Source organism: Labrus bergylta, chromosome 17 (assembly GCF_963930695.1).
Source record: "Labrus bergylta chromosome 17, fLabBer1.1, whole genome shotgun sequence".
In the NCBI taxonomy this organism is placed as follows: domain Eukaryota; kingdom Metazoa; phylum Chordata; class Actinopteri; order Labriformes; family Labridae; genus Labrus; species Labrus bergylta.
Window position 1 is genome coordinate 1846802 of NC_089211.1, and position 288358 is coordinate 2135159.

At 39.7% G+C, this 288358-nt stretch overlaps 1 protein-coding gene across 2 annotated transcripts; it reads right to left on the minus strand.

Moving 5' to 3' along the window:
* Positions 1-53852: 53852 nt before the first annotated feature.
* LOC109981668 (leucine-rich repeat transmembrane neuronal protein 4) lies at positions 53853-175899 on the minus strand. Of its 2 annotated transcripts, none has more exons than XM_065965569.1 (3): positions 175095-175898; positions 165379-166937; positions 53853-60141 (listed from the first exon to the last, which is right to left on the minus strand). In XM_065965569.1, exons 1-3 carry the CDS (start codon positions 175096-175098, stop codon positions 59821-59823), a joined length of 1884 nt encoding a protein of 627 aa, XP_065821641.1. In that variant the 5' UTR covers positions 175099-175898; the 3' UTR covers positions 53853-59820. The 2 variants fall into 2 exon arrangements, 1 of the variants encoding a protein (XP_065821641.1); XR_010669006.1 differs by having other exon boundaries at positions 60003-60141; positions 165316-166937; positions 175095-175899.
* Between the last annotated feature and the right edge of the window lie 112459 nt (positions 175900-288358).

A 288358-nucleotide genomic window follows, 5' to 3' on the forward strand; every position in this document is an offset into this window, starting at 1 on the left:
TGGAGGGAGAGTCACAGTCTTGATAAATGTTCCTGAGGAGTAACCGTGAGAACAACTGCTTTACAAGTGATGCAGGAAGATAGCCTCAACAGAAGTTGTATTCTGTAGATGATTAAACTTTTTCCCAAACATACACAGAAAGACACGGTAGACTACAAGAGGTCCTTCACCAAGGCCCAGTCAATCCATCAGAGGCAGAAGTGTGCCATGGGACGGGGCAGTGCCAGTCACCTTGGACACGGGGTGTAGGCTAGTTTCACGGCACACTGGACATTAATGCTCCTCCCTTGCTAGAGGTCAATAACTCAGTACACTCAATCACATGCACGGGCATGTGTGCATGTACTCACACAGATATGCACTGCACAACCATCATTACACTCACCTTTACATTCACAGGCAGGAGGGAGGGAGTTATATGGGTGGTTGGAGTACGAAAATCACTTTGACTTTCCATACAGTCCATAATTTAATCACACAATGTGAAAGCTACCTTTCTTTGTAAATCTTCCCCATCAACACTGTTTCCTCTGCATGCGCCGAAGTGGCTTTACCTTCACTGTGGCGAAATATTGTGACCCACATTACTGCAGTGTAATCCATTCTTAGATTATGATGTGCAAAGGCGGCCAAGCGCGATGCTTTAATCAAAGCAAGTGATCCATTTCCTGCACCATCCATCTGACAAGGCAGCAAATCATGCTTCATCAATTTCCACCTCCAAAAAATGCCAAGAAATGGCAAATGGAACGGAGGGAAGAAGTAAACCGGCCACTCAAAGAGGATTTGAAGCCAGCCAGTTTACAATTCAGACATTTGGTAAAGTTTGGCTAGAGACAAAGGAAGACTGATAAAATTTGCCTTGTAACCATCAAAGAGAAAAATAAGAGTCTCTTGAAAAATGAATTAGCCAAATGAAAATTGATAATTAAAACAAGCACATTTAACAAATACATGCTTGAACACATTATCTGGTGCTTGAAATCCCTGCAGAGGGGACATTGCTTAATATACAGCTTTGTGTGATTGCTCTTAGGCTTGCGCTTTGCTTTTTGCAATGCTCTGAGAAACTACATTGATTGATTTTGCAGAATGCAGTCATACAAAAAGCAACACAGCAAAAGTCACATGCGCGGTGACTCAGTTTTATGCTAATGTATTGTTGCATACAGACATGAAATCAGGTTGGCATCAGTTGCAGATGTTGTTTAAAAATGCCCTTACATCCAGGTATCACCCACGCAGCAAAGTTTCATCAGGGCCAGAAAAAGCCAAATCGCATATACCCATTTTTATTCAGAGTGGAATCTAAACATGCACATTGTTGTGTGTGTTGAGCTTTTGACTCTTAGCTGCAATCCTAACACAGGAGTGGTGGATAGAGTTGGAAACTTAATAACGTTTTGTACTTTTTGTCAGGAGGAAAGCTGTTTTAAATCTGTATAGGTTCGCCTGGATACTTCACATTAACAAGGGCATTGCTTTTGGAAATACAAGATGCTGCTGAGTTTCCCAAATGTCATTTTTTAATGATCTCCCAAAACATTGAATGAGGTTTGTGATGCCCCTGGCAGCAGGATTTTGAGTATGAGCAATCTTAACAATATGGCAAAAAAAATTGTAACAATACATCTGAAATACTGAGCATTTGTAGAAATGACAACTGGGCTACATTTCCTCACAAAGGAAATTTTTGGAATAGTAAATGTTGGGTTTCTCATTTGATGACCCAAGCAATGTTTTTGAGGGGGGGGGGGGGGGGGGGGACGTTGGTTGTAGTAGGAAATCAGGGAGATAGAGAGAGAGGATTGGGAAAGGAAAGGAGCCACAGGTTGGGCTGGAACCCGGGTCGCCCAGTTGGAGGCAATGTAGCCTCCATATATGGGGTGCAATCTAACCGATAGGCCATCTGCACCCAAATTGTTGAGATAGGAATGAAATAAAGCAATACAGGTCAAGAGTAAGGGACCTTTGACTCAGGATATGTCTGTTTTTTGCTTGAGGACCACATGTTTGCTGTCTTTGCTGTCTGTTTGTTTTTAATGTTGCGTTGCACTAGGTCTGTTCCTACAAGTTCTGTGCATGAATCAATCCAAAGTAATTCATACATACAATATTCCTTGATCCTCATAACTGTCTACCTTAGTCACCAAATCTTCAGGAAGTACTCATCAAGTAATACTTGAACACAACACATTATTTCTCCCGACTCTTCATTTGGTGTACAGCTGATAAAATATGTAGCTGATGTTTGACAAAAACCACAAAATCCTGTCCGTTGTATTTTTAATCAGTCATGTACGCCCCCCCTGACCCTTTTACTTTCTCCGTCCTCCATTCAAGCAGCTACAGTACAAAACTTCTGACTTACTAAACATTAGATGCATGGCCTGCGTGTGCTGGTGTGAGCCTCTCGAGTGTCTCATCTTAAGCAGGCAGGTACGCTTCCTATACTTTTCCAATAGTGAATAAAGCCTGTCCTTGTTCTGTTGTTGTCTCAAATAAAAGGGCAGTAATCTATAAGACTGTAGGCTGCATCCAGGGAAGGTGCCATCCTCAGACAGATTATATGGTGCTAACAGGATTGCCATAGGTGGATGAGACCAGGGAGGAAAATAATAAAGGAAAGGGCCCTCTATTGATTGTGCTCCTCTCAGACCTGCTGCATTTTCTCACAAAGCCTCTTAAGTGCCTTGTGGTACATATATATCAAGCCATCATGGATATATGTCTGTCTAGTTTTCGAAGAAGCATCAAATGGCATAGGCTTTTCTTTTCTTCATAAGCTCCTTTTTTACAAACTCAGTAAAAAAGCTGCAATTATTTGAATGAAATGTAATAACTAGTGGAAAAGAAAAAGAATAATGTAAACGTTTTGAATCATTTATTTTGAATTTTCAATGCTAGCTAAATTTTATTAATAATACTATACATAAGGGGAGAGCCAACTGATGCAAAGTGTGCAACAGAGACTAAGCAAATTTCAATTTAATCAAATGACACATCTTAGTTCAGGGGTCATATGGTCAAGCACAGCCTCATTACGGCTAGACCAGCGTTGCAGTGGTACAGTGGTCAATCTGGTGTGATGGGATGTGTTCCATTATGATTCAAAAAGGTTTATTATATCTTGTAAAATGTGTCAGTCTGTTTGTTGTGACAAAGATGGTCTTGGCCCGATTGTCTTCAGATGACTTTTGTAATGGTTTAGGGCAGTATGAATAGAAATAGGTTGACTGATTGATATGTTGAATGTATCTGCACTGTTGACTGTGTTTTTATTTGAGTGCCTACATTATTCCTGGCAAGTGAAGATTCAAATGTTCATGTACATACATTGTATTATCTGGCTCTGTCGCGAGTGTAATCTGTAATGAGCACTGGAACTCCTTTGTCTAGTCCCTCCAGCTGTCCTGCTGTCCTGCTTCATTCTGTGCACTGAAAATTCAGCCTGATGAAGTTCAATCTTCTGTTACCTTTCCATGACGTTTTCAAGCTCTCCTTTACTGGATGAAGAGATAAGTCCACTGTCACATCAGTGTACTAAAAAGATCCTACAAAGATACTTAGGTAGTCTAAACGTTGCTTCCATCTTTATACAGTCCGCAGGGCCTCTTGAAAGCTCAACCTGTCTGGAAATATCTGTGCCTATTTCTGACAGAGAAGTCTTAAAACGCCAAAAGGATTACTCTGTTTGTTTTTTTTTCTACTGTGGATCAATGGACAGTTCAGATGTTGTATAGCGCAACCTACAACAGCTGGCCTCCAGCCCAGGTTCAGCGGCCTGCTGGTGCCCGACTCTCAGCTTCCCTTCTAAGTCCACCCAGCGGGCAAGTGGGGTTTCAGCTGAGATCAAAAGACCGCCCAGAATGCCAATGGAAGTTCAAACATGTCCATTTGCCTTGGCATCCTTTTCAACATTTGGAGCAGATGCCAGTGAAAAGCTTAACAAATGCAACTTCATTTCACCTCTGCCAATTTGAATGTGAAGGTGCACTGAAAGTCATCAACAATTAAGGGTAAACTTCTATTACAGTCAAGTTATCTTATGATAGCTGTAGCCAAAAGACATTTTCAGAAAAAAATAAATAATGAAATGCCTCACTACTGTTTTAAAATGTCCAATGATTCTTCTTCCTTATTGCTCCCTTTGTCTCTCCATGTCTTTCATTGAAGAAGTTACATTAATCAATGTTGATAAAGATTTATCCTCCATTATTTGGATAATTTCATTAGCAAAGAGAACTTTGCTTGACCGCTAAGCCAATGGCTCAGAAGGAGGACTTTTAATCATGCCTTTGGATTTGGCAAACATCACTCCCTTATCCACACAATGCATAAACAAGTTGTCACTCACATCAGCAGTCATTGCTAATTAGATTCGAGCAGGCATAATTTAATGTGTGGGACGCTTTATGGCCAGTTACATTCAAAGTTTCATCCGAGCCCTCTGAGGTGTTAAACCTTGAAAGAAACACTTTGAAACTGTCAGTGTTTAAAAAAAGGATTGTACTCTTACGGATTGATTGAGCAAGATCTTGGATCTGAGTGGATTACTGTACACTGAGCGGATGGCAATCAACTGGAATAAGACGAGGCCGGGTTACAAAAGCTCTTTTTATGTCAGATCTCTCAAAGGAGTCATACTGAGCTACTGTGTATCTATGTGGAGTTTCCAGCAAGTGGAAAGATAAAAGTCATCCTCTGAATTTTGCAGGATTTGCCAGGCATAGATGAGTGAGATAATTGCTATGGAAACCAGGACAGAATTTTTAAAAAAGGAAACCTCCTTTTGCTTTCTAGTACAGAAATGCTCCACCCATCTTGTTGGACTTATTACCCCTTTACTTGTACCTGCAGGTCATGCATCGAGCTGCTCCTCCACCCACATGGGACTAAGCTAGAGAGGGGAATCAGGATTTCTTTTTTCTGTGACTGCTCTTCAGCTTTGGTTCAAACTGCCAGACCATCTGGTGACACATAGAGTCTAAAAATGGTGTGATCAAAAAGACGTTGTACATGTTCACTGGATTCCCAAATTGTCTTCACAAGAAAATATTCAGGTACAACTTAATTAAGTAAAGATCTTTGAGTAGAAAACGCTCAAAGTATTTAGTCTTTAGGATAGTCTGTGATCCATCGCAGAGAAGTATGTCGAACAGTTTAGTAAAAGTGTTTATGTTCAATTTTCCACAAGCCTTACCTTAGCTAGAGGACCTGGTTCTTCTTTATTTATTTTTGGCAGCAAAGGAAGTCAGGTCAAGGTGTTCCATTAAATGGCAGCAATTTAGAAAAGTGGATTGAGCCTGTCTTATGATGGCCTATGTGGCAGCAGAGATCTACAGGGAAAAGTGCCTTAGCCTGAGATACTTGCTTTGCAGGGGTCACCTTCACCTGCACCTCAATGTAAAGAATAAACGATGCAGACACAAAATCTCATCTCAAGAGGACTGAGTTGCTTTATGGTAAAGATTTGACATGTTATTTTTCAATATATCTCATCCTATACTGCTTCAAAAGGTGCCTGTGTACAGTTAGCTTAGTTCAGTTAGCTTGAAATGACAGTAAGGACTTTTCCCCTCTGTATGAACTCGGGGCTAATTAAGTACAGAGGAGGTCTGTCATTTGAGTTGTTTTTGTGTACAATAATACATTTTTCCTTCCTTTAATGATGAAGATTTTTCCCAAACCTGATCCCAAATGGTTCCAGTCTTAAACTTAGTACCATTGAGTATAGTAAAATCACTTCTTATTTTAAAAAAGACACAGCATAGCGAGCTATCACTGAAGTAACTGCTGGGTTTTAGCATCATTGATCGCTGCTGTTCTTCTGCCCCATGTCTTAGAAATTGTCAAAAAGATAAGTATTATAGTACATCTCACTTTAATTTTAGTCTTGTTTTGAGTGTTTCCTCCTTTTTTACTCTTGGTGCCATGTTTGAAGCCCTATTGATTTCTTTGATTCTGCTTTGTCTTTTTTTGCCTCTTTTCTTAAATTGTTTGCAATATTTAGCACATTTCACCTGAGGGAAAATGAAATACACTGTATACACTGTAATGTTTTATTTTAACATGAAAAGAACAAGACTTCAAGGATGGAGTTTGCCAAGTACTTTGTGTTAAGAACATCCAGTCCCCTTTTGTAAGAGTTTAAGTTAAACAGTAAAAGTATTTTGGAAAGACAAAACACAAAATTCATAGCAACCAGTGACTCTAAAGGCGAACATGTCTTTGGAGGGTAAAGCCCACAAGATCCCCAAGAAGCTGAATCAATTTAAGATTGATCCTGAACCCTAATGCAGACAAACACCTATTCTGTGCAGCAGTTACTATGTTTGCTGGACCTGTGCTCCTGAGACAGCGGAATATAATTAGAGCACTCGGGTTGACCTTTGAGAGCTTGTGAGAATGGTCCAGGACAGTGATTCTCTTATATAGAACCCTGTACACACAGACAGGAACTTTGAAAATGACAGAAGGCTCGGTTTGGAAAATGTCATGATAGTATCAAGCAGATTGTTTACTGTTGTGATATTAAAAGGCCAAACCTCAGTCATCCATCACTTTGATATCATTGATATAGAGCAGGTTATTAATGAATTGTGTCCAGTTAGAATCCAGGGCTCTGTCAAATAATTGAAACCTGTCAATAGAGACTCAATTAATCTGAGCCGTTCTGCACCACTGGAAGAGTGAAGATAAATCTAATTGTATAAGTGGGATTATATAAGTCTAGGTAATATTAAAATCAATGATAGAAGGGGGGAAAAAAACACCAGCAAAGCAAAATAGTCTGACGTCCAGCTTCTACAGACTTGAATTGCTCCTAAGAAAATCCATTTAGGGACCTTGGGACCCATAATAATTCAAAACTGTGGGGATTATTTCCTGCGTGCTGTTCTGGATAAGATATACAGTCCTGAGGCCAGGTATAGGTCAACATCGTTTTTTTTGAACTACCATCTTGGGGAAAGGGCTGGGGCCGGTGCAAAGCCTACAAGGCAGTGATTTTCACCCGCAGAGAAAGGTTGGTGCCGTTTACTGATAGCAGCTGCCAGTTTGAGGATACAGGGGAGAAAATTATGCCTGAAAACACAGCGGGCGAGAGAGAAAATCATATTCAGCGTGGATACATCTAGTCTCATGCTAGAACGCCTTGGGTAAATGAATGCGGAATAATCACACATCGGCTTACTTGAGTAATATCTCAATTGCCGTATGGGCAGTGGATGAAGCTGGACAGTTTATTGCGAGACTTTGTGTGCTGCATTTGTAGTTAATCACACATTGGAATGAATGCAGACGTCAACGTTTATGATAAATAGGATCACCAAAAGCCCTGCATGTGTGAATGCTGTTTAAGTATGTTTTTGGTCTACAGTGCATTAAATTGGGAGAGGTGCTGCGTCATGCTGAGGGCTTTGCAGGCATTCAGCAGCAGTGAATCCTCCTTCACAGTGAAAACACACCTGCAATCTATCTGATTTAACGGTTGCTGACAGAGAGATAGAAGGAAGGGGGGAGGTGGCTGGAAAGAAGGAGTTGGGAGACATTGCATAGAAAAAAAGAGTGAAGGGGAAGAGAGGTGGCAGATAGGCAGAAAGATAAAGGAAGATTGAGTGCAACAGTGAAAGAGAGTCCTCTTGGAAGATGGCCGACAGCTTTCTTGTCCAGGGGAGAGGAAGTCACTGAAGCGAAGGAGACGCCGTCCCCTTTCCTGCCCCTCCTGGAGCTGACACCTTTCTTCACATAAAGGTCAGCCTCCTTCTCCCACTTTCAACTAAGTGACTGTCACTCACAGATATCTTCTTTAACACTGCATGTCTCTGTTGGACTGTATCCATTTCTAACTTTTATCCACTCTGACAGGGACAAACCCTCCGCCCCCATCACTTTGACTACCAATATGGTCTACATTTATTCTGATCTGGAAACTTGCTACCGTGCATGCTGACATGTTTATTACCACAACAGTGTCATGTCATGTTCTGTCGAGCTGTTTTGCATAAAGAAAAACTCCACTTTGCTCTTTCTTTCACCTTCTGTCTGCCACTTGTGTCAGTGCCTATTATCTGTTGCAGGTACACACAATGCATAAAAAGGGAAGCAAGGTGAAGGACATGAGGCGCCATATTCTACCTGATGCATTTGTCATTCTTACGCCCGGTGCCCATGTTGTTTGAATAGCAAATTAATAACAGCGGCCTGGAGTATTTTTGTCTTAAAATTAAGTGCGGTAAGGCAAAAAGGTGGCACATTTCTATCTTGAGATTGCAGGTGCTTTATAACCTTTCCGTGCTTACCCATATTGAGCCTCGATGTACACAACTGACTAAATTGGCTAGGGTCCAGTTGGGTATCAAATTTGGTTCCGACATGTTTGAGTAGGTTATGAGTTGAATGGTGTCTATCTGGCATGTTATTACCGTATTTTCCGCACTATAAGGCGCACTTAAAAGCCTTTAATTTTCTCAAAAAAACGACAGTGCGCCTTATAATCCGGAGCGCCTTATATATGGATCAATTGGTTAATTGGTTGATCCATACTGGTTGTACACGGCGCTCAGCTACACTGACTCGGATAATGACGAGAGGGAGCCGGGCATGTTGGATGCCGTACTCGCCCAACTGTTCAATTCGGACACTGAAGAAGAAGAATTCGAGGGATTCGTGGACGGGGAATGAACTGAAAAAGTGAGCTTTACGTGTTATACGTAACTGAACAATGTTGAGTTATGCACTAACGTTTGAATTAGCGGTATCAGACTGTGTTTCTTTTACGTGTTTACAACTGAACAAGGCTGGGAGATATTGTGAATATGCATATTAACGTTTGAACAACGTTGAGTTATTGTGAATGCACTAACGTTTGATTTAGTGGTATCAGACTGTTTCTTTTACTACGTGTTTACTGAATCAGGGAAAAGTTCCCCTCCACGTTTGGGAGAAGAGGAGTGGATGCATAACGCAACCCCAGTCAAACGTTTGACTGCAGTATCTTCTATTCTATGCGCCTTATAATCCGGTGCGCCTTATAGTGCGGAAAATACGGTAGTTGTTTTTGGATCTTGGTTTGAGTTTTATTTTGTCTTTGATTCCCCAAATCAGAGGTCCAATCTTGGTTTTTCACAGATTATTTTCCCACACAAACTCCTAACTTCAACCCCAACCAACATTGAGTCTCATTCACCAACAGTTCTTTAAAAAACAAAAAGTTCTTAAATCCTACTTCTGAACTTTTTAAGAAGATTCGGGGATTCACAAAAGTTTTCATAAGTGGTATTTGTTCTCAGGTAAGAACAACATTTATGAACACTTAAGAGAACTTAAATGTGCATAAGAGTTCATGGTCATTCCGCTGTAGGAGAGCAGAGGATTCAGTTACGGAGGTGTCACCAAACAGCAGTTTGTTTTGGTGTCATGCTGGTGCTCAAAGGCGACATCTACTGGATCAAAAAGTCACACATTCTTCCTTTAAGAACAACTTCAGAAAAATCTTACAAAAATTCTCAAGGAGATATTGATGAATGAGGCCCATTGAAACTGAACTTACATGCAAACTGTGTGCCAGACACTATCACCAACATCAATGGTTGATGGAGCAAATAGTTTAAGAGCAATGTTAAATCAATTCTTCATTGTTGTTTACTGAATCATGTCAAAGATCGGAACTATTTTCACTTAAAATAAATCTTTAATTACTTCAACCCTTCAATCAAAGGCCAAAGTTCCCCTGCATCAGGATGTACACCTGATCTTTTTTTCACCTTTTATTCCCCTTAGCGAACAACAATTTAACTTTCAATTTAACTTCATAAACTTTGAAATTAAAGCCCACTATAGGTCAGAGCAACAGACCCTGTTCTCCCTTTTTAAATGAGCTTATTAGTGAATTATTCAATAATTTAAATACGCATATGCTTTTTTCCTCCAGAGCACATTATAGAATTCTTCTTTTCAAACAAAGTTTGTTGGTGACTTTGTTATGAAATGTTGTGCTGTTTGAAATGCAGTAATTGTACCTACAGCACATAAGGAGGCCAAGTTGCTTTTACAGATTTAATAAGCCAGATGGTGCACACATACTAGATAAAATAAAATGCTGGGAATAACTAAACTCCTAGTGAGTCATCTATTTTACCCATCATATACTAGTGGCATACCTGCAAGTCAAAATATTGTGAGACATAACAGTTTGTTCAGTATTGGTCATTTATGTTAAAGCTTTTACATTCACTGCTCAAACAGTCTATATAAAAGCTCTTTAATGGGTAAAAAATTTCATGTTCAGTAAATCATGTTCTCTGTTAGAAACCACAGGACATAAGTAAACTGTGATACAAAGCCTGGTGGAACATGCTAAGAAAGGATGGCACCAGGAGAAAGTAAAACCCACACTCTGAACAAAGAAATACATGAAATTGGTGGAAAATGAGTGATGCTGAGATTTTCCCAGCTTTGTAGCATAACACTAACTGCTAGCATCACACTTTATTTGTTTGTGATTCTAACACAATCATTTAACTGAAACTTGATGATTCTCTTTTTTTGGAGGGAAGTGGTTATGGTACTGGATCGTTTTATTGACCAGCATAACATGCTGATACATGATGCCACATTTCAGACAGAATCAGAGGCTGGTGCAGAACATCTCTACTTATTTGCACGTTAGAAAAAAGTTTTGTTGGGATTTTATTGTCTTCTTTGCAAACTTTGTTGTTTTTAACTGCACACTATATGTTAATATTTTCCTGTTTTTTTTACAACTGTATTGCTGAAATCATAACCTGCAAATTGTCCCCTCCCAGAGGTTGAATTCTTAAAATAAAGAAAACCCAAAAAGTATAAAGACATCTTCTCATGTCTTCTTTGATGATATTTTAGCATTATTTTTTTTTAGCGTGTGTGTGTGTGTGTGTGTGTGTGTGTGTGTGTGTGTGTGTGGCTTGATGTTGAGGATGTGTTGAGGCTTTGGTGGGCATTTTTCTTCTTAGTGTTGTACTTTCATTAGAAATTAATCAGCTTCTCTTTTGTTGTGTTCTCTACAAGATGCTTGTTTTCAGTTGTAACTTTTTTCTTAGTTTGTAAATCAATCTCTTCTCATTATTCTTTTCCATGGGTTATATTTTATTGTTACTCCCCTCACTTCCTTGCCATCTCAGGGCAACGTGATAATAACAGACATTAACAGACATAAAACAGGATAAGAGGTAATCCTGATGTGACGATAAAGCCAAAACCATGGCAACAATCATGGACCAATAAAAACTCAAATGTTTGTTGTGGAGATATTTACAGTAAGTCTCGACTAAAGTGACTAAACATTGCACCCATATAGCAGTGCTCCTGCTTAGCCAAAAACTCCAGAAAAATACAATCACTTGCATGAAATTTGCTTAATAGAACCACTCTAGCTGACTCATTTATTTTTATGTAACCTTGTTTTAAATGTTTGCTAGAAGCCAGGCGCATTTCATTAAATCTGTCACGCAACACTAAATTTAAATTACATTCAGCTTGAGGTTGAAACTGTTATATACCTGAGAGTGCCAATTAGTAATAGCAGTGACCAAATCGAAAGACCCAACGCTTCAAGCTCTTCATTCAAGCTACTTCATGTTAACTTCATGACGACCCTACAATATATATATGCCGTAAGTTTATACTTGTGTTTGATTTTTTTTGGTCAAAGAAAATGGTGTAATTCCATATACTAACATTTTCTTTGACTGACCATACAACTCTAGGGATAATAGTGTGTCATCATGATGTCAATGAAGCAGTGCCAGATTCACCCACCAGCTCAGGCAGTCCACATGCTGGATCAGGCACGAGCAATCTGTTCATTTACCGTCACGTGTGTCCATGAATTTCATTTCACACTGGCAACAGATATAAAATCTGTCAATTCTGTCATTTTCTTTATACTCAAAGGTCCACAGGGTATTTGTAATGAGAGCCCAGTTGGTACCAATTAAATGGAGAGATTGAAATCATTTTGTTGTGTGTTTTTTCTCCCTATGAGCTAATCTTTATATTTAATTCTGGTAGGTGAGCAGCTGAGCCACTTTAAGAACAGATTTAAGTGTTAAGCAAAAAACAGACAAAGATCATTGTATTAGTTCAACAATAAATCCTTTTAAAAACACCAAAAAACAATTTAAGACAAAATAGTCTACAGCACAGTGACTAAAGGTGCAACCCAAACAAAAGAAAAAGACACCATGGTGCCTGGTACATGCCGTAGTTTTGTGTGTTTATTTTCTCTATCCTGTGTGTGTGCTCCCCAGGTGTTGCTCCTCAGCCTCGGAGTGCCCAGTCACACCTGTGGCTAATTACTAATCAGGAGCAAACTATAAAGAGCAGGAGAGAGGAGGCAGCGATTGCCAGTGGGTAGTTGGACTGTGTGTGTCTTTGACGTCGAGAAATTTAGTGTGAGCCTTCTGTGGAAGGATTGTGTTCTGATTAAGGCCTTATTGTTTATATCTTCATTGTTAGTTTTGAATTGTATTTTAAGATCGATCGGCTTCTCTTTTGTTCGGTGTTTTTTAGAAGAAGCATGTTTTGTGTTGCACATTCTGCTTTAGCTTGTTAATAAATCCCTTTTAACATTGCTTATATATAGTTCCTATTTCTTTTCCCTGGGTTTTAATTTACTGTTACTCCCCTCATCCCCTAACCATCTTTCGGGATGTAACCGGGTCTCTTTGGTTCAGTGGTAGAGTCGGTCATCTTTTAACTGGAAGGCAAGGTGTTGGAGCCCCGGGCCCTGCAGCGTCATGTCCGATGTGTCCTTGGGCAAGACACTTAACCACAAGTTTCTCCCGCTGCTTTGTCGGCGGCGTGTATGAACGAGATTAGCAACCACTGCCATCATTGTGTGGATGTGTAGGTGTGACATGAGGTGTAAAAGTGCTGTGAGTAGTAAGATGAGAAAAGCGCTATTTAAGTTGAAGTCCATTTACTAATTCACGTATTTATCCGCTCCACCTTCCTGAAATCGAAGGCTGATGTTTACGCCCATCAAGGTTGTTAAGCTCTGGACAGCAGCTAGAATTATTTGTGCTCTTATTTACCACTTTTCCGGGCAGCTAACAGAGCCTATTCATTTTATTGAATATAAAAATCAATTTGCAGCGCTTAGAAACCTGCCTGAGAGGGGTATTCATCCCTGAACCGTTTGTACACTTTCATTTCATTGTGTTTGTCACAGCTTGGAAGGAAACACAGTCACAAAGAAGGCGTTGTTTGGAAACTTTCTTGTAAGACTTTGATCCTAGACTTCAGTTTGATTTCCAGACCTGGGCAATAAAAAGTGCTTTAAAAAGGTACATATAGTACAGTAAAATTGTACTATCTATTGTAAAGGCAGATATTTCAGTTAAAGCAAATACAAGGTATTATCATAATTATTAACAGATATGGTCCATGTGGACAGTTTGCAATTTTGCAGATATTTCCATGCATAACATTTACTCATTATGTTCACAGAGACAAAATCAGATGAGATGACTTGTTACATTTGCATTTCAAATTATTAGTTCACAAGGGCCAATCCCAGGACACTAGTGAAATAACTGTGTTCAGAGACTTGGTGGTCCATCTATGAAACCCTCTAGTCAAACAATTAAGTTTGTTGAGAATGTTTCACAGAAACCATGTTAATTTGACAGATTTAATGATGTGTGTTTATGTATCAATCCTAAGCTTCCAATCAATACGTATCACATTTTTTATCATCATAAGTTAAATATGCAAACTATATACACAAGGATAGAATTAGAAGAACTCAAAGTTTGATGGGTTTTCACTCGATTGTCCCTGTCCACAGCAAATTTACCCTAAGTAACATACCATACCTTCTGGACCATTTGGGATAAGAATAATTAGAACTTAGAATATTGATTCACATTTGTCAAGAGATAAACAGATGAAGGAGAAAGGAAATTGGTGATCAGCTGGGGGGAGTGTTCGATGAGGCTGAATGCTTTGGTGAACAGGTGGTGTTTGAGGAGATTTTTAAAAATGACCAGAGATGCAGCAGTGCGGATTTCTGCGGGGAGAGAGTTCCAGAGATGTCACTAAAAGATTGCAGTTTGGTGTGGGTGGTGGAGAACAGGCCTGTGGTGCTAGACCATGGAGAAATTTGTAGGTGAGTAGAAGGAGTTTGTATTGAATGCGGGACTTGATCGGGAGCCACTGGAGGTGAATGAAGGTGGGGGTGATGTGCTGCCAGGGCTTGGTGCGTGTAAGGACCCAGGCAGCGGAGTTCTGGACATATTGGAGTGTGTTCAGGGCAGTGTTTAGTAGCCCGAACAGAACTCCATTGCAGTAGTCCAGGCGTGAAGTGATGAAGGCATGAATGAGGGTCTCTGCGACGGGGTCGGGGAGTGAGGGCCGGAGTCAAGATATGTTTTTGAGGTGGAAGAAGGCGGATTTGGCGATGGACTTGATGTGGGATTTAAAAGAGAGGGTACACAACAAAAGCTGTGTATCTCTTCTGCACTCAAATTTTGTACCCTGACATAACCTTACTAGTTTACTTATACTTATTCGTCGGCAATCTCTCAGGTAAACATTTGAATGAGGCCATTAACAATTAGTGCTCACCAAAATACTTTGGGATGCTATGAAGCATACCACTAAAACAAATCACATCCATGAAATAGAAGTTGTCTGTTAGGCTGGGTTGCTTGCATCAGTTCCAGTTTAACATAATTACACAGATTTGACACCATTTGGGGGCCAGCACTAATTATTTGTATATAATGTGATTAAGCTTTAGTTTGTTTAACTCTGATGTGATTGTGATTTCAGAATGTTAGACATCAGCAGAAGAAATGTTGGCAGTTTACACTTATTCCAAATGAAAGGATTCCTGTTTAGCATATGCTAATATTTATTTGGCATGTAAGACACATTGAATATTTTCCATCTATCAACACGATAGAGATGAAAACAGAAGAAACACAAAATATTAGCCGAGTTAGGTTAAAAAATTATGAAGTATCAATTTATTCTGTCACCATTATTTGCCACACGCAGTGCAAAAAATCTCATCGGCATAGAGTTTATAAGGTTATTGATTGTGGCCTGTAGATTGTTGGTCCACTCCTCTTGAATGACTGTTCAAAGTTGCTGGATATTGGCAGGAACTCAAACACACTGTTGTATACGTCGATCCAACCCAAACATGCTTAGTGGGTGAGTGAGTGCTCCAGTGAGTATCCAGGCCATGCAAGAACTGGGATGTGTTCATCTATATGGAATTGGGTATAGATCCTTGCAACATGGGGCCATGCATTATCATGCTGCAACATGAGGCGTTGATGGTGGATTAATGTCAACGCATACCATAACCCCACCACACATGTCCGATGTGTCCTTGGGCAAGACACTCGACCCTGAATTGCTCCCACCGCTTCAGTGGTGGTGTATGAATGGGATTAGTTACTTCTGATGGATGATACTACATAGCGATCACTACCATCAGTGTGTGAAAGGGTGTGAATGGGTGGGTGTGACCTGCGGTGTAAAAGCGCTTTGAATAGTCAGAAGACTAGAAAAGTGCTATATAAGCTCAAGTCCATTTACCATTTACCCCTGCAACAACAGATGGGTGACATCTCTGAGGCTTCTTCCATTAATATTTACAATCCATGGCAGCTCCTGACCTGACACTGTTTTTGACTTACTGTACACTGTCATGGTCAAATTCATCTCCTCTCCTTCCTTTGCGTCTCTTCCTTGCTCCCTTTTAATTTCTCACCAAAAATGGTTAAGACGTTACTGAAGGAAACATGGAGGCAAACAAGTGAAATAAGAAAGACCCCAAGACTTAATTTGTGTTTCGATTTGCACATCATTTTGTACAGAAAAAAAAGCAACACACAAAATGTTGGTGAATTTATTGTTTTTTTCTTTTCAAGATGTCCCAAGAGGTGTTTATTCTGTTTATAGGAGACTGAGGAGTTGTATTTGTTTGCACTGTATTGTTATTGTGTTGCTGTTATTACGTCCAGCCTCTGTTTGTGTGCCTCAATGCGCTGCTTGCATATGTCTTTGTTAAAATGAGTTCATGTGGTTGCGTGAATGCAGAAGTTGTTTTGGGCTGTCAACCTACACCTTTTCCCTTTCCCTGTCATCTCTCCAGGCATGCAGGAGCTGGAGCGTGAAGGCGAACACTGCTTCCCTCCTCATTGGGGATGCCAGTCGTCTCCTCTGGTGTCCTGCAGGCACAGCAGCAGCCGACTGACGGCAAAGAGAGGGGACAGAGGGAGACATTGAACTTATAACAACAGCAGCAGTAACAAATTCAGGAAACGGGGAACGTGTCAGCCCATCGGAATTGTTCCATCACAACCTTTAACAATGTTAAGAAGCGTGATTGTGTGTTTCTGCCTGCGTTAGAAAGAAAGATGGAGAGACAAAAAGACCCTTTGAGAAGAAGACAGCATGAGAAGTGAGAATGAAGGGTGTTTAGAGCTGGGGCCAAGTACCCAGATAGCGATAGGATTCCAGTATTTCTGCCCTCTTTTTTTGTCATGATAGTTCGCCCTCAGAGAGCTGGAATGACTAATAGAATTAGGCATGAATCTCAGGCTGATCTATTTGGTGTGATGAACCAGAAAAGAGAATCACAGCCGCAGTATGCACTTTGAAAGGAATCCAAAAGGAATAATGAAGTGACAAAAAAAATCAGCCCCACTGCATGTAGGGTACTTAGCATGTGGAGGAGGAAAAGGTTGGCTCGATTTAACTTGGTAATACCAGCTTTTCACACATAGTAAAACATGTTTATGGCTCTATAGTTTAGGCTTGATATTTCTATTACGAAGTCATTAATACACATGGCATTGTCTAAACTGCAGGGGAAGAATTGCAAAGCAGAAGTCAAAGTATTTTTGTAGGATGCAAGATGAAGCACCTCTATTCTCTAAATTAAGTTAATGTAATTTGTAATTTGCTATTTGTCATGATGCTGAATTGTTTTTTTTGGATGTAAAGCTTTCATTTACAGAAGAAGAACCTTTTCAAATGACATGAAGAAGAAGAGAGTCAAAAAAGATTATGTACTCTCCTGTCTTCTTTGTACATTTTTTTCCACCTGCCATTGAAGTTAAAGATAATGCTTCTTATCGGCACAACAACAGAAAAAGGCTAATCAGATGCATTCATTATTTGCAGAGAGTATGCTTTTACTCTGCTCCTTCCAGCTGACATTATCTCAAGTACTCAAAGCCCGGACAAAGATAATAACAAGAAGGGATTACATTTATTTTCCCACTGCCAGATATCCAAGAGATAGTTCCCAGTAGTTTAACTCCACATCCTGCTTCTCCTGTCTCAGCTCTTGGAGGGATCAGTGTAACATGCCAAAACAATGTTTCTGCAGTGTGTCTGTTTTCTCACTTCATGCTCTAAAGTCTGATTCCAAGAACTAACAGCTAAGCACTGTGGAGGAGCTGGGGAGTGTACCTGGCGCTAGCACTTTAATCACTACAAAACCGATTTGGCTGAGACCATTTGTTTGAACCTGATTCAATCAGCCTAGCAAAGTCACAGTGGACACACAATCCAGAGTTTTGCCATCCCCATTTGTTTTGACAACTATAACCAGCTTTGAATTACAAGTTATAGGCTAAATTGAAGAAGGATTAAATTGTGAATCTAGCTCCTAAAACTGCAGTACCAATTTTTTTCAAAAGTCTGTGTAAAAATAGAATCAGGAACCCCTGCCAATGTGCTCACACTTTGCAATAAGCAAAGTGTAGGAACCCACAAATCATCGAAGAGCCAATCATCCAATTCTTCTGAAAGCAGGTGTCAATGTTTACAATCTTAAAGAGGGATTGAAGAGAGGCTGTCAATTTGGACATGACATCAAGATAAGCAGCATGACTTCATAAAAGATAATACAACAATGTATGAACATACATTTATGAGCATGTACATACTGTAATGAAACTCATACTTAGCTCCATAATGACCAGTTACATCTTAATGTGACTGCACTCCAGATAGCACCAATAGCAACATACAATTTAAAAACAGCACAATTTGGTCTCTTACTAAATGCTTATGCTGTATTGAGTTTATTTTTTAACCTTTTTTCAATATTATAGTTTACATGGTTCTCATTTTTATTGTGATGATATGAGTATGTATATCTCGCCCAGAGCAAAACATCTTGGTATGCAGTGCTGGTGACTTTCCTATTTTCCATTCAATGCAGTTATGAATTTTACACCAATCACCACTGTTGGGCTTTTTGTGCATTTATTTTAGAGATAGGACAGTGGATAGAGTCAGAAACCCAGGAGAGAGAATGAGGAATGACATGTAGGAAAGGAGCCACAGGTCGGGTTTCAACCGGGGCCTCCCGCTTGGAGGAATACAGCTTCCACACATGGGGCGCGCACACCAATCACTAGTCCACCGGCGCCCCACCACTGTTGTTTATGTAACAAATTAACTTGTGACCTCAATAGCACCAAGGTGTGTGTTTTCTCTTAAAATGAGATGTGGTCAGGCGCAGTTGATTTCTGTATTCCTAACTTGAGGACACAGAAATCGGCTGCTTGCTCTTAAGCTGGTAAATCGACCACCTTAAAGCTGGTCTGAGGTCTTTGCCACAGTGTGTTCCTGCAATTTAGAGGGCATATAAGAAAGATGGGCATACATCAGAAAGTTCACAGTGCACTTCCACTGAGCTTGTTCTAAACACACAGGATGCACAACAGCGCTCCTACTTCAATTTAAAATCAATGCCTTTGCCGATACATATACAAATATTTTTCAATGAGACTGAAGGAGAGAAGGTGACCAACACAATGCTTTCCTCCAAGCTTTCCTCCAAGCACTCTCACTTTAGTACACTTAATTCTAATTCAATCTCTTTGCACTCTGCACACAATTTAGCACCCAGACAGTTTGTAGCAAAACTAGTTAAATGTAGTTGGACATGTCCCACTTTGCGCCACACGCTCTGCTGTTAAAATAAAACCCATTATTTGTCTAGTTTACATGGCTCAATTAAAAGGGAACAATAGCAGAAGTTTGCTTAGAACTATCATTAATGAAATCTACAGCAAATGAAATCTACTTTAATTGCAGTATTAATTAATTTATGGTTTATTTGTATAGACAAGTATGAAGCCAAGCAAACTGATGCCACACACTACAGTGAAAAAGTAAGCTAGTTTGCAATGCACGTCTCTAGAAGGGTCTTTAAAACATATTAACCAAGAAAAAATGCACAAACGACAGTTTGCATCAAACTCAACAATAAGACGTCGACTTATACAAGATAGAAAATGAATTGAAGGCAGTTGGTGAAGGGAAATTGGTTAACATGACATACAGTATTCAAGAGTTTCATAAGGTAGATTTCTTGCTGTGAAAGTTGGGATTTTATTACTGAAAAGCTTTCCTAAGTATACTTTACAGGGGAATTACTTCTGAAACATTTTAATCACTATGACCAGAAAATTGAGTTCGGCAGGAATGTTGCGGTTCCAGAGATGCTTTAGTTTCTGACAAGTGTTCTTTGCTAGACTGCTGGGTGATCAAGGATTGTGCTGGAGGCTCTTGAATAAACACTTTACTCCAAGTGTCTCCATGTGAAATTGCTTTCTAATACTTTTAATTTACTTATCAAAGAGTTTTGTGGGAGGCTATTGGTAATAATAATCATAATAATAATACATTTTATTTGTTCAAATCTCTCAAGGTCACCTTACAGAGCAGAGATAAAAACAAAAAAGTAACACTAAATGATGTGATCATATTTCCTATGCACTCTGTAGCTGTGGACATTTTAAAGACATTTAATTCAAAAAATAAAAGGTCCATTTCATTCAAAGATTTTGTGTTGATATTGCCATGACAGTAGTAGTTAACAATTCAAGTAGCACTTTTGCAACAGGATTGATTTTGAAATGTTTTTTATTTTCAACAATTTTATAAATGCACACAGATGCTACCTACACTACCTCCTCTGATACTGCTTTGAATGATGGCTGTACTGTAAAAGTAGTCCTAAAGGCTTCATATTGAAAAATGCAATAGTCTTTGTGTAGGGCAAGTGGATCTATACATACTAGGCCAGTCCCTGACTTAGGATTTAAATAGTCAAACGAGATTTGCCAGATTTTTCTATCGTCGACTGATAGTCAAAAGTTTCTTTTTTTGCACCCATTGACCCATATTCTCAATAGACCTTTAGATGACACTGCATAACAGCCAATGAGAGCCTTTGTTGAAACGAGGTTCCTCCCCCTGTTCCCTGTTCTGACGGCCGATCACACACCAATGACTGACATTTCTTTTGGCAATGAAATTCCCTAATAATGGATATGTTGCTTCTATCAATACTTCGAGGTGATTTCTGCACACACTAAGGAGATTGATTTTCAAAACGAGCGGTTTTCAGATCTGCATTAAAAGTATTAATAAGGTGATATTTATACCAAGATAGGCTATGAGTCATGAATTATTTGGAGAAAACAGACAATATCTGTAAAATTAGACACTGAACACTGCCATATAGCTGGAATGGAATTATCCTTGTGTTCCACCATGAGACTGTCACATATATGACAGAAGTGGTTGCAGATTGAAGTCACACATTTTTTTTACAGTGCAAGGAAATAGATCACAGTTATTGAACACAGAAACCAATACTATGCCAGCCACTTAAACATTGTTACAATCGTATCTTTTACACGTACCAAATGACAGAACAGTTTCAGATTATTAGACTTTTCTATTGGACTTTTATCAGCATGCTCATAGCATTTGTGGGTGAATCCTTGGATGACCTCCATCTCCTCTGTGACTGTGTTGGCCTGTGCACAAATTCCTGTGTATGTACCATTTTATGTTTGTCTTTCTATGAATATATGTTTAGCTTTTTGTGTGGTTGTTTTCTGAGTTTTTCTCACAGAATTGCTCCCTGGGTGATTAATATTAATATTGACAATGGTGATAAAAGGATTGTTTTTCCAAGTAATTTCCATCTGCCCTTCAGCAGGCCCGACAGCGAGCAACCAACACGCTGCCTAATCCCCCCCCCCCCCCCCATCTCTCTGCTCGGTCCTGCTTGTTCAGGTGATGGCATTATTTAGGCCAGCTGACACGGCTTAAACATTGGGCTTCCAAATAGTACATAATAACCAGGTCGTTCCAAGGTGAGCGTGTCGGTTGTGAGTGGTGTGACAGAGCTCTGAGGGGAGGATTCCACTGACCCCTGTGGCCTCATGTTGTCACAGTTTGTTATTGAGCAGCAGGGGTGTTGCTGGTGTTTCCAGTCACTACAGCTGTGTAGCCAATACGAGTCATTTATTCATGTAGCCACTCAAAGAATTTACCCTCAATGTCTGCTGCCTTGTTAAACTAATCAACTATCAATCATACAATTATCAATCAATCTTTGTGTTGTCTCGAGACACTTTAGAAAAAGGAGGTAAAAGACCTTACTCTTTGTCATTCAATATTACAAAATAGCAGGAAAAAAGACCATTGTAATGTTTCAAAAAGCAGGCAAAAGACCTTACTTATTGCTATATTACAAAGACCCAGAGTTAATCCATCATGGGCGTAGCATTTTGCAAACAATTAGCAAAATTTACAGTGGCAAGAAAAAACGTCCATTTAAGAGGCAGAAATCTTGGGCAAATCCAGGCTCATGACGAACAGTCATCTATCGAAACTGTGCTGGGTTTGAACATGGTATAGGGGTAGATGGGATAAGATGTGGGGCGGTTGTTCAGGCAGGCTGTCCACCAACGATCCAGAGGAACCTAAGAGAGCTCAGGAGCACCCAGGAAAAAATGGGGATAGTAACTGAGATTTACAGACAGGGACATGCAGTAATATGATGTGAATGCACAGAGAGAGCACTATAAGACACAGTGTAGAAACGTTTTAACATTTCTACCAACACCAGCAACAGATCTTTATGAAAAAGTTGGAAAAACACATTTTGTATGACACTGATGAAGGCCACAACCCAAAATGCATCAGTCTAATTTGTTAATAAAGTGGATCTTCATGCTACAAGTATTTATGGAGCTTTTTGGCCTCTTTAAGCCTTTCACCATTCATGCACCTTGCTATTTGGTGGAAGAAACCTGAGGTCATCTCTCCTCCTGTCATAGGTGTGAGTGCTGTTGTGGTCATTGGGCCAGCTTCACAGACTCATCTCCATCACCTGACTGTACCTGTTGGAGAGCTGGAGTGGAGAGCCCAAGTGGATCGCTTGAACTTTTGACAGAAAAAGTTCCTTTGTTAGACAACTCTGCAAGAACTAGGCCTGAAAGATGCAATGCTGAAGTGGTCAAAGTTGAAGTAGGATAGTGCTTCTTATCAGCTAAAAAGCCTTTGTATCACTAAAGCCCAGTTCATTCTGTTTGTCATTTATTCATGTTATATTATCTGTTTACGTGCATTTATTCGCTCATTCGTTTATCAAAATAAAAAGGCATTATTTATCACCAATGTCCTTCTCTGTACATTATTTGGCAGAGCCGAAACTGCTGGTCAATCCATTCAAGAACAGACTATTAACAAAATGTTCATTTGTTTGATTTCCTCCTAAAAGGAGGTGGTGCCCCTTAAAGATGCAAAAAGAAAAATCACTGATTTGTAAAAAAAAACCTTTTTACACAACATATTATTATTGATACGAGATAATGTTACAAATGATTCATTTATGAACGGATCAACTTTTAATCTCTACAAATCAAATGTATGCAACTAAGGAAGAGAACATGGTAAATATTACTTTTGCTAGGTTTTAAATTCTTACCCTATTTAAATATTAAAACCAAATCAAATGTAGGCAATGAAACATTTAATTTACCAATACAGCATAATAAATTATATTTGTGTTTATTCCTGTGTAAATAACAATGAACCTCTTAGCTATTATTGAACCTTTAATTCAATAATAGCTGGGATAAAAAAAAACCTAATAAACAAACCCCGGGCCAACGAGAATGAGACATTAAAAACAGCTGAGACACAGGAAACAAAACAACAAACAACAAAAAAACATGATGCAGCAGTGAGACAGGACTCCCAGGCCAACTGTGCACCTGAACCCACCGCCAGCCGCCAGGTACAAACACTGCATTGGAGCAGCATCTGAGAGGTAGTTCTAGACACACGTGCAAAAAACCACACAGCCTCACACAGAGCCACGTATGCACTTCTTCAAACACAGTAGATATGCACAGGGAAGTGAACAGGTTTCTGATTTTCTCTTGGCTCTTAACATGCCACATATTTTTATTCTAACTTTTTTTCCACACCCTCTCTCCTGGTCGAAAAATTCCAATCTCTCCCTCTAATTCCAATTCTATTTCTGGAGCATGATCTATTTTTATTTTTCATTTTGGACCTCTCCCCATTTATTATCTCTCTCTTAGCGTTCCAACATGGCTGTGTGGGCGTTAGGGCTTTTGATGCGCTCTGCTGACTGCTCAGATTATTGCTATCCATCATTTGTTTATATTCTCATTTGGAAAAAAGGAGGGTGCTTCCATTACTGCATTATAATTTCCTGCAGAGGTTACAGAAGGCCAGAGCCAAGTTAAGTTTCGCTCTGGCTTTACTCCACAACCCCCCCACCCCCACCCCATTGCACTGCGAGCTTCCACTTCACAGCATAATGCCGATGCTCACATGGACTCCGGCTAAAAGTCCCGCACACAATGGGAAGCTGCTCCCTGTCAGCACTGCTCACGTTGCTTCTTTTCATTGCTCCGTGATGTCAATACCACAAAAAGCCTTGCAACAGAGGCTTACAGTGAGAGGAGGGAAAAGCCACACACAGAAGCTGTTGTTAAGATTTTCACATGTTGTTATAAAAAAAAACAAGCATAGCTTCTCTGCTTCTCCCAACACCAACTGTCCAGAAACTTTGCTCCTCCATAGGTCAAAGAACAAGTCAGTCCAACCAACACGGATAAAAATACTCATATTCTCTGTTATGTTGTTTTCATGCCATCTGCCTTTTTTCTCACAGTCAAAGATGTTCCATTTTGTATATGAATATCCCTGCTTCTATGTTTTATTTTGAATCTTTGTCATCAGTGAAGTGTTTTACATGCAGCTGCTGTGAAAATTGCTTAAACACTGCATATGTACCTCGCAGTGATCCAAAGATAAACACTTTAGTCACTTTGTCCTTTCAGAGAGTCGAGTATTTCACCGACTCGAGACCCTGAGGGAACCTGCAGCAGAGTTATGACGCTCTGTGCAGCCCTGATACTGAGCAATAACATCATACACCTGTCATAGTGCATTCCAGAGGTGGCTATATGTCTTGTCATGTTAACAACACAATAAATGGGATGCTTAGAGGCCACAATCCTCCCCCAGATAAAACATGTATCCTCAGGAACTCCTTAGCCTTAGCTGTGGAGTCATCTTGTGTTAAGTCATCCTCACCACGGCTACGGGGCTAACGTGTTGGATAAACGACGTCGTCCGCTGGCGGGGAGGCTGAGCAGGGTCGTGACATTGTCTGAAGAGGCCCCGTGGCTATGTCAACACATTCACTGCAGGGGTTTTCTGCTCTCCTCTGAAAACGGCGAGCTTTCAGGTGCTCCCGTTCCTCTTCCCTTTTCTCTGTCCTCTCATTAAGCAGCCTCTGGGGACACGCTCCTGGGCAGCTCTACTCTGGCCCACAATGATAATGTTGATCCTCTAGGCTCTCAGCCAAACCCGGGGAGCTTTCTATACTTAGAAAGACCATCATAAGCATATCTGCAATAACATTATCAACGTAGAAATGAAAAATAAGGCTGGGCAAAGATTTTAGGGGTTATTCAAGCTTAGTGAAGTAGTTAGCATCTGCTGTCTGATCTGTCTTAGGGCAATATCATATCAGAATAATGAGGGCAGAGATGTACTCCAGCTTTGGAGACTTTGCAAATCAGTCTTTGGAAAACACTTCCCCTGAACATATCACTCATTCAGTTGGTAGCTGAGGAGAAATCTACGCCAAATCATAATATATCACACAATAATTACTTATACATTTGGCGGACAGGACTGCTATATAATGACAAAGCACTTGAAGTAAATCCCCTCAAATCATTCTGTGGGACTGAAGCTTTAAATTAAGTTTCAAAAGATTAGTTTCAAACCTTTGCACTTGGTGGAAAGAGACAGAAATAAAGAGAAGAGATGCTGAACTTGTAGAGAAATAAGTATTAACATCTTATAAATAGACTTGAATTTGTGGAGGGAAATCATCTTTTAGTGACTTTTTAATTAATCAAAATAGAATGCATACTTTGTAAAGACATTTTTGTTGTTCCTTGTATTTTTTTTTGTTCCAAAAGTCAGAAATGAACTGAGGAAAAGGGGGTTTCATTGTGCTGCTCCCTTTACGTTAAACGAGTTACAAAAAGAGAGGAAACCTAATGAGCTGCTCTCATTGGAGGAGGATGTTAGATGACTTGAAGGCTGACACATCAAGCTGTACATGTTCTCCTGGATGTACTTGTGGTTGATCTTGACAAATATTTGCTGCCTACATTTGTTATTTGTGTCGTTCAATGTCTAATGTTATGTGTAGTGTTTTTGAGAAGCCCTGTAAACTGTGCTGCTGACTGCCTTGGCCAGAACACTCTTGAAATAAAATTTATTTATCTCAACAAGTTTCTTTCCTGGTTAAATAAAGGTTAAAAAAAACTGTTTATATATTGACATACGGATGTCAGTATGGTGGCGCTGGTGAATAAAAGCACTAAAACAACAATTTCAAGAAAGTATTGTTCATAGAATTGCAGCTAAAATAGTCAAATAATGTCATACCAAATTGGAAGGAAAAACAACAATATTCCAAACATTGTTCTCAGATTGATCTGTTTTATTTTAAAAAAATAAAAAAGTTTGGTGTAATAATTGTAATTTTGTCAAATGTTCCTAAAATCATTGAGGGAGTGCTTTTACATGGAAAATAGTTTGAGGGAAAAAACTTTATTAATTTACAATGGTCTTTGGTTGAAACATATCTTCAGTTGTAAATACTTCTGACTAATTTCTTTTGTGATTTAGTCTGCACTAAAGGATTTAAAGGGATAGTTCTTCTTCTTAAGTGTGGCTGTATGAGATACTTGTCAATAGTAAGTATATTCACGACAGGATAGCCAGACAGCTTGGTCCAAGAATCAGAGTACCAGACAGAAGCTAGACCAATAATGTCTTAAGCTCGGATGCAGTTATATAACAATTCACAATAAATCAGTGTACTCAGGAAAATTCAACTTGACTCTTATACTATAGATTCACACAGGATCGAGCACATATGTAGTGCACTGTTGTAGTGCTGACGGCAAAGTAAAGCACTAAAATGCGTACATCAACACTACCCCCTAATAGTAGAACGTCCTGGTTAGGCTAATATGAAGTATGCAGTATGCAAACATGCAAGATCTGAAGTATGCCAAAAATACTCAGATGTGTACTGTTTCTCAAAAAAATCTACAGTATACATCAGACCAGTCTCTGAATCGCACTGTTTCCTGCAATGCAAAGTGCCAGGTCAGAGATCAAAACGACTGACACCAACGACCATCTTAAGAGAGGAAATATTCACATTCAGACTTAACCACACAAACATACCACCTATGATCTTTTTTGATTTTCAAAATAATGAAAATCTAAATGATTCACGAGTCAGCATTTTTCAGATCGTAGGTTGATGCTACACGCCAGCAGCAATTGCCATCAGCTGGGCTGTTGTTTACTTCCACATATCAAGACTGGGAACCAGCTTAGCATTTAATATTTAAGACTTACTTTTATTGATTTCAGTTTCACTCTGTAGGTAGTTAGGTAACACACACAGGCTGAAATATACACACACATGCACAAACAGGATCCTATAGACATGTACTAATGGAGAGATTTCAGAGCTCAGTGCTTCTGAGCTGGTGGTGGGGAGGGGGTTTGGTGCCTTGCTCAAGGGCTCTTCAGCAGTGCTCAAGAAGTGATCTGGCACCGGGACTTGAACTGGTGACCCTCTGGTTCCCAACCCAAGTCCCTACAGACTGAGCTACTGCCGCCCAGCATACTGCATAATGCAAACTAAACACAGACTAACTACATACTACTGTGGAGCGCAGGATGCAGTACATACTACATACTACCAGTTCGATAGAGGTATTTGGTAGGCGGTTTCGAAAACAGCCAAGGGCGTTTGCCATCGGGCAGATGCAGTGGGTTTAATAGTGATATTTTCATTCTTGTTTTGGCCCTGTCTTTAGCAATGCATTGCCTAGCTTCTACTGTTTTAAATTCTCAACAAAGGGGCAGAACCGGAATCTCCTGTGGCTAATACGCGTACTATTGAAAAGCACCTCATACAACCCCACTTAAAAAAAAAAAAACTATCCCTTTTACAGGGACGTTTTGTAATTGTTTTCCGGGGTTATCTAGACTAGATTAACAAGTAACAGTATGACAAATACTTCTTCAGGTGTAATAATAAGAGGGCGCAGACAGCAGAGCTGCTCAGTGCTGACTTCCACAACAATGCAGAAGAATAGCATTGTGTTGTTGTTGTAAGAAAATTGTTTTGAAAGGCGAGTCAGCTGCAGTTCTCTAACCGATCCATATCCATTTATTTTTCATTCAAGGTTTAAAGAATGTTTTCACATATTATGTTTATGTACATGCTGGTGTTTAACATGGGGGTTATGTTTGTGTGGTTTAGTCTGTGCCCATAGGCACTGTAAATATTCCTCTTTGCCAAACTTCTTAATGTGATTCAGAAGTTAAAGGGTGGACAAAATATAAAGTCTTCGTCCCTGTGCTTCAATGTGATCCAAAGTTCAACTCAGGTTTATGTGAGACTTCAGCAGTCTGAGTCACACAAAACAAGTAGGTATCCAAAGATACTCTGTATTTAGTGCATAATTCCCTCTTTGTTTTGCTATCCCTCGGCCACAGCCCAGCAGAGAAAAAGCAAGTCTTTGGTACTCAAACAAAAAAGAAGGGAATGACGTACTGAAAAACAGTGTCTTCACCTTACACATCAGGATTCTCTGTTAGCCCCACATCTACTAATATACTGGATACCCCGACTCAGTGGGATATACTGACTTTTATGAGTCACATACATTGTCAAACTTGCACACAAGGTGGAATTTTATTGGTGCCAAATTTACCTTTAAAGGGAAAAGAGAAGATTTGCATTCTGTGCAGTGTAAGCATGCACCACTGGGATCATAAAATGACTGAAACTGTTAAAAAAGAAGGTCACATCAGGATATATGTACAGTATTTTTGTGAAATATGTCCTGAAAACCTTGAGAGCATTCATCATGTTCACAATTATATATATTTTGAGCTCATACTTCCTCATCATAATGCCCTTCTACCACACTAAAACTCAACAACTACAACATAGGGACCCTTAAGCCCAGCTGCACCGGGTGAGTCCAACAGTTACAGACTGTATCAGTGCAAGGCAGCTTCCCCTGAATGTGCGTTACTGTATGAATGTTAAGCATGGCACAGTTGAAAGCGAGCCTGCATGCTCAGCAAACCCTCCCTGAATAAATAAAGCTTAAAATAGAGAGAGGAAGACGCGTGACGAAGGTCATGAGACAGATTCCATGATCTTGCAGGTCCACATTATGCACCTATACGGCTGCCGAGACAGAGGCAGCCCATTAAATAGAATTTAATATAACAAAAAAGAAACAGTATTTCAGGGGCATAAGCCAAGGCTATGGCAGGGAGGGAACCGCATTTCACAGAGTGCTGTGCAACTTTGTCAGGTAAACGTGACTGTTAGGGACAAGCGAAGATTGATGGAATCTTTTTTCCCCTTGGCTCAGCAGTCTTTGATTTCTACGGCAATGGGGAGGAAGAAGGGGAGCGGGAACGGAGGTGGAATGATAGATAGGAATTCATGTCATTTATATCCCTGGGTCAGTCCATCACATAACTGAGTGAGAGAGAAAGAGAGCAAGAGAGAATGCAGCCTTCAAACCTAGAAAACATCAGTGTTTTTAGATACCTCGTGATAACTACGCAGCATATATTCAGACATTTACATGGTGTATTACTGTAGTGATTCATGCACTCTCCATGAACGTCTGGATGTTTTGTCTGATTCTTTTAGAGTCCTTGAAGCACAACTGTGTGCTCCGTTCCAATTTTCACAAACTGCTGCCTTGACATTCATTGCACTTAACATGGTGGCAGTGCACAATGAAGATTTAGGTTTACAGAACTGCTTTCCCTTACAATTGCTTCAGCTGGGACATTGATTGACACAGCTTTAAGGTATTTCAATACCTGATTGATTGACAGTCTTTTCAAAAAAGCAGCAACATAGTGGCCTCTGTAAACATCAGTGTAATTGCATTACATTTTACTGTTTGTTGGTTCCAATATGAGCCTTTTAGTGGTAGTGCTTCTATAGAGGAGCAGTGTCTATGCTCACCGGATTTTATTCCACTGTTATCTAATGACTTGATTCAATTGTTTTTTTTAGCAATATGTTGTGCTCTTTGCAGGGTCATGACCTCACACTATAGAGACTCTTTTTTTGTCAGACCCAGATCTCAAACCCTGCTATTTTCTTACATCTAGAATGAAAAGCACTGATAAGTCATCAGTCATAGTATTAGATATGCAATCAGTAAAAAAATGTGTTTCATATTTCATGATTGAGACAAGCATGGATAATTAAGAATTTTTTTGTTTTGCAATACACCATTTAAGACTTTATAATCAAGAGCACAGTTGATGTTTTGGTTTATTTTCATCAGATATGTGTCTGAAAAATGTTGAGATTTCCCTTCTTTATTTTTGTACATATTAACTCTAATGGTATAATGGCTTGAATAATGGTATTCAAGCTCATGGCTTGAAGTTGTATGGCGCTTTTTTAGTCTTCTGACAACTCAAATTGCTTTTACACCGCAGGTCATACCTACCCATTCACACACTGATGTCAGTGGTTGCTATTTAATTTTACCATCAGAAGTAACTAATCCATTCATGCGCCGTCAACAAAGCAGCGGGAGCAACTTGGGGATAAGTGCCTGCCCAATTGAGGACACATTGGACATGTGGCTACAGGAGGTGGGGATTGAACCCCCGACCATCTGGTTCAGAGTCAACCGACAGTTGAAACAACTGTATAATTGTGTATGATCATTAAGTATGTTTTATTGCAAGGACACACATTTTATTGTACAAAGAGATTCATTCATAGAAAGTCTGTTTCATATGTTTCAATACACAGGAAACAATAATGATGTAATGCAGCACTTTAACAAAAACAAGCTAATCATTTGGTACTAAGAAAATATTTTTCTATCAATCTTATGTCTTAGTATTTTCTATCTTCTATGCTGATGCTGTGCTGTAGTCTTGGCAACTGCTCTCTGAGTTCTACTCCCCCCTCCTCCTCCATCACTCTGTTCTCACTTTTAAGCTTCCTCATTTTGAACGTTTTCTTTCGAAATGATCACCCCCATTCCAACCCTTGAAGCCCCCTTACTCCAAAGTTGAGAAGACTATCACTCAAATGCATTTTTGTCTCCCCCTTAGCTTTGTTCACACATTCCCTTTTCTCTCCCTTGCTCGCTCTCTCTCTTTCTCCCTTTGTGCCTCCTCTCTCTCTATGCGTATGAACCTGCCTGACTTCCTCTGTTGAGTGACATGCCTTCAACCTTTGATGGATTTTCTTTGCTTTCTGTCCCCTTTTTTTCCCCACATCCTCTCTCCTCCCACACACACAGATTTTGTTTCTTAAAGCTGCAATTTTACATCTTACTGTAGCGAGAAATTCCCTACATGTTGTTACCCTTCCATCCCATTCACAGTGCAAACACAGGGTGTGTGCGTGCCACGCATTCAATTAATCGTCCATTTCCTCAGCGGTTTGTTCACACAGATTTGCAGTTCAAATTGAGAACACTCAGGTTCATATTTGCACAGTCAAACAATTACCATGTTATGACACAACATTACAGCAGCATGTTAGATGACCTGTCATTTGTGCCTGTGCATTCAAATCCTATAGTCCCGGGACCAGGCTAATTCTATGTAAGCCATTCAATTGGATCCATGCTGAGGAGAAAAACCTGTGAGCTATTTCTGCACGTGCTCATCCACAAGACACATTACTCATCTCATCGTTCACCCAAAGACTTTAGGCATCAAGCATTCCCCATAAGTGAACAGGTTTTTTTTTTTCATATGCAAATGCTCCATTTCTAATCCTCTATTATTCTGTATTTGCATGCTGTTCTGAAAATGCGTCAACCCCCCCACCTGCCTTTCATCATACAAAACAAAGGTGTTTACACGATTCAGTGCAGCAAGTGCTGCAAGATATTTGAGGCACTGCAGAGATGCAAATTAGACACCAGTAGATTTCTGTAGTCCCTAATCCATTCTCTATGCATATTCACTCAGTGCCATGTCTTTCATAAATCAGAATAAAATGTCACGACATGATAAGGCCCTGGCAGACTCGCAGGATTGCCTTAAGTAGGACAAATGTCCATGAAAGAAACATGAAGCCATTAGATTAATACATATGACATTAATGATAGGACATGGCATGACCAAACACACATCATTTGTGCTTGTGCCATGTTACATTAGCATACTCTCGTCAAAATATTTACATGAGGGAGTTGCAATCGTGGTCTACATGCCGAATACTTTCAGCGTTTTTCATTTGGGTTTAATTTCACCAAAGTATCTAGAACCTTTCTGCATATTATTGATAACCTGTTGAGTTTTCCATCAACACAGGCACTAAGAAGAAATGATTTATAGAGGATCCTGTCTGTCTGTGTGTGTGTGTGTGTGTGTGTGTGTGTGTGTGTGTGTGTGTGTGTGTGTGTGTGTGTGTGTGTGTGTGTGTGTGCGTGCGTGCGTGCGTGTGTGTGTGTGCGCATGCGTGTGTTCATCAAAAAACTCCACATAGTACATTAATGTTGTGAAGGTTTTTACTTCAAGCTAAGAAAGTGTACAGTTTAACAAATTGCAACATATTTAAAATAATTATGAAGATTTAAAAAGTAAGACAATCCTGTGTAGATTTTTTTTTTCTTTTCTTAGCAGCTTCATACTGTGGCTGTGAAATAACAGTGGACGGAGCCTGAGTGACGTCAACCTAGCAGGGGGGCTTTGGAAGCCTTGTTGATGACAGTTGCCATGCTGGAAATGTTGTCTCAACCTGACCTTCAGTCAACCTCATGACCCGCTGAGGCGGGTCTGCAGCCTCTTCACAAATTGATATACCTCAACCGCCTGTCAGTCAGGTCACCACGCATCTTATTAGGAAAACCTTTAATCTTCATAAATTATGAGTGATACAAAAAAAGTACCAGACCAATTATGTTTTTGATCCACAAATGGCTCTGAAGCCTGCCTCAAGTGGACACTTTACAAACTGCAGGATTTTGCACTTCTGAATTGGCCCTTCATTTTCAACACCTGAGGTTGTCGCTTGGGCCATATTTATTTAACACTGAAGATCAATATATATGGAAAATGTTAAAACAAGAATGCACATTTCAGTCAGATTTTCATGTTTTCAATTTCCTGTTGAAGCAACAATTAAGACCCTTGGTTATAACTAAATACAATTGAAATGCATCAGGCTGAAAAGTACTGACATTAGTTCATACATTTTTTTTATCAAAGAATTTGAATATTCCGACTAGCTTATTTGCTTTTTTGGAGTTTTAATTGCTTTGCATATGTATACAAATTTAGAACATTTGGGTGCTGGATAGCCTAGCAGGTGAAACATGTCCCATGTATAGAGGGTGCATGAGGCGTCGCAGCAGTTGTTGCACACATGTTGTGGTTGCAGCTGGGTGTGGCTATTTAGGGCTCTGAGATAATGATAATTGAATGGAATATAATGTAGAATCCTTCCTGAAAATATGAAGTGGAGCACTATGGAAATACAAATGGAAAGTACATGTACCTCAAAATGGTACATGCAAATGAATATGAGTGAGATATTGTGTCACCTGCATCAGTATTTCCACACACAGTTGGCTGTACACTCAGTATTTCTGCTTTAATATGTGTAAGCCTTTGAGGGCTGTGCCAACAAACGCTCTCCTTATTAGCATAATATGGTGATTGATTGGCCTCAATTACTCCTCAATTCAATTCTACTGGTGACACATTTAGATTTGATGAGGCATTTAATGGCCCCTCACAACTTGTGTATTTATTGTGCAAGTTTAACATTCAGCCTGAGTGTCACCAACTTAAAGGTCTGAATTGTCTTGTTGCTAATCACTGAAATGATAACGGCAATGGGAATGAAACAATTTCACAGTGTTTTATTCCAATAGACAGATGACTGTTGCTGTTGTTTACGTACTCTGCAGCAGGTGTTGCCTCATGTTTGATGCTCCAACTTCCCATCAGACAGCTGAAATGAGAACACTCGACAGAAAGAAAATATCCACACGGCTGGTTTGTCATCCTTCTTGTTCTACACATCTGACTGGGATGAGGAAAGGAAGGGGTAAATGGCGGGGGGGGGGGGGGGGGGTATCTTTGGAATATCTGTTTAACATCCTAATTGGAAATGACAGGCACAGTGGCGCGTTCAGCCCTGCAGGGGAGATCAAAGAGTTGGAACTCCGTAAGACAGAGCAGTATGGATCGGAACCAAACCGATCCCCTCTCGCCTCGGCTAATTAACACCTGGCTCCTACTAATTAACGAAATCCACTGGTGTTCCAGAAACAGCTCAAAAACAGGAAGGGGAAAAAAACACACACTGTGTAAGATTTACAACTCGGTGATGGACCTGGGTTATGTCTCCAGAGAATCTACCTGTCTGGAGGAGCGAATGTAGGAACAGGTGTTCTCCTCTCGCCGCTGCACCACACAGAGCGGCGAGCAAAGTGGAAGTTAGCTGTTTTGGATGTTTTGTATCACAACTACTGCCTGTAAAGTGGTCCCACTGGTGTTTCCTTTTTCTACCATGATGTGTGCAACAGTTGCTAAGATCAGTGTATGTGAAATTGTCAGATGTTTCATCTTTAGAAAGAAAAAAAGATCAAGCCTTGACAACAAGTCTATAGTTATCGGTGCTTGAAAAAAAAAAAAAAAACCTGAAAGGTTTCCTCTCTTAGATTGCATGCAAAATGAATTTACCTACTATTGAGTTAGCATTGATAATCGAGAGAAGCCTGACAAAAAAAGAAAAAAGCCTCAAAGCTTTAAGAATGCAAAAAGAAAAACATCTCAGTTTTGGCTGCCCTGGCAACAAGAAAAGCCGTAATTATATTAAATGATATATCCTAGCAGGGGGCCCTCTGCTGGAGCAGATACATTTTAAGGTTGATCACCTCTGAAAATAGTCTGCACACAAAGTGTTTGAAAACAATAACAGAAAAACACTTATTACTCGTATAGGGAGGACAATTGCACTGCAAACTATAGAATCTAATTTAATTACAGAAACTTAACCCCGCTTAAGGAAAGACAACACGCAAAAAGGTGACATCCCTGCATTGTTGATGTGGCTTCCAGACTCCCACCAGTAAATTCGAGTAGCAGGAGCTCTCTACCCCCCTTCGCCTTGTCTTACAGGTACTGTTTAAAGTTAGAGTCGATGTTTACCCAAGTGATGTTAATTGACTTACCTTTCATTTAGCGTGTCCATAGAGGAAGACGTATTGAAAAGTCTATTGTAACACTGATGCCTCGGGTAATGAGCGAAAGGACAGTCATTCTGTTGGCTGATTACAGACACTAATTAAGACACTGATCCTATAATTAGGCGACGGCAGGTATCTTGTGCTCAGAATACATCTTCTTTCTCTTCCCTGCAGTCTGTTTTTTTCCCCCCTTTTTCTCATATCTCATGAGGGAGACACTTTTATCAATACAGGACTGAGACATTTAACACAGGTTATCAATTTTGAAAAACACCTCTCCGTCCCCCTTGTGTTGTTGCAAGATTATCAATTTTTGGCTGAGTCACCGTCGCAGTCACTAGCTTTCATCTGTCCCTCCATCCCCGGTCAATCTGTTGAGCTGTTTGTCTGTCTCAGCCTTGTCAGCCTCATTCTCTCGCTAATCCTCCTTTGTCTCTCTCTCTCTCACAGTATTCTTCCTTCTCACTTTATCCTTTCTCTGCAGCTTCCAAAATAACCTGAGCTGGCTTCAGGGGCCTATAGTTGCAAACTCTTTTATCCAGTTTAGTTCTGTATTTTACTGCAGAGTTCTCCCCCTGTCCAGATATTTCAAATCATTTTCCGACAGTTGCAGGGCCAGAACTTTATGCATCGTGTTTCAGCTTAGTTGGAGCATGTAATATGATGTGGTTTGGACACGGTTCTCTGACAGAAGCTTCCTGAAAGAGTATATAGAGATAGTAGCTCAACTACAGTGGCAGCTTATGATCAGTATTGTTTGTGCTTGCCCTTAAAATGTATTTAAATCTCAAATTAACTTAATGTTGTTTCAATCAGAAGAGAACTAATTATGAGTGAAGAATTATTTAATGTAGAAGTGCGATGTCTTCGTCGATTAGACTCCTTCATGATATCTTTACACGCTCAGAGGGGGAGCGAGGCCGACAGCAGGATAGGATACCCCCTGATGGAGTCTAGACACTGGTGGTGGTGATGATGGCAGTGTGCAGGATGTGATGAGGACTCCTGCTGAGCTGGACCATGGATGTGTTATATAACGGATACAGCATTAGAAGTGAGCCCCACTCACTCATATGAAAGCTGCTCAGTGGCACATGAAGTAAAAAAAGTCCCACTTCTGCTAAAGTACCTGGATGATCTGGGCCAATTAGTGCACTTGGAGTCATAGTCCTGTGGCTCTGTTCTGTGTTCATAATGTCTACAAAATATATCAGAATTTGGCTTTATTGCATTTTACAATCATTTTAAAAAGGGCTACTTACATGTTTGTAATGGGAGAAAACGTATCAACTGATTTAAATATGCCTCTTTCCCAAAGTAAGCTTATGGGGGAAAGTCTAGTTGAGCCCAATGGCATCAAGTAATTCTGCAATACCAGGTTTGGCCACTATGTAAAATTGGCTTCAACGGTTTGAGAACGTTCTGGGGACTTCAGTTCGACCTTGACACACAGTTGTGTTGAGATGGAATAGAGGTGACATGGGGTCTTACCGTCCAAACTGAAACAATAAAATAACAGCAAAGGAGAGGACAAGGTTTTAAAATATGAAAGCAGCAGGATGATTGAGTGGATTGAGGTTGTGGCAGAATCTGGTTAGTTAAGCACTTAAAGCGTAAAAATCCCTAATTACCTGATCAACTCAACAGGACGGAAGAGGGACAAGGAGAGGAGAGGGAGTGACATATGAATGATGACTAATGAATGTTACAAGAGAAATATGACTCAGTATACAGCAGGGATGAAGCAATCAGGCCTTAACAATATTCAAAATTAAAAGACATATATGAAAATATATTTATTTTAAAAATACAGAGAGAGTGAGTTTAAAAGTTATGGGGTGGCGTTTGTTCAGGTAACATTACTAAGAGAGCCTTGGTGACCTTGCTTGAAGTTAGTTGACATAAAACGGTTTTCCAGGATGAACAAGTAAATAACATTTGAAATCAATTATAAAAGAAACAGTGAGCCAGTGCAATGTTTTAAGCAGTGGGGAAAGTAACATGATATTTTTTTTAAGATTCTTGCTGCATTCAATTTTTCTTTTGTTCAGATTTGATTTCCTGTTTTATTGTGACATTCTTCCTTGTGTTCTTGTATTCCTTGCATGTTTCCTTGTGTTGCATTAATCCCACTGTATGTTTTTCTGTTCATGTAACTGGGTTAAGCTTTGAGTGTTTCCTGTTTTATTGTATAGTTGGAGTCCCTGTGCATCATGTCGAGTGTTACTTCCTCCCTTTTTGATTGCCTGTATCAGTGTCACCTGTGTCTTTTCTTCTTCTTTATTGGGTATTGAAGGCGGTTGGCATCCAAAGAGTTGCTTTGCCGCCCACCTGTCCCAACTGGTCATGATTACCCTGTGTCTATTTAGCCTTTGTGTTTTTTCACTTCTGTCTCAGTTCATTCGTCTTTCTACACGTGTTCCTAGCTCCTGTATCCTGTCAGCTTTTCTTTGGTTTTTGTTGGACTTTTGATGAACTTATTAGGTAAGCCTTATTTTGCATTTTGCCCTTTGTGTCTTGTTAAATATTGTCTTTATCTTCACTTGGGTCATCTTTGTTTTTTTGCACACTGTGACAATTATGTCACTTCCCAATACCCATGCTTACAGTATTTGCGATTAAAGCACCTCGTGTTATCAACTACCTCTAAATGTCAATAGTGCCCAGTTGTCTGTTAAGACTATAGCATGTTGAAGATTATTATAGGGCACACTGGGACATGCCTGGTTAATCTTATTTCCCCCTTCAGACAATGTATGGCTCAATTAACTTGGACACATTGTTGGTTTTAGTTAATTTCCATATAATTAACAAATAAGAAGGGCTGTAAATAGTAGACTCATTTAAATATATATTAGCAGAGCAATCAAGTCTAGAGGTCTCCTGAATTTAAAATAGATAGAAGAAACAAGTCTTCCATATGATTGAGAGATCATTTTATATTCAAGATGTTGACAATATCATTATGCTTCATTCACACTTGCACTAAACTCCTGTAAACATCTTTACATTTTGAAGGTGAGCTGCATTTGTGGTCTCAAACAGCCCAATTTGTCACGCAGATAGTGTCACGCATTTATAGTCATTTAGTCATTTTTCCCCATGAAGCTGAATTGAACCGATGTGAGATCACAGCAGGAAATTTTCACATCAAGTGATAGGGTGATGACATTTTCATCCCGCAACTGACAGACAATGTTTTATTACCCTCAGTGGAAGTAACACCTTCATGTTTTTGTTTTTCTGTTCACAAGTACTGTATGTACTTCTCCACCCTTTTGTTGATGCTGTTTAAAAGATTGAACTATATCTATTGATTTCAAGTAAAAAATTGTCATTAAGCGTCAGTTTCTGTTGCTTCATTTGGCATTTTGTTTTTCAAAATCTGAATTTCTCCTTTTGGACTAATGAAATATTTTTAAAAAGTAAGATCTCAGTGAGTGGAATTCATGTTAAAGTAGAACTGCACAAGGACCAGTGTTAGTAAAAGTGTGATCAAAGAATTGCAGATTATGATGTTTAATATTTTATACTATTTCATGCCAATTCAAAATTTTTGCATTCTAAAAATAATAAGGTGTAGTGCAATTCGAATTTCATGAATATATTTGAACACATCAAAGGTCTGAATGATGTTAAACTAAAATGACTTCCAGATGCCAAATTTGAATTGAATGACAAGCCATTTAGAAGCCAAAAGAGACACTTTCCATCACTGAGCTTGTAAAGATTGATTTCTAAAAGAGCCAGAATGCAAATCATTTCTTAAAACAAAAGCTCTTTCTGACTCAAACTAACTGGACTAAAAGCCATGAGATCATAAAGGTTATTGTTCAGAGTTTGTAAATCCCTAGATTATGTGCTCCTATAAAATTCTTTGTATCTCTCTAAGTAAAGTAAAATGGGGCGCAGATGGCCTAGCGGTTAGGTTCCGTCCCATGTACGGAGGATATGGTCCTCCAAAAGGGCGGCCACGGTTGAGTCATTCCCCACTGTCTCCCTGTTTTCCAACCCCTGTTAAATAAATAAATGTTCAAGCTCTCATTGGATCTTAAAATAGTATACATGGTCAGAGTCAAGCGAACCAAAGCTTTCTAGCAATGCAGAATGAGTGATTACAAAGAACAGCAGTTGTGTACATGGCAGTAATAATGAGAAAAACACAGACAGCTCTGATGGTCGGGGGAGCTAAATCATCAAAAAAGCTCATTGTGCAGCAATCAGTTAATGTTATTAAATCTAGTTAAATATCAACAGAATTAAAGGCAGGGTTGGTCATTTTCTCCGGTTCACTTTTTAAGATTTTGGTTGAAATTGTCTTTAGGTCCTGACAGTAATTAATAATTCATGTGCTCCGACATAGAAACTCAGAAAATCTTTCATCTGAATCAGTTGTAAGTCTGTAAAAACTTTGACCAATGTCTGCTATGAGGTACCAATCTGATGAACCAATCAGACGCCTCCCTGTCTCTCTGCTCGTTCTCTACCCCATGCATGCACGAGCCCACACTCAAAGCATGAGCTGAGGTCCGCTTCTGGACCAATGGTGCTCGTGCATGTAAGTGAGGGGGCGTGGCTTTAGAGGGAGCACAGAGGGGAGGGGGTGCAGACGGAGCACTGAGGGAATGCTACTTTCAAAATCATGCTAGTTTTCCAAAATGACCAACCCTGCCCTTAACAGAGTGACTGATAATGTAGTTAATGTCTTTGTTAACGGTTAACTGAGTTACATTTTTATATTAACTATGCCCACCTCTGGTAATGAGTGCACTGGCCCTTTAAACCTTTTGTATGAGTAGCCTAATGAAGTTCTTTGAAGACAGTAACCCTAGAATCTGAGGTTGTCCAACTGTTCTGCTCATTATTGTGTCATTATTATAAGCTGACTTTAGTTCTTATTTATTTGATGGAATAAAAAGTAAGAGCTTGACTTGTGGCCAACACAGTGAAGTAATGCCATTGTGCTATTAATGAGTGGGTAACTTCAAACAGACTGGTAAATCAGACACAGCAGGGAATGGTAAGATAATAAAAATCAAGAGAATTACTCAACAGTTGGTTACGCCACCAGCAGAGAGTTCGATAGAGGGGTCTTTTAATATTGCTGTTGTGGCGTCCTGGAGAGAGTCTTATGGATTTGGATCTTCTGTACTGCTGGGTTCAGGTGTTGCTCATTGAGCAGCCTTATTGCCTTACTGAATGTAGCGGTACAGGAACGGCTCACCAAGTCCATTTACAGACAACAAGGTGTGCTTTCTCTGAGCCCTGTTCACTGTGCAGTAACAGTAATTGGAAAATCTGATGCATTTACATCCGTAGAGATTATAACAACCACAACAAGAAAAAGCTTTTTAATCAATTGAGTCTCTCTCGGGAGTGTGATAAATTCTTTGTAAGCCAGGCTGTCCAAAAGAGAGCCTCTCTCTGTTTGATAACCGTGTTCAGTTCGAGCTTTGCAACTACTTAAATGTTGACGCGACGAGAGCAGAAATCTACTTGTTACTCTCCTGAGGCGTGATTCAGTTCTTTAGAAGATACAGCCCTTGATGCAAACAAAAAGCTTTACCAAAAATAACATGCAACAAACTTTCGAAGACTGGAAGTTTTTCTGTATGTTTTTTCCATTGAAGTTAAGATCTATTTCCTGCGACGAGCTCGTTCATTTTTAGAGAACAGAGTTTTGTTTTGATGGCTAAAGAAGAAGAGAGGAGAGTACTCTGGAGCATTGTTGGCGAAGACAGATTTAGGACGATAGGGGATTTCATTTCCTTTGTGCCCTTGAAGATGACCATAAATGAGTTAGAGACTGCTGTCTAGAGGCCTGGAAGGAGAGAGAAAATATCCTGTATTGCTTGAACTATGATGGATTTTTTTCAACTTTTAAAAATATATTTCAATAAACATACTGTATCTCTCCACATTGGATGCTCAGTATGTAGAATTTACACATGAATTAATGATTTCCCTTGCTGCCAATGACTAAATACTAAGACGGGAAGAAGAACCCAAAGGCTTCAAAAGGGCCCCGCGACAAACTTCCACTAATCATCAATCATCTATCAAAAGGGGAAAGATGAAACGGCCTATTTAGGACATGTATGAATTCTTTACATCCCTTCTTCTAAAAGCGTAATCTTTAGCAAATAAACTAGGAAAAACTCTGTCTGAGATCTACAAGAGTAGTGAACGGGTCAGGGGCCATGCATCTTCCGCCTGGTCTTTTTCATGATTTGCTCCCATCTGGCCATTAAACCCCCAGCCAGCACATTCCCTGCCCTGCAGAGACTAACGTGTGTTGATAAATTTAGCCCATTATGCAGGGAAATTAGTGGCCTGTTACAGCTCTGCACTGCACTATTTGGCTTGTGGCTGAAAGCAAGATGTCTGTCATTACCTGGTCCAAAGGCCATTTTAAAAGCCTATCTTCCTTTTAAAACAAGAAAAAAAGGAGGGAAATGGAAAATGCTCCAAGCAAATTAAATGGACAAGAGTTTGGATTGACTACATTTACAGAGGAAAACGAGTTGGAAAAGATTTCTGCATTGTAAATGTTCCCTGTTCACAGGGCTGGAGCTCCATGTTTCAGCTTGATTACTATGCAAGGTTGTTGCGCCATTTGTGAGGTTCATTCATTCATCTTCATACTTGGCTTTTACCCAACACTTCTATCTTCATTTCCCCTTGGAGAAAAAACAGGATGCTAATGCAATATAAATGAAAGACATAGTAAATAGAGCACATATCAGGATTCCCCCTTTTTAAAAGAGTGTTTTGCTGCTATTCAACATTCAGTATGTATCGCATTAGGCTTCTGAACTGCTTACATATAGGGTGACATCTCTGATGATATTGCTCCTTCAGGAAATAATCTATCAGCAAATGAACATGCTTGGCCCCAGTAGAAGCATAGTTACAACACAATTGTTTTCCTGCTTGTGCATTTTTGCTAATTCTGCGGCTGCAAATGAATCTGTTTGTGCGTGGGAGGGCAGAGTGGCACAGCACTGATTGTGTTTATGCAGATCAGTGGAGCTTTGGTAACAATTCTGGCATGAAACAGCAAAACCAACTAGAATGGAGCAGGTTTTTATTTACTTATTTATCTATTTTCCCTAACCCCTGAATTAGGGTAATATGCACACAATGGAGTCATAACAAGATTGAGGAACAACAGAAACTCTTCTTTTGAGCGTGTCCCAAAATGATAAGTTGAGGAGACAGAGGGGGCCCTAGCTTACACCCGCTGCAAAACAGGAAGGTATCAATAGTATTTTTTACAAGATACAGTTGTCATTCTCTTGCCTAACCGTCATTCAGCTTCAGTTAGCACAAACTTCTGATGGATTTCTACAGTGAAAAGATTCTCATTTTCAGCATCTATACACACGTTTAAGAGAAGATAACACTCTCCTCTACACATGCATTATGTTGCCCTTCCTCTACCCTCTTGCGCTGGATTCAGACTGGATATGTTAGCTGCCATGAGCTCGGGCCACCAGTATTGGTCGGGATTACACTAGGTTAAAATGAAAGGCCCATGCAGTATTCAAGGGCCAGCATTAAATATACATTAATAAAGGCTAAGTTTCTTTTAGTTGTTGGGAATAATTTCTCTCAGACTCAAAGTAGTACACTTTAAGCATATTTAATCACCCATCCAAGAGAGCTACTCTCTTCCTGTGATCAGATAATTGGAAGGTTTCTTATCCAACAAATTTCCTTCAAGATTTCTGATCAAATGGCAACAGGACATTTTTTTTGCACAACTTCTTGTAGGCCAATTTAAAGTCATAATTAACATATAAATACAATTATTGAGGGCTATTGTGGACAGGGTAGTAAAGGGAAAAGGCGTCCCATGCCTCTGGCTACAAAGGGAAAATAAGGATAACAGTAAAATCGAGGCACAAACACTTCATAGGTCTCTCATTTAATTCCGACTGTTGGACCCAACTGAACTCCGATTTGTAGCTTTAAAATATTCACCCCTCTCTCTGGGCCTCAGAGAATTTAGTTAAATACCAAGGTCATACATTTATCAAAAATCCACATCTTAGTCTATCAAGTTGGGATTATGCACACCGCTCTATTTTTCTCTCCTCTCCTCTTGTCTCCCTATCCTTCAACATTTATCGCTTTATTATTCACAGTGCAAGTCAAGTACCCTGAAGACAACTTTTACCAAATGCATTGATTTCAATGTGCTCTCTAGAAGATAAAAAATAATAATAACACAAACACACACACACACACACACACACACAAGCAATCAGCTCATATTCTGGGCGCTCAACCAATTCTAATGAGTCTGACCGCTCTTTCCATTCGTACTTTCAGGCCTTCTTTCTTCTCCTCATCCCTGACCTATAACCAGAACAGCATGTCTCAACACAGTGTACTGTGAACACAGCCAGAAACATAACTTTATTTCTCCACTAATTCAGTTACATGGCAGTAGAACCAATTGGACATCACTTTCACAGCACCTAAGAGGGTTATGTTTAGCCAAAAGTGTATTGCTTGAGATTGATTTGTTGGACAGGATGGTTTCAAAAGGGATAAATAAAGATTAGATCCACAAATGTTTTCTGGACCATAAGGTCAATGTTCTGGACTGGGTGTGGAGGGTTTTTACCAGTCAGAGTTTGAATGCTACACATTGGACGGGCAGTGTAAAGAGGTTGCAGATTGCAAGAAACTGATTACCCCTCAACCTCAGCCAACCTTTCCTGGCATGTAGGAGTTGCTGCAAAAGTAGCACAAGTGTTGATTTGCCTGTTCTGGGCTTCTTACACAAGATGGCAAGGCAACCTGAATTGGCTCCATGGAAGTGAACACTTGTCCCTATTTAATTATCTCTTATGTAATTCTAATTTTCAGGTGATAAGATGTAAATACATTTTCTGATCTTCTCTAAATCTTTCAGTGTTCCTCAATCTTAATTAACAATGCCTCAGGTGTAGTGCTGTAAATTGTTGGTCTTTTACATACAGTTACTTATCTGTATATTTCCCCTTTTATTGTAATGTAACAACTTGCGTTTTGTTGTTTTTTGTAATTTATACTCTTTGCATTTATATAGTTTGATGAACCAAATCTCACAGATTGTCTTTGTGAAAAAAGGTTTTAGGTTATAAAAATAAATTCCGAACAAAATGACACTGACTTGTAATATGAATGCAAGCTTTTGTAAAACGGGGATTAGTTGCCTTGGTAACACTTCAAATTAAGGTCACAAATATTCACCATTAAATTATATCTTAATAGCTTGCTAATTAGTAGTATACTGGCTGCTTATTAAGCGCTTATTCATACCTTATTCTACATGGCCTTCTATAGATAATAAGCCATTAACTAAGAGTTTGGCATCAAAACTCTCCTCACTACTGCTTATTAATAATAAGTCAGGAAATTTTTGATTGAATTAATTATAAGCTTAATATGCTTTTTCTTACTCCTACCTTTATAAGGGCCATACTAAGCAAAGCCTATTAAGATCGTAATTCATGTTGAGGATGGCCTGCTGCTATGGATTCTACATGACCTTCTATAGATAATAAGCCATTGACTAAGAGTTTGGCATCTAACTACTGCTTATAGCTCCCACAACTTTCAGCGCGGTGATCTGTCACCCCTACCACCCAGCGTCCCTGATGCTCGGCCACCACCATTGGACTGTGTTGTCCCAACAACCACCGCCGTCCCCATGCATTAATAAGCAGTAATTAGTACGGTATTGATGGCAAGCTCTTAGTTAATGGCCTAGTAGCTGTAGAGTAAGGTACTAATAAGCACCTACTATTGACTAATAAGCTGCCAGTATGCTACTACATAGAATGCTAATAAGTTAGTTAATATTCTAGTTATTATATTTGTTATTCAACACTAATTCCAGTTAAAGCCAAATGTACTCCTCCATCTGCTACCTCTTATACCCATTTTACCACATGCACACAATCCGATGATACACTATTTCACACTTGAAAAGATTTACTATTGTGAAGATCTTTGAATGTCCAGAGAAATCACTTTTTTTCCATCTATTCATCTACAATATAAGAGCCCTTCTTCTTCCCTGATCTTCTCCGCTCTGCTTTGTTAGCCTGTAATGAAACCATTCTTCGGCCTCGGCACTAAAGGCCCTACCTAGTGAGGGGTTTTAGTGCAACCTTCCCGCTGTAAATGTTCAAGTAATGCATGAGTTGTGTGTTTGTGTGTGTGCTTAGGTGTGTTTGTGTGTGTGTTCTACCTTGGGAGTCTACATTTGGAAGAAGCAGCAATTTAGACAAAAGCAGTTTAAGTCAGGTAAGAGAGATCCAGTTCTGTAGAGTGATTGCACCCCATGAGAGAGACTAAAACCTCCACACGAGGGAGTTTCAGATAGTTTGTACTAAGAAAAAAAATAGACACTTTGAAACCCCTCGAGAGACACTGAAACCTGAGGCAAAATGTCTACCTTGTTTTCTCAAGTTAGTGAAATGAAGCAGCTGTGCTTTGCACCTTGCCACCAAAGAAAATCTCTTTGTAGTAACACCACATGTGACCAAAGTAGTTGTTTTTTTTAAGCTAGCTGTTTTGTCATTGGAAATCACTTCCATTATATAACAGAAAAAGTTTGATACTCAAGCTTTTGTATCTACTTTGTTTTACTTATATCCCATGAGATTCCTGGCTCTGTTAAGTTGTCTGTGCTTATAACAAAGCAAAGATAAATGAAAATGATGCACTCAACAATGAAGTTGTTACAGGTGGAATTTGATCATATGATTAGAGATTTGATAAAAAATAAACACTTTGAATGCTTTATAGGCTTTATTTTGAAGCAGCTGCAGAAGTAATACACTTAGCTTCAAATGATAAATGGGCCTAAAATCTTGCCCCTGAACGTGTTTGTTAGAACCAACCTGCAATCTCAGTTGTTGAAAAATGAAAACGATGCAATTGAATGAAAACAGCTTTTCGCCTTGCCATGGGCTGGACTTAAGTAAGAATCAATCATTAAGGATGTATTTATAACAGGCTGCTAGTAGCTTTCTCTGCATTTAAATGTATGACATTTCACTTTGTCAGTACTTTGCAATATGCCTTACGGACAGACATCTTTTTTTAAGTCCATACCATAAAGAGTTAGGCTTAGGTGATTTAAATGTTGCTAATATGTGTTTTAATTTAGTTTGTGAGAATTAATATGATAAGTGGAGATATAAAGGTAAATCAATGTTCACTCTAAATGGCCAAAATGGTGCCCCGTGCGCAGCCTAAACACGTTCTCAGGTGCACACAGTCGCAGGAACAAACCACAGAAATTAAATCAAAAGTCTGTGGCACACTGAAAATAACTTTTCTATATTTTATTGTGTGCGAACAACGCATTTAGCCTGTAGCTTCATTTACAGGCTAAGCTTCCGTTTGCCCAGTCCAGGTATAAATGTTATTTGTGTCTGTGTGTGTGTGCCATGCAAATTTCACACTTCAGGCCATGACTTGGTGCCACAATTGGGCCAGCCCAGTCAGATAAAAGTCTATTGCTCCACCAGAATTGTAAAGGGGTTACTGTTTAACACGTTTCAAGCATTGAACATATTCGGTACATTAATATGTACATTATTTACTGTGTATATTTCATAGCATTTCATGAAACCTATCTACTGGCTTTGAGTTCATTTGCTTTCCAGACTGCAACTCTTAAGCTTCATAAATATGTAAACAACATATTTGATGGAGCCTTCTAAGTTTCAGAATCCTCCCCTTCTTCCCTCTCATTATATGACAGTATATCCTAGCGGGGAGGCGGCAGATTAAGCCTAAGCTCATTGCCCTCCCTTCAGGGGGCTGCATGTGTCCCTGCTTCCCCTCTATTAATGTCTGAGGCTCACGCTTTCTAGTGGAGAGAAACATCTGTCTGGTTTAAAGCTTAAAAACTGTTTGGGAAACCTCATTGACCTTGAATGTGCATCTTCAAATCTCTGTCTGAAACCCAGCAGCTGGGCTTCTCTCGGCTCTATCACAGGGGTTTGGACTCTCCCTCCCCTAAATCCTGTAACAGTGGGTTGTTGTATTGGAAAACCTGTGCTTATTGCTTCCCTGCTGGCATGTAACTCTCAGCTGTTGCCCTGCTCTCTGTGTGAAGACAACCTAACAGCACACTCTAGAAATGTTATCTTCACACTGTAGTTACTTCAAAAGTTTTCCCATCTGAGTAAACTAACACCTAGAATGATAAAAAAAAAAAAAGAACTATTTTTATTTTAAAAAATGTACCGATTTGTAATTTATTTCACTCCTTTTTTATGCATTTTAACTGCAGCTTGATTGCAACAGGCTGCCATAGCATAAAACTCCTCTCTTTGTCAGGATGGTTTTAGGAGCCATTCAGAAGTTTCAAATGAACATTATCTTGGTGCAGATTTTAATGATCAGTTTAATGTTTTTTTTTTAATGTATGTTTTCCCTTCCTTCTTCTTGAAAAGAAACCCACAAAGAAAAACTAAATTATTAATGCTGTCAATTCATTAAAAACAGTGAATAAATTACAGGCTTTGTAATTAATTCATCACAATTAATCGTATATTGATGAAATGATTCCAATACAGTTAAACTTACTGCATAACCCTGGTTTCACATGGTTATATCAAGCCTTCACGTTTAAATTATATTCTGTTCTTCATGTGATAATCATTTATAATAGCAAGTGTGCGTTCGTGGAGGAAGCTCAATGACTTAACAAAATGATTGAAAAGAACATGCTTCTTATCGGCATCTAAACTTCATTAAAAAAACTTTTGAAACAGCGACAGTGGTAGATTGATCTTAAAGAGGAAATGTGACACTTCAATAGATGTATTCAAGGGTTGAACATCAGTGTGTGCGTTTGCGTAGAGGCTGACACAGATCGGAGGATAGATCGAGGGCAGACTGACTTGGATGGAAAAAATAATAACAACCAAATGCCAATGACATTCTTGGCATCTGATGTCGTCAAAATTTCAAACTCTGCTGTGGAGGGTTGTAAGATCAGTCACGCATGACGCCAGCAGTAAATTAATGAGCATCTGTTTTGTTTTTTTTAGACGTGTTACTTTTTCTGTAATTAATTCATAAAAATGAACGTGTTACTCTGACAGCCCTTTTAATTATTAACAAATGAATATACATTGTTTTTACATTTCTTCAAACATCTTAAAAACCCTTTCAAATTCTGCACATGGAAAGACAAGCCTGCATGAACGCACAAAACCAAAAGAGATCAAATAGTGCAAAATGTAAACTCTATTTTTAAACGGTGACTGCTCATTCCAGGTCAAGGGGAAGAAACGGTGCAGAGTGTAAAAAGCAAAATGCCAAAGGGAACATAGAAAAGGCTCTCTTTGGCTTTCCATAGAGGGCAACTATTGTGGGTGAAATTTACTTAAGCTGACTCCGGACTGAGGACGGACACAGTTAAAAGCCAGAGTGGGTTGTTCGAGGACAGGACATTTTACAATCCCTGAGGAGTTCCATTGCCACCAGAGGATGTGGGGCTAACAGTGCTATAGAAATTTTTGCCTAGGTAATAGGAAAAAAAAAAAAAGTAGAAAGAAGGAGACTGAGAGAGGGGGGGGGGGGGGGGGGGGTGGAGGTAAGGTTGCGAAAACATTGAGAAACAACCTAAGAGTGTCTGAAAGCCATGTATTTTCGACTTCCTTCCAGTCAGGAATGTTATAGCCCCACACCCCCATCACTTTTCTTTAAAGGTCACTGAGAATCAGACTGTGTGCACTTACCAAGCCACCTGACCAGGCCAATCAACCACCAGCCATGGGCCTTTTTTTACACAGTCTGAGATGAGGTAGGCTGCGTGCAATCAGCTGAAAGAGGCTGACCCCTCAGCCATGTCAGACCTTTTTTAACCTTTCAGATAAAGGTGCTCCTTCCTTTGCAGAGGGAAAGCTTGTACCCTTCGAAAACAGCAATTTGTTCTATTTGATGTAATGCTACCCTGAGGGGTTCTGTGTATCTTGTATCTTGTAATACTAAAAATAAAAATGATCCTGCTATGTTTAATTTGCATAAATGGGAAGTTATTGATGATCCAGCTCAATTAAAAATGCATTATGTCACCTCATAAACAACCTTTTCTTACTGGTTAGCGTAAATTAGGGTTAGCCCTAACATTGGCAGTGTTCATGAGCAGTTAGCGGTTAGGGTTATGATCATTTTGTCGGCTAACTGATGCCTTCATGTCTCCATGTTTAAATGTTTGATGAATGAGTACTGCTTAGTTTCATGGCGTTTGTCTTGACGTTCCTCCAGAGGGTGTGTGATCATTGAAGGAGAAAAGTAAAAGATAGCAAGACCCCCATGTCGTGAAAACCGCTGTGAGCCGGACTGTGAGCGGGCCTGTCATGTTCTTCCAAGGCGGTGATGGCATGATGTGTGCATGTGAAGTGACAGCAAGGATGAAGCAAACAGATCTCCAGTCTATGTGACACTTGAAGGCTCCTCCTTTTGCTGAGGGTAGAAACAAGCCATCTGAATTCATCAACTTTTTTTCCAAGGTGTTTGTGTGACAGTCGTGTCTCCTGGAAAAAAAGTTTTAGAAATAAACACAAACTCTAAAATGTAGGTTATGCTGCTGCTATTTAAGTATTTTCATAATGTTTTCCCCCCATAGCCTGTGCCTGTTCAGTACTTTAGTGACTCACTGTGCATGTCAGTTGCAGGACAGGTACAGTTGCTGGCACATTATTAGAAAAGTGTTTTATTGTCATTTTATTTTGTCAGGGGGCAGCAGTAGCTCAGTCTGGATGTGGACTGCTTGGAAAACCGCCGCTCTCCATAGCAGTGTGTAGCAGCCCCACTCGGACATCTTTCCACTAATGCATGTCCACAGGTCCTGCATGTGTGTAATTCGGGCCGAGAAGCATGTCTCTCAGAATTTCCATAAAGGATTAATAAAGTATGTAAAAAAAAATATATATATATATATATATATATAAATCTATCTTTACGGTTGATGACCCCATTTCGCCCCATTTCTTCAAAGCAGATTTGAAATACAATTTAACATTTTAAATGTCTTAAAAAGTTTGACCTCTTATTACAAAAAGTTATATGGAACAATATGTTGCTCCAGACGCTGCTGGATGAAATATGATAACTTGAAATGATGTCACTTGAGTCAGCATTTGTCTGGACTATAGGGTCTGTAGTGCAATTTTTATACATCTTACTTTGGTAAGCACTGAGATAAAACAGAACTATATTCATCCATAGCATAGAAAAATATCTGAATTTCAAAATATAATAAAATAAATAACAATTTTATGTAAATTGCTAATCAGAAATGAACATGTTTCAAGAATCAAATACAGCTTATTGGTAATGGTAATATTAAGGTTTATTTAAATGTGAATTTGTTAATGTTAATATCCTCGCAGCAAGGTGATTGCAAGGGCCTCTTTCTGGTTTTATAATTTAGGGTATATTTCTTAGGGGTCATAAATCAAGAAACTATGGTGCTGCATTTTTGTGATTGCAGCCTTCCAGTTTGCTGAATTTCTCTCCAGCCGTAACTGGCTCAGGAGTGCTGTAGTATTTAGAGCCATACTGATGAGTGTGTGACCCAGGTGGGGCTCCCATCTGCACACACAAAAAAAGCCAAAATGCACTTCGATGTGCATTTGACTGTGCTTTACTTCCTGTCCAGCGGGCACGATGTGAGAATTATCACATCTTTTACTTCTTTCATGTTGGCGCTATTTTAACATCTGGGAAGCCCCACAAGGTTCAGTGCTTGGACCAATTCTCTTTACATTATATATGCTTCCTCTGGGAAATATTATGAGGAAACACTCCATACAGTTTCATTGTTATGCAGATGATACTCAGCTTTATGTATCAATGAAGCCCGATGGCCCCAGTCAGTTATGTCAGCTAGAAACGTGCCTTAAGGACGTTAGGACCTGGATGACCAGAAATGTTTTGCTACTTAACTCAGACAAGACTGAAGTTATTGTGCTAGGCCCTAAGAACCTCAGAGAGACTTTTTCTAGTGATTTGACTGTCCTTAGTGACATCAGCCTGACATCTAGCACCACTATTAGGAATCTAGGAGTTCTTTTTGATCAAGATATGTCTTTTAGCTCTCACATCAGACAAGTTTCAAGAACAGCCTATTTTCACCTTCGTAATATATCCAAGATCAGGAATATCCTGTCGCAAAATGATGCAGAAAAACTAGTTCATGCATTTGTTACCTCCGGACTGGATTATTGTAACTCTCTTTTGTCAGGGTGCTCTGGCAAGTCTCTAAAGACTCTTCAACTGGTCCAGAATGCTGCAGCTCGTGTACTGACCAGAACCAGGAAATGGGACCACATCACTCCTGTCTTGGCTTCTCTGCACTGGCTCCCCATACAGTCTAGAATAGAATTCAAGATCCTTCTTCTCACTTACAAAGCTCTAAGTGGCCAGGCACCATCTTATCTTAAGGAGCTACTAGTGCCGTACTGTCCCTCGAGAGCATTGCGGTCCCGGAGTGCAGGCCTGCTGGTGGTACCTACAGTCTCTAAGTGTACTATGGGGGGTAAAGCCTTCAGTTATCGGGCTCTTCTCCTCTGGAACCGCCTTCCAGCCGGGGTCCGGGAGGCAGACACAGTCTGTATTTTTAAGAATAGACTTAAAACTTTCCTTTTTGATAAATCTTATAGTTAGTGCTGGTGTAGACCAGCTCTTAGTTATGCTGCTATAGGCTTAGACTACCGGGGGAACTGGCACCTTGAGTTCCTCTCTCTCTCTCTCTCTCTCTGTGCATATACAGTACATCATATTACTGCATGTATCTATCTGTAAATCTCAGTCACTAACCACCTACTTTCCTGGGAGCTCTTGAGCTCTCTTAGGCTCCTCAAGATCGTTGGTTGACGGCCTGCCAGAACACTGTAACTTTTGCTGCTTTGCTAAAGTGCTCATGATGGATAGGCCGGGTCTTTGTAATATAGCAATAAGTAAGGTCTTCTACCTGCTTTTTGTAACATAACAATGAGTAAGGTCTTTTTACCTGCTCTTTTGTAATGTTAACAGACAAAGAGTAAGGTATTTTACCTGCTTTTTGTAAAGTGTCTTGAGATAACACTTGTTATGAGTTGACGCTATACAAATGAATTGAATTGAATTGAAGCAACTTTTCCAAAAACAGGAATATAACTTTTACAAGAAAAGACTCAATTCAACTACAATGTGTTATAAGGAAAATATCTGAGTGTTAATCCTTATTCAAGCTCTTCACTTTTCTATACACCATAGAGCAAAGATGATGCCCAGATGATGTTTGGGTACACAGATTGTTCCAGCATTTTGGCAAGATTCAGACTCATCTGTTTGTTGTATGGAACTCTCAGTTACTTCAGCTGGAGTGGATGACAATCTCTTCACATGAAGGAGGACTGTCACACACTGTGATCACAGAACACAATGTGGTCCCCACATTTCTTGATCTTACCATGCTCTCTGAGTGCTATTTTCAAGGAAAACCCCCAGTCAGACTAACAACAAGCTGTCAGAGCCTGCTGAGTGTGGACTTTTTGATTGCAGTCCTGCAGGTGGCAAACAGTCCAGATAACACTCATTACTGTTGATTTGTTTCGATGCTTGATGGAGTTCTGAATGTATTAAACTTGTCAGATAAAGTCTGATTTGGTTTGGTGTTTTTTTTTTTTTTTTGACATCTTACTATGTTTGTAATCAATTTTCCTTGAAAGGAAAGATTGTGGCACAATATACCAAAAGAACTCCTTAAATTAGAGCAAGAAATTGAGAAGACAGTCAGGCAGCTCTCAGATTTATAACAGAATGTTATCCAATACACAAGAGCTGCCTGCTCTGTAAAAAACAAAATGCTTGTAAATCCTTAAAAGGACTGAGGGAAGAAGAATCTGAGATTACTTAATTGTATAGTAATGTTTTAGTAAATAATTTATAGCTAGCATTACATCATAGCATTGTAAGGTACCTTAAGTACCAATACGAAGGGTAAGAAAAATAATGACACATCATTAGGTTTACTTTCTTTAGAAAAAAAAAATACTGTTTCCGTCCTTACTTTTAAGTACATCCTTGACCTTATTAAAGGTCAACTTGAAGGTCAAATTTGTCAAACATGAACTGCTATCCAATGACCGGTCAACATTTTGCTTGACAGCCTCTATCTGTTTGCCTTGTCCATATAATCCTTCTTGTCAGGAACCACAAGTTAAACATTTTTACCATGTTTTTATGAATTGTTAAGGTAGATTTAATGTTCATACCGCAGCAGAGTTGAAGAAGGGTGCATGACTCACTGCAGGCCTGCATTAACATTAAATCTAAAAAGACATTTCCCGGTCGAAATGTTGGATGTCTGGAATTCTTCTTATTGATGCAGGAGACTCTTGTTTCATATTTAGGTAAAAGGTTGCTATACTTCATTTTGCTAAATGAAGGGAGAACTTACCTTACAGGATACTGTTGAAAGGAAGATGCTTGAGAGGTCTGAAGAGGCAAGATGTCAAATTTGTAATTCAAGTAAGGTCAGTTTCTGGATCAAAATAACACATTGTGATCATGGACTAACAAATCATAGTCCTATAACATCACTGTGCTGCTTGTACACTCCTTAAAAAAATATTTTGGTTGTTTTGAGTACTTTATTGATGCTGCAATCGAGAAAGATCCTCACGTCAACTCTTAAGTGATAACTGGCATTCAGCACCCACATAGAGTTGTTGTTTTTTTTAAAGTCTTATTGCATGATACAACATTTTTCTGGTGGCTAGTTGAACCAGAACCAAACGTATAGGTGCTAACTGATTAATACCAAAAGCAATTCACATCATCAATTGTTTTCAGGTGGAAAACATGTTGTTTGTTTTATAGACTTATTCACTTATGATATAATGCCAAACAAAGCTAAATAAGCTGTGTTGTATCATATCTACAATGATATTGCAGCTAAATGACAGGCTTTCATTTTAGCATTACTTAAGGACTAATCAATATTCCTATAATGTCTTATATAACTAAAGCTCTCGTCAGGTTCTCAAAAAATGTGCAGTCTCTAAGTCCAACCTGACATGACCCGGGAAATCAACTGTGCTCCTTGAATATTAGCAAAAATCAAATGATCTTCAAACAAGACTTCACACCTCCCATCTTTAGATGTTTATTTCTGATATCATCATCAAAATTTTTACAAAACATTTTCTGACAATAATATACTCAAAGAAGAGCCATATTTTTGCGCTTGGACCAGGTCTCCACAAAAATGCTTTAGGTCTGAATACAGTAAAAAGAACCCAAAATCCAAATAAGAAAAAAAATTACAACAAACCAACTACCAAAGAAAACAATGCAGCGCATATTTACACCCTACAGAAATCGATGCTCTCTGCAGGAAATGAATGAGAAGGAGACAGCGGGGATCCCCTGGTTTATGTATAGAGCATTTTAAGAGGCAGCAATTTGATTTGAGCCTGCAAGGAAACAAAGAGTCAATCTGATATTGCTTTCTGTCAGTTTCTCTCTGCTCTGCAATATACAGCCAACTTAAGCAGAATGCAAGCTGTTGAAATAAGAACCTTTCTTTCTTCAGTGCTCACATTAAATCCAATTAGGGGCGTAAACGGTCTTTGTCAGACAAACGTAAAAGTGTGTTTCCCTGACAGAGGTTAATGATCATGCCTTCCCTTCCTGTGTCCCCTCTGACATGAGCAATAGCAGAAAAACAGAGTCAGGACAACGCCGGTCAGAGGTTAAAGACTTCCTGCTAATGTGAAACAGCATGGAACAATAACAATCAATGGGGACCGGCTTGGCCTGAACATCAGTAATGGTGACGTTGGTTCAGAGGAGGTAGAGGAGTAGGTGCTGCTATAGTTACACACACACACACACACACACACACACACACACAAACTCTCTCTCACACACACGTACACGCACACACACACAGGCCATCTGGGTACATGCAGGGTAGCTAACTCACTAGCAGTGCCTCCAGTCTGTCTTTATGCATTATAGCGTGACAAAGTTATTAATTCTTACCATTTTGCAGTCTGCACACACACTTATGACACACTAACAAAAATAGAAACTCAAACTGCAAATCTTAAATGGCAGATGGGGAGCATTTGCATTTTTTTTTCTCCTTTTTTTGCTTAGCCCTCCTATTTGTGTGTGTATAAGTGCTGACTCTGGCGCCATGACTGGCTGTATTGGTATGCCCCAGCACTGCCTGCGGTTAAGACACAGATGTATGGCACAGAAAGAAAAGCTGCAACTCAATGCCTGGCTTGGAATTTTAAAATTTAAATCTATTTATCAGGTAATGGATTAGAACCTACTGAACCGTCATGGATGGCCTTGGGTGAATGGGAAGAAATGGGAGCGTCAAACCTGTAGTACTAAATTAGCATTTATCAAGGCATGTGTGACCTGTGTTTGTAAGGAGTTCTTTGTTTGTGTATATGCATGATTGCAGTTATAGACTGTAAATTCTAACTGTAAAATAGAGTAAATAATAATTTCCATTCATATAACTTGTTCAAAATATGTGACTGTGTCTGTTTGTCTTTGTTTATGAGCATGCATAATACATACAGTAGAAAGATTCAAGGTTATTTATGTGTATCATGTGTTTTGTCTGTGTTTGACATGTGAAACTGTACATACAGTATTCGCTTAATTTTAACATGTTCTCACCCCTAACTCATCAAATATTTCAGCTTGGTCTATGGCCCTAAGTTTCAAAATATGAATCTAGGATACCTTTCAGCTTCAGTTTCGCACATGCATGGTCATTTAATAGCTATATTAGATGTGTAAGGTCCTGTTACACTTTAAGAAAAAAGTAGGCAAGTTACCGATAACAAATAGGCATCATCAGGTTACCTTTTTTAAAGAAAGTTTGACAACAAATATTTGACATTTTATGACTTCTGGACCTGCAAAAATCATTTCTCATGGTGAAGGTTACAATGCAGCCATTAAAAAGTTTTTGATTAGTTTGACTATGACATGGTTAGCATTTAAATCTGTGCTAATGTGAATGAACCAGTGTCAGATGTGAAGCGACTAATGCACTGTTTGACAGAGTAATATACATTATGGTATTTTAAGGAGAAACAGCTTCTAAGGAGAAGTTAACATTTGACATTTGTTTCTCATATAGGAATCAAACTTCCATGTCCTGAATGAAGGTCCAGTGCTTGTTATGCTCAAGGGTTATCTAGACCTATAGAGCCTTTTATTTTTACACCTCAGGCCACTGACCAAGGTATTGTATTTGACCACTTTGGAGTGAGAATGAGCCGGTGATGTCTGAGCTTGAATGGATTTTGTCATTTCTTACAGTGGAAACACAGCTGACATTCAAAAACATAAAAAAAAAACGTTCTTTGTAACAGGAGAACATGTCCTTGCGTTTGTCCCTCTATATCCTCCCCATTGAACAGCAACTATGACTGCCCCTCCCATCTTCTCTCCTTTCTCTTCCCCACCCTCCTCGGAGATTTGCATTTAGCGTTTCCTCTGTGCATTAATACTGGAAAATTAAAGTTTTTCTCTGCAATTCTTCTCAGACCTTCATTCACCCCACCCGAAGCCAAAAACGAGACGAGGAAAATAATAGAAATGTTCCCAATGGGGACTGGAGCCCCGGACTCAAAGAGTAAAGGGGAGGAGGGTTGGGGAGCTCTTGGTGTACAAAACCATAAACAAACAAAGCAGAAGAGAAAATAAAGCCAGTGGGTGTTGCGGGGCTACACAGACGGTCCTGGAGTTTAGCTCAAACATGCATCATTAGCATGCAGTGTCTGTGCTTCCAGCTCTCTGATGGCAAAATAAATGGACAAAAGACTAAACAATTACTGGCAGCCGGATTTGAGCATTCCGCTGAACTTGTCCAATTTGATCAGGGAGGTAGTCGGGATGTATCAATCTCTTATTAGTAGTTGATTTGATTGTGAACATACAGATATTTTATTAGCATGTTCTAATTACATATGAAGGGCGAAGTAGCTTTGATCATTGGGTTTAGACTGAATTGAATCATTATCAATGTTCTGTGAGGTAATTACTACACATGGGGTACTGGGCCTTTGCAGGAGCTTATTAAAGGGAAAGCATGTCCCTGGAGTGCCTGACATGTGCCTCTACCTCCGCGTAACAGCGTATATAGTGCCAGGGAAGTCTACTTTTAATTTAGACAGGAGCAGAATGGGTTGCGGAAACAAGTAGCCTTGAAAACCTTGTAGTTGCCCATGACACGTTCTGCTGGTTCTAGGGCACTCCAGACAGGAAATAACCTTTAACTGTTTGTCTCTGGTTCAGTGCTCCTCTTTAACTGGGCATAGTTTCCCAAAATATCAGCATGCGCACAGAAATAGAACATCATTAAACAGGTTCACCCGAGTCACCAAGAGGCAGACATGGAATTCAGGCCAAGGAGTTAGCAGGGGTGGTATAGAGCAAGGCAAGACAATACATGGATAGAATTGAGAGAACTCCCATTATAAAGACATTGGCACAGCTGCTATTACAAAGTAAACTCCACCAGCACTATTAAGCAACCGTACTGAGCGAATCACCTGCTTGTTATGCATTGTCCTGTACATGAAGGGAGATGATCCCCTTCTTTGTCATGAAACCATGGAGACTTTTGGGTCACTTGTTATTTTGGGGCTGGATTTTTTTTTTTTTTTTTTTGGTAAAACATTTAACAAAATAATGGCACATCAAAAAGAAAGTTGTTCACAAGTTAAACTCTTGGTATAAAGAAAAGCACACTTCTTCTCCCCGAGTAGACCTTGAAATGGCAGATAGGGTTGGAACTCTTAAAACAAGAGAAGTGAAGTGGGATAAAAACTGACAACATGTTGTTCGGCCACCTCCTGCAAGATGAGACATGCCTGAAGTCAGTACAGAAAGTACAGATGGCTATGAAGTTTGACGCTCTAACAACAGGGCTCCCAATCTTCCCTTCTCCATGTGATTCAGTAAAATGATTGGATTTTGAGGAAAACAACTCAGTAATTTGTGTTTAATGGTAGAATAGTGTCGGGAGCAGATAGAAAAATATTTATCATTGAAACAACAGGAGCAATACAGTGGGAACCTCTTCGCAGAGTCATCTGGGTAACAGATTCCCACTGGAAAGTGTATAAGGCTCCTCCTCTGTTCACAAGCAGTTTGTGTTTCAGAAGAAGTACAGTTCATACGTTTTTTTTTTCCTTCCTTAAAGATTCGCTATATACACGATAAATAAGTTCTATTTGATTTTGTCCATGGATTAGTCTCATAGAATTTCTTGACATCATCTGTGAACACTTCAAAAAAATGGTCTCTTATGCTTCACGCCGAAACAACAAAATAACTAATCAAGATAAAACAAAGATTCCCTATCTTTGTTTTATCTTGAGGATACTCCCACTCTCACAGGACATTTTGGCAAATCATAGGTTCATTTGTCGTTGTCCTCTCGGATGACCTAGCGCCATTTTCCACCACTACGAAGTGTATGACCATGGACATGTTCCAAACTGACCCCCAGAGCACTGCTCGGATAAAGCTGAAGATGACACTTGACAGGCCATCACAGCCTTATCTGAAGTCCTCATCAGCTCCATAAGTCAACGAGAAGTGGTGCTTGACATATGTGGCCAAAGGGGTAACCCAGTGCAATAAAGTCCTGCACAGCAGACACACTTTCATGGACAAAAAAAGAGGAGTCAGCAGTATTCCCAGTACAGCCCGAGGGTTCATGCGCAGGTCATTGAAAAGCCAACGTGCTGGTTCAACTTGCCACCACCAGGCACTGTCGTTCTTTGTGGGGGAGGGGAGCTCTTCCAATCCATGGGGCGCTCACTATTGTTGTCCAGTGTGTTGAAAAGTCCAGCACTGACTCAACAATGTATTCAATTAACTGGGGCAGTGACAGTGGTCGGGCCATCAGTTAACTGGACCTTTTTAGGAATATGTACAATACTTTGCATTCTCATGTACCACAATAATTCCCCATGTGAACCTCTTTCAAGCATAGTGGGTCATTTAGCTGGGATCTCGTCGACTACAAAGACCCCCTATCTTTCCGCGGAGAGGGCCTCTGTATGTTGAAGAGATGAGTTGAACAAAGCATAGTATCTCTTTCAAAGTGTTCCTATCCTTGTTGTTGTTCAAAGCATCACTAAGCTGATGGATAGCATTTGAGCGGATGTTGGGAGGATCTGTTAAAATACATAATCATCATAAATATCTTTAAAAAAAAAAAAATCACTTTCACTACCTTACTTGCATGTATCAAATGATTACTTTGCTAATCTATTAAGACAAGCCAAGTTCATCTAAAGGGGATTTAGTTTGAATTGTGAATGTGAGTTGGGAGAGGCTAGTTTAGAAGACAAATAGGCATTTTAAGAATGCCCTCAACTAAAGCAACTTATGTGCATTAAAATATAATAAAAAATATATAAGTAAACTCTTTGGTTTGACATGCACATTAATGGAACCCAAATCCCACATCTGGAAAAACAAACAAATGGAAGAGAAAGCAAAAAAAGATAAATTCTGTAATCTCTATGAAATGGAAGATTTAAAAAAAAAAAACAATAGAATAGATATTTTGTTAATAATCTCAATATGAAGCCCCTTGCTCATCATATTGTATCTTGCTCCATCTAATGTCACTATTTGTGATCAAGGATTTGGGATTATTGCACTTTCCCTTTCACTCTCGGCTCAGTGCAGACTGAGGTGCCCCATGTTGTTGTCTTGGGATGTAGCAAAAACCTGATTCGGAAAATAAGGAAAAAAAAAACGTTTCTCATTATGCTGGATTACTTCCCATGACTCATTAGTAAGGAGTTTTTTTTATTCAGTGCGTTGGGGGAAAAAAAAGATCTGAAAAGGATTTCTCCCACTGTACTGTATCTTAGTGAGACTGTTTGTTCCAGACACCAGATCCTTCCAGGCATAATTTGAATATATTGTCCTTTTGTTCACAGACTTGTGTTCTGAAAAACAAGGCCCCACTGAATAGCCGGCTCGCCTGCCCCTTCATTTCAAAGTCATGGTGAATCAGAGGCCCTTGCCCCACTTGGAACAACCAGGCTCATGCTCGCTAGCGTCCAAATTTCAGTGTGCCTGTGCGCTCGATAGTAGGGTAATGACCACTGCTTGGACCCTCAGTCGGTGGTCTGAGGGGTGGTGGTGGTGGAGAGCGAGGCAGAGTGGCACCCATGCTGGCTGCAGAGGGTACAGCGGGCAGTGCCACAGTCTGTATAGTGCCCCTATCACATGGCCCCAGGTCCTCTAGGCCCTCCAGGCCCTGTGGGGGTCCCTCATAGCCCATGTTGAGCCGCAGGGGCTGATGGGCCTGGCAGTAGTCTACGATTGGCTGTTCATAGCGGTAGAAGGTCAGCGCGCCCAACTGGTGGGGGACCTGTTTAGATCAACAGACAGCGGAAGAGAGAGAAGGAGAATGTAATGGAGATGATTTAGTTTGGGAGGACGTGAACAAGAATGAACAAGAGTCAAGAAAATACATGAAGGAGAAGAGGGGAGACAAGAGGACAGGAAGACAGAAATGTTAGCCAACAGCTTGTCAATTCTCAGCAAAACTTGATTGTGAAAAACAGTATATTCATGTCCCAAAATATTCCCTTCAAAAGGACGATGCTGAACAAGTTCAGTATTGCCATTTATAGTTAATAATTGTGTTAAACGTTTCATTGATGACGTGAAATATTACACACTGAATTAATATCAGTTTCAGTAAGTCAATAACAATTTGATTTTTGCCCAAAATTGCGTGTCATAGTGTTTATACTGCTATATTTAACAGATTTTGGACATTATACAGAAACATCCATGCCAGGGATAAACAAACAAACAAAATTGTAGTATTTATATTCTTCTTTTAACCCCATTTAGCTGTTGGGAAACATGCAGTTTGTGGTGTGAGGAATTCATTTTGGACATTATATTCAGTTTAAAACAACAAGCACGGGATGTAAGGCTGCTCCAGCAACCACAGCTGTTTATCTCTAAAAAAAAATAAGTTAGCGTACTTTTAAATTGTGTTTATTTTTCCCCCAAATGCAGTTTGTTTGTTTTTGTGTGACTCCCAGCCTACAGCACCGTTAGTTTGGCAGCTAACTGCTGGCCTCCATGTAATCACCCTCACATGGTCACCACCTGAGCCTCCAGCTACCCAAACACTTTCGCTACAAAGACCCTCCACAATGTGTTCTCTGAAGCATCTTTTTCTTTTTTTTTTTGCAGATGTGAAAGCAGTTAAGGTGGGGGGGGGGGGGGGGTTGTCCTATACAGCCCACATCTTGTACTGTAAAGCTCACTGTGACTGTCAGAAGAATAAGACGTGCATTTGCATTTACACATAGATGTGAGTATGAATGACACACAAATCCCACTGCACATGACAAAACCTAAGACACTTTTTGTCTGAGCTTTGCAACAAGAGCTGAAGCAAATGGGCCTCCCTCTAGAGCCATGTCACTTGATTCAAAGCCAGAAGCCCTCGTCACATCTGGCTCTGTGTCTGGTCTTATGCACCCTCCCTGAACCTTAAAACTGTGCCAAAAAAACACACAAAAAAACAAAAAACAGATGAGACTTTAGTGACAGTCTGTCTCCCTCACTTAAAATCACACATTTATACTCCTAAAAAAGAGGGCCAATTAAGAGATTTCCAACAGGCCGTGAAAGCAGCAGGGTAAGATGGCAGCTGACCTGGATTAAACACAGCTGCCTGGCACAGCGACAGATCATCAGATCTGAACACCCAGGCGTCGAGGAGCACACAACAACAGCAGGAGCTACAGATATGACACCAAAACAGAAGACATGAATAATACAAACCCTGACTCTTGAGGAGGCGTTGGAAGCAGAGCAAGTGTCACGACTGCGCCGCTTTCATGCGCGTCCTTGACATTTTATTTTCAACCACAACCAGTGATAACAACCAGATCTTGTGAACAATACCTTTCTGGACAACTAAATGTAGAAAATGTTACTTAGAATAAAGATCTACCTCATTTTAAAAAAGCTTACCAGGAGATTTTTTTAGACAGTAGACAGTTTTGCTTCAAACTGCCAAGAGTTGTGATATAAATCTCAAATGTTTTTGCAGTCAGTCCTTGATAATTAAACCACATTTTCATTATTGCTGCTCCAAAGCATAATAAAAGGGAATCCAAAGTAGCTCAAAAGTATTTCAGTTGTAAGAGCAACTACCTATCTTTGTGCCCTATTGACACAGGTGTGAAAAGTTTTCACTTAAGAAATACGGCCGCAATAAATTACTGTTAACAGAAATCTCAGCACAAGTCATGTCCACATCTTGAGAAAACATTCAACTCTACTTTCTGCTTTGTTAGATTCCACAGGTGAGAAAATCCAATATTGTGAGCGGCAAGGGAAGGGAATCAGGTGTGAACGGAGGCATCAAGGTTTCATAAAGATTTCTTTACACTGTTCTTTTCTGTAGTGTTAGGTTAGTCTTCATTTTCCTGTTTGACGCCTTGAATGAAATTTATACTATTAAAATATTAAAACTGTTTTTAAGGCCTAAAAAACACTTACTCTTTAGCTAACTCAGGCCCAAGTTGTCATGGTAACATCACAGTATAGTCACTGTTGAACCTGCATACCCTGATTTAAAGTCCTCTTGTTATCCGTCGTGTAAAATAAAAGACGAATGCCAACTTAAATATATCTCCATTACACTTTGTTTTTGCTGGACTTTCAAGTTAAAATGTCTTCTTCAAAAAGACAACTATTTTTGCCAGGGTAAAATAAAATGAGCAGGAGGATGTTGTGCGTTGGTCTACCATTTATAATTTTCTCTTACATTTCTAGTTCACCCACAATTGATATCTCTGCAGTCCTATTAAATATAGTCAATAGCTAACCTGCTTAGTGCAACAGATGAATTTAAGATGACTCTCTGATATCTTAATTATAGTCAACATCTTACTTTGTAAATGGAAGTCTTGTGTGTTTTTTTTTAGTTTTCTGCCTACTCAAAGCACTTTTTACACTGCAGGTCACATTCGCCCATTTTCACAGAAGAGGCTGAGCGAACAAATTGGTGTTCAGTGTCTTCCACATGTGACTGCAGGAGCTTGGGATCCCAGAGAAGCAAAGCGTAGGGGATTTAAAAAAACTCAACAGTAGAACCCCAACCCCCCCCAAAAAAAACCTGCCACTGATATCCTTTTACATTCATTAAACGTATCGTATAATGTCAGTGATTGCAAAATTATATTTGGGGGAACATGAAAGAATTTCTTTCTTTTAAAAACAGGACCGACTGTGCTAATGAAATGCAGATATATGCTGGCTGAGAAGGGGGGAAAGTGTGAGTTTGTAAATGTGTGTGTGTGTGTGTGTGTGTGTGTGTGTGAGCTAGCTCTGATTTCAAATTCAAATGGAAACAGTCTGGGCTAACGCAGCTAGGCAGTTCAGGAATATTGTGAACCACAGGGCTAAGATAAAGCCACTCTGAAAGCATTAACACCGGCTCTGTTTTAGATAAAAGGGTGTCACTTGTAGCCTCAAGCTTGAATGTAACACACTTCCACCATGCAGGAAGTTGTAATCACGCTTCCATCTGCTATAAGAGCATGTTTGTCAGCTTAATAGTTCATGATATAACTAACAGGAAGTACAGTTTTGAAAACTATCCATCAGTCTGGCAACCTAGCCTTTCCTTTAGCTACATGTACATACCTCCTGAACCGCCACTTTACTCTTTCCATACCTCCTTCCTCCTCAAATGGACTCCATTAAGCGAGGCTGACTCATTACATTAAAGGCACTCAGTGGATTACTTCCCTCATTCCCCTTTCAGTTTAAAACCCTTCACCAGCCCTGATACGGCCGCCACCACCACCACCTCTCGCTGCCATCTCCTCACCTCAGCTCTGCTCACAGCTCCCTGCTGAAGTCCAGTGAATTAATTAACAGACATTAAGTCCTAACCGTTTCAATGAATTCTCTCAAATAGTCAGGGCATTAATCTGACCTCGGGCAAAGAGAGTGTGTGAGTTTTGTGTTTCACACATTTGTGAATGGATGCTTGTCTGTGAATTTTTCAATCAAAGACGAGACAGAAAGAGGAAGAAAATGTATTAAAAAATTGATGAAGAAAAATAAGCCTTTATATAAGTTTGGCCTTTTGACTCTAATTTGTAACATTCAGTTCTGCTCTATTAGGACAAGTCGGTGTTAGGAGAGCATTCATATCAGACGTCCTGACTCTGCTTGTTGGACAAAATCAGTGACCCAGAATGCTCTTTATGTCAGCGACTGTGAACAAAAGGTGCTTTTGATATTCACCAGCCATCCATGCAGTTTCTATGTACTGCTACAGCTCATTAGGAATGCTATCAGCCTCTCTTTTTGCCTCACAGCATCAGGAACTTATTAATTCATCACAGTGAGTGGCCTGTTGACAGTGGAGACAGCCAAATATGTAGAGGGATAACATCTGGTCAGACTAACAAAAATATAAATTGGACACCTCAATTTATTTTCCAAATGTTATAAAGGTACGTGCTTTGGGAGAGAATGGGTGATGTTAAGTTGATATTTTCACATCAGGCCTGACACTCTGTCTTTTCCTTTTTTCTTTTTCTGTCTTGTATTTTTTAACTGTCTATTTTAAATCCCTATTAAAATAAAAATAGGGCGGTTTTTGCCCTCAGTGGCCCTGAATGTTAAGACAAAATATTTGACATTCAATCCCTTAATTTTTTGTATTTTTTGCATTATCTGATTTGATTTATTGAGATAGCCAGAACATATAGGGAGGAGGGATTGGGATTGTGAAATGCAGTGAAGGGCTGAGTCAAACATGGGGGGCGTCAAGGACTAGAACCTCTGAATAAGGGGCTAACTGGTAAATTTCACCAGATATGTCCGATCCTTCTCAGCTCTGCCATGGCAGTCAAGCTGATTTTTACTCTTTTTTTAAACTTTGGACAATGTGTGTGCTTCCACTGACTGAATCTCATCTCTGTCCCAGCTCCGGCAGTCCAGAGGCCTCTGCAGCAGATACACATGGGCTTCTATTTCTGCCTGTGGGTGTTGACGGACGAAGGAGCGCAGAGCTGTACCGGAGCAAAACTCACACACATTGCACACTTCTCTGGTGGAAGTTCTATCTAACACTTTCACAGCTGAGCTAAACTGGCACCCCAACATTTAATCTTGTTGAGTTTTGAAATGTTATTTTCTTAACTTTTTGTCACTTATAGTTAAAGTGTTCAACATCTACAAGAACGCATTATCTCAATTAAAGTCTTTCAAATGTGAAGTTGAGTATCTATCAAATATCATTCAATTCCCTGTCTTTCTTTTTTAAGTTTGAACTGTGAAACAACCACAAGGGCTGTTGTTGAAAATTTAAACGTAGCTTTGAATTTCATGCAGCTCTTGGTTCCTGCATACATTTGAGGAATATACGTAACTGGTGAGTTTGAATTTGAGAATGTGTCATGCATAGCTGTAGAGTAAATCAGCAGAGAGAGCGTCCTATTCAGACTTAAAGATACAAGAGGCAGACTGCCTCATTCCTTAAAAATGTAGCTTCCAGGAGAATCAACCACTGTGCATATTCATTTACATACTGCTCTGAATGGATGCCCAATGACACGACCAGTTTATGGAACGTGAAGAAGAATATGTCTAACATTGCATTTTCTGGAGTAAACTGGTCTGAATGCTTTTGATGTAAAATTTGCTGAGTGTATTTACTTTGAATTATACAATATAATCAACCTAATATCTGTTAGAGACTGTTTAACTAAGCTGTCCACATGGTGGCGTACAGAGAAAAGGGATGCGATAGATCATGTCACTAAGCAACAGGTAGCAGGAAATCATCAGGACATTTAAAAGGCAAAAAAAAAAATGTCCGAGCTGTTATGTATTATGCTTTGTATAGGAGTGATGGAAGCACTGCCAATAATCCTTTAGAGATGAAAACATGTAAGAGTCTAGATGCATAGCGCTTCTTGTCTTTCCTTTCATCCAACACTGATTTTCATTGACCGCTTTCGCTCTGATGTGCGTTAAAGCTTTCTCCAAGTGAACAATTTGATGTAGCTTCTACCTGTCAGAATAAATTAAAAAAAATAAGAAAAACCCTGTTCCAACTCCTCATTTTGTTTCTTTGGATCCGTGCCACAGTTACCAGCATTGGCTTTAACTGACAATGACTGGCATCCTGCCTCCTCCTGGATCTTTATCTCTGAATGCCTGAAGACACCAAGGTGACCTGAGGGCCAGTTTGGCTCTGCCCAAGGAGATTAAGCCAAATAAGATGAGTGCCATCTTCCAAGTTTTGCACACTGGCTCTGATCTGAGGGACACGTTTTACTTTCATTTTATGCATTTTATTTTTGGATGCTTTTTGGATAAACTCTGTGATATGTTGTTGGTGAAATGTTAAAAAGTCTCTGTTCAAATAATTTTGTTTACAGAATTAAGTGCTAGATGTTTTCTTCCTTCCTGTAACTATGCATAAATACTTATCCTTCCTGAGAAGAAACATAGGACTGAAGACATTCCCTGCCTCCATCCGTGGTTACACAGTTCCCAAGTTTCTCTCGCACAACACCTCTAATTTGTTAAAGAAATCCCTTTTTAAAGCCACAAATCCCTCAGGTTCATTTTTTTTAACAGTATTCCAGTGCCCTTCAGAAGTTGTTTCTTTTTTGCATTCACGCTTTTATGAGCAGCTAAGGAGGCAGTAACTGTGCCACCGGCAGACAATGCTAATGCCTCCCTGGGCTTTTAGGAGTGTAGCGGTTCAAAAAGTCTGCCGCATTCCCAGCCAAACATTTTCATCCTCTCAAGTCACCGAATTGAGGCACACAGAAGTGTGCAAAAAAAAAAGCAAGAAAAAGGCGCTGCAATGGACTCATACTAAAATGTTGCCAAGGCGTCTCTTATATTCTCATTACGTTTTCATGTTTGCAAACCCATGGATTACAATGGAAACTGTGAGTTATTTTGTCTTTTTGAAGATCTTTTCTTTTTCTGTTGCTCTCTGAGGATACATAACACCACACTCCCAAAAATGATAACAGCTGTCTGGTTTTTTATACATTATTGAATGCTGTGTTTGTTTCATTTCATTTATGTTGCATTGTAAAGTATAAAACATTCTTCATTTTAGGGATTTTATTGAAGTTACCCATGACCAAAGTAAGAAATATCTGTTGAATGACTCTTGTCTTCGTCTACAGTCGCTCTTCTCCCTGTGGTCCTTTTTGTGAAAGCCATTCATTTCGGTCCATGTATATTAAAGCAGGCTGTGATGCATATTTCATGTAAAGGTCCAGTGTTTATGCTGCTGAAACAGCCTCGGTATAACGAATGTCTCACAGTGTGGTGTTGTCGTACAAAGTACTTACCGCCACTGAGAATAAATCTCACCTTCCCGAGAGCGCTCGCTTTTATGTCTTTCATATTTGTACCACCCACTACAAATGTACCTTCCCCTTTGTCTTTATGACATTGTTATCTTCTACTTGCATATATCCCAATAAAAAACAAAAAACAAAGTCAGTAATCACTGTTCTTGTATTGTAACAGCAAATTGAATGTTTAATCAGAAAGTTATAGATTGTCATTTTTTTAATGGTGGGAGCTTTGTTGCGCTCAAATCGTCTAATACACAGCTCCATTGTGTTATCCTCGTGTTCCTCTATGTCCTGTGTGTATTGTTATGGTTGCATTCTTGAGTTCTCTGTGTGTCTTGAGTGTTTCATGTTTTATTTTGTAGTTCTTGTCCCCAGTGTTTCTTTGCTCTTCTTAGTCCTAGTCCACACATTTTCCTCCTCCGTTACAGCTGTCATGAGCATGCTAAGTCAAAAACGAAGTCCTTGACATGCTAAAATGTTCTCGCCATTCCTCTGCAATGACCATTTAATTTGACAAAGATGTCCATTCAGGCGCCTCTGCCCGTCAACATAGTGAGAGCACTGGTTTGGTAACATCTGCCATTGCACAGAAAGTTACAGACTGAAATACAAAGAATGAAAATAGTACTATGTGTGGGCGGCTGTGGCTCAGTTGGTAGAGTCGTCACCTCTCAACCGGAAGGTCAAGAGTTCGATCCCCAGCTGGGCAACATGTCCGATGTGTCCTTGGACAAGACTCTTAACCCCAAATTGCTCCTGCTGCTTTGGTGGCGGTGTATGAATGGAATTAGTTACTTCTGATGGATGATACTACATAGAGATCACTACCATCAGTGTGTGAAAGGGTGTGAATGGGTGGGTGTGACATGTGGTATTAAAGCGCTTTGAGTGGTTGGTAGCTATATAAGCTCAAGTCAATTTACCATTTACCATGTAAGAAGGGGGCTGAGAAAAATAAAAGCATTTCTCCAAACCAGGCAGCACTTTAATTAAACGGGTGAAATAATGATCAGAACACAATACCACCATGTGTAATCATGTGCATATTGCAAAATGGATGAACAGGTCCACAGGGGGGCCATGTACATACTGACGTCGCGTGCTCTTCTGTTATTTATGTTTCAAACGTATGAAATGAACCTACAAATTGGATCTAAAAACCCTACATTAATAGTAACAACTTACAGTAATCATGTTGCCTCTGTGAGACTGTGATTCTGCATGTGCATGTATGCACAAGACAGGCTGTAAATATGTTTTGTTTTTTGTGTGTATTTGTGCATGACTGTGCGTCCCCTCCCCTGTGTGGGTGAGTGCTGTCTTTCAAATGTAAAGTGCTCTAGTATGCGGGGGAAGGCAGCACAGATGTTGCAAGGCGGGCATCAACGACATGGAGCCCAGTCAGGTTTTTCAGCAGAGCAGTGTGCATGGATGTGTCTGCGAGGGTGTGAAACTAAACACAGTCAGTTTGTTTTCAGACAGCTCATCCCTCGAGGGAGACTTCCCAGATGCATGAGTATGTGTGTGTGTAGCTGTACACATCTGTCTATGGATTAATATCGGTTGTGATTAACATAATCAAAGGTTTCATGAAAGAACATTAGAGATATGAGACATCTTACCCTTTATAGACCGAAATAACATTTTAAGACAAAAGAAACAATCCAATCACTGGAATTGAAAGAAGCCACCTAGGACTGTAGAGTCATAAAGGGTCAGTTAAAATTTGGAGGCAAAGTACAACCTTTACTTTCCCTGCTAGAGCTGTGTCTGAAAATGAGCCCACATGTTCAAATTTCAGACTAATTGATTCACTAAACAAGCCGTTAGCCTCCCACTAATTCCTTAATGACCAGAGGTCCCTTTATGTGCGGTGACTCTTGATTACAGGTCTCTGGCACAACACACACACACACACACACACACACACACTCACAAATACAGTACATACAGAACTCCACTCACAAAGCTGCATTAGAGGGAGTAGTAAAATAAAAGGAGAAAACTAGGGAACGACAGGTAAAGGAGAAAGCAGGATGGAGGACCCCCTTCACGCACCAGTGGGTGCCCACCGTCAGCTCATCACTGCCTCCTCCCACTCCACGATATATGTACAGTAAAAGGAGCTTCTCCAGACCACAGCAAATGGGCCGTGAAATGTTACTCAATGCTCGACACGTTCTTCAGCCCCGGTTTACTTTCACACACACATCCGACATAACACACAATTACCACAACTAATGAGAGCGCACGGCTGAAAATCTGTGAAAGGATGGGAATGAGACGGAAAGCGTACAGCGCATGTGCTCACCGCTCTAACACTGTTGCACTACTGTCAGTAAGAATTGGTGCTGCCACTAATGATTGCTGTCATTGTTAATTTTTCTTATTTTCAACCATTTGTTCACTTTATAAATGTCAGAAAACTAAGAAGAGATGGCAATCAAGCAGTTTTTTGTTTCAGTCTGATCTGAAGTATTTCAATTAGTTTGTTTGTCCTACCAGCATTCAAACTGGATGCTAATACCTGCAGACACAACTCAGGGATTCAAAAAAAGATACTGCGCTTTCCTGGCATGTTTATGCATAAAAAAAAAGGGAACTACTGCATGCAATCTTTTAATCAATTTAAAATGTCTTACTATTTTTTTTTGTGGAATAAATTATCAGTAAGAAACAAAACAAACTCCTCTTTTAGAAGACACGTAACAAAAATAGCCTGGGCTTTTATTTGCTTCAGTCTATGAAATGATCCTGCCTTGATTTGAGACAGGCGTCAATACGAGAAAGACTTTTAATTACTTGCAAACAAAACTTGTGCATTGCAAAGATGGGAAACACTATAAATTGTAAATATACACAAGAAAGAATATTTCACGATTTACACATTTAAAAACTAACAATGATCTGACACAGGTCATTGTTAGTTTTTCTTGTTAGTTGTCAATGGCAGACATTCCCCATGTTGGGTCTTGTCGGTTTATTTCCCTGTGACTCCTCGTGGCTATCTGTGTTTTCTGACTTTCAGATTTTGAAGCAAGTTTATGTTTGCCTTTGGCCTTTTTTGTTTAAATAAAAAAGTTTGCTTCTGCACTTGGGTCCAGTTCCCTGTTCTCACAAACCGTGACACTCAGGGCCTCTCTGTGTGGAGTTTGCATATTCTCCAACTGCATGCGTGGGTTCTCTGTGGGAACTCCGGCTTCCTCCCAAACGCCTAAGACACGCTCGCGGCGGATATGTCAGAAAAACACATTTGTACTGATTGTTTCAACTAATGTGTACAAACTACAAATATGATTTGACTTACAGTGACTAACTTGCCCGTAGGTGTGATGTGAATGTAGCTGGTTGTCAGCTCTGTGATTTACTGGCAAATGTTCCAGGGTGTACCCCACATCTCGCCCAATGACAGCTGGGATCGGCGCCAGCCCCCCCCCCCCCCCCCCCCGAACGAGAAAACTGGTATAATGGATGGCTACTGATTAAAACAAATTTAATTACAAATCAGTAATTTGATCTCGCTTTTTAAGAGAGTATTCTGCTGCACTGTTGGAACACATTCAAGTATTATTCTGTCTTTCATGGAGAGATGTTGAAGTTCATCTTTCCTGTGACAAACTGTGACACTAAATGCAAAGGGCCTTTACCTATAATTGAGAACTGCCTTTTATCTGCCAAAACGTATGGCAACATCAGGCCAGTAAAAGGTACTGGACTTTATTTTGGGATAGGCCTTTATGAGAAGTTTTACATGAAATGCAACATGATGATTAGATTAGATTATCCTTATTTAATAATATTTTTGGTTTATTTTGTTGTGTCATACTCAATCCACATCTATAACCTTTTTACTGACGTTATATGAGTGGAGTGAACGTTTTAACCCTTCAACAGTCACCTTAAACAGCTTATAGCATCCATGTCCGTTATTTCTCTGAGATCTATAAACATGCAAATAACAACAGTCAGCGCCACACTGATGTTATTTCAAAGCCTAACAAATACATTTCAATTCCCTCCAGCTCGGCTCATACAGCAAATCTCCTGCAAGCATTGCCAAGTGCACATTTGCATATTAGGAAGCCAGAATGACTGGTTGTGTCAAAGGAGCACAATTCGTAGTTTCTTTTAAGATGTCCCATATTGAATTCAAAGTTCCCAAATTTCTTGGCTAGCAATGCGTCCCATTATGTGCTGCTTCCAGCCGCGGTGGAACTGGCAGTGTGTCTGAGTAATGAGCATGACCCAACATAAACGCTGTGTGGCCAACTTGGCTCTTCACTGGGAACTTCAGTCGCACTTTAATCAGGGATATTGGGGAGGAGTGTGCCTGGGAAGGCAGGCCGAGGCTTTTAAAGACCTGACTAATAAGACATGTCAAAGGGAGCTGGGCAGCAGCCAGAACTGATATGAGGGCCTTCTCCCTATCCGCTTCTCATCCTGAATCACTGTGCGCTGTCTCAACAGGAGTCGGACACAGATGGCCCTGAAACAAAGCTATCTTTTAACTGATGTGAATAAACCAACACTGAAGATCTCAGAGCAGCATGTGGCTCTCTTGGTTCATCACTTTCTTCATTTGCCTTCCACAAATATTTCACCCTTGTAAGACGGCTTTAAAAGTTTACAAAAGATCAGACACACAAGTTTCATCCCCTTGACTTACAAAAAAAAAGTTCACTACAATTTCATCTCTTCAAATCAACACCTTCTGTTTCTACATGAAACGTGTGCAATGCCATTTCTTTCCCTTTATTGCTCGGACATATGCATCCTTTCCCCCCCCCGCTTCTGATTCTTGGTATGATTACAGAGAACATATCAAAGAGAAGGGAAACAGGCATGACGCTACACTCAGACTGTTGGGTTATAAAATACTCTGCTGGCATAAAAGCAACACTTTCAATAGTTTTCTGAACTAACAATTGCTAATGCATCACTGGAGTGTTGTGACTGATAAGCTTCGATTAGGTCGGATGTACATTATATAAAATGATGTAATGCTGAGCTTACATGAGGCTGCTAGAGGAATTTACATACAAAGTTTTTCTTTTAAAGGGACAGTATGTAAACTTCACGGCCAGGGGGCTCTCAATCGAAACGCAAAAGATGACATTGAAGCTGGCCGTTTACCAGTGAGCTAATGAATGCAAGGAAAATGTACATTACATTTTCATCATAGCAGCACATAAATCAAAAAGTACGCCAGCTTTCAGTAGCAGCTCCTGCTTTCTTATGTAGCAGTCTGTGGCTGTGTCTGATCACACCATCATTCCTTACTCTCTACTCACTATATAAGGAGTTATATGTAATGGACTATTTATATATTGCTAGTGAGATCATTTGGACACTACTTTTCACAATGCATTGTGGGATACAATAAGTGGACTATATAGGGTATGATCATGTTCACTCAGAATTTGGACACCACTTCAAAACGGCGTTATCACTTTATAGTGTACTATATAGTGAATGGTGAGGGATTTCAGACACAGCCTTTGATGTAACACCCAGTGTTTCTACGGCAATGATACACGTCGTTTCTGCTACAAGACACGTCAGGTTACATCTATAAAATGTACTTATATGGTTTTGATAACTGTTGTAAATATTTGAGGTAATGTAAGTAAAACTTGGGTTTAGTCTATTTTTTTATTAATGTTGATATTTTAATGTCAAATTCTACATATACCTCAAATAAAATTAAAAAAGAACTGTTTCGAAGGTAATCTTATTTTATTCAGACAATCTGCTGGGTAGTATTAAAATAACAGGCTTTTTTAAGTTAGATCATTGAAAATACAGTAGTAGCATGTTTCCATTTTGTGTATTTTACCTTTTTCTAGGACTTGTTATGGGCACATATGTGCAGGAAAGAAGCACAGACTCACAGCCACTTATTTAAATGAAAGTGATAACAACAACTTATTTGGCAGTAATTATGATAGATTGCCAAGAGTTGAATTAATGAGGAGGCGTATGTTTTCATCTGAAAAGGTAATTAGCCATAGGGCTAAAGTAATCGCGAGAAAATCCAGTTCGTTACAGGCAGTCTCCAAGGGGATGGTTTTGCATACAGTCATGGCACCGCATATCTCTCCTGAGAGAACCTGTTCACTGAGAAACCTTGACCAGACAGCTCCTTTGAGTATAGAACATCTCTAATCTGAATTTCAACAAGGAGATGTACAAATGGCATTAAAGTGAGTAATGCAGTCGTGTAAAATGAAGATGATATTCTGCCAAAAGCCTCTGTGATCATCTTATTGTTTGATAAGAAATGTAGTCAGCTGCCCTCTTCATTGACATGTCTACTTGAACAGGGATACATAACCTTGTATGGGTCTATGTTTCTATCCTTGTTTTTACCTGTCTATAAGATTCATCCATTCATTGTCCATCCTCACTGCATTGCAGGAACACCTTATAAATGTGATCAGAATAGAATGACAGTCTTTATTGGATCCAATCAGTTCCTTTAAGATGTCATCCCCTTCAGTTTTGATCCCCAACTCTGAGCATAGAAGTCAGTTGTCACGGCTCTGGCTGTGATTCCTGGTTCCCTTGTCTCCTTAGCCCACCTGTCTGTATGTGTGTTCGTTTGTGTGTTTGTGTGTCTCTGAGGGGCGTGGCTGGTGCAATCAGACACCTGGTGGCACCCCACTCCTGCAACTCATCTCCGGATTGTCACCAGTGTCAGCTCCTCATGTCTGTGCTCACCTGCGAACAATTCAACATATTGTCTGCCTGTCTTATCAGCTTCAAAAGCCTCCTCCACTGTGCATCCACCAGTCAGATATTCAGCCCTCCACCAGTACCCAGCCTCGCAATAAATATCATTGAACCTTTCACCATTGTTTCTTCTGTTGGCTCTCAAATATAAAAGACATGACATAAATTTTTGTGTTGTTGATATTAGGACTTAGTGGCTGTATTTGGTCATTTTAATTCGATAGATTTAGTGTGTCTAGATACAAGTCATGGTTGTATATTGTAAAGTGATTTGAGAGTCTGGGGATCGATGGTGTCGGATGCTAAAAACTCTAAAGCCACCATAACAAAAAATGGTGTGGTGTGGTTTCAGATAGAATCCAAACTGGTCTTTATTCTTAGGCCAGTCTTCATTTTGGATTTACATTTATCAGAAATCATTATTCATGATTCACAAAACTAGATGATATTTGAATTCTGTTAGATCTGTTCACAATATAAAGCAGTGTAGCCATCACCCATCCCTTTTTTTTGAATGCAGTAAAAGTATCTTGGGTCTGACTGATCAGTTAACGGGGAACACACTACAAGACAATCAGAGCGATTTTTATCCCAATTCCCCCCGTCCGATCACAGTCAACAAAAGCATGATAATCTGGTGGTTCCAAAGATTGTCTTGCCAGATTTTCCTGTGGTGTGAGGTGTGTTAAGAGTGATTTTATCCTCCACGATCTTCTGGGAAGACGATTGGGGCAGCCTCTAACTAAAAGTGTAAATATTAAACATGTTTAATTTTTACGATTGCAAATCCTGTTGTGTGGAGAGAACACTGAGGACAGCCAAGCACGCACTCAATTTTTATCTGGAATGGAACAATAGCCAATCAGTAAGCAAGCTGACTAAAGTAAGAAGCACAACAACAACAGCCATGGCAACAACAGTAAACGCAAAGCATTAAGTAAGATGGATGCCATGACCACGACTTTTTCCAAATTGTATTTTTTTTTTTGTAACAAAGTCAAAGAAGCCCCACTGATAGTCTAATGACAGCAAAGCAAATAAGTTGCCAATGTTAGTTGACCTTGTTCCTCTGCTGGCAAACAGAAAAACACACAGCAGGACATGTTGCCACAAGCAAATCCATGCACACAGTGAATGACAGGACTCATGGCACCATAATAAACCTTGTGAGACGCCTGTTTAGCAAATGGTAATTAAAATTTCCTGAATGCTCAAATCCTTGATAAATATTTCATCAGGTGGCGCTCGGTGATTGCTATTGTAAAGAAGCAACACTATTCAAATTGCCTTCAGTGAAATTACAAACCACCCCCCCAATATCCGCCCACCCTCTCTCTCCCGCTTCCACACAAACACTCAAACGCTTCAACAAACAGATGACACTTTCCACAAATACAAACCGGCCCACACACAAACGCAATGTACACAAACATGTGCACGTATGCACACACAGCACGTATTTGCAGTTTTACAAAAACACATGTTCCTAGTCACAGACGCTTGTGGCCCCTTTTTATAAAAAAAATAAAATAATAATAATCATAATTATCTATTTTTTAGCAACATCAATATTTGAAAAAATGAAAAAATAAATGCCGGGAAACTTGCAGAGAAAATGGTGATGAATGTTTGTTGGAGGGGTCCCCAATGATTTTTTTGCCAAGGGCCCCAACAGACTGTAGAATCGCCACTGCCTGCTCCTCCATGACTAATGAAAGGATTCGATTGATTGATGGATGTTATATCAGTGTAAAATTGTGTTTGAGTACACAGAAAAACTGGCCTATACTTTTATCAGTGAATGAAACATGTACTGTCAGAACTCAGTCTGAGTGATAGTCCTCATAGATGCGCATCATTTTTTAATATAACAGTTGCACTCACTGTTTCAAACCATACAATGACTCTTGTATCACCTGAGGACTTTTAGGCAGCTGCACTGCAGGATTTGAGAGCACGTCTATTAACAGATGAGGTTACACAACCAGAATACGGTGGTCCAGGAGGGATGCAGACCTGACAGGATTTTTTAACAGGAATATACCCCAGTCTGGTGCACTTTAACCAGCAGTCTGTCCAGGCCTACAGCGATATGTGTCCATGAACCGTCAGGCTCCTTGTCACTGTCTTCTGTCCTCCATCTGGGTTGTTTTCCTGCTTTAACTTATTTCTCTCTCCCCATCATCTGTACCTGCCTTTGCCATGTTGTCATTTTTCCTGTTCCGTTAAAGTTACATGGAAAAAATAAGAAAATGGGGTTCAATACAGTGAATTTGTAATCATTTTTGTTACAATTATTTGAAAAAAGGGGCGCTGGTATCGCAGTGGATGGTGTGCGCGTCCCATGTGTTGGGGCTGTGGTCCTCCAGACAGGCGGACTCTGTTCGAAACCGGTCTGTGGCTCCTTTCCCGCATGTCTGTCCCCACTCTCTCTCTCTCCCTGATTTCCAATTATATCCACTGTCCTAACTCTCCAATAAAAGCACAAAAGCCCAAAAATAAATCTTTAAAATATATATATATGTTTTAAAAAAAAGTTTTAAACAAATTAAAATGTTTGAAGGGGAAATCTTATTCCTAACCTAGGATTCAAATGGATTGTAATTTATTTAATGCCCTCATTTCCATGTTAAATCTAATCTGTGTGTCACTTTTTCTCCATGCACATTAATTTTCAATTTGCTGAAAAATAGATACATTTATGAGCTGCTAATGTAAGATCCTTTGCTGTGCTAAAGTTCTGTCAAACCCCAAATCACACAGCTTCTGCTGCTTCACAGTGCAACCCTCCAATAAGAAGTTCTGACATAATGTGAAGCCACTGTGTAATGTTTTATGTAACAGACACTGGATACTTGAAGCTTATTTGTTTGACAGAAGGCAAAACGTTCAGATAAAATGTACATTTTCTTTTAGTCTTTTAAACTGTGGTTCAATGGTAGAGTTGGTTGTCTCTCCATCGGAGGGTCAGGGGTACAATCCCCAACTCCTGGCAAAGTGTCCACTGGCGAGACACCCATCAATCTATCCATTTTCTTGCGCTCATCCCCAGGTTGGGTTACAGCGAAGTAAGTCAACCCAGACTTCCCTTTCACAGCTCCTCCAAGGCGATTCCGAGGTGTTACCAGGGTCGGATGGGCTATATAATCCTTCCAGTGAACTCTGGGTCTACCAAAGGGGTCTACTCCTGATTTGGTGTGCCAGGAAAATGTTCAAAGGGAGGTGTCCAGGAGGCATCCTAATCAGATGCCCGAACCACCTCAACTGACTGATGCAAAGGAGTAGCTCCTCACCCAATCTGAGCCCAGCTACCCTCCCAAGTAAACTCATTTCAAGACCCTGAACCCCAAAAAAGCTCCCACTGCTACTTCAGTGGCATGTGAATGTGTATGAATGGGATTAGTTTAAATGGACACTTTGCACAGCAGCCTCTGCCATCAGTGTGTGAATGGGTAGGTGTGACCTGCGCTTTGAGTCGTCAAAATCAATTCATCATTGATTTATCAAATCTACATTTTGTTTTTAAAGCTCCCATGATGGGTTTTCTTCTGGCTCTGAAACAGACTGAAATGTGTTCTGATGTTCTCTTTAGAGCTAGAAAGAAAAATGCGACCATCAGATGCAAGATTAATGACTTCTTCAAAGTTACTTTCAGTGCCGGAAACTGCAAAGGAATTATGAACCCTGCCTCAAAAGCCATTTTTTTAGATTTGACTTTTAAAACAAAGTAGTTTTTGTTTTAAAAGACTTAATACACCTGTTCACGACAAGTTCAGCAGAGAGATGGAGGGGTCAAAATCAACAAAAGGTTTGCAGTAGAGGTAAAGGTAAAGAAGATATCATGTACAAGGTAAACATCAAACTCCCAACACAGATACATTTTTCACACACTTTTTCTTGTACAAAAAGTTCCATGTTGACAATATTTTAGAAATTTAATCTTGAAGTAAATCGTTTATTGTTGTTGTTTTATTGTTTTTTGTGCTCAAAAGAACTTTGGGACAGACCTGACAGGCTTGTCCTCCTGCGACTAGCTGACTAATAAGCTGGCAGACTGCAGACAACAACAGACATAATAGTGACTCCAGTAAACACACTTTGGTAGATGTTACGTCTTGAAGAATATCTTCTGTGCTTGGAAACAATAAAAAAAAAGTTGAGCTGTAGCTTGTGGGCATATTACCACTCTGCTCCCAGCCAAGAAAAGTCAGAGCCCAAACTAGCACCACTGAGTCCATCTGGCTGATGGTGGCAGTCAGCTTGCCAGTGATCAACTCAGTGGTTTCTGCTGTTTTTGCAAATTTGCTAATCAATCTCTTATTCAGCCCAACAAAAGAGATATTAAGAATTGTTTTCCTTTGCAGACCTTACATAGATTGATAAGCTGTAAGCTACATTTGAATTGTCTTGGCCTTTCTGGAACAGTTTTGGGCTTTACTGTTTTTTTCATCAGATTCAATTTCTTATATGTTGGTTGAGATATATTTTAAACTACATTCCAATAATTGTCCATTACCCCAACTACACATTCAGACCAACCAAGCATACACAGACAAGCTCAATCTTAACACTGGGTTGTTCTTCAACATAATTTAGAGATGACTGATGTAACCTGGGTGGCCTGATCTACTCTGACTTCTAAATCAAACATCCCCCATTTTCTGCTGTAGAGCAAAATCTATGCAAAAAGCACTTCTAATTGACCATTGATGGTGAAAAGGGACAGATATTTCAAACTAAATAATAAAGTCCTTGGGGATTTTCGCTTGTCCTTGGTTGAATCTCTCTGCACTGGTAACAGACACATTTTTATGTTTATGAATATAATAAAGACAGAAATTCATTAATACAGCTGGAACTGTCTTAGGGCATGGTCACACTGTATATGAATACTAATACCTATATGTATACTCTATTGAGACCCTGTCAAACTTTGAATAGTGTGTTTGGATGTCCTTGTCAGAAAAGTTTACTATCTCTCTTTCTGTTGAAGCAGTATGGATTGATTGACTGTAATTCAATCTTTTTCTTAACCTGTACTGGTTTTTGTCCAGTTTATAAAAATGCTAGAGGCTAAGTCACAAGCAGGTGGTCATGGCTCATACTAATTAAAGTTAGGAAATGCATAAAGCCACTACAAATGCTCTATGAATTGATACAAAGAAGCAAAAAAAACAATGAAACAAAGTTAAAGTCATTCAGTATGACTTTGCCATTACTGTGCTCTGTTCCAACAGGTTGTAGGAGTTTAGCGGCAGACAAGCAGCTTGCTAGTTTAAAGCTTTAAAAAAAAGAAGATTAAATATTTCTAAAGTCATTTTAATGTCTGACACTGCAACGACAGGGTGGGTGCCACTGAAGATAAAGCCTTCTTTTTAAATTTTTTCACTGAGTGATAAAATAGACTATAACAGAAATGAGGCAGACATATTTTGTCAAAAACACTATTCACACATGTACAGGACAGGATCAACAGAGAGATAGTAGGTGCAGCTTTGTCCACAAGGGGCGCAAGTGTCCACACTTACTGGAAGTTACACAGAGGAGCTTTGAGTGGGATAAATGTGATTAGCTCTGAAGGTGAGAGGAAGGTGACAACACCACTGTCCCCCAAAACGGCATTATGTATAAAATGAAATGCCATGGCATTAATAAGATTCCTGAAAAATATAAATAAAATAAAAAAATGTTCATAAAGAAATAAAAGGGATTATCAATAGATGTATGTCATTATGAAAATGAGTCATGCATTCAAATGCAATATTGTGCAAAGAGTTTGAAAGGAGCAGGCACCACAGATACTGACAAAAAACCTATGGTACAAAAACCAAAAAAAAAAATGAAAATGGTATGATATGGATTTGTACGCTCCTTTTGCCATTCTCTTGTTCTTATTTTCTCATCAAGGACAGTGCTGCTTCACAGCAGTTCCTGTGTGTACTATAATCATGAATGTACTGATGTAAATTTAACAAAATAGCTTTCAATAATGATGAAAATGTTAATATCCAAGGCAACAATCTGAAGTAGGCATTTCCTGTTAGGCTTCTTTTCCTTATCAGATATCTAAGACAAAAAGGAACCTCTACAGAATTGTGCACAGTATATACCATATTTGAATGTTCCAGTTTTTCTGACGTTAGACTTGAACTAGTGATGTTTTTGACGAACGATTTCAGAGCTAGGGGTAAACATCATCATGCATCCTGCTGTGGAAGCTTGAAACATGCATCGAATCGAAGCACTGATGAGATTAAATTATAGTTTGAAGTGAAACCAAAATATACAGCAAGAAGTCATAAATGTCCAAAATATGATCAACTGGACGGACTTACTCAGATTCATGCACTTGGTGTAGACACATTTCTGTATTGGAATGTGCTACTAGATGTGCAGTGGAGAGAATGTACATGACATCCAGGCCACTTGATGTGATGCAACAACAATCTTACCACATCTAAAAGCCTTGAAGAGCAGCACATTGTGCCACAGAGAGAAGAACACACATGAATCAAAAGATGGAGGATACTTTCTTCAGCCTCACTGACGTGTCACATGGAGCCATTCCACCACTTACTGGCTCTCACTTATCAATCTGGTGTAGAAACCAGCGCAGATTTGGGTGTAGAAATCATTGTACGACAGGGTCCACGTGGGACCTATGAAACGTGCGTAACTGGTTGATCACAGCGTACGCAAGACCGGGTGTTGATAAGTATGGCGGCTGGAAACGATCGTCATTTAAATACCACACCCCTATATATTCACGGCTCAGCTGTCCTCGCCCCCAGAGTTTACGGCATGGAGATACTCAATACGGCAAAGAAGAGAAACGAGATATGACCTGAGTGACACCATAACAGAGAAAAGTAAAGAGGAATAGCATTGTGTTGTTTGGCAGCCTGAAATGTAGGATTAAAGAGCTTCAGAAGAAGTACGCCTGCATGGAAATCTCAACAGTGTCGGTGTGGATAACCGAACTCCAGCAGAGTTTTTAATATTTAATTTAATTTGATATGTAACATACATAATCTAGTCTATAATATAATTTTTTTAAATACTTTTAGTTTAAAAAAACCTGGTCAGACCATACGATCGCTACAATGTAGCCTAGTGTTGCGGGTCTTAAAAGAAGCAGCTCCCGGAGCGGACCAGAGGACGCCAGCCGGACCCCACCTGAAATGATCCTCGATCGTGGAGCGAGTGGCTTCCTTCATCAGTTCAGCCTCAATATCAGGCACAAGTGGTAGAGGCGAACCTGCTTCTGTGTCGGATAACGTCGGCTGCACTGGCAGCTCGCCATTAATGAGACTTTAAAAGACAAGAGAAACCTGAAACGTCCTGCATCACATGAATAAAGTGTTTGATCAAACGCTGTGTAATGTGCACTTCTCATCCGATTAGCCTTCTTTCCAAACATAAGAATTTAACACTTACATAAAAGAAGGTCCTGACTCCGTCTTACAGCCCCCGGATTTCTTTATTCGTTATTATGCCACATATGTGCGTCTGCTGTGCGCAATTACGCATTTGGCACATCAGCGTATTTATTATTTTAATCTCCGGACTACACGAACTGAGACCTGGCGTGGGATTTGAGTGTACCCTCCGCTCATGTCCAAATTGATAAGTGCTGAACTTTGCGTGGAAATGACCGTACACCCATCTTTCTGCCGTACGTACGTTTGATGAGTGTCACTGTGCGTTAGGGAGGACATGAAAGCAGCCTGATAGTTCTTGCCTTTTTACTGCATCTCTCCCGGGTTAATTGCAGTTTCTTTCTTACCTTTAAAGCCCTGTCACTCTTCAGGAGCTAAATGGCAGCCTAGTGGTAACTGAATTAAAGGGAGGAGTGAGAGAGCAAAAAAATCCCCTCTTATCTGACTTGCTTGCTAAGTGGTCTGATTGCATAGCCATGTCCTGGGTATTTAGATGACCGTTTCCATTGCGATTTCTCAAAACACAGCAAGTTCTCACAGCAAGTGCTCCTTGATGCAAAGTTAACTCAATGTATGCTCAGTGCTTTGTTTACCACAATCGCAGGTACAACAGATCAAATTTCCAACCTGTAGAAATCACTGAGTCACACATTGCAGCAAACGTGGAAGATCAACTTCCGAGTAATACCTTTAGTCTTTACTTCAAAGGCAGTCGCAGTGAAAAACGGCATATTCTGGCAAAATAAATCACAAAAAAGCTAAATGTTCGTGTTGAGCGTCTCAGGAAATATGCAAATTATTAAGAGGGTTTCCACTGCCATCTTGCTGTGATGATTTGTCTCATTTGTGGCTGCGAAATGCTGTTTGAAATCCGGAATGTGGCACCCTGGAGTAGCTGTCATTATTACCCTGTTTATGCATGGCAAGTCGTGTAAATGTTCAAATTTCTCTGTGGTGTGCTTCTGCAGCAAGGGTTTGCTAAATTTAATATGAGACTTCAGGTCCCTCATATTAACAGAGTTATTTGGCTTTGTATTTCACACAGGGAGGCAGTTCAGCTGTGAGCTGATACTAAGTAGACTAGTACATTCATACAATGCTGAAGCCAGGTTAGCATACTAAGACCATTTCCTATGACTTGTTACTTAATAGAAAGGACAGGGATGACCGTTATACTCACTGATCACTTTAGTAAGCAGCAGGTGTCATTACATTTGAATGGTTATCAGCTGGTTTTAGACTTGCGAGTTGTAAAGCCAAAAGAAGTTAATTATTTGATAAATAACAATACAAAATGACACATTCACTCGGATATAAATGGGCTACAACTGGGCTTGAAGAGCTAAGCCCTTCCTTTCTGATAGTATCATGCAGCCTATCCCAGCAGGGGTGCGCTCTACCCCAAACAGGCTTCTTGCCCCGTTACTGTCTTCCCTGTTTTCGTTAAAACATGTCTCTGCAGCCTCTCTTTTCTCTTCCCATGGATCAGGGGTTTCTTCACAGGACACTTGTCCCATGATTGGGCACTGATGTCTTGTGTTCATTTCAAATACTTGTATTTTTTTTTTTTTCAAAGATTTATTTTTGGGCTTTTTGTGCCTTTAATGCAGAGATAGGACAGTGGATAGAGTTGGAAACCAGGGAGAGAGAGTGGGGAATGACATGTGGAAAGGGGCCACGGGTGGAGGTGAACCTGGGCCTCCCGCTCGAGACGACGCGCGCCCTAACCACTGCCCCACCAGTGCGCCCTCAAATACTTGTATTTTTGACTAATTATTTGTTTGATCAAATTTTTGTTTTTACATTGTTTTAATTGTAAAACACTTCTGTACCAACAACACCTCATGGTTACAAGAAAAATGCACTTTTTTTTTCCAGCATCCTCTTCCATAATGTAATATAAATGAGTGACAGGTCATCATTTGGGCTAAATGCATTTATCCAAACTTTGGACCACTGACACAATGGTACAAACTGTAGAGATACTGAGGAACTAACTTAGCATCTTCTATATAGATCCTTTAGTTACACAGCAATCACAAATCTAATTCTGTTAGCCAGTTGATTTTCGTTATGTGTCAGCATCAAGCTGAAAAACTAAGGTGTACATACAGTGGGTACGGAAAGTATTCAGACCCCTTTACATTTTTCACTCCGTTTCATTGCAGCCATTTGCTAAAATCAAAAAAGTTCATTTCTCATTAATGTACACTCAGCACCCCATCTTGACAGAAAAAAAACAGAAATGTAGAAATTTTTGCAAATTTATTAAAATAGAAAAACTGAAATATCACATGGTCATAAGTATTCAGACCCTTTGCTCAGTATTGAGTAGAAGCACCCTTTTGAGCTAGTACAGCCATGAGTCTTCTTGGGAATGATGCAACAAGTTTTTCACACCTGGATTTGGGGATCCTCTGCCATTCTTCCTTGCAGATCCTCTCCAGTTCTGTCAGGTTGGATGATGAACATTGGTGGACAGCCATTTTCAGGTCTCTCCAGAGATGCTCAATTGGGTTTAGGTCAGAGCTCTGGCTGGGCCAGTCAAGAATGGTCACAGAGTTGTTCCGAAGCCACTCCTTTGTTATTTTAGCTGTGTGCTTAGGGTCATTGTCTTGTTGAAAGGTGAACCTTCGGCCCAGTTTGAGGTCCTGAGCACTCTGGAAGAGGTTTTCTTCCAGGATATCTCTGTACTTGGCCGCATTCATCTTTCCTTCAATTGCAACCAGTCGTCCTGTCCCTGCAGCTGAAACACACCCCCATAGCATGATGCTGCCACCACCATGTTTCACTGTTGGGATTGTATTGGGCAGGTGATGAGCAGTGCCTGGTTTTCTCCACACATACCGCTTAGAATTAAAGCCAAAAAGTTCAATCTTGGTCTCATCAGACCAGAGAATCTTCTGTCTCATAGTCTGGGAGTCCTTCATGTGTTTTTTGGCAAACTCTATGCGGGCTTTCATATGTCTTGCACTGAGGAGAGGCTTCCGTCGGGCCACTCTGCCATAAAGCCCCGACAGGACTGCAGTGATAGTTGACTTTGTAAAACTTTCTCCTATCTCCCTACTGCATCTCTGGAGCTCAGCCACAGTGATCTTTGGGTTCTTCTTTACCTCTCTCACCAAGGCTCTTCTCCCACGATTGCTCAGTTTGGCTGGACGGCCAGGTCTAGGAAGAGTTCTGGTCGTCCCAAACTTCTTCCATTTAAGGATTATGGGGGCCACTGTGCTCTTAAGAACCTTGAGTGCTGCAGAAATTCTTTTGTGACCTTGGCCAGATCTGTGCCTATCTACAATTCTGTCTCTGAGTTCTTAGGGCCGTTCCTTCAACCTCATGATTCTCATTTGCTCTGACATGCACTGTGAGCTGTAAGGTCTTATATAGACAGGTGTGTGCCTTTCCTAATCAAGTCCAATCAGTTTAATTAAACACAGCTGGACTCCAATGAAGGAGCAGAACCATCTCAAGGAGGATCAGAAGAAATGGACAGCATGTGAGTTAAATATGAGTGTCACAGCAAAGGGTCTGAATACTTATGACCATGTGATATTTCAGTTTTTCTTTTTTAATAAATTTGCAAAAATTTCTACATTTCTGTTTTTTTTCTGTCAAGATGGGGTGCTGAGTGTACATTAATGAGAAATAAAATGAACTTTTTTGATTTTAGCAAATGGCTGCAATGAAACAAAGAGTGAAAAATGTAAAGGGGTCTGAATACTTTCCGTACCCACTGTATGTAGGTCCACCTGACCCCATGAAGAATTATGCACCAGCAGACACTGATATTACCCAATACCATAAATAGCAATGTGATAAATACTAAAGAAATGTGCCAAACAATAGGCCTTTGATACAACCAATGAATTAGATCACAAGCCAATAATGAAATTCAACTGATAACATCAGTAGTGAAATATGTAGAGTCACCGTTAGGACTGATTTTCTACAAAACAAAAGTGAAAAGGTAAAAAAAAAACAAGTTAGACGTCCATACGTTACTGTTGTCAGTGAAGACTCTCCATCATATCAGCACTGGAGCAAATGACTGTGTCTTGTCCAAATTGCAATAAAAAAAAAATAAAAAACATCAGTCAGATACATTGGCAGCCTAATTGTAGACTGACTCACCAGATGTTTGACTCTAGACAATACCACTGTTGGTTCCAGCAGGTTTTGTTTGGCTCACTCTTCCTCAGCCGCACACTGTGGTAACATTTTAAAAGCTGCCCCTGAAATCTGCAACAACGACAAAGCACAGAAGCTAGCAGCCGAATGCAAGAAAGTTGGAAATGCACCCAACAGTGTGATCTGTTTCTGTTGGATAGGACAGTGGAAAAGATTGTAGGCTGAATTGTTGAAGATGAACAGAGTGCAGGCCTGCATGCTATTTTTAAAATACAGATTTGGAAGGAATGTCTTGTCAGTCTTTTCTTCGTTCCTCCTTCGAATAGTTAAAAAAAGTGATTGTACCAGGCCATTATTAAATCCTGGATAACTAAACCAAAGTGGTGCTAATGGACTGGCAGCTGTATTTAAAATGTGTTTCCGTTAAATAAAGTGCTTTTTTAAAACCAAGTAACAAAGTGCTTTACAGAAACAACAGGAGATTGAAACCTTTAAAGAGGAGACAAGAATATAAAGCAGCAGTGATTAATTAAATTGCAATTAAGAGTGAAACCATGTTTTAAATAAAGACTAAAGTAGACATGGATTGTTGAACCATTTGTGGCATTTCACTGAAAAACCACAAAAGGGCAACCTGCTGATGGGAAAGTCAAGATCAAGGGCCTATGTTCATCCTGACCAATGGGGAAGAAGCCTACTGACAGATACTGCCTTACTATAGAGCCATGCCATAGGCAAAGCTAAAATAAAAATCTGTGATCTGATCTGTTGTGTTCCATCAATTGAGTAATCCCACAGAATACTAAAAATCTCCTTGTATGGATACAGTTCTACCATATCTTACATTTAACTTTGTCAGTCTCAAATTTGAAATGCATTTAGCAAACAGTGAAAATACCAACTGGAACACACGGTAGATGCTTGTTCAAAATCATCTTGAAGGTCTACTAATGACAAGGATCTGAATGGTTGATGGACAAGAAATTGGAAAGCTGCATTTCTAGCCGCGTAATAACCAGCATTAAAATTCCGGTTACAACCTAAGGGGTGAGGCCTTCCTCTGCTGATTGGTGCATAATGAAGGATCTGACTGTTATCATGTTCATGTCTCAGTGTGTCAAAGTTCAAATATAATCACAGGGCTTTAAACTGAAAGGTTACACAGATCATTTTTTTCTTGAGGAAGATTACAGCACATCACAGCAATGGTCATATATTATTGATGTAAACCTTTTGCTACTTTATAAGGCTCCATGCATGATCAAATATGTTGGAAACAGACAAAGGTATCAAAGAGTATGTCTGAGGATGTCTTACTCTAATATTTCCAGTTCACATGTTAATAAAAAAACCCAGATGTTTCACTCTGATTTGATGCTGCGTTTTGTTTCAACTCTTAGAATGACAGCTTCCATGAAATATCACTGAGCTTTGATGTGTCTTCATGAAACTTGAACTACATTTATGTGTCGTACTGTCAGGCCCACCCATTGGTACCTGATGCTCCAACATGTCAGTAGTCACATTCGTCCGCCCCCCCAGGTGTCACTTCTGTCATTTCCATAGCTGTTTTTTTTTATTGACAGCAAACACAGAGAGAGAGAAGAAAAAATCCCATATTTATATCAAGCACCAAAAGAGGATGTATTAGTAGTTTATTCTGCAAAGTGTTGAACATCAACATAGTGAATGAGAAAATGAAGAAAATTGCAGATTAGACAAGCCTGCCAAAAACAAACACGTTTAATTTCCAACAACTGGATAATTTTGTTAATCGCTTTGAAGTATCAGTAGTAATCAGTAAGAAGTATTCTTCAGTTTGGGTTGTGCTTTTTTTTTTCTTAATAGTGAAAGAAGCGCTAAGTAACACCCTGTGCTCTACTGAGAGCCTTATTGTATTATGTCTTGAATTTTTAGTACTGACATCCTCATCTAATAACAGAACTGTACCTGTGTTTTCAGATGATTCTTGAAAGCTTGATTTTGCATGTAAAAGCAAATTGGAAATGAATAAACACATTTGTGCATGCAGAAAGATTGATATGCAGAATAACTATAAGAAAGGATATGGTGGTGACAAATAAAGATAAATTGGGATTAAAAGGTAAAAGACAAACCGGGAGAAGAGGAGGAAAGACGGAGACAATGAGGAAGGGGAGAAAACGAGAGGACATATGAGAATACAGTGAAGCGCCCACTGAGCCGTGGAGCGCAGGGCTGGGCTGTGGCACTCATTATTGATGTAGTAGAAAATGTGTGCCGACAGGAAACGAAGCTGCCAGCTGTCCCCGTCCCCCCTCTCCCCTGCTCCCATTATAACATTATATCACAAGTATGGGTAACAGCATCCGTGTATCCCATCACCTAGACGCCCCCTGGCATGTCCAGAGGAGAGCTTGTTCCCAGAGTGGATATCCACACTTACACATGCGTCGACACACTCATTCACAGAATGACACACACTCACAGTGGCTACAAAGCAATACCTTACAAAAGTATTACTTTCCCAACATGGTTTGCATTACGGTGCCAAACAAACAGTTCCCTTTGAATAGAAACAAATTGCCCTACATTGTGGGGACATGGAGACAAGCTTAATACCATTATTAAAACAGTGTACTGAAGAAAGCAGAATTGGACATGCGGCATACAGCAAATTTGCTATGTCTAATGTGCTTAGTCTATATAATTCCCCCAGAGTTCAATGGATATTGACTGTGAACTCCATTGTTTCAGCAATGTGCAAACACATGGAGAAAAAAGGCAATGTCAGAGAGAATAAACGTGGACACAGACAAACAAATACGAGATGCAGTCAGAAGTATTTAGTCAATTAACTTTAATTTTCCTGTTTTTCATGGTTGGACCAAGGCCTCTTTTTTTCCACTGAAGGGAATTCCAAATGTTACAGAATGAAATGCCAATGGCTTACTTTCAACTTTGTGGAAAGGGAAGTGCTTTCCTGTTTCAACATGACAGTTGTCCCTTTGTAAACAAGTATGTGTGAAAGAACTTGATGGGCCATGCAGAATGCTGACCTCAACGAAAACCAACACAATAAGTATGAACTGGAACTCAAGGGGCTTGGTTGTTTCCTGCACATTGTGTCTAACTTTGATGCCAGCAACCATTCCTCACATCGCCTATACCAGCACAGTGAAGGCTGGTTTAATTTGACTTGACCACCTTTAACTCAAAAAGCAGTTCTGGTCGCCAAAACCTAATCAGATCCTGAACCTAGAGATGGCAGGTCACTCATAAGACAGAACTGATTCTATACCCCTAACCCTAAACCCCTAACCCATGGGTACCATGACACTCTCAAGACAATTTCAAGATAATCAAGGCACGATATTTTCCAAAAACTGCCTTTCACATGTTAACTTCACACCAGAAGATTGTCATTGTCCGACATGGTCTCGCAACTTGACTTACAGTTTGATCTACTTATTATGTTGGTTATTTATGTAACAGGAGGAAGAGGAGCCTTCTGTAATGGGGACTGTTTCTGGGTGAATATCACTACAGAATATTTAAGAATGTTTCTGACATAGAAGGAAAGAGAAAGAAAAGAGTACAAAGCAGAAACTACGTCAGCACCCTGCCCACTTTCTTTGTTTTTTCTATATATAATAGGACTTTCTACAAGGAGGATACCAGAGAAAAGTCTACATAAAGTCAGGCGTACAGATTTTTGCCATTTGTGTTCACACAAGCATCCCACCCAGACAATGTTGGGAACATTTCAGGGCTGTTAGTGCATGTATGAAAGAGTCTATAATGAGTATTTCTTGAAGACAACAACAAACAATCCATTTTCTGGCTCATTGAAAAGCAGAACTCGACGTGGAAAAGCAGCAAATTTGCTACACTACGCCTATGTTCTTGGTCGATAATGTTCCTCCAGTTTTCAATGGATAATAACAGTGAATACCTTGGTGCAGCATTGTGGGAATATAAAAGAAAAAAACAAGGCAAAGTGAGAAAGAGAGTAAGCCTGTCATCCACACTGACAGTGTATACGCCATATTAAGGCACCCAAACAACCTCCGCCTCACTGTAAATATGCCGCCATGGTGTTCAACAGATGAAGCAAAAACCTATAACCAGTTTTACATACACCATCTCACAAGTGGAAGGGGAGTTATAATTTGAACTTCAGGTACATTTGAATACTATACACTGAATATATTGGACAAAGCAAGGTAGGCTATGCACATAATAACACCACCTTGGATGGAAAGACAGCATACCATTTGTACATCTCACTGCCACCTTATGTTTTATGCACATACTAATGACCTTCCTTGTGCCGCAACAGTGCAGGTGACCTGTCTGTTTGTGGGCTGGGCTCATTAAAACAGTGAGGGGAACAGGCTTCTCTGGTAGTGCATGGCAGCTACTGTTCCATTTCCTGTTCACCCTTATAGTATAGCTGACATCCTACCGAGGAGAAGCCAGCCTAACGCCGCAACTGATGGAAATAGATTTGAACCCTGCCCGGTAACCGGCCAGCACTGCAGATCGCTGCATCAAGCTAGTGGGCAGCCCCCCTTGGGGCCAGGAGACTCCACCAAGCAGGACAGATGGGACAGGATGGATGTGAATAAGACCTCCTCCGCACCAGCTTTCCACTTGAACTACACGTGTCACAAAGATTATTGAATTTTCTTGATTACTTTTGACTTTTCTTTTGTGCAGCAAGGTTTGGAAGGCTCACAGTTAGTTTAATCAATGTCAGGAGAGACACAAAGGGAAAAAAAAAATGTTTCATCTAAAAAAATGGGCAAAACAGCTCTTTTTTTCCCTGCAGAATTATTTTAGTATCTTTGACTGCCACTGAGTCATCACGTAGGGAGAGCGCAAAGCATTTTTTTCCTATTAACATTTCTCACTACATCTACATAGTCATGTAGTGACTCGTCAAAATGTCTTCACTGCATAGCCCTGTGAGACCTGAGAGTTATGCTCTTAAGTGCAAAATCTCGTCATCACTAAAAAAGCAAAAGTAGTCGCTGACCTCTGCAGTGTGAAGCCCTCTGGTACAATACTAGGCTGTCAGCCCGGCTTACACCTCAGGAAACACAGACACTTAAATACCACCACTCACACAAACACTCGCAAAGGTTTCCATTCACAGAAAAGGTTACAGGGTGTCTGTGATGAGTTTAGTTCTTGTCCCTTACAGGAGCCACAGCGATATTTTCCTCAAGCTTTCATGTGGCTTGGATTCTTTTCAGGACTGAGAAATAACAGAGCTTCTCCACCTTTTACATTAGCTTTTTACTTTTATTGAGGCAACGTGGCAGTAAAGGCGGCTCACATCAATTCACAGCACTTACTGTCTCAGTAGCTGTCTCAGCCTCCTTTATTCTACAAATAAAATATAAAGAAACAGATTAATTGCTATAATAGCTTAGACAGTATATTCACACTCTGGCTGAATATGTTGTTTAAAAGATTATCAAGTTTTAAGTGAAACTGTCTTGAAGACGGAAAAATGAGACACACTATATAAACATTGATATATACTGTAAAACACTGGATGCTCGATTTTTTTACACGCTGGATGTAAAAGAAATTGAGATTCCTCTCAATCCGCAGCAGCTTTGTATTAGGAATCACAAGTGCAAGAATACATTTGGAACAGTTGAATCTCTCTTCTTTACTTTTTTAATGTCATAGCTTTGAAGAACAATGTTGGTCTGTCAGTCAACCACTTTGATCCAAACCATAGACTGTTTATATAAAGGGGATATAGCCACTGTGACATTGGCAACGGGTTTATGGACGGACTGTATTGGAGACTTCTAGCCTTACGTTTTTGGAGCCAGAAGTTACCAAATTTGGACAACAGGCTGGACATGCATTGCTACATCTATAGCAAGTACAAAGTTGACGGGTAGAGGTGGTTGGTGAGTCATCAATCACAGCTAGCTACACCCTATAGGATATCATGCTTTATTGTCTATTCTACTCTAAATAGGAACGTGACTTACAAAAAGAACATCATGATGTCGTTAGGGAGACTTAAAAATTGTGATTGAGACCATGTACCATATGCCATTGAGACCGTATGACATCAATAAAATGAGAATACAAGTCAATGTTTCATCTGATCGCATACAAGTGGACTTCCCTTAGTAACAAATGCATTTCCTCTGGTTATAATAAGAATGCAATTACAGTCACTTGGGCCCCATGACCACCTAATGTTTCTTTATGAGGGTCAGCTTTTTTCAATTGTTTTCAATAGGGAGAAAGCGTTACTGTAGCAGCAGCAGACACGAAGCACAGTGCCCAGCTTCCTATTTCCGCTCTGCCTTTTTTTTGTGTGGCTGCTCTGAGTGCTTTGCGTTGATAATCTTTCATCTTTTCAGAAAAGCTCTGTTGGCGTCATCTGCGCTCTTTTCAAAATGTAGGCTATGATATTACCCACATTTCTGTCTCCTAAGGATCAAGCCCTGTACCCACATCCTCTATGCTCTGTGTCCGGAAAAAGTTTGGTAGGTGAAAGGGAGAAAACTCTCAAATATAAAACATACAGTAAAAATCCAAGGAGCAGTGTCGGTCAGTGACTGTTGTCATAGAGATACAACATGCACGTGCAGTGCTTTTATTCTAAGCACACAAGGGTTATTCAAGCACTCTATAGAGCGCATAGACCGTGCTCTTCCGCCACCTTCAAAAAGGCTAGGTGTGCAGAGGGCCTTGTGCATTGTCTTCACTTTTGAATCCAACTATCGGATGAAATTTTCGATAAAAAAAATATCAAAAGAAATCCCGAGGACTTATTCCATGACCTTTCCTCCAAAGCCATCATGATGTTAATATTTGTGTTTTTTGTTTTTTTTAAAGATTTATTTTTGGGCTTTTGTGCCTTTAATGCAGAGATAGGACAGTGGATAGAGTTGGAAATCAGGGAGAGAGAGCGGGGAATGACATGTGGAGGGAGGCCACGGGTGGAAGTGAACCTGGGCCTCCTGCTCAAGACGACAGCCTCAATACATGGGGCGCGCGCCCTAACCATTGCGCCACCAGTGCGCCCCAATATTTGTGGTTTTAATTTAAAATGATCTCCTCACATGGGGCACTTGCATTATGTTGATAATATATTTCGCTGCAGTAACACAACAATGGGGTTTCCGTAACTGCATTGTATGTTTAAGATGGCTCTGTTATGCAAATTCATACGCCAATTTCTGTAACCTTTTCTTCTTGGCTTTTACCTTGTCAATTACATGTGCAGGATTCTTGGTTCTCTCCTCTCTTCTTTTCAAGGGTATTTACTGCTCTGTTTGGCATGAAATGATACATCAATATGCTGCACGTGCAACGAATTCTTAAGGCTTTCCACAATAGAGTGAAGATAAAAATGCAGTTAGGCAACAGCTTCTGGATTCATGTAATGCTACAGGAAATCATGTTAATGTCAAGCAGTATTTCAGGATCACAGAGGGTTATATGATGGCTCCGTTTTAACGGAAAAACAAACACAAAAGCAGACCAACCAGGTACACCATTTACAGATAAATTGATGTGCTTCAGTTAGCCTTTGGATTGTCATGTTACTTTGCTTGCTTGTTTGCAGTAAATGCTACTTGCACTGCAGACCCATGTAATGGAGAAAAAGGTGTTGGGGGTCACGTGTGGGTTTAACAAATGGCTGATTCAATGTGTATTCGTTTAGCCACTCTGGGGCGGTTGTGGATCAGTTGGTAGATTCAGTCGTCTCTCAACCGGAAGGTCGGGTTTTCAACCCCCCAGCCTCCCCCCCAGCTCCTGCAGCCACGTCCAATGTGTCATTGGGCAAGACATTTGCTTCCGCTGCTTTGTCGGCAGATTGTGAATGTATGACTGGGATAAGTTACTTCTAATGGTTACTTCACATGAAACCTCTGCCATAATTGTGTGAATGGCTAGGTGTGACTTGCGGTGCAGTGCTCAGGAGACTAGAAAAGCGCTATACAGCCTCAACTCCATTTACAATTTACCACTCGTGTGAGTATTTACAACTTCCCTCTAATAGGATATTGCACCATAAAAAGGGAGCCAACGTATCAGCAGGGCTTCGAGCTCTTCTGTAAAAATCAACATTCCATACTTTTTTTGCAATTCTGCCGTCTGGGGAGTTTCACATGGACTGTTTTTGACTCTCTTTCACCCCCACGTTGCACAAGAGTGCATACTGGAGGTCCAATGAATAAAAATGCCATGTCAACTAGAGACGAAGAAAGAAAATCTCCTCTCAGAGCTGTCAGTGATTTTCCTTCCATGCCTTTACTATGGAAAGCTAGTAAAAAGTTCACCTTCCTCACATAAATTGGCTGGGAGATTTATTTCTCCCCTGACATTCTCTCTGGAGATGTCACCAGGGGAACCTGGGCATCTGCTCTTTGGAGGGAGATGACAGGGCTATTGTTAGGGGCGGCAGAAGTGGAAAAGCTATTCTCCTGCCTCATCCCCTCTGTCCCTTTTTCTATTTCTCTCTTTGCCTCACTCTCTTTCTTTGCTCCATATAAAGCCTTTCAGAAAGCAATGACAGCCACTTAAAAGGCAAAGGCCAAGGCACACATCTGTCTATTTCACCTTATTAATTTCAATATCATACCGCTTTATCATATTCAAAATCCCACAAGACAATCCAGCCAAATCATTGGTGTCAGGTATGACTGTGTATTATGACAGATGGCAAGTGTGACACTCCCTTGGGTTAGAATATTCTGAATAGTAATTATCTCACCCTATCTATCACCAGCACCCTATTTTTCTGATCCGTACAGAAAGTGATAGTTGAATCAAATATGTGAGGGGAAAAAAATTGAATATTTAACAATTGCTCTGATGGCTTTAGTTTAGGAATGCAGAGAGATAAGTGCCAGGCATTCACAGAGTATAAGCAGCTCATGCAATGCTATTGTATTCAGGAATCTGGCTGACTGGGTCAAATTGTGACTGCTGCTCCTCCAGGGCAGAAGACGCCTCTGGGAAGCCAGCGTGGGTGTCACTGCATCTGGACGTCACACACAGATGTCACCAGGGCCAGATTAGGCAAGAATGACAGGGCAGACCCCTAATCCATCATCTGGGAGATTACAGGAACATGACACAGCGTAACCACCAAATCCCTTTAATCATCCAAATGTTCCGTTCGCAGCCAATGGTACTGCTGGAAGAACAATAAGGGCTTAGGGGAGAGAAGCAGTCGCAGAATATTTTCTCCCCAGGCCTTGCCGGCTTCCCATATGACACTCACTAGCAGTTTAGGTTTCAGTAATGGAAGAGCTAACTCTGGATGGGGCCAAGTCAATTAAGCCTGACCACTGTTTTTTATAAGGGGGATGTTAAAGAGATAGCAGATATGTGTATGAACACACAATGCTTTCCTTTAATGTCCCATGGGTTCTTACAAATCCCTCGGTGGTATAGTTGTGAGAAAGTAGCCTGACGGAGAGGTTCTGTCATCTGAGTCTGAATCTCATTACTACCCGAAAACAGACTGTCACTTGTTGTGCTTCTCAAAAGGAGAAGGATATCTTTAAGTTTAGGAATTAGCCACTAAATGTAAACAGAAACAAAGGTGGATGGACATGTAGTTTGGGATACTATAACTTAGTTTGTCTTGATTTTCATAAATCATTTTCCTCCAGGAATTCTTTAGTAAAATCAAGACTGTCATGATTTGGTTTCTTATTTTGTTGTTTTCAGAGGTGAGAGCTTCTTGTATTTGGTTTCATTCTTCCCTGGTGTGGGTCCTAGTTTAGTCTTCAGTGTTTCCTGTTGTGATGGTGTCATTTCTTATTCTTGTGTCTCTCTATGTTCTTGTGTGTTATGTTACATTCTTGAGTTTTCTGTGTGTCTTCAGTGTTTCATGATTTAGGTTGTAGTTTTCCTCAGTGTTTCTCGTATTTTATTTCTTGCCTCTGTGTGTTTCCCTCCAGTCTTGATTGCCCTCATTGTCATCCCCTGTGTCGTTAGTCTCACCTGTGTCTGATTACCACATGTCTATTTAGTCTCTGGGTTTCTTCCTTTCTATGTCAGTTCATTGTTGGTCCATGTCAGTGGTCAGTCATTTCCTGTTCCCTGTGATTTCTCGTGGCTCCTTGTGTTTTAGCTCTTTTGTGGAGTTTTGAGTTTTGACATTTTTGATATCAGTTTGTTTTGCCTTTTTGTTTTAAAATACATAGTTTTTGGTTTTCTGCAATTAGGTCCACCTCCTATATTTTTCCAATGCCGTGACAAAGACACGATCCTGTCATGATTTGGTTTTGTATTTGAGTTTCCCTGTTTTATCCCAGTGTTGCTTGTTTCCCTTTTGTGTTAATGTTTCCTAGTGTTCATGGTTTCATAGTTTTGTCTTCAGTGTTTTCTGTTTTATTTTGTCATTTATTATCCTCTTGTATCTCTGAGTTCTATAGTGTGTTTTGTTAGAATCTTGAGTTTTGTGTGTCTTTAGTGTTTCATGATTTATTTTGTATTGTCCTCAGTGTTTCTGGTCTTGTGTTTCTCCCTGCCTTGATTGCCCTGATTGGTCTCACCTGTGTTTGATTACCCCATGTCTATTTAGTCTCTGTGTTCCTTCCCTCCTGTTCATTGTCGTTTGTCGGTTGTCGTATGTCAGTTTACCCGTGGCTCCTTGTTTTCTCCTGATTTGATTTCTGAAGTGAGTTTTTGTTTGCCTTTTTTTTAATAAAATATTTTTTGTTAATTCTGCGTCTGGGTCCTCCTCTTAGTTTTCTCGATCCGTGACAGATCCTTATTCTGCAAATAACAACAAACAAAAAAATAAAGCAAGTTCCTCTTTCGCAATTACACAGGCACCAACCTGCAACAGCTGAAATGATGTACATACGGAAGAAATGTGTGTCAAAGTTAGAAACAATGCAAATTGAAAAATATGTGCAAAAGTACAAGACAACTGAAACCATGTAAACATAGAATCAAGGTATCCAGGTAACTCAACAGATGATCTCCAGACCTGTAGATGTCAGATTTACACCATAAATTCAGCATTTCTTCACGGAAAAGACAATCTGAACCCTGAAAAGGCGCAAGCCGATACGCGTTGGTGTATTAAAATGTTTGTAGCCCAATGAATTATAGGGCTTTTATATTTTTCCAACCATCCTGAGTGCCTGGACCTGAATTATTTATACCGATGATTTTTTTGGTCTTAAGTTTTCCTATCCTTTTTTGAAGTTTTCGATTCCATGAGCAATTGAAACCAGAAGCACTCCTGTTGGCTCTCTTTTACACTCTGGTTAGGATTTTGGGAAAATGGGATCATCGGTCCAATGGAAACGAATAGAAACAGAACTAATTTTATATTAGCAAAACATTGATAAAGAGGTAGAGAGACAAACTGAAAGGAGATGAGACAGGCGGGTTTGTGCAGAAAACAGAGGTACAGAGTGTATTTGATTTGTGATTGTGTGTGTGTGTGTCCCAACATACACAATCAAGGTGTTTCCCTGCAGCTCCCCCAGGCTAAGGGAAGCAACTTGATTGATCAAGTTGTTTGTGAATTAACAGTTAATAATGTGAATAATGGTGTAAAGTTCAAATGTGTCAGTCAAAAATAATCAACTACAAATCAGGTTATGTTGTAAACCCACCTGTAATGCAATCATTCTCATATTATCGATTTATAACATCAATGGCGATTAAATAATCACAAAGCCTGTAATTAATTAGTTCCACTTTCTTCATTGATTGACAGCACTATACAGTAGTTATAAAATAAAATGGTATGTGCAGAATTTGAAGGGATGAAATAGAATGCAAGTAAGCGATTCTCGGGCACATCTGGTATCAATATTTGGCAACTCACTATATAAGTTAATTTAAAAGTAATCTGGACACCATTACATTTCCCTTAAGACCTTTTTGCTATTTCAAATGAGAAATATATATGTCATTACTTGGAGACAGGGTTGGCTGTGAAGGCCCAGCATAATACTGTATGTCAAACTCCCTGACTTGGGGAGATATCTGTTCTCCTACTTGATTATTCCATTTTTATTTTTTCATATTCAGTAAGCAAAAAATTAAATGAAATAGATCCCAGTACCAATGCTAGAGGGGGTATGGATTAGCTCTGGACCATGACAATACACCTGCCGGCCTTGTCCATACATGCAAGAAGTTTTGATAACAAATATGTGGTTTAAATAATAATAGTAATATTAATAATAATAAATATATATCACTATATGATGCCAGAGAAAACTCTCAAGTAATGGATTTTTCGCATTGATATTAAATATGCTTAATTGAGAAAAAACAAGACTTTGACCCTCCAGAAACATTGAGAAATGTTAATAAATACTGGAATCCTAATAACACCACGGACATATTAAAGACTGGCTGACTGCTTATTTCAGCACACATGTTTTTATTATGGGCTTTAGGAAACTAAATGAGGCTCCACTTTGAGCAACATGCTGTACCTATGTGTGACGATAAAAAGTAAGCAGCCTGATCTAAATTACATGTTCGCTCATTGTGTGCTAAAGCCCTTATATATGCAAAGAATATCAGCTATCACTTCTGTAGGATCCCACTCTATGTATTATTTATGGCGCCCCATGCAGTGTATACTCTTCTCTTTCTCATTCGTACTCCATGCATGAAAAAACACTCCCTTAAGAAGCACAAGAAAATCTCCATAATAACATGTTCTATAAAAAGTGACACGTATATAATTTTTCTTGTATTCTAAAGCAACGTAGTACATTTCCATATAGCAATTCATGTGTCATGATTCAGTCTTTAGTTTGTATTGTGTCTATTTCAAAGTTTAAGTTTCCTTGTGGTTATTGTTTCCCTTGTGTGTTTTTGTCTTAATGTTTCATAGTTTATCCTTAAGTGTTTCCTGTTTTATTTTGTAGTTTCTTATCCTTGTGTTTCTTTGTTCTAGTGGTTATGTTACATTCTTGAGTTCTTTGTGTATCTTAGTGTTTCTTGATTTACGTTGTTGTTCTAGTCACCAGTGTCGTTAGTCTCACCTGTGTCAGATTACCCCTGTGTCTATTTAGTCTCTGTGTTCCTTCTGTGTCAGTTCATTGTTGTATGTCGGTGTGGAATGTCAGATTAAGTTTTCTTTGTGCTCCTGTGTGTTTCCTTGTGGCTCCCTGTTTTAGACTTTTGAGCTTTTGTTTAATTAAATCATTTTTTGCTTTACTGCAATTGGGTCCAGTTTCCTGTTTCCACCCATGACATCATGCTTATGAAAAAGGCTCCAACTTTACATTGATCTTTTACTCCCGTTTCTCAGTGTGAAACTTGCCAAACAATGAACTCCTCGCAGTCTTTCACATTTCAAGCCCATCTCTAACTCTACACCCACACTGTACTTAGCTTGATGATATGAATCATGCATTTGTTAAAGTGTGACACACTGAGCATGCCGTAAGGTGTGCCAAATTAAAAGTTCATGTTTGAATATGACGTACATTGGAGATGTGACTAGTGATAGGATCAAATAATGAACATACATTTCAAAAATATTTAAGTATGAAAGCATGTTATTGAATCTTTCCATATTGGCATGCATCAGAATGTGTGATTCCACAACAGCTCCTCCATCATACCGTCTTTGTACATTCATATTGATCCTGCAATAACATAATATTTGTGACCCAGTCCGTGAATTCACACTACACTACGGAAATACGGAGGCAAGACGTGTAGAGAAAAAACTGGAGGTCCACATGCAGATACACACATGCTGCTGTTCTCCCAAGTTGGCTCCACCAATCCCGTCCCATCCCTTCTGTTACTACAGCAATAGCTGTAAAGAGGTGGGATCACTCTTCCCTGCTCTTAAGGCCTCTGTGACATTCATATTGAAGGAGAGACGTCACAGGGGCGCAGATATCGATCCTTGAACAGGCAGTCGTAATGGGGCATATACAAACTCTTTTTTTTTTCAGGTATTAAAATGAATTCTGCAAATTTAATTTACAACCTGTGACGCCGACTCCTACATAAAGTAACTGAATTAACCCATATTCAAAATGGTATTATTTTCTCTTTATGTAACAAGCTCATACGCCTTCCTTCACTTCACTTCTCATACATTGTTTCAACAATTTCACTAAGTCGGAAAACCTTACAGGCCAAATCACATCTCACAAGCATCAGCAGCAGTCAGTGAGATACACACACACACACACACACACACACACACACACACACACACACACACACACACACACACACACACACACACGGGAAATTAGATGAATAAAAAAAAAAAAAATGAGTCAGCTCTTAGACTTCACTCCAACTGGTTTGCAAAAGCTCAAAGAACAAGCCAGATCATTAGTGGCCCGGCATTTCTGTGAAGCTATGGTGCATGTTGACCTGTTCTTGTTTTTCTCTATAATGAAAGAAAATCATGTTGTGAAGCAAACGCTGGAAATCAAATAGACGGGTTAGGAACACATAAACACACACTCAGAGTGCTGGCAGGCGTTGATTCATGGTGTAAGAATAACTGGTAAGTTAGAGATGTGTAGAGGTTCTATTGCTTGATGACAACAAATATTGACAGTGTGAAATTAGCTTAGCTTAATATAAGACAAATATATAGATAACTGTTCAGTGTATGTTATTTCCCTAATTTCAAATGTACATGAGCATCACTTATAGCTCTAGCATCTAATTGTGTGCATATGAAAACAGACGTACCAGCACAAGTACTATTCTGAGTCATACTAACACATGTTTTTGCTTTGTTAAATGATTGATAGTTCAATGGTTTTAACATGCCTTGACATCACGGCCAAACATTTATAGGATATGTCAGAGGTAATTCAGTCTTTGCTGATGACAAATGTTCTAATTGGATTTATAACCTTTACATTTAACCTTAAAATACACGTTTTAAGGAGCTGTACATCCACTCCATTGAACATATCCAAGTCCTCGGTTGAGTCAGTGCATAAGGCTAAAACTGTCGCTTTGAAAATCATCCTGACAGTGGAAATGAAATCAAACACGTCTTGAAATCTCAACAGCTCTGCATAAATCTTTTAGTGAGATGATTAAAGAAAATCAAAGACTGAAATTAAGCATTTATGGCCATGAAAAATTCATTAAAGCTGACCTTTTGGTCTTCTGAGGCTGTTATCATCCAGACATTTTTAATGGCACAATATTGTCTTGAGCATCAAAATACTGTCTGGAGCACCTCTATAGCCCTCCACGTTAATTTAATCTGCCATGAGATCGAAGTGACTTTTATTATCTCTACTTATATCCCCTTTTAGGTATAAACATTTAACATAAATGATATAACTCTCTAATAAAAATCATATAAGAACCAAAGCATTGGAAAACTGCTTACTTTGGTTACTTTTGTGTGACATCACAACTGGTAAAACAGGAAGCCAAATTGATGATTATAACCCTGCATTCATGTAGTGTCAGACACAGCGGAAAAACAGGTTACAGAGTTGGAAAATGCACATGAACACCTTCTGAAGTCTGAACAACAACTTGGTACCCGACTTGCATATTTGACGTCATATTCCTCATTACACAGGGGTGACATTTATTTTGTTAATGATCAGATAAGTTCAGACATGCCGCTGGTCAATGGGCAAGGCAGGAAACTGCTTGGGGCCCAAGACAAGTAGGGGGCCCCCTGAGGGCTGTCAAACTTTAAACTAAAGCTGTGGCTCAAAATGTGCAACTTTTGCAATGACAGTAGGACACCTCCCTAAGAGCCCCCCCCCCCAGCACCCACTGTCATTCCTCTGCTAAGGTTTGTATGCATTGATGAGCCAGTGGGTGAAAACAGACAGAGGAGTAAGCATCGGGACCCATCATGGCAGACATGATGGTGATGCACACTGGTTTGAGGGGCCCCCACTGAATTATTGATTGGGGTCCCAATGGAGTCTAGAATCAACACTGGATAAGATGCATAAATATAACTTGTAACAGTGACATTCTAAACACCCTCTTCGCAGCATCCACGCTGTTTGTTGTCTGAAGTGAGAAGAATGACTTCCCAACTCGGAAACTGGGTCTGTCCGAGGAGAACATGAATGCAGCATTAGCCTTCATTTTTAACCTAACTAGAATGACCTACTATACAACATCATCTGACACAGCTATGGCACAACCCATTTAAGAGAGCTGAAGTTAAATTAACAAGAAGAAGGCATAACTCAGCCACATGTTACAAGTCAATATACCATGTAACCTATGACTCAAAATGTACAACTGAACAAAAACGCTGATGTTTCATGACATGAATGCGTCATTTGAGTATCATTACACCTGTGATCATCATCCTTCTTTGAGATGAAAGTACCTAGAACTCTATATTTTCTTCCAATTGTCCTTTTGCACCGCCACTCCTGGGAGCTGTTACAGCATGTTTTTCTAGCTGACAGTTGGAGAAAAACACATCAAGGCAGTTTGACTCACTGCTGGACGCCAAAACAATTGCTGGGTTTGAAAACTTAAAAAAAATAAAATAAATAGAAGCCTCCTACAGTGTGGCTTCACAGATGAAAGATATCTTTCTGTATTCAAAATAAAGTAAAAGGCTAACTGTTTTCTTTTTGTTTTTGTTTTGGGTTTTCATTTGAGCAAAAAGATTGTCAAACTGACACGGAAGACAAAAGGTAATTGTTCTTAGCGGGTACAACAAAATGTAATCACGTTAAGTTGAATTGGGTTTCAAGCTGAGTAGATTAGAACAGGGCAGAGCTGTGGTGTGATTACATTTGGCCTGGTATGAAAGCACAAAAAGCTGCCACTTTTCTTGAGGAAGAACAAAAAAAAATGCACCCATCAAGAACCCTGACCTGTTGACAGAGACATGCATGCACAGCAGCTGGGTCTGTCTGCCTCGTTTTGGGGCAGCTGGGGCAGCCTCGGATGAGACCGGAGCCAAAGCAAATTCCCATCACTAGTCATCACCATTCGCCTCTCCTCTTCCCTACCATGTTTGTGCAAGACAATGCGGTTATGTAGGCACAAGTGAGAGCGTAGGCGTGTAAGAGAGAAAGACAGAAAGGAGAGAAGGAGACAGAAGGAGGGAGTGTGAAAGCGAGCACAAGAGAAAGATAAAAGTATAGAGATAGATGTGCATGCCTTCTCCAGATGGTAGCATTTTTTGAGATATGTACACACAATGAAGCCTCATTTTTGCACATGTCTGATATGAACAGCAGCAAGAAGGGCTATGATAGCAAATAAAAAAAGAGTCAAAGATATATGTGTGTTTGTGTTAAAGTCAGCGTATATATTATCGGCCCTGTGGTGGGTTAACTAATGGGGAATGGTGTGTGTGGGCCCTGCAGTGCCATGTGACAGGGGACAATCTGCACACCTGTGCTCTCATCTGCACCACTGTGGGAGGACTGATATTAAGTCATTACTGCAGGCCGTGCCAGCACACTCGGATTGCGCACATGGCTGCCAGGGTGAGTGTGCTGCTGCTGCTATTGGATCATGCAGGCTGCATTTTTCATCAGCCGGCCTCCTGAGCGGACAATAAAGAAAACAAAACTGCTGTCGTTGGCACTTACAAAATGCACTGGGCCTATGGTAGTGGAATACTCCGAGAAAAAGTACAGGATGCTTTATTTCCCCCACCTTTCTCTTTTCTTTATTCTTATTTTTCTTCTAGGAAATGGAGAGCTTTTTACAACTAACTGTCTCACCCTACAAACAGATACTGGATCTCATCAGATCTCAAGGCCCGGTGGTAGTGGAATTACCGAAGAAAGTTTAGGACGCTGTATTACACTTTTCTTGCTTTTCTTTATTCCATTTTGCTTGCATGGACGGCGACACAGTAGGGTTCCAGGAAATAGGAAGCGGGTGAATATTTAAGATAGATAGATTTTCAGAAAATACATTCAAGCAGTGCTCAGAAAAACAGGCAAATGGAAGCTTACCACAGTCAATTGATTTGAGCTTTCTGACTCACCTTTCCTTTGAATGTTATCCGGATCTAACAGGATGTAAAGGTTGCAAAGAGTACTTAAAAAAAGTATTCGGTTATCTATGAGAACACTATGCAACAGAGTTGGAAAAACTCTGGTAATACTTTGTGTAATCAACTATTTTTGTGTTTATTTTTAAAATACAGTGTAGGTCATATTACAAGTAAAAGTCCCATTTCAAAGAAAAGAAAGTGAAAGTGCAGACATAATCTATTTTGTATTTAGAGCGGTAAATCACTGTTTGATTGAATTAGACTAAAGCCTGGATATTGCAGGCTATACTGAGTGCACTGTTCTAGATATTTTGGGATTGATTAATTTTACTCTTTCAAGTTGAAGCTCCTTAAGATTAGTTTAAGATAATATAATTGTATTACTTTATAAACCTCTGAGTAGCTAGTGATTCCCCCAGTGTATGAGCCTTCAAATTAACCAGCAACTAAATGTTTAAAAATGGAGAAACAAAAGGACTGAATAGCATTGACGTAAAGGCAACAATACAGACCATTTGGTGCTCTAAAGCAAGTGTGCATGTTCACTATGTTAACTGCTCAAAGCACTGCACTACGAGGCACACTCTCCCTCCGCCAAAGTGCTGTAACACAGCAAGCACCACGTGCTGCCTGAGGGCGAAGGATTTCAAGGATCATGATGACACCATGATGCCATTCCTCTTCTCTAGCAGTTAAGACATTATACATACAAGAGCTATAGAAAGGCAAACATTGAAGCACAAGTGAAAAACACAACCATTCGTCTTGGTTTTAAAATGCTTAACCGCATTCAGAACTGGGAAATTCAAGTGAAATAGGGAGCAAATAAGCCTGTTTTCTGAGCAATGATGGACATTGTTTTTTCTTTCTGAATTAATGTTTGAAAGCAAGCATACAGCCACAAGTTAATACGCGCCAATGGTGATGCCCCGTTTTCCCCTTTTTATAGGGGTGTAACTAGAGTTCACAATAATTGTGTTTCCTGTTTCCAAGACTAAACCTCCAGCCAATGTGTTGGTTAATTCATGAGATAGATGGGGAGTTGGGGGAGGGATAAAAGAAAGAACATGAGACATGCGATGTAGGAAGAATTCCTAACTAGATGGGATGAAAAAGTAAACACAATCTCCTGCAATTTGACTATCAATCAGGCCAGCATGTCTCTGAGAGATGGGGGCTAATTACGGCCCAAATGAACATTGACTGTTTTCTAATGGAATTATTCAGACAGTCTGTGTTGGTATATGCCAGGTCCTCATTTGCCATTCCCATTCATTAGGACTGCACATTACACTTTGGCGATCTTTGGCAAAGTCTATATGTATATTTTGTCTTGCTTAGTTCAGAAGCAGATCATCCTCAGAGAGAATTTGCCTCCCCACCTCGTTGTCTCCTCCCACCAAGACCCAAACCTGACATTGCCCTCGTTTTCTCTGGGTGGTTTGGCAGGAGGAGAGACTGCAGTTCTAAGCAGCACTGATGAGTCGGGCAGAGGATTATGTCTCTGTGGCCTGCCTGTAACCATGTGTAAAGAAGAGGGGAAACATTTGTAGATGAGTGGATTTTGGTGATGCTGCACATAATAGGCTTGGGGTAACTGAGGGCAATGTGAGACAGTGGGTACATGCTAGTCTTATGGAAAGGGATTTAGGCATAGGAAATGGGGTTGAAGTGCTGAGCAAGAGTCAGGGACATGTCGGCTGGATGAGGTGAGGCTGCAAAAGGAACTACGCTGTCTGAACATTAATGAGCTGTGGGATGCAAGTAGGAGTAGCAATCCGGGGACTTCTGCCACCGTCGATGTAAATTGTTCCTTGAAACAAACCAGAAAGAGAAATGGAGTGGGAAAGTATGTCGTGCTTGTATGCACAAATAACAGAGAAAAAGGGGAAAGAGGGGGTTATTAAAATATAATATCCTAGGCCTCATTTATTCTCTTGGACTCCTCCGGCCATTGCTGCAGCCTGAATACATGCATTGTGCTTACAGTTACTTCACTCTGCCAAATGACCTCCATTTGAGTTATTTGAGGAGCAGTGGTATAGTTCAAGGTGGCTTGGGGCCATTCTCCAGTAAGTCTTTTGGGAGCGACGCTCTTCTAGTCGCAGCTCATACTCTCGGATGGCTGGAAAGACATTGCGCGGCCAGCCCCACAGCATCCTCTCGACAAGGCTTTGTGAGGCTTGATGAAAGTCATCATTAAAGATGCATAATGCCTCTTGACTGCCAACGACAATAACTTATGACATCTGTCTCACTGTTTCTTGTTGGCTGTCACAAGCAGTTAAGAGCCGTTTCTCGCTGTAATCACTGAGAAGATAGATTACGAGGGATTTTTGAAGCCACTCCTACATTGTTTGCTGTCATATGGCAGATGGATTTAAATGGTATGAATGGGACGGTAACTGTCAGCTTAGCGCGACACAATTGATAACAAAGTGTGATAAATCATTTTCAAACAGGCGTTTTCACACGTTATCATTTCATGTTAATTGAAGTTGGGTATCAGGACATAATTTGGTAATATTGCTTACTAATGAAGGGCAAGATAATACACAATTATCAACACCTTTAAAGCAGCTGGGCCACACTCATCTCAATCCACCCTGAAGCAGAGCTGAAAGGATGTCTGGTGTCATCAGACATTTTTTTTACACCTCACTGAAGACGGGCAATGTGCCAGCTTATTTCAAAATCTCCACCAACATCCCTAACCCTAACACAGAAAACAAGTAGAACAGGACCTATTGGCTACAGACCTGTTACCTTGATCTCTGAGGTGTTGAAGTCATTGGAGTGCCATGTGCTTTCACACCTCAGAAACATCACAAACCATCTGGACTCCCTGCAGTTTCTGTTTGTGGACTTTAACTGTGCCTTCAACAGGATTACCATGGTTCTTCTAAAGAAGAAGGTGTTCCTCAGCATGCAGGTGGATCATAGACTGCATTCATATCCACTGTCACACACACTCACTGCATTCTTGAAAATGTCCTGATATCATCTGGGTGACTTCATCTATAGCCCTGCAGTAAATGTCTTTGCGAGATTGGACTGAGAGAATAGTAAAAGGGGAAGTTGTCTGAATCATAATGGTTGATTATGCCATTCATGCTGATGACCTTTAGTTTTTTCTGCTTATAATCTTTGCTGCTCACCTTGTTTGCATTCATATGATTTCTACTGTTGTGTTTGCCTTACATACTCATAAATGTATTGGTGTTATTAACCCAGTCATTTGTTGACATCTGTTCATCTGTTTGCCAATGGTACCTGTTAGCAGGTACCATTGGCAAAGACTCATCCACTCCTTTTGCATGCACTACCCAATCATCTGAACCTCAACCAATTCAGTATTTTGATAATCTCTAGTTGTGTTGTGCATGTGTCAATGGCAGATTCATAAAAATATCTGGGCCAGAATGTGCTGAAACTATCTGGAAAATATCCAAGAGTTCATGAGAGACTTTTTCTAGTGATTTGACTGTCCTTAATGACATCAGCCTGGCATCTAGCACCACCAGTCACCCTACTGACAAGCTCCTGAGGTTTGCAGGTTACACAACCCTCATTGTGCTCAGGCCTGGTTGGGATCAGTCTGCACCCAGGTCAGAGTTTGACCATTTGGTGAACTGTGGCATTTAGAGCAACACTGTGCCCTGAGCTAAGAAGGTTGTAGATTACAGTTATAACTCAGTCCCTCTCGTCCCCATTGGCCTGAGAGACTCTATAGTTGGATTCTTCCACTTTCTGCGGACCATAATTACACAGGATCTCAAGTGGGAACTGAAGAGCAGCAGGGTATACTTCTGGCTGAAAAAATGATAATCCAAGAGGCTAAAATGTATAAACAATTCACAAATGGAGACCAACTAAATGGCAACATTTAGTTTCTCTGTTTGTCTCTTTCACTCTCTTTCTGTCTTCATCTCCCTCTATCCCACTTTCCAATCCCAACGCTGTGGCAGATGGCCGTTAAACTTAAGTCTGGTTCTGCTGAAGGTCTCAGCCTGTTGAAAGACAGTTATTCATTGCCACTGTAACTTTGCTAAATGTTGCTTAGTGCTGTGCTCATGGTGGACTAATGTTGGGTCTTGGAAATAGTATAATAAAGTGTCGGTTCTAGACCTGCCCTTTTTGTAAATTATCTGAATCATTGTTATGAATTGCTGCTGTACAAATAAAGATTGATTGATTGTTTGAACATTGGAGGAGGGAGGCTGTTTAGAATGTGATATGGATGTGATACCTTGAATCTGGAAAACATTTGCCGAAAGGACTTTGCTATGGGGAAAGGTAAATCTATTTACAGCGGCAGTGTCCTGGGAAATAGGAGGGGAAAGAAAATGGGGGGAAAGGGTTTCAGGAAAGATATCACCAATGTTCAAGGCAAACAAACAAAACAAAGAACAAGAAATGGGCCAAGAAGTGGAGCTTCAAAGCGTGCAGGTTGAGATTCAAAAATAATTTCATTAGCCTATTGTCGACTGAAGGACATCTCTTAAAAAAGCCATTGGACCACATGATAAAGCCAATTAGAGCATTAGGAACGGTAGCAATGCAATTACCTTATACTCCTAATGATAATGATAATTAAACAGAAGCCAGAGAATCATATAGCTTTCATTGAGAATAAGCCTGGTTTCAAAAACATGGTTAGCAGAATTCATATGCAGATAAAGCACATGAGAGGCACTTAGTTAAATCATTAACAGCAGAGGAAGAAAAGGCCCATAGCTCATTGACTGAAATACGAATCATTCAGCCTCCCCTGGAAATAATTAAGGACTGTCATATCCATGAAGACAAATGGAACATAGTGACGCTGTTGGGGTTATAGCCTGAGACAGCAGCGCTTCTGTGTTTTCTCTCAGAATCAGCAGCTTCTCATGTTTCTCTCGCTCTCCATGTCCGGTTTATACAAGCCCTTATGTCTGATTTTAGCACCTGTCAGATGTGTCGCTGCTAGTGTTGTGGATATAGTAGAGTTGTCCGCTTCTGTTGGTTACACATCCTTTTAACCCACATGGCTTGGGGAATTAGTGTGGGATGAGAATGGCTGTGTGCAATTTCACTATGTTACCCTGATAAGAAGCGGAACAATTGGAACTTCTAGCACTGCCGATCTTGGAATCAAATAGTGTTTGCTCTTCTGTGAAGCACCTATGCGAGGAGTGTCTCTCCAAGCATTTTGGCAGATGTCTTATTCCGAATCTATCAGCGAGTAATATCCCAGAGCAACTACTGTATATCTGATAACTGACGGTGTACAACCCCTCACATCCTCCTCCATTTCCTGAGAGGAAGCCTTGGGAGGGAGCATTGCAGTGCTGATAAAACTCACACAGCCCCTTTATTTCACAGCTAAAAAGATTGCTTGAGCAAAGAAGCATTGTATAAGCTGATAGCTTTTCTTGTAGCGTAGCAAATGTAAGATTTCTTTCCTCACCTGAAAGCATGCCGGACAACTGTTTTTACAAGTCGGGTTTAAAAATAATGGGATCAGATCCATCCCACTGCCACTGTTTAATGAGCAGAATCCCACTCTTTGCACACTTGAGAGAGCCACATGCAAGAACAAACTGCAGAGACGCTTGCTGCAAAAACACTGTCAACCACATAGAGAAGCAAATTTTGCCTGCCTTGCTTTTAAGTTTGCAAGGCAGGGCGAACATTAACAGATTAAATATGCATCCACTTGAATTGGAATGCAGTCACTTGCTGCTAACCATTCTTTGAGAGAAAGAGAGAGAGGGAGGAGGAAGGGGAGGGTCTTTTAGAATGGTTGGTAGTAGTCAGGGTGCACAGTGCACAGGAACCAATTTTGGATGAAAACCCACACAGGGCATGGAGTTTTATTTTTCTGTGTGCTACATTTTCCTTTGACATCTTAAAAGCCATTAGTTTAGCAATGAACACCAATGCTTTACACAATAGGAGTTGGAATGTTGCCTTTTTAGACATTATATCGGGACAAGCGACAGAGCACTTGCATAGAGGGATGCCCCAAAAAGGACTACAACAGAAATACAGTAATTCAGAGAGGAGCGAGTCAGACAAGAGGCGTAGAAGAGAGAAAAAGCACAGAGGCAGTCGATTTAGAGAACAAGAAGAAGAAATAATCTTTAGAAACACGAAAGCCTTGGAGATTTTTCCTAGCCAGACAAACCCATTAAGTTTTAATAAAAAGACCATCACAAGGGCAATAAACTTCGCAGAGTCTGTAAACCTTGACATGGCTCACTTTATTTTTTTTATGCTTTAACAAAGTACATATAACTACCCACAAGATATCTTTAGATTCAAACTTTTTTAATAAAAGATGAGAGGCAATGAGAAAAAGTTGATTTCTAACTCTCAACCAAGAACACATTTGACTGCATCCATATAGCAGAGCTCACCTCATGAATAATAAATAACCACTCTAGGATTTGTAAAATATACTTATTGAACAGAACAGAGACTTGAGGTAAGGTGAGGTAAGGTGTTACTATTTTAACAAGGATAGAAGGGCTGCTGTTGATAAATGGATTGGACATTGGAGGAAATTTTATAACAAGAATAGATGAGAACATTTGCCTGAGAATTCAGATCTGCAAATTTGTGGCTCACATACCCAACAGTAAGGTCAGACAGATGTCACCGTTTCCTTTGTTTGACCTACTTTCAAAACCCTTCATCAGTCTCTCTAAAGTCTCCTGTACCACGCTTCAAGTTCCCTTCCCTTTTGATGATCTGTTCTCCCTGTTCTCTGACTTCCAAATTACATTTTTTGGGGGGTTTTTCTTCTCTTCCTTTCACTTTCTCTCCCCCCTTCATCCTGTCTCTTTTTTTGTGTCTATGTAAATGAATGCCCCAGATAGGAAGCATTTGTTGTTCCCTTAAGTGATGTCTGGTAAGTAATCTTGTCACAGTAGAAACAGGGCAAGAAGCTTCCTTCTTTAGGATTCATATTGTAAACAGTTACCAAAGCTCCATTTTTAGATGTGAAATATCTGCGATCAGGGACGATTTTAAGAGTAAGGCCTCGTGTCCACCTAGCGCTTCTTTCCGAGCAGAAAATCGCTGACTGTGCACTCGGGAGTGTTTGTGTGCTGAGAAGAAAAGCGCTGCACTTCCATCCTATCTCTATGCCAACAGTCTGTTGACAACGTCCGCTGTATGACCGACACTGCTCCATTACTTTTTAACTGCATGTTTTATTATTGTTTATTTCCTGATCAGAAACGGAGCAAGCAGGAATCGGGTATAAGACACGATCCGTAGACGGCAAAAATACAGGGAATATCATACATTTGGAAAAGATCGCCTTTCTGAGAAGTTGAAATGTTTTCAACTTGAACACTAGGAGCGGTCGCACAAAAAAGGCAGTGCGCTCTGAAGAAAAGACGCTAGGTGCTTTTTCTCCAGGCTTCCACACTTACCGCTGAGAACGCTCCCTCCTCATTGAAAATAATTTTAAAAAACTCTAGGTGAACACAGAGCCTAAGAGAACACCACCCTTAATCTGATCATACAACCGCTGTAATTGATCCCCAGCCCCTACCCCCCCAAAAAAGAGGTAGGGATGTGGGTAAATGAAAACCTAGATTTTCACTCCATTCTGGGAATCAAGATTTATTTTGGTTGTTTCCTTACTTTTAATAAAAGAACAACTGGGAATGAGTCCAGTAAGCCTGAAAAGCTACTTCTCACAAAAAAGGATTCCAATACGAACCCTGACAATGAATAACATGAATTTAAATGTAAGTGTTTACAAAGTCAATATATTTTATCTAAGCAAAGCGACTGACATTAATACATGTCAGGGTAGAACATATAGATTTATAGAACATTTTGAGAAAGGAATACAAGAAGATGTTCTGTGATTGAGGGTATGGAATGTATTTGAATTCAAGGCATGCACAACTCAGCATTCAGCAACGTTTACCACCACTGACCGAGAAACAACGTTTGATCAGCACTTAATGACACTTAAAGCAATCGCTCTAAGACAGCCTGGCTTATTAGGAGTGGAACAGATGTTTTACCAAAGCCAACTTGCCATTTTAATTAGCCATTGATACTAAATGCATTAGCACCAGCAAACAGTGGAGTTTGAAATATAGCCAGGTGCCACGGGAGCTGAAGCCTGTAGAAATTGGGAGGAAGAGCCGTTGAACTGTGGGGGTGAGGATTTGTAGTGGAAAACCATCAATGGCGGTTGTTAGTAGAGCAGAAATTGTGGGGTGCTGTCACAAACAGTGATTTGACCATATACTCACTCTGTCATTCAGTGGGGTTGAGCTGCAGTAAAGAAGATTCATAGATGAATCTACAGCAATGGAACATCTGGTGGTTTATCTATGGAGTGGGCCCCCATGCTGTGTTGGAGTGAACATCTCTTGGAAGGAAACAATCATAATTTCTTTCCCCTTATGACGCTCCTTAACAGCACAATATTGCGGCAGCCATTATTCATTCAAACAGGCATGCTCATGAGACCGGTTTGAAACTCAAGAGTACAGATGGCTACGGTTGGAGGAATAAAATACAAGTATCATTAACTGCAGGATGGGAAAGCCTATAGTTCAACGAAAAAACAATTTCAGAAGCCCATGACACTGAGGTGCAATATACTCAAAGCTATCAATTTGCAGCGCAGAATTATTGAACCACCTTATGCTTGACACCAGGACTTTATTCTAACCACAACGAATTCTGAGGGGATTTTCCAATAGATGTCTGCTGAGACTATAATACCAGTCCATCTACAGCAGCACACTTCAGCTCCCCTGAAAGCAATTCTCAACGCCATACACAATTCTATTCTCTGACTGATCCCCTTTTTACTGGTACAGGAGCATGTGCATCATACACACACACACACACACACACACACACACACACACACACACACACACACACACACACACACACACACACACACACACACACACACACACACACACACACACACACACACACACAAACAATGGGGGACACAGTAGTGATTGCCTTTTGTCCACCTCTGAAAGGCTGGCCACCTGGCTCTTGCTCACCTTCAATAGGGTTCATTATGACGGCCGTGCACCCGTCCAGCTGCTGCCTTCGCTAAAGAGATGGATCTGTCTTTCTGCCTCCACCGTTGGCTCTCTTGTGCTCTTACAGTCCTAAACCTTTCGCCTTGGCTTGGCCTCTCACATCACAAAAGTCCTCTGTGTTGTTTTCAAGCACTAACCCGCCTGTCTCTTGTCTCTATTTCCTGCCCCCAAGGCTACATCTTCAGGCAACATCACAACCATTATGCCTCCTTGTAAAGAGCTTGAAGACTGCAAATTACATACGGCTGATGTGAACCGTTTTTTCCCTCCTTTAATGATGACGGAAATGAATCCCCTGTTAGACATTGCTGTGGCATGTTACAGGCCTTGAGCGGCTCGGTTTAGAGGGTTTAACAAGGTTATACGAGTGTGCTGGGATGGTTAGAGAATGGGGGGAGGGGGGGGGGAGTTGGTGGTTGGGTGCAAGAGGGAATGGCGTGTAGACTTGAGTTTCCGTGTCTGAATTTATAAAAGCATGATGATGCATCATGAGCCTTTATAAACTCATAAACACCCCCGCTCGCACCACAGGCAGTAAAGACAGAGCGACAGGGGAAGGACAGTAAAGGTGGCACAGACAGACTCCGGACCGGTGGCTGTCTCCGTGTTAGAGCAGCCTTAATAGAAAGCTTTTAATAAGAAATGTAACTGCTTAGGATTTAATCCAACATTGTATAAAAACCAGACCTGGTAATGACTCAGAGGGAGAAGTTCACATTGTGAAATCAAAGCGTGACTTCAACAAAGGTTGCAAATCTGCTCCTGTGGGTTCGCTCAGTGGTTGAAGCTTTGGTCGTCATCCCGCATATACGGTTTTTCCCTCCCTGCCTACAAAGATTATATTGCTTAGACTTGACTGACAGGAAGAGAGATCTTCTTCTTCTTCTGATGTGAATTTGCATTTTCTCATGCGGTGGATATAGACAACATACCTCTGCTCAACCTGCATGGTTCTGCTCTTTCTTTTAACTTGGCCTTCTCCCATTTCCATGCACACAAAAAATAAGACAAACACACAAAGAGAGACTTTCTGTCTCTTTCACTGTATTTTCTTTTTTAAACCAATCCCTGGGACACCATCAAATATTAATGCTGTTTTCACAGTCCTTTCAAAGAAAACTGCACTTGTTTGTAGAATTACTTACATGGGGGCAATGATGAAACACATTTACCTCCCCTTGTATTCACATTGTCCGTTCCTTTAAACATACCATTAAGTAAGTAAGCCCTAAATGTTTCCAAAGAGAAAAAAAGGGTAAATGTTAAAAACACAATCACTTAAAAAAAGAAAGAAAAAACATATTGGACATAATGTATTCAAATTGTTTTTGTTTCATAGATGCTCCCTATGCATGTCCAATGCAAAAGGAATCATCATGACCCAAAGTCAAGCATGCCCTTCACTCACTGACATGATATAAACAGGTGTGGCGGATGTCATTTTTAAGCTCAAGTACAAGACGGAATAATAGCCAGTGAAAACACTGCAGGAATCTGTGTGTATCTGTGTGTGTGTGGTAAGTATTTGTGTTTCTCTCCACTGGAGTGAAGCTAAGTGGAGATTGCCACTTTTGTGTGTGTGTGTGTGTGTGTGTGTGTGTGTGTGTGTGTGTGTGTGTGTGTGTGTGTGTGTGTGTGTGTGTGTGTGTGTGTGTGTGTGTGTGTGTGTGTGTGTGTGTGTGTGTGTGTGTGTGTGTGTGTGTGTGTGTGTGTGTGCGTGTGTGTGTGTGCGTGTTTGATGGGGACTGTGATTGTATTTTCCTTTCTCCTGTCCCCTGAGGAGGTGACATGGTTGGTATTGTAATTCCACTCTCATTTCCTGCGTTGCAGCGACGACTGCGGACTTGTCACTCAGGAGGAGCAGAGAATGGGCCTGTCAATCAGTCAAGGACCCATTATCAGGGCAACGCCTGAAAGGCCTGTGTTTGCCCCGCTCCTTGTTAGCATATCTAAATGTTAACAATTGGTCCAAGTATTTTTTACAGGGGCAACGATACTGCAAGTAAATAATTTAGAGAAAATGAAGACGTTTAAACGAAAAGCCTAATGGAAACTAAAATGTGTGAAAAAGGGTACCATACATTTTTGAAGAAAATGGTGTGGTGAGAAGACTTTTGAAAAGCAGAGTTTCACAAAAGTAGAAAACCTCTGCAGCTAACAGGTTTTACCGGAGGACACTTTCTTATGACAGGATATAACCCTATGCTAAAATAACAGCAAAATGCAAATGCAGGAAGTATCACAGTGCAAAGTAGAAGACAATGATGGAGTGTCTGCAGCAGAGAGATACACAGCAGAAAGACAAATATTGCCAGAGGAGAGCAAGGAGTCGACAAATGGATGGAGAGCCACAGCAAGGTTGCTTTGTAAAGTAGAGGTGGGGAGAGAAAATCCTAAGTAATATAGGGTGACGTGAGCGGGATGCAGTGCGTGACAGGTAGAGTGGGAGGTAGTGGGGGAGCTTCTTCCCCGCTGTGTGCCTTAAACAGAGCAGAGCTCTAACCAGAATACCATCAATCACGCAGTCAGTCACAAGTGTGACATGACAACCGAAACCGTTCCCTGTCAAGGAAGAAAAATATGGGAAAAAAAAAGAACATGAGGCGGGGTGGGCTAAAACAAAAATAATGAAATATAAAGAAAGAGATTGAAAGGGGTGGAGACGGTAAGAACACAAAAGATAGAGGAAATCATTTCAGGCTGGACGGAAATGTTTTCATGCTGATATAAGATGTGGTTGGAAGGATGTGAAATGTAAACGTTTTGCTGATCATTTCTTTTGATAAGTTCACTGAACACACTCACAACTTCTTTTCAGTCCTTCGACCAGGGTATTAATCATCATACATCGTACCATACAAACACAAAAAAAGGTTGTTTTTTTTTAATAATCCAGAATATTCTAGTTTCCATTCCTGTGGTTAAGGCTCTCCTCAACAATAGTTTTCAAACTCTGTAGCTCCTCTGAGGTTTCCGTCCTCTTTAGCAAACTGTTTTGGCTTTATGGCACATTAACTGTACGGTTCAGTCCCATCACACTCATCAACATCGTTGCCGGCAGCTGCTTTCTGAAAATAAAACAAGGATTTGATGGATACTATACCAGGGGTACAAGAAAAGTGAATATTGGACTCACATTCAACATGGTTGTGAATCGTAAAAATTTCCTTGCTTCACAGTCCGCTTCATGTAACACATAAGGCTCACCATTTTCGTTCGTCAGAAGTGGTTGTTTTTATCTGGTCATGTTCAGTGTGCTACATCTAAAACGTGCATGAAACACCCCTGATAAGTGCACACTTTGCTCTACCTTACAAAGTATGGAAAAAAGGCTTATTAAAGGCAGTGCAAGTCAATGATTACTCATGTTCTCATATACTTAAAGAGCAAGCTCATTTGGTTAATAATATCTATTCTCAATAACACATGTTAAACACAAAAATTAATTTAATTAATTTAATTGAAGCAATTGTGCATAATCGTTGAGATTAACCAGCTTGGAACTGTCATGGTTATTTCTTGTTTTGTCATGGTTATTCCTTGTTATTGCTAAATTGCAATTTACTATTTTATTTTGTCATTTGTATCCTCGTGTTTCTCTGTTTCCTGTATATTGTTCTGTCGATGATCCTGAGTTTGTCGACAGTTTATCAGTTAGTTTTTTCCTCCCTGTGTATCATATCGAGTATCATAGTGTTTCTTCCTGCCTCTATTTGATTGCCCTCATTGTCCTGTCTTGTTAGTAGTATTAGTAGTAGTAATAATTTAATTCTGTCACAAGAAAAAACAAAAACATCTTGACCGAAAAGGTGTAGGCTGAAGCTTTAGCTTATTACACCTACCCTTATTACAAATCATGTTATTTAAGACACGACTAGTTTGGTTACAAAAACAAAACATATCAGAACAAAATTTGTTCTAAGAATTTCTTTCAAAACAAAACAAATGAAACATACAAAAAACGAAACAGAAGTCACACTCACAAAAAAATAATCAAACCAACCTTTTATATTTGTTATGCACCATTTAAAAAAAATAAAATAAAAAAAATCTGGAAAGTGAACTACACATTCTTAATTCCATGGCACAAGTATTCCACAAATTAACCCCTTTTACCAAAATACACCTGTTCTTTATGTTTGTCCTTGAATACTGTTCGGAAGCAAATGATTGTGTGCCTTGTACATTATCTGAGCAGTTTTTAGATCTACTAGATCGCTGAATTTTAGAGCATGTATGTTAATAAATAGTGCGTTAGTAGGTTCGTAATAATCCGATCTATTTACAATTCTTATAGCTTTTTTCTGTAGCATGGCAATGGGATGAATGTTGGTTTTGTATGTGTTTCCCCATACCTCCACACAGTAGGTAATGTATGAGTGCACAATACAATATATACAGTGAGTTTTGATTAAAAATTCTTTAGTTTTACATAATATTGCAATGGTTTTAGACATTTTTGTTTTTACATTATTAATGTGTGGTTTCCAACATAATTTATGATCAATTATCACTCCCAAAAATCTATTCTCATACACTCTTTCAATCTCAACATCATCAATCATCATTTTTACTTGCTTTTTGATTTGCCTACTACCAAATGCTATGAACTTTGCTTTACTTAGATTCATTAGTTTCACCTGTGTGTTGTTACCCAAGTCTATTTAGTCTCTGTGTTTTTTTCCCTTCTGTGTCCGTTCATACGTCTGCCTTGTCGTGGTTCCTTGTGACTCCCAGTTTTCCACTAGTGGATTTTTTTTTGTTTGCACTTTCTTTAGACTCTAAAGAGTTAGCCTTTATTTGCCTTTTTTGACCTTCTGTTTTAATAAATACTTCATGTTTTGTTTTTTCCACAAATGGGTCCAGTTAATAATTGTTCCACTACATGACCCTGGAGAGAGCGAGAGAGAGAGAGAACATTCAGCCTTGTGAATTGGTTGTGCTTTGCATGTTATCTTATGTATTTCTCCACACAGCCAACAATTGATTTTCTATAACCTATTTCTTATGCAAAACAAAAACAAAACTCACTTTCTCTTACTGCCCAGTTTCATGTATAACAAAGCACACAAGTGCAAAGTGCTTTTTTTCCCCTCAAAAGGGCCATATCAATTATGACTTCAAAACAAATGGTCTGGACTGAATGAGGCCACATGTGTTATAAAGTCCAGTTTGTTTGTGCTGTAAAGTACAAACACATCACTGTTAGAATGAGAAACAGGGGGAAAAAAGAATATAGTGTGTGTTCAAGGATCTTGGGGGATTAAGTACAAACTAGCCCTCTTGAAGAGAAGCCCATTAGGGTGAGGAACTGCAAAACACTTAACCCTTTCATCAGCCGGACCTCATTCATCCACTCCATTCGTTTTTTGTATTCAGCCCCATCCCTGGTATTCTCCCTTCACATCATCTCCCTCTCCCTCTTCTGTCTCCCTTGAGGGTTTGCCCCTCCTCCTTTTCTCCTTTATATGAACTTTTTTTTCTCTCTTTCATTTTTCTCCCTCGTTCACTTTATCACTCTCTGTCTTTCTAACTCCCCTTCTCTGATGGTTCTGGCGCACAGAGCAGAGGGCTCCACAGGGGACCAGTTATCGATTAAACTGAGTCAGCTATGTCCACTTTAATTCATTAAACCCTCACTGTCAATGCCCATTGGGCAATTCCAATAATGTAAAGGGACGAACCAGAGCCTGTACATGTTGAGGTTATGCATAGGTGTATATACCCGGGGAACATATGGAAGCAATAATTATATGCATGTAAAAAGAAAAGCAGGGAGAATGAAAATGAATAAATAAAGACGTAGAGGAGAAATCCAATAATATTTTCTTTTAACTAAAGGGGGATGCCAGTAATTGAATTGAAGTGATGCATATGGTAATTCACAATGTTTCATACATATCTCTGCGTTCATGCATATTGACAATAAAGAAACCTACATGTGCACTCTAGCTGGAAACAATGATTCTTTGGTGTTACAAAGCACAGGTCTGAATGTCTCAAAATCAGTTTTACTTAAGAGTGAGCCCCTGTACGGAGAATTATTATGAAAGCATGTCAGCGTTTTCTGACAGACTTGACATTTCGGTTGAAAAGGCAACCCCGAAAAAAAGTAAAGTAATATGAGACGAAACAACAACACAAGGAGCGCGGCAAAGCTAATCAGCCTGGATTCATCTTCAATCAGGACAGAGCTCTGTTTCATCTCTTCTTTGCCTAAAAGGGGTGAGGGGCATCACAACCGCTCTGATCCCTCTCACAAGCTGCTCTCCCTGCTGCGTGAAAAGGAGACTCGAGAAAAAAATAGAAACGGAGCTGTGCGCATGCAATCACATTACACACTTGTCAGCTTAAAAGGTCAACATATTAGTTTGGGCCTAACAGCATTTGCAAGTTGCTACAGTCAAGCCATCATACAAACCCGGCATTCATATTTCCATTTTTTTGCTAAAGAAATTAGTTCTATAGAATTTTCTATATGCAGATGATGTCATTTGATTCATTTTGATTAAAGAAGTCCAAGGAGCCATGAGCAGAGAAAATGCTACACTGTAGGACTCGGGTTGCCTCGTAGGAAACTTGTCACATACATTTTCATTCATGTTGTTACTGAGAGTGTGACAGAAGCAATCCAATGAGAGAATCACAGCAGGCCAGCATCCCCACCGCTTCCACGCTCTCGATCGATCCTGGAAGCAGGAGCGGTATGTGTGAACATTATGTATGACTCTGCTTTCATCTGCATTGGTCAATATGAGGCAGCGTTCATCTATCTGCATTACTCTTCTTAGATGAGTCGCCTTTTCCTGGATGCATCACCTCTGGATGTGACACATCCCGCTATGGGGTGGTGGTGGGGGGGGGTTTACTGATAGGCAACAAACAATAATATAAGCCCCCGTGCTGTGTTTCACTGCCGCAGCAATCTCCCTTTTTCCCTCCCACTCCTCGTTGTCAGTGGGCTCTGTGCCTGACATGTGGAAATGTAAAAGCTCTCTTCATTTTTCACACGGCCCACCCTTGCTGCTCTTCTATGGACAGTAATGGCATTACAATGTGGGTAAGGGTTTCCCTGGTGGCTATCTCTGCCAGCCACTTAATTTACCATTTATAGATTTACTTTTGAAGTAATTTAATATCTTGAACACAGAGTGTCCCATTATATATTCATAATATGTAGACATGGAGGTTTTTTAAATTCACAGCATCACACTGTGTACACTAGCGTGCACACACACACCTACGCTATGATTTGTGCCTCCAACTCATTCTGTATAATTTGTGCGCATGTCGCCAAAGATGTGTGAAAGTGTGTGTATTCGGCTTCCCCGGGGGATGAAGCAGTGGTATTCAGAAGGCCTTATTAAAATGCCAGTCTGGCCTAACAGAGTTAGGGAAGGCACAGGCGGCTGTCCTTGATTTTTCTCATCACCCTCAAACCTCAATACGCACACGTTCACACACGCACCGAACCTTCACACAAAACCCACCCGCTCCCCCGCACACTCACTCCCCGGCAGGTCGGGACCTGATGAACTCTGTTGTTTTCTCTCCTCTGCCTTTGTCTCCTCCTCGCTTCCTCTGTCATTGTCTCTTCCTCAGCAAACAATGATAAGGAGAAAAACTTGAGGGAGCAAATTATCTGCAATGCTATACATTACATTATGTATTAGTCCACTGGTATTTCTCTATACTTATCTTAATGGCATCACTATCAAGTTAAAGATCAATCCATTAGGGTGCTTTCGTCCCTGAATACTTGAAAAAAAAAATGTGTTTCATAATGTGCTTATGCATGCATAAGTCTTTTCCTACAGTGTTAACTGTCAACAATCACCTGACAACACCTCCTTCCAATTAGCTGTCTGTTTAAGCTGCATGGTTTCCAGTCTCTCTTCCTCTGTGTTTTCATTGCCAGCTCTGACCTGCACCAGTACTGCACTGTTGCTCAGAGCCACCACCACCACCCCAGCATCCACCTGTAGGCTCCAGATTGGGGAGGTTTAAGATATCATCCCATCACTTCCTCAGATTTTTGTATGTTAATTAAAAACTGTGAGGAGAGATTAGGTCGGAGCCTAGACTCCAAACACAAACTCTGCTGCAGAAGGTATTTTAAACAATACAAATGTGAGTTATCTGACTTGTTCCCTCTCTCTCCTTTTTATAATTCCTCATCAGAGAAAGAGCTTCAGATATACACAGACCCCAGTGTTTAATTACAGTCCCTGTCAAAATACCAGAAACTGCAACTGGGATCGTCCTGTAAAGACTGTTATTAGAAAATGAACCTCCATCCCAATTCTGGATCTCAAATGTGATATAAAGTGTAATATTCTGTTGTTGAATCAGTATAGGACTATTCACCCTTATCTTTCACTTTGTGCAAAGACAAGAGAAGATGTTAGGGTTAGAAGGTTGATATGAACATTTCTGAAGGACACATGCAAGTGAAACTAGACAGGACCACCATCAGCACTCTACACAGACTGTGTTATGACATATTTTTTATCTGGTGAAAAGGTTTCATCAGTCTGGTATTTAGTCTTCCCTGTGGACCCTGTGACTATTTGCTCTCAGGCCATCTCTTCTCATGGATGGAGGGGTTACAGACCCATTGTTAGTTCTGTACATGAACAGCTGCCAAGATAACCATCATTTTATATGCCCACTTCTAAAAAACTGTTTAAATGCACCTTGGCCAGTACAGTTAAATGGATCTGTGGGTTGCATGTTAATTGTGTTTCTGCAATGTATAGTTCTAAGTATGCACAACATGAAAGTTATGTCAAGATCCTTCAGCGAAAGGAAAGCATGCACATGTTCTCAAGGGCCTGGCTTTGCTTCTGAACCTCCGTCTCCATTTGTCAATCACTTATAAGAAGCAAGACAAGTACCTCTAAAGCACCACATCCTGTCACAGAGAGCTCACCTTCAGAGACTAATGAACAAGTTGAAATTCAATGAATTTTAATTTGCTTTTATATTAGGACGCAGGGTAAAAGCAGGAGAGCTAAGTGGAAAGGAAATTGAAGGGAAAGAGCCACACTTCTCCATAAAGAAGAAGAAGAATCCAAAAGACAGAAGCAAAAACAATTAGCTTTGACAACTCTAATCTCCATCTCACTGGATGGAGAGGTAGTTAAAAATGGGAGTCTTAGCTTATCTCTCTTACTCTGTTCTTCTCATGCCCTCCAATAAGTTTGGATTTTCCCCAGAGTGTGAAAACAAAGAAAAAAAGAAAAAGAGGACTACAAGGTGTTTATGTTTCTCTTTCCCCCCTGCAGGTTTCTCTTCTTTGAAAGGATGTTTTTGGAGGAAAAAAAATAAGGTCATGGAATGGATTTACAGGAGGCGAGATCTGACAGGTAACTGTTTGCCTCTTTTCTTTATAGCTTGCACTTGAAATACACCTTCAGTATGCGTGTCCTTTCATTGTGTGTTTGACTCGTTCTGTACATTTTGTTTCAGTTCTTTTGCAAACAATAGCTTACACTATGGCGCTAATGCTTATGCTAGCTCCGATTGAACCGGTATGATGCATTTTCGTGTGTCCTAAGATGTTGTTACCAAACATGCAGGCATGAGGTGCAAACAAGCACAAAATACGTCTAAATATACACACACACACACACGCACCCCACCCTCGCTCTTTCACACACACACGCACACACACAAGCCTCAAGCACAGAGGTGCCCGAGTGTGAGCTTGTGCAATGCAGTGTAGTTATAATTAACAACTGGCCTAGTAATTCTTCCCTGCAAGTCTGCCCAGCAGGCACACAACTCCTCCAACATGAAAAAGGGAATCAAAAGCATGGGCTGGCCCCTGGCTGGGTATAAGACATTTTTAGAAACCACCCTACTTTACCTCTACATGAAGCACTACTCTGTACTATCACTGTTCAGAATCGCTGGAATGTGGCACAAGTGATTTTTACACTGCAGAGGATATCAAGCCTTGTCCTGAGAGGCAGGTAGTATAGTCTGCCGGGGCCGTTATAAAGCATGGCTATGTCATTGGGGGTGTCAGCATGAATTGTCACCAGTGAGCCACATCCATCTTGGGAAACGATCAGCCAGCGTCAGTGTTTCATCCCCCTCCCTCCCTCCCGTATCCCTCTATGCTGCATCACTGCTTTTTCTGAGAATGAAGAGGACAACAAAGTGAAGGTAATGTAAACATCAAAGACATGTGGTCTTATACTTAGAGCGACATTGGTCTTTTCTTTTGTTAACATAGCAGCAGTCAAAGTTGGCTATGGTATAGCAAAAGAAGAGTCGGATATTGAGATGAAAATAAAGCTCTTCAGAGCGCCGATAGCCTAATGGCTGTGCGCCCCATGTAGGGGGCTATAGTCCTCGTCTCAGAGGCTGTGGGTTCGAGTCCGACCTCGACCCTTTGCTGCACGTCATCCTCCACTCTCTCCTTTTCCTGTCAACCTCCAGCTGTGCAAAAAGGATGCAAAAATAAAAAAACGTCTAAAACCGTTTTTTTTCTGATGAAAACAGAGAAGATGTTACAGCAGCATTCAATTTAGTTTGTGAGACTTAGAACAGAGAGTTTTTTTTTCTGCTCCTCTGGTTAATCTGGCATATGTATCTGCAGCTTTCATCTTTTATGAATCTTTTAATATCTACAAGTCATTACTATGAAGGAAATGGAGAAACACTTGAACACAACAAATTTTTTCTCATTTAAATTTACACAAATTCTTTCTTCAAACCGTTCTTGTTGGTGTTGGTTTGTCATTTCAAGTAGCACGGCAGCAGTTATGTTTCTTAAGCCAGCTCTTTGTCAGAGCTCTAACTTTTAGAATTGCTTAAAGCACAGATAACATGGGACTCCTCCAGGTGCACTTTCCGGCTGCAAGAACAATAAATTAAAACATGAGTGGAGCCCAAAGGCGCCACCTGCACAGCTTCTTCACACACTTTGTACTTTGTCACTTTAAAAGTTGAAGGGTAATTTTATTAAGCGTGTGTACAGTCAGAGCCGTTGAGCGCACCTGTATAGTCTATTAACATTCAAAATAAACCAGTGGATGATCAAGGCTCTATTATCTGCACTTGTTGGTAACTAGCAGTGAATGGCTGTAGGAACGACAGCAAACCTGTTCCTTAAATAGATCTCTACATGAGATCTATGGGGTTTGTTATATCATTCTCAAGGTGTCACTTTTTTTTTGTTACTACAGACACAGTACATTGTCATTTAATATGATGCCATGCACACCAGGGGATTGCAGTGACAAGAAAAGAGAGACAAATGAACTCTTTAATCCCTCAGCATTGCGACTGCCAGCAATGCATCAAATTGATCTCTGAAAAGCTTTGGTGGCAAGATAAACAAAGAGTCAAAATACATAATGCATCAAGAGTTCTTGTTCAAATAAACCCCCCGTTTCTTAAGCTGAAATATCAAAAAAGGTGGAATAGAAGGAAGCCCGTAAAAACACGTTTAGAATAACAGAGTGAAGTGTGATAAACTACAGTATTAACTGAAAAATGATAATGCATATTTCAGAGTGGAAAGCATCAAAGTAAAAAAAAATACAAGTGTGTTTAAGGTTAGCGATGTCGTATGAGACTGTACAATTCAACTGCAAATAATTGGTAACTACTTTTTTTTTTTTTAAACAGCTGAGAAACTGTCCCTCATGGCTTTAAAACAATTATTTCTCAGAGCTGTCTTTTTTTTTTTTTTTTTTTTTTTTCTCATGCAGAAAAAAAAAACAGCACTGTTTCTGTGGCAACTCCATTTCAAAGCATCAGAGCTGAATGCCAGACATCACTGGATAAATGAAGGTTATGTAAGTCTGATGCTCGGAAATTATTGCAAATTGAAGACTGGTGGGCAGGGGGAAAAAAACAGAAAGACAAAGAAATAGAAAAACAGTACAGTGACATGGAAGAAGAACAAAGTGGACATCTACGTACTGCAGGAAACTTTGAAAGTGTCACACACATCAACAAACAAGCATTCATACACACACAGATACATACACACAAAACAAGAAAAAAAATGTGCTGTTCTAACTAACTTTACACCAGCGTGTGATTTATCTCAGTGGGGCTTGTGCCTAGATGACATAAAACTCCACCTATATCTCATCCTCCTCCTCCTCATCCGCCTCCTCCATCCCATTCCCTCCTGTGGTCGCAGTGAGCCAGTCCCCCCCCCCCCACACACACACACACACACACACACACTCACACACCTCCTTCTCTGTCCCTCCCGCTCTGTTTGCTCCTCACCCACTAGTAAACATTTCATCACTCCTCAAGGAGAACCATAAAACACAATCACTGCTCAGTGGATGATGCGCCAGGAAATCCAGCAGCACAGAGTGTTGTGTCCCGGGGTAAAGTCTAACCTGATTGGCACAGAATTGAGGACAAAAAAAATATTCTATGTGTGCCTATAGTTTATGAGTCAAGGAAAGAAATTGAAATCCATGCAGAGTAAGAGACGGAGCAAGAAAGAGAGGAAAATGAATGCAATGTGGTTTCCTTGTTGCCTAGATACAGGCACAAGGGTTGGTCATTCTCTTCTTACTGTTATGTATCTATTGCTTGCATTTGAAGAGCACATGCTTTTCACAGCACACCCCCGTCACACAGACATAATCATTATCTGTTTTAGTGACATGAATTTCATATATGTTTCAGAGAATTCCTGGTAAACGCAGTGGGCCTTGCATTGGAAAAAGAAAAGCCAACAACAACCACAACACAGCCAGTACTCTGTGTGAGTACTTTGAGATGTACATTGTTCATCAAAACAGAGTCTAAGTTGCTCGCATGAATTATCACAACTTCCCGAAACAAACAATCCAATCTTCCCCCGAAGTCTCTGGTACACATTTAGAGTGGGAGTCTGCCTGCATGCCGCTCTCACTCTTGTGTGAAGTGCCGATTTCTTGCTGCTGAGCCCAGAGGAGAAAGGAGCTCATTACGACCTCTGAAAGATTTACGAGCTATTACAGAACAACCCCAACTGTTCATTTACTTAGATGTGTTTCTATTTGTTTACTTCTGTATTAAAGCACGGATTAAGTGATTAAAACCAAACGTAATGAAGGTTGTAGTTCTCCTCGGTGGAGGAAGAGGACCGCGGTGTACCTCTGTTAACTTGGCTTGTAGGGAAGCAGCATGTGAAGGCAGCGCGACAGCTTTATGGTGGGAGTAAAGCTTCACAGAGAAAGGGAAATCATGGGCTAAGCCGTTAAATTAGCATCTAAAGTGGCCGGTCTTAATTTCTTGCCGTCAGATGGAAATGTCAACGGTGATGAGGCACGTGGCATCTCTCTGGCACTGACTTCTTACCTTGCCTACTTTGAGTTCTATAGAATATGTGTGAATTCTCATCAAGCTGATCACAGGCATCTGTGTAAACAGGGGCTGAATTACATTGCAATTTGCTGGAAGAAAATTAGAGTTTTTATAAACTGCTTTGGAGTGTCCAAGGGGATGTCAGTTTTCATTTACTGTAATTGTTTCTCAGTCATGTGTAAAGAAACCATCTTCTAAATGGTCTTGTGGGACACCTGTTCAAGGACTCAGGATGTCTGGGTGTATATGCATTTTATAAAGGAGACAAGAAGACACAAGACACAGAGAATGGGTTTCGTTATGGAGGAAAAAAAATGTTTCTTTAACTACCTGCCAGCTTTCTTTTCAACAGAATGAAAATGGATTGTTTGATTGCAATCAACTTATAAAGAATAGATACAGAAAGGTACATACAGTAGATATAATGGATGCATTTCAAAACGATGCAAGATCATTTGAGGAAAAAAAAGTATCAATTTTAGTTAAATCTGCTTCAAGAATTACACTATTTGGGAAGCAAACTAATTGTAAACCTTCTGTTTTCTTTTTCTTCTAAAATCAAATAATTTTTGTTTACCACATACAATTAGTGTTATTTGTTCTTGATTTTGATGGCTGTAATAAAAGCTGTCTATTTCAGGGCCACTAAAACTTGTAATAGATGGTTTCCCTCTAAACAGTTTGAATGTGTTGGTGGAACTGAGTTGGGTGATTAGGATGTAGTGACCGACCAGATAAACTGGCAAAACCATAGTCTGTATAAAACATGGAGATAGTCTAAGTTACATCACCCATTGGTATTTAAAGTGGGATCTTGAAGCCAGATTATAGCAGTCACCATATTGGAAAGTCAACCTAGAAACAGGCAAACTGATTACCCACTGTATAGTGGGTAATCAGTTTGACTTGAGCTATGCAAACTGAAACCATGTTCTGTACCACGCTGTAAACACGTTTACTTCTTCTGTTTGCTCTTTAAGCCAGCCTTTTGAGTTTCTTCTTTGTATCTACTGTATCTTGAATCTACTCTATCTGGTGATGCCATTGGCCAGATCTTTATGATACATAAATCAGGTATTCAAGGCGATACATTAGATATATTCGAAGCAAGCATTGCCATTTGAAGAATCTGTCACCTGCCAGATCTCCCCTTGTTTTGAGATGAACAGTACACCATTTGAACAGTCATAATATAGGTCTATTTTGTAGTTCTTTTACAGTTTGTTTAAAATGAGACATTTTGGGCTGTTCACCTTGAACTGTAGGTAAAACTAAAAGTGTAAGTTATAAAACCTAATACCAAACTGTGAAGAACAATATTCTCCCAATCTGTAGGAAAAGTAACTACTAATATTGTCTTAAAAATATAAAGTAGTGAGCTTGGAAAATGGGTTGAGGGAAGAGGAAGGCGTAAGAGGGAAGGAAGAGTGAGTAGAGAGAAATGTTATAACTCAGACCCGCTCTCTGGGGTAAGGTCTCTAAATTACAGTGAGATGTGGACAGCTTGTCAATGCCGAGGCCAGAGCCAGAGCTGTGACGCAACACCGCACACACCACACACTTTTTACAAGCCCACTGGTTTCTACTGTTAGTCAGGGCCTCTGTCTATGTATCTACCGGTCTCTCTCCATCCATCCATCCATCCAGCAAGCTGTCCATCCATCCATCCATCCATCCAGCCATCCATCCATCCATCCATCCAGCCATCTAGTTAGCTACACTATGACTAATATCTAAACTGAAAATCTCTGTGTGTTACCACCAGTGCAAGGCCCTCAATACCCATATCCAACACCCACTGACATCTACTGAAGCAGAAAATTGGATTGCCCATCCAAATTCCACACTGGCCACTTTCCCTTTTTGCAAAGAAGCATTCTTGGTGCATTAGCAAGGGTTCGCCTGCCTCAAAATGCAGTAGTTACAATTACAAGAGCCTTGCAAAACTGTAGTCTAGGATGTTTTTTAATGGTTCATCAATTCTTCACCTTTACAGTTCGACTTCCATAGTCATAATTAAATCAAATGTTTTAATTTGTCTCAGACGTTCCATAGTTGGAGTACAAAGAAGTCCTACACCGTCTGCATTTTTCCCCCTCCTGATTAATCAATTTCAAATGCAACCTCAGTTCAATGAATGTCATTTTTCCCATCGAAGTGGCTTACATGAAATCAATAGGACGACCTCAGTGCAGACATTGTGTATCTGCTGCAAATTAAAATGGATATTAGCTCTGGATAAGATATTGTTTATCAGCATTACTCAAGAGGATATTGAAAATGGATTGAAATGGTGCTGTTGGTATTCTCCTGTGGTTCAGGAAGTTTGTTTAAGAGTTCTGCATACATGACAGAAAAGAGATTAGAAATGTAATTACTTATGTTAATTACAAATGTTAATGTTCTTACCTTAACCTCTGCCTAATTAACACTACATATTTTCATAGAAATATTTTGGGAGTGAATTGACAGCAGCAGATTGGACCATATGAGTGATTCATTTTATTTTGATTCCTGAATTCAGGCCAGAATGGAAGGGCTAACAGTAGAAGACTTTGTAATAACTGTTTCCTGTTCTTTCTGAGAATTCTGCCTTCATTTACAGATTGTATGTTTGCAATCATAGTTAGAAAAAAAATCTTCCATTTCAATGTGGAAACTGAGAAAAAAAAATTGGTACACATAATTTAGTAAATGACTGATTCTGCTGCTATGTTCAAAAAGAGCACCAGGCCCTGCTGTCTTGCTGCAGGTATACATCTCTATTTCTTCAATAATTCAACCAGTGAAATGGTTTATTTAGCAGACCCCCTTGGCTTGATCTGATTCTAATTCTGTCTTTGGAACGGGGGAAACTGTATTCATAACACCAGAGAGAACTCCCCACACTCACGGTTGTAGTGGTGGAAACTGAAAACATTGACATCCACATGTTTATGGAAAAGACAAAGTGAGTATTGACTAGTTGAGCTCATCCATCTCTGCCAGAACATTCCAGCAGGATTTATCATTTCCAGGCTATCTGAAAAAAAAAAAAAAAAATGGTGGTGGGCTATGGGCCTGCCTCGTCTTCAGAAGTCAGTCATCAACCAGCTGGAAGACAGTCAATTAGCCTGGCGCCCCCCTTCTCAGCAGGCTGCTAGTTCCCTCAGTGTCAATCAATGTAGATAGCTGTCAGTCAAAGAGAGCGTCAATGAGGGGAAAAAAAATCCTGAAGAATCCCATAATACTCCCGCTGTGGCTCAAGGCAGTGTGAATGATTGGATATGTTGAATCGGAGCGTCTGGTCTGAGGCCTGTTGGCTCCATACCTCACCCAGCCGCCACCATTCTGCCACTCCCCGCTGTCTGCTCCCATGCTCATTTACAGTCAGCTTGTGTTGTTTTTATGTGATCCGTTTTCTCCTGCCCTGCCACAAGCTTCTGGGCTGCACTGTTGTCCAGCTCCGTCTGAGAGGAGGAGTTGGAGACGGATACCCGCTGAGTCGAGCAAAGCTGCTCCATCACCAGCCTGATGCACCATAAAGGACCACGAAGGACGCCCAGAACCTATTAGCAGTCTCACAGGGATCAGACTCTTGTTTTGACTAACTAGAAAGGACAGACCAGAAAAATTCAAAGTGTGAAGAGTTGGAAAGTGTCTTGCTTTGCAATGCATGCCTTTGAAGAAGTTTCGAGCTTTAGGAAAAAAGGATGCGGCAGATGAGAAGTGTTTGATCCTGTACAAGGTGCAAACCAGGCTTACTTGTGTAAGACACTAATGGAAAAACTTATGAAACAGTTTTAACCTACTGAAAAATCGGAGAAATCTCCACCTATGGAGGCATCTCGGCATAAGATAAGAGAAATGAGTCTAAGAAATTTGAAAGGAAGTGGTTGTTCTTTTCCAACAGAACTGCTTTACTGTTATATTGTACCTTTTTGAACATCCCCTATCTGAGTGCTGCCCAGTTTAACCATTGTCTTCTATTTCTGGCAACTCACTAGCTCTAAAAGTAGCAACTCTCTTAGGTGATGACTCAAGAGTAAATAGACAAAATAGTGTAGCTCTCTGGGAAGGTAGTAGCTCTGTTAAATTTGACCAACTATACTCAGAAACAGAATAAGTGTATCTATTTGTAGTGTGAGTTCAGCAAAACATCTACCAATCATATCAAACCCACAGACAACAGAAACAACATGAACTTGTACATTGGACTTAAACATAAAAAAGAAGTAAGCAAACTCGTAGCTTTGACTTAGTTTGAAAGCTCAATTTGTTAATTTTACCAATTTTACATGATTATTTCCATCTGCATTCTAAACCGTAATGACCTTAATGTTAATATTCAGACAACATTTTGAAAGCTCAACATGGTGAAGCACAGTATGCACAATCCATGAATAGGTCGAGGTCTATGCCTTTTTAGAAAGTTTATAATAAGCTCAATACTATAACACGAGTTGAAAGTAGAGCCAAAAAAGATGAAGGGTTGTGTAACTCTCCTGTAAGATATTGAACAGCTGTGTAACTAGGTTCCAATCCATGAAATTGCAAGTAAAAATGGAGGGGAAAAAAGTGTCAAAGTAACCCTGACAAAGGAAAAGAAGAACATGTCACATAATGCAGAAGCATACTGTCCCGGCTCTTGCTTCTTCTTGTAGCATTTCATTTTTTGGCATGGTCTCGGCTGTCCCAGACTTTGTACAATGTATCCTATTAATAAAACATGGCTTCACCCAGTATGTGGCAGGCAGAAGATTGGTATTCACAGTGTTAGGCTGCATCCCAATCTGTGTGAGTTATGCTCTCATTGAGGCCAAATGACCAAGGTGTTCACAAACTGTGTGTGGTAAAAACATAAGTCATATATATATATATATATATATATATATATATATATATATATATTTGTATAAGGTAGCATTGTTTTAACAGACAACAACAGGTAGAGAGGCAGAAGGCACTTTAAACATTAAATCCCCCCTTAAGGTTGAGGAAACAAATAAAATGCAAATACTTTTTGAGCAACCAGAAATCTGCCCCCCTCTCGGCCCTCAATAACTTTCGTTAATAGGCATGAAACCCAAGTTTTCCAGCCCTATTACAGCCTTTGTTTGCCCATCAGGCAATTTTTTGGTAAATAAGCAGGGCTTTTGGTATACTTAGCCCTTAGAATAAGGCAATTCTAATCAAATTCTAAACAAGCTCTGACATGAAGATTGGGGATATAGGGAAAGAAGGACAATGGAAACACAAGGAATAGACTGGGGTTGTGATATGAAATTCTCCAAACCTCCTCTAAGCACTTGAGCACCCACTCCCCTGGAGGAGTTTAGCACCTCCCATAGAGTTATGGAGAAAACACCTGGAGATAAAGAGTACCATTGAGTGAGCCACTCGGCTCACTAATAGTCTCACTGAGATGTCTTCTGCACTGAAGATGACATGAGGGAGGAGAGAAGGATGCAACAAAAGAAGGCTTGAGGAGCAAATGAAAAATGCAATATATTCATTATTATGGAAAGGATAGCTGGCAGGGACACCTAAACATGTTTCTTGTATCTACTTTCTTTGGCCTCATCATTGGGACTTACATTGGAATTTAAAAGTGAAGGATTACTTTTTGAACAGACCTCATCCTACAAGTTTCATTCAACAGCAATAATTGAGTTGCTTTTTCAATTATTGTTTGAAAGTAGAAAATAAGTCCAAAAAATGTGATCTGAAAATGTTTCAGGTTGGTTCATATGACTGAACCATGCAGAATCGGCCCGCAGTTACCATGTTGCTGGGATTTTACGGCAGGAGGAGGGGGTAAGTGCTCCGTACACAAGCACAATTTACCAAGGGGCTCGTTAGACGCACATCAAGTTTGAGCCTGTCATAACTGAGCAGTGTACACCTCTGTGGAGTTAGGGGCCTGGAGCCTACGCTGTTCACCCCACACCTTGCTAATGGCCATCTGTGGTCATTATAGCCCACCAATGAGTCATACCCATGCTGCTGAATGCAGGCCCTGCTCCTTAAGGGCAGCTGCTGTGAGCTCCTTCACAACAGTAACGCCGTCACCGTTGTTGTTGTTTACTGTGGCTGTTGTTATTGATGCTTATTCTCTCGTTCTACACCCTCAAACGCACCATGTCAACCCACAAGTATGCCTGCAGTCATGCAAGGCGTTGTTTATCTACAAGCAAGATGGGTGAGATACACATACACACAAACACATGCCAAATATGGGCTCTAATGGAGTATCCTCTCACGCTGTTTCTCCTCGCAGAGTATATCCCTTTCATTCTGGTTCAATCCCCCGCTCTTACTCCACATCTCTTCTATTCAGCTCCTTCAATCTCTCTCTGCCTCCCCGCACTAGTATATCAGCCGGTGTCTGGGCCCAACTGTGGATTAGATCACTGTGGGTAAACCCATAGTGCTGTTCCATCAGGCCTGAGAATGGTGGGGCGTTTCATCAAAAAACTCATTCCTCATGTGAGAACTAATGCACTGTAGGCGAAGTCCTGGCTGTGCCAGGCCAGGATATGCGGATTCAGCGACTGCTGCCCCCAGATAAAACCCCAGCAGCAAAATAAAAAAGCACAGCCCATAAAGGGATGTGGGGGAAATTTATCGCACACAGCTCAGGTCGACCGCGACTTTATCTGTTTGTGTGCAGAGGCGGACAGCTACATTTCCACCATGTGTGTCTACATGTCCTGCTGTGTGAGTGTTTTTCAGTAGCTGTTGTGCGCGTGGTGTCCAATCATGTATCAACATCAGTGCATGTGCATGCATTTTTTTCAATACATTTGTCATATAATTGGCTTTTGCGACACTGGTTGATGAGTTTACAGAAGGGTAGCATGTATTCTTCGTCCTTCCCACTAGTGGGCAGCTCCCAGCAGGCTTTCCACAAACTATACAAACCAGCGGCCTCCCTGTTGCTACAGTAATTACACCACCCATCAGGACAAAGAGTGACGAGGAATACCAATGAGTGAAGACAGTAAGGACAACAGAGCTGACATACCAGCATGGACTCTCATTTAAAATTGTGGGGATGAATCCTCGTCATAAGCAAGGAGCCACTTTCAAAGGACGGAGCCCCTAATGGCCAATGGAATACAACAGCTATTCCATATACAATTACAAACTATTCAGCAGTGGGAGGTAGGCAATGCAAAGATCCATTCAAGGAAAAACCTGATGTCAAATTAAACATGACAGACAGGACTATTCATTCAGGACACCTAATTCACTCAGCACAGATTTCTCATTCAAACTCTCAAATTGTCAATTGTGTCCAATTTTGGCAATTGAAGATACAGTATAGAGCTCTGTTGCATGTCGGAAGGCTGTACGGTAGATTCTGTCACTCATTTTGGTTCAGAGAAGAACTCTCTTGCGCTTCAGAGGAACAGCGGAGCAGAAGAACCCAGAGGAGAATGATGAGGCAGCAATCATACCAAACGTCCATCTGCCTCCATTCGACTTCAAGCACCAAGGCCTTTTGGGAGAGGGAGAGAATCAACTGAAGTCCTCTCAGACAGGCCATTATCTGGACCAGATTCCCTAACCTTCAGGGCAGTACAGTGATAGCTCCATCCCAGGGGAGATAGAAGATTTACAAAAAACCGAGACGTATTAAACGGAGAGAAATGAGAAATCTGCATCCCTCTTGGCAGAGGCTGTATAGCGAACAAGTCCTGTGTTTTCATTGATAAATGGCTATGGAGAGAGTGAGTGGGCATTGTGCCTCACTCTATCATCCAAACAACAGTATCTCTCTCAGGGAGTCCTTCCGCTTCCAAACCACCCCTACTGGCTTTGGCTTTTGACGGATCTGCCAAGCCTTCTCACATGTAGCCGCCAAACACAGAATTATACATTGCTTTCTTGCACCCTTGCTCATTTCCTCCCCTACTTCCCCTTTTGCCATCTCTCTCCTTCAGTGGAATGGAGCCACTGACAGGCAGATGGGCAGATTGGGATCGACAGTGTTCCCCAGGCAGAGAGCTAATTGGGAGAGACTGGGAAAGCATTTGGCGCTGCTGAATAGTCCCGACATGATGGGAAAATCAATGTACACTTCCAGTGTATTTGCATCATGCTGAAGTGAGAGACCACAGCCTAATGTTGTCTCTGCTGGGAGTCATTAAGAGTTTTGTTTCAACTCTGACCCCCTGATCCGATAGCCCAGCTAGAGTCTGATTGAAATGAGCACGGCTAGTCTTGTGGGATTCTGAGGGGAAGATATAACCACATCATTCATTCATTTCTCATGAAAGTCAAGTGCCTGCACTTACCATCGTAACTGTGAATTCAGCTGTTGGACAAATCATCATGCCAAAAATGAAAATGACAAAGACTGCATTTAATCATTCTGACCACATGTATAGAATGAGACTTGACACGTGCTGACAAGATATCTAAATGCTACAGCTCACCTCCTGTAGGTCTTTTAAGCTGTCAGGACGTACTTAAAAGTTGATAAAGCTGTTGATAAAAGTGTTAGACAGTAAAAGCCACTTAATACAATTTGGGTTGAGGCGGTACTCAACTGACATGAAGTGAAATGGCTAGACCTCTAAAGGCCCAGTATATGGGCCTTTCCAGATGAAATCTACTAATATAAACACATACTCATTGGATGGGTAGTGTAAGCACTAATCTCCTGGCTAACAAATTGCCCCCTGGGCCTGGCTCCAATCCAGATTTGGATCTGAGAATTAGTTTATAGCAGGTTCTGTCATATCTATACACAATATGTCAGTGGCCTTCCATTGAAGTTCTATGGGCCCCACCAAAAATGTTAATATTTCACAGGCAAAAAAACCTGCTCAAACCATTTTAGGAAGAGGGGGGTTACATTTTTTAGATAATTTAAGTGTTTTGAGATAACATTTGATATGAATTGGCGCTATACAAATACAGGTTGATTTATTGATTGATTGATTGATTGATGAAAAAGGATAAGAACATGGACTGCATCAACCAATGATACTATTCAGTGCATGGCAAATAGACTTGAGCTTGTATAGCTATTTTCTAGTCTTCTGACTTCTCGCTCCCAAAATGAGAACCCCCAACCTTCCGGTTGAGAGACGGCCGACTCTACCAACTGAGCCAAAGCCGCCCCTATATGTAATCATGGCGGTAAAAGGGAAAGATCAGAGTTGATATTTGAATCCCTTAAAATCAATACTGTACACTCATTCCAACAGCAATCCATGCATGTATTGATTAAAGAGATCACTGAGTAATGCTTTGGCCTGATTTCAGCTCTGCCTTGAAGATCTGGGGGAAAAAAATAAATTTCTTCCTGTAACTGAAAACACAATTTTACCATCAGAAGTTATGCAACATCACAGTCTTTTTCTCTGCTTTTACGGTAAAGCAGGCTGGCGTCTCAGTATGAATAATTCAAACTTGCAGGACTTGATTTTAGAGACACTTAAAAGAAGCCAGAGATTTACATAATTATAAAAAATGTACTCTGTTGGAATGTTAATGAAGCACTGTGGTCAAGATTTCGATCACAGGCTATTAATAATGTGTGGCTGTTATGGTAATCAATATGTAGCATATGCAGTAAGTGCTTAGCGTCACTTCCCCATCCGTACTGACCGCCTTGTTCACACAATGACTGCACTCTGAAACTGAAACTCTAAGGAGGTAGAACCATTCAAAGTCATTCATCACTGGATTCATGCCATTAAATTCACTGTGATAGCCTCAATGGTATTTGGAAATGTTATTCACTATTGCAAATAAATATGTGCTACCCAATAAATGTTTCTGAAACCAAAACGTTACATATTGATATGGCACACAATAACCTGCTTCACTGAAGATGAAATGGACCTTGGTTACAACCCAAAGTGCACAAATCTCGAAAACTGGCACGCTTCTGTAGGTCTGTCAGTACCTTCGCAAGTGACTCAATGCCAGGAGAGGACGGAGAACTAAAATCTGTGCTCCAGAAAAGATAGCCCACCTGCAGCTCTCAAAATGAGAGATGGTGGAACAAAACATAAACGTAGTGCCTTAAAATCAGTAAGCCTACAGGGGACTGTGTCTCCCTGCATGGAGCAGATTGGCTTCATCATTTTCCAACTGTGTCACAATGGAAAAGTGGCCCCTGATTCTGCTCGAGCTCCATTCTTCTTTCTACATCAGGTCTGATTGTGCACGAGCCAACAAAGCCTCAACAAAACGAGCCACAAAACGCTTTGTACAGTGTTTTATGGAAGCTTGATGCTTCCCTAATAAAAAGAATCGTAGGATTGCTGACTACCTTTAATGTGTTGTTTGATGTAAATTACAAACCTTTTCTGACTTTGCTATCTATTGACGCAGTTAGGTTTTAGTTTCATCATATGTTGGGTTTTAGTTACATTATTTGCCTCTCTGGTTATTTTGAAGTTCTTTAGAGAATAATAATCTATCGATGTCTAATAACTGGAACTACTTTTTCTTAAGAAAAATAGTCCCTGTGAAAACTGTTGACAGCTTGTTTTGTAGATTATCCATAACTTCAGATTTAGTTTTTTTTCATTGTATTTTCTTCAAACTCTATTTTTTTTTTGTATCTTTTATAGTATTGAATTAAGACATAAACTTGTCTGCTTTAACAACTATTTGCATTCCTATAGATACCACTAATGACGAGTGATAATACAGCATTTCAGTAAACCTAAACTTTCCACACAAACTCACCATATTGATAACTGATCAGAGAGTTGGAAAAGTTCCCTTTTTTCTTCAACACTTTTCACTAGGACAAACTAAATCTATGTTGCGTGTCAGTATGCAGCACCACCTTATTCGGGATCACAGGCACTTCATCCTAGGGATTTCTCAGACAGCACAGGAAACGTCCTAAACCTGATGGGTTGTTCTTATCTCTATAGACAGCCATGAGATCTTAACCTGTGCACTTAGTCTTTGTTCTGTTTGGGGGAAAAAAAGCAGGCTCTCCAGTTTCTATTTTTCCTGCTTTGAGCAAAGCAGACTTGGGAGGCTTGCAGTGTCTGAGAATTCAAGAATGACGACTTCACAGTTTTGATTTCAACCTGGATGTTAAACACAGATGTAAGACATTAGCGGCACTGCAGCACAACAGTCTATAATTTAACTCTCACCACCTGTGTTTGATGTAGAACAAGCAGAGTGACGATCAAAAGGCGCAGCTTGATATGAGCGGAATTAAACAGCAGCACAGAGAAGAAGATCTGAAGAGCAATGTGACAATGAAAAAAAAAAGAGAAATACAACCGTGTCCCCACAGAATGGACAGAACAAGTGCACCTCTCATTTATGTTGGGTGTAAGGGAAGCACGTCCCTGCTTAAAGACCTTATCCCATGCAACAGCTCAACACAAATCAGAAAGACGGAGAGAAATTCCCCGTTGTCATGGAAACATCGTCTGTCCTGGTGACATTGCCCTCGTAGTGACAGCCGCTGCCTTTACAACGACAGGTGAAATGAAAAACAGCCAATTCTCATTCTCTACCAGTCAGCCATTATATATGACCCACCCCCCCCCCCCCCCTTTCTCTCTCTCCATCTCTCATCCGTTTCCCATCTTTTTATTTGCAGCTCCCATCTTAGGAAGACAAACCTCCATGTCTATTTCCTGTTCTCTCAAAGAAACCCCAACACGTACTCTGAGAAGTTGTTTATAGTGCAAAGACAGCTTCCTCCCAGGGTTCTCGTGTCCCAGAAAGCCTTACAAATGCAGCAGGAGATTAGCTTTCTGAGATATTTTTTTTTCTTCCCCCCACGAACTTTTTTCCTCCACCCAAATACTGAAGAAATGTATGAAAATGGGTGAATGCCATTGATCATTTGCTATGAAGATATGCATGTGACACTTCCATATGGATTTTCTCTGAAGGGAATACTTCAAGTAGACAGGTATATGGAAACCAGCGACTATGCTGACTGGTGAAGTCTCTAATAGATGTGAAGGTTTTTGTGTTGACTGACATTCTTATTAGCATAGTTATATTATACAGTGCATATATTTCTATATGATGCCTTGAGTGCATGTGGCCGTATGCTAGTATGGCATGTGATGGCTCATGAACGCCAACAAAAAAAAACATATAGAGAGAGAAAAGGAATAGGAATTTAGTGTGGAATTCTATGTGACCAAGTGAAATTGCAATTCATCTCACATCCAAATATTTGAATGTGTTTTGAGGAATTTCGAACTCTATAATAAGCACACAGGAAAACAAAATCTAGGATATGCAAGCTGGAGCACAGATTCCTCTCAAGTGAAAGAGGCGCAGCTGTCAGCTCTTGACTCGATTCAGCTGTTGCACTTCTGAAACTCAATTTGAAAGCGACTGTGACAGGTAAAAAAATAATAATAAAAAAATCTACACACACTTTTTTGGAAGTGACTGTTCCGTTACGTCGGCAAAGTCTGGACAAAATGGTGCGTCACAACTGAGTGTGATCTCCTCAGCTGAAAAACTGTCAGTAAGATCAATAATGTTAATTAGCAGCAGATGCCTTGCAGGGTTTTGCTCCATGTTGTTGTTGTTGTTTTTTTCATTTCCCCAGTGGGATATTTTAATAAAACCTCTACTGTGTGAATCATGATTCACTCCCCACCTCTTCCTATAGGTAGGTCTTTAGTGTGTGAAGGTATGTGTGTATAATTGTGGCTGTTGGTACAAAAAACTTGTTTGTACTTGGAGAGTGTGAAGTGTATTTTTGTACTTTATGATAGGCTCCTTAAGGATTATGGCAACACATTTCTACAGAAATGGAGAACAAAGCATCCATCTATCTATCTGGAACAATCCTCACTGATGCAAAAGACAAGCTTTTATATTCCAACCGGCACTCCTTAGTCTCACTATAACTCTTCCATCTTTGCAGTGACAAGGGTGAAGCACAAAATTTAGAAGCATCTGCAGTGATACAGGAGTCACAGTGTGGTAATTATAGAGGACAGATTATTGCTGCCAAAAACTGACTTGAGATAATTATTGCATTTAGTGGATCTCTGTTTTAGAAAGAAGCAGACTCATTTGGCCCTGCACAGGTGTCTGATTGCTTGGTCAAGATCCTGAAAGGAAGTATGGTCATGGATAGCATAAGAGGCATTACAGAGATCAAGCCTTAAGTGGATCAGTTCATTCAGAAAACCCAACGGTAGTCACGGCAAGGCGAGTGTTTACTGCTCAAGTGTCTACTCGTGGGTATTAACCAAACCCCACACAGAAAGTAGGCCATGCAAATGATGCCGAGAAAGCCCTGGGAAAAAAAAAAAAAAGACGGCCATAGAAAATGAAGGCACAAAGACAACCGAAAACCCACACGGGGAAAAAAATGGGCCGCACTGAAACAGGCCAGAAAAAAAAATGTCTGCATCACAAATTTTCTTATATTCTCAAAGACAGGATGCAAAGCTGCTGAATCACAGCACCAAAAGAAATGAGAAATGTGGGTGAAAATAAACATTTAACTGGAGCAGGCTACACAGATTTATGCTTGGTGCTCAGGGAGTGTGATCGCTAAGTCTGCAGACTACAGTGAGTCGCTATGCACACCAGTTAGAGTGCAGAACCTTAAAAGCTCCAAGATCTCAGACCCACACAGCCTGGGAGTAACTGGGGATTATATGCAGGGGTAAGGAAGTTAAAAAACAAACTCACCAAGCTGTTACACTGAAACCACAGAGAGCTGACAACCCTCGGCTTGTGTATTGGACACGATCCTTCTTAAAGGGATCATCGCAGACGTGGGCTTCCCGCGGACAAGCTGTGTGAATTACTCTAACTTAAACAAAGCTAAAGTACACAGGTGCAAATGTCCACATCTCACTCATAAAGCTTTTAGTTGTTCACCCTAAAACCTAAAGGAATAACATCAGAAAAATTTGCAAGGCCTTTGTTTTATCTCAGTTCAAAGCAAATGCCACCAAGGCCTTGTGTAATATGATGAAGGCAATCACGACTGAGGTTTGACATTTGAAGCATTATTACAGGGGAGAATGGTGAGGAAAAAAAAAGATTTTTGGCTTATGGAGTGTAAAAAAAACAACTTCACCTTAACCCTCCACTGGTCTCTATTTCAGACTGTATCCAACCCCACTGGCAATAGGAGGTCAGAAGTGGGAGGCAAAGAAATATAGTTTTGTTCAAAGAGAGAGAAATAAAAAGAAAGGAAAAAAAACTGCCAACTGTTTTGGTGAAAGTGCAGCAGAGATACGAGATGACCTTGATTCACAACTAGGCCATCTTTACAGACAGCAAAGGGGGCGAAGATGAAAAATGATCCCTTGTGATATCTTTTCCAATTATGGTTCATCAGGTAAAAAGCAGATCTCTTTCAGATGATTATCATCTCACTCTATCATATGTATTATTGACTTGTTTTATCTCCACCTGGTGAAGTGCAGGTGAGCTAACTCTTAAAGGTAGAATGTGTGACACTACACATAAATATAGCAGAAATCAAGTTTTTTCTTTCTAAGTGTCTCTGAGTCATGACAGTTGACGATGAGTGAGCAGCAGGAGTGCCATCGGCTGTGTTGTTGTTATAGCCGTGTTTACATCAAGTTTACATGGACGGGATTGCTAGCTCCTCCCCTTGCGTATAAAATTTGTTTTAGTCACAGACTAGAGAGAAGAAGAACATAGCCTACTCATTGCTTATTTGGATGTAACGTAAGCTCTTTTAGATCACAGTCATTCCATGTCAATTTACATGCAGTGTGAAGCTACAAGCTAACTTAAGTGTTATAAGATTAGCATGATAACACAACAATGCAGGCCGAAGCAAGGACAATTTTATCAGCCCCTTGTGCTAAACTCATTCGTGCAAACAAGATTGGAAGGGGTTTGGAGGAAAGCAGGGGCTACAGAGTAGCGGAGGTGTCGCCAAACAGCAGTTTTAATTTGGTTTCAACCACAAGTCACATTTTTGATCCAGTAGATTACACTACAACTAAACTCTACAACTAAATGTAGAAAATATTTTTTTTCCATGCAGGCAGAATGCATTACAATTGACTTATAAATCAAGCATAACTGAGAGCTAAAATGGGGAGCAAAAGTAGCTTTTTGCCATTGTTATAATATAATATAATGCACAGTGCAGAATTACAATTTACATTGTCATGCCTTTAGGAAATAATGTGTCAGGTGGGGAAAATAAGGTCACTGGCTTTATTGCAAAGAGTTGAATGAAATGATTTATACCCATCTTGAAAATAAAATATTAAGCTATAGCCCATTAAGAAGGAAACAAGGGTAAATAAGCATTCTGACCTTTGCAAAAAAAAGCTAAGAAATCCTCCAGCCAGCACCTATAAGCGTCATAATGAACTTCCATACTTTCACTCCATGATCTTGTTCTGACTACTTTGGTGGCAAGCTCTTGAATAACATGGCTTATTTGGAGTTGTGTTTCTCTCCACATGATGCATATCAGTGGAATATTTATTTGTTTGTATTTTAAATCAATTTGAGCAAGAAAATCAGATTATTTTGCAACCACATGTTCCAACTTGTTCCAAGAGCTCTCTGTTAGCGTTGTCTTTTAGTATGTTGCTGAACAGAGAGTGTGCAGCTTAATTAGGACTAAAATGTTGAAGCAGAGAGGATGAGAATCCAGAGGTTTCACCAAAGCAACAAATATGCCGCATTACAAATATATGAGCTAAAAAAAAGAAGCTCTGTAAAGCGTCAGATTTCTCCTGAGGTTCAGGATCCAGTGTTCATTTTATAAACACATTTTGGTTTAATGCAGCTTAAATAAAGTTTAAAATCAACAGGATCTTTTTTTTCTAGTCCATGGTTAAGACAGGTCCTTAATAAATTTGGTAATTTTGGATTTTCTGCATTATCTTTTCATCTGAAGTGGAGTATATAACCTTTTCCCCCAAGAAAAGGAAGCAAAACCTGATGAGTTAATCATGCGGCTCATTATAAAGCCAGCATGGTGCATGCAGAATGTCAACAGTTAGTCTTGATCAGTATTCACAGTGCAGCCATTTCCAATGGTCACGGCCACTGGTGGAATAACTTCCTCATTATTCTGGGCACAGAGCGAGTGGGCCCGGCCTCGGCATCTCACAGCGTCATTAAAGTCAGCATCTTTGAGCATAGCAACCTTGGCCCTGGTTACAGCTGCTGCCATGGTCTGATGTCGCGCCATGCTGGAGGAAAGCATTTAGTGTTTTCATGTGCCAGTGTTTGCAGATTAGCGCCGTGATCCACACGCAAGGAGATGCAGCGCTCGGGGGGCATCGTGCCATCCAACTGCATAGTGACCACCTGCATTGTGAGACACACGGTATATCTCTGAAGACAATGTGGGGCAGGCAATCTTTGCAGCCTACAGCTGGGCTTTTGTCTCGTCCTCTAGTGGCAACGCAGGCTACAGCACACACTAGCTTTGCCTAAACTGCTCTCAGCCGCATCATGTGCTTGTTTATCACCTCGGAACATATTGTCAGGATTCGGTCAAGCCTGGAAAGATGGAAAAATAGGACAGAGCGGAGGGGGAAAAGGGAAAAATAGACACAATTTTAGAGGGAGGAAAATGAGGGAAAGCATTGCAGAAAGAGCAGAGGAGGGAACGGGAGCATCAGAAGATTGGCGAGTGTGTCATGGACGGGAGAGACTAATTAAGGAAGGCTGGATTAATTAGGCTTCCAGTCTGCCTGCCTCTCATACTCCCACTGAGCTTCATGCCAGTACAGGCCCCAAACAGACTCCCCAAAGCCATCCCAGCTATTGTTCCACTCATTTTCCATCCATTCATTGGAATGAGTGTTTCCACTGTCAATGCAGGCTACCATGGGAGTTAAAGCCATTCAGTCTATTTCATAAATTACAGTTAACACCTGAAAAGAACAGACATAACCTTACACAAATAGATTATGCTTGCCACCACAGGTCACACTGAATTAATGATGCTTGAATTTGTAATTATGTTATTTTTTCTTTTTTTGAGTAAAGGGAAAACACTTCATCTTGTTATGATGCCAGTTATTTAGTTTGTAATGTAAAAAAAAATTATTGTTTAAAAATGTAACATGTTTAATCCGTACAATAAAATATCTAATATCTAATATCTTTTTTTCAAATGACTAAACCAAGTTATATATTTTTGTGGAGTAAATTACCTCTAATATTTCCAAAAGTAATCCTTAATTTTATTGTAACAACCCCTTGTCTTTCATGGTGACTGTCATGACCGAGCCGCCATGTAGTGTTGTAGTCAAGACCACACCAACCAAGACCAAAACATACCCGAGACCAGAGTGCTTCGAGACCGAGACATGACCAAGACCAAGGCAGGGTGAGACTGAGACATGACCAGGACCATAAAAATCAATGAAAAATCCTCATCCTGTGTGCAGCAGGTGGGTCACTTGCTTAGATCTGAACACCAGGAATGTTGCAGCCGTAACCGGGGTATAAAAATGAAATTATGAATGAAGTTATTTGTTCTTTTAGAAAGGGGACATTTTTCTTCAAATCACAGTAATTAGGTGGCAAAATAGCCTGTCAGTGGTGGTCTTGACCGGTCTTGATTTACAATCCGGAGTCTGCACAATCTGAGACCAAGACAAGGCAGACACTTTAAAAAGTGGTAGATTTAGAGATTACCGTTTTGATTGAGATCCCCCTGGTGGCTGAGTTTACATACTGTGCATTTAAAGGCGTCTTAAATAAGTAACAAACAAAAGTAAGATTTTGCTGCATGTATGTAGATGTGGAAGAACATAAAGTAAATACTTGATACTAATACATCGTCGAACAGTGCAACGGAAAAAGGCTAGTGATCTCATCAAAGCCTTCTCAAGTTGAATCTTCACCTTATTTACACTTTCCACTCACCCATTTGTTGCCAAGTAAATTAATTCAAGTCCTCCGTGATGAAGAGGGCTGAGGGGGTTCATATTAGTCCTGGATAGCAACAACAAAGCTTCAACATCATATTCCTGTGATGCTTTCAATGACTTTCTCTTGCCTCTGCTGATCAGAATAAAATGAAAGGGCTTAGCAGACGAGGAAAGATCAGTTCAGAGATCTTCATCCAAGCATTTTGAATCCAAACCTTAATGGCAAGAGTACTCAGTGTTTCAATTAATGCATCGGGGTAGGGTTTCTTCTCAGAATCATTGGGCAAAAAATTCACTAATAACCTTTCAGCCTATTTAATAAGTGGTCTCAGAATATAAACCAGACCTTTGCAGCTCATCTTGGCTCTGTGTTCAGGGTTTAGAAAAATATCTCCGGTGATGGGAGACTTTGGCAGATCAGAGGTTGTTTCAGTAAGAGGCTCTTTCTATATTTGGCTTGCTTCTGCAAATTTCACAAAACCATGAACACCCCCTCAGAGGTGAAAGTAAAACGACAAAAATCCTGCAAAAAAAAGTTGTTTTTAAAGTCGTGTAGCATCAGCAACAACTGAAAATCAGTTAACAGCAATAAAATGTGTCAATATTGATAGAACTTTCCAAAGACAATGAGGTCATTTTAACAGTTTAAACATGGATTCAGAGCTGATCCTCTACCCAGCAGGGGCTTATTTTGTTCTGTTATATGTTGATATGCTGTAATGGTTTGGTTACAGGTAGATATATTTTGCACAGTATGCAGCTCTGCATACTCCAGGATTCAGCCTTTTTTTTAAAAAAGTCCTTTACCCATATTTATTTTTTGTTTTTGAACTTTCTAAAAAGCTGCAAGCCAACGCTTAAATCAAGGAGCTCAGGCTGAGTAGATCATGTGGGTAGATTGAAAAAAAAAAGGTTATTGATTGAGTAATAATTGCATTTGCAACAATAATTCTACAAATAATGGTACTAATTCCCAACAGTGTTGTCACTATACCAACATCTTGACTTCGATACTGATACCAGGTTTAGTATCATGATACATGACCAGATGATACTTTAAACTGAAATTATATCAGTTTAATACTCGATACAATAGAAGATCGGAATCGGAAGAAGGACACCCACAATTGTTGGTCACATTTTGGAATTCAAAGTTTACGTTTTAGTGATTTCATTAATTTTGTATTAAATACCTCAAGACAAAGTGTTAATCTACACCCATTTATTCTGACAAATCCAGAGGTCTTTTTTTTATTCTGAGTGTAAATTGCTAATGTATAGTTATACTGTATGTGTTTGTAAATTACTCAGGTGTTTTGTATTATACAATCAACCTGCCCTGTACAATGCCTATGTGTTATTCTACGAATACAATATATTCTGTGATTCTAGAAACAGGTCATTTTCAATTAAATGTTGTTCCATCAACCCATTCACATGTCTTTTTTTATTTATCTGGGAGCTTTAAGTCCACATGTGGGCACTGTTATCTTTGTTCTACTTACAGTGGGAGCAGTCTTTCACAAAGTTCAGTACACCGTGCAACACTTAGTTCCTAATTTGTCTGAAATGTGAAGAATACACATTCTTTTCAAGACAGTACTATTTGTATTATTTAAAGAGAGACCAAAGCAATTGCTGCTTCTGGTTTGGGTAGTACTAAGGCATTCAAAGCAAATAATCCCCCCTAAGTCTCACCTTTGCTGTTGATGTCAGCCCTGAATGTAATTCAAACCTGCCTTTAGCTCTCCTTCACCTCATCTCTTAGGCCCTATCTAGGGTGGAATATGATGGGGTGAATATTTATTGAGGGTCCTTGCTTTGATAGACCGTGCAGAAAGGTATGATTAAAAAAAAAAAAAAAAAAAAGTGAAAAAGCTGCTGTTGCCATTTGTGGCCTGATTGACACTCCAGCTTGCAGCTAGTAATTCATTCTGAGAGGGAGGCACAAGTGCCCCGCTCCTTTTCCCTCGCCCAGCACAAGTTTATGATAATCCTAATAAATTATGATGCGCTGCACAGACATTAAAAACTCTGATTGGCACTAAATTAAACAGGCTGTGCCTCTCAGGTCAGAGGGAGCTGAAAGCAGGACCGTGTGTGTGCTTTTCCTCGCTCTCTATCTACACTCCCTAACTATCAATTTCTCTCTGTCCTTTAATCCTACAACACTCCAGGTCCACCTACCCATCTCACTCCCTCTCTCTTCTGTCCTTTTGTCTACTCCTATCTTTTGGCTCAACTTGTAATTTTCCACTGCTTTGCTGTTCCCTTTCTGTAACAGACCTTCCCTTGCAGCTGACTTGATACATTCTTGTGACAGAGTAAAACACTCAGACATGAAGTAAAGTTCTCAGAACTCTTGGAGTTTGACTTATGTACCTTTCCTATATGTGTCATGATTCCCATTTCCCTGGTTGTATTTGTAATCTTTTTGCAAATGATTTAATTCAAGCTAGAAAGGATAAACAGAATTTCACCAGCCACATAAATCTCACTCATGCAACCATGCAAACTGTGATTATTTCACCCCCATCAACTGTAGTGGTCAAATTGTTAAGCTAAGTCTGGTTAGCCTGATTTCAATAACTGCCCTGGCCCTTCTGAGAAAATTGAGTAAAAAATAAATGTGAAAAAAAAAAAAACAATCCACCTGCCTTGATCAAAAATGGATGAGAAAGAACTCTGCCTAAGTGTTACATTTGTCGACAGTGCATCTATTCGAGAAAGAAATATAGGAATGCAGGATTTCAATTACCGCTGGTCAAATACACCGGTATTTCAGGAACGCTTCTGCATTCTGAAAATAGCCTCCTGTTCAATCTTTCTTTAGACACAAAAGGGCTCGGTTATGTCACAGTAGAGAGGCTGCATGCTAAAAACCGACACGCATATGTTGCAGAAGAGAGCAATCCAGCGGATCAGCACGGAGTTGAAGGACAATGGCTGAGCTGATTAAAATGTTCTATTTGCATTAATTGTGATGCACATCCCCAATCTAAATGTCCACGTTACAAAAGGGCATACCCTCCCTCCTTGCGAGATCAGCGAGTAAATCACATCCCCTCCAGAATGTTTAATGCTGAGGGTAGTGACCCTATTCATGCCCAGACAGACTGCATGTTAATGGTTATAATCAGTGGCAAAACTCTCAGTGGGGATCATATCTCAAAGGCTGCATATCAGATAAGATGAATGAATGATATATCAGACACACTGCAGATGAAAAGGAGGTCTGTTCATGGTTGTCCATGAATTCTCTTTACACAGACGAGGGAATGACAGGGCAAAGAGAAGTTGGGGAAATGACATAGATTAATAAAGTACAAATGCAACTTTTTCATACTTGTTTAAAGGGTTTTTATTTTATTTCAAAAGTTGCCAGCATTTTGTTTAGCATGATTTAAAAGATAGTATTACGGCAGGTCCCCAAAATTGAGACGCAGCAACACTTTGGTAGAAGCTGAAGTTGGGAAAAAGACACAAAGTGTGGAAGACGCTAATTCAGTATAATTTTAAGTTTACTTTTTTAAACATTATTTTGTAACACAAAGAGGATTTTTTTCTGTCCCATTTAGAGACCCAAGTGCACATTGGCACAGCTCTCACTGCAGATTTCATTTCAAGAGTATCAGGAGGAGATGTAAAACTCAATGTCCTTCTTAATTTTTTATTTTTTTTTCCATAAATTCATTAGGGACTGATAATTGTGAAATGAAAATGAACTAATACAATTCTAGTTCCAAAGCTGCTCTGGCTGTGGTTTCGATAGAACACATAAAAAAGCTGGGATCTTCGCTTACATTTATACATACATAAAAAGTAAGTCAATACACAAATACAGGCAGCTGTAGCTCAGTTGGTAGAGTTGTGGTCCCTCAACCGGAAAGTTTACAATCCCCCAGCTGAGCAACGTGTCCAATGCAAGACACTTAACCCCGCATTGCTCCCGCTGCTTCTGTGGTGGTGTATGAATGTATTAGTGTTGTACTTACTCTCTGATGTACGTCACTTTGGATAAAAGCGTCTGCTAAGTGAATTGTAACTTGTAAATATCATTCAATATCACAGAGTCACTTGGCAGCAATGAAATGTTGATTTTGGAGGCTAAAACAGTTGTCAGACTCCCTCTCTCAGACTTAAAACAATAACTACTGTAGAAAGGTCAGCTACATTGTAGTGGATGGAGTACCATTCATTCATTTATTTATTTTTCTATGTATTTTTTCTTGTTCGCAAATATGACCTTATTGGCCAAATTAAAAACCAAAACGGTTTACGCCCCGATGCTGAATTAGGACAGGGTATAACCTCTGTGTTCTTCTTGTGATCTAGCCAAGTGCATATCCACACCTACTGACACATGCACTTATTTTGATGGACTAGCATGCAACAACAACATAGCGGGGGGGGGGATCTGTCGCTGTAACCTAAAAAGAGACAATGCCTCGACAACAAGCTTTCCAACTTTGTGAATTCCTACATTTGATATTTCATTATTCATTTTGTATACTGTTGGGTGTCTAAAGGCTTTTTAATATGAAACACAGGTGGGGGGGCTCAGGTATGTTTTGCACTCGTCCTCATTTTAACCTGAACGATCATCATTATCAGTGATCTTTTTAACACTTCAGGAGGACAGACAGTGAATACAGAACAAGAGTCCTGGTTCCTAAGTAGCCTCGCTAGCTGCATGACACAATCAATCCTCAACATATCCATTGTCAGTTCTGTCAATACAGAGCTTTTATTACCTTGCTAATTCAGTCAATAAGAGGGGACCATTATATTTTACGGTCAAAGATGGGCTTTAAATATATGACGTTTGTTTCACAGAGTGATGCATCCCAAGGGCAGATATTGCTTAGGCATGTGTTCTGAGCTGCTAGTGTCCTGTAGTCACTTCTCTTATTTCTCTGCTCAGAGAAGAAGTCACAGATGTTATTCTGATTGTGCTGGAGAAGTGGGACTGATTCTGAGTGCAAGTTTTATATTGTGGTCCTCGCAGCTCAGACATTTCTGAGGCTGGAATACTAAGGTGAAGCAGTATGAGAATAGAAGTCATCAATCATAGAAGGTGTACTTTTTCTTGCAGTGGTAGACAACCCACATCCGGGGTGGATGCAGCGAGGCTGCAGAGTGGGATGCTGGAGGTTGACAGAGACAGGTAATTAACTAAAAATAATATGTGCTTGACACAGCAGAGGAGACACAACGGAATGAAGCCTCCGAGAATATCCAAACCGAGGGAGATGAAGGTTGTTTTGTGTGCAGGCATGAGTGGATGCAGCGCATGCAGCCAAGCCTGCTCCGACACCTACACGCTGAAGAGGGATCAAACTTGAAAGGCATGGGAAATTTCATTAGATTTTCAGCATCAATTTATTTCACTCACCCACAGCCCTTCATGTGAGTTCTTTCTATATACAGCATAAAAGACTGGCAGAACATCACAGCGGCTTTAGAAACATGATGTCTGATTGCTTTTTTGCGTGAGTGTTGTGATGCTTGTTGGACTGGTGCAACGGGTAGAAATGTCAGCGATGTTATAGCCTCACGCGTCAAGCGTTCCCTTTTGATTTAAATGGTGTCTGTGATGTGATATGTTTGAATGGTCTGTAAAACCAAAGGAGCTAAACCATGCGTGTTTGTTTGAACAACTTCCACCAATGAGAGTCTGACCGAAAGCTCAGTGAACAGAGGAAAACAGCTGAGAGCAGATCTGAAGTTTTACTACAAGACAAACAACACACATAAACCCATTTATAGCTTGATTTACAAACTACAAAGACAACCGTTTAATAAGAGCTGAAATATTCAGATTTAAAGGCTTGAAATCATGGAGCGTATAAAGACAGATAATGTGACAACTTGGTTTCATTCTACAAAAAGTGAAGCCAGAAAAAGAGTATGTGCAGTGGAGATTTGCTAGTGGAGGTGCTGCATTGACATGTTGCCTCTACTCTTACCAAAAACACAACTTACTGACAAAAAAGAAAGGATACTGCCATGACAGAGTTGCCACGACAAACTTGACATTTTTGAAATTGCCGTGGAAACACCGGATGTTTCGTCAGAGACCGCTACATTAGTAAGCAGGAACTAAAGCTGCTGTACTGTTGTTGTATGTGCTGCATTTGGATACATTAGCTTGTCTGAAACATTAACATTATCTTCTTCAGATCTGTTTCACCTCTTTGTCTTGACTACAGTCCACTCTGAGCTCGTTTTTTGAAAAATGTTTTACTTTTTATTGAGAGCCCCTTAATGGCAGAGTTTACATACTGTGTGTTTAAGTTCAGCGTAGTCTACAGTAGAACTGCTACATTTGTAGAAATGAAGACACTTCACACTACAGAATGTTGGATGATGGTAGTTTTCAAGTTAATTACATCTCCTCTTTATTTCAGGCGAGCCATATTACTCAACAGACCTGTCACTCACGACTTTATAACCCCCTTTTTTTAGCATCAAATAATTTATATAAATTTGAAATTTGAGCAAAATTAACACTTTCACTTTAATCAACATCGTAGGAAGTTATTTTAATGATAGACTGTGCAACTGAAAAAAACGTATTGACAAGTATTTAGATTTTTGTTTTGTTTGACCGTAGTCCAACCTAATAACATCAAGATGAGCAAGATGCTTTGGCTTCACATCATGTCATCCATTTCTTTTCTCATACAGTCTATGTGACACTCTGTCCAGATGTTAAGTATTTTTTTTTTTTTAGTACATTTTCTTTTATAATTCTCATTCCGTTTTATTTTGTTACTGACAGTACCCTTGTCTCTTGCCCCTCATGTCTCCTGCCTTGCGTGTCAGCCCCGCCCTGATTGAACTCACCTGCGTCTTGTTGACCCCTGATTGTCTGTGTATTTAATCCCCGTGTGTCCTCCCTCATGTTTCCAGTTCGTTGTGGTTTCGTCTGTATAACCTCGTCCCAGAGAGTTCTTTGTGTGTGACTTTTGCCTGCCTTTTTTACCCTCCGGTTTGCCTGCTCCTTTGTATTTGTTTGCTCATGTTTTCTTTGGACTGCGGGTGTATTGAACCCGACTGAATGAACCTGCCTTTGGTAATCTACCATGTGGAGTCTTGCTTTGGAATCCTGTTGAGTGTGTCTTAGTGTCACATTATTATGATCAGGCCAAGCAAATGAAAAACTGGTTTGAAACCTTATTGTAAATTAATTAGTATATTAAATCTGTGCAAGGAGTTTAAAATTGTGTTTTCAAATTACAAATAGTATAGCCTGGTAATCTGTGATGTGTCATTATATAACCAACTGCTAAAATCCCAAATATATTCATCTGATATATTAGTTTCTTCACTGTATTAATTAAATTAAACTTTAAATGGTAAATGGACTTGAGCTTGTATACAGCTTTTCTAGTCTTCATACTACTCAACGCACATTTACACCACATGTCACACCTCCACATTCACACCCTGATAGAAAGGTTGCTATGTCATGTGTCCATCAGAGGTAACTAATCCCATTCATACACATTCATATGTCACTGAAGAAGCAGCAGGAGCAATTTGGGATTGAGTGTCTTGCCCAAGTACATATTGGACATGTTGCTGCAGGAGCTGGGAATCGAGCCCCCGGTTGAGAGACGACCCACAGCCGTTTCAAAACTGAAAACTGCCAGTGACAGTTTTACTAATATCATTTCAACTGAAAAAGAACAATGTGTTAAACTCAATCTGTTACATGGATTGTGTGCTTGTGTTATTTACACACTGAAGTCTTTTTAATCTCAGCTGTAATTTTCTCAATCAAACATCCATAACCCTACAAACCAGTTCGTCGAAAGTGCCCTGTAATTCTTAAAAGACACGCACTCAAAGGCACACATCCATATCCACACAGACACATACAAAATCCCTGGTTCATAGCGGCTTTAATCTGACCACTGAGGAAAACATGCCAATCTTTTCCAGGCCTTGCCTCAGACTTATTATCTTACTTCAAAAAAGCTTTGAGCCATCGCCCATCAGAGGATGGACAGCTGTCTGTGGACAAATGCCTGTGTGTCTTTGTGGACGGACGCCTGCCAATCTCGCTGTTGAGCCTGGACGACTGCCTGATTTCTCTGGCTTTCTAACTGCTTCTCCTGTCCGCCTGTCCGACTCTCCATCCTGTTCGACGTGCTTCTCCTGCCAGGTTCACTAGCCTACCTGTCTTAGTCAACTTCAACCCGGAGTGCCAGTCAATCTTGAATCTGCTGAACAGGAGGACTTAAAATGCTGTCAGTACCAATCAAAGCACAAACATCTCCTGAGCTCAGAGAAAGGTGGAAGCTTTCCCTTCGACTTAATACCGCAGTTTAATGCGTCCACCATCAATTCAGTTAAATCTCGGGCTTATTTTTAAAGGCTAACAAAGAAATTGACATCTTCATTAGCTAAAGAAATCCTCCATTTTAGTCAAATTAAGCCATTCAGCCAAATCATTTACTCACCTTTGTTTAAGGTAAGTCTAACATTGAATTTTTTGTCTTTGTCTGTCAGTCAATCAATACATTATTGTGTTGTTGTTCTAATAGAGAACAATAAGCTGCAACCTTCTTTTGTATTGTATACACACTACCACAAAGCAAACTGCAGCACACATTCACACATCTATTTACAAGCTACACTGTAAACCCGAACAGTATTACTAACTCAAAGCCATTAAGGGTACAGAACTTAAAAGCAGCTAATTAGTTAACAAAACAATAAACTATTGAGTTCTCTGAACGAGTGATGTGTTTTAATTTAATATGGATCAATGTGTTAGAGTTAATATCCATGTCTAAATCATATCATTTGAGTTAACAGAGGGATGCAGCCTATGACGTCATCGACGTCGCTACGTTCACTCACGCTTTTGAAAAACTCACAACGGCCACGCTAGAAGCGCCACAAGTTTGAAAGTTAGGGTAACATCAACATGACAGTGTGCCAGTGACTGAAGCCACTACCATTCAACTGACTGGCATTATTTCAAGTCTTGGGCTGTTCCTTGTTCTAAGTCATCTGCTGTGGTGAGTAAAAAAGTTTCTCAAACTTCTCGTGTCTGTTTACTGGTGTATAACGTTAACAGAAGCTATAATGTTAGCATGCTAATACCTTGAGCTAACTGTTGTTGAAACTGCAGCAACGTTATTTAGATGAACTTTGACCCTACTGTGGAGGCAGGTAAGCTGCTGCGCTGACGTGTTTGAGATCAAATATCATGTTCTTCGTCGTAATTATTTGTCAGACTGCAGGACAAAGAAGAACGGAACGCAACATAAATGATTTTTAAATATTGAATTAACCGTTAAATAGAGAGTTGTGTGACTCACTAAAATATGTTTGTTTAATGAGTGATCCTGGTTTGTATTTATATCGTATGTGACTGATCTTTCCCATCAGGTTGAAGAGGAGGAAGAGCATTGAACTTCAAGCTTTAAAGACATCAGGTAAGAAGTAAGCCATTTCTAAACTTTTTATATTATTACCTGTGAACCCACAGCCTTCTGTCTGCCCCAGCAGTACAGTGATAATCTTTAATGGTCTACTGCATTATAACATGAGGGACATGTTCTACTGTGGTGACAAAAAGTTTCATATTGGTGAGGGCTGTTTGTTGAAACTGTAGTTTGTGGTGTGATGAACTGCCTTACAAACATACATGTCTTTGTTCAACAGAACATTAGAAAATAGTTTCAAGTATATAGTGCAAGCAGTTTTTCACAGGGCCATTATTTTAACTAATCTCAGCTTGTTTTCATATAATTTGTGCCCATTAAGGGAGAGCTGCTGAAGGCATTTCATCACCCCCCCCCCTCCCCCAGTCACCTGACTCACCAGATATCAACCTTTGTATTGGTGAGTATGATTTGTTGTTAAATTAAAATAAACATAAGCATTTGATTATGATGAACTGGAATAATCTAAATTATGTCATATTGCTAATTGAATCTATTTCCCTTGGATCAAACTGAATATTAAGTAAAACTACAAATCATTTATTTTCAGTGTTACAGTTAAAAACTGTTCCTCAATATGCTTTTATGTTTCTGTAGGTCTGCAGTTGTTTGCTGAGTTCCATTGCATCACAAATATGAACCTTCACAACACATTCTACAGCCAGCTGGACCGACACACACTGCAACAGCATACAGGCAGAAGGCCTCAGCGACATGAGAGACAGGCGCTGCAGGAGGATTTATAGGCTGTAGGTAAATGACATACATAAGAATAATCATTTTAACCTGCAGCTAAGGTTAATAATGACTATTTATTCATAATGAGAATTTAATTTTCCTTTTTTGGCCTAGGAACAGCATGATGTACACAAGAAGCACTCTGGCTCTTCATACACTCCCATTGTACCGGCAAGGGGATCTTCAAGACATGCAGGGTATGTACTCAGTGCAATTGTGCAATTATGAAAATGTCAATATCAATGACTAATGTAAACTGTTTTTGTATTTTACAGACTTTAATAGAAGAAGAGATGGGTTTAGATTTTTCTATATTCTAATTATAATGCTCACATTAATTACAGTGAAAGAGTATAAGGACTGTTATTGTTCTTCCACTCCATGAGGCATACTGTATTAGGCCAGGTCCAACTGTAAGACATTTTCAATCCTTGTTGAACATAAGAAAATCTTCCTGTAGTTAGGCTGAAGCTAAAATGGTGCTTCAGCAGTCAGGGGTGAAAAAACAAGAATTAGTTGATTTTCTTTTTTTGTGGCAGGAAGAGGAAGCATGATTATCTTTGATGTGATTTGGCTAAGTCTGAGTTGTAGAGGCCTCGTAATAATAATGAACTTTAGGTCGCATTTTAAAACAGAATTAGGACTTTGAATTTTGTCCTTTCACCCTTACAGTGGCTCACATTCAGCAGGTATTATAGAGACAGTATAGACAGAGAAAAAAGTGTGACCGCCAGTAACTGCCAACATGCATATTTACATGCTAGTGTTGTGTCAAGACAGAAACATATTTACTGATGCTTTTAATTGTGTGAGGAGCAAGAGCCTACTGTGCAGGACTTGTAATCTTGTTACTGGGATTATCTCCATCTTTTTTTCCTTTTATTTTTGCAGTGGGACGATGAGCCAAACTTTGAAGACACCCCTGTAGCTCTCCTCTATGTGGTCTATGTGGTCACTGGTACCATCCAGTTCAACCCTGACAGCATTTCTGATGTGATTGAAGCAGACCTTGATGTGACGGGTCTCCCCAGGTTGGATGATGGACATTTTCATAATGTTGGTTTTTATCTGAAGGTAATCATTTTATAAGGTTCCTTATCTACCTCAGCACATGATGTGTGTGATTCATTATGTTAAATCATTGGATCTTTATTTGCTTTTGATTCCACAAAAGTTATTTTCTCATATTTTGTTTAAATTTATTGGTTATTTCTAATAATGTCCTTAATTTGCACCTTGTAGCACAGTTTAAGGTTCTTTAAATCCTGTGTAAAATAAATACTGTCAATGTTTCCATTAAAATACAGACACATGACTGGATCTACAAAACCATTCCAGTTGTTCCAAGTTTTATAGACTGTTTTAAACTTAAATAAAAAAGGTGAACTGAACAAAGTGAGTTATATTAGTATTTTTTAACAATTGTTACTGAAATGAGGGTTTTCTTTTACATTTTGAGCTGATGAGAAGTTATTTTGTTTATCTTTTTCCTTCGGTGTATAAGTTAAGCACAATTAAATTTTTTGATTAGATTTCTCCCAGGCTTTGGGTTGAGCACAAATAAATTTATTGAGTAGAAGAGTTGGTTGGATTTAATTTGAATGAGTATCATTAAATCAATTAAAACGAGTATGCATAACTTAAAAATATATTTTTTATAAGTAATACATTTGAGTTGGGAAAAATTAAAAAAAGAAAATAAGAAAACAATTGAGTGAACTGAAATTACATCTTTTTATTTCAGTTCTACTCAAAATTTTTATTTCTACTACTCAAGAACTTTGAGGTAATCAGTTACGACAAACATTTTGAGTTCTTTCAACTTGTTCGGGTTTACAGTGTACAAGAAAGACTATTAATAGATCCATGTCCATTTTCTCAACTTAGCAGGTACAAGGAGTCTAACAGGAGACCCAGGGAGCTGTCAATCATTCACGGTGTGCACACGCCCACACACTGCTGACAAGAGGTGCAATCAGTTAAGTGAAAACACCTGGGGGTTGTACCAAGGATAAAATGCAGCAGTGAGTCCTGCAAGAGAGGCACAGGCATGTTTTCTTGGAAAGGGTGTTTAAAAAAAAAATGGTATTGTGCAAAACAAAATAAAGATGATTTTTGACACCCCTTCTTGCTTCTTTCCTTTGAGATACAGACGGATTTAATAGAAAGATTTGGAAGCACTATTGCAGGAGACATAAATGTCAGTGGAAAGTTCATGTACTTTGTTCTTTAGTGAGGAACAGAATGAATAACGGGAATCCTATGGAGACAAAGATCTGTGGTATTTCTGACGGTTAACACTCCGTCCACCCACAGAGAACTGACTCAGACTTAAGCTTCTCCCCTCTGTTTTTCGCAGAGCTCTCCTCTTGATTACAGCAGTTGGTTAATTAGGATGAGCCATAGAAACGGATACCCAACTCTTCCTAGATGTAATGAAATGAGACTTTAGTTTCCTTGAAAGATGCAGTAAGTTAGTTTCTTGACACCAGGCCCCATGAAACCTATTAAATAGAAATATAAAATTGATTTTGCAAGGCAGAAATGTTTCCCTCTGACAGCGGCGTTACGCAAGGATGACAGGCTAATTATACTACACTCATTGTCAATTCATTAAACGGCACATCATTTTTGAATCACAACTTGAGCGGAAGCGCTTTATTTAACAGTGAGCATTGCAAAGATTAAAAAGAAGAGATGAAATCCGCCTATCAGTAGGTTGATTTGTCAACTTTTTCTTATTATTTTAATAGCCATCTAGGCGTGAATGGATGTGGTTTTTGAAGGTTCTCCGTAAAACATTCAGATTCAGGCCTATCTTCCTTACTGGTTTACAAGTACTCTTACATTTTGTCTTGTGACTTACTTAATCAAGTTAATGTTTTTTTTTCCCTAAAAAAGTGATATGAAATTATTATTCCTTATTCCGTCCTTTTTGGATAAAAAATGACACCTATTAAACAAAATCTTCAAAGGGAATTCACTCACACAAAAGGTTGGACAATTCTTCATGCACTGAAATATGTTTAACTTTTTTAAATGTATAGCCCTGTTTCCACCAAGCTATCTGGCTCAGTTTGGTTCGGTATGGTTCCAATTTATTGGCGTTTCCACAGTCAAAAGTAGGTAATGGTACCAAATCTTTACCATCCTACATTTTTGGTACCCTTCAGTTGGGCAGCCAAGGGTTGGGTTGCTATGTCACACTATTCCGTAGCTGACCCGGCTATCTCCTGGCTTAGAGTCCACTTAGCAAATAAAGGTTGGCTGTGGAAAACTAAGCTCCAAGTTCAGGGTTTACCGTACCGAAATGAACCAAACAGTTCTGATTCAAACCGGACAGTTTGGTGGAAACTGGGCTTATGCTATTGGCATGTATTTTGGGACTCACATTTCACAGAAATTAGCAAATTATGATGGAACTATAGGTGGATGCTGCACATTTTCTCTAACAGGAAGATTTTTATATTATATGCCAATATCAATGTTTTTTGCAGGATGAATGCTAGTTTAGGGACATTGTTTTGATTGCTAATGTAATAAATGCTGTTTTAAAAGTAGGAATATACAGCTGAACACAGATCACTAGGGGCCGATTACAATGCAGCTCTGCAGATATTATACCTTAAGCAGTTGTTCTGTGTCAGTTATCTGGGCTCCTTTCATTACAACAATTTCTAAAAGCTGGGGATATTTTCCTCATAGGCACTAGCGATATGACATTTTAGTATTTCATCCATAAGGGGGGGCAGAATAAAACTTATAGCTGTTGGTAGTGAAGCAAGTACGAGGTGATATAAAGGGCAAGAGACCAGTGCAAAACAAATCATGCAGAGCTTTGAAAAATTGCTTTGTAAGTGAAAAGACCAGCAGGGGGAAAATAACAATAATTGCTGAGCAGGTAGGTACAAAGTAAGTACATCAGCTTTGAATTGAAAAAGATTTAAGATGAGTATCACCAATGAGTAGAACAGACAACAGGCAGTGCATCAAGAAGCTTAGCATTAATGATGCACTTGGGTTGCATTGAGAGAACCATGGGGGAAAAGAAAAGCGTCTTCCCTCTTTTCCAGGTAATGTAATTGCTATATTGGTGATCTAACACCCTCATTAAGCATGGATCAAACGGCGGTGCAGAAAGCAGCGGCATGGAACCAGAGTGTGAAACAGACAGGATTAGCGGATGAGAGAGATGTTCTCTCACGCGCAGTGCATGTTTGAAGACTCCCACATGGCTAATTGTCGACTGAAGACACAAGCATCAAGAAGTCCAGCCTCCCCACTGAATTACAGATAGCTTACTTGCCCCTGGCTAGCCTCCCAGTGTTTGTGTTGACTTTTTTCGGAGCAATTACCAAACATGACACCATGATCTTGGAATTTAGAAGGAAGGAAGGGGATGCAAAAAAAGGAAATGCAAGATTCTTCAGGGGTTTTTATATAGCAATAATGATATGAACCCCGGCAAATAAACTAAAATAATGAGTGCATGTAAGCTAAAACTCACAGTTTCTCTCTGTGTTTTTGTTTTACGGGACACCTGTGTTTGCAACATGTCCCTTCTAAATACAAAATACATTAAAAAAAAGTGTTGTTTCTGGACTAAATTGGCACCAATTTATCAAAGAGCAGCTGACAGCCAGCTTTAGCTTCATCTGACTCCATCAAGATGGTGTGAAAACATGGCCATTGTACAAAGGCCTCCGTACAACTGGAAAGATGCTCAAATGCTGAGTGAGAAAGCGCAGATTGACTACACTAAAAGTGTTTTTTTTATTGGAATGAAGTCAGACATTTGGGACGTGATTATTATAAAGGCTAATATGCCGCTAATGATAAAATCATTCATTTGTATGTGGTTAAGTTAATGCTGTCACATTTAAGCTACCTGAAGGTCCTTACTTTATTTCAAAATAAAAGCAGTTTTGAATTCAACCAGCAAGTAAAGTACTCTCTTAATACGGTACAAACCTTTTCAAAATAAAAGCCTAAACTTTTATTTTTTATTTTTCAAAAGCTAAATTATGACATTTCAAATATGCAATTAAAAATGTGATTAATTACTATATCCAATCCATATGGATAGGTTGAATAATGTTATCTAAATGAGGGGATTTAGTTTATTTAAAGCTTTCCTTATACCATAGTAGACTTTGCATGTCTTTTCTGTACAGGATGTTATTGCTTTGCCAAACCTCCCAGATCCACTGATGATTATGCCTAAGTAGTTGTATCTCATTGTAAGTTGAAGTGTGGTTCCTCCAATAATGAAACCGTGTTTTGATTTCTGATATCTGTCCTTTTTTTGGTAGTATTATGATTTTTTTGGAGGTTGATGTCAAGGGCCCTGAACCACAAAGACATCACCGTTATTCCTGTTCAAGTTCTTATATTTATGTTTTTCTGTTCTTGTGACTTTTTTGTGCCATTGCAATAAGTTTTCAGTTAGAATAAGAAAGCTTCTGTTTTTCGAGAGAAAGATGAGTGAGGGTTTCTTAAAGACTAATAGTAATATTTTTTTTATTTACTGATGTTTTTAGCTGCATCATTGTACACAAAGCAATGCAGGAGCTGAATAATTGCAGGCTGGAAACTTTGCCATCAAACAGAGTCTGAGAATTACCCTATGGTTTTCATCATTCACAACGTGTATGGCCAGGAATGTAACTTATCTTCAGACATCTCACCCCTTTCCTAAAATGAACAGAAACAGTAATTGGAACAGGTAAAAACCAAAATATAGCAGTTCCTTGTCTTAAATCAGCAGGGGCGTCACGCACTGTGAGCCAACCTGCTGCTAACCTATAAGCTCAGCTTGCTTCTCACGTCATTTAAGATCCAAATGTCTAATCGTCCTAATCATAAATATCCATATCCCATTAGATCTCATTAAAACAACAGTGACACGGCTAGGAAGACTATGATAGCAGTATTGTAGAAATGATCCCATGAATAGCGGTAAGGTCAATGTTTTCTTTAAAGATAATTTAGTGGGGTTTCAGCCCTTTATTCACAGGAAAGGATGGTGGATTGAGAAGGAATCTGAGATGAGAGAATGGGGAATAAAATGAAGAAATGCAGAGAGTTAGTTTGCTGCTTCTGGGGAGAAGACGCAACCACTATGCCTTCATTTTTAAATACTATGTTGATGTGCATCTTATGAAGAAAAATAAAAGTTATGCAGGCAGGTTAGGAGTTTGTTTTGGCAAAGAAATGGAAAAATACACAAACTGTAAAATCTGCATTTTTGCAAGCTAATCAATCGAAAAACAACTGACAATGTTATTAGCAATCAGGTGACATTGGAATCAGATAATTAGGAGTACTGTAGTTTAACTGGGTAAATGGCGGAGCAGTAATGCCATTTCAGCAACATCTTAATGAAAAAAGAAGAAGATTTGAGCCACGAACCATCATCTGAGAAAATGGATTCCTGAATTTTCCAATTGGCCTCAGACGCTAAAGCAGGCTTTTCCAACTTTGGGTCCCAACCACACGTGGGGTCGCAGGGAATTCAAAACAGATCATCTGAAATTTGTATTCATTGATTGATAAAAATATATATTGTGTATTGAAATGTATTGAACAGAGGCTACAGTGGGCCCATGTCAACACAATAAAATGTGCAGTGTCTCTGTCTGTCTCTCACCCATTGTGCAGAAATGTCATCCAAGCCCTTTCTACTTCTGTCCACAATAAAAAAACAAGAAAAGCCTAAATGTGGAGAAAAACTGTTACATTTTTGAAAACAAATGATTTTTTTGAGCAAAAAGCTGTATGTGTTGTGGATGTCTGGGGCCACCAGTGTTTTGTGATGCCAAGTGGGGTCACGAGCCAAAAAAGGTTGGGAAGGGTTAATATTTTAAGAAGAAAAGGTCCATGAGTGATGATAATGTTAATAAATGTCTAGGAATTTAAAAAAGTGAAATGTGATTGGAGGAACAAGGTAAAATATGAATTATTATAAAATAGAAAAAGCATGTCAAGTAATGTTCTGATACATGTTAAGATGGTAGTGGTCTTAACTTTTCCACAATCTTTTAAAGGGGTACAGCTATAAAGGACAAAAAAAACAACAACTAAAATAGAAAAGAAATGGCAGAAACTGTCCTCTCAGTGGGAAGGTTGAAGTGATGTAATAAATTGAGGATTGCACAATCTTCAAGCAATCCACTAAAAAGGCTGCAAAACTCATCAATGGCAGGTGGCTCTGGGGGCTGATAAAGGACAATCATGTGAAGAGGTCCAGGGTGAGTTATAGTGATGTTACAGAATTCGAAGGAAAGAAATGTTAAGAGTGACACTGGAGGAATAAGTAATTCCCACTCAGGAGAGATGAACAGCCCTGAGCCTGAGGAGAAACAGCAGTGCTATGAGGTGGGGAAAGAGCAGCAGGTACTGCTGCGTGCTGTCAGGTGATTTATGTCCACGCAAGACCAACCAAATGTAGAAACAAGATCGGAGCACAGTCTGAGATGAACTCAAGACTTTCTGGACCGCTGACTGATAGTTCCTGTCTCCCCACTACAATGTTTAAAGATGGGACAGAACCGATAAGAATGGAGAGTGTGCATTTACAAAGGATATTTCAGGAAACAAAATGGAGGAGAGTGTGGAGAAAAAAAAGGAGGCTTGTTGAAACAAAACCCCATATGTGAAAGGAATTACACAAGTACATATTACTGAGTTTACCTTCATGTGCTCACATAGTTGTTATGACTTTTATGCAGTATATTCTAAAGTTCTACAATTCATTTATCAGACGCTTTTGCCCAAAGTGACGATCATCAGAGAGTAAGTACAACACAAGCAAGGATCTAGAGAGTAGGAAACTACGTCAGTAAGTGCAAGTGAACAGCTTTAAGTCTGACTGGACACACAGGTGCTGACAGGCAGTGTGCAGAGGCAAAGCCCTTTTTTTTTTAATACTCATTTTGATCTAAATGATGATGATCTAAATATCATTACGTGAGTGTTCATTAAGCCTTTCTTTAAAGGTGTAAAGGTGAATTGGGATTGCGAATTGGATGGAATTTGGTAGTTTGCTCCACCACTGGGGGGCGACAGAGGAGAAGAGTGTAGTTAGAGACCTAGGGCCTTGTTGTGAAGGTTGGATTGACGGAGTGTATGGGCGGGAGGGAGTGTAGTGTCGCTGTTTTTTAAGCGAGCAGCATGTTTTTAAATTTGACGCGAGAAGAAACTGGGAGCCAGTGGAGGGAGATAAACAACAGATTGGCATTGTCTTCAAAATCTCGCTATCCCAAGAGAGGAAGCCTTAACTGTAAAAAAAAACAAAACAACAACAACATGCATAGTAACCGTCTATTTTTGTTACATTAAATTTCCAGCACTTCATCAGAACTCCGTCTCACATGACAAATACATGACATGCTGCTTAACAGACTAGCTAATAACATGACATAAAAAAACTCTTTCCTTTATGTATATCTGTTGATTCTCTGTAAAGAATCGCTTCATGTGCTTGCTTGTTTATGAATCACTTTTTTTTTCCACTGAGTTGTTACACTCTGCTGGCTCTGTAATGTTGATCTGGCCCCTGCCGCTCTTAGCATGGCTTAATTTCTCTTTGATTTGGCTCACAGGATAAAAGAGTCGACTAAATTGCCAAGTTCAAGCAAGTCAAGATAAAAAGGCTAATGATGGATGCAATGATTCCAATGGTAAACGGCAGATAGCTTACACTATTAGAGGAGTGTGGACCGGATCTTAACAAAATGCCATTCAAGGCCTCCCTTAACCATGATAATACATGGTATTCTCATCCATCTGCCATTGGACATCAGGACTGAAAATTGGGACTGGCAGTCACCGATTTTATCCCTCCTAATATGACTGGAAAGCAGTACGACAGAATCCCCTTTCTACACAGCACTGTCCTCAGCCAGTTGTTGTTTGCATATCATACAGTATATATGGACTTTAGGATTATAAAAAAAATAAACTATGACCACCTTAAATGTTTTAACGAACAAACCCTAACCCTACACTTTGACAAAAAGTGAATGACAAAGATAAGAAAAACCTAATTTAGAGGGTACAAGATAATCCAGGGTGTCTTATATCAGACTGAATCCAAACAAAATGTTACAGTCTTGTCTAAAATGACCACCAGCCCCATTAAAAAATATGATCAAAGCTCAACTAATATGTATATAACATCTTTTGTTAATGTATTGTATATTAGCTTAACTCTGAACAATTGTAAATCTATTTTAAAACTACATCTTCAATGATATCACTCCGCCCTTTAATGATGATATAATTCTTGCGGGCAGCTGTCTCCTGCTGTGTGCTTTGCAAATTAACTGGCTAATTATTCAAATTATAGGGGGCAGATACAAGAACACGAGCACCTGCTCAAGCTTTTGAGACCCCCTAAAACAATTCCTTTGATTGAATTAATGTTTTGTGAAAGAGGGGCAGATATTAGTCTTCTTTCTGCTCCTTTTAATTCAAAATTTGAGATTTGTTTGTTTTTCTTAACTTTATTGTTTGTTTGAATTAAATAAAATGTACAAATAAAAACTTCCTAACCGGGTTATAATTATTTAATTTTATATTTGGGGACATATTGAAAAAGTCAAGACATCAAAAAGGTATATTTTTAGTTGTGAGATAATACTGCGTGTATGCCAATCAAATCCAGCCACGGCATTCCGTGCAAATTGCAGGGCTGATATCATGCAATTCACATGTTGGGTTGAAAACAGCATGGGACGTTGTTTTGAAGCCACACAATGTGTCAAGGTGAGGTCATGTGAAAGTGACCTCATTCAAATGGAAGATGCTGGCAACACACAAAGTGTAAAACAGCTACTGACATTTAGAGACTGCAGCGTCCTCTATACTTCATCCATACAGCATCACTTTCAAGGTTTTACGCTTTAAAAAATCATATTTAACATAATGTGGCGCTGTAGGCTGAACAACACAAGCCCTTTGCAAAAAACAACAAAATGGCAGCTGTGATTTGTGGTGCCTCTACAATCGAACCACTGAGAGCACCCTGCCAGCATTACATCAGGTGAACTGCCTTCTGGAAAGCCAGACGGTCAGTAACAGAAACGGAGAATTTTTTTTTTTTAGCAGATCGAGCCCTCCTACTCCTCCACCTCGCTGTTTAAACCTCTGCATTTACAGTCATTCCTCCAGAGAAAACCTACCAGAAATGTATGCCACAGAAATGCTGTGAAGATCCAGGAACTAGACCCAGTTTGAGTGGGCTGGTAATGTGAAAATACAAAGAGAGCTTGTACAAAATGTGTCTGAAGCCTTTTGGATTTCATTTTTTTCAAAGATGGGCTACCTCATCATCCAGATGGACTAATCCCTTCCTTAGCCTCTTTGATAAAACAGGGCCAGCTAATCAGTGATTGGAAGAAGGAAAATAAAAACTGCTGAAGCTTTTCTGAGCCATAGCTTCTGTAAAAACTTGCAGAAACCCAGCTGTGGAGTAAATGTATAACCAAGACTAGTACAGCATGCCATGTGTAACAGCTAAAGAGAAAAGTGTTTATCCCACATTGCTTTGGCCTGTAAATGCTGTTTTGAAGAAATTCACTTGTCTGTTTATGAAGCATTTCAAAGGATTGCCACTCCTTTCAGGATGATCAAACACTACCTTTTTCTGGGTGAGTGTGTGATTCGCAAAATGTGTATTTTTCCCTATTCCTGTGTAAGTTAATGTGTGGATGGCCAGTGAAAGCATCGTTCCACTTTATGTGTGACGAACAATTAACACTAGTGAGTAAACCAATGAGGAGCTTCCTCAACTCAGTGTGCAAAAGAAGGAAGGAAATGCTGTTGGGGGAGCATACAAATGAGGTATTTTCTAACAAACACTTTGAGTCACAGATATATTTAAAAAAAGGGTGAAACAATCATCTGAGAGGAAGCTCTCTTCAGTGACAAGAATCTCTATTAGCATTCACATCCAGTGTCCATAAGTGAGATTTTCCACCATTCAGCTATTCTTCCCACACAATACTGCTCATCAAAAAGTGAACAGCAGTAGAGAAAACACACAAAGCATAAAGCAAGTGTTATTCAAGTAAAAAAAAAAAGCAAAGGGTACCTTAACAAGCACAAATGTCTTATCATAAATAGCAAAGCTTAAGCTCAAGATTACGTAGAACAGGAAAATGTAATCAGACTAATTTATCTGTATTTCTGTACATTCTGTGCAAAACAAACATTTGCATCTCAGCAGAGATTAGGTTTTAAGCGAATGTACAAACACCCATCTGAAAACAAGAGAGATCTTGTTAAATACAAAACGATGCAGACACCACCTACTCTAGATTTAATACTAATCCATGGGTACACAGTATTTACCAAACCTGCTGTGTAACACTAAGTAAACAAGGAGCAGTCTTATCATCTATCAAAGCAGTGTAAATAATTACCTCTGGTCCTCTTGCTGTGGACAGAGTTTTGTTTAGGAGAAGTGGCGGTGGTGTGGGTCATACCTCGCATTCTCGGGAGCCTGAGATAGTATAGGTGCAGGGTCCGGTCCCATTGACAAGCACATCCATGGCCTCGGAATTGGTGGGCTTGTAGTCCACATAGTACTCCTGCAGTGGGGAGCTCAGGGTGCGCTCCGTCTCTCTCGCTTTCTTGCGGCGTTTGCGAGCTGCTGCCGAATGCTCCTGCAGCTGCTTGACGCTGCTAGGGTAGCGCTTCCAAGACACGTAGATCACCAACAGGATCATCGCAACTGATAGAAAAAGGGCAACGCTTCCAGCTACAATCTTATGGAAGGACACAGGCTCCAAGTCTTGCTCTGGGGGTAGTGCCACTGGAGGGGTAACGGCTGAGGTGGGGCCCCTGATGGATCCCTCCCCCCTTTTCCCTGACCCAGTAGGTAAAGACAGAATGGCTGGGTAACGTTCAGTTTGCAGAGGGACACTGGGCGGGGTTGGCGGAATACTCACAGTGAGTGTTGTTGCTGCATTTGATTGACACACACCAAAAGCCTCGACAGCATCCAAAACTTTCTCCCCCTGGGCTTTCTTGGGGGAGGCACAGATCATTGTGGTTTCCTTTGCCCCTCTGAAGTTTCTTAGCCAGCCCACCAGGGGACAGATGGCAGGGCCACAGTCCCATACATTCCCAGCTAAGCTAATTGTAGTCAAAGAGATCCAGGCATCAACCACCTCTTGGGAGACATTGGTCAGCTTGTTGGAGTCGAGATTGAGGGTCTGCAGGTTTGGTAAGCATTGGTAAACTACAGCATCCACTTCTGTCAGATCATTCCCAGACAGATCCAGTTTCTGGATCGAGGCCCAGGTCCAAGTCAGACCTTGGCTCATTGAACGAATGCGATTCCACTGCAGGTAAAGTGCTCGCAAATTGTACAGGCGAGGGAAGTGAGAGAAATTGATCTTTGAGAACTGGTTATGCTCCAAATGCAGCTCAGTGAGCTTGACTAGGCCGGAAAATGCATTCCGAGTGATACTGCGCAAGCGATTGTAACCCAGATCCAGGAATTCAAGATTTCTACAATCTTGGAACAGACGCATTGGGACAGTTTTTAATGAGTTTGAGCGCATGTGAAGGCTGAGAAGCTTCCGTAGTCCCTGGAACTGTCCTGGTTGCAAAGCTTGCAGTTTGTTGTACGACAGGTCCAGATTTCGTAAATTAGGGACTGGGTGGAATGTGGTGTTGTGAAGCGAGGTGATCTTGTTGGAACTCAGGATCAACTCTTTGAGCCTGCGGACACCTTGAAAGGCCATTCCATCCACAGAGGCAATGTAGTTGTGGTCTAAGTAGAGCCAGATGAGATGGTTCAGACCAACAAACTGGCCTGCTCTTAGACTGGCGAGGCTGTTGTACCGCAAAGACAAGCCTTCACAGCCTCCTGAGAGATTCTTGGGGACATCGCGGAAGGCGCTTGACTCGCAGTAGACAATTTTTCCATCACAGCGACAGCTCTTGGGGCATGGGCGCTCACTCAATGATGGATTTGCTGCCAGCCACACCTGCATTAGGAGTTGGACCACTAGCCAGCGACGCCGCAGAGCAGAGCCTATAGGTGAAAGGAAGGGGAGAGAAAAAAACAGAAAAGTAAGAAAAGTTAAGAAGAGCTTTTTAAAAACATTAAATATATACACATCACATATCAGTGTTTCCCCTACGTTTACAGCGTTGGGGGTGTGGGGACAAGCCGACATGCCGATACGGCGACACAACGACACAAACACTTGAAGAAATCTTGGTGTTCATGTGTTACTTTTAATGACAGCTGTCCTTTTCTATCGGAAAGGTATCCTTAAATAACTTCTTTCCCTGATTTCCGACTCTATCCACTATCCTATCCCTACAATAAAGGCCCAAAAAGCCCAAAAATAAATCTTAAAAAAAAAAATATATATATATATATATATATATATATTTATTATTTTATTTTTTTACTTGACCTTCAGTCAAACACTGCATATAGTTTCTTACTTTTTCCTTCATTAGAGTATTTTTAACGTCCATCAATATGTACCCCATTCATTCTGTTTAGCAAAGGGAAGATGATGGACAGTATCTGTCCACAACCCAGGCTGGATTTACAGCCCAACAAATGCTGTAGCCAAGCAACCTTGGCAGATTGCTTTCAACATCTTAAGAAGTACTCTCAAGACAACAGCAAGTAGCAGAGCTTTTGCATTTGTACACTTTTCTTTGGATACTTGTTCAACATTTACAACCGCAAAAAACAGAACTCTAAAGTGGTTTTAGCTTGTATTCAGGGTGATATAAAACCACTTTTTTTGACTTTAAACATTTATACATCCAGTTGTATGGTGTCATACAACTGAGCAGTTTTTCACTTGGACTGGTTCTTCCAAAAGTATTACAGTAACATAAGTAAATGTTTCTAGTGAGGGGATGTGTTCAGGTATATATTCATACTTGGCTTTAATAGAAACAACACAATTATTTGATTATCCATAATTATTTAGTGGGTTAGTTAGTTCATTCATCTAATTACATAATTGTTATTGAACAGAAGTATATTTAATCAGTTTTAGTTTTTGCCCATGCACTCAAGTTTGAAAAAGTTTCATAAAATGGCATGTGACTGTTGAATATGTGAATCATTTCCCCAGATGGCTCGAAAGAAACCACGAGAGGTGGATAAAGAGGTTAAAAGAGACCAGATTCTGAAAACTGCATTACTTATTTTTCACATCAACTTTAATACTTGCAAAACAGACAGCATGTATTTGTCAGCTTTCCTGACACCAATTTGTTCCAAGTGAAAGTGACAGTAATCTAATCGGAGAACATTGTGTCTGGTTCCAAACTTGAAGGTGATATTTATGACTTGCTGCTCAACATGATCTTATCACAGCAATTACTGACGTTCCATAAAAATGACTTTTGAATTCAGAATGCTTAATACTTGCAAGTTGATTGTATAAATGACAGAAATGTCCTCTATCTATCTTTTCATTAATTTTAACTCATCTTAACTTTTATAGTTATTCATCATACAGGTGCAGTACACAGCTGAATTAAATTATGTTTCTCACAGACAAGGTGTTAAAGAGTATTGCAAAAAATTAAGACTTTTAAGACAGTTTAAGTGTGAACACAGTATGAAAAGCAAACATGCATTTTTTCACTGAAATAGTGAACAGTGTCTAAAGTAAGTTGAATATTTACTACTACAGCCTTACAGATTAATTGGCCATTCGGTAATATTGGCCGATATTAGCATATTCAGGGACTATCGGTATCGGCTAATTTTATTGCAGATATACGCCGATATAACTAGATTTATTCACCAGTGAAATAGCATTTTATTTAAGCTTCATTTTATTATGCAGTTCTCTTTCACCAGCAGAAAGCGCTATTTGGATTACAACAACCATTATCTCTCTCCAGAGTGTCAAGCAGTGACGCACGTACATGCACAGAAAACCGTACACACAGCAGTCGCGTGACCGTCTTGTCTTCATTATGAATGTTTTCTACACATGTTTGATAACAGCATCTGAGGGATCAACGCAATACATATGTATATCTATCTATCTCCACAGATCAAACATAGATCTATGAAAGATATCGGCCGATATATCGGTATTGGATTTTTTCACTCCCCAATATCGAAATTGGTATCGGCCCCAAAAACCATATCTGTCAGGTCTTAATATCTACAGTTATAATTGAAAAAAAAATAGTTTTACATGAATAACTGACTAGGGTAAGAAAATAAATTGTAGTTATGTTGACTAAATTACCATGTATTTGGTCAATAATTAGTTTAATATTTAAAAACATATTCTTTCTTGAATAAAAGTTACACATGTAATGCAATGTCTTTATTGTTGAAACTCATTATCCCAAATGACATGGTCTTAGTTGTTTGGATTGATGTCATTTGTGCTGCATGTTTGTAATGAATACACACTGACAACCAGGTCTGAAGCAAAGAAACTTGCAACGTTCTCAATCATATCTCTCCCTGTATTTGTATTCAGTCATCCCACAAGCCTTCATTGCACCAATGGCGGAGGCAGATAAGTCATAAAAGGCAGTCAGTACAGAGCAAATTAACATTCAAGAGCGGATGGTTTTGTATACGATCCCGGAGGCATTTCAATTTAGACTTCAGCCATTTCATTTTTTACCGAATCCAAGCAGGACAGGTTTGACGTGACTCATTCCTTCTGTATTCCACATCTTCAAATGAAAAAGAATATCTCTATTAGCTCCATGGAATTACATAACTCATGTCTTCTACATAGATCAACTACCTACACGACAAATCTGGCACATCATGTCTTTGGAGAATGACTGCATACATATATACTGTAAAAGTGTGATGTACATTTCTTCTAAATTGGCTGAAGATGTTTCCTTTGAAATTCCATCTTGAAAAGAAGAAAAGTGGTCGGTAGCTTCCTATATCACTCCTTGTTCTTAGGTGAGACAGAGTTGTTTCCATTAAAATCGTTCCCCTTTACAGAGCCACTAATGATCTGTCATTAAGATACATTGATTTCCCCTTGAAGAGGTGGTATGGGGGATTCACTACTTACGTGTGTTTCTCAAGGCGATATAATTAAGAATGGGCTTTATTGCCATTATCAGAGGGAGATAAGACAAATATGTCAGGATATAAGCAGCCTATCTTTTAATTAGCGTACTAAGTGTATGATGTGTTGGCAGGCATCATGCTTAAATTACCAAGTCCCTTAAATGAATGTGTTCAAAGTTATTTATATGTGTTACAGTGATGATGAACTTCCACTATACCATGATATCTTGGGGCTTTAACAATTCTTGCCATTGGATTTAGGCAATAAGGATGATTTTAATGTTCTAGTATTTTCAATAATACTGCAGGATTTGTGTGACATGATTTCCTGACATAGAATGGCTGAGAGGCATCATACAACATATGCCATCTAACATAGCCATTTTGCTCTTTGCCAAGCATCTGCTTATCCCATATGGGTATTTTGTGCTCATCTATGTGTGTCTATGAGTGAGAATGAGAGATATATACTTGCTGTTTGTTTTCAGATGAATCTTTCATCATCCCTTACAGATGGGGGAACCATGCAACTGCACAGATAATATGTGCTGGCTATTGATTACAGCAGCAGATACATCAATCATGTTGCTTCACCTTGGATCCAATGATTGTGATTCTTCCACATAACATATTGCAAAGAAAACGACGGGGATCACAGGATGCAGTTTTTTTAGAGTTGTGCAAATTTGCCAACGACACTGTGCCTCAGAGTCTTACAAATAAGGTAGAGATGGCAGCGGAATATTGATATAAAACAATGCCCATGTGGAATGTGTGTTTGAATTACTTTGATAGACAAAACGTTTGACTCACAAACAGGGTGTGTGGGCTGTTGAACATCAACTCTTTTTTTTCTAAATTTCGTCTTTGACTGGTTTCCCAAGAGGATCTAGACACAGGCCCCTATTGCTTGTATTTCCCATGTGCATAATAGGCCTGCTTTATTAGAAGTGACTCCACCATCTCTTTCAGATTGAGCCTGCCTCACAAGTCACCTCTCTCCCCTTACTTGACACTGTATGTGGTTTAATGAGCGCTTGGTGGGCTAATGCCTCTGTAAGCCATCTCCTTCTTCACTTTCTCCTCTAATCTTATTCACAAAGGAGCACAAGTCACCCTCTGAGGTGTCACTCATGGGGTTTGTGTCGCTATTACTTCTTACCTGATGTAACTGTCGCCATTGCTGTTCTTACACCGTATCTACTTAGATGAACAATTCCTTTCATTTTATTCTCTATCCTCTTGAGAATATGCAAGTTATGCATGTCCTTGAACCCTGCAGCCATCAGGAAGTTTTTATAATGAGATGTCTATTTTTATGCATGTGGTCAAAACCATCTCCTCAGCCTCTTCACTTCCCTTCAAGATTTCCATTTTTCCCCAAAGGTCTTTCTTTCTTTCTTTCTTTCTTTCTTGTTTTCCTTTAGTTCTAACTTTTAGGATGAACAGTTGATTGCTTTCTTTTCATGTTTGGGTATGGAAATATATATAGATGCTCTCATGTTTTTGTCACACTGCACTTTTCTGTCTAAATTTAAGGTGCATGGATACAACATGGCTAAAGTTTGTCTAAAGGAATATCAGTAATGTTTAGTTATATAGCAGACAGCCTTGCTGTCCTCAGCAGGGAAGATAGCTATTTCTGCCTCTCAACCCTAACACATAGAGCGAGTAAGTGCACTTTACTGCTGACCTAAAATAAAACCAAATGTAGCTTAATAACTTGGCAAATGGACTCGCTAACTGGTGCACTTTGAGTGCACACAAGTGGCTCATTGCTATTTGCTGCTTGTCATTGACAAAACTGCAAGCAGCCACAGCCTTGACTACACATAGAGGCTGGACAGCATCCGAACTCACAGGGAAGGACGTCCCCAGACCCGCCTCAGCCATCCTATTAGTCTCCAATTATCTTTGAGATGATAGCAAGGCCTGCCAAGTTAGACCCATTTCAACAGTGGTTGGAAAACATTGTGTCCTGATGTGCCCGTCTTGTATTTGTTGCGCTGATTAGGTAGAATCAGAGGAAGTGTGCACACAGGCACACACACACACATGTATTGACCGTCTTGTTTCAGCCCCATCTAATTCCCTGTTTTCCCTCAGTGGGAAGGGTACAATGCCGGTGGAGTGTAAGTGAATAAGCAATCACACCATTCACTCTTTACTGTTCTGCAGAGAAGTAAGTCTCTGGCCCTGACTTCATTACAGTACATTTCATCATCGCTCCTGTGAGATATCAACATATTTACAAATCTGCCAAAGTTGTGAAAGCAAAATTGTTAAGGGTGCAATTGTATTGCTCGAAGAAAGGGTAAATATGACAATAAAGGAAAGAGTAAAACCTGGACAGCTTGACTGTTTATCATTGTTGCTAAGTTGTAAGTAATGCTATCCCAGTAAGCAGTATCAATACAAATGGAAATGTGGCCTCAAATGTCACTTTAATGTTGAGCATTGTTTCTTCTACCATGTCATCCAATAATACCTCAGATACACAACAACTCTTAAGAATAGAAGAAAAAAAAACAGTTCTTCTGAAAGCATAGGGAAATGATATTTTGTGTTTTGGGGGATATGTCTTGTCTAGATCTTGATCAAAATGAAATATAAATAATCCAAACATCTCCAAAGGGATGTATAAGACAGGATTTGAGGCTTAGGGTTAGAATTTAATTTAAGTCAGACTTTGAGGCATTTGTAATGCAAAGCTTAAATGGGTTTACCATGAATGGATATATATGAGTATCTTAAATGGTTTAAAGGCATACAGCTCTTCCACAGTAGCACTCTGACACCCACAAAATCAGCTCTTTACTTACCAGGCTGAAATACGATAGGAATAAATAGGCTTACGTGTGGCCTGTAACGTCCTACGTCCAAATTAATAAAATATGCAAGACTTTCTTTGAGTTTGACAAGCTAACCGTGCTGAACATAAGATTCAGTTAGTACACCGGGCGTTACTGGTAAATACCTCCAGTGTGAGCTCTGCTTGTATAGCTCGATGAATCCACAGACAAGAAACCTTAACAGGGTATTTTGAGGAAACAATGTTGGATTGAATGTGCATTTCAGGTTATTGATTTGTTTCCTTCAAAAGAAGCTAATGTAAACAATGAATGTCATTAAATGGCCCTCAAAAAGCCTGGTTATCCCCCTCCCCTAACCCAGCTTCAGCTGACATTTAGACAGTGCTGCTTATCAGATACTATGGGGCCAGCCAAAGGTCATCTGTTACCTCTACAGAGCTGCTGTGTGAAGTTGTAAGTGAGTTAATATTATTAGTTTCACTCAATGTTTTCAGTTTGTAAAAAGTTTGATTTCATTTGTATTATGAAAACAACTGGCCGTGCTTATTCTGAGAGCAAAAAGTTTAAGACGCAAAAAAGGTGATAACTAAATTATTTTTTTTGTTTAAAAATCTGCAATGGCTGAGATTTTTTTTACTAACCCTAACCCTACAATTATTATCCTACAAAACAGATCTCTAATGATATGGTCCATGAAACATAAGTGCATTGCATGCTGCTAATGAAGAGCATCACAGTCAGCTACACTGGTGGATAACTGCGACTACAGCACCATGTAATCATCAAATAATTGTGGGCAACAGCATGAAGCTATATGGTTGAGGAAAGTTGCAATTTTGGGGCTGGTTGGTGCACCTGGACACAGGCGTGCATGCAATCACGGGTGAGCACCTGAATGTGTGTGTGAGTCTCTCTCTCTCTCACACACACACACACACACACACACACACACACACACACACACACACGCACACACACTCAAAGCTGCACCTCAAGTATGCAGGCTTTGCTGCCATGCTCTGAAATCAAATTAGGAAGCAGGCCCATAAACCAGGCTTCTTTGATTAACCATACATGGTGGCTTTGCAGTACACATAAATTGCGTCTGAGCTCCTGCAGCCTGTACTGTATGGCTTTGTGTGCCGTTGTAGCGTATATTGATGTGGTGCAGTAACCCACTGTGGGTCGATATATCATGCAGCCTCACAATTAATGGCACAACACCACCAGTGAACTTGGCCATCTGTATATCTGTTAAGAATGGCTGAGGAGATTAGGATATGAAATACAATCATTTTAGACGTGAAGAATGCAAAAGATGGAGAACGAGCAAATTGTTTTGGAAAGAAATGAAACAGATAAATATGAAATACCAAGAGAGGGGAAGAGTGGGGGGTAATGGAGTTGGATGAGTAGAAGTGCACACTTGTAAGGGAAGCACAACGAGGGAAACTAGTTAATTATCAATTCCGGGAATAAGATGAGAACTCGTGCACGCAAGCAGACACAGAAACATCATCATGCAACACTGAAGGAGAGGCGTATTGACTACACACACACACCAGCACCACACACAGAGGGTATTGATGGATTGACGCACAGTTGTTATGCTCGATATGGAGAGTCCCTCTTGATAGCAGGTGCAGAATAAAACGGCTTTCTTGAATGAGAATCAGACCCATAAGCAAAACCTGCACGACTGATGTCTTCAACCGCAAGAGTTTTTGGGAAGGCGTTTGCACCGAGCTGAAACTGGACAAACGGCTTCGTGCATATACAGATGAAGAAACAATCAATGGTTATGCAGAGCCACGCTTTATAAAGTTGACTGGCTTCCAACATCTACCGTGATTAGCATTTCAGTCCATGACAATGAGCCAGCCAGTCTAACTAGTCGAGAGAAAAAAAAAAAAAAAAGAGATAGTCCACAATTAGCCAGAGATGCTTTTTGCTTTGCTCGTGATTTTGAAGCAAATGTTTAAAACTGATGTGCAATACAAAAAATATAATCCCCCGTGTCTAATAAGTCATGCTATCAGCAAATGGAGGGGGGAAAAGCACGTTGCAGCTCTGCGTCTAACAGGCTACAGCACAGGCTTCAGCCACATTCCTCAAGCTTCCCGAGCCACTTAAGAAAAGACAATAAAACACTGATTATATGCCACCACGGTGAATACGAAATAACGACCATTTTTGATGCAACAATCTGATTAAATTCAAGCTCTGCTCGGAAGAAAACAGGCTTTTTTAGGGTTTATTATTAGAGGGGAGGACAAGTGGAGTATAATTTGAAACAACCGTATTCAAAAGAGAAGGTAATATATGCAGAACTTACCCATATCGGCTTATCTGTCAGCTCCAGCCTACAGGTTTGAATGGCTTCTAGTGCGCGACATCCGAGTCCGCATGACGCGCGTTCCACAGACAGGTACCGTCCTAATCCACTAGCCCGGTCTCTCCGCGCAGCCGCCGACTCCAAAGCGCACCTGCCCTTTACTCTCCCGGACCTGGATGTGCTATCCGGTTTAGTTCTGCATCTGTAACCATACAGCTGAACCGGGGTGAATGTCATTTACTTCCAACTCCAGATTTAAAGGGTAAAAAAAATCCTGTTCAGAACTCCCTGTCCATGTCCTGGCTCCAAATGAATCGTTCTCGGTTTTTTTGTTTCAAGTTACTGCCAAAAAGAGTACTGCAGTAAGCGCAGACAAAAACGAAGCCACGTCCAAGTAAGTCATGTCAGCCTTACACGCTCGTGGAGATTCCGCGAAATTGCGGTCGCCAAACTTAACATATACGTTCGGATGTTGTGCAAAACCGTACGAAAAAGGACGTAAATTTCCAAAGGATTCACGCAGCCTTAAGATTCCTCTCTCAAGTAAACCCCGGCATCTCCTTTCTCAAAGATGCTCAGTGTGATCCGCGCATGGCGCACACAGGAAAGTAACGGTCGGTTTATCCACAAGTCTCCCTGCGAAAACGCCGTCACAGTCTTCAGGTATCCAAATATGCACCTTTTTTGTCCAAATGTTCCTTTGATTCTCGTTGTTGCTCGGTTGGAAATGCAGCATGACGCTGTTGTTAATCACGTCTGCTTGTCAAGGCAACTTTGTCAGGCAGAATCGGAATGCTCCCTTCTGGTGAGACTGCGACCCCATGAGCCTGTCCAAAGGGGTGCATCGTGAGTTGAATGTAACGATGCTACGTTTATAAGCACTGTTGTCACGGAAGAAACCCAGATTCATCTGGTAACTAAAGTCTAATCCGGAAAGCAAATATTAAATGTGAGCTTTTTGTCTGAAGGAAACCATGTTTCTTTCAATGAAATGTTATCAAGATTAGGTAGCTCTGTAATGTGCAGTTTTGCTTAACAAGGAATTCAATAGATAACGTTTCATGAATTCTATTTTTTAAAGCGTACGCATACCTGTGCTCTCCTGCTTTCATGAAGACTTCTTTTGAGTCTCAAACATTCACAGTGAGGATTGCATTTGATAAATGATGACACGTGGATGATCTTTAAGGTTATTCGAGGCTAAGATAGACTTTTATCCTCAGGTTGAGGTCAGGATAATGGATTTATTTGTTTATTTTTAGACAGCTTGATGTTGCTAGGGTCGTCACCAGTTGCTTTTGTGCATACACACAGACGTGTGTGTGAGAACGAGCCCCATTGTAAATGCAGTTTAAACCCACATACTGTGAAGCAATACACGCTGCTGCAGGACGCTGTCCATGGTGCTGAAATGGTGCATTTGAATGACTGAATACTAGCGGGTTTGCTTTCTGGAAGTGCCCAGGGAATGATTTCTACTTTCTGTGTAAACAGGTTATGAGAAACGACTGGAGCAGAAAGCATAGAGAGTATTATACTTAACATTACACTCTAACCCTATTGGATATGCAATGATACTTAATCGATGGCAGCCTCCCTCTGCGTCAACTCAGCTGCGCTTTAAAGCTCGGGTGTGTTTAAGAAGGAAATAGGCAGCTACATTTTTAATGTGCGTTGTATCTGCACTTGGTTACTAATAGATGTTGCTTCTTCTTTCCATTCATATAGACAGCTGGCCTTAAACGTTCATCCATTTAATGCATTAATAGTATTTAGTTAAAAAAAAACAACAACATTTAATGGAGCACATTTAATATTGATTCCTGATACAGTAAGTTAAGCCTACATTAACCACAAAATTGAAATAGTACTTTCTGAAATTATTATAATTCAATATTTTATTATCCAACAGTCAAACTGAGTACTCTTTCCTACTTATGTAATGACGGAAAATTATGCAAAATACACTCAAGTAAAGTTCTGAATACTAATTATTCATAATAGCACTCATAATGTTATGTCAGTAAATTATCTGAATGCCACTTCAACCACCACGTCATTGGTTTTATTCAAACCAGATTTTCACTGTGAAAGGGCCATTATGCCAGTTCAAAACTACAGGCATTTTAAACAAAAACTCCGAGCAGAACCACTTGCAGATTGTCCCAACTTAACCCTGGTTTTGGGATTCCCATCAATGCCATATTCACCTGATGTCATGGTGTATTGTATTTGAGAATCTTGAGCAGTATAATAAATCAGTCTCAGTTCCAATGTCTGTCAAATTAAGTTTTATGACGTCTGCACCTTTGGCAAATATGTCACTTTTTTTTTTGACAGCAATCGCGTCCTGATTAATGAGCACTTTGTCATAACATCAACCCACAAGCCATAAAGTGTAAGTTTCCTTTTTTTTTTGCATGACAGCAACCTTCAGAGAATTCAGAGTTGGTTACCTTCAGTTCACCTCTCAAGATGGAGCCAGACAGACATTCTCCATGCCATCTTAGACCGTGGCTCAGCCTCAGTATCCGTTCCCATGCAATTTGGCTGATGATTTTACTTCTGGATTCGGTTCAACAAGCAGAGGCCATTCTGCTGACGGCGCTGAAACAATTAATACCCTGTGAAGTTATGGAGATACAGACAGTGCCAGGCCTACAGCCTATAGCGGTGATTTCTCTCCTAAAGAAATATAACTGTCAGGCTCACCCTCACCTCTTTACTCCACCAATGAATTGGGTTCTCTTGTTGGTTTAAGTGTCTGTGCTGATGGCAGAATTCAACATTTATAGGCGAAAATACAACAACAACAAAAATAAGAAGTTAGAAGGCTTGCCCAGACACAACATATCCTCTTGTGCACTGCTCTCATGTAAAATAGCGTTTCTTTCTCCTGACAGAATATAGCCAACTGGCTGCTGTCATGAGTAATTGTGTACTCTTGGAACCAAATGTAGTTTTAGAGGTAGTATTTACAGGAACACTCTTCCTTTGTTGGAACTGTGCTCGTTGCCCAGCAACATTCACATTTTGAACACTGTTTCATGTGGCAAATGTTGTGGCCTTCAGTGATTTCAATAGCAATTCTTCTTGAGCTCTCTCACAACCTATGAATAGAATCACATGAAACAAACATCCAGCAAATGCTTATGGAGATTTGATATGTTCTGTGTTGTATTATATTGGCATTATACACATTGCACTCAATACATACAGTATAGTATGGAAACTGTGCACCAAGCACATGGGAACAGAAATAATTCAGGGAATGCAACCACATTCAACAACCACACGAGAATGCCTATTTTCTTGCAAGAATGAAAACAGGAAAAATATTATTGAATAAAAATCTGAATCAGAGACTGTAAAAAAAAAGTCTCATTGACGTCACCCATTGGTAACTGAAGGGGACTTTTGAAACCCTTATTATGAATAACTCTTTTAATTTGAAGCATGATCCAAAGGGCACTGGACTTGGTTGAAGATCTTGAAGATGATTCACTTCTCCTTCTTCAGTTCTAAACTAACTGGGGGACGGAGCTAGAAATGTAAGTCTCTGTAGATAACTAGCATGTAATGATCAAGGATGACTCACATGAGAGTCTTGAGCTAAGTTGACTTGCCTAGAGTTGTTAAACTTCCTGGTTGACTGCGCGTCGTTAGGGTCACATGTTCCAAGGTGGGTCTGGGGGCTTCAGCTTTTTTTTTTAGAAATAATTTAAAACAGAACCGTGAGTGAAAGATGGTGTCTCAAACCACCACCTCGTTTTGGTTACAACCAATATGTGCCAATAAAGATAGGCCACATTGTTTTTTTTAACCAGGCTGTAACATGTTAATATATGATGTAAAAACAATCTTTTTTTATGCTTTATTTTTCGTGTATGACTTCAGGGGCTTCTGCAGACAGTGTCAAGTGAACACTCTAGGAACTAGAAGCCTTTGGCTGCAGGGTTGCTGCTTAGTCTGAATGCATGACTCAGTCGCCAAAAAAAATAGAGGTTTTCTTTATTGCCTGAATGTAGTCTATAAGCATTTAGATATGCAGGGAACCAAATAGAACACTAGTATAACTGTGTCTACCCAGCTCTCTGTCACTGACAAAGCAACAATGTAATATATACAAAAAGCATATTCATGTTTAATATCATTTTTATGTTTGGGAACAGGAAGAATAATTGTGATGTGACTAGTATCGGACAAACCCAGATATACTAAACAGATACAAAGATCGATGAACAGGATGTGGACGGTTGGATGACTGACCTGGAAGGGTTATAGAATAGCCGTCATGTGTGCATGTGGTCTGTCTAAAGGATGCTGACAACAGAAGATGATTTAAGGATTCCTCAAATGTGAGAGACAGTTCCGTTCTGTCCTTCCCATGTTCACATTAGACTGGGACTTGTTCTCCCTAGTGTTCTTTTCTTTTTCCATTTCCTCTGATCTTAAGCCTGGCAGAATCATCGTAACCTGCCTCAAGGCAATTTTCAACCTGACACCGAGTTTCTCGAGTTCACCTATGAATGTGAATCACAAAGCACATATCCAGGGACAGCTTATACAGTCAACACTGTGCCATGTGAATTTAAAACATTTTCTCATTTTTCTTTGTTGTTGTTTCTTTTTTTTACAGTAAAAAAAAAGAAGAAGCTGTTTTTCGGTTTAAAAAAAGAATGTTTTGCGATGCCAAGGTTGCCACAACAGATGCAGTAGTTGTAAATCTCTATTTTGCAGGTTGCTTCCATTAACCTTCACCCCCCACTGGGCTTCAATCTGTTGAGTTGTGTTCCCCACACTGCAGCTCAGGTTGACGCTGAGGTGTTTGGGTTTGAATGTACACAATAGCAGACATATGTAAAGTGCCTCAGGCATGTTTAACAAACACGCTGTTTGTATTGATCGCAGAGGAGGGGTGTAGCATTCCAATACGGTGTGGGAGAACTGCACAAGTTGTTGTTGTTGAATGTTTTATCTCGCTGTGTGCGTATCACATACTTAGACTGAGGTGAGCCATTATGCTGTGTTTTTGAAACGTGAATGTGTTTCATATTCAATTCTGTGTCCATTGGTGCCCATTAATTTCTCTACCAAAGCAAAATACATGAGCAGACAGCGAACCATGACAAGTGAAAAATACCATCCTCACTTTAGTGTTATATTTCAGCAGTGCTGTAATGCATTACCTAGGAATGCAGATGGTTTCCTTTCAAGTAGTCTCACACTTTAGAACTGCATAAATAGTTCCATTGTTTTCAGATTCTTTGGGGGGGCTGTAAGGTTGGTTTATCAGTTAGGCGAACATGTTTTCAAAATGTTTGTGTCACAGAGAAAAAATACAATGTGTACTGTTAAGAAAGCCACCCATTGGCCTGCATGCATTTTCATCCAGTTTGGTATGAACATTTTTTACTTTTTACACAGTAACAATGGGACTCTGTGTAGTCACCCGGGCTAATTGTAAGCTAGCTGTTGATAACTCAATGTTTCATGAATGTATCTATTTAACTTGCAAACACAGTATATATTATTAGCAAAAAACAAAACAATAGTTTAGATACTGTATGTGCAGGAGAGGTACGGAACTCGAGAGGGCTTGTAACTGAAACATTCTTGAACATTTCATGAAGAAGAAATCATTCATGATGTCAACACGTGAATATTCAACAGAATATATGTGCACTGTTGTGACTGGTCAGATCATACCTGACATTTTAAAGTCAGACTCTCATTTTTAGAAGATAAAATAAGTCATGAATAACTCAGAAATCATTTATGCTTGACATACCCTTATTATGAACTTCAATCAAAGTGTTCGCCGGGTACTCCTCCTCAGCTTCCTCAGTCCAAATTCTGTGAATGTGAGTGTGGCTGGTTGTCGGTATCTGTATGTCGGCCTTGGGATCCTGTCCCGAAAGTGAAAAAGCGGTACAGATAATGGATGGATCTTATCATGCCACAATTGTGTCACACAAATGAAAATATACTGATTTCCATGCCTTACATTTGGTTAAGAATATATAATTTATTTTAAAACAATCAATAACAGATTTTCATCCTTGTATTTATATTCATGCATGGTCAACAGCACCAATAAGATTGCATTCTTCCCTCTAAACATGTTTGTGCTAAGTTGTTCAATGACAGTATACAGCACATGTTGCTTGATTCGAAGATTTCCCAAAGTAATGACTGCTTTTCTTGCCTCTGATTTCTTTAATTGTTTGTTGATTTATAACAGCCGCTTTCCATAACACATCTGGGGCATTACACTGTGTTTACCCGCAATCTGTTTTTTGAATCGATGAAGTGTTTGAAACACGTATAGTTTGTCTTTTCATTTGATGGGCTATGATGTTTTTTTTTTGTTGTCATAGCGTTCATGATGTTCAGTCTGTGCCTGTACCAACTTCTTTCGTTTTATTCTACAATCATGTTGTTGTTACAAGTTTAATATGCATGTACTTCTTAGAATTCATGTAACAACTGTCTGTGACTTTGTAAATGTTTGACTAATGTGTCCACACCCTGTTATCTCCCACACCTACTGTACAGCACAAGTCAGTGCATTCAAACCATCACAATAATGTCTTGTGATTTGGTGTAAATGTGGAAGAGAATATCTTGAATACATTAAGATTATTTGTTTGATTTTATTTATTCTACCAAAAAGAGATGTGATGGGAACCTGCCAGTGCTCTCGTCTGACGCCCACTGTAGAACTTATCACATTTCTGATATTTCAGCAGTATGTACTGATTATGAATTCTGCCTTCTTGCACTATTCTCCTCAGCCGTATCAGTATATATGTCTCTTTTAATTATTTTAACATATTTTTTAATGGATGACACTGTGAAGGAGGTATTACAATTATCATAATGAAAAGCTGTGAAGGGCTAAAGCTTGATTATACTCCCCTTGCTTCCCTTATCAACACAAGACTTCTGAAAAAAAAAGGGAACAGAAACATGATTTCAAATGAAGTAACTCAGAGCTGAAAGCACACTCGTATTGCAAAGTTAGTTTTTTGGCCCACTTTGATAACATGCTAATCAATCCGCTTAAAGGAAGATCACATCACATATCCACAAATCCACACAGAAATCTTAGCTTCAGTGCCAAACATGACAACAGTGAAGACGTGAAAATGTGCTGATTGGACACACTTTATCCTCTTAGTGTAAGAGAGCGCCTTTCTTCATCAGTGTACTCCCCTCCCCAACTGCTCTGATTTCATTCCTGCTTCATGTGTTTTGTCTTGGCAAAGATGTGAGAGATAAGAGGTGGGCATCTGTGTATGGCAGTGCCTTACCATCTGCCCACTGCCCATGGGGTCTCTGTGGACATAAGCTCACATGGGTAGAACATGGGCAGGAGGAGAGTCTCCAGTTTAGTCCAGGGGATAATATACAGGAAAAGTCTTAAGATTTTTAAGCTGGGGAAACACAATAAATGGATAAAGGATATATGGAAACTAGAGTGAGTCATTTTACAGGCGGTAATAGAAGGATTTGATTGTTGCTGTTTTAAATGCTCCATTCAAAGTTTTGAGGGCTTTAGCAAGAACAATGCAGTGAAGCGGAGGAATAAAATGTTGTTCTTTCTCTAAAATGTTTCAAGGCAAATAAATGTTTAAAAAAATACTCTGTGAACAACAATTTAGCCTCTTCATTTTTTTTGTTCTGATCTGTGCATTAAGGCAACATTCTATAGCCCATAGATGATAATAATGCAATGTACTGTGAGAAATCAAAAGCAGAGAGAATGCAAAATGCCTAGTTTGGTGGGGCACCGGATAGCCTAGCTGTTGTGTCGCGTGTCCCATGTACAGAGTCATTGTAGCAGCGACCGTGGGTTCGAAATCGACGTTGGCCCTTTGTTGCATGTCATCCCCCCACCCTCTCCACCCAATATTTCCTGTCTCAATTCAATAAAGGCCAAAGTGCCCCCAAAAATTGTCTAGTGAGTCATAAGAGATGATTGAGAGGCCTTACATTTGTATTAATGTGTGACTTGTTCTGAAGTACAAATCCTTGAAATAAATGGAGTTTAGATTCCATCCATAGCTGCGATGGCCATCATGTTAACTGGCAACAAAAACAAACAAATACAATCTGGCATTGTGTAGCTCATCATCACTATTTCTTTAACACAGAGAACCTTGCACATCCACGCGGGGTCAAAAAGTAAAGACACTAGGAATGTCTGCTCTTTGCGGGGCGATTGGAATTTACATAATGTACCATGATAAGTATCTATAAACCCAGCAGATCAATGGGGTCCAATTACAGGCCACTGGAGTTTCTTATCTGCTTCAGTTTAACTTTGTGCTGCCTGTGGTCCTCCACTTTCATTAAATCCCCAATGTGATTAGGCTGGCTGATTGGCACAAGTTGAAGATTATCACCGAATGCAATCGCTGTTTGGCTGCTTACTTTTTGTGTTCAAAGACACGAGAAAAGCATCCTCAAGGACACGTTTAATGTTGCTGGTGATGAATAGTATTTCAGTGGAGGCAATATCATTGAGCCATTATCATATTGTATCTCATTATTTCCTATATTCTGGCAATGTTAATGACTCTTTAACTTACGACCTTTGCTAAATGAGCCTATGATGAATCCATGCAAAAACAAGCACATTGGTGTGTGTTTTTTTTTTTAAATGTTTCTCCATATCATGCAGTTTTCAGGGGTCTTTGGGGAGGTCTGGGAGCTGTGGGGCTGCCTCTTTGTTAAAGTGCATTCACCTGTGAGAGAGTCAGAGTCATCCAAGGTTATATCCAGGATGTGTAAGAGGAGAAAAACAGAAATAAATACACACCTCTATAGATATTGTCTGAAATCCAGAACACAGCTTTTCTTTACCCGTCTCTCATCTACACTTTCTACTCTACAGCTTACGTATCATGTGTTTGATGTTTCCCAAGTCTGACTTCCATCTGAGCTGAATGAATAGTATGTGACGATTGAGGGGGGGGGGGGGGGGAATCCAGCCTCTCATCCTTACCCCCCACCTTATTGTTGACTTGTGGATCACAGACTCAGTGTGAGGATCTCTTTCTAGTACTGAGAGGAAGGGGAAGCGATTCCTTGCACATAGTGTTTATAGTGTCATGGTGTCACACTGGAGGTGCACAGATTAGCAAGGCGCATTTCCATGTGACTCAGCATGTTTTGGCAAATTACTCAGCATGCTCCCTTCCCCTCGACACACCCACTTTGTGGTACATCCTAACGTTTTTTTTTTTACTCGTCTGACTCGGTCCCCCCCTCTTCCCCTCATTCCTCTATTTTTGGCATTAGACATTCTGGGCACGTAGACCTCAGCACAATGTAAATTATTCAGCCTGGCTTGCCAGAGGCTGGGAGCGAATCATAAATCGCAGATGGTCTCCGGCTATTTCATACGGGTGACCGTGGTTAAACACCAATGCACAGAATCATTTTCAAAGCCACACAAATATAAGGTTTCATTACTTGTAGCTCGGTGAGAGAGCGTTTTGATTTGGGAGTTGCAATGGTATGGCCTTTTTGTTGGTTTCAAATGTGCACAGAGCGTGGTAACACGTGACATGAGCAGCACCTTTGATTCTTTTTTGTGTCGATTAAAATAGTCCAAAAAAAGTGGAGACCTTGGACTGACTTGCTTATTAAATTGTTTTCATGCTCGCTAATAATAGCAAGGTCAGCTCCGCAGGAAAAATACAGACGGACAAAATCGGCTTCCTGGGACCTCCAATATGGGAAACAAAATATGAAGAAATAATAAGTGGTTTAAATAAAGATGCAATGAGGGTATTTTCACCCTGATATCTCAATACCAAACATAACTTGGCATTTAGCTTAGATAATGTAAGGTAAAGGAACTAAGACGACTGAGAGCATATCACTTCCCCTTTTTTGTCTGACATTTCCTGACATTTTCCTCCAAAGAACACATAAACCTCATCTTCAAAGTGCACTCTTTGCTGCTATCTATTAACTGTATACCTCAGTGTTGTGAGGCACTATAATGAGGCACTTTGAGATCTCTTACTTCAGGTGAAACAGACTTTCCTTTGTGTTTTTCCAAAGTTCCTGACCCTTCAGGTGGTGCGGCTTCTTTCCCCCTCGTTCTGTGTGTGTTGACTGCTTTTTGTCAGTGTGAGGAGTGCTGTGAAAAATGGGCGAAGGAGGCCAACCTGGTGTCGGGCACAGATGCCAGGGAGGGGAGGCGCTCAGTAGGGCAGCGTCCATGTTTAGTGAGGCAGTTTGCTGTTTAATTACACACTGTGGGAGTCACCTTCCTTGGACCTCTGAGTTCATATTCTGAGGCCAAGGGCACAACACACTGGCTTCTGTGACCTAGATTTGGACGGTGTGGGAATACAGAACACAGATGTGCACACACAAACAGTTTAACATTATTTAGAGGACACTTTATTGACTCATACTCATCCCTTAGAGGATTCTCCAACCTTTTACTCAAATCTGCAATTGTTAGATCAATAATTCAACACAATCTGCACACATCATCTCTGAAGTTTTAGTAGAAGAAATAAGTCAAACGTCAAAATCTAAGACGAAAACTAGCTTAATTTTGGAATCCACCAACCCCTGAGAGACATACTGTATTTGACTTTTTAGAGGCTTAACGCTACTCGCTAATCTATTTTTAAAAAGCAAACAAAGAAAAATCTTGGTGTGTCATATCTCTAAGAAATGAACAGTTTTTTGTGTGCGTTTTAATTTATTTAGTTATTTTTGTGCTTATTTTAACCTTATTTAAATACCTTTCTTGTGTTTTTTTGATATTATAATGGTTTGGAACTTACTTGGAAATGCTGATGCTGAAGACTTTGCAGCAACATATAGTAAAAGTTGAAGAAGATATTTCAGTGTTTCTGAGTCAGTTTGTATGTATCTAGAGACATAGTCAGAATCACAAAGTTTATTGCGGTACGATCCATTACATTTTGCTTGTAAAGGCGTGCACAAACTAGGCACTATGTGAGGTGTAGGGTGCTGGTTGGGTGCAGTTAGGATAGGAGTGTTTTGGGGTGAAATATGTATAAAACCAATCAGTGTGTAAGCTTTTATTCCCTTGAAAAACCAGGTGCGTCTGACGGCAAGTGCGTTGTTATTTACATGGCAGATTTCAGTCTTTATTCATAGATCATCCGGACTCTGAAGAGCTTGTATAACTTACTAACTCTACTTACATTGTGCACCTGTAGGCATAAAACATACAAATGCCACTGAATGAAATATGTAAATTAAAGACCAACACACCCATTAGGGGGAAAGGGGGGTATTTAACATGCCAATTACACAATGTGGGAGCTGGGTGGGACAATTCAACTGTGTGGGGATTAAAAAAACAATGATACTGTTGCCAAAACGTTAGAACAGGTACTTCAACGGAATATTATACCTCGCTGTGATTTGATTTGCCACAATTACCACATGATATTTAAATGACCTCAAGTGACAGACTCGGAAACACTCGGAAATAAGTCATTTTGAACAGGCTCAGGCGGACCACTCTAATCTCTTGGCATACTGGCCACATTTAGGACTGCAAGCATGTGAAAGGATATTTTTCTAAAATACAAACCGACTACTTGTATCAGTACAAAGTCTCAAAAATGTTTTTTTTATTTCATGAGCCAGCTCAGCCGTTAAGGACTCTCAGTGGTAATCGCTGGCTTATGAGCAACTCTTATGATATTTATTTTGAATGTTGGTAAAGGAAGCAAAATTGACTTAAAGCTTAAAAAAAAAAAAAAATGTTTTGTGTTTTTTTTATTGTGGCTAGAGTCAAACACACAAGCACAGAGAGCAGAAAGATCCACAATAATCAACATTTTTAAGATCAATCTGATGAGATTGTCTATTCAGCAGTAACACGATGCTTCCCTTTCCTACTCACTCATTACTTACTCGGCATCTCAACGTCATATGTGACTCATTTGTTATAAAGTGTGATCATCCTCTTTCTAAGTACTGTTCCCTTTTTCCCATTTGTCTTCCCAGCGCATGCACACACCATCCCTGCACACGCTAATTTCCACTAATGATTAGTCAAGGATAAAGAAACGACAGGGGCTTCTCACTCAATGCTAACAAGTCGAAGGCTCTCACCCCACAAAGATTAAAGGCAGGCTCTTTTGTGCACGGTGGAGCAAAGACCAATAAATCCTCATTGATGCTCTCGCAGGGTAATTATCAGAGGGACCCGAGGCAGAGATCAAATCACTGCATGCTATTGACAGTATAGCTTGATACAAACAGGTATGTTAGATCGGGCCACCAGAGGAACCAGCGTGGGGGTTTATCACTTTGACTTATCAGCCCCTTGATCGCTTAAAAGAAAAGAAAAGAGAAACCTTACAATCCTCATCTATTCCTGTAGGGTTTTGGCGAGTCCAGTGTGGCAAATTGAATAATTGAACTCTAAAAGTGGAAGCTGGAATTGTGTGTGTGCTTACTGATCCACAGAGGATAGATTGGCTCAAAACAGAAGCTCTATAGGAAATTGCTTATAAGAACTGCATCGTGACACAGCATGCACAAATGTTTTTGCAAAAAAAATTCATTACAGGTCAACACTCATAATAAAGACATAGTTGTGCAGAATTACGGGCGCTAAGCCTGTTCTCACATGCTGCCATTGTTTGAATTTCATCCTTTCCCTATCAACTAATTGCTTTCTCTTAGAACATATGTTTTTATGCCTTGATGCAGCAATTCAGCGTGCACATAATAATCTTCCTTATTCTCCTTTAATGCCATATAGATTATTTTTAAAAACCCGGCTGGAGGGTTTTTGAATGACAGCTTTCCACACAAATCCCAGCTTGATGGGGTTTGCCCGCCGTGGAAGTGGAGGAAAAACAAGATAATCTCTGAATAGCATGAAGTATTGAGGGGTGGGAGAGGCGAGGGAAGATAAACAGCCAGAGAAAAAGAGAAGGAGAAGCTGAGAGGCAGAGACACAGAGGCAGAGAGATTCAATTCTAACCCTCTCTCTCATTCTCGGGGTGTGTGTGTTGTGTGTGTGTGTGTGTGTGTGTGTGTGTGTGTGTGTGTGTGTGTGTGTGTGTGTGTGTGTGTGTGTGTGTGTGTGTGTGTGTGTGTGTGTGTGTGTGTGTGATGTCTGCTCTGTATGCAATTCTGTGCCTCCAGTAGGACCGCTGTTTGTGTGCACACGCTGATGATTTTGACAGCCAGGCTGTATCAGCAGAAACAAGGCCCATAAATTGTGATGGTTTCAGATGCCTCGTGCAAGTATTGACTGCTAATATCTCGGCAGGGCCTCTGTGAAACAGCACACAAAGTATACAGAGAGAGAATCGGTTACCTCTTAAAGATACTGTAACCTGCAGGGTTACAGATGTCATCTGTAACCCTGCAGGAACACATTAATGATTGACACTTTTTAATGCAAAAAAAAACATTCTAACAACCTTTACACAATACGCTTTCTAAGTACAGTATTTGTTTATGCATATGTACTGTACGCCCTGATGCAAGAGATCCACTGTAATTAAATTGAGTTTTTGGCTTACACAATTTGACAGATTTTCGTCTGCGCCTTAAGTAAATATTCACTCATTCTGCACAATCACCAAGGCTCCTCTGACTCTGCAGAACAGGGGAACTTTGGGGAATGCTTAATCAAATGCATGTTTTGTAGATCCATTACACTACTTATGCAGTGTTTAAATGCAAATCACAAAAAAATCAATTAGATTTACAAGAGCAACACAACAGCTGTTTAAGGTGTGTTAGCAGTGAACCCACAAAAGTCAAACTCTAGCAAGGTGAGGATCATGTGCTTAAAGGAATTGTGTTCTAAAAATTAAGTCAAGAAAACCATAAACATGATTTTTTTTGCCCCTGAGACAACCGCAATGATTATGTCTCGGCCCAGTGCTCAATGCTCTCCTCTGAGTATTGTTTTAACATGCAGGAACCTTTTTTGTGAGGTGAGTCACTCCTTCTCAAGTGATCTAATCAGGTGTGTAAGAAAATGGAAAATGCAAACCTTCGAAAAAAAGTAATGCTATGCCCCTCTTGGGACAGTGGTTGACACATTTTTGATACAGAAATAACGCAAACACAGACTTGAGAGTCCTAATTTTGTCAAACTTTGATCAAGCTGTTGATGAATCTCGGGAGGTACGAAACCTTTGAAGATACACAACCTTCAAATACACCCATTTTTAACTTTTATTTTTTGACTGGCAGTATTTTGTTCTTTTTGACACTCAGGTAAGACAGCAAGTACAATTCAGTTCAGGTTTTCAGTTCAATCCGATCAATAAGACATCAAGGATGTTGCAGTTGTGTGGGATCGATTGAACATGAATACTTTTCATTTGGACAAGACACTGATGGTTTTATTAAATCGATCTTTTAATGAGTCCATTTTAACCATGTGTTCTATCTCATGGTATGGTAACCTTTCAGTGCACAACAAAAGCGTTCTTTCCAGTATTGTTAAAACAGCCAGTAAAATAATTGGCAGGCTGCCAAGAGCAACAGATAAAAACTTGTGTATGTTCCTCGTGCAATTAATGCTCTCAATATTGTTAAAACTAATAGTTCTCAAATGGGTTAGCCTCAGGACCCACCAACTACTACTTCATTAAAAAATTCTTATATTTTTATAATCAATCAGATTTATTTAAAGAAAAATTGTAAAGACAAAACAAATTGTAATAAAACAAAGAAAGTGAATGAAACAAACTTGTTAAAAAGCCCATCATATGATAGCATTTTTCTTCCGGGAACACATTCGAGACCCACTGAAAGCGGCTCTGCGACCCATTTTTAGGTCCCGACCCACCAGTTGAGAACCATTGGTTTAAACCATTACAGCACTTTCAAGCAGCACTATAGCACTTTATTTTTATTGCTACTGTACAATTCCAGTGACATTTTTAACGAACAGTGACATTTTTCTTTCTTGCTTGTATTCCATCAGGTTGTGTTGACTGTCATATTATGACAAGATCATATGTCTTTTTATCTGCCCACTGCTGTAAATAAAAGTGACCTTCCAGGGACATTAAAGATATGTGCTGACCTGAACTGGAACTGGAACGTAAACATAACTTCTGATATCACATTGTAAACTTATAATCGTGTCTCCTGCGCTACGCTGAAAAAAAAAATAGCCACACAAGGCATCCCTCTTTAAGTCACAGCAGATGTCTTTGCAACATTTTACCTAAATTTTACCCTCAGATCACTATATAATGAGATTTTTTTGAAGGGGCAGGGGTGGACCAGTAATCCTTCAAATTTCATGCAGCTAGTATCCAAATGGGATTAAGCAAACCTACTTTTATTGCAAAAGAATTCCATATCTGCAAGTTTAGTAATTCAAAATGATTAAGGCCATCACTTGATGTTAAGATTCCTGATCCTTATTTTGAAATTCCAACATTTATCATCTTGTCATAGGAAGCGCCAGACTCTGTCCCACTCGTTGTAATCTGCTGTTTTGCCTTTGCATGATGAGGGCAATGAGGTAATGTCTCAAACACAGTAAGTAAAATGTATCCACCTGTAAATCCAGTAAAAACCTAATCTTCAAACCCGGAGTCAGATTTAGAGGCTGTAGATCTTATGCGTGTTGTGGGGATCACGGCATTCCAAGACATCCATTAATACTCATTAATGGGATTCTCACAGGCTTAGAGCTAGAGCTGATCTCCTCTAGCTGCTGCTGCTGCTGCTTTCTGTCTGCAGCCAGCTGGGCCGACCAATGAGAGGATGATGAAGCAAGAATACTGCCAAGGTAGTTCATCAGAGGCTTGGCCGGGATCTGAAATTTGTTATTATTAGACAGAAATACATCCAGGAGTTCATTTCATCAAGTAAATTTGGAGTATTACCACTGGGCATTTTTGATTTCTTTTTGAACATTTATTCTACATAGGGACACATTGGCATAGACTACAAACGAGTTTATAGGATGTTGAAAAGTCCTCACGCCCCCCTTCCATCCTTGTTTATCTATGCATCTATCTGTCCATCGATATTCATACTGTGCTTAGCTTCTGAATATGGGATCTTCAAGCAAAATACACTTGCTGCCCTATTTGTGCGCATGGCTTCCTAAAGCTAGTCATTAATTTTCATTAAGTGCTGTCAGTAGGCACCATTAACCAGGCTAGAGAATAATCACCTCCCCAGAGTGGTGACCCGTTTATGGCACAGGTAAAGGGTTAACAGAAACAGCCCACCTTAGATGTACCAACACAACACTCACAGCACACAACACAGTAAGCAATCCATAATGAGCCACTTTGTATTTAGTAACACCAAAGGGGAGAATACTTCTCTGGGAAATGTCCAAAAAAAGAAAGAAAGTAAGATTAAACTCATATTTGTAAACCGTTTGACATGGGAAGATAAATGTTCAGAGGAGAAATTTTCTTATCAGACCAGTGCAATGTCTTGTGTATGGAATTAGGATTTCCAGTAACATCATATGCATGGGATAAATATGTCACTTTTGGAATACCCACTTCAGCATGTTGGCACATGCTAATGCTCGTATAGTCTGACCTAAATCTACTGGATAAGAGCATTATCGCCTGCGTTTCACACTACAGCTGTGATCATTGGGATAACAGTGAGTATTATGTGAGCATTTTTTTTTTTTAATCAAATACATCTTTTGGGATTAAATTTGTGTGCTGAGGGATGATTTAGAGGGGTTCATGGTGTCTGTTTTTAAATCAGCATCATATTGTTAACTTGGCTAATCCTCTGGGAAAACTACAACAACAGCATTTTCTTTCAGTATTATTTGTTACATTGCTCCTTTGAACTGTAGGTCTCCAAGTCTGTTTCTACAGGATTGCAATAGCATGCTGATCTTTCAGCTCAGCCACAGCTGCCTTTTGTCATCATATGCACTGACAAGGAAAAGCCAATACGGATGAAGAAATGCTAACATTTTTACTTAAAGCTCCTGGGAGGAGATTTTAACTATTTATGAAACTGGCTGAAATTAATAACGGTGCCTCTATGACCTATATAAAAGGCAAAAAAAACATTATTGACAAGATTTATTATAACCATTTTTTGGTTAAAACGCATGCTGCCGAAACAGTATTCCACCCCCACCCTTAAACAGAAAGCTTTTGGATCTACAGTGAGTGAAGTTTGACTGTTGAAATAAACCGAGATGAGTACAAGACTAAACTACCAGATAGATAAAAAAAAGTCCTGCTTTGTCCACAGGAGTCACAAAAATCATCACATTCCTAAAGTTAATCACAGGAGCTTTAACAACAAAAAAAAAAGATCTTCTGACTTCACTTTGGAACAAAACACAAGTGTGTTAGGGTGTGACAACAGAATCATTAAGGATTGTTTAGTTTGGATGAAGCAAAAACAGTGATAGAGAACGGACATAGCCATCGACAGATTCTACATAAAATGACAAATTGGACAGGTGTGCGGTTTTTCAGCATGCGATGTGCCCTGGCTTTCATTTGTAGTACATTTGTAGTCTGAGCTGTATTGACCAATCATGTATCAGCAGGCTTTGCTGTATACAGGAAATTAAGCCAAAAACAGGCGGAAAGTTATCTGCGCTAATGACCTGGTTCCCACTGACCGTGATTTGTCTTTACAAACAGATATCTCCACTAAATTGAAGCTAACAATCTGTTCTAGATTTAAAAAAGTACACTTGAGCCACAAACCTGCTCTACTCTGTGCTCTCTGTTATCTATCAGCGAGAGGCGGGGTACACCCTGAACAGGTCCTCAGTCTATCACAGGGCTCGCATATAGATAGAGACATTCAGCCACAATCACATTCACACCTTCGTGCAATTTAGGGTCATCAATTAACCTAACAAGCAGTTCTTTGGACTGTTGGAGGAAGCCATGAGTAGCCGGAGAGAACACATGCTTGCACAGGGAGAACATGCAAACTCCACACAGAGACTCCTGTCCTACAGGGATTTAAACCGGAGACCTCCTCGCTGCTAGGCAACAGCGCTAACCACTGTGTGTCAAATCAAATTAGAGCTGAAGCTGACAAAGTATATCTAATTCTAACCTGGGTCTTAAAGTTCACATGTACTTGTATAATGGTCTGAATTGCATGTAGTGTACAGTATATGCATGCAGATCTCAGCTATGGAAACAATACCAATGCATCGCTAACATAAATAAGGTTCTCTTGCAAGTACAGTATATGGCTGCAAAAAAAATCTGCATCTTCTTTGAGCAGTAAGAGGTTCTATTAAAACTGTAAAACAACAGGAAGGTATCAAATGACTTATATACTTCGACCCTTTGGATATAAACCTGTCATACAAACCTGGTTGCCAAACTCTCTGTATGGAGGGGCTGTGATAACTGCAGGAATATTTATCTTAGGGGATTTGAAACCTTGTAATCTCCAGCTGAGGTAATAGAAAACTCAGAGGAGAGACTTGTTGGGAGCAGAGAAGGTCATTTCTCCTCGGAAAAAGAACAGCATTCGCAGGTCCTAATATTGGACAAGCAAACGTCCAGCTATGAAGAAGTCAAATGTGTTGCTTGAACTAAAACAGTGGAAATAAGCGCTCTTCAAATGTGCTATCATGATTTATGGAGGTAAAGTACACCTACAACAAAGGCATAACACAGGATCTTCATCCAAATATTTTTCAACTCCTATTGGATACTATGTTCATACGGCCAAAGTGAGGCTGTAAGAGTGGGTACAAGGTTTAATGATCAGAGCATATCTTGCTAAAATATGCTAGCAAGAGATGTATAAGGATTCCATGACGCATTCCTTTATGCTGCACAAATTGTACCAGCAAATCCCCGAGCTAGCATACAAATAATACAAGTCTTTCTATGTCAAAATAAACGACTGGACATCAAAACCATCTGCTTTCGACGCCTAAATCTCCCCCTTAGATTTCATTCTGTTATAAGCAGCTGCTATTCAGTTGTTAGTGTTGCACTGTATTGAATCCCCGGGGTGCATCAGTAATTACAAGCTTTTTTAAAAATCACTCCAAATCCGACAGCCCCCCAGAAAAGCAAATCTCCACCAGAAAAAAATGAAGCAGAGTGAGAGACAGAGAGATAAATTCCTAAAGCTTTTATTGGATGTTCATAAATACAACTTACATTTTTTAAGTCTTTCATAAGAGACTCCTCCAGATGGTGGAGATTGTTATTGCCTGCGAAAAGCTCTTGAGGTTTCAGTCATGGTTTTAATACCAACTCCGAGGAATAGAATAGAAGCACTGAGTAATCAGTGAATACAAAGAGCAAATTTGCCGCACAAAATATACTGTATACGAATTCCAGTGTCCCTCATCAGTGAGTACAAATAATAAAAAGCCTGCACCTGGCCATTCCTGAGGCCACATTATGAGTAATCAAGCATTTCGACACCAGGCCTGAACTGCGACAAGCCTCCATAAAGTCTCTGAATAAGAGCCAAAGAGCAAGAGAGAGAGTGCAAGGAAAGCTCAAGAAGCCAGTGGGAGCGAGCAGCAGATGTTTCACACCCAAGAGGGTAAACAGCATTTGTAGGGCATGAAATTGATTCAAAGCTTTTTGATGGGGAGAAAAAAAAGAGGAAAAGGAAGAGGAAAGAAACACTTAGGTAAAGGAAATCCACTGAAACTTAATTTCAGGCTAATTTAAAGAAAATTACAAAGATTTATCTCAGATTAAAAATCTATGTCTGTATTTACAGTCCAAAGATTTTCCTCTAAAGAGTCAGTGCAGTGAGGATGGTGAGTGCAATGATGTAAGGTGATCCCAGAAGGGATCTCACCTCTCAGAGTAAGACCCGAGGCAAACTGCCTGACACACTTATTGTGCATTTTTTTTGTGTAACGCCTTTGGTTTGAGGCGAGATGACATCCACCTGAAATACTGTGAGTTGTCAAGCCAGAGGCTGTGAAGGAATGGTTGCTACATATGTTGCAAGGTTTTTTCCCAGAATGATTGTCTGTGCTCTTATTTATATGGCTGTCCATGGATGAATACCCTGTAATCTATCAAAAAGAGAATAGCACTGATTTGATTTAAAATAATCAACAAAACAATCAGAAAATCAAAACATAAAGAACACATTGGTAAAATGTTGAATATTGGGAACGCCAATAGCCTAGCAGTTTTGTTGCGCGCCCAATGTACAGAGACTATAGTCCTGGTCTCAGCCACTGTGGGTCCATGTGAGACTCAGCCTTTTGCTGCATGTCATCCCCTACTCTCTCCTCCCAACATTTCCTGTCTCTCTTCAGCTGTCCTATCCAATAAAGGCAACAGGGCCAAAAAAATAACTTCAAAAAAATAAGTGTTGAATATCGTGATGTTGAGTAATATCTATCAGTAATAATACAATCCATGTGGGGATGGGATTGTTCTCAGTGTACAGACTTTCAACACCATGAGTTCTGGCCAAAAGCACATTAAACTTTTGCACGACAACATTTGAAAGCAAGGAAGGTCCAAGGTGCAAGGCATAATATTGTGTATTTTCTTGGGACATTCTGTAAGGGACTTTTTTTTTGGTATGTTGCCATAGCATGATTTTCCAGAATTCCTGGGATGCATCAAAACTGATACAACTTTCGAAAAAGCATTTAAAAAGTGGTTTACTCGTCCTATTTGTGGACAGGCATGCTATTAATCCACAAAAAAAAATGTTTCTTTGTCAGGCTCCGACTGTAGTTGTAAGCCAGAGTGTGCCATCAAGGCAAATGCTTTCTTTGCTGTTGGTATCAGAGTACCAAGAGCAGTACCAGGCAAAACAACCTGGCTTTGGATACAAGTTTTTAAACTTCCCTCTTTGTAAATACTCAAATGTTCTACACAATCTGTTGGTTCGAAAAACTGCCTGACTTCTCCTGATGATTTAAAGCAGGACACATTTAGGCCAGTACAGATACTTTCTTCTGAACCTTAGTTCAACCTTTTTTTTCAGTCTCCTCAGTAAAATCGGGCAGCAGCATTTCATTCAGAGGCCTGGACCACCTGAGGCTGCACCACAGCTCTCACAGGCCAACCAATTGAGTTCTCTCCTCAGCAGCCCCTGTGTAATCCCAGATCAAAGGTCTCAGAAAAATCAGAACAGATTCTCTTGGGTAACAGCCACATGAGTGCGATCTTATACCAGGAGCTAACCTACAGGAGCCAGATTAAAAAAAAGGAGCACACCACTTCATCAAATGCTTTTATATGCATGGGTATTTTAAGTATTTCTTAATTCCAAAGCTTTACGTTAGCCAAACAACATAACACAGGAAATAGCTGCATTGCTAGATTTCTGCTCCTTCATCACAAAGTAAACAAAAGTCAGACTCAGGCAAATACACACATATTCTTCAGAGGTATAATCAGAGAGTATACAGAATTTGTCATATTTGATTTGAGATTAGAAGACATTTTACATATTTTTTTCCCTTCTTTGTATAACAATAATACAAGTCTACAGACAACAGTTCTGTGTGGCTGTATCTGGACAAAGCTGTACTTCAAGATAAACGGTGGTTTTAGCATGCTGACTTAAAATCCCAATGCTAATGTTAAGCATGGGCAAAGCAAGGGCATGCTCTGAATCTTGGTCCACCATGTCAGCATGTTCAAATTTCTTATTTTTTACTCCATATAAATGGTAAATGGACTTGAGCTTATATAGTGCTTTTCTAGTCTTCCAACTACTCAAAGTGCTTTTACACCACATGTCACACCCACCCATTCACACACTGATGGTAGTGATCACTATGTAGTATCATCCATCAGAAGTAACTAATCCCATTCATACACTACCACTGAAGCAGCAGGAGCAATTCTTGTGTCTTGCAATTCTTGTGTCTTGCCCAAGGACATTTGGCCAGCTGGGGACAGCTGAAGCGACGACTCTACCAATTGAGCCACTGCCGCCATATAAAACACAGCCATAGTACAGTTAGTCAAACTGACCAGAAATGTTCTAACAATTCATCCCACAGATAGCATCAATGTCTGTCTCGAATTTCATCACAGTTTATAATAGCAGTTCAGTCAGACCCACAACCGTCGCTCTTTTGGAAACACAAGGGAGTAAGCAAGGAATCTTCCACTGGAGACCATGAATATCTGCACAGAAGTATACTGCATGCCTATTAATTCGGTAGATGTTGAGATGGTTGACTCTGACAAGTTCGGTCAAGTTATTTAACGTCATGTGTTTGTTTTGTCCATTTATTTTAGTTTTCTTGCCATTTCCTGTTTTATTTTGTACTTATCCATTTCTTTGTTTTCAACATCCTGCTCCTTGTGTTTTCCCGTCTTATTTTTGCTCACCTATCTCTCACCTGCTGTTGCCATCATCTGCCCAGGAACAACAGATGGAAATTAGCTAGCTAGCTAAATCTGGTACAAAGCATCTCTTCTCTTCTGAGACTAATGGGTTTTTTTTGTACACTGTCCCTGATTCAAATAAACGATTAAAATGAATAAAACAAATTATCCCCTGATTGGTTTTTTATTGGCATTCTTTCTTAGTGAGTCTTCCAATGTATGGCCATTGTCTGATTCTTGACCTTTGCCTTTTTTTAGATTTGTTTGCCTTGCTGATTGATTACCTGACCTGGACTGTGTATTCAACTCGGCCTTTTACCGCAACGTTGCCTGCACTTTTGCATCCTGTATTCTATCTGGCTCGGATAGACTGTACGTGTATGTGAAACCTTTGACCTGTTGTATACAGTGGATGGAAAGAGGAAGAAAACCTCTCAGTATGTGCTCAACTCTGAGAGCCAAATGTCTGACTTTCACTGTTTGCATACATTCATATGCTGTAATCCTTTCAACCTCCTATTTAAAAACATAATAAGTGCACCAGATATGTATGTTTCTTTTTTAAAGTCGTGTTCATCCTTTAATCTCCTCAAAGATTAGGGACATTTTTCAATAACACCATTAGAGAACAGATTAAACATTTTTGATCAAAATGACTCATCCTATCTCTGTGTGCTTGCAACTTTCCCCCATAACCAGCCTTTAGCAGATCCACCGACTGCAGTCAGTTCAACTTGGATTTTCTTTCAGTTTCAGCTTTGGACTGCATGGGTTTGGGTGTAGAAGTAAAAAAAAAGTATGTGGACAGTTGGAAGTTGGAAATGTTGAGTGGGCGGAGAGCGGTGGCAGTGCAGACAGCCTCATTTGGTTTCTCACAGGGTCCCTTCTGTGGCTCTGAGCAGATGTGTGCCGTGCAGGAGCAGTATTTCTTAACTCGGGAAAAGTAATGTGAAGTCCTGCACAAGAAAATCCTGAGCTTGCCAAACACACAAACACACAACCAAACACTCTCACACACATCGTACCAACCTACCACCACCCTGGCTTGTTGTGTTGTAAATCATTGCCCTCCCGCTGGTCTATTAAGATATGGAAAGCTCCACATGGGATTTATACAGTCAATCTATTTTACTGGTCTTTGGTCTCACTGCTGCCATCAGGTTTGTTCCTTAAGTGCCTTATCAGTTAAATGCAGCTGTGATGGAGCGTGTGTTCACTGCATATGTGAGTGTGACTTAAGTATGAAAAGAGAATAACGTATATTTATTGCATCCCGTATATGTATCTGAAAACATATGGCAATGTCTTATTTAAGTTCCAGTCTTGAGTAACTTATTAAAAAAAAATCGTTAATGCAAAAATGTTTTTAGTTAATTTAATTATAGGAAGTATGTGCAACATCTTACACATAAATATCAAGTGTCTCCTATGTCATGACTGTCTACAATGAGTGAGGAGCGTGAGGCCCGCTGGCTGAGTTGTCAGAGTCGTGTTTACACCAGGTTTACATGGACGGGACGGCCAGCTCCTCTTATAAAAGCTGTTTTAGTCATAAACAAAATGTTCTCACTACTTATTTGGATGTCATGTTGTGTTTTTTAGATCAGAGTCATTCTGTGTCAATTTATGCGCAAAGTGAAACTAAGAGCTAACCAAAAGTGTGCTAACATTAGCCTGCTAACACAAGAATTGCAGCTCGGACGAAGGACAATTTTGTCTGCCGCTTGTGCTTGATCCCTTTGTATAAATGCGAGAGGAGGGGGGTTGGAGGCGTGTTGTTGAGGCTTCGCTATGGCCAAACTGCAGTTTGTTTTGGTTTCATGCTGGCAACATCTACTGGATCAGAACGAAGCATATTTTTCCTTTACGGGAAACTTTGTACAGTTTTAACATTTACACTTTACTATAAACTATTAGCTTAACTTTACATCACCTTTAACAGCATTAATCTGCTGTTTTAACTCAAATCATTCATCTATTCATTCCATCTTTATGAAAAATGATATTCTGGGGGAAATTTGATCCAGTGTGCCACATTGCAAAAAATGCTTCAAGTTTCTGCTTTCTCAGTCACTCAGATGTATTAACTCATGAAACATGTCCAGGGAGTCAATATTTTAAGAATAAATGGAAGAAATAATGGAAGCAAATGATGTACCTTTTCTTCCTCTGTTAGAAAGCTAATAGATTCCACGCTGCATCAAAATACAGCTGCAGTAATAAAGATTATGCCATGGCCTGGGTGAAAAAAGCCTATTACACTCTGCTGTGCATTAGTAAAATATACAATAAAAGTGAAGGAAAAGGTAGCAAAGCTAAATCTCATTTGGTGAAAGGGTGTTGCAGCAGTGGGTTGTGTATTTATAGTTCCCTTGGGTTCCCAAATTAACTGACTAAATCCAATAGAGCAGAAGTGAGCACGCCGGATCAGTAAGAATTTAAGATTACTTTAAATAGATTACTGGGCATAAATACAACACCACAGTTTAAGTTTTAGAAAGTTTAAGGTGCCTCCAGGTGTGTGACAGCACATGAAAGAGTGTAGAGATGGATGTAAATGTTGTTGTTTTTTTTTTAAACTAAGTGAACAAATCAATATTCTAAAAATGTTGCAATTACTTTGTTCAGGGAGGGAACTCAACATCCTTGGAAAATATGGAGTTTTTTTTTTATTATACAACTCATTTATGACTTTCTCAATCCAGGATGAAAACACAACTAGGTCAATGTAGAAGTTCTGCGGTATGCCAAAGTGCAATGCATTCTGGAGGTGAGCATTTCCCAAAATGCTGCAGACATCATTGGTTCAATAAATAATGTCACCAGAAGCTGCTTTTTTTACCCCCCTCTGCCGCCTGCTCGGACCACAGCAGCGTTACTGAAGCATGACATTACAGTCTGTTTGGCTAACCGCTCTCCCTGACTCATATACCAGCTCTGATATTGTTCACTGCTTTTTGGACATCTTTCTCATTTTTAACACTTTTTTTTAACACGTCTTGAAGGAGACAGCTGATGTGCCTTTGAGATGTGTTTTTTTTTCCTCACACTATTTCAATTGAAGCACACAAGCGTGGTTGCCGGAGGAAACTGAGCACTTAATTGTATTACTGTGTGTTATGTAACTTCATTAAACATACCTCAAAAACTCACAGAAACGCAGCTCAAGTCCAAGAAAAAGTCAGCTAGGATTTGAAAAGTTGATCCAAAAAGGTGAACTTGAGCTTTTATACTGCCCACTGCTGAGCCTGCAGTATAGAAAATGACTTACAAAACTTTGCCGTGCCAAGGATCCCCAGCTAGTATTAGCCTCTAACAGCGACCCTCTCTTGCAAAATTTCATCAATGCCTTGCACACTACAATGGTATACATCAAAAATTCAAGATAAAACTTCTTGACTGTACGGAAAATGGCAAAGGCTATTTTAAAGTTAATTTAGTTCTGACTTGTTTTTTCATAATTCTAAGATTAAAATTTGAGTTCCAAGAAAAAGGTCAGAATTCTCAAGATTTAGATTTTAAAAAATAAAATCTTATCTCAGAATAATAAAAAAAAAAGGTTAAACTAAACTAGTCAGAATACTGAATTCTGAAAATCTCCGGTGTCCCTAATAGTCTTTTATATGAATATCCTTATTCTATTTAAAAATTAACGATCTTGTAAGTCATTAAATGTATTAATATTCTTTTTTGGCTGTATCATTTTTGTCGTAATAAACACATTGAAATTGAAAGTCTTGCATAGAAAAAGAGCAGATACTTTGTGAATATTCAGTGATTAGTAACATCGAAAAAGACCCAAATTCAAATGTTATAGTCATAAATATTGATATTAGTTGATTTTTAAAGGTTGATTTTTTGGGGGGCTTTTCATGCCTTTTTTATTTTAGAGACAGGACAGTGGATAGAGTCAGAAACAGAAGAGAGAGAGGTTCTGAAGAAGGTTCTGAATGTGAGCTTGGACAAGAACAAGACTTCAGTATTTCATTGAAATACCTGCCGGCATTCAGGAGACTGTGTTTTAATCAACCATGTCCATCTGCCTTATGACTGGAGCTAATACCACTGATGTCATTTTTCACAAGTTAATTTAAAGGTTCTAGGCATGCTACCATGACGACAATTGTCAGTCAGTGCTAACACCACTGTTTGCCACTCAAAGAGCAAAGAGCATACCTAGTAGAGCATAGACATGGCACAAGCATGAAATGGACGTGCAACAGATGAAAGGATCAAAGAAAGGACAACAGTCATACAAGATATAATGATCTTGCTAAGGGTCGGTAGAACAGAAGAAAAGGAAGTAGTGAAGGATAAAGCACAGTGGAAACAAAAAAACAAGACAGAGTGTAATGAAAGAGAGTTTTTGGAATAGGTGCAGTCTAACCTTCAGTAAAGAAGACAACTGACACTGCTCTTTTTCAATGTTCAATTGCATTTTTTTTTTGTGTGACATTTAATCATAGAGAAAAAGATTACATACGTGCAATGACATGAACCTGTTAAAAGAAAATCCCAAAATAGGCATGCAGTGGACTTAAGAGTCCTGTGAGACTTGGTTTTGGGTCGGTTGCGTGCGTGGTCCAGCTGCTTTTCTATCCTTGGAGATGTGGATGGCTTGCTGACTGATTCAAATCACGTTGATTTTTTTTTTTTTACTTTTTTACGTGCGTATTTTGTCTGAATTTTACTGTTGGCATCTGAGGTAAAAAAAATAAACAAAACAATAACATGCGTCCCCAGTTGACCTTGCAGGATCTGCTACTTGCATCTGTACTTAAAGGTCACATATTGTCCTCCTTTTCAACCAGTTTAAATAAGTCTCAGAGCTCCTGAAGAACTGTGAAGTTTCTTGTTCTAAATCCACCCTGATCCTGTATTTTTTAATGCCTACAAACCTCTCTAGTTCAGCCCTTATCAGAACAGGCTGTTTCTGTGTCTGTAGCCACCAGAGTGAGGTGTTTGTCATAAAGGGAAAAATCTCAAAACTGCCTGTTTGAGCACACATTTTCTGAAAAGTGGAGCAGGCAAAAGATAGAGAGGATGGACTTTTCTCATCATTATTAGGTTTGTAGTCAGGCTATATAGGGACACATATTAGTGTTAGAAAAACACGGTGAGGTGTATTCTGTATATGTGCACATAGTCGGCTGAGGCATGCTAGGTTCGGTAAAATGCTGTGTTTCCTAAAACTGCTTAAATCTGTATTTTTCATTTAAAAGTTTCCAATGTAAATAAACACCAACATCCTCTCCACCTCCTTCCCATCTTCCATAAACTGCTGAATATGCTGCTCCATGCAATTATGAATTGACAAGAAAGTTTTGCCACTTCACCTTTTTGTTAACCTGTATACAAATGCAAAATCTGTAGGCAAGTGACTTTATTTTGGTATTGTAAGTGTTCTGGTTTCTGTTTGTTTTCCAAGCAGCATTTTACAAATAGTGTTTCAAGTCTCCATTGGCTGTATTCAGGAAGAAAATGGGCGTAATGCATCTGTAAAATGCAACTCCAGAACCTGGACGTCATCATCTGATGACTGAATTCAAGTCTATAAGTAGATATCTGCTTGCAAATGCAGCTAAGAATTCCCTCTAGATGACATTGATGACAATGACAAGGCACACTTTACAATATGGCCAACCTCCAAGGCCCCAGAAAAGTTTTTGTGTAAATGATAGCTGATCAATTCCATGATTGCCTTTTTTTGATCCGTAAATGTATTTGCGTACTTCCTTGCTTCATGTGTAATGTATAACTGAATCTGTGTATGACGAATTCACATTGTTGTCTTTTTTGTCAGCGTTTCAGTGAGACACCAACATGTTTGTGTATGCCTAACAGCTCAATATGAAAGCTGATATAAAAAAGAGAAACCAAACCATTTCAAAGCCTCTAGAACCTGAATGAAACACACAAAAAAACATACTGGTGGTGGAGGAGGAATATGGGGAAATCATTACCTTTTAAAAAAGGCAAATCATGATTCTTGAATTCCAATCCAGTCATAATGTAATAAATCTCCCCCAGGGAACATCACGTGATGTTGGAGCCATTGATCACATTCCTCAATTTGTATGAAGTGGAACTTGAGCAAGTGTCTGTTCATGTTTTCTCCTCAGATGATGAACTAGGCTGAGGACAAACAGAGTAGAGTGTGAATCGATACCTCCATTTACAACATGAAAATAACCCGCGAGACAGAGAGGGAGAAGGAAAAACAAACCAATAATCTTCCCTTTGCTTTCCCCTTGTGCAAGGGGGGAAATCAATCACTGGTGGGATTTCATACAATGTGCACCTTTGAAATCACAGTCATACATCACAAAAGGTACTTCCTGGTAGGAGAAATATGATGGTACACATATAGCAACAACATCTCACACACAATTACTATTATTATTAGCTATTTTTTTCTTTTTTCTAGCACCAAAAATCTGGTATCTGGTATCTTTCCTTTCTCTGCAACACAGCCGTGGGCTATGTGTTAAACTGGATAGGGAGTTTTATTTTTGGTTCTGATATTAAAAAAGATGTTTCAGCCTGAATATATTAGTGTTTATTTTGAATATTAAAAGAGGCTAGAATCTAATAAAAAAGGAGCAGGTGTAAAAATCCAGGGGAAAGTTGGATTTGGGAAATGGGGTTTGCCATGCAACTGCCTTCATTTACCAGTTCTGTCCCATTCCCTCCTGCATGATACAAATGATGTGTTCATGATGCCCTTCACAGGGAAAAAACATTCTTTGTAGGTACCAAATTTACTCTCAAATACAATTTGGTTTTAACAAGTATTGTAGGTATATAGGTTAATAGGTTGATTTGATGGTTAATGGTAAATGGACTTGAGCTTATACTGTATAGAGCTTTTCTAGTTTTAGTTTTGGTGTAGTCTTTACTCTGCAGGTCACACCTACACATTCACACACTGATGGCAGAGTGTAGTGAGACCATCAGAAGTAACTAATCCAATTCATTTGCATTTGTTTGCCGCCGACAAAGCAGCAGGAACTATTCAGGGTTAAGTGTCTTGACACAATGGACATGTTGCTGCAGGAGCTGGGGATCAAACCCTATACCTTCCAGTTGAGAGACGCCGACTCTACTATACTGATAAATGATTCAACAAAATGTCAACAATAACAATATTATGTAAAGGATAAAGGGTATTTAGATAGTATGCGGTGTGCGCCTAAATTACTTTTATAGAAAATCAATCATTTGAAACAAAATATACGTCATCATCATCTTTATTGACAGACTCCATTAGAGTCCATTAGAAATCAGATACAAAACATAAGAGCCAGACAAAACGCCACCAATACCATAAAAGAAAGCTGTACCAGTGTTTCCACAGGGATGACTGGTATGGCGTGCGTGTGTGTGCGCGTGTGTGTGTGTGTGTGTGTGTGTGTGTGTGTGTGTGTGTGTGTGTGTGTGTGTGTGTGTGTGTGTGTGTGTGTGTGTGTGTGTGTGTGTGTGTGTGTGTGTTTCTTTGACTACCACGCATCTCAGTTTCAATATTTGTCTATCATTTCTGATCAAATTAGTGGGTAGTTTTGAAGGGCTTTTTTCTTTTTTCCCCTTAAAGAAACCATAGGCTTACTTATGTGCTACCTTTTTTTAAAAAGGTGAAGAGTTTGGTAAGTTCCCCAACTTGCGACCTCTGTCTTTGTTTACTGGGGGAAACGTAACAAGCATGAAAGGTGTAAACTCGTGCATTACAAAATAGTTAACTTGCACTACTCCATTGAGCCTTTTTTTTTAAAGTATCCTCATGGAGTCATACGTTTTTTTTTTTTTAATCGTGGCCCACAATGGGGCAGTATAAAGAGGAGTGCAATACACTCTGAAGAGATTTATCTTGACATGGTCTGAACACATTGAGAATTGCCTAACATACAGGTCTGAGTATACAATATCAATTTGGAATTATTATTTGTCTTTCATTTCTTTGAAACAAATGCTCTGTTAGAATCAGTCTGTTAGAATCTACATTTATAGCTCTGTCCATAGCAACGGCTAACTCTGTAGTCTTCTTAAAATGAGCTGAACTTGCTGCTATTGCTTAGTGATACAAGACAAACAGATCCACATGAATCAATGCAGCACCTGATACGTTTTTCTGCCTTGTCACTGTCAGTCTGTTGACATTTTCTTTTTCATTCAGCACATTCTCTGTTTCATTCAGCAGTCTTTACAAACACTATTGTACCCCGTAGCACGTTTGGTTATGTGTTTACTTCATGTGCTATCTTCAGTTTGGCAGATTTATCTGTCCTTTGGCCTCTGTTCTCCATTGTTGTCTTCTCTTTCCCCCCCTTTTTCACACAGTAAACACACCGATGCCAAATTAAAATGACTTCTCCCGGCAGAATTATATTATTAAAGCTAGTCCTCCAGAGTCTGTGGTAAGACCCACGTCCCTAGCAACCCTGTGCTATGCTTAGTTAAGAGATGTTCTTCTTAATAATGGGTATCTAAAAGCAGTTGGCAGTAACGAGTATTTCACACAGCTGGGCAATAATTACTGTTATTGAACTGTGAAAGTCAAGTTTTATGGACAAACAATTCTAAACATACAAATCATTATTAGTCATGATGAGTTGAGGTCCTTTAAAATAGTTAATTAGCTTAGTTTAGAAAAGTGGGTGGTACGCTTGACACTGTAATGGGACAGTGTTTTTCGATCCCTCATGCCTTGATTGGCCTTTCTCACAGCAACAACCTGCAACATTTTACACTTTCACTGTGCACAACAATTACTCAGCCACAAGTCTGAAGCTCACACTTTAACACTCCTTCTAGACGTTAAGTGTTTATTTTCTCTTTCCTCCTTTTATTTTGCTTTATTGTCATTTCCTGTTTTATTTGATTACTTAGCCTGTCTCTGTCATCTATATAGGGGTGGCGCCTGTGGCTCAGTTAGTAGAATCACCAGCTCCTGCAGCAATGTCCGATGTGTCCTTGGGCAAGACAAGTAACCCTTAACAAGTTTCCGAGTTGTAAAATGCACATGAAACTTTAAAAATAATTACATGACCGACTTGCCTTATTGACGTCAGAATCGTCATTACATGGGGGGCAAAATATGTTTTGTTCATGTTAACATACTTTTAATAAATTCAGGTATTGCACATCAACTTTTTGCTCAAATATAACTTTGAACAGTGACATTTCAATGATCTTTTTCTTCGTAGCATCAATGCTATTTTGTGCTGTTACAACATTCCGACTATCCGAACTGAAATCACGTGAAAGCACTGAAGTCGGAAGAACGACTTCCAAACTCGAAAAACTTGGACCACCAGTGCAGCACCTGAAAGCAGCAACAAGCCCAAGTCAATTTCCCATTTAGATCCTGCTTCTTGTGTTTCCTGGCTTCTGTGTGAGCCTCGCCCTGATTGACCTCACCTTCATCTTGTTATCCCCTGATTGCCTGTGTATTTAATGCCTGTATGTCCTCCCTCATTTTGCCAGTAACTATAACCTGTTTTTTGACACAGCCTTTTGCCTGCTCCTGTTTTTTAACTGCCCGTGCATCAAACTGGACTGTAAAAAAACCTGCCTTATGACTGAAATGATGTGTGTGTATTGGGGTCGATCTGTGTGTTGTGAGTGTGTGAGAGACTGAGGAAGTAGAGATCTCATCTCTCTGTGGCCCGCTGCCCCATGACTCAGAGATGTCCAGTGTCAAGACTTTGCCTCTGGGGCCGATGTCATCAGTGGAGCCGAGGGAATAGATGTGGCACGCCAGCATCATTCACCTCCCACTCAAAATGTTTTACTGCTATCTCATCTTAGCTTCCCTACGGATAACGACATACTCCTGTCTGGTTCACGTATGGATGCATATGTGTAAGTGCTCACACACACACACTCGCTCAAACACAGACAGAGACGGAGAAAAAAAGGAGACAGAGACTGTGTGTGGCTGAAATCCATTAAAGGCTGAATGAGAAGGATTAGACAGTTGTGGTTTGTAAACACCACATTAAAGTTTGCTCCGCCTCTCCTGCTAAACCAGACAAGAAGCTTCCTCTTGGAGGATGGCTTACATTCTAGCACAGGGCGATCATGTTTTTAAAGTCCTCTCCTAAAACCTTGGTGCTACAAGCAGACAGCCCAAAGTACAATGAGAACATCTCTATAGATAAAATATTGTAATGAAAAGAGATTAAAGAAGAAGAAGAAGATTTACTTTATTGATCCCCGTGAGGGAAAATTTCAGTTTTTACACTCTGTACTCATGCAACACACACATGCACACAAACAGGATCATATGGACATGCACTAATGTCAGAGATGTCAGAGTGACGGAGCTGCCCACAGTGGGCGCTCCTGAGCTGATGGTGGGGAGGGGGTTTGGTGCCTTGCTCAAGGGATTAGCAAAAATCCCTGAAAAAAATGGTATCCTGTATTTTTAATTGACTGTTATGACTGAGGCATCTGTCTGTCTTTGCGCTGAAGGTCTCCAATCCATGATTGGGAAAACGCTGATGGTGTGCACCAGACAAAAACTGGTGCTGCGTGCCTGCAGATTATTGGAGGATTGCTGAGGGCGGCTGTTTAAAAGGGAGCCCTCCTTCTTCGTCACCTGCAAAGACAGACATCTTTCCCTTTCAGAGAGAGAAATTGTGTGTTTTTTTGTTTTTTTTAAGTTGAGAGATATTGTTAATAAGTTGTGCAGTCCTGGTTATGTTCTAGGGGAGAATGGACTTTTCTTTTGATTAAACCTTTCCCCCTGTTTTTCTGCTAGGGAGTTAGGCAAAATGATTTTTTTCTTTTACTTTATTTGAGATAAGGTCGTTTGGGTTTTTGACTTAGATGATATGCTTATGATTTTGGTCGGTGCGCCCCCTGAAGTTTGATGTGGACTGAAAATGTGTTTTATTGTGGTTCATCATTGAGAAAGGATTGAAGCAGGATTTGTCATCAAGGTAGTCCTTCCCAATTGTCAATATTTGGTTTGACAATGTATTTTTAGTTGCTTCAAAATATATTGCTTTAGGTTTCCCTCTTGCATTGGTTGTGATTGTGCAGTGCTCTCTTTTTAGTGAACTAATATATGACATCACAAAGCTACAGTGGTGGACAGTAACAAAGTTAATTTACATGAGGACTGTGCTTAAGTATGTTTTTGAGTATGGGTACTTTACTTGGAATAGATTTGTGGGGATGAAAACTACGGTGGCCGGTAGGGGTCAAACGCTCAGCAACTGATGAAACGACATACATTTAGAAAAACACGCAGCATATATAGAAACGTTGCACATTCAAAAGCAAATGCAAACTACCACAACAAATGCAAAGGCTGAAACGCACTGCAAAGACACAAACACGAAATAGGCAAATAGGCAAAACAACTGCATAAGCATCAAACACGCTGCAAATACAGAAACAAAACTCAAGTCAAAACACACACAACCAGAAAACAACAGCAAACACAGAAACGCTGCAAGTTCAGCCTTAAATGAAGGTTCTCCAGGCCTGGAGAACACCTCCGTGTTTTCAGGCTGGTAAAGCGGGTGCAGAGGGATAAGTTGCAGCTGGAGCTCATAGCCCCAGAGCTAGCACTAGCTCTAGGCATCTCAGGGCTACAGCCACAGACCCACACTCGGCTCTCATCCCCGATGTCAAAATCCCGGTCGGACTCGCTTTATCTCCGAGTTTCAGTAACATTGAAGTTATCCTGTGTCTTTCAACGATACAACTTCCCTATCTAAACATAACTTTCTGTTCCTAGCTGTCTCTCTTACTCTCTCACTTAAATAAACCGAAATGAACAGATCCACAGCGCCCCTACAGGCCTGGAGAACTTCCGTTTACGGATTAACTTGCAGCGTTTCTGTGTTTGCTGTTGTTTTCTGGTTGTGTGTGTTTTGACTTGAGTTTCGTTTCTGTACTTGCAGCGTGTTTGATGCTTATGCAGTTGTTTTGCCTATTTGCAGCGCGTTTGTGTCTTTGCAGCGTGTTTGTGTCTTCGCAGCGCGTTTCAGCCTTTGCATTTGTTGTGGTAGTTTGCATTTGCTTTTGAATGTGCAGCGTTTTTCTAAATGTATGTCGTTTCATCAGTTGCTGAGCATTTGACCCCTACCGTCCACCGTAGAAAACTTCTTAATTTTACTCCACAATTTGAAAGACAAATATCGTTCTTTTGACTCTAACATTTCTATGATTAAAGAGCAAAGGAGGCCGTCAGCATAAAGTAGTTCTTTATAGTTAGTTGAAATGCTTAAAATTGCTGCGTTTAGGGATGTTTCTCGTTGTGCAGTATTGATTAACAACACGCTTGCAGTAACAGACTTATTTCCCTCTCTCTATGGCAGAGATTCATTAGTTTGATACATTTGTTTTCTTCAGCAAAGACACAATTTGGCTGCTTTGTTGAAAGGAAGACACCAAAATCAACAAAAGTTTGTCCGAGGAACTTTTACCAAAGGGACATCAGATCAAAACGCTCCATTCTGGAGGGAGGAAGAGAGGGCGTCTGTCCGTCATTCCCTCTGTTCCTCTGTCCATCCATCTGTCCGTCCCTCCGTCTGTTTCCTCCCTACTACGGGTTTCTGGTACCCACATTTCCTGCACACAAACTTTGCGCCTTTTCTCCCCACAAACACGATTTTGATTTCACTGACGGTGTTTGTTGAACAAATGCAGTGACTCTGACTCTCAGCCTTTCTCTGACCTCTCCGTCTATTTTGTGTTTAACAAGGCAACTTCGAGATATCCACTCCCCGCTGCGCTTGAAAAGCTGGGGCCGAGGGAGACGGTTCAGAGAAGACGATAAGATGACACGCGGGCTTGGCAGAGTAGATGACAATGAAGATAGCATGTGTTGTGACAGTGAATAATTACATACAGATATGACAGAGTGCTGAGAAAAGCCGGTCTGCTCGCCTCTGTCTGTCCTGGCCATGAGATTTCTTACAAAATGGGTTTATCAACAAGGGCATTTTGTATCTAATGGACATTATTTTGCTTTATCTTCACTTTTCATTTTTTTCTGAAGAGCACTCCGTGACAAATCAGCTGTATAACACTTAAAAGATGCTTGTGGCTTAACATTTACAGTGACATTTAAAGTTATTATGATGTAATCACGGTTGTATACTGTTGTTTATAGAGTTACAAATCAACAGCAGCACTGAGCATGAGTCATTCCTGATGCATAATAAGATAAATATTTGTGATAAAATGTCACACAGTTATTTTCAAACGTCCTGTAGTGTAAGCTCAGATGATAGCTCTGCACTTTGTAAACCACAGTGGTTGGTGAAAATGACTCCAAAATGTCACCCAGTATCAAAATGTACATGCATACCTTCCAAGCATTGCTGCAGGTACAGCACATGCACTTCTCTGTTGTGCATGTTCAACAGTGTGCTGATCTTTTGGCATTAGCATGTTGCTGTGTAAGTCAAGTGTGCATGACCTATGCAAGCAGGCATAGCTGCTAGCAACAAAAGTAATATGTTGCAGATATATTTTGAGTGTTAGAGTTGCACTATTCAGATTTGGTAGTCAAATTTGAAAGTTTGAGAAGTGAAACAATTATATGCTTTATTTTCTGAACTAAATACACAAACTTTATTCAAAGGAAAAGAATGGGTCCCTGGAACACTGTTTGGAGCTAAAAAGCTACCAGGAGAGTTCGATTTCACTGTTGCGGGCCCCATCACCATAACTTCTCACCTAGCATTTTATCTTCAAACATTTTTCCAGGGACCAAAATTTCCTCTGAGGTCAGTTTGTGTTTAGAGTTATGTACAGATATCACATAATCTGTACATTTCTCTACCAAAACTCCACAGTGCACCTCTAGAAGGTGGGTCGCTGTTTTGTTTTTTGGTTTTATACTTCTTTCATCTACAAGTTGGAGATTTGAGTGAAGATGCTACAACAAAAGAGAGGGAAAAAAAACATCCCTTCAACCAATTTGGAATATATATAACTTCAAAACTTGTCTTTGGAGTGTTTTGTAAGGAATCAAGTATCTTTGCCAAGTTTGTTAAGGATACACATAATGTGTTTTGGTGTGCAACACAAGGCTAGATCGTAGAATAGCCTTTCTTTATTTGTTGACAATATTATTCCTTGCAGCACCTTAAAACTGAGTTATCATAATTTAATCGAATACTTCAATGTGGAGGACCTTCTAAGCAAACAACTCTAAGGCATTTCTATATATGTATTAATGTTTTTTTTCCAGATAAAAGGGGATGTGTTGAGCAAATCTAAGCTTCAGTCCTTGTCAATTAACAAGCTGCAAACATGGTTGCAATGAACATTGGTACAGATGTTCTTGCCTTTCTCAGGATGAATTGTAATAACTTCAGTAAGCTAGTAAGATGTATCCAGTGCGACAATCAGGTCAAAACTTTCAGATCCCCAAAATGTAGTATTGAATTTAGTGTATGCCCAAACACCTGTTAAACTAATGACCTGCCCATTGTTAAAAGTGCAACCTGGAAAATGATAACATGCTAACAATTTAAAATGCAACATTCAAACTTTGGAGATGCCTTTAAGCCTAAAATGCTGGATTTTGAAAGGAGCAAGTTCAGAAGTCCTTTTGGAACAGTAAAAATATTCCAATCAGCACGGCAATGGTTTTCTAAAGATCAATTGAGGTGTAACTTTCTGCAATCTTAAATTTAGAACTCTGTAGACCCTAAAAAAAGACTAAGAAATGATGTGGCAATGATAGATTGTAGCTAAAAGTGTAAGCTGCAAACTATATCAAGCAGTGTCTCAAGCTACTCTCTAAAACAGGGTCTTTGTATTCCTAAAAAATATCTAGGCAAAGTAAAATATTCCCTGGTATAGAAGTGCTCAGGTTTCCATTTGTAGTTGGTGTACTATTACCCTTTGATTTTCTAGGGGGCATTGGCCTTTCTACAGAAAAAAAAGATGGTTTAAAGAGCAACAGAGGCCATTGTAAATTAAAAACAGAAACTGTGGCTTCCACATGAGTTAACTTCTCCTTTTTGAAAATGTCTGTAAAGAAACATCTTCATATGGTTCTGCCAACAAACCCCTCAAACATGTCTCTAAACTCGTAGTAACTCTTAAGGCACTGGACTGTAATCAATGAAAAGCACATTTAAAGGAAAGTTATTTGCAAGGGAATGCTTAACTGTGAATGCAAATACCTGCTGGCATCAAAACCCCTAAAAGACTCTGGATAGATGTATCATCAGATCGGTATCTAGCAGTCTTTTTGCTAGTTTGTCCTCGACTTGTTTACAACAAATAATATTTTTTCTACCAGAAAAAATGGTTGCATGAGCACAACTTAAGTGCACAACTGCTGTTATAAATGTCTTGTACCTTTTTGATAGTTTTGATTTTTTTTTACTTTAAATATATTTCATGGATATAATGTGTATATATGTTGGCTTGAAATGAGCTTAAACATTTGACTTTTCTTTGTTATATTTAAATTTTCTGCTTATATATTGCGCTTGAGGGTTCTTGTTCTGTATTTGAAATGTATTTTATGTGTAAAATGTGTGTAAGTCTGGGCTGAACAGGTACCAGAAAATAAATAAAGAAATTCTATACAAATTGTACTATGAATAACTAGATCTCAATTTGAATTTGAATCTGGTCACCCTTCTATTTAAGACATTTTCTTCCATACACTATCAGTCACACAATCCACCAGTTTAAAGACACTATAGAGATAATAACCCCTCTTGTGTGCAAATTCAAACTCTGTAGCATCCAATGAACTATCCATTCCCTCACAGTTCATATTTCAGTCACTAACATCCCCATTAAGTCTTTTCCACCTGGAGTTCTCTATCGAGCCAACTGGAAATGTCAAACAGGGTAAACTCTTCATGGGAAATGAGGAGAACTTCACAGCAGAGAAAGCGTTCTGAAACTGAGGGAAGGTAAATGTCATGATTAATTCAAACGGTATTATGCCCCGACTGCATTCATCAATCCATCAATATACTTTTTTTGTCACTGACTTAGATCGAACTGCTCCTGCTAAAACTATTGTTTAAATGTAAAAGAATTGTGTGAATGTAAATAGATCCAATGAAAATAAATTCCCTTTTTTTTTGTTGCTGGAAACAAAAATATACAGGTATCCTAGGAGAGCTTTCTTTTCTTGAACAGGAAATCTAAAATAATGCACTTTTGATTCCATGTTGTTACACATTTTATCTGCTTCTTGCACCCTATCATAATCTAACTGACAGGCATCTATGTGCAATATTTTTTGCCCTTGGGAACAATCTCCAAATGCTGTCTTTGCATTTTTACTTGGGCTGGAGGACAGTATTTCCCCTTTTACTGGACAACCATTAAACTTAAATCCAGCTTTACGCCGTGTCCATTACTTCATTGATTTCTGTTAGCAGTGCTGGACAGCGGACATAGTGAGAGCTGAAACAAATCAGCTTTACAATGTCCTGTAACTCATCCACGTTTGCAGCATGCCAGGTATCAGCTTAAAGAGATGTTTGGTGTGAAACAGAAATTTGAATTACAAATATGCCTGCTTGCACTTACGCCTCAATTTATAATGTCGTATTCAGCCAAACTGCCGCCCCCGCTGTTGTACTCAGACTATCTGAGGACTTTTAAAGGCCTAAATGGAGAGGGATGGGAGAGTTGATCATGTTTATTAAGTCTGCTTGGCTTCATGTACAGAATCGTGCTCATGCAGCAGCCTACAGGAATGGTGTGGTGTGAAGCTGAGTAGATGTGAAATGTGGGCACAAGCTGTGGGCGAGATCCACTTCCTCTGTCTCCATAGAGATGACAGGGAGACAGGAAGGCCTTCTGCACGCTAGGCCGTCACTAATTCAAGATGGCAGCCACAGTCAGAGGAGCTGGCATCTAATGATAATGTGTCTGAGGAGGTCATTGCTGGTGACAACAGAGCAAAACATCTGTTTGTAGCAATATCTCAAATACCTTGTATCATTTTCTGCTTGATGGAACTTCGCTTGCTGCCATCTGCCCGTGATATATCATTTATCAGCGACACAGATTCTCCAAAAATGAACCATCTGCTTTTGTAGGAAGGTCATTTTGCCTTCCTTTCTTCTTCATGACAATGGTTTGTTTCTGCATTTATCTACTAAAAGAACAAATGTGTTTTTACTCGATCTACTCACAATGATTGAGTAACATGTTTTGAGGTACTGGAACAAATTTATCGCGCAGGAAAATTTATTTTTGCACTATCAGTCTTTACATCTTGATAGATAATTTGTTGTAATGTTAACATCGGCAACAAGGGAACAAGGTTTCGAGGTCAGATTCGTAGAGACAGTAAGCTGAAGGATCTCCAACTCTAACATGCTCGTATAGTTATGCAGCTCAGTTGTGTTTCACTGTTGTGATGTGTCTGATGTGCAAAGGAACAGATGTGATACCTGTTTCACTGTTTTTTTTTCCGCTTTCTTTTCCCAAAGCAAGCCAGCAAGAAAAAAACATTGTCATCCCTGTCCTGTGTAACAGCTCCAAGCTTGATAAAAATGGGGTTAGGGTTACATGACACAGGGTTTCAGTCCCTGACCAAATTATTTTTGTTCATAATAGGAACATTATTATGTTGTTTAACAAATGTACTACTGACAATCATTTTTTAGGTCACACAATATAATATTTGTTGTCATGATAAATAAATAAATAAAAATAAATGATACATTTTTTGTTTGACACTCCAATGATTGTTATAGTGAATAGTATGCAGTTACCACCGATTTTTTTCTTCAGACATAGTTACCTACATAACTATAGTTTGCTGTCAGCACTGATGTTTTCAAATCAAGCATACTTGCATATAAAGGCGGCTTTGGCTCAGTTTGTCTTCAAATTGAAAGGTCGAGTGTTCGATCCCCAGCTCCTGCAGCTTCATATCCAATGTGTCCTATGTCAGTGGTGTATGAAAGTGTATGAATGGGATTAGTTACTTTTGATAGTCACTTTACATAGCAACAGTGTGTCAATGGGTAGGTATGATATGCAGTGTAAAAGTGCTTTGAGTAGTCAGAAGACTAGAAAAGCCTTTCAAAATTCTCAAGGTCACAAAGTAACAACACAAAGATAAAATTAACATTAAAAACACAAATGTACAGGATGTAAAGGATTTATGAGACCAAATGGAGAATGATCAGACTGAATATGCCAGTTTAAAAAGATGTGTTTTGAGATGAGATTTGAAAATGGAGAGACAGTCGATATTGTGGATGTGTGGTGGGAGGGAGTTCCAGAGGTGGGGGGGCAGAGCAGCTGAAGGCCCTGGACCCCATGGTGGACAGCGCTCAAGTCCTTTTACCACCAATATTCCCTGGATATATGCAAACTAGAGGTTTTTAACAAACTTTTTACAGCAAATTTACACCCCAAGGCAGGTTTGGCTACTTTTTTGGGGCGGCAGTAGTTCAGTCTGTAGGGACTTGGGTTGGGAACCAGAGGGTCGCCGGTTCAAGTCCCAGTGCGGACCAAGTTTGGTAGTTGGTCTGTTAGCTGGAGAGGTGCCAGATCACCTACTGAGCACTGCTGAGGTGCCCCTGAACAAGGCACCAAACCTCCCCACCATCAGCTCAGGAGCGCCCACTGTGGGCAGCTCCATCACTCTGACATCCCTCCATTAGTGCATGTTCATATGATCCTGTTTGTGTGCATGTATAAATATACCTCAGCCTATGTGTGTGTTGCATGAATACAGAGTGTAAAAACTGAAATTTCCCCTCACAGGGATCAATAAAGTCTTCTTCTTCTTCTAAATCTTTTTACCCTTTGTATGTGCTTCACGGTTTAATTTTGTCTCTTTCATACAGTATACAAGTCATAAACGCTTCACAATCCATTTTTGAATATTCCCCTTTGTGTTTCAGTGGTAAAAAAACATTAAGTAGTAGATTATTGTCTGTGAAAGTTCTCAGTCATGTGTCACATGGTCCAGTTCATCTAAAGTTTAATCCAAACAGCAACTGGATGGTAGGGCGCCTGAGATGGGAGACGGAAGACGTCTTCAAAACTGTCAACCAAGTGGTTGGTTCAACTTAGCAGTTAAATCGCACATAATGAAGCGACGGCCATGAGGTTGACTCCCACCCACTGACATGACATCCCCCTCGACTTCTTGTTACATATCCACTGTCATGTCCTCCTAATAAAGGTATGAAAAGCACCAACAAATCTTGACAAGAACTTCAACCAAATCCTGAAGCATTTTTAATTCAAACCTAAAAGTATTGTTAGTAGGCCTACTTAAAGGGGATCTATTATACTCACTTTCACAATTACTTTTGTCAGTCTGGGACACCTGAGTAGCATTGTGACATGTGTGGCTCATAAACCTACTTATTTATCTTCCCTTATTTCAGCTTCTGCATGAAACAGTTCATTTCAGCTGCTGCCTCTTTAAGCATTATATGTATGTTTTTAAATATGGATCATCTTAATAGATCAAATTTGAAACTGGGTTAGATTTTCAACAGTGTAAGAAACCAGACTCCCCCCTCCCCCCATCCCATGACTTTTAATCAAATATGGAGGCATTATTTGTAACTTTTCTAAACTGAAAACCTTATACAGATATTATATATGAGATAAGAAAGAATGTACACATTAAACTTCTCTCAAGTTTTCTCTACATAAACTGTTGTTACTTTTTGTGTGTAGAAATAGGCCTATAAAACTTTTGACACCTTTGATAAGAGACTCTGAGAGTTTATGCTTTCATAGTCTCTCATCACTTTGAGAAGACAGAGTGATGGAGCTACCTTTACATCATCAGCACTTTACTTTTATCCACACCTCATCAACTTCAAAGAACAGCACTTCCTGGTTCCTAATCGCTTGTGAAAGAACTAAAAAAATCAAAGTTCATAGAATGACTAAGCATAAGTTCAATGAGAGGGAAACCACAGGGTTGATTCAGTTGATTCTTGACAGGGTGTAGAAGATGTAAAAGAAATATTTTAATGTGAATGTTCACCTTTTTCCCCAATTGTATTTACTTAAATAAAGGTCTTGACTTGTAAACAAGATACTTAAATCTCCAACTGCATCGTCCATTAAATTTGTGTTGAATATAAGGAGTTCCTACTGGAAATTGCCTTGAAACCTTTATTTACTAACCTTAAATGTGGGTTTCCTCAGGGCAAAACGTTTGCTTATATGGAGCAGGAAATTGTCATTATTGTTTGTATTTGGCTTTTTAGATAGTTTGTCCTCTAAAGACAAACACTTCACTGAGAGTTTTAAAAGGCCAATATGTAAAATATCTATTAAATCATAAAATGACTGTACTATATCATCAGACAACAGAGACTATTTTATTCTCACTACAATATGCATTTTAAACAAGGCCAGATGACCAATACTTTTTAACATGCTGTTTATATGTGTTTTTACATATTTATGGAACTTTTTGTGAGATTTTATGACTTTATGTGAGTCTTATTGGTGTGATAGTTACTTGAGCCTCAACCGAATGTCATTTTCTCTCACTGTGATGGACTATAAAGTTTTTCAAATCTTGAATCTTGAATGCAGAATGGTCTGTTTTTGTTGTGACCAGAGAAAGGAGGCAGGTTTTAGGCACCCCCACATGGCCGTCGTGGACGCCCTTCAAACTGGTTTGGATATACCTGATTCTTCCTGACCTTAAAGGCCTCTGAATTCTTCCTATGAACCCACGACCATAAATGTGGTGAAACTTGGAAAAATATTGGAGATGCTTTTGAAAAATGAAGAGAGGATAAATACTGCAGCTTATGTGTCCGCAGAACGGCAACCTGGGTGCACATTGACTCTATAGGGATGAGGGGTCGGGGGGGGGGGGGGGGGGGGAGACAGCTCTGAATTTGGACTACAGCGCCCCTTTGAAACCCTAGGTGTCAGAGTTACATACTGCTCCTTTAAGTTATTGCATGAGAGGGCTTTTTTACTTATTTGACTGTCTATCTAAAAGTGATGGTCTGGGTTTTGCATGATAGCTTCCCATTGATGTTAGTGATGTGAAGTATTATCTCAGCTAAAGGAAATAACCAAATCATGAAAATTGAATTGTCATGTTAATTTCTTCAATAAATGGGAAGAAAATATGCCTGATCCAATGCCCCTCTTCTTTTGAGCTGATTTGAGGTTTTCATTGTCATCAACTGTAGCCTAAGCTCCATTCGGGTAACAACAGTAGCAGCAATAGTTTGCAAGGCTGACACTGTATTTTTACGCTGCGGTATAGAAGAGTATGGCGGTCACAAGCATTGAAATGGTGTTAAGTGTGTGGCACCTCGGCAGGCTATAAGCCTATACTAACAAACACTTTGGACGCACTTTTGCCCACTGATTCTTTGTGTGGTCGCTCTATATCAAGCAGCTTCTTCTTTTTAAAATTATTTTCTGCAATGTAGCAAGCTGCTGTCTGGCTATTATCCAGTGCAAGCGTTTGTTTATGATAGAGCACAGACATCTGAAGTCTTTTATGAAGTGAGGCAATTATAGTGGCTAAACTGAACAAAGTTTTTTTTTCAATTTAAGGCATTTGGATTATTTAAAGCCAAGACTGGGTGCCTTCAGGAAACCATATAAGACAGAAGCAGGTAAGTTATTATTGAAGTCCTCTTGCATTTGTATTAGGGCCACGTTAAAGAGAAAAAAAATATCTTGAGATTAAAGTCATACATTTACAAGAACAGGCGGCTGCTGCACTTCTGATATTACTATAGACTAAAATGATGACTGTAGACTTGTAATTTTACAACTTTATTCTCAGAAATGTATCACTTTAATCACAGAATCTCAAAAAATGAGTTTGGTAATGTGTATTAGGGCCACATTCCACTACATTCCACTTAAACGCACAGTATATAAAATCCGTCGCCAGGGGGCTCTCAATCAAAACAATAACGAAAGATGACGTGGAGGCCAACGGGGAATCATGGGAGTGATTCTCTCTGCTATTAAATTTTTTATTTATTTAGATATTTTATTGTCACAAGATTCTACATAATTATACCTTTAATGTGGCCCTAATATTCCTAGTCACTTTTTAGGATGGTCATATAGCCTGTTTTACAAAGTCTTAGGCAATTACCTATTTTTTTATTAGAGCTTGTTTATCTAAATGTACTATATCATTTCTCGAGTGCAAGTCTAATGTAACTGAAACTAGATGGAACCAAATTGATAAAATGGTTATGCAGTTTGCACTCTCCATTCTTTCAGAGGGAATGTGCACCACTCACAGTCGGAGACCCTGCAGAGAATCTGGCTCATCATGGACCTGTGTTCAATGATAGGCCTCCTACTTTTACAAAAACCGGCTTTTCCACCCTCACTTGTCCTCTGCCAACTGTTCTGCCACAGCTCTTCTCATTTCAGTCTCCTGGCGTTAGAAGGCTGCAGTCTTGTTAATAAGAAAAGATCAGTTAGAGTATGAGTTGCTTTGATCTCAATGTGATTTCAGTGGGGAATAAAGCCTGGCCCTCTCACCATGTCAGAGAAGTGTATATTTATGTGCTTGACCTTAATAGCTGTAATTGGCTAACCTCCATTTAGCCCTCTTCCAGCAACCTGTCAATAAGTCAAGAGAGAAAAGATAATGGTTCGACTGTTCTTGTCCAAAGAGGCCTCACCACCGGGAATAGAGGAAGGGAATACGCTCTGAGTGACACATCTTTTACAAATCCTTTTAGTCAAAAAGCGCTTTAAACATGAGTCATCAGAGTGCGTGACAGGCCCAGTCAATACACGGCCGACATCATTCACCTCTAACTGGTGGAGTCCCATTTTGTGGTGCCACTCTTGCTCCTGAGCTAGTAAAAATACAGAGGAGGAAAGAGACAATGAGTGCCAGTGAGGAAAAAGAGAAGAGATTGGTAGGAAACGAGAGAAAGGAAGAGAAGACAGAAGGAAGGAGAAGCAGAGATGCTGCAGCCGATTGAGTTATTTTTCTATTTTCTCTCTTATTAATGAAAAAAGACAAGACCACACAAACTCTGTTTTAATCATCTCCTCATTAATATAAAAAAGAGAATCAAGGCTGAGCATTTCTGATTCTCTGATATTTAATGATTAACTCAACAGTGTGCTTTTAATTAACCACCTGATTGTGGTGCTCGCAAAGACCTCCAAGAAATACAAAACATTTTCGACAGATGTTCACTACCACCATGCTGTTTCTCTCCTTGTTCCATGTTTGTTTTTACGCTTCAAATGCTTGTTTCTGAACTGATAATAAATATCTTGTCACAAACTGAAAGCTTTCCAAATCTGGAATAACACAGGCATAAAGTCTGATGTATGAGTGGCAGGTTCCCTCATTAGCAAGCAAAGTAGAATTTAGTTCTCTCACATGCACTAAGGCTCTGTTAGCATTTGCCTGTTTTTTTTTTATAGCACATAAACACACCTTTATTGTTAGTGGGGGGTATAACTGCTAGCTCCCTCAGATTATTCAGGCTGTTAAGATCCTCTGGCTCTGTCATACAGTTTGTAAATCTATGTTTTTGTTATCTACATGTCAGGGTTAAACTGTTGGTTGCCTTAGCGACTGAGAAACCTGGATCTGTTTTTGTTGTTTTTTTCGGCCTTTGTTATTGACTTTGTAAGTGTTAGCCCATCTGAACTGTACTTTGTAACACTTTAAATTAAGGTCACAATATTCACCATTAACTAGGTACCTATTAGCATGCTAATTGGTAGTGTACAGTCTGCTTATTAGTCATTATTGAGGACCTTACTATGACCATATTCTATAGCTAATGATGACTAATAAGCAATGTTTTCAAGCAACTAGTTAATGGGGAATATTTTGACCTTCATGTTGAGTGTTACCATGTTCTTAAAGGCACAGTATGAAGCCAGCAGCTCCCAATCAATACTACAATAACACAAGATGATGTTGAGGCTGGGAATCATGGGAGTTCTTTCTGCTACTTTGCTAAGTTGCTGTTGTATTACAGCCAAATGCTTCATGCTTCATGGTGCTTGATTAGTGACCAGTGGTTGAACAGTTGTTCCCAGGACGGGTTGTGGGATACTTTAGGTGAAGTGGCCAACACAGTGCAAGGCTAATGTACACCTCACCCACTCTCACCTAATTAGTTTCCCACAGACACCTGTTTTTTTTTTTTTTTTTTTTGCAGTCAACCATACAAACAATTTACACACTTACTTTGAGTAGTTCATTTTTGCATTTAGTTTGACCTTGTTTAAATAAAGTGCACACTATTTTTACCCTGTAAGATTAAACATTAAGGTTGGTAATTTCCTGGTTTGCAGAAAGGTGTGGCCAAGGCCTGAGGACACATGCAGCCAGCTCATTGAAGCAGACCAAGTGCTCCGTTGTCATGGGGAAACATTAGGTTTACAATTGTTTCTTTATATTTAGTTAAGCATATGGCGTCCACTTTGTTTAGCCCTTGAGTTTATTTGGTTTGGTCAAACCACAATGTATACATTCCTTTTGTCTCAATTTGTTGGGACTGTTTTTGGAGTTCACACCTTATTTTTCAGCTTTTTTAATAAGAGCATTATTAAGTTGACTCCTTTTTTAGACCTTTTTATAGGTTCTCTTTGTTTGGGTAAAATACAAATCCACCTTTTCTTCAGAAGTTCTCCTGTGTGTCTTGTGCCTCAGTGCTTGGTCCCTGACACAAGGTTAACTTAATAATTTAGAAAAGTTCTAACAAAACATTTGGAGAGCACTCAGATGAGGAAAAATAAGGCTTGGAATCAGACTCTTACAAAAAGGATACACACAATGCAGGAGTTGAAACTTCAACCATAAAATGCTATTGAAGCTTGATTTGATCCACAGATTTGATTTATAATTGGTAGGGTGTGATTTGTAATCCTGTAGGCCAAGCTGTTGTTCACCTTCCTGTCTGAACCATAAATCAGAGTGCAGAAACTTAAGGTTTTGTTTTGTTTTTTTCTCTCACTGTGGTATTTTCTTTTGTAGACCAAGTCAGAACTCTGTTGAATCAAATGTTTAAAACATTCAATGAATACATAGCCAGAGAGAGAGGGAGAGTGTGATAAAAAGAACTTGCTGCAAAGAGCCTTTTTGTAAAGTGAATGCAATCGACTGACAAAATGAGGCGTTGCTCATGTTCAGACCCCTGAATTCCTGAGTGCATCTGTAGAAATGTAAGGTTCACTGTCATTTGAATTCCATTACTGCTGCATGCTGTGACCAGCATTTGTTGAAAATATTGTTAAAGAAAATTGGAAATGCAATTTAATGTCAGGACCTAGAATCAGGGGTGTGCTCTTCCATGTTGATAAGCAACAGGAGCCAATGTGAGAGAAAAAAAAACGAGTGAGCATGCAAAATAAGGAAACCTTCCTGTTCTATCTGCCTTTATCTATTATTCCTGCACCCTTCTCTCTCTGTTTCTCTGAAAAATGCACTCTCCCTTTTCTCCACGGAGAAGAACGAAGGAGCAAAGCACAGAGAGGAGGCCACACAGCGACATTTTTATCTGTGTTGTGCTGACTCGGCTGAACTCTCCCTCTGAGAGGCTGATGAGGAGGAATGGCCTTGTGGAGGAACCAACCGAGTGCATCCATAGTTGTCATCATCATCTGAATCCAGGACTGCTGAATCTGCAGCTTTGGCCCCCTACGTGGATGGGAAATGACCTGTCTGTGCTCGCCTGACACCCTCTCTGTCTACAGCGAAACCACTCATCCTCCAGCCTGAGCAACACAACCCAGCTCAACCCTGTCAGCTCGTGTGGCTGAGTTGTTTTTTAATGTACAGACTGACGCGGGTTCCTGCCTCAAACCTGTGACTACATTTTTCATCCATGTCAGTGCTTATCACAGAGCCCATTTGTCCATAGAAGGGAGGAACACGGGTTCTTAGAAGAGTTCCCCAGTGGAACAAACAGTGCATATCATATCCCTTCAAGAAAAACTGCAGGTGTGTATTTTCTTCTTACAGTTAAAGAGCACATTCTGCTTTTGGATTTTCTTTGATCATTTTTAATGAGGAATCTTACAAGAAACATAAATCTTTTATAGTTGTTCCAAATTTCCCACAAGTGCTTGTTTGCGAGCTTTTACTCACAACCAATTAGCATCTGGTCAAAACGATCAGAAGTGTGCAGCACAGTAAAATTTAGTTCACTTGTCCATCGCTCTTATAGGTGGGGGAATTGTCAGTCTTCTTGTCAGCCACCCTGCAATAGATTGCCAAGCATGACTGGCCTTGGACTCTCCATGACAAAAACCTTTAACCAGCTTAGTGAATTAGCCTCTCACCTGGATGTTAGCCTAAGCTCCTTAGTCCGGCTAATGACCCAAAACAAATCTTCCTACTGGAAAATACAAAATCAATTAGCAGGAACTCATACAACATACAACACCACTGCAAATTGTCTATATTTCTTCACATCAATACTTTTTTGCCCTGATACACATTCAAATCCAAAATGATACTTTTTAGTCGTTGTTCAGAGGGCGGCATCGACCTGCTAATGTGAGATGCACTGTAGGGAAGTTTCTACGGTCTCCATAGGTGGGCAGATGTTTTTGGGATGCATTCTCCCAAAAAAATATTGGTTGAATCCCTTTGTAGTCGTGGTGAACACCAGCCGAAATCCCAGACAGGGATTTCCTTTGATAGATTACCTTCCAGACCATTTTTGGAAATGTATACATTAAAAAAAAGGTGCTCGTGAGAAATTTTGCATCTTTTTTACATTATACAGAAATGTATTCAATGACATTATATAGTAGCTAATTCTCATGCATACAACTTTGAGTAATAACAGGCCATACTATAGGTGCATTTCAGTTGCACCTATACTGTCCTCACATCCTGAAAATTGCCCCTCTCCGCCATGATGAAGACTCTACAAATTTCCTAATTACAGCCCAATTAGAAGTTGATCACGGTGTAAAAAGGCGTCTGAAGAAGCTTAGGGCGAGAATACACAGAAAACCTTACGATGAAGAGTAGCTAAGGTATAAAGGAAAATGCACGAGTGAGGGAAACAGGGACACGCTTCAGTGTACATAAAGAATCTCATCACTCTTCTGCCGACCGAGTGGGGTCTTTTGCTATCTTCTTGACCCTTGTGCAGGCAGTCATTCGATAAGGGGGGCAGGCAGGAGGACGTCACTCACCTGAGTAACCGAGGACAAAAGGCTAAATCTGGATACATTTTCATGGCCTTTTAATGATTTGCCAAAGGTCAGAAATCATTAATAGGTAAGCCGGTAGAGTGTGTGATTTTACTAGTCAAATTGTACACACATGTAACACTACCTCCTGTGACACAGACCACACTGTCAATCACAAATGCTCCATACCTGTTCGATCAATAGTGGTGTCTCTCACAGTGACTAGCCATGCAGGAAATGACAGAATGCATGTGACAGCTGACCACGTGCTTGAAGTAGTTTCATGCTGCAGCCATGGAGCAGAAGCACAATGGCATGACAAAAGCCCATTGTGTTTCAAGGGAACAGTGGTTGTGGTTGGGGTGCAAACAGGGGGTAAATCTGCGACGCGAGCTGTCATGCTTCTTGCAGCCGGCAAGCACGGTCCCGCGAACGTTAAGTCGTTTCTGATTGCGGTCAGAGCGGTCTGATTGCTCATCACAGCCTGAATAAAGTACTTCTGGGCCCTGCAGCCAATCATTTCAATGTGGTCGGCACGAACCCATCTGCGTTGTTACAAAAATCTTGGAGGTGCGCGGCTGGGCGCTCAGACCCTCCGCGCCAGCGAACCATTCTCGCGCCGACTGCAAGAGGCATGAAACCTGATTCAATGAGTCGCAATGTGCAGCACATGGCTAATTAACATAACGTTTATTTTTCTGTGAAAACACTGTGGAAAGATTTGAAGTCTGGCTAGCAAGCCAGCCTTTCTGTTAAACATCCTGTCTGATCATATTTACTGTTTGGCAGACATAGGTAAAGCTATTGAGAGAAATGTGTGCTAGCTGAAGGTAACTTCATACAGCTTTCTGGTTCATTATTATCTCAGGCAACATTAAAGTGACAGCAAATGTGTAATAAGAGAGGGAATAGCGGCAGTAGCTCATTCTGTAGGGACTTGGGTTGGGAACCGGAGGGTTGCCTGTGCAAGTCCCGGTGCAGACCAAGTATGGAAGTTGGTCTGGGAGCTGGAGAGATGCCAGATCACCTCCTGAGCACTGCCGAGGTGCCCTTGAGCAAGGCACCAAACCCCCTCCCCACCATCAGCTCAGGAGCGCCCACTGTGGGCTGCTCCATCACTCTGACATCTCTCCATTAGTGCATGTCCATAGGATCCTGTTTGTGCATGTGTGTGTGTATTTCAGCCTATGTGTGTGGTGCATGACTTACAGTGTAAAAACTGAAATTTCCCCTTGCGGGGATCAATAAAGTAAATCTTAATCTCTTAATATAAACTTAATGAAAACCAGCAACACATCAGGTCCATATATTGATAATGTTACATATTTTATGATAGAAGAGACAATATTGTCAAATATTGTCATACTTGATGACTGTATTATAATGTTCTCTCAGACTCTCACCTGAGAGCTACTTGCATAGTGACTGCCCTTCACATCAGCCCTTAGTGGAACATGGTAAGCTCTGTTCTGCAAATTCATCCCATTTATAAAAAGGGTCTGAAGGTTGGGAGCACAGGTTTTTCATGTTTCACTGAAGCCTTATCAAAAAGTTAGAACAGAACATAGATATAGACAAGCAAATGTGTTTTTCTTATTGTTTGCACTGCTTTAGTCGGACTGAATGCTAAAATCATCTGTAAATTCACAATTTAAAGCTGATATTTAAAAAAAAAAATCTTTCTGGGGGGAAAGGACCCCCCTAGGGAGTTTGGATCCATGTCACCTTTTTCATCCCTGATGAGTTTGCACCTCTGGGTTGTGCAGACTAGTCCTTTACCTCACATTAGTTAGCTTACAAATATGTTTACAGTACAGAAAGCGGTGGTTTTATTGTAAACATTGTATTTTTGATAACGTGAAATTAAAGTCAACAGTAACATGGGTAAAAAAAAATCAAAATAATCAGACTATTGTTTCATTTATGCCGGCATCGGTAGGCTACAAGGAACGTGAAAATAACAGTGGAGCTCGAAAAAGTGCGCTACATACCTTTGTTATGGAGCATACAGATCCTGCTAAAATGATTATTTTGATAAATGTTGACGTCTAGGCCGAGAGGAAGGCAACAGCTGGGTGTGAGATGAGCAAACTGGTTGATGTGTGTCACTTGTAAGAAGGCTGTGAGGAGAGCCAGTTTCTCTGTTTGACTCCTGTTTTTGTCTTAAGGTGTTCGCTAAAGGAAAGAAGAAATTGTGACGTCATGTTTTCTCTGCCTTTACTTTGAAAAGGCGTCAAAACGAGAGGCTTTTAATTATTTTTTTTTATTTTAAAGTTGTGAACACTAAAGACAGGGAAGATTATAAGACTGTAGATTTACATCCAAAATAGTTTTACTGTGGATAAAAAAAATCCACTTGTAAAAAGCAGGATATCCATTAAACAAAATGAATTATGAATCTCTCGTTTGATCTTACTTTTTAAGAGAACATGGCCTGGCTGGCATTTTTCTGTCTTTTGTGGACAGATGTTGAAGTTGAATTTTTTGGGTCTTGCTGCTCTTTGTACTTATTTCTGCTCCGCAAATTACATCAACATTCATAAGGGGCCTCAAAACATGCTACAACACGAGACCAGTAAAAGGGACTGGGCCTTGAATTGGGATCGGCTTTTATTTGAAGTTTTACGTTAACGTTACGTGGTTAGCTTAAATACACCAAGTGAGATGAACGTTGACATCAAGAATTAATTAATGAATTAATTTCCTCTCATATGTGTGATACGTAAGCTAAACATAACAATTCTAACATTAGCTGTGTTCTGGTGGTAGGTAAAAAGGTTATCAAATGTGTTTTTTAACTAGAAATGTGGGCCAAATGTATCTGCAGATTTTAATAATCCTATCATATTTGTATAAAATAATTATCCAAAGATAAGTCACATTTATTGTACACTATACTGTAGGCCTATACACCACCGTTCATACATACTGAGATAAAACTGTAACTAGCCAAGTAAATTGAAACAATACAACACAATGCAACATTGTATAAGATAATACAATTCAAGGTAAATATAGTAATTTTATAATAAACGTAAATATTTGGCATCATCCTATTTTCATTAAAACGCACAGCATGTTAATTCTACCACCAGGGGGCTCTCAATCAAAACAACAAAAGTTGACGATTCATGGGAGTGATTCTCTGCTGATATATCTAAGTATAATTAACATGACGTTTTTTTTTGTTTGTTTTTTTTAAAGATTTAATTTGGGCTTTTTGCCTTTAATGGAGAGATAGGACAGTGGATAGAGTCAGAAATCAGGGAGAGAGAGTGGGAGAACAACAAGATCCCGCGGGAATAAAGAGAAAAACATTCAAACAACATGTTGCTTTGTCTTTCTGAGGATGCATTGTTGTTCATTCAGTTCCTGTTTTGACGTAATGTTGATAAAGTGATGAAAAATACGATCACGAGTCCGTATATTGTGTTTTATTTTGAAATTGACCGGATGCTCTGTGCGTTTCCTTGTCTGACTTCCTGTCCGGGCTGTCATATTCTGTCCAGCTTGACGCGTGCCTGCAGCGCACTCTGGAGAAAATAGACTCGCAGCGTATTTGAAACGGAGCAGAGCACAGTGCCGTCGGTGGCTCGTGCCGGAGACAGACCGCAGCGCGCCCTGTGTGAACACAATGATTAACTAGAGTGGAGGCTAAGTACAACGTAGTGCGCGGCGCTGACGGACCGCGGCACGCACGGAGTATGTGTGAATTGAGCTTTACTGTGGTCACGTCACATACACTTCCCGCATGCTGTATGATTTTTGTCGCACCAGAGGCTTCTGGAGCTACAGCTGGATCGTATTGTGTTCCTGACCTCTCAATGGGAATTGACAGTTATTTTCAATAAACACAGTTAATGCATTTGTAAAAAGTAAACACATTTAACAATGATTTCCCCCTCCTGCATCATGTATTTGTTTATTTCAGAATATGCTGGCATATACTTTATTTCTGAACAAGCCAGGGGCAGAGGCATATACAACATTTATCATTCATATATTCAGAAACGATAAACCTCAAGTGTTTGTGGTGGCCTTTGGCCTGATGACGAGCTGAGGGAAGCATGTTGAGCACACTTGTGTTAAGAAACACCCTTTATTATAAATCTGTAAGGCCTTTCTTTGCAGTCACTCACAAAAGCACTTGTTTTTTTTAATCTTTGTTGAATAAGTACACATTCATAACAGAGTTGCCAACACCTCCAGCTCTGAGGAACATATTGTGCACAAAGCTTTCCACTTACCATTCAGATATTTAGCACATTGTCTGCTCAGAACCCTCATCACTTCAATGCTGCAGCACTCTGAGGTTACAGACAGGTGAATTCATTGTTTTCTCCTCTTTTACTCATGCATCTTTAATAACCACGTTCAAGGATCATACCACCGTTTTTTTTGTTGTTTTTTTTGCATTCTCAGTCCTGTTTACTGCTTTGGATTTGAAAAGCAGGCTGCCGGCTGCTCTGTCACTTGCTGACATTGCTTTTGTGCTGTGGTGCTTTTATTACCTTTCTGAACAACTAGCTTCCAGAGTATTCAAGGGGTTGGTTGCTGAATGGCAACTTTTTAAAATCAAAGAAGCAAAAACGTTACTTTTTTTTCTTTTCTTTATAATGGCAGAAAAACAAGTTTTAGTAACAGTTTAAAAAGTTTGACATGCTGATAATAAACTTCCTAAAGCTGTTCGGAAGCTGATACCTCAGTTCCTGATACCTGGAAGCAATTGTGGATAAAATGACTTTGCTTCCAAATATGAATACGATATGCACAGCTCAAGGCTACATCCTTTAAATTATCAGCTCCTTTTCATTTAAAAAGGCAGATAAACTGGGGTTACTTTGACTGCTCTTGCACAGGTATCTTCATACTTTTGCTTCTGATCCATCGTTCTTTTGTGATAAACCCGGTTGTAATGAGCCAGTGGAAAAAAATGAGCTTCCATCTGCTGTGGATCTCCAAGCTGGCTGCTTTACCTGAGGTCTATTGGAAAGCAAAGGTGGAGAAAGCAGGTGGCTGCTTACTCACTTTTTATGAATATGTGTAAACGTTCATTTGGATGTGAGCAAATGTGCGTTGGTATCTATGAATGAGTATATACGTATGTATTTGAGCCAGTGCTTTGTCTTGGACTGTGTGTTTGGGTGATGATATAACAGCTGATTCTGTGAGGAGGAAAAGCATTAACTAAAGTCTTGACTCACGGGAGGGTTAAACTAGTTCAGACACCCAGGAATGTGCTTATGAGCAGAGAGTGTAGACCTTGCTGCTCGGCCTATTTACAGTACATATTGTTTGAAACTGAGAGTTCTGACAATTTCTTAGAATGAAAGCAGAGCAGATCTCAGCCGCGCCTTGTTTGAAACATGTAAGCTTCAACTCCATTAGAAGTTCCTGCGAATATACGTTGCCCATGCAGGATGCCTTGAGAGCAACAAAATAAAAATCAATGATTTGTGAAACCTTTGATTACAGTTTGAGTGCTCTATCCATATTTATGGGGAGCTGTCAGCACTCCTTCCCTTCGGTATTTTTCAGCAGAACTGTAAATCAAATCCTGTCATGTTGGAGCTCTTTGACAGAATGCTAAGTAAGTGAAAGGCTCCACATTTCATTGATCTCTGCTTCAATGATTGCAGATATTTTTAAATATGAAACATGTTTAGCAGTGTGCACCTTTAAAGCCACCCAAAGTATTCAAACTTTTCCAGATTTTTCAAACATGCATTGAATAGCAAATAATTAAGTTTGCCACTCCGCCTGGTGCCAGCATGGAACAAGGGATTGTTTGTCTCTCTGTCTTTCTACAGGTAGTCTCACGTCTTACTGGTATTAATTAGCCTAAAATTTATGCCTGTGCCCTTAACAACCTCTTGTGGTTGCAGTGATTCACACGTATTTACACGGCTGCTAATTTCAGCTTGAAATACCCTTTTCATGCAAATTAACACTATTAATTCTACAAGCTGCTTGACCCAAGGTTAAAATTGGATTCAATTTATAATTCTATGTGATAGAGGATTATGCTCCTGTAGGTAAAACCAACCAAGTTGACTGGACATGAATCTACCAAAGGGAAGGTTTCACTATCCTTTATGGTTTGCTTTTAGTCCGAGGTATTGGTTAAAAGTTCTAAGTGAAATTATTTTCTTTAAAAAAGCAGGAGATTTTTTCCCCAGGTCTGCTGATTGACTGAATATAAGATGTTAAATTATGTTTCACTCTTAATAATACTATAATGTTGTATAGATATAATTGCCAGTGAAAAAATGACAAATTGAAAGACTTATAATGATGATGATTATGATTCACTCAAGTCAGGCAAGATTTCTTAATCCTTGCTTTGCTTATTTGGTTGTTTGTTTGTTTGTTTGTTTTTTAAATGTTATCCTCAAGGAACTGGTGAATCATTTCTATTAACAAACAGAAATCTGATCTGGCAGATACTTACATTTTTAAATATTGACAAATCACTACATTAAATAAAAGCTAATCACAGTTAATTGCATTTTGATATTCCATAATTTCTCATTTAAAAAATATTAAAATCATTTATTATTATTTATTTTAAATTGTCTTAACTGTCTTAAGCTGAGAGTACTTTACATGCTGTTTGAATTCAACCTTTTATTTTTAAATAAACCAAAGACCAACGTTACAAAATTTACTTAACACAAAAAAAAGGAACTCGCTACAGATCAAAAACTAAATGAAAACAGCTACAACGAAAACAGTTACAAAGTGAAATGTTTGATTTCATTACTTTTGATTTGTTGCCATTCAAAGATGCATTAATGTTGTTCTTTTCCATCACTGTGAATATAGGGAGTCACTCAAATACTCATCCAAGGTGCACCTGAAGGGACAAAATAGAATGAATTTGCGATTAACAAAAAATAATTAATTAATTTGAGACCTTAATTGTACATGATTAACTAGTTAATGCTGACAGCTCTAATAGATTCCTAACTTATAGAAAAAATACTTTCATAGTTTATTCCATCAACAACAACACAGAATTAAAAGCAGTCCCTTAATCATCACACGTTACTCTTATCCTGGTGCTGCTGTGACTGACTGTACTAACACACATTCTGAAAGAGCTTACTGTGGAAATGTGTAAAATACTAACAATTTGTAGAGCACGAGTTAAACTGTGAATAGAGTAGCATTAGGCATTGGTTATTAAAAAGGCATCTGGCTTAATGTTGGTATGTATTATGATTTTCCAAAATAAAATTTCACCAAGTTTTTCCTGTCATTGCTGAGCTTCATTCATATCCATTCCAATTTGATTCATTATTTAGAGTTTTCCTTTAAGGAATAATTGCAGAGCTGGAAATGAGCTGGGAATGATATCGATCTCCGCCTTGTATCCTTTTCAATCCTTCCAATTACTCAGCAAATCTTTACATAAGCAGATTAAACAGGCCCTGTGTCACAAAGTGTGTGTACATAATGTGATTTTGAGACAGGGAGAACACTTTTGGACACAGTCAGATCATTAAAAAAATGGAGATTCAATTGTTTTTTCCTTTAGCTTATTGCATTTTGACTAATAGGGGTGGCTGCGGCTCAGTTAACGCAGAGTCGGTCATCTCTCAACTGAAGGGTTGAGGGTTCGATTCCCAGCTCCTGCAGCAACATGTCCGATATGTCCTTGGGCAAGACACTTAAACCCAAGTTGCTCCTGCTGCTTCTTCAGTGGTGTATAAATGTGGGATTAGTAAATTCTGATGGCCATTTTACTAGCAACCACTGCCATCAGTGTGTGATTTGGTGTGAATGTGTGGGTGTGACATGCGGCGTAAAAGCGATTTGAATAGTCAGAAGAAAAGAAAAGCGCTTTCCCATTTATTAATTCAGGCTGTATGAGTATTGTTAAGTCAATGAAGTATTCATTTAGTTTCACAGTGGGTATGTTCAGTGATTTATTTTTTAACAGTTATTGAGTGTTTAGTAAATGATGACTAAAAATTGAGTTACTTTTCAAAATCTTTCCCGGTGTCTTCAAGCTTATCCCCATGGTTTGCAGTATAAGATGAAGACAAACGATTTTGCACCGGGGACAAAATAACAGTGCCCCCTGTGCTTTTTTGGAAAATGAAATCGGAAAAACTTTCACACTGTTACCTTCAAAGAACCGGTGATACACAAGTGTTTTGCAGATGTGGCTTTGGAAAAAAAGAAAAGAAAGAAAGACATTCTATCTGCATCTGATACAAAGAGCAGAGCAATTGCTTTGGATTCCCCCGGGCAAGAGAGATAAAGTCATTGTCATTGTTTGTGTTACATTCACATACAATACGCCACGGGTCATCTGCTACCACAACGTCAAGGAAGTATGAACCTATTGCTTCTGACAAAAACATACGCGAGCAAGGGCTGAGCAGCGCAGGGATGCTAGGGAGGCTTCACCTCAGATGTATGACAAAAAATAAAAACCATGACAGCCTTAGCCTGGGAGAAGCACAGCGTAGAAGCACAGCCAGCGAGTCCTCATCAGTTTTTATTATTGTGGCATGCTCGCTCCACGTTGTCTCCAGAGTTTGGATCAAGCTGCAGGGTAATTAATGGCCCGGGTCAGACAGGAGCAGACGAAGGCCGGCCGGACGAATAAAGGTGAGTGATTGGCTCTCTGACGCTGTGAGATCGAACTGGCTTAAACGGCTATCAGCCCACAGATATTGATATATTTCACCTGGGCACGACTGACGTGAGATGCTTTACTGAGAGCTGTATCCAAGGGAGACACACAAAGACCGTTTGTCTCTGTGGTTTTACAGATGCTGCATAAGGATTCTACAAGATCAGAACTACATAGAAAAATGATGTGCATTACCCAAAATAAAGTGGAAACCTGGCCATAATTGTTCTCACTGAACCTGTCTGAGTAAATTAAGCCACATGAGTCAGACAGTGCTCTCAAAAAACTGTCATGTCCACTTCACTACGATGGCAAGTCAGTTGCTTTCTGTGAAATATCATTCCTGAAAACTTATACTAATTTTGCTGTCTTTGTTGCGCAGCTATCAGAGTCTGTGTCACACATGCTTATAAGGGACAGCTTGCGAACTCAATTTGCTCACTGAAATTATGTAGTCCTTTTTTTTTAGTAAGTCTGATTGACGCCGGTGTGTTGGTAAACAAGAGATTGAAGAAGTGTGGTGTGAATGATGCGGTGTCAGCGAGGGAACTACTTGAGGCCAGGACACTGTCAACAAATGGACGCCACGGTTGCTTATGATAAATGACAATCATATGAAAACAATCAATCTGGACTCCTCTTTAACCAGTAGCTCTCACAGACTGACCAGACAGCTTAATGATAGCATGGACGTCAATGGAGAGAAATACTCTTACAAGGGTAGGAAATCAGAAGTGAGTGGAGAGTGAAATGCGGGAAAGGAGCCACCTTTCAGACTTGAACTCTGGGCGCCCACTTAAGGACTATAGCCTCCCAACATCGGGCACAACCCAACCACAAGGTCATCAGCACCCCCTTTTCTAGAGTATCCTGGACTACTTAAAACTGGTTTTAACACAACATGTTATCAATTCACACCACATTTACTCACCGATGGCAGAGGCCTGTTAGTATTAACTAATCCCATTTATATTCATTCGCACACACTGCTGGCTATGCCACTTGGGAGACATTGTGGGTTCAGTGTCTTGCCCAATAGTAAAAGGCAAATGGACTTGAGCTTATATAGCGCTTTTCTCGTCTTCTGATTACTCACAGTCGACCGACTCTACCAACTAAACCACTGCCGCTCCCAAAGGACTGACCTGTGACTGCAAGAACTGGCGATTGAACCCCTGACCAACTCTGATCCACAGCTACCCCAAAAATATTTAGTGCAAGTGTTTGGGTCTGGCATCTTTTTGAACCAATGTGGATTTCAAACTGATACTGATAAGGACATAGTGAATGGAGAATTCACTATTTGCCACTTGCCCTTCGGTTGGCCAGGCAAAAGGCCAACAGTTGCAGCGATGAAAGCAAGCAAGTGATCTGGTTCAGATATCCAACTTAAGGAGCCTTGACATTTTTCTAATAAGCTCCACGACCGGGTACTTTTGAAAAATGGAGAGAAGTTAGAATGCAGAAGGGTTTCAAGACCGCTGCAGAGCTGTTCAAGCTTCCGGGTTTGCAACATGTGCAACCTGCGTGTGCATCAACTCTAGGGAGGATGGGGCCGGAGGAGACTGCTCTCTCCAACATTTTGAATTTTGACTTTGTAATTTGGAACCATTTTAAATGCTAGGTATTGTTTTTTTTATAATAGGAATCACTATAGCTATTAAAGAAGGTTATAAAAATTAAAACATTTGAATAACATGGACCACCTCAGTTTATCCTCTTGACATGTACCGACTAGTAAGAAATGAACAATATGATTAATTAATGAACTATTAGGTGGACAGCCCAGTTTATCAGCTCTTCTCTTTGTCCTTTGGTGCTTTGAAGTAATTGAAACAGATAAAGATGTGCGAGACTGGGAGAGAAAGTGTGTTAGGAGGGTTGGGATTTTTAATGATGACAAAAAGAAACACGACGGCCATGACAGATGTAGAGACTAAGAAAAAGTCTCCCAGACGTGCATGCTGCAACAACAACACATTTTTCTGACTGTGAATACTGTTCTCCCTCATGTAAACATGTGGGAGGGAATCTAAGCAGAGGTGGCCAGAGCTGTGATGGTGTGAGGCTGCGGTAGAGGAGAGGAGAGGAGAGGAGCAGATGGTGGAGAAAAAAATTCTTAGGGTTTATTTCAGGAGAGTTCAGCCTTTACGGCTCATATACTGACTTAATTATGAGACAGAGGGGAAAGTGAACCCCTGGAAGACGAATTTAAAGAGGCAGGGAAATCTTCATTAAGCCCACAAGGAGAGAGCTGAACTCATTGGAATGACTTTGCCATATCATCTGAGCAAAAGGAGTAGTAGTATAAGACAGGTGGTGGTAGTTGCAGCAGCAGTAATAGATTGATCCAAATTAAATCTCTTTGTGCTAGTAAAAGCAAAATGTCCTTATACAAACACATAGAAACAGTGCATGCAACGATTTCCTAAACTTAAATTCATATTGTTCAAGTTAGAATATTAAATGGTTCTTGGCTTTTATAAAAAAGACTTGAAATTCTGACTGAAACAGCTGTAAAATAGGCCAAATTATAGGGATTTAGACGCCCCATTTTTGGTTGACAGCCTGTCAGAAGCATGCTGTGCTTACACTAAAGCATCTCATTCAAATAAGAACAGAGGAAAAAAAGTCTGGCAAGGCCTTAAGAGACAAAAGACAAATCAAACTAATGCTTTGTTCTCAGTGATTTCGTAGAAACAGAACAATCTCAGGCATACAGACTTTACAAGGGAAGAAAAAGCAGAAAATAGCTGCAGTTATACCAAGGATCCTGGATGTTGAAAGGATGTTGTGTTGGTTCAAGGTAAAGGTGAGGCGGGACCAGTAGAAAAGGTCTCAATCAGAGGTTTGAGGAATTAAAGTTAGTGTGAGAGCGGAGAAAATGGATTGAACTGTTTGAGAAGTTCAATTAAGCAGGTCAGTCCAATCTGTTAGGATTCCCAAGACACTTCAGGTAGCAACCTCACTTTCATCTGGTAGAGATATTCTTGCTTCAAGGGATAAATCGCTCCAATCTCATCATTTCCTGAACCCTAGATGATCTGAAAGGTTCAGAAGCCATGAGTATAGAACATAGGCTAATGCTTGAGGCTGCCCAAACTTTGCACTACCTGAAACCTTCTCAAGTGGAATCATCACCTCCGACTGGCAATTTGATTATCATCGCCAATGTCCTACTGTTCTTCCATTGATAACAGCTCCTCCTTTATCCTCCCCCACAGGGTAGATACTGTTTGGTTGGGTCATGAGGGAGGAAGTGAAGAAGCAGCCATGCTTCACAGACAGCATCTGCAATTTGATAATGCCACTGCCTTTTATATGGAGCAGTAAATAACCTCTTTGCAGCTTCCTTGTTTGTTAATGGATGATTGAACACTTGAAAGGGCCCTGCTGCAAACACTTTGGGACGACTGACACATTGGTGACCGCTGCTCCCACAAAGTTTTGTTCTAAGCCAAGAGCTTATGGAAATTTAGTCACAAACTGACTTTAAAGCAACAATATGTAGGAATTTGGTGTGGTGCGCTTTGGCACCCAGCAATGTTTTCTGAGTGTAACTGCACTGTCGTAAAGACACACAAACAGCTGTTACACCTACCCCTCTTAGACAACGTGCATTTGTTTGCAAGCAGATGGTGCCAAGCAGGCAAAGACTTTCATGTTGACTCACAAGGTATACAAATAATACCAAGTTTCTCGCAAATATGACTCTTCAATCGCCTTCTGCGTGTTTGCATGTGGATTATGTGTATTGAACTGTTGCCGTGATGCCTATGTGCTGTGGCTGAATTACTTCATTGGAGAGGGTCATTTATTACATGGTTCAAGAGATCGGTTTGTAAGGCTCCAAAAGAATAAAGCTAACTTTAAGATCGACATGGTAAGGTAGTTTTTTCACTAAAGGTGCACTATGGAGTTTTGATGGTGAAATTTGAAAGTTGAAGAAGGGAAACAACTCTACGCTATATTTTCTGAACTAAATACGCAAACTTTACTCAAAGGAAAAGATGGGCCCCTGGAACACTGTTTAGAGCTAAAAAGCTACCAGGAGAGTTACGGTTTCACTGTTGCGGACCCCCCACCATAACCTCTTGTGTAGCATTTTATCTTCAAACAGTGTTACAGGGACCACATTTTCCTCTGAGGACAGTTTGTGTATAGAGTTATGGACATATACCACAGAATCTGTACATTTCTCCAACTTTCTAATTTCTCTAAATTACATAGTGCACCTTTAATGTGCATGCAAACTTAACATAAATTGAGGCATACTCCAATCTGTTATGAATAGAATCTGCAGGGGATGTACACTCCACTTCTTGCTCGATCACTCTCTTTTTTTCTCTTCTTTGAATCATCTGTCACCATCCTTCTCCCTTTAGCCTCAGCCTTTGTATCAAACAGTACAGGCTAGCTGGCTTCTTTTTATAACTGAAGGCTTGTGTGTGAACTAGAGCTGTAAAGCCGTATGCACTTCTTGCAAGATGACCTTGACCTGCTGCCAAAGTTAGATACTGCAGTAAATTATTCCATTCTTCCTGCTGAATGCTATTATGCGATTAAAAAAAAAAAAAAAACCTTTGAAAATACTATTTTCAGGTGGAAAAGTTTAGTTTGCATTACTGACTGAAAAGATGCTAGAAAACTATTATCTATATGAACACAAGAACTTTGCTAAGTAAAAGTAACTGTGATTGTGAAGCTAATTGTGTTAGTCAGTTAATTGTAATTGCCATTAGTGTTAGCATCAAGCAAACAAACTAGCCTGATGCTAGTCCCCCCACACCCACCCGGAGAATAATGCATTAGCTGCCATTTGTGCACCTGCTGCTAATCTAGAGAAATCAGTCCAATATTCAATAAATACAAGCATATTGATAGCTTTTTGGAATTAGTAAACTGTCACTGAATATGACACTTTACAAGATGCAGGGTTCAAGGTGTATGCAATGTAAGCAATCTGTTAAATACCAGATTTAAGGAGCATACAGTTTATCCCACCTGCATTTACATGAACCATTTCAACCTTATAATACATTTTTAGATGTGGGTATCGTGGCTGCAGAGAAGCTCAGCGATATCCCATAATACAAACATAATACATTTCAAAACAGTAAAAGTGGGATTGGATCTTAAAGTCCCAACCCTTATTAATACATCAAAATATCAGATATCTTATTAAAGGCAATATCACATTTTTTCAGCAGAGTGTGGGGTCAGAATATGCCAAATGTTTCTCCTTCCTTACACACTCCTTGAGAACATCGAACAATTACTTTATGTATATGACATGTTTCCAAAAGTCACATTATTCCAGGCCTCTCCCGATGAAGGGCTTATGATGAAGGTTTTGATTCTGCAGTGTTGATAGAGGCAGAAGTGTCAGCAGGTCTCTGGGTTACACAAACACTTTCCAGGTTTGCAGAGGGTTGGATCAAGTGCCCAGAGAGGAGGAGAGGCCAAATATTGATGCTAGCAAACAAAATGCAGGGAGCAGGTGCAGGCGGATTTGAAGAAGAGGGAGGCCAAGCCAGCATGCATATGCTGAACAGAAGTTAGCACTGAGGATAAGCATTTTGTTTAGGAACCTCTAAGTCTGGCTCTTCTGCTTTAGATCCTGGACACAAACTCAGAAGAAGTCACCAAAACTTGCTTGAGATGTACATCAAGTTTCTGAACACTTAAGTGTGTCATCATGGCACCCTCTTTGAGCCCGATAAATGTAGAAATTCTACCTGTTCTACATTTGCCTATGCGGTGTCCTCATCAATCATTTGGAAAGAGAAAACTTTACTTAATTTGACATGTGATAGGGCCAGAAACTGGTGTGACAAAGAGCTGGTGACCAGTTTTCTCAGCTCTGCCATGCATGCCCTTCAACATGCCAATGCAACCTCCAGTGTCAATATAATTGTTGATAATCCTTCCTCATGGGAGTTCAATTTTTCCGGGTGCTCAACAGAGGTTGTGGCCTGTAACTGAAAGGCCGGACACATGGTCAATCTCTGTTGAGTCTTCTTGATTCGCCAGTCCTGCTGTAGCCCATGAAACACAAAGACAGCCGATTAGTTAATAAAGTGATTTACTGAAGACCACACAGCAGAGAACAGAGGAAAAACAACACACTACTGAAGGAAAGACAGACAAAACTAATAACAGCCATGAAAAAAAACCTGTCCCACTAAAACAGAAAAACCAACCAGACCCTAACCTAACAAAACATATCTGATCATCAACTATGATTAGACAGTTAAGCCATTTTCTTCATGCATTTCTTTGAATGTGTTCCAAACCTCTGCAATCTGCAAACTTAGCACCCACATTTCAATTAGGGAGCTTGTGTAGGAGGCGGCTCCAACATCTGCTTGGAAATGATCACTATTTGCAAAACAGTTGAGCTGTTTCAGTTTGCATGCATACATTATTCATTGGCCCTTGAAAACTCTTGCAATTTCTGATTAGCAATCCAAACAAAAAGTGTGATGAAGCATTATACAGGACATTTTAAAGTGGTGCAATGACACTGTGTGTAAAATGTTGATGTCTTCAGACTGATAATACATTTACCTTAAAGGTACAATATGTAGAATTGTATTAAAATTGTACACTAAAATATCTAAATCAATTTAAAATGGACTAAACTAAATGTTATATATATATTTTTTAGTTGAGTACTTACATTACCTCAAAGATTTCTATGAGTTATGAAAGCCAGAGATAGCCTTACTTTTTGAAGTTGTAACGGGATGTGTCTTGCCTTGGCGGCCGCCATAATAGAGCCGCCATGACAGACACGACATGTTTATCGTTGCCATGAAAACATTGCATATTATGGAAACATAGCATATTAGGCCAAATACCGCTACATAAGGAAGTGTGAAATGCTACTGAAAGCTGCCATACTGTTGCTGTATGTGCTGCTGTGATTTAAACTTCATGTAAATTATACATCGTCGGTAAACATATTCTCTTCCTCAGGTCTGTTTCACCCGGTTGTCTTGACTACTCAGAGTTGGGGTGGTGGGGGTGAACTAGCAGAGAGAACCACTCCCATGATTCCCCGCCAGCCTTGACGTCATCTTTGGTTATTGTATTATTTATTTGAATTTAATTTACAAATTGTACATTTAATTTGGAATACTAATACTAATTAAAGAAAAAGAAGCAGGTCTTTGTCTTTGTTCATGTATTTGAATAACATTGTAGGGCCGGTTCTAGTTTGTTTACTATGAACGGAGACACTTTGAATGTATGCAAGCTTTGGTGTATGGAAGCGATTAGTGATCAGAATTCAAATGATAAAGCTAATTTGAAAATTCAAATGCATTAACAGAAATGCTTTTTAATTTTCAGAATATGAGTGTATTATTTGACTCAAAAAAAAAGATGATTTATTTATCTAATTTGAATTTTAGTTTTCAACTTCAAAAATGCACATTCTTTGACTAAATTAAAATGAGGAAGAAAATGACATTTGCTTTATAATTTTCAAAAAATGCCCCGCTAAATCTGTATCATAATTCAAATGAAAAAGATAATTTTAAAATGAAAATACATTAACAGAAACACATTTTAATTTTCAGAATATAGGTGCATTATTTGACCTATATTTAAAATGAATATTCAGTCATCCAGTTTGCATTATACTTTTACTCTCTATGTATGCATATTGTATGACATCATTCAAATGAAAACTAAAAGGTCTTTGGCTTTTCGTTTTCAAACTTGCCGTGCTAAAAGGTTCTCACAATTCAAACCAACTCGAAAATGAAATGGCAAAGTGGACGACGCAAGAAAGTGACGTCAGACTCCAGCTCCCAGGCAGGTGAACGTAATATTTACAGTCTATGAGGCAAGCAGGCAGAACACGCAGTACGATGGGTGGCGGGGTGAATCTTTAAAGCTGGTAAAAGCTCCAAACTAGTTGTTGCCCTGATTTTGATTCAATTTTAGCGTTGTAGTTGATTCTTCTTTTAATAACTACAAAACAATCTCTGAAAGGGAGAGAGAGCTCATACAGTCGGTCAAGAGGGAGAGTGTGCGCCATTACACACAGAGGATGAGAGACACTTTGTGTACAGAGCTGGAGAGATTATTTGAAACAGAAAATTAAATCGATAATCTTTTTTATGTAACTAAGTTAAGCAGAGAAGAGAGTGATCTATAGTCTATCAATAAACCGGTCTTAGGACATGTCTGTGTGAATTTCACGGCGTGCAGATGCTGAGTGACTCTCACGGTCAAAGATAGTGGGCATGGTGTCATGCGTGAGACTTGGCAGCTCGGCTTATAAAGCTGCTGCTTTATGCTCGCTGAAAGTTCAGTGTGCGCTGAAAAAAACACTCCGATCACCACCTGCATCACAGTGTGAACTAATCGTACTGCGCGTTCTGCCCGCTCGCCTCATAGACTGTAAATATTACGTTCACCTGCCTGGGAGCTGGAGTCTGTTGTCACTTTCCTGCGTCGTCCACTTTGTCATTTCGTTTTCAAGTTGGTTTGAATTATGATCACATTTTAGCACGGCAAGTTTGAAAACGAAAAGCCAAAGACCTTTTCATTTTCATTTGAATTATGTCATACAAAATGCATACATAGAGAGTAAAAGTATAATGCAAACTGGATGACTGAATATTCATTTTAAATATAGGTCAAATAATGCACCTATATTCTGAAAATTAAAATGTGTTTCTTTTACTGTATTTTCATTTTAAAATTATCTTTTTCATTTGAATTATGATACAGATTTAGCGGGGCATTTTTTGAAAATTATAAAGCAAATGTCATTTTCTTCCTCATTTTAATTTAGTCAAAGAATGTGCATTTTTGAAGTTGAAAACTAAAATTCAAATTAGATAAATTAATCATCATTTTATTTTTGAGTCAAATAATACACCCATATTATGAAAATTAAAAGGCATTTCTGTTAATGCATTTGAATTTTCAAATTAGCTTTATCATTTGAATTCTGATCACTAATCGCTTCCATATTGGTGTTTTCTTCAATCTGGAAATGAAATATTTATTTCTCAAGTGTGGCGGCCATCTTGCTCTAAGCTGTCTCTTAGTTGAATGCATCACTTGGACATGATTTATGCATTTTCAATGCAAGCAAGCCCGGTGTGTTTATTTAAACCTACTGTACATTTCAACTTAGTAATAAATCCATCTCACTGCCTTAAGGTAACACTATTCCTCATGCTGTATATATTTTATTTATTTTGTCCCTCAGTCACTGACTCAATATTACAGCTTTTATGAAAGAATATGCTGTTCTTTGCCAACAGGCACGATCAGTGGATGGTACACACACAATCGCTAAATGCAATCCTCCCTCCCCACCACTCAAACTCAAGTAACCATAGCCGCTGGTCTTCTTTGCATCTCCTGTCTACGTCAGGTGGCCTCCTAAAAGTGCTGAGCATGACTGCCTGAGACAATTACTGTAAGTTAACAATGAAAAGAAAAGGCTACCTTTTGAACATTTCAAAGATGTTATTAAGGACAAAAAGAAAAGAAGATTTAGCATATGAGACTAGAGCACTTGACAGAAAGATAAGGTGGATAAAATAATGTAAAGTACTTTAACTTGGATGGTTTACAGATGGGGGGGGGGGGGGGGGGTGAACTGTGATGAAAGCACATGGCAGCAGAGTTAGAGACATTACCATAGCAGTATCAGGCACTTTTATATACAAATACACATTCAATCACTTCTAGTATTGCTCATTATTGCCATCACAGCACTGGCCAACTAGTACGGTGGCCCATAAGGTCGAAGACATTCAATCAGCATGAAAGATTTCCATAAAGATCAAGAGGGTGAAAAACAAACTATTAAGGCAAATTTTAAAAACACTTACAAAGTGAGAACAAATATATTTAAATTTGCTGCAAATGAAGTAGGGTGCTGCAAAAAAGTGACACAAATTCATGTATGGCAAACATCTGCTAATGCATAAATGATGCAATGTCAAAAAAATAAAATAATAGTACAGTAATATTTCAGTGAATAATCCTGTGGCCTGTTGCACCAGCTTTGTGTCAGTTCTGTTTAAAGTTAAAGTGTAATGTCCACTCTGGTCTTGGGTAATGTTGCAAAATTAAACATGGTCTCTGTATTGAACTTTGGAAATTAAAAACAGTTTCAATATTGCAATTTAATTGTTGGTGTCAGATGACTTAAAAAATAAAGGTGAAGAACGTCGGTTGTAGGGCCCCCCCTTTTAATTTTTGCCTAGGGCCCCACAGACTCTAGAACCGCCACTGGGATTAAAATACAAGGTAATCTTTATTTTCTAAGCATTATATTGATATGTGAAAATGGGCTTCCAGTGACAATCTCTGCTGCCATCGAAAATGTCTTATCGATAATGTTTTCATCAAACAACACTGAACAATGATGTAATTCAAAGTGTGATGCAGATTGAAAGCTGGTGCACTTTCAATTAAATAGTTTGCTCTCATAAAACTGTTTAGGATTAATCTTTAATCTCTGAATTATCACGCTTAAGAAAGATTCTTGATTGTTTTTAATGTTTAACATATGAGAATTTCAAGTGATTTGTTTTGATGGCATATTTAACAGGTGGTGACAGAATTACAGAGTCAATCAATTTCACACACAATTATATCAGAAGGATAAAAAGTCAGCCACTGTAAAGCAATCTCCGCCATTCCCACACATGCATTCAGTGGAAAAGTATAATTAATTGTGTCATACACAGCAGCACAGTCAAAATTAATAGTTCAAATTAATTTGCATCAGTCAGAATCAGCTCGGCGAAAGTTGATTATGTGCTGCTGTATTATAGAAAACAAAAAATCACATCTCTATGCTATAGATCTGTTGTAAATCCTTAATTACACTAAAATATGATGATAAGTTCCCAGTTAACAGTGTTTCCAGCTTTCTAAGCACTTGATTTTTCCTGGGCCTTTGCAAGAATCATAATTTGTTTTCATTTAGCTCCTTTGATCAGAAGTTGGAAGTTAATCTAAGTCTGTTTTTGGAACAAATTCTTATGGTTTGGTCCAATCTGTTTGCCTGTCCAACAGTTTTGTTTTCTCCTGTCTCTTCGTGTAACAGTTGCAGCTGCAGCAGGGCAAGTACAGCCAAGAATTCTTCCCTGGCAAGTGATGTATAACTGGATATCCAGCACGAGCATGTTTTGCATAATTCTAGTGTGAACGGATGGGGGTGCCTTTGTAAAATGCTCATGCTCTTTATTTAGTGGAGGTCAATAATCCAAAATAAACTCACTGAGAGTGTCTTAATACAAACACAGCAGTGAGAGACATGCAGGCCATTTGTTTCCTGGAGAACTGGACTCGGATAATAATGTATTATGTGAGGCAGCTTCTCCACACTGCTGACTTTAGTCTCTCTGAGGAATTCAAAAGATGTATGGGGGTTTACTTTGTTAGCTGTAAAGAGCTGCAGTCCATTTAATAGTTACCAGAGGCACTTTTTCATTCCTTGTAGTAGAATTAAAATTCTATTCATTCTTAACCTTTAATATTTAACTGGATGGAAGACTCCATAGTGTGTTGTGGTTGTAAAATTCCATCCATCCATCCATCCATTGTCCATACCAATTTTCCAGTTCTGGGTCAGAGGGGGCTGTAGCCCAACCTAGCTGTCATTGGGTGAGAGGTGGGGTACACCCTGGACTGGTCGCTAGTCAATCACAGGGCTGACATAAAGAGATAGACAACCAGTCACCAATTAACCTAACAAGCATGTCTTGAACAGAACCCACTCATGCACGGGGATAACATGCAAACTCCACACAGAGAGGCCCTGTCCGATGGGGATTCAAACCAAGAACAGGGCTTACTACTGCACCACTGTGCAGCTCATTGTATTAATCCATGCTAAGTCTTATTATTGGTGCAGCCATTTAGTGCCGCTAGCAATTTAAAAAAGGCTTCTGTTTCAACAATAATGAAAGAGAGGTGTCAGTTCAGTTTCAACAGTACATGCAAACACTGCATCTATCTCAGAGAAAGATTTGAATACATCATGTTCCACAGTAAAGGATGTAACGTCCTAATAGAAAAGGTCATCTCCAAGTCACTGAGGATCCACAAAGGCAGACCCGGTACAAGAGACCGTGAGAGGGAGAGATAGCAAAGCAAGTTCACTGCCCTTATCTGTGGGAGCTCAAATTCTGCTCCATTATTTATCAAGCTCAGCAGACAACAGTTACTCACCAAGATATGTCAGGTCAGCTCTCTCTTTAACTTCAGCCCTAATGCTCTTCAACATGGCTGACTCTCTGTGAGAACTGAAGTGGACATTTGCTGTGCTGTATCTTTTCTGCCTCTCTTTGTCCATCTGTCCCGCTTGTGCATTCTGTCTCATTTACATGCTCTAGTTTTTAAGCAATGCAGGGTCACGGAATGTACCCTCTGACTGTTATCTGTCTTGTTTGTGTCTTAAATTCTGAGAAATATTCTTGCTGTTTTTAACCGAGAAGTTGGGAAAAACCTGCAGAAATTGCACACAGCATGCTCACTTTGAAAAAAAATAAAACTCTTCATTGATGAAGTTATCACAGAGGCACGAAAGACAAAATATCTCGGTTTACAATAGATCGTCCAGTTCTCTCTGAACTGAATGCCTGCTCTCAGATTTTCCACTCAGTTTGATAAGATAAGTGTTCAGACCCAACCCAAGATTTTCCAAAGTATTTTATCCGACAGCAGAGCAGTCAGGGGGGCACCATTACATCTTATTCACTTGGGAAGTAGTGAAGCCTTAAGATTGGTTTGACTGTTTGGTCCACAGCAAGATGGTTTGGCTACTGCTGGTCGGTTTACCGAGTCATTTGATATCTGATGGAGGGTAGAGCAATATTGACAATGATTTTGATGAGTTCTTTACCCTCCATCTAACAGCAATGATGTGTTGACTGATTTTTTTGAGACAGCTATAAAGCTAATGGCCATTAAATCAGCAACTAAATTATTTCTGAGCAGTATGATCCACAGAGAATACATTGCTTTGCCTTATTGCTACATATCTTTTTAAACTCTAAAAATACAAATATGTACAGGCTACTGAGCATGATTTTGACTGATCACATTTATATCTTCGTTTTCCATGATTACAATCATTTGGTATCTCATGGTCCAACACAAAGTCTGTAGGGTGGTGGTGATTAGCGACATTGCTAACAGCTAGAAGGTTACTTGTTCAAATCCCTTGTTGAAGAGGGAGTGAAGGATGCATATTCTCCCCATTCGTGCATGGAATCCCTCTGGGTTCTCCAGCTTCTTCCCCCACAGTCCAATGACTTGCTTGTTAGGTCAAGTGGTAACCCTAAATATCCTGAAGTGTGAATATTTATTTGTCTCTGTGATTGACTGGCGACCGGGTGCAGGTGGATGAGAGATGGGATTGGTTGCCACCCTGAATTGGATAGGCCAGTATGTCCCAACATTGGGGTCCCGACCCCAAGTAGGGACTCATAAGTAGTCGCCTGTGATGTTGAATTATTCATCAGTGAAATTATATTGTATATTTAAATATATTGAACACAGGCAACTGTGGGCCAGTGCCAAAACAAGAAACATGCAAGACAAGAAACTTTGTCTGTCTGTCATTCATTGTGCAGAAATGTCATCCCAGCTTCTCTTCCTCTGTCCACAATAATGTGCACAAAATGATTTCTATCAAACTCTGGGGTCGCCAGAGTTATGTGAAGTCAAAGCAAGGTCACAGGCCAAAAAAGGTTGGAAACCACTGGGATAAGCGCTATAGATAATGGATGGATGGATGGTTAGTATATTCCTAATGCAAAGCTGTATTGCTCTATACTTGCTAATTTACTGGATGCATGATACTTAAAGTAGGTAATCTATTGGCCACTAAAACACAAAATGTATATAATTTCAAGTGTTCAAGCCCACAAGCAGCAGGAATAAAAGAGTTAGTAGTGTAACATTATTATAGAGCAACAGTCTGGAGGGAGGAGGCCTGCGTTGAGGGATAGATTGGGCAGTAAAAGTCAGACTTTCACACAGGTCGAACTTTCTCAATTGTGTTTCGGCAAGACAGTCAATTTTAATCACTGCTGGGGTTGCTCCTTAAATTATTTTAACCCAAACCACCATGCTTCCCTAACCTTTCCAAAGATGTTATCTTAGCTTTTAAAAAAGAGATGTCTCCTTCCCCAGCAAAGTTTGTTTGTGCATAAACATAGAAAAAAGAGGTAGTTATACGCACATCACAAAGAAGCAGGGCAGTGCAAAATCAGCAGACTAAGAAAGAAGATAGGCCCGCATACTTGCTCAAATGCCACACAGCAAGTTTTATTGATCACTGCGTTTCAACCAGCGGTCTTCTTCAGGTGATCATTTTTGAAGGTTTGAAGGTAAACATAACCAAAGCTTTATCAGTTCATTAAAAGACTGAATATTGAAGGATCCTGTTTGTTTTTTTCTCAATCATTGTTTTATAGTGTGAAATTGGATGATTATTGCATTCTACAGGGACCAGTAGTATGGCTCATTATGATATTAATAAATAAATAAAAAGACTTATTCAGGTAATGGCCATTTTAAGGGGATAATACATTACAAGATTAACATCACAAAACAGGAGGGGAAAAACTTCAAAAAGTTGCTTTTTTTAAACCCTTTCACACCCATTCACACACTGATGGCAGAGGCTGCTATGTAAAGTAACTAATCCCATTCAAACACATTCATACACATTAATACGCTGCCTAGGAAGCAGTGGGAGCTATTTGGAGTTAAATGTCTTGCCCAAGGACACCTCAGACATGTTGCTGCAGGAGCTGGGGACAGACCCCCAACCCTGCCGGTTGAGAGACGACCGACTCTACCAACTGAGTCACAGCCCTCAATACTATATCATTTATTTTTTAATATTTGATATGAATGTTTTTTTTTTTGTTTTTTTTGCTTTTTTCTTTCAGAATACATCATATAACTTTTTTTTTATCCTACAATGGCCTTACACTTTGGGACATGTTAGTATTTTTGTGTGTTTTAGCCCATACTTGAATCTGCATCGGTGCTTACAGTATATTTTCATATCCACATATTGAGAATGAACTACAGTCATACTCAGTCGGGATAAAAGTCTGCACTGCAAATTCTTTGAAAGAGATGACCTTATTTCACCTGTAACAAAAAAAGAAACTGTTTAACCTCAACAGTACACTATCTGATGTCCTGCTATCAGTTATCTGAAACTCGACAAAACACAATGTTGCCCTGATAGAAAGGGTGTGTGTTTGTGGGTGGGAATGTTTGTTAGCATTCTTTTCAATGACAGGGAGGGGCTAGCGCAGAGAATACTTCAAATGACTCATAACAAGACTCTTTAGCCCAAGATAATATGTTTCAAAGACATAATGCGTTATTTATCTATTGACTAGAGCGCTCATTGGGTTGGTATTTAGAATTCAAATCACTTTCACTGTGGTCTATTACCCTGGAATTGATATGGACTGAGCAAGCCGGGCAGAGTCATTAAATAAAAAGAAAGTCATTAAGCAAAATTAGCTCGCTGCTGTAAATATCACCGAATGAAATGCCACAAAGGGGTAGTTTTCACACACAACAAATATTCTACATAATGACTGGGTGACTGCTGTGCATGCACCTCATATATTTACAAGGCTTTAATGTACCACATACTAAGACTAAAATCATCTATGGCGCTGCAGTGTTTGTATCATGAAAGAGGTTTCCCTTTGTTTGTGCACACACATTGTAAAATTCTTTCTCTGAATTGCAGGTTGATGAGTCAGTGTCACCAAGGCGCACCCTGTAATTCAACACAATTACAAAAGACATGAATGGTTGAGACTCACTTCTTCTATGAAGGGCAACAACGCAGAGTCTTAAGTAATGCATGCTTTTAACTCGAACCCTTTTGAACACCTCTTACTGCAAGTATGCCACACTTAATACCCAGATAGCCACTGTTCAAGCATAAAACGTCTATCTAAGTACACTTGATTTGCACTTAGTGGGGATGATCAAGTTTGCTCCCCACGACAACACTAGAAAATGCATGTTAACCACATTAGGGCTAATGGATCTAATGGACAAATTAGAGCACCACCAGTGTCTAAATTTTTATTTTTAGTGCAATTGCAGTCTGGATTACTTTGAAATGTAACATTTTGTTCTTGTGCAGACAATGGTGGCATATTATAAAAAGCATCACAACAAGCACTTAGGTGTGAGGCAGTGGTGCACATGATGGAAAGTATTCCATTAAATTGTGACCTTGTTAGACCTTCAACAAACAACAGAGAAATGAATCTGCTACTCCCAACAATTATTTGATAGCTTCAAAACAGCCAGAGTACATTTATCCATATCTCTGTTGTGGTTGATAAAATGTAAAAGTTGTACAAATACCTGGAGAATATACACAGGACTGTTCTTGGTCGCCTGCTAAAACCTCTACATTTGTAGATGTTTGAATGGAGTTCAGCATTACTTTGAGCAGAAAGACTGTTTATATTCTCTAACACATCCATCCAATATTCTTGATTCAACTCCCCCTCTTTTCCACTTCCTTTGTCTCCATGCACTTTGGTGATCAGCTAATTGGGGGGCGTTTACTCTTTAAGTAATGAACCAACCAGATTCTGTCACAACCTCTACCGATCAATCGTCCTGCTGCGGTCATATTTTTAAAATCCGTTCTCCTCTTTTTCACAGTCAGTTTTAATGCTGCCATCGTTTTACGACCCTGTCCACCTCTATTCAATCTCAACAGTGTTCAACTGTGACCAGCTCCTCCAAAGTCCACTCCTCACCACATCATGCCTACTTCCACCACCACCACCAGTGTCTAGACTCCATCATTAGGGTATCCTATCCTGCTGTTGGTTTCCCTTGCCCCCCAAGCATCATTAGGGGAGTCTAATCGCCAAAGAGCATGCATGTTTATCTTTTCCTAACCTGATAATTACGTACTTTCTCTCTTAGTTAAGTATCTCCTGATTGAAATGGTGTGCACTTATGCTTACCCTCTTTCTTACCTTACCGCTTTGATGTTTCAGTTGGCACATTTAAGGCATCACAAAATGATGATCTCACCTTGTGTTATATATCTGCAGTTCTCTTGTAGTTCCCAGAGAGATGATCATGGTTTGTGGCAATCAGGTGAAATGTATATTAGTGTAACTATTTGTGTTCACTTTATTGTGTTACCCAATCGTTAAAAACTCAGGTGAGAATTTGTATTGTTATTTCTGTACAGCCTTTCCTCTCATCCCTTGCAGAAAGAATGATTTAAGGACAGCAGATCTAAACATTACAAAGCCATGGATCATGGTGTGAAAATATGATTTTGATCTGTTGGCATTTACTGACATTCTCTAATCCCGTTCATCATGTCACTCTGACACATGCTCTTTCCATGACTCCATTCAGTTTCATTTTTGATCACTTGAATTACAGAGACATGTATTGATGTAGTTTTATTGCAAACGTAGATTTATAGTTGTTACTGTACGCTTAGTGTTGTGCCAGATTTGTGTTCCACTTGATCAATGTGTTTTTTTGGTTAGTGGGTTTTTAATTATGAACATTCATAATCAGAGCAAATTGCTCTTACGAATGCCCGTAAGAGCAATTTGCAAAATTCAGCATACACCTTCATATCTTCATTCCTCTTTAAAATGAATCTTTAAAATTATTGCACAAAATATATCAATTTCACATGGATTTCTTGGATGTCCTTCATTGATTTTTCAATTGTACAACAGGATTCAACAAGATGTGTACTTGCACTTTCAATGCTCTCTCGTAATCAGTCTTTACAGGAAAACAAAAATAGAACACTGATTGCCATGATTGTGTAAATCAACCCTTCCTGTATAGTCACCTATGGCTAATAACAGCTGTTCTCTCAAGTAGGCTAGACATCATCATCGCCGTAGGCAATAATGTTGCCATAGCAACCAATCTGTTTCTCTGAGCAGGTGACACTCCAGGTGGGCATTACTGCGTTTGTCAAGGTCTCACCATATTATGCACAAAATGTGCTTTCTTAGTTTTAATCTTGTATACACTCTCACAAAACAGCAGCAGCCTGATAGATTTGGTATTTAGTAACTGATCATACAGTTCAAATATGGCTGTGTGACAGTTCAAAAACATAAATGTTTAGACTCAAAGTTTCTGAGCTACTGTGATGCTGGTTATGTAAGAAGTGTTCTATTGCAGGTAACGGCTCCCTTTTAGTTTGCACCCCTCTTGAAAACCTTGACATCCTTTCAGTACAGTAGCAGTAAGAAAGGTTGCAGCAGTAACATAATGAGTTTCACTATGAACTCCAGGAAAACCTTTCTTAAGGGTTGATGTTGCTCAAATCTTAACATGAGCGTTGCTCTTCATCCTCTTGCTAATTTTGCATCAACACGTAGGTGTTTAATTAGCCTTAGCATAATGCACAAATTTCCCCCACGGGGGATCAATAAAGTTTATCTTTATCTTTATCTTTAGCGCCATTGCCAGAAACTATTTGTGATGTAATCAAAATATTGACAGCAACCTCAAAATAAGTTCAGGTCAGAGTCACTCTCAATGTGTGAGTCAGGCATTTGAATATTTGACCCATGGAGCTACTCAATAAACAGAATATTGATATAAGATAAACTGTCAGTTTAAAGGTTATGATCAATTGTTGTATTTCAGGGTTTGATGCTCATGCTATATTTTCCATACATTTTCCACTCTGGCATGGTGAGTGCAGAAAATGCGTGCTCAAGGCAAATGAAAGACAAGCTTCAGGAGTGGTAAATTATTTAAATACTTACATTTGAGGGTTGCCATGTAGCCTATAGCTGTTATGTCATGCACCCCCTGAACAGAGGTTCAGGTCCTCAACGCAGCAGCCGTCGGTTTGATTCCGTCCTCGGCATCTGCTGCATGTCATTCCCCACTCTCTCCTCCTAACATTTCCTGTCTCTTTTCAACTGTCCTATCCAATAAAGACAACAAAACCCCCCCTTCCCCCCAAAGAAACGTACATTTGATCACATTTTATATGCAAAACATTCCAAAATGCATTATCCTAAGAAGCTATACTTGCATTCAAAAATGTTTAAATTGCTACATGGCAAAACATTTGCCTGTGCAAACAAAGAAACAACCCTATTTTATGTAGACAAATGATGCACTGATGTTGGGGTGTTTATGCCTATGTTTTATCTTAAGGAACCAGGCAGTTATAGTTAAACTAAATATAAAAGGTTCACATTGGGTGTGTTCCTCTGACAGTCTGGAGGCCGGCCTGGCTGATGGCTCTCGCTCTCATCCTTCAGGAGGTCTGTGACAGAAGAGAAGAGAGGGGAAGGCAGACAGCCCTCGGAGGCAGGTCTCTCCGCGGCGTTCTTCTCCAAAGGTCACTTGTGCTTTCAGATAAATAAAACAACACCTGGCTCTACGAGGAGCTGCCGGCTCCATGCCAATTCCTGCAGAGATACAGGGGTCCCAGGTGCCAAGCACAGCAACCACTTTGAGCTGCCAGAGGCTGAACATTACACCCTTTATCCGTAAGGTGGGCTCACTGCACTCACATCTGACAGTAGCTTGGCTTTTTAGCTTTAAATGAAAACATACCAAGAAACAACAAGAGCCCTATTGATGAACATACAGGTATACACTTTAAGCAGTCTGCATTCATAGCCAAAACAAGAATAAGACATTCTTGTATTTGCCAGTTGAAACTGTTTTCCATCACTGCAGAATGTCAAAGAAAAAACAAAAAAAAACCAGCTAACATGATTGCCCTTGATTATTCCAGTCATTATGTTTGAAAAGTTCTTTTGGGTACACCACCAAGGTTACAAGACTTAATGGATTTCAGCATTGCCCTGAGGAATGCTTTCAGCTAAATAAAATGCAATTGAATCATTATGTTCAGCTCCTTTTCACATGTATTTACATTAATGACTCAAGTTTCATTTAAATATTGGATGTGTGACCTTCTTTTAGCAACATTGTCGTTCACAAAAAGCAGGAAGAGAGAGAGAAAAAATTATTGCAGATTGTGAAGACCTACTGAACCCATGGGTCTTCAAATCACTCCAAAATGGGCAAAAATCACACAGATGTGGGGCTTCAGAAAAATTGACAGACAGTTACAGTATATCGTGTGTAGTGCATGATAGACAGATTAAGACGTCCCAAAGTCGGATCATATTTTTGTCTTCACTCTTCTAGCTTGACATCAACGATGTGTTCACTGCCTCCTGATAATTGGGAACATCTCTGATCATAGTTGTCTGTCTTCGGCCACCCCAGTCTCATAACCTTTGCCTGTTTTGTCAGACCTGGAAAAAACTCATGCTATGACTCTATAGGGGTTCAGTGTATGGTGTGAAGGCTCTCTTTGCCAAGTCTAAGCATGACCTCACCTGACGACCGACCACTTTCACCTGATCTGACATTGAGACCATATGGTAAGACATGCTATACATCTGTGTTAGTTTGACCATGAAAAAAATAATACTGGGTTGTTCAATGGTAGATAAGGAAGCCTATACTTTCATGATGCATTCAACTGATATTTGATAATGTTTTATTTCATATGTTTAAGTCACATGATAAATAGTTTCATGTTTTTTTTTGCAGATGGTATATCAATCCCATAGATTTTTTTTTCTTTTGTTTGCAGTTGATATAGAGGTTTGGTACCAGTTGCTAGAAGGAGTTAACTTCCCTTGTTTATCAAATTGTCATTAATGGGGCGCGAGTTTGGCTCAGTCCTGAAACCAGGCGTCTCATGTACAGAGGCTACAGCCCTCGAAGCAGAAGCCCTGGGTTCATCTCCCACCCTCTGCCATTTACTGCCTTCTCTCTAACCCCTGTTTCCCAATCCTACCCACTGTCAAGTCCTCTCATAAAGGGCAATACAGTTATTCTAAACTGTCTTGAAATGGGTATGTATAGTACAGAATGTGGTTACCTTTAGATATTAGATTTGAAACTGTGGCTATTTCTTCAATGAGTCAAATGTGAGAATAGCCTGACAGTAGCTATTTGGCTTTAACCAAGCACATTTTACCCTTGTTGGCCCCAATAGGCTCCTTTGGCCACTTACAACCCTTATACAGCTCTTCATCTCTTCAGCCTCAGAAAGCATCTTCAGCTGTTTTAGTCAACCCCATTCTTCAGTTAGATCCATAAGTCACATCATGTTTAAAAGAAGGAATTGGTAGAATTGTACCAAAAACCATCCTGTTTATTCATTCATTACTCAACACTGACCTGTAGTAACCCCAGCTTAAACACTGAACAGAGCTGTCAAATCAGTTGGATTCTTTCTGAATGGCACACTAGCTCTCAGATGAGTCTCCTTGTAACACTCACTAAAGCTACCCTGAACTTTAGAAGTGATGTCAATTGGAAAACAGTCTCGAAGAATCAACAAAAGCAGCACCAGTTTAGAATGCCAATTCTGTAACATCTTTTAAAAGTGTAGCTTTGTGCACCACTCAAAAATATAAGACACTCAACAAGTCTTTATTCCTTGGGTTTATTCAAAAAACTAGTTTAAATGTTACACATTTGGCTGATGGACTACCTAAGAGAGCACAAAGCTTCAAATATGTCCATGTTCATTGTGGGAAAAAGGCTTCTAAGCCTTACTTTTTTTGTTCTTTGAAGAGGTCCTTGGGATTTTTTTGAGTTTATTCTTTCAAGTTACAATACATGACATTGACAACTATTCATATGTGGCCTCTCAGAAAAAGAAAGGCTTTCTCAGAAATAATTCGGATTTTTATACCCACAAGACCTTTTTTCAGATATTCATTATGAATTGCTATATTATGAATTTAGGGTCTAAAACTTTGTATTGGATTTTAAAACTAAGTTGAATGCATTTGCTTCCCATGAACTTCACATTGGGAACATTCACCAGAGAGTCCCCCTTGATACTTCACATTGGGAACATTCACCAGAGAGTCCCCCTTGATATGTCTGTTTTTTGGTCCGATCTCTACAGCTATGCCAAAGCGGTTGCGCTAAAAAGTGAGACAGATTACAGAAGTAATAAAACATATTTTTTTGATTTTTTTTTAGGAATCCATGCACATAGACAGTTTGAGCTGGTCACAAATTGCTTCTGTCAGCAGTTTTTGGATGTTTGTAGTTTGACATTTTATTTTGAGATGGTGCTTGTGAAATAGACTTCTGATTTGTCACAAGAGAAAATAAGCAGGACGATTAGAGGAGAAAAAGTTTAACAGAGAGTGAGAGAGCTGCACATAGAAGAAGAACAGACACATGAATTTGACTCCGTTGGTCTGTCAACCATGTCATTGGAGCTGCCACGCATGTAGCACCATCATTCCTCTGTGCACAATCATTATTCTGGACAGGCTAAAGCAGTCAGGTAAAAAAAATCAACAGCGTGCCAGGCAATGAATAGATAACAAGAAACAAAAACCAATAACAGCAGGCAGAGAGGGTGACCCAGTAGAATGGATCATGAAGGACAGTGTGTGTGTGTGTGTGTGTGTGTGTGTGTGTGTGTGTGTGTGTAGGAGTGATTTAGTGTGCACAGGATGGAGTGCGTGCACGTCTACGATGAAACCAGAAATAATGATTTGTATGTAAATAAGGTTCATCATTTATTCGCCGAGGTTGGGTTTTATTAAAGAGCTTGAGGCATTTATGATTCATTTGATGGGAGGTCTTGAAAGGTCATAGATTGGATTTTATTTTCCCTTTTACAAAAAATATTGATCGAATATTTATATATTTTTAAATGTATTATTATGAATTGTGATACCTTTGATTTTGGTTAAACTGGGATGTGTTTACACATGTGAAAGAATTACTAGTGGAGGCATATTTGGATGGATGAATATGTGTGTGTGTGTGTGTGTGTGTGTGTGTGTGTGTGTGTGTGTGTGTGTGTGTGTGTGTGTGTGCGCGCATGTGTGTGTGTGTGTGCGCATGTGCGTGTGTGTGTGTACACATAAATAAGGAGTATATAAGTGCTCTAACAACAGTAGAAGAGGAGGTCAAGGACAACAAAATGGAAAGGGAAGTCAGCCTGTATGCAGTACATTTGAGCATTTTGGCAGGCCAGCGAGCTGCAGAGATGTTGACGATGTTGTGCACTGACAACCACATAAAACACACCTCAGACCCATGATAGTGCTGCAATCTCGGTAGACCTTCAGGTTTTATATGGCATGATGTGCGAGGACGAATCTGCACCCTAAAACTCTCAGCTGAGCACCCTGTGCGCCCTTTACTTTACATGGTTTATTTTCTTATTGTGCAGCCAGTCGCCTGTTTGATGCACTGAGCTACAACCAAAACAAGTGGGCTGCAATAAATCCTACATTCATGAGGCTTATTGTATTCAGTCTTTGTTTACTCTCTGCCACAGAGGTGTTGATTCAATTCGGCAGTCAAGTCTGTGGAGGCTGTTGAGTAATGTGGTGGACAGTTTTTATATCTGAGAAGACTAATAAAATCACATGTGGAACAAACGATAGACAATGCTTATATACATACTGACACATGGGGCATAAAGCTCCACTCGCAGAATGGTCAGACAGAAGATGGAAATGAGTTTTGTGTCAATATAGAGCACATCAGATCTTAAACATACAATTCTACAGTCCAGAGGAGCCGAGGAGCCGAACGCTCAGATGATCTTGGAGAGATACAGCAGAAACTAAAGGGGTTCAAGGATCCGAGATATGTAAACAACAAACTTTGATTTTCTTTTAGGTCCAATTTTGGGTCTGGAAATCAATTCTGAAATGCACTGGAAGCTGCTAGAGAAAGGTAAACAGGGGATATCTCCCATTGCTTATGTTTTTGGTTGAAACAAGGAGTAGAAGATACAACCTTAAATCTCTGTTTTGAAGTCTCAGTTGGTCAAATCAAATACAAATCCTATCTTAGCAATAAGAAGGGAGAAGGCTTGAAGTCTATATTAACAAACAAGAGAAGGCAAAAATGTCCAATACTATGATGTTGTGTAAACTTTTGCTGCTTTGCTAAAGTGCTCATGATGGATAGGCCGGGTCTTTGTAACATAACAATGAGTAAGGTCTTTTTACCTGCTCTTTTGTAATGTTAACAGACAAAGAGTAAGGTATTTTACCTGCTTTCTGTAAAGTGTTTTGAGATAACACTTGTTATGAGTTGACGCTATACAAAATAAATAAATTGAATTGAAACTGAATGATTCCCTCCTACTTTCTAAAAAAAACAAAGTTGAAATTAAACACATTGCAAACACACTTGTCTACAAGGGTTAGTACCAAATCAAATGAAGGGGGTGTTGTTGTGTCATTGGATTTCGTTTTCTTTGTTGCCCGTCAAGTAAAGGTTAAACACCCTGTGTTATAATCCGTGACATGTAAAACTACTCCTGGATATGTAGCTTACCTAAAAATGGGCTTTTAATATTTCCACATTTCCACAGGATGGATCATTGTTACATCAAAATAAAATAGTAGATTTTGCGATCAATCATGGATTTTAGCAGTGTTAGAGGTAATGCAACGTTACAATGCAACATGTTAGAGCAGTGGTTCCCAAAGTGGGGGTTGGGACCCCTTGGAGTGTTGTGAGACACTGAAGGGGTTGGCAGAATTACCTATTTTACCCATTTGTGAAAATACATCAAAAAAGTTTAACTTAAAATATCACTTTAGTCGATAAGTAAGATTTATGCTAAAATGAAAGTGATGTGTAAAATCATTTACATGTAAATCAGATTACTTGTGTTCTGCTTCTAGCCTTTCTTACAATAAATTCACAAGTATGATTGAAGAATATATATCAATATTTTTGTATCTTTTTTGTTTACCTTCACATGGGGCTGCAGTCCAGCACTGACATTTAAAATACTCCATATGTGTTTTTATACCCCTTTATTGAACTCCTTTGAATTGAACCCCAGTCTCTAGCAAAGTTATTTTGGGGGTCCCGAGCTGAAATGTTTGGGAACCCCTGGGTTAGAGTGCTTGGATGACACGGTTAATTAGTGACTGTGTGTTTTCAAATAAGCAACCCAATACTTTAAAAATGTATACCTTGTTCCTTTTGTTGCCACCCAAAAATTCCTACCGCCAATTATTCTGGTCTGTAATTTCTCCCTCCACCCAGCCTCAGTTATTATGTCTTTATTTACACTAGAAAATCATTGAGAGCATAGCCCTCATTTACAATGACGTCGAGCAGGATAAACTAACAAACATACATATACATATATATGTACACATACACACATGAGCATATACTGTATACATACACACACACATATATATACACATCATATATTAACAAAATCATTTAAAAACCAGCAAACAGAGAATAAAAAGTATTAAAAACAAAATCTATTAAAAAATGTGCAATCAGAAGTAAGGGAGTTAATAATTAAAGATCTAAAATGGCCATAAGAGACCAGTGTCTTGATTTTTAAAGTGCCTTGTAGCAAATTCCAAGCTGATGGTGCAAAGATGCCAAAAGCAGATATTCCAAGCTTAGAATGAGCTCTAGGAACCTGCAGTGTAAGCCAGTCATTCGATCGTGTGTAATGCACTCCAGAAGAACAGACTAACATATGGATGAAATGTAAGGAGGCAGCATCCAAATCAGCAAAAAAAAAAGTACAAATGTAAGTCTCGCCTCACAGAGAGAGAGGACCAACCAACATTTTATACAGGATGCAGTGATGAGTGCTGTAAGTTATGCAGATATTCCATATTTATTGCATTTTTTTTCCAATCACGATGTTTCAAGATGCCAAAGAAATGATTAGAATTATTATCGACATACTTGGTATAAGGCTTGCTCCCTGATTCCTACAGGTTATCCATTTATTGCTTTCAGTGACAGCAGTGACTGTGGGAACCTAAATGGCTGACTGTGAAAATCACTGCTCCATCTTTATCGAGCCCCAATTCCCTCGGCCTATAATGTACCGTGATACTGTAACACTAGCCTTGCCCTGGTGCAAAGAAACAGCCTCAGCAGCAGCAAGAGAAAGAGAAGAGGCAGTAATAGGTATGTCAATGGGGCCATAGTACCAGCTGGTTCACTTGGGATCCAGCTTGCTGTTCTCTAGTAGCACTTTCACTTGCTATTTGTGGAAAACGGCACAAACATATCACAAGACATTTTTAGTGCACAGTGTACAACAGCTTCCCAACAGACAAATATCCTTTAGGATGATGCATTCACGGCACATGCAACGATTTTATTTAGGCCAGGGTAGGCCAACGCTGAAACAAGCAGTGTAAATGGAAAGGTTATATTTTTAATTTGTTTGCAATGATCGATGGTTTACACAGAAGGCAACTTGTACTGTACTGTGATTACTGAAGAGAAAAATAACTAGGGTTGAAATGATCATACCCTGTAGTTTATTAGCACACTGTTTTACTGAAGAATACTACATCATAAATAATTCACCGGAATTTTAACAATATGCAACTTCGCTACTGCCTTCCGGGCTTTGTGATTTATAGCCGACTCCCCCTGCTAAAAACATAAGCTTTAATATAATAAGTCACAGTGAACTTAGCGGAGAGCTATGATGCACAGGGGCACTGATCGTACTCCAAGGCCCAACAGACTCACTTTTTCTTCTGCAGGTGTTATAAATTCTCTTACCATCAACAACCACTGTCTGCTCTAGCCACACAAACACCAGTTTCCAATAATTAAAGCTGCGGTGTAAGTGGAGATACAGAATGGAACTAACTTCTTAACTCCCTCAGCTGTTAGCCTTAAAATTTCCAACTCTAATTGGTGTCCCACTTGCATGGCATGTGCTGCAATAATGTGGTTGGATATCCAAAACATTTAGCTACAGAATCATCGTTTAAACGTAAAGAAGAAAAGAGAGAAAAAAAACACAGTCCATATGTTTCAGGAAGTGGCTGATTTTACCATGCAACCGAGTCCAAATAGCCTTTCAATGCTCCTTTCCCTCTTTCATTATGAGCATTACGCAACTATATTACACATGCATTTTGCAATACCTGTGCGGAGGGAGTTCAATGTTGTGTCAGGCATACTTTGACTGGAAACTCCTGCACATCACTGAATGTAATTGGTCACATTAAACATCTATGTGAACCCTATACATAACAATATGTATTTGCTTTATATTTTCATATCCTGTGGGGATAAAAAGAAATAATGAGAGAATGGTGTCTGCAGGCAGAGGAGAGAGCTACTAGAGGTTGTTCCACTCTTCATAAACTCTCTTTGATATATTGTACACTTTAGACTGCATGAGGACTGAAGTGCATGCAACAATGACATTCTTCTCTGCTATTATTATGTGTAATAATTTTTGGGTAAAAGTGACTGAGCCATAATTTCTTAGAACCTGCTTTTGACAAAGCTTCTCTGTAGCTAGGCAACATGGAATAACATGTAAAATCAGTTTAACACCATCATGCCCAAATCCAGAGAAGGGCTTTCAAAGACTATTCAAATTCTTCATGACACTGTTAATTGATTTTTGGTGTCTCGATAGCTGTTAAGTCACCAAGCTAAGGATAAACAAAGCCCGTTCAGTATTTGTTTACCTTAGCTGTTTACACAAATGCACCCCTGAATCTTCTAGACATTTTCAGGGTGTGTCTGTACCATGCGTCTGAAAGCTAATCCAATAGCACTCTGGACACCTCCAGAAGGTCAGTCCAGTCAACTGTTTGACATTTGCATTCTACAGTTCGGCTTTGGTTGAGTCCATATAAAAAGCACAATATGTACCATTGCAAATGAATCCATGATACAGAGTCCCGACATCTGGCTGACAGCAGAACACAACTACAGCTCAACTGCTGTTTAGTGCAAAAATTCACACAATGGTGGCAAAGCCCAGGCCTCCAATTCATAGAGCAGCACAGTGATGTCAAAGACACAATTGACAACATCACAGTCTATAAATTGTTAACTCAGACGTTTTGTAGTGTCAAATACTATGTATTACAAATAAATCCATTGGGATTCTTCTTTTTTTTTTTTTTCAGCAGGGCTGAAGGGTTGACTTGATTGTTGTGCTCTGTGTGATTTTATCTCCCACAGAGCACAACAATCAACTCCACCCTCTCTGAATCTGACAATGATTTTATTTTTTCACACCACTGAAAGGTTTCTCTAATCTGCATCTGCAGCGACAGTGATTTCCCCTGACAATCCACAATACATAGCAAAAAAGAAACCATGTGATTAGCAAAGACGTGGCAGCTGCCAGGACTTGAACTTCACAGAGAGGGAGACAAGGCAGAGGCAAAGATGCCGTTTTTTTTTTTTTTTTTTTCACATTTGTACTTTTAAAATGCTTGGCAAAAATGTCTAATAAAAAGATTAACATGGTACATTTTATGCCTTTCTGTGATTACAGGGTAGATGCATCTACATGCTGGCTGTGTTTTTATTGTTGTTGTTTGCAGATGCAGTTTTGTGTTGAGACTGAAATCACAATTAAATAATCAGACATTGCGGCTGGGGCTCAGTTGGTAGAGTTGTCGTCTCTCAACCAGAAGGTCGAGGGTTCAATCCCCAGCTCCTGCAGCAACATCTCAGATGTGTCCTTGGGCAAGACACTAACCCCAAATTGCTTCGTTGGCGGTGTATGAATGTGCATGAATGGGATTAGTTACTCCGATGTCACTTCACATAGCAGCCTCTGCCATCAGTGTGTGACTGGGTAGGTGTGCTTTGAGTAGTCAGAAAACTAGAAAAGCACTATACAAGCTCAAGTCCATTTACCTTTTATCATTTGCAAACAATTTTGTGAAAACAACACACAAGCCTTTGATTGTTAAAGATAGAGCCCATGTATTTAAGTCATGTGTTTTCAATGACAATATAACCATCAGAAGCTGTGTCTGCTGTGAAGCTACATGTTTGAAAAATGAAAAGTTCTTGCTATCAAAGGTGAGATATGGTGGAATTTTGAGGATTTATACAATGGACAATAAAAGACAGTTGTTTTGTTGTGCAGCGCGGGTTTAGGGGGTTCTTTTACAGAGATGGAGGTCAGGGTTCAGAGGTCACATAGCATTATGACTGCAATGGTAGACAGGGTCAGTGCTGAGATAAAGTGTTTTCCTTGGCTGTACAGGACAGTACATTCCTGCTGGGAAGTTTTATTTTGTGACTATGAGTCCTGAGGGAGCCCCAGTGGAGCAGAGCTGTGTTCAGGGCCCGTTGGCAGATCTCCCAAAGCTCCTGCATGGTTGATATAGGGCCAGCCTATCTGCTGTGACAACTCCTTATTAAAATCTAGTGCGTTTGTCCTTTTTCTCCCTCCCCTCATCTCTCCTTCTTCCTGTTTTTTTTTTTCCTCCCCCCCCCTCTCTGTACCCTCCCACCTCAACAGTAGGGGGGTTGGGGGAATGGAAGAGGACATCAATTCACTGTGCCGCTCCAGGCAAGGTCTTCATCAGAAGCTCATTTCTCATCATTTTACCTAAAGTCAGCAGTCTGCCTCTATAATTACACCAGGTTTTAGTGAATACATCTCAAGAAACCGTGCGCCTGCTCTCCATTGTTGAGTTATTTTGCACTATAAATGGTTTCAAGGAGAAGAATCACTCAGTTAATCTGACAGAAGAATAGTGGTTGCAGAGGAAACAGAAAAACAGGAAGAAAAAAATACCATCTTTGCATTAAACATGAAATAGTTTCATTATGTAAAATTGTTATATATTATGAAACTGGCTTATATCTTCTTAGAATACGCTTTAAATACAGAATATCATACCATCCATGTATTTGTTCACCTAACTCTTCAACAAAAAAAGGTAACGCACTGCACTCAGACTCATTTGTAGTATTTACAAATTGGAAATAAAAGCAGTCTTCTAAAGAGGAGAACTGATATATATGCATGAGCTTGACTGTGTGGAGTAGATGACTTTGCACTCGTCTTTTGTCCTTGTTTCATTAGTAATCATGCAGCCGCTGAAATATTAATTTAGTATTTTTAACTAGCAGCCATTAGTGCTTTGGGGTATAATTTTCTGTCAAGAAGGTCAAATCAATTGAACAAATTCTAATCAGAACCAAGAAAATGGGGCTATATATGTTTCACTGAATCAGCCCCTTGCTATAAAGCAGCAGGGCAGGCGTGTGTGTGTGTGTGTGTGTGTGTGTGTGTGCGCGTGTGTGTGCGTGCGTGTGTGTGTGTGCGTGTGTATGCTGAAGTGTGACTTTGCAGTGATTAATGTCCTGCGTCCCCGCTCTGTGAGAGGGAGATAATACAGGAGGCTGTGGCCTTTGTGTTCTCAGTTTGTGTTAATGCCTGCACCTATCATGAGATTTTAAAAGGCCTGAAGAATCACATTGGTCAGGATCCGTTCATGGATCGGCTCCCCTATACATATTGAAAACAGAATTGAGGACAGATGAACAAAGAAAAAGCATTTCCTGTAATTACCGGTACCTATAATGTTGCTGTTCTTTGTTGTGTCCTGTTACGAGTTTTGGATGCTCATGTCATCATTACAAAGTATTTCTACTTGGCAAACAATTTTCAATTTATTTGACACTATTTCTTTCTTATCAAAAGTCTGATTTAACTATTTTATAATTATATTAGTTTTATATTATTAGTTAATGTATAAGGCAATTCATTTTTTAGTCAGGCACAGGTCTGTAAAATAAATCAACTACTTGAACTTGAGAACCGAGCCATCATTTAGTAAAACCTCTGCTTTTTTTCCAGTATGAAATCTGTGTTCACAGCATATTTTCTTTAAACTCTTTCTTTAAAACAAGTGATCTTTAAAGCTTTATGTATCTGCTCTGACTTGCATGTTGTCCTGCAGGTGTGGCCCCATTTTCCTCTTAGGAAAATAAATTTGAACGTGACCCTGAATCTTCCCTCTTGTGCTAACATTCAAAGTGGGGAAAAAAAGTTTTTTTTACCCTACCTTTGCATGATGTGATTATAAAGATTTTGCGTGCTCTCTATATGTCAGCCTGTTTTAGCTCCCAGCTCATCAAATATGATAGTTCAGTGGCCCAACCCTTTAAAATATGACACTCTAGCAACCCCTCTTGTATAATTTCCAGGTGCTTCGCTCTTATTGGTTACTGTTTCCTCATGTATATTATCGGTGCATGTTAAATATTCATTCAGCCCTCCACCTGGTCCTGTCTTTCTTCCTGCCTTCCTCTCTCTGAACTGTTCACCTGCTTTGCCCTCTACTGAACTGCCCTGTGAGACTGATATGGCTACAAGCATTAATATGGAACTGAACTGAGATTTGATTCTTACCAGTTCATCCACACTGTTCCTGCTGCAGTGAAAATTCAAAATTATTACCTTCCCTGCCCGACTGTATGCTGCCCTTGGCTCAGCTTTTGTTACATTCATTTTATTCAGACAAACCAGATGTTGCTTATGTGTCATTGTGAATTTGGCCATAGTGCCATGCTATGGAAAAACAGATGCTAGAGAGATCGCTTCATTGTTATACTTTGAAGCATAAAGCCACTAACCGAGCTGCTGTTTGAAAAAGTAAGCAGTGAGAACGTGTTGCAAATGCAAATGTATTAATGATGTGCATTTATTAAACCAGACAAATAAAGGGAACATGTTGCTACTTATATGTGCAAACTCCTTGTTGTGTTGGTGCTTTTTTTACTATTGATGGACAGCCTGCACTTCCTCATTTCAGATTTCCACCACAGTGCCAATGTGCAGCCGAAAAATCCCAAGGCCAGCTCTGCTCGGAGGAGGGTGTTTGTGTCTTTTTTCTTAGTGTAAATTTCTTAGTACTTCCGCCTACTGAAAGCTAGCATTTCTGTTTGCCTGACAAATGTGCGTGAGAGGGGAGAGGGGGGAAACAAAACAAACAGGCATTGTACAGTCGCAGCAGCACAATGCACACCAACAAAATAGGAATATCATCAGCACAGGAGAGAAAAATCAAATCCAATATACTCTTTGTATTTTCACCACCATTCACTCAAACATACTAGACCACTAGTGTGCTATTTACACAGAGAGGACATTGTGAAGTACTCTGAACATGTGGAGGTATATTCCATCCCTATGAATATTACATGAAGGCTGGAATTCTGTCCTGTAACTAAAATAATAAGAGCATTTGAATTTTTGAAACCACACATTGTAAGAAATACAATTGTGTTTCTCTAACTTACACATATGGTACAAAATATGTCAGTTTACATGTAAGTATGAATTTAAAAAAAACTAAACTAATTTGGTCAACATCACATGGCTTGTGAATGTGTCCCTTATCTGGAATAGCAGATTAACAAAGGACATGAAGCAGACGAAGATGAAACAAAGTGGAAGAATTTTGTTAAAACAAAATTAACATTTTTGGCTTAAAGTGAACTGGAGAGTGCACGACCATTTGCTGATTACACAGAGCGCTCCTGGACTTGACAGTTGCTCCTTTGTCAAAGTCCATAAGAGTGAACATTGGAACTGGCCAGAAGAAATAAAGGCCATGGAGAAGTAAGAGGAAAAAGGCAGGAAAAAAACAGTAAGATATACAAAGAAAAAAGTATTTAAAGGAAAATCAAAGTAGAGAAAAAAGAACTAAAGAGATGGGGGTAAAACTGGCAAAGACACATTAGAACTAAACAGAACAGAAGGACGGGAAAAGAAAAGGTTTCTAATGTTAGGAAGTTAAAGCATAAGAACTACAATCATTTTCCAATTCAAACGGTGGAGAAGAAGAAAAGTGGGCTGAACGTCTAGGAGCAGGAAGAAAGGGAAAATGAAGTTCCCCCAGGCTTTGGTCTCAGTGGTGAGCTGAGTCTACAGTCTGCTAACACAGAAAAGTACTTTTCTCTTCATTTCCCAATGTTCTCCTGCAGGGGAACATACCAAAGTGTGTGTTTTTTTTATTTTCTTTTACCTGAAACTTGCAAGTAAATGCTACTTCAGTCAGAAGTTAATGCAATTAAAGAGCCACCACGGTTTAGATTTGTTGACAGTATTTAAGTGAGAAATTAAGATCACTGTTACATTGGCTTTATTCCGACATGTACATATTAAATTAGTAAACAGTCTCAATGAGATAAAGAACTACAAGCTTTAAAAGGAGATTTTTTTTCCTTCCATGAAAAACAAAGTACAATGAAAACCCATTTAATTAATAAATCAATCAATCAATCTTTATTTGTAAATTAGTGCCAATTCATAAAAAATGATATCTCCACACACTTTACAAAAACAGGGTAAAATACAATACTCTGTGTTATATATTATTACAAAAGAGCAGGTGAAAGACCTTACTCATTGTCAGTGGCGCTGGGGGCCCTCCATCCATTGGGAGGCCCTCCAAACAATGTTCATCACCATTATGTCGGCCAGTGTCCCGACTTAATAATAATAATAATAATAATAATAATGATACATTAGATTTATATAGCGCTTTTCTAAATACTCAAAGACGCTTTGACAGGAAACAACAAAAAAAAAGCAAAACCTAAGAGAACAATACAACATAGAAGTAGTGTAAAGGGAAGAGGATGAGAGTCAGTGGTTGTAGGCGGTGATGAAGAGGTTTTTTAGGGAGTGTGAAGGAAGTGAATGTGGGGGAGTCTCTGATATTTTTAGGGAGAGAGTTCCAGAGGGTGGGAGCTGCAATGGAGAAGGCCCTGTCCCCCCAGGACCGAAGGTTGGTCCTGCAGGGGGGGGGGGGGGGGGGGGGGGGGGGGCAGGAGGTTTGCATCCACAGACCAGAGAGTGTGGGTGGGAGTGTGCTGATGGAGGAGCTCAGACAGGTAGGGAGGAGCCAGGTTGTGGAGGGCTTTGTAGGTGAGGATGAGGAGTTTGAACTGGATACGCTGGGGGATGGGAGCCAGTTGAGGTCATGAAGAACAAGGGTGATGTGATCTCGGGTGCGAGAGTGTGTGAGAAGTCAAGCAACAGAGTTCTGAATGTATTGAAGTTTCTTGAGTGTTTTGGATTATGAACCATAGATGAGAGTGTTGCAGTAGTCTAATCTGGAGGTAATGAATGCATGAGTGAGGGTCTCAGCAGCTGAGAATGAGAGTGATAATTCCTCTTCATTTTCCTTTATTGACTTTCATTGAAAACTTTAACGGGAGTGCTGTCAGATGGGGCCCCATTAGGAAGGTTTCCTACTGTCATTGCATAATTAGCACATTGTGGGTCACTGCTTTTGTTTCAGTTTGAGGGCCCTCAGGGGCTCCCTACTGGTCTGGGGCCCCAAGCAGTTAGGTGCCTTGCCTGTTGACAAGCAGCACATCTGCTCATTGTTATGCTACAAAAAAGCAGGCAAAAGACCGTACTCATTGCTATATTATCTACAAAGACCCAACATTAATCCATTATCTGCACAGCAATAAAGCAACATTTAGCCAAATTACAGTCGCATGAAAAAACAAACAGAGGGAGGTGGGGTCCATAACAGCAGGCCATCCCCACCAACGATCCAGAGCAACTAGGAGCTGGTCCATACCTGCGCCAGCCCTAACTATAAACTTTATCAAAAAGGAAAGTTTAAAGCCCATTCTCAAACGTACAGAGTGTGGCTGCCTCTCGGACCCTGAACGGTAGTGATTCCAAAGTGTTAGGTTGATTCCAAAACTGATCATCTATACTGTGGATTTACACATTTTTCAGTATGTGTGCTTTATTCAAGGCCTTTCCATCCACAAAGTTCCACTGAAGTTCAGCAAAAAGTATATACAATTTTTCTAAGTCCATAAAAATGGAAACACAAAATTACCTGACTTAGTGGCATTCAAATGTCTTACAAATGTAAGTTTGGTTGCCGATGGGTGTCACAGAATTAGATTTCATTTTCCTGAAAAAGCAATTGCCAAAAAAAGGTCAAAATATTTGTCAATGTTTTACCCTGCAGCAGAACAGACAGGCACTGGGTGGGCTAGTACTCACAATCTGAAACTTCAAGAGAGTCAGGAGAACATGTAGTTATATAACAGTTACCAATCCTTATTTTCTTTTTGCATGTACTGTATGACGCACCAGCTATAGGGACAGAAAATCCTCCATGTTCTGATGATGTGGATTTCCTTGTTGTTGACATGTTTGATGATGAAGAAATTCTCCGTTGACACTGACTTGCTTACATAATGATCATTTTATTGACAAACAAGTTACAGCATCGCCAGGCTCGCCATGGTTCAACCTGGGAGAGACACAGCCAAAAGTGATCTCTCCCCTTACACACAGAAACTCTGGTATTTATGGACACACCTCACAGGAGAACAACATAGGGACATCTGTTTGTTTTCAGGACACCCCTCTTCATACAACTGCAGGGGTTTCTGTCTTAGTCATATGTATGTCATATGTATGTCATAAACTCAAAGGACAACACAGGTCACAGATACAATCTCTTGTCCAGAAGTCCCTGGGCAACTCTCTGGATACAGGGGCCCCATTGTATACATTCCACTGAGAGGGCTCCTAAATCTCCTTCAGATACTCCTGATGCGCCCATTGTAAACTTATATTACCTCTGTCCTGGTTACATCAGACACTTCATAGTCCCCCCTAGTGAGACTATAGTCTCGCAAACAAGAAATTATACAATTATGATGTTAATTAGCCTCATACGAATCACTTCTGTCCATGCTTAACCTTAGTAATATAGTAAAATTTTATTTGTGGAGTGTGAGAGCAAAAAACCCATCAAGCAGCTATCTTTCTTTATTATCCATCAAACAATCTAGACAGGAAAACTCTCTCACGGTTCCTCTGCCCCAGGCAACCACTTATAGTACTCCAAACCAATTAGAAAGAAAAGGGTTATGAAAACTTTTCAGGATGATATATAAATACACACATTTAAAACCTCAGAAATAAAATCTAAAAATTGTCCAAAGTCAGGCTGGTCGACCCATCGCACCTTCCAATGGACCTCTCCCTACCTAACACCACTTTCCCTAAGGATCGATAAAGAAAGAAAACACCTGAGGTCCCAATATATGCATCCTATACAGTTCCAGAAAAATATGGCTTGCTAAAAATATCTACTATAAAGTAAAACATACAAAAATATGTATCAATATTACAAGTTACATTGTAATAAACCCTCAATGATTTTTCAATCGAAACCCCTCATCATGATGTCTTCATTCAGGTTTCCGTTGTCCATTTCCATCCTCCATTTTCTTAAGTTTGGTTGTTTCAACTCCATTAATCTGGAAGGATCTCTGGACAATCAGCCACCTTCACATTGGTCTCCCAAATATCATCCTGGGAAGAAAAATCAACAACCAGTATCTTTGCACATACAAAACCATCAAAGATATTCATTTTTGTATCATACTTTCACATTATTCCACTACATGATTAACATATACATGATTAATATACATGATTAAAATATTCAATTCCCCCCTTTTATCAATTCACTTCCAGTTCAAAATAATAGTGAGTCAATGTTGAATTCAGATATTCAAAAATGGATATTTCTCTCCAATCTCTATGACCTCCTCACCTTCACTTAGGTCATTACCACTCAGTAGCGGCATCTGAATGTTTTCTCCTGGCATCACAACTCCTACCCATCTCAATATCATAGCCTTAGCAAAGGTCAACAACAGCGTACAAAAACAAAACATCACACACAGTGATAGAAGGGTAGCCACCAAAATCTGAACCACTATAGCTCCTACTGGTCCTAATTGGTCTTGTAACCAGGTATTCGCAGACCATCCCGCTCCTTCTGATGGACCAAATGAATCCCTAATTAGTTTCAAAGCATCTATGACACTAGTCATATTGTCAGTAGCATCAAGAATCAAAGTATAACAGGCTTCTCCAGTTAGATTCAAAGCTACACAGAGGCCACCTTGTTTGGCCAAAATGTAATCAAAAGCCATGTCATGTTTCAGCAACGTCAATCGATGACTCCTCTGAGTATTCGACAAATATTCAAAACCTTTTATGGTCTCGTTTGCAAAACCTTGCAGGGTATATGTAATATTATCAATATGATCAGCTAAGTATATAACACCATACCATGGAAACAATCCTATTCCCCATTTCTCTCCCAAACTTATCCTCCAATGATAAGACTCCAAGTTGTGAAATTGTGCCAAATCTCTTTTCTTTCTACTGCTAGAGACTGTCGTAGAGTTATCCTCATCAGACCCTTTTCCCTTCTGAATAACAAAAACATCATACGGAAGTTTCAACTGTGCCATATAACAACATCCAATCCAACCATAAGGTAAAAATAAGTATGCCTTATCGCCACAAATCCACCAGATATCTTTAAATGTTCCTATGGTAAAATTACCCTGTAATATCTTCATACTGATAAAGGAGATTTATATATGATAACTTCTTCAACCAAGCACAATTCCCTTGAGGTGTAAATAGATGCAACGACACGGCCATCCAATAATCATATGGTGCTTGTTGCTTAAATACCAACCACGATGGCGCATAATTTTGACATTTAGAAGTTAAAGGTTCTGGTACCATCTCTAGAATTGAAGGCCATGTGCCTGGTGCTGGAACTCTCACAACACATGGACCACTCAAATTACTAGCCAATCTAACAGAGTGAGTCAACTGTTGGTACCACATATTTCTACTTGCCCACGGGTCTGCAATTTGCAACACCGAGGAATCAAACCCATAAGCTTTCCATTGGGTTTCACGCTTCTCTAATGCATGAAGATTTTCAGTCATGACTTCTGATGTCCCGTCAGCATTTACAAAATCATCAATCAGATTCGACATAGTCATCTGAATTGTTTCAGCTGCCTTAACTAATGTAGATGTAGCAATAGATGTCAACATCATACCTACAGACTCTGTAGACACCGAAGATCTCATCATTGTTTCGTTGATAGTAGATCCCATCTTTACAACCTCACTTGTAAAATTACTCACAGCTAGAGTAGTAACCAAAGTTGATACGTTAATACTACTAGTTATTCTCTGAGCTACAGTAGTAGACATCATCTGTTCATCAGTCACCCTTGGAGTGACTAGTTGCTTTTGAACCTCTTTAGCCACCGTAACTACTTCAATAGGATCTAGGCCTTCTACCACAAGCATTATCTTACGAGTTCTATACCCTTTTACCCAATAATTGTGATGTGGTACAAATTTAAACTCTGGATCCAAATAAGTGCATGTATATTCTCCCTGATCTTCCCCTGTTACATTGATTAGGACAAGTGTACAGTCGTCTACAACCCTAAACAACCTTATGTGATTGTACAAAATATACTTTCTTTGATCATGAGGCACACTATTAATTTCAGGTCCTGTTAGCACTATTTCTTCACCACGAGCATTTTTCCCAATTAGGGGAATTATTACCATCATTATTCCATTTTCCACATTTACATGGAAGGCGTGCTGAATTCCCTAACGTAGCTTTAATCACAATGTTTACAGGAAATTGAGTTGTAGAAATCATTTGAGGCTCAGCTGTATTTAGATGCAATATCTCTGTGACGTCAGTAACCTTCAGTTTTGAAAAGGTGGATGTCTGCTTTATTTTCTCAATCAGCGGGATAGTTGATATGGTAGTTGACAGTTTTCCTACTTCATCAACCAGGGGTTTTACAATTCTAGTTTCATTTAGTACCACTAAAGTCACAATACTGTTTCTGTAACCTAACCCCCTTTGGACACTATGCTCTCCCATATTTACTAATTTTGGGTCATAATATGTACACTTATAGTCACCTTGATCTTCAATCTGAGATCTACGTAAATAAAGACTACAGTCTCCCTTAATCTTTGACCTTCTTCGGGTTGGCCTTGGACTCCTTGGTCCAACTGGGTCTGTGAATTTTCCTGTAGAGGCATCACAGCCCTCTGGAGTCTTTGACTCATGCTCCTGAAAAATAGACTCTGTTGTTTCTGGGACATGTTGTAAATCAATGTCACCAAATCGTCTTTCTTGCTCATGGACTGACAAGTCATCCCTGACATCATCAAAAGTGTAATCAAAATCATCATGTATAGCCCCAACATGGTCAATCCCTTCTTCCGGATCTTGACCTTGGGGGTCTGCATGAACCTCTGCTGCTTCTGCAGCTTCTGTTGGCTCTCTTGCGCTTTCAACATCTCGGTTCTGTGATCGTGGAACCTCTTCTGTTGGCGCTTTAACACAATGTGATAAATGATACCAGGTAGGAGACCCTTTAACCTGGACCGCAGTTCCCGTACTGCAGACTACTTCAAATGGTCCTTCGCAGCGTTCATTAAACCACTTCCTCCTAAATACCTTCACGAATACCTTGTCTCCAGGTTGCACTGCATTCGTCTTTTGTTCATCAAGTCTCTCTTGCACCTCCTCTCGTTTTTGTCTATCAGAGGCATATGTGTATATTCTCTTATGTAAAGCAGCCATGTAATTAACATACACTCGCATTTCATCTTCTAAAAGGGCTAAACTTGGACCCTTGCCACTTGTACGCAAACAAGGTGTCGGCATCCGTCTGCCCATTGCCAACTCATGGGGTGTCATGCGCAAATCACGGAGCCCACTTGAACGACACACCATTAATTTTTTCACAAGCACCTTGGCTTTGCTGATGATTAACAGCTCCTAAACGTTGTTTAATTCCCAATTTTTGCAGAATTAGTCTTACTGTTTTATTCACAAACTCTTTCCCATTATCTGAGGATATGCAGTCTGGGAGTCCCCACCTGCTTATAACCTCACGACACAAAAACTTTAAAACTTGGCAGCAGACTGAGCATCTTTCCGCTTGGTTGGACAGACTTCCACAACAACTAGCATATAGGACTTATTGGCGTCCTAACATTGTTTTTTTAGACAAATAGTACACCTGCTTATGACATAATCAATCTGCTCATGCAAATACAGTACCCAAAAACCATATTCTTTCTTAATCTTTCTCCTAACTCCCCCCTTGCACCATGGGCTAAACCATGTGCCTCCTGGATCATCAGACCCAGCAGGTCTAACAATTTCCTTCACTGAGCATTCACTTATCTCTCTACTTCCTGAACCTTCACTATTCTACCTTACAATTCCTTCAACATAAATCTAACTCCTTGACCTTTCCTGTAAACAACAGAAAAGTCCTCTCCAACCTCAACATCCATCTATACTCCTCTGAAATCTCCTCTGTTCTGTAACATCCACAAGCAAAGTGGCTTAGCTGTCCACAATTATGACACACTCCTGAAGACTGTTGGAAATTTCCTCCTCTGCCTCTTTCTAAACTTCCTATCTGTGGTTGGTCAAAAACTGACTGTGGAAAAGGTGCATTGGGGATCATGGATAACAGCTGAGATAGCTGAAACTAGATCTGGTCATGCTGCGGCTGTGGTGGTAATTGATTTGGTTAATGCTGACTTTGCATAATCACAGCTTGTTTCATCTCCTTCTTATTATCAACCAGCTGTAGTTGGTTAAGTTTTCTAAGAGTCTCCTGGTCCTGTTTCTTCTGGACTGGTAGATTCACTTATGTTCACAAGGCATCTATCTATAGACCTCTCAATCTCTCTTAAAATCCTGCATCCATCATCTTCCACCCCTGCATCGGCTGCTAGCTGGTGAAGATATGTAGGACCTTCTCTCTCTGAGTCTCCATCACTATCACTCTCATCTGTGACGTGATAGTTGCCCTCCTGTCTAATCACTGGGAGCTGAGGATAAACATCAGTAAACTTCACTTCCTTCTCATAAGGCGGGCGCTTCTTTACTAAGGCAGTATGTGAGAAGGGTGTGTTAACCTTCTCCATTAACTTTCCTGCTTCCTTATCATTTTTCTTTATTGCTTGCATACTTCTGTTCCTTTTTTCTCTTGCAGCTTCTAACAATTTCTGTCCCTCATTTTCAAACAACTGCAGAATGCCAAGTTCAGTTTGTCTTTTCTCCATACGTCTATTTCCCCTTTTTGCCTTTCATCTGATTTACCTTATATGTAGACACAAGCACCTGTATTGTTTTAATCACATCCGGGTTCAAAGTCCCCTCTACTGGCCAAGGCTGGTCAATGTCAGGCCAACGCTTACTCCATTTTTCTGATATTTTTGGAATATCTTTAACAAGAGGATTAGTCTTCTGTACTACATCAACAGAAGTGATTGCTTTTGTAATTTTGGTGTCCATCTTTGACATTACAATGACCCTCTTAGTTCCTCATATTGTAAGTCAAACTATTTAGTCAAACTATTTAGAAAGTACTGTTACCACACTTGAAAGTGAATGAATTTGCCAACCCCAAAAAGAGACCTAAGGCTTCTTACTATGAAAGCAAAAGCACTTGTTTATCACCTAGTGCATCTAATCACACTTATTTATCTTAAAATTATGGAAATAATGTCAATGTTCCATCTCAAAATAGCCCAGGTCAAGCTAGACCATACTCAGACAATGAAACCAGCATTCACAGCACTCAACTGCATTTGAATCAAATCAACTTTTCCATAAATGATCAATCAAATCAAAAATACTCCATTATTGACCAAATGCTTCAATTAGTCAGTCTGTTGCCAAGACTTCCTCCTATATAATTGTAATGTGATACATAGAAGAAACAATGTAAGCCTCTATGCTAAAACAGACTAAACATGTATCAAAGATGTTGACTATAAAAAATGTGTATACACAGATAGAAAAGTTCAGGTGTTTGTTGAAAGAGTTTGTGGATAAAACCGCACTGGCCTTGATCAAGCTGGATTCCTACATGCTGTCATCCGCAAGCTTCCAGTGTTTGTGAAGTACCCCCCAGGTCTCCCCTCATCTGCCTTTTTTTTTTTGACTGATCCAGTTCAGACACAATCCATCTCCTCCAGTTCTCACACAACATAGTAAAAACAGAGAAGACAGAAAGAAAACAAAACAAAAGTTTAATCACTCTGAATCCATATAGACAATGCAATAACAATTCAGTGAAATATGCACACATTATCTCTAATCTCTATCTATTTTTTTTTTAATCTATTGCAAAGGCTGTCTCCCTACTGGGGGTGTGTTTTCCTTCCCTCTGTGTCCCACAGAGAGAAGAGAGAGGAGGAAGGGCTCTCTCTCCACTCCTCTTCAAAAGGAGTAATCTAATTGGCTTTCTATGTGAGGCAACACCTCTTGGACCCCCTCCTAATTTCAGCAAGGGCTTCCAGTCTAACCTGGCTGTCAAAGGGTTAACATTGTCTCCAAACCCCATGGTCCAAACCTAGTGCATTTAATGCACAGACAAGCGCATCTCACCCGTGGGTGCTGTGACACCCCTACTTTCACTAAAATGTACACTTTTTACTAGTGGAGTCATTAAAAGAAAACTTATCACTCAAGTAAGATTTATTAAGTGACAACTAAGCCAATCATATCTATTTGATTACAGTTGAAGCACAGTAAGGTTACATTTGCATTTAATCCTCCTGTCACTCATCACTGAGTCAGAGCTCAGAGCTCACACATGGAAACATGCTGCATGTAGCATCCTTCTAAAAGAGAGTAAGTCACCCAAACAGAGGTTTTTAAGATAGATCCACCTCACAAACCAACATAAGTGTAACATTTTCTCCTCTTGGTTGTTATTTTAGCTGTATGTATTTACTCCCATAACTTTACAATGTAGCAGAAGTCCCCTTTGCAGTTTTTCAATATAACGGCATCACAAAGAATCGTTTTGAATCTGGTTTCTAGACATCTTCACCTATTTTAAACCAAACTATATGTTCTTTTGAACAGACAAAATTCACAGTATAATGTGGTCACACACATACGCTCCAACAGACAGAAAGAGAAGTTCACACTCCAATCAGCCAGCAGTTCTAAACTTTATCAGGAATTTTTCTGTTCTTTTCTCAAATCTTGCTATCTGAATGGGTACAGACTATCCTCGCTGGTCTCTCCACTTCTGTTAAAAACAGAGACTATATACACTTATGCTATGTATAAACGTCCTTTATTAGGCTCATGTGTATTTATCAGATTAAACAAACATCCTCTGAGGGGCTCATAGATTTTTATCACTGATGAAGATCAGATAAGTAAAAGTCCTCTGAAACAAAGGCTCATATTTTTTATCACTGATGAAGCAAAAATGTCCCCTCTTATACGTTACTAAATCGCCTTTTAACCAATCACCTGCTATATATGCCTATTTAATAATACATCTATTCTATTTATCAATCACACATATACAAGAACATTTCCGGATCAAATACACATCTTCACACCACACAGACCTCTCAAAACCATCCAAATCACAACACAAGAGACAAGACACAGACAGAGACAGAGCCCTTCAACAGCCACACACACTTCAGTTCAGATTTTGAAGTCGACTCATTTATAATTTTCCTCTATCAAATTTTTACTTTGGCCAAACTTTTAACAAATTGTCTTTTAACAAATTACTTCACACTGCATGCTTCAATGCACACTTTTTCCTTTACTTAGCGCTTTTTTCCCACTTTTCTCAAAACTCTTATCTTTATTCCTTATCTTCACTTTTCATCTTTTTACTTCTCATCTTTACACTTCTCATCTTTATTTCTTCTCTTTTATTTTCCTACATTATACGTTTATCATCTATTCAAATACCCTGGCCAGGGATCCCCTTTGTTTTATTTTTACTCAAATTTGACTACTTCTTAAAGCCAACTTTCACTTCAGTGTCTAATTTACACATGACTTACTGTTAAGAGGATACGGGCCCTGTCCTTGTTAAACTTGCATAGTTTTTTAGCTAACTGGTCTCGTTACTAGTTGCGCTTATGCTATCATTACCTTTCAACTTTTTTCATCTCTTCTTCTCTTATTTATCGCTTCTTTATTTTATTCCCCTTTATCTATATACTTTTTAACTCAATAAACCCCAATTTAGACAGAGAATTACTCCAACATCAACACATCATTGCACTTCAGTTCTTTGACAGTGCGGCCAAAATTGCCGATAGACGACAGAAACAGCTCCGCAATATGTGCAGCAAAAAAAAGAAAGAAACACTTACGAAGTGATGGAAATAATAAACAAGCTGTGGTCCCCTGCAGAAGGCCCCAACTGATCCTGTTCCGTGACGCCAAAATTGATGTGGATTTCCTTGTTGTTGACATGTTTGATGATGAAGAAATTCTCCGTTGACACTGACTTGCTTACATAATGATCATTTTATTGACAAACAAGTTACAGCATCGCCAGGCTCGCCATGGTTCAACCTGGGAGAGACACAGCCAAAAGTGATCTCTCCCCTTACACACAGAAACTCTGGTATTTATGGACACACCTCACAGGAGAACAACATAGGGACATCTGTTTGTTTTCAGGACACCCCTCTTCATACAACTGCAGGGGTTTCTGTCTTAGTCATATGTATGTCATATGTATGTCATAAACTCAAAGGACAACACAGGTCACAGATACAATCTCTTGTCCAGAAGTCCCTGGGCAACTCTCTGGATACAGGGGCCCCATTGTATACATTCCACTGAGAGGGCTCCTAAATCTCCTTCAGATACTCCTGATGCGCCCATTGTAAACTTATATTACCTCTGTCCTGGTTACATCAGACACTTCACTGATCTATTTGATCAAGCAATAGACTGTCCTCAGCACATTTGCACACTTATGGAGATGAGTAGGCTTGGAGTACAATACCTAATAACCTCGACTTATGTTGTTAGTTTAAAAGGTCAACTTAAAGTGATTCCCATCCTTCACTTTTTTCATCCCACTAAGCAGCTGGAGTGTATTGTGGGACAAAATGTTCTGATACAAAGCCTACCTCACTGTTTGAACTTATCCGTTTTTGTGCACTAGGAGTTAAAAAAAATAGATTTTATAGAGTTATTCTGTGCCAGAAAACTAGAGCACAAAAGCATGATGGTAAATAGACTTGAGCTTGTAAAGCGCATTTCTAGTCTTCTGACCACTCAAAGTACTTTGAGTACTTTCATGTCCCACCTACCCATTCAAACACTCATGGCAGAGGTTACTATGTAAAGTGTCCCTCAGTATTAACTTATCCCATTCATACACATTTATAAGCCGCCGACGAAGCAAAGCAACTTGGGGTTAAGTGTCTTGCCCAAGGACACATCGACATGTAGGAGTTAGGTGTCTACCCCTGACCTTCTGGTTGAGAGACAGACGACTCTGAGCCATAGCCACACCATACAGATGCCCCATGGAGTGACCAAATACTTTTTTTTGTGGCTAATTACAGCATTCAACATCTAGTCAATGTGTAACTTCTGGACAATCAAGAGCCATTACACATAAAGCTGTACAGGGAGGATGTGATCTCCATCAGACCTGGACAAGCAGTCCAGCCAGCACAACCAGGATGAATATATTTCAAGTTTACATTTGGCATAAAGAATTGACATTTTTTAACTTCCCAAAAGCATTCCTAATGCTAAGCACAGTTCAAAATTGTGATGATAAAATTTGACTGTACCTCCATGAAGGTGGATCTGTGTTAGCAGCAGGAGTGTATGTAAGGCAGCAGTACAGGAGCAGTGGCAGGTTGAGTATATGAGTGGGTAGAACTTTGAAAGCTAAAGCCTTATGGCAAGGTTGCTCTTTATATGTTATGTTATATGGAAAACAGCATCTCTAAAAGTAGAAGAGAAATCCTAGTTATCTAAAATTCAGCAAGGCCTGCAAGCTAGTTGAAGAAATCAGATCAATTGAATCATAATCATCATCATATTTCATGTGCATTTCAACATTTGAAAGAAAAAAATGAGCCCAGTTTCTGCACTTGTGGAGTGATTTTTGCCATGTCATCTAAACCCCTGCAACAAATGTAGCATGTAATAACCTGTGCTTAAAGTTTGAAAGCGTGTACCACCATCAAACTTTGCGGTTAAGCTTTAACCCGATTACTGAACTCAGTCAAACATCCATGATGTGCATGTTAGCACAGGCAGGAAATAGTTTTGGTGAAGTGATGCAAAGGTCCTGCTAGACTCACTAAGTTCTCAAGACACCAACATTGCACACAAGCACACACACAGAAGGAAAAACCCAATATCCTGCCCCCCGAAAGGAGATCGTTACCAACAGGTAAACAAACAGCTGGTCAACTCAGGATCGTGATTGGGAAGGGCTTACAAAAAAAACAGTTCCCACATGTTGGCAGGTGACCTTGATTGTGAACAACAGCAGTGTTTGCAAATACGCAGAGACATTGCAGGGAAAGAAAGCAGTGCAGAAGACCAAACTAGTAAGAAAAATGTCTGCTACAGCTGGGATGTGAGAGCTCTAATCATCCCCGTGATGGGAAAAAGCTTGTCCTCTGTTATCTATAACTGCAATTTATCCATTATGCTGCCAGGGTGTCATTTGGTCACACTTAAAAATGTGCAATCTGTAATCATTTCCATTTGTTTGAAAGATGAAGAAATCACTTAGGTTGGGGTTCATGAACTTCGACTAGAATAGATTGATTTGTGTTTCCAATTTAAATGAGGCTCTGGGCAGATGCAACAATTCCTTGATGATACATTATACAACAGAGAGAGATACAAAGCAAAATCATTAGTCTGGAAAAAAGAGGGTGAGGCAGGGGGGAAAAGGGAGGATCTGTTTTGGAAGATGCTAATAGAATCGTAGGCCTATGACGACGTGAACAAGTGGAGGGGGGGGGTGGGGGGGCAGTTACCGAATGAGAAATATAAATTGATCCTGACACACAAAGGCCTTTTGGGACAAAAAGACAGAAGGAGAAATATGACTTGCAACAAAAAGGAGCAAATTATAAAGTCATTCTCACAGAGTTGGTGAAGGCGAGGTTTATAAACCCCTGTCACATACTCCCAGTAGGCATAACCCCATTTTCATATACAACTAATTTAATCAAGGTGACTTCTCCATCCTGCCTCTCCCAGGATAAAGGCGGGAGTTTTCCATTCCCTTGTGCCCACAAGGCAACATATGCTAAGATTTGTGTCTGCGGTTCATCCGCCATAAGCTCAGAGGGGTACAATCTAATCTGTTCTGTGGATAGCCTCTCCTTGCCCATATACTCCTGGGGAACCTTGTTGTTTTAATGACAGCCCAGAAACTTTTCCACTGTCATGTCTAATATTTCCTGCATTTTGAAGGTCGGGAAATTAGTTTGTAGTTGTTCTACTTCACTTTCATATTTGAGCCTTTCAATTGATATACTATTGTTGAATTGAAATCAAGAGAAAACTAATATAAATATATTATAGATTAATGATACATTATCGAGGAGAATGCAAACAATTGTTTACAGGCAACAATGTGGAAATTGTGGCATAACTTTACAGACAGTGAACACCTTTGCAGTTAGTTCCTAAATTCTTAGCTTAGCATTCTTATAAGGGGCTGAACAAGCAGCGACCTACGGCACTGAAACATTGAGCAACAAGTGCAAAACCTGCAATTCCTCATATGTCCACTTGAGGCTGGCTGCAAAACTAAACCTATTTTTTTTTATTTTAATTTTTACAACAGAAATAACTATTTTAAAACCTGGTTTATTTATTGAGACACACCGTACAGAGGGTGAATTCTTTCATAACTTATCCATTCAGATTTGATAAAGGATAAGAGTTATTCATAGTCTGGGGCATGAGTTATTTGACTGACAGGCAGCCATGTTGTAGCTGCTGGTTTGAGACAGCAATTCAAATATGGCTACTGCATAGATTGGCTTCAAAATTCTACATCAGAGTCCAATTGGTGAAGTCACTGAAACTACATGCATGTTTATATAGTCCTGCCCAGAGACTACAGATGTAGATTAGCTCATAGCTAACTCTGGTACAGCGAATAGGCTGTATACTGTCCCTGTCAAAGTAAACAAATACATACAATAAAATACCATTGTCCAGAATTTTTGGCATGAAGTATGTGTGCACACACACATGCATGGATAACATACATTTTCCTTTTCTACTAATCATGTCTATTTAAAGGCTTTATATGCGATTTTTCACACTTAAATGTAATAGAGATCAAGTATATCCTCTGAAAATAACTCTGTGAGTCATGACTGTCTACAATGGGTGTAACACCCGAGTCCCACTGTCTGTGATGTTTTCAGAGTTTTCAGAGTCCTATCTTCAGTTTGTTTACATCGCCGGGACGGCTGGCTGACTCCTCCCCTCGTGTATAAAAGTTGTTTAATTGAGGGACTAGAGAAAAGAAGAATAACATACTGTACTCACTGCTTAACTGTGTTTCTAGATCACGCTCATTTCAGGTAAATTTACATGCAGTGTGAAGATACCAGCATAATAAAGATCGCTAGCTTTAGCATGCTAACACAACAATGCAGCGAGAGTTGTTTTGGTTTCATGCTAGTGCTCAAGGTCGACATCTGCTGGATGAAAAAATTGCATATAAAGCATATAAAGTACTTACACTAAAGTATCTTTTCTTGACATTGAAACACATCAAAACTCATTGTCAACACAAAGACCTTATTAAGACTGATAGAGAAGATGTATGTTCCAAGTCACTATTTAAGGTACTAATGGAAATGTGCCACGTTATAGATTAGGATTTGGGTTGGCCAATTAGATTTTAAAGGGGGCCACCCCTGGATAATTCCCTGATGCTAATTGATTTTGGAAAACTGTATTATAGTGCTAATGCCAAGATTGACCTTCAGTTCCTGTTGAAGATCCTTTGTAAGCCTTGTAAGCTTTGTTTCAAATCCAACCAATGTCATCCATATAAACACACAAAATAATTCATGAATTATTCCATCAGTTCCACTGATTTCCATGTCAGTGTTTTCCTTTGCAGATCTTCAAAGACCTATTTTAGGACATGAATTAGCTGTGACAGAGTCAATCATGTGACTGAGAAGAGCTAAAATAAAATCAAAGTCGGCTGTGTTGGTGGATGCCGTGATGGGGTTTGAGGTTTAGTACAATTAGCCTTGTAAACAGCTGCTCCTCACACATCAAAGAACCAGCAGCACAAGGGTGAAGAAAGCTTGTTTGGGTGAAGGATCTAATTCTTTATCCTGAATTTACCCTGCCAATGGTGAGAAAATAAAGCAAAGTTATGGCAGATTTATGAGGTTAGCAACCAATGCCCTTCCACAGCAAAGGTATGAATGTGTGTATTGATTTATTTTCTGCTAGGGAAGTGGAAATAAAAATGGATTCCTAAACCTGTGTGACACTTAATCCCAGACATGGAGGATTATGATTTATAAATCTGCAATGGGTAACTGAGGTCGCATGTCTCATAAGTCCAACATTATTATTGATTGTTCGCTACTAGACTCAAATTAATTTGCTCATCTAGCTCATATGCTACCTTTTTAGCCATTCCAGCAGTATGACACCATGGACAGCAACATTGATTTTTTCCTGTCAGTCTGTCAATTGGTCCAATACTTTGTTTTATTACATAATTCCTTCTCATCAGCAAAGTAATCTTGTTTATTGCTAATCAGCAAGTGTTTGCATAATGGCATGCTTAATTAAGATTGACCCACACAGTTAAACATTAGCAGATTAGCATTGTCCTCATGAGTGGTTTTCCTACGAGTGTAGGGGTGTCAACATTTTGGATACTTAGATATTTTTTGATACAAGGTGTTATATGGTGTATGTTTTAAGGATTGTTAATATTGAAAACTTTCCAATATATCAAACAAATATCCATTTCACAAGAAAGTGTGTAGAAGATGAATGACTCCATCAGAGAATTTGAAGCAACCACCTTCACATATTGCACAAATACATTGGTGACATTTTGGTACTGATTCAGTCCCTCTTGTTTGTCCTATCACTGTGGCAGCATTTAGTAGGCTTAACTGTGTTGCAACAAAAGGGACAGAATAGCATGATATTAACACTTTAAACATGAAGAACATTTTAAGTATACCTTGACCTAAAAGCAGAAGATCACTTTGTGTACAGTTGAGATGTAGTATATTAGCACTATATATTGAAACAGGAAGATATAAAGGTGTGTCTTACGGTGGCCCTGAAGTGCAAAACACAACAACAAAGAAGAAAACACAACAACAAATCACAAAACACAACAAAAAAGAAAACACAACCACAAATCAAAAAACACAACCACAAATCACAAAACACAACCACAAATCACAAAACACAACCACAAATCAAAAAACACAAACACAAATCAAAAAAGACAACAACAGATAAGAAAACACAACAACAAATTACAAAACACAATGGCATTAACTTAAACCGGAAAAGGTAGGTACCTACAGTCGACAAGGATCGTCGCTGATTGGACGAACGCAATGTCTTTTTAACCGGAAGCAGCATGCTTCCTTGAGTTGATTTCAAAACATGAGCGAAACCGGAGAATCAGACTCTCTACTCTCAGAGAATATTTTGATGCAGGCCATACATATGAGGTGATATTGGATATGCTGTTAACCTTTCACAACATTCCTATTAGTATCCGTACCCTAAAGACTAGTTTAAAAGAAGCAGGTTTGTACAGACGACGGAACTATTCTCCACTAGCCGAGGTGAGACGTGCCATTCAGGCTGAGCTGCAGGGGCCCGGGAAACTCTTCGGTTATCGGACTATGTGGCAAGTTCTTCAACAAAAACACAAACTACGTGTGAAACGAGAAGTAGTAATGAGCTTGTTTAAAACAATTAAATCCACATGGGACGGCTTTGAGAACACGCCGGACGTTTACAAGACGCACATATCATTCCATGAGTCCGAACTACAGATGGCATGCAGATGGCTATGACAAGCTGAAACCCTTTGGATCGGCCCTCTCAGGATGTATAGATGGCTTTTCGAGAAGAATAGTGTGGCTTGTTTGTGGAAATACTAACAACAACCCATCTGTCATCGCGCACAATTATATTAATTGTATATTAAAAGTGTTGGTGTGATCCCAATGAGATTCAGAACTGACCTCGGAACAGAACATGGGACAATTGCAGAAATACAATGTGCCCTCTGCCATGCACACACGGACTACTATGGAGGCTCGTCAAGCCACAGTTACGGCTCATCAACAGGGAATCAGCGTATTGAGTCATGGTGGTCCTTTTTCAGAAGAGAGAGGTATGTAACTATGTATTACCTAGTGATCAGATCAATTATTCAATATTCACTATTATGAATTATTGTTTTCAGACCACTCTTTAAAATGCTGATAACATTCCTCATCTCAGCCCTCTAGATTATTCAATCAATTAAACATTTCTCCTCGTGTGTAAAAAAAACAAAACAACAACTTTGCATTTAATGTATTCCTAGGTCTCAGTTTTGGATGGACCTGTTTGGAGACCTAAGAGACTCTGGACACTTCAACGGTTGCCATGAACACCAGTGCTTACCGAGATTCTGCTTCAGTAATGTTCTGCAGAAAGACCTGGATGAATGTACGGACCTCTGGAACAAGCACAGGGTTCGACCATCCAGACTTGCCTCATGTCCTGGGGGGATTCCAAACAAACTCTATTTGTTGCCTCACAGGTAATCCACATCAACTCAGAGTTAAATGATCATAAACTGAATATTGTATTATAACAAATTGCACTGCACTCGTTATGGTAACTATATTTGGATTATTGTATATTTTTGTAAATTATAGTATTTAATATAATTTATAGGCTAGTTGTCCTGCCTTTGTTTACTTTCACATTTCTGTATCAACAAGCAAACACATCTTATTAACAACGACCATTTCAAACTACATTTCTAATATCTTGGTAAAAACCCTTTCATAATTCTATAATTGTCTTAATTTGCAGGTTTGGTTCAAGGGACTGTGGATTTGCTGTTGAAGACAGGGAACTAAATGTGTTTCCGGAGGCCAGGCAATCAATTGATTCATGCGGTGACCCAGACATTCAGGTTTATTTACAACAGGCTGTGGAACATAAATGGATTACAGCAGCCACAAAATAGCTGGGCTATAGATGTGGACTATACTGAAGCCCTTACCACATGTTCCATGTTACAGTAAACCTATAGCTGAGAAAAAATGTTTCTGCTTTAGCAGGAGATGGCTTTACATTACATACATTACTGATTGGACTGTAAGTGCTTATATTTTGGGAACTACTGAGTCTTAATTGTGAACTGACATATAAGAAGTATAAAGGGTTTTAGTTGTTAATAAAAGGATGATCTACCAAAATTCTCAAATGTGGTACTTTCAATTTTCAGGTTTGGTAACTGGAATTCTTGCAAGCACAAAATATTTTATTCTGTGTGAACTGATATCACTATTTACACTACATGTAGAACATCTAGTCGACAGTTTCCTTGTATAGTATGCCATGTTAACAGCAGATGCTGTGCATTAATGCTACAGAAGTCACAAGCTAAATAATTCACAACAAATTACACAATTGACATCTGTACACACCAGTATTTTACCCTCATAAAGGTATTTGTTTTATTTATTGAAAACCAACATATGTTGCTGGAAAAAAATGCAGAATACATCATATTTGTTAGTAAATAAAATGTCATAGCATTTTTTTCGAATGAGAGTAAGCCATGAAAACAAAGACACAGCAAATTAAAAAACAAGGAGCTAAAATCAGGACAAGAACTGTTAAGAGTGAACTGTCTCCAAGGTTTGAAAACTTCTAAATACATTAACAGATCTGGGGCCCGTTTCTGAAAGAAGGTTTTGTGTAAACTCTGAGTCAGTTAACCTTGAAATGAGGGAAACTCTGGGTATTCCGTTTCAGAAGAGGAGGTCACTCAAACCTGAGAAAGAGGGGTAACTCCAGCCCATTTCAGAGGGAGAGGTTACTTTACCTCTGAGTCTGTGAACCTAACCTGGTCGGGAGCAGGTTTTCTTCAGTGAACCCCGAGTTTCTCTAGGTCTCCTCCCTCTTTCAGAGCCAGAAACGCTGTTTCATTTCCTCATTCTTTCATTCAGTCCGTATCACGCCGTGTTAGTGAAGATTAATTGTTTGTCTGAATAAAAATCTACATTGTTTTAATATAATATGTTAGGGTGGCAATAGCCTGCTACAGAGTATAAAACAGACTGTTTTATCGAACATGGCATGTCTTTAAGCCGGGACTTATGAAGGGACTGCATTACTCCGTAGGGAATTAGAGCCTAGGCTACATTAACGTCGGGAGATGTTAATTTAATTAGGGTTAATTTATAAACTAAACAGGATAAAGGTGAGAGGACATTTAGCCTATGTGTGTGAATACAGCTTTATGTTAAGGATAAAGTTAATGCAGATCCAAATAGACTCTGAATGAAGTTAACTTACAATCTATATGAGCCTATTATGTTATTACATTTCATTTTGAGCTGTTTAAAAGTCGATTTTCTACTGCTGGATTGCATCTTAATAAAAATAAATTGTATAGGTTTAATAGCCTACCATTCCATCAGTTTTGACCTGCAATATTTTAATTCTGATTAAATATTAAATTAATAGACTTTACGAGCAGCTGTTTTCTCAGCTTCTCACCACTTCTCTCTCCTTTGTCGCTGCGCTGCAGCAGTTTTACTTTTTTTCCTTCTTTGAACCTGTTCATATTCGCCGTAGCCTGTGGCCACATGAAGATATTGACGTATTTCGAGATGGTTAAAGTAGGAGGATCTCTTTTTTGTCACCTGTTGCCATGGTGAATCGTAGTATCGGGGCTCCATTCATGTTTGCTTTTTATTGTCGTGGTGCACGCCCTGAACACAGAGTGGACCTACTCAGAGTTTATTTAACTAATTCAAATCTGCTGATCTGGAACCGAAAACTCAGAGTTTCCCACCTGAGGGTAAATCAACTCAGAGCTCAGGGTTAGACTGAGGGTTTGTTCAACCTTCTTTCAGAAACGGGCCCCAGGTCTGTAAGTAACTGCCTCAGAGTCAAACGAAGGCCGTTTTCGAAACTGCGTACTATACTACTAGTACGTACTGATTTGGTGAAAATGCAGTATGCAGTATGCGAACAAATGTGAGATCCGCAGTATGCCAAAAATACCCGGATGTCATACTGATTCGGGAAAAATTTACAGTATGCATCGGACCAGTCTACCTCACGTACTGTCTCCAAGAATGCAAAGTGGCAGGTCAATATTTACAGTCATAATGGCGGAGCGACAGCGGCGGAGAGTGAATATAAATGTAAGTACCAATTACCAGATAACATTTGTCATCATTTGCTTTTGTTTCATTATAATAACGTAGAATTTTTATTTGGTTAACATTATAATTTGGGCCCTTAACGAACGTCAAGCTGGCGTGTAATGAAGTTATGCCTGCTAACGTAATGCTAAATATCACAACGACGGCAACGCTAGCGTCACTGTATATACACAGGCAACTTTACTATTATGCCAAACTAACGTATATTTATTTAATTAATTAAGGGACAGAACAGGACAAAAGAGGCCCTTTTCCAAAGCCTGTTCAGTGGCTGCATGCAGGCCAAAAGGGATTTGAGTAAGTGGACGTTAAGTTATTATTGTTCTTAAGTGAGCTTAGCTGCTAGGTAAGTTCACTTATCTACAGAAAGTAGTGTGATAAAGTTACATCTTTGGAGGTACCAGTGTTCTCATACAAATAAGCCTTTACTGTTGTGTTGTGATAGAGAGTTTGTGAAAGAGCGTTCCCTGGTGGGGAAAGTGGACGTGGGGAAGATCAAACAAAAGTGGGAGAACCTCAAACAAAAATACAAGGTAGGGATAAGTAAGCTGCTGCCTTCCAAAGGTGTGAGATCACCTGCAATGACTTTAATTTAGCCTTTACACAAGTGTGTGTGTGTGTGTGTGTGTGTGTGTGGTGAACATGGAGGGAGGAGAGGCCACCGCTGCATCATGGAAATGGTATGCCCTGATGGACGAGGCACTGGGTCGGAGGCCTTCAATAACACGTCCGGTCACCATTGACTCTTCAGGCCAAGATGTAGTGGTGGTCTCTCCTCCCTCCCCTGTACAGAAATGACTAAAACACAGTCACTTCTAAGTGAAATCCAAATAGGCAAAATGTGAAACAGGCACTTTTATTAACAGAAAATGCAATGTGAGCATGCCCATGAAAAATTATATTTGTGAACAAACAAAACCAAAATCTCCATAAATAAAAGTAGTGGAAATGATAATATATATATATTAGTAGTTATGGTCCTCCAGTGCTTGCATGACCCCAATAGGTGCAAAAACTTCTGCTGCCAGCCTGTTCTTCACGTTGTCTCCTGGCATTTGATCATCAGGGTGGTTCGAGTGGTCATCACCCTGGTCATGGAAGGCCCCATACCTCC

Excerpts from the sequence above, each read along its gene's own strand:
- LOC109981668 (XM_065965569.1), bottom strand. Across the intron at positions 60,142-165,378 it reads CAGGCTCCCGAGAATGCGAG|GTCCCCCACCAGTTGGGCGC; the intron begins GTATGACCCACA and ends TGATCTAAACAG.